Genomic DNA, 249134 nt, shown 5'->3' with positions numbered 1-249134 from the left:
ATGCTAGGCAAGCGCTCTACCACTGAGCTACAACTCCAGCCCTTGTCTTCTGCTTTATTTTATTCATTTATTTTTTCAGTACTGTGGATAAGATTGAGCACAGGAGGTTTCTATCCCTGAGATACATCCCCATTTTATTTTACTTTACTTTAGGTACTAGAGATTAAACTGAGGGGCACTTACCACTGAGTTACAACCCTGTCCTTTTTATTCTTTATTTTGAGACAGGATCTCAATGAGTTGCCCAGGCTGTCCTCGAACTTGGGATCTTCCTGCCTCAGCCTTCAGAGTTGCTGGGATTATAGGCATGAGCTATCACACAGGGCTCTTATTTATTTATTTATTTATTTTTAAATTTTTATTTATTTTTCAGTATTCGGCAGACACAACGTCTTTGTTTGTATGTGGTGCTGAGGATGGAACCTGGGCCGCATGCATGCCAGGCAAGCGTGCTACTGCTTGAGCCACATCCCTAGCCCCTCTTATTTATTTATTAGTGTCAGGGATTAAACTCAGGGGCAATCAACCACTGAGCCACATCCCAGCACTATTTTGTACTCAATTTAGAGACTGGATCTCACTGAGTTGCTTAGAATCTCCCTTTTGCTAAAGCTGGCTTTGAACTAGCACTCCTCCTGCTTCAGCTTCCTAAGCCACAGGAATGCTCAAGAAGTGCGTGCCACCATGCCTGACTCTTACTATCTATCTATCTATCTATCTATCTATCTATCTATCTATCTATTTATTTATTGTGGTACTGAGGCTTGAACCCAGGGATGCTCTACCACGAAGTAGATCCTATATTTTGTAGTTCTGGGAATTAAGCCCAGAAGTAAGATTTATTTTATTTTAAGTCAGGGTCTCACTAAATTGTTCAGTTGGGCCCTGGACTTTCTGTCCTCCTGCCTCAGCCTCCCAAGTAGCTAGGGTTTCTGGTATGTACAGAGACACCCTAACACTTCTATTCTTGTGGCCCGAACTCCATTAGCAATAGTTGGATTGCTCCACTTTGGGACCTGGCACTTTGCTAGGCCTATATGTCTTCCTAGAACAAAGTGGCTTAATAGAGAATGCATCCCTGAGCCATGGTTATAGGCATGCACTGCCATGCCTGTCTTATTCCTTCTGAGTTGAATCCCTCATGCTTGTCATTTCCTCCAGGCCACTCTTACAATGGTAGAAATACATAGGCAAATACTCATTGTTTTAAGTTCTTATAAACATTTTTTCCCCCAGGTGTGATGACACACAGCTGTAATCCAGGTGGCTCGGGAGGCTGAGACAGAAGGATAGCAAGTTTAAAGCCAGCCTCAGCAACAACAAGACACTAAGCAATTCAGTGAGACCCTGTCTCTAAATAAAATATAAAATAGGGCTAGGGATGTGGCTCAGTGGTTGAGTGCCCCTGAGTTCAATTCCTAATACCCAGAAAATAAAAAAATAAAATAAAATAAAGGACTGGGATGTAGTTCAGTGTTTAAGCACCCCTGGGTTTAATCCAAACAAACAAATGAACAAACTCCTAGGCTCAAGTGATCCTCCTGCCTCAGCCTCTCAAATTCCACGTAGCTGGGACTACAGATATACAACATTAATCAGTATTCAATTTTTTCCCTGTTTTTATGGAGCTGGTGACTAAACCCGGTGGCCTAGCACATGTCAGACAAGCACTTTACCACTTAGCTCCCTCTGTAGCCATATTTCTCAATTTTTAGAATTTGCTTTTCAAACAAATTAAGAAAGTATATCACACTCTATCACTGAGTCACATCCCCTGCCAAAAGAAAGTTTAAAGACTTTGGAGATGATAACCTTCTAATAATGAAGTTCATTTTATTTCTTTTTTTTTTTTTTTTTTGACTGGGGTAGTACTGGTGATTGATCCAGGGGATGCTTTATCACTGACTTACATCTCCAGTCCTTTTTTCTGAGACAGGCTCCTGCTAAATTGTCTCAGCCCCCTGGGTCTCAGCCCCATGGTTATAGGCATGCATTGTCATGCTGTCTTATTCCTTCCTTTTTTTTTTTTTTTTTTTTTTTGGTACTGGGAATTGAAACCAGGCATGCTTAACCACTGAACCACATCCCCAACCCTTTTTGTGTTTTATTTAGAGTCAGGGTCTCACGGAGTTGTTTATTGTCTTGTCATTGCTGAGGCTGGCTTTGAACTCGAAATCCTCCTGCCTCAGCTTCCTGTGCAGCTGGGATTGCAGGCAAATGCCACTGTACCCAGCTATTCCTTGCATTTTAATTTAAACTACAGAACTTTGTAATCTAAATAATTCTTTAGGAACAACCAATAATTTTGTGGTTTTCGTTCTTTTTGGCACTTTGGGATTGAACCCAGGGGTTCTCTACCACTGACTTTCATCCCAGTCCTTTTTATTTTGAGACAGTGTCTTGCTAAGTTGCTGAGGGCCTTGCTAAATTACTGAGGCTGGCACTGACCTTGTGATTCTCCTGACTCAGACTCCTGAGTTGTTGGAGTAATAGACATGTGACATTACATCCAGTGAGTGCTCTACCGTTGAGCCACAATCCCAGCCCCTCCAGCATGGTATTTTTTAAAAATATTTATTTATGTATCTTTAGTTTTAGGTGGATACATTAGTTTGTTTTTATGTGGTGCTGAGAATCGAATCCAGTGCCTCATACATGCTAGGCAAGCACTCTACCATTGAGCCACCACCCCAGCCCCCAACATGGTATTTTTGCAGTCATTTCATAGCTCTGAAAAGTTCCTGGCTTAAAAATATTTTCCAAAATTTTCAATTCAATGTCATAGTCAGGTTTTGTCTTCCTTTCTAGTAGTACTGAGGACTTATCCTACTTCCTCAAGACTTCCATAAATGGCATATAAGAAATTACTGAAAAAAGAAAAGGGAAGCAGACAATCTCTAATACAGCTTTTTTTTTAGAGAGAGAGAGAATTTTTTTAAATTTTTTTTTTAAAGAGAGAGTGAGAGAAAGAGAGGGAGAGAGAGAGAATTTTAATATTTATTTTTTAGTTATCGGCGGACACAACATCTTTGTATGTGGTGCTGAGGATCGAACCCGGGCCGCATGCATGCCAGGAGAGCGCGCTACCGCTTGAGCCACATCCCCAGCCCAGAGAGAATTTTTTAATATTTATTTTTTAGTTATCGGCGGATACAACATCTTTGTTTGTATGTGGTGCTGAGGATCGAACCTGGGCCGCACGCATGCCAGTTGAGCGCGCTACCACTTGAGCCACATCCCCAGCCCTCTAATACAGCTTTTGAACTAATGTTGGCAACCAAATTTCTTTTTCCATAAATAACAGGCCTAAAGGTAGTGTTTATCATTTGATAATATTTTTAATAGTTTCAAAGAATTTCACAGAAAAGGACTTGCCAGGGTTGGATTCCTAGATCCATCATCACTTAGTGAATTGGATTCACTCTTGCTTGTGCTGGGAAAGCACTCTATTATACCCAGAACCCTTACACCAGCTGGGTGTTAACTCTTATCTGCAGGGGAGTAATTGCTATGTGATTATTCAAAGTAGTTTTAATTCCACATTTACTTTACTCTGATATCTACTTAAATGCCAAAAGGTTTCTGTTATCAGTGTGAGACACATGTCCCATGCTGGGCCCAGTGGCACATGCCTAGAAACCCAGAACTTGGGAGGTTGAGTTCAGGAGGATAGCAAGTGTGAGGCCAGTCTCAGCAATTAGCGAGACCCTCAGCAATTTATAGAGATCTTGTCTCAAAATAAAAAATAAGGTCACAGCAGTGAAAAAGCAAAAACATTTACATTTCCTTAATGACTATATGTTGAACATCTTTTCATGTGATTACTATGTCTATATCTTTAAATAAAAGTCTGTTCAAATATTCACACAGTTAAATTTTTTTTTTTTAGTTGTAGATGGACACAATACTTTTATTTTGTTTATTTTTATGTGGTGCCAGGATCCAGCCCAGTGCCTCATGCATGCTTGGCAAGCGCTCTACCAGTGAGCCGCAACCCCAGCCCAAATATTCACACATTTTTTTAAAAATACAAAAATGAAAAGGGATGGGGATGTAGCTTAGTGGTAAAGTACCCCAGGGTTCAATCCCTGGTAGGAAAAAAAAAAGAGAAAAAAGAAAGAAAGAAAGAAAAAAATAATAAAATAATAATAAAGATATATATCCTAAAGAGGAGCAAATTGATTTCAATTAGCTAAAACTGAACAGAAAAATAGTAAATTTGCTCAAATGACCTACCAGACCTTCACTGGGCCAGTTCCCCTTCTACCATCTGTCCTTAAATCTGAACATGGCTCATGTTTATCCTCCTTCATAGCCATAGGAAGAGGTTCCTAACAGATCTCTCTGGGTTATAACACTTGAGTGTTAAGTGCCCTCGGGCATTTTGCCTCTGCTCCCAAAACTCCAAGCATTTAAGGCAAGTTTGAGGTTTCTCTGCCTCCTTTCTGGTTTCAGATCCCCTTCGGCTCTTTTAGTAGTCTGTACTCACTCAGGTCAACTGGCCTAATCCTTACCCTCTGAGCCTACATTGCCAGTTTCAGAAATTCCCTCTGCTCTCTCCAAACCCCCCTCCTGTAACATATACCCTTATGTCTATGCTTCAAACACTTTCTTTCAAGACCATGCCTCAATGCTAATCAAGTTAAAGGTTTTCTTTAACAGCTGGGGTTGTGCCTGGCATTCCTACAGCCTTTGGCTCATACCCTTAAATGGCACTTATCACACATTGTTTGGCACTGGATTATTTAAGAAAAATTTAGATTAGATTTTTTTTTTTAAAACCATACGATTAGATTAGATTTTAAGAGGGTGGAAACTTGGGAACTGGGTCTTTTTTTTTTTTCTTTCTTTCTGCTTTAAAATTTTGTTCTTTCTTTAAATTGGTACTAGGGATTGAACCTAGAGGTGCTTTACCACTGAGCTACAACCATAGGCAGGAACTGGGTCTTATTTGCCTTATTTTTCTTTGATGGCAGGAACTGTTAGACAAGTGAATGGAGACCCTCCTATGCCATTTATGCATAGCAAGTCCTCCTTACTTTTCCCTCTAGGTGGAGGGCTGTATGTTTATGTGGTCAGGGTTGAGTGGAAAACAGCATTTAGGACATTGTATCTTATCCAGGAACAAATTAGGATGTGATAAACTCACAAATGCAGGTAATATGCTACATGAGGGGCAAGTTTTTCACTAACCCTCCACTCTGGCCTAATGAATGGAGTTTGATAGTAATCCTTGCTAAAATTATAGAGCTAATGCACAACAACTTTGAGAAAGATGAGAACATTTGAAAGGTGGCTTGTTTTTTCTGCCTTTCTTCATATTTCTTGCTGAACTTGGGCTGCTCTTGCATTACTTGGCCTTTCTGTTTTCAGACTGAATTGATGAGTCTTACTATAAGATTCTAAATAAGGAACTCACTCTCTGGGTTTGATGTGGTGGATGCTGGCCCAAGAAATTATGTACATGCTTGGCAAAGTCTCCTGTGAACATCCATGTGAGGTCATGCCTGACCTCTACTTTTACAGAGATCCTAAAGTGATTGAAAAGAAACAGTCTGTTGCTGAAAAAGTTGTGACCACGGAGGAATTTCAGGGTGGATTGCTCCAGTTTTTGAATTCACTGCTACTCAACCTGAGGTCGCAGACTGGTCTGAAAGCATCCAAGTACCCTTTGTGCTTATCCAGTAGTTCTCTGCTGAATACTGAAGTGCCCAGTCAGCTACTGAAAACTGGTCTGCAATTACCACTACTAAGGAGTCTGAGTGGGTATGAAAAACCCGAATGATCTGGAGATGTTCTTCTGCAAACACTTAAGCAAAATGAAAATTAAGCACCAGTTTCTTAAAAAAGAAGTTGCCTGGGCACCTCAAGTAGAGAACACATCTGGATCATCCCTTTGTGGTTGCTTGTCTCCCTGACTAGGCAAGTATCTGTGGGTAGAATACCGAATTTTCCCCAGGGGTAGATGATTTTTAGTTGTGGATGGGGTCAGACTGAGAGTACTATTAATGATTAGACCACCTCGTCTAGTCTCAATGTAGCTAGGACTTTCGAAAATCCCTGCAGCGCTGCCGGAGCAGGAATTGCGATCTCATGTTTGGTCAGCTAAAGAGGCCTCCAGCTGAAAAAGGAATGGCTTGAAGTGAAAATCGGAACACTTAGTTCCAGAGCTTCCCCTGCGTTCAATTAGGACCAGGCCGGGATGGAGTGCTTGAAAGGTCGCAGGTCATGCTCTAAGACTCTTTCAGATCGCCAGGCTGGAAAGGGCCTGGAAGACCTTAGCGGGCGCCATTCTGAGTCGAGGAAAGGGTACTTGGCAGCTATACAACGGCCGCGCACAAGGTTCCGCCTGCAGGGCGGAGGAAGTTGGCTGCCACTTCTCACTTCCCGCCCCTTTTCCGTCTTCCTCTGGGCTCCACCACGCGAGGGTGGGGGACAGGCGGCGCGTGGAGGCGGGGGAAAAATGGCAGAAGTTTGTTGCGCTCGAGGCAGCGACCTGAGGTGGGGTGGGCACGCGCACAGGCGTGCGTGCGTGCGTGGGCTCGTCCCATAGCACGCCGTGCGTGGGGCGGATGTCCGGGCCGGCTGGGCCGGGGTGGCGGGCGAGATGGCGGAAGGCCGAGGCTGCCGTGAGCGACCGGATGTAGAGACCCAGAAGTCTGAGCTCGGGGCTTTGATGAGGACCACGCTCCAACGAGGGGCGCAATGGTGAGCACCCGGCCACCCTTCCGTCGCGCAGAGCCTGGGGCCGCAACTCTGGCCCTCACGTCAGGCCTCCTTTTCTCGACTTGGGTAGGGGACGGACGGGGGCGGTGTCTGGTGACCCTGAGTGGCCTGATACTGGGTCTTCAGGAGTGGAATCTTGGGGTCAGCTGAGGAACAGCATGGGAGGTGCTGGGTGTTGTCCTGACCCATTCATAGCTCCAAGAATGTGACCGGCTCTGGCAAATGATGTAGGGTGTGGAAAAAGGAGAGTGCTAGCGGGAACCGTGAGAGTGGGAGAGCCCTTTACCATGAAAGAGTCGCCGTGTGACCTTGGCGAAGGTGTCCATACTTCACACACCTCTGTGGTTTATTACCCTCAGTAGGTTTATTACCCTCAGTAGGTTGAGATCAGAGGTAGAAACTTTGTAACTTGTAGATTGCTGAACACATGTCAAGGTCAGAAACTGAACAAATGTCTGAAAGGCCCAGATTATTTGGAAGCAAAGGTAAAAAATAATTGTGATAGTAAATTCTAGAGGTGGAAGAGGAAGGTAGCATGGATCCTGGAGCATGATAGAAGGTTAAAAGTCAAAGATGTAGAAGAGCAAGGCAGGTTTTTTAAGAAATTTAAATTTTTTCCCCAGATATTTCCTATATTTATTAGCAAACCAACCAAAACCAGTACTCCGGCTTCTGTGACTCTCTCCAGATAGTGCAAACATTTTCAGGTGGACAGGAAAAAATGATCACAGCCTTGATAAATACATGTGCCATTTCATGTCATTCCTTATTAACTCAGTTTGGTTCTCCTCCAGTGTCTCCTCTTGGAATTGTACCTGATTTTATTACCAGTTTTCATTTGAAACCACTGGGGAATGGGACGATTTTGCTTCTTGGCCAAAAATTGCTCTTCCTGAAAATCTTGTGAGGAGAGATGGTGAGGAACCAAATTCGGTGCTTGTACCACATGGCTGAGAAAAGGCGAAGAGAGTTAACTTTATTTTTATTAAATTACTGGGGATTGAACCCAAGGCATGTGTTGTTGAGCTACATCCCCATTTTTTTTTTTTTTTTTTGGTAACTGGGATTGAACCCAGGGGCCTTTAACCAGTGAGCCACATCACCAGTCCATTTTTTTTTTAATATTTATTTTTTAGTTTTAGGTGGGCACAATATCTTTATTTTACATTTATGTGGTACTGAGGTTCGAACCCAGGGCCTCATGCATGCTAGGGGAGCACTCTAGCACTGAGCCATAATCCCAAGGCTCCCCCCCCCCCCCGCCTTTTTTTTTTTTTTTTTTGAGAGAGGGTCTTGCTAAATTACTGAGGCTGGGTTTGAATTTGTGATCCTCCTGCCACAGCCTTTTAGGCCAATGGGATACAGGTGTGTGCCAATATACTGGGCTTCCCCATCCCTTTTTAATTTTTTTTTTTTTTAATCTGGTCTCCCTAGGTTGCATAGGCTGTCCTAGAATTTGAGATCCTCTTGCCTCAACCTCTGGATTTGCTGGGGTTACAGGCCTGTGTCATCAGGCCTGGCTGCTATGAACTTCTTAATAAATGCTTAGTAGAAGATACAATACTTTCCAGTAGTGGAGAGGTCTAGGTGGTGTTACTATGTGGAAGTAGAAAACTGGGGCTAGACTTTGCATTAAATGTGATTGAAAAATATTCTTTTTTGACACTTGGGATTGAATACAAGGGCATTTTGTCACTGAGCTACATTCCCCAGCCATTTTTATTTTTTATTTTGAGACAAGGTCTTGCTAAGTTGCATAGGCTGGCTTTCAACTTGTGATTCTTCTGCCTCAGTTTCCCACGTAATCGGGATTACAGGCATGGGTCACTGGGCCTAACTCATTCTAAGAAAACATTGTGGTGGGGCTGGGGATGTGGCTCAAGCGGTAGCGCGCTCGCCTGGCATGCGTGCGACCCGGGTTCGATCCTCAGCACCACATACCAACAAAGATGTTGTGTCCGCCGAGAACTAAAAAATAAATATTAAAAAAAATAATATTAAAAAAAAAGAAAAAGAAAACATTGTGGTGTTGATATATCTAGGAAGAGTTGAAGCAGGGAAGAGAAACATTGTGGTGAGGAGTTCAGGTATAGCTTTGTTTATTCTGAACTTTCCAAATTGTGAAAGGCAAGGCATGCAGAGGGACCTTTAAAGTTGTTCTGCAAAGGGGCTGGGGATGTGGCTCAAGCGGTAGTGCGTTTACCTGGCATGTGTGCGGCCCGGGTTCGATCCTCAGCACCACATACCAACAAAGATGTTGTGTCCGCCGAGAACTAAAAAATAAATATTAAAAATTCTCTCTCTCTCTCTCCCCTCTCTCACTCTCTCTTTAAAAAAAAAAAGTTGTTCTGCAAAGAATGATACATAGAATATTCAGAAGAAGCAAAGGATTTTTTTTTTTCCTTGTTCTGGGGTTTACCCAAGCTAGGCAAGCACTCTACAAGTGAGTTATATCTCCAGCCCAAAAGAAGTTTAATAGATTAAAATCATTGGGTGTTGGGCTGGAGATATAGCTCAGTTGGTAGAGTGCTTGCTTTGCATGCACAAGGCTCTGGGTTCAATCCCCAGCACCACCCCACCCCCCAAAAGAAAAAAAAAGAAGAATAAGAACTAATTGTGCTTTGTTGCCCTGGAGATGTTTCCCCTCCTTCTGTCTTGATTATAAAACAGTATAGTGATACTTTTAAAATATAATCAGGGGCTGGGGATGTGGCTCAAGCGGTAGCGCGCTCGCCTGGCATGCGTGCGGCCCGGGTTCGATCCTCAGACCACATACCAACAAAGATGTTGTGTCCACCGAGAACTAAAAAATAAAAATATTTAAAAATTCTCTCTCTCTCTCTCTCTCTCTCCTCTCTCACTCTCTCTTTATTTATTTTTTTAAAGAGAGAGTGAGAGAGGGAGAGAGAGAAAGAGAGAGAGAGAATTTTAATATTTATTTTTTAGTTATCGGCGGACACAACATCTTTGTATGTGGTGCTGAGAATCGAACCCGGGCCGCACGCATGCCAGGCGAGCGTGCTACCGCTTGAGCCACATCCCCAGCCCCTCACTCTCTCTTTAAAAAAAAAAAAAAAAATATAATCAGATTTGCTTATATTTAAGTATAGAAAGCAATGTAAAGTACAACTTAATGCCTTTTTTTTTTTTTTTTTTGGGTACTGGGGATTGAATCCAGGGTCCCTTAAGCACATTTGCACCTATTTATTTTTATTTCTTTTAATTTTGAGACAGATCTCACTATAAGTTTCTTAGGGCCTCACTACATTGCTGAGGCTGGCTTTGAACTCAGAGCCTCCTGCCTCAGGTTCCTGAGCTGATGGGATTATAGTTGTGTGCCACTGTACTACTCTGCTGAGGGTGTGTTTTTAGTGGGAATTATATATTCCCCAACGTGGAAAGACCATATAAAAGATTAAGGGGGCTGGGCATAGTGATGTACGTCTATAATCACAGCGACTCAGGAACTTGAGGCTGGAATATTTCAAGTTTGAGGTCAACCTCAGCAACTCAGTAAGCTCCTAAGCAACTTAGTGAGACCCTGTCTTAAAATAAAACATAAAGGGTTGGATTTATGGCCTAGTGGTAAAGTGCCTCTGTGTTCAGTCCCTGGTTCAAAAACAAAAACAAAGAAAAGATTAAGGATGACTGGGGCTTAGTAGTATAGCGCTTGCCTGGCATATGAGGAGCCCATCCCTAGCACCGCACACCCAGATTAAGGGAACACTTGCAGAAACTTGCCACCTTAATTTTTTTGCTATAGTAAATTGTTCTCTTTCTCTAGGTATCTTATTGACAGCAGGTGGTTCAAGCAATGGAAGAAGTATGTGGGCTTTGATAGCTGGGATATGTACAATGTGGGTGAACATAACCTGTTTCCTGGACCGATAGACAACTCAGGACTCTTCTCAGGTACAGTATCCTTTTGCTTTCTAGCTAAATGTACACTTGGGCAGTCACTTGTGATCATGTATATCTGTAACATAGACGCTGTGAACCTGACTTTCCTAGTGTGAGGAGATAGAAACAAGCGTCCTCAATTTTTGTGTCTGTAGTAGAAGTTTTTGCAGACCCTTAGGCAGAAGTAAAGCTGTTCTTTTCTAAGTTAACTGTTTTATTAATTTTTAAAATTTTTTTGGTACTAGAGATTTAACCTAGGATGCTTTACCACTGAGCTACATCCTCACCCCTTTTTGTTTTTCATTTCATTGAGACAGGGTCTCAATAAGTTGCTTAGACTGATCTTGAACTCATGATCCTCTTGTCTCAACATCCCAACCTGCTGAGATTACAGGCCACTCTTCCTGGCTTAATTAACTGTTTCTAACAAGAGTATGCTTCTAATATTTTAATTTTTTTTCTGTATAAATCCTATTGAAATTCTCAGATTTTAGATTAGTATATGCAAAAGAAAGAAATAGGGTATTTTGAAATTGCATCTGAAATTTGAAATACAGGAACCAGAATTTTTTTTTTTTTTTTTTTTTTGATACCATGTATGGAACCTACTCCTTTGCACACACGCTAGCTTAGTGCTCCAACTCTGATTTACATTTCCAGCCTGGGGAACCACAATTTTTTGTGTTAACTTTGAAGTGGAACAAAGTATAGACCTATTAAAGATTGTTATGCATTCCTGTGATGGCCATGTTTGTCATAGAATTAGTGTGAGAAGAGGTGGAAAGTTAGTAGACATTTATAGCCACAATCAGCTCCTACTGGGCACCTTGGGAAAGGTTATATGTGACATATTAGTGCTTGGCTTACACCTGTAGATGTGTGGAGATAACAGAGTTAGTTTTTTCTCAGGTTTTCTGACTGTAAATTTCTTTGTGGGCAGGTGATATGTCACCTCTGTTCAAAATCACGGCCGAAAGAGAGTAGTCTCATATTTCAGAGTGTGAGACCTAATTTATATATACCTAACAGCCTAACAGTATCTGGATGTTTGTTAAAATGAGCAGTTCTTGAGCTCATATTTTCTTTTAAGGAAAGATCTAAATTATGTAAACAGTGTCATTTGCTTTGTTTCCTGATATAGGTCAGATGATGGCACTATTCCATGAAGTTGCTCTAAGGAATTATTGCATTCATTATGTTCACACTGTGTTCTCTTTCCCTGTGGTTTTTTTTTTTTTTTTTGGTATTGGGGATTGAACCCAGTGGTGCTCTACCATTGAACTACATCCCTAGAACCAACACTTACAACTCAGTTGGTAGAATGCTTGCCTTACATGCACAAAGCACTGGGTTCAATTCCTAGCACCACTAAAGGAAAAAAAAAAAAAGGTTACTGAACTACATACCTAGATTTTTTAATTATTTAATTTTGAGGCAGGATCTTCCTAAGTTTCCAAGACTGGCCTGTGATCTTTCTGGGATTACAGGCCTGTGCCACTGCTCCTGGCCCTCTTTTTATTTTGAAAAGGAGACTTCTTGTTTTTGTTTGATAATTTTTTTCTAGGTTCATTTATTTACTTGGTACTGGGGATTCAATCCAGGGGTGCTTTACCACTGAGTTAAGTCCCTAGCCGTTTTTATTTTTTTATTTTGAGACAATCTCACTAAGTTGCTTAGGGCCTAAGTTGCTGAGATTGGCCTTGAATTTGCAATCCTTTGCCTTAGCTGTCTGATTTATTGGGATTATAGGAGTGTTGCCATAACACCTGACTATTTTTTTTAAATGGTATTTATCTATCTATCTATTTATAGTTGTGGACACATTATTTTTACTTTATTTATTTGCTTTTAATATTTTTTAAGATGTACATGGATACAATACCTTTATTTTTATTTTTATGTGGTGCTAAGGATTGAACCCAGTGTCTTATGTGGACTAGGCAATCGCTCTACCACTGAGCTACAATCCCAGCCTATGACTATTTATTTTTAATTTATTTTTTTAAATTGGTGCATTGTAATTATTCAGAATAGGGGATATTCATTATGCCATATTCATATGTGCATATAAACATAATTTGCTCAGCCTCCTTCTCCAGTACCTTCCCTTTCCCTCTCCTCTTCCCACTCCTTTCAAAAGGATAATTCTTTGTTTTTTATTTATTTATTTTTTTGGTGGTAGTACCAGGAACAGAGCTCAGGGCCTTGAGCATGCTAGACTGGGAAACACTGTGTCACTGAGCTACATCATCAGCTCTAAAAATAATTCTTAAGGGCAAGCATTCCTTTTATGGCCCCGAATTTTATGTCACCAAGTCTTGGCTTGAAATGTTAATCTCTATGGCTGAGAAATGAAAAGCACATTCCGTTAGACTCTCGACATTGGTAATGCATAAATGACTGATTTCTGGTGAATGAAGTTCAAATCCTTACTTCCTAGGTGCTCAGTCATTAGCCTGGCTGCCTTCTACCTGTGGTCATAGAAGTGGCCTGGAAGACACTCTTGAAAGTGCCGGAAGCAGGAAGAACATATTCTTGTTGGTGTTGTCTGTAGAGAGCCCCTTCTTTCATTTCTACCTATGTCTCTACTTTTATATCAGATGGAATTCCTGTGTTATACCAAATGGTGCTCTTATTTTCCTCTATTTGCCTGTTAACAGAAATTTGTAGAGAGTAAATCCTCATTTTAAAATCTCTGTGTTGCCAGGTGCAATGGCACATGCCTGTGATCCCAGTGGCTTAAGAGGATTGCAAGTTCAAAGCCAGCCTCAGCAATTTAGCAAGGCCCTGAGCAGCTTAGCAGGACCCTGACTTAAACTAAAAAAAAAAAAAGGGGGGGCTGGGGATATAGCTCAGTGGATAAGTGTTCCTGGGTTCAATCCCTGGTGCACATCTGTAATCCCAGATACTTGAGGTTGAGGCAAGTTCCAAGCATTTTTTTCTTTTGGTATTGGGAACTAAAACCAGGGGTGCTTTACCACTGACCTATATCCCCAGACCTTTTAATTTTTTTTTTTTGAGACAGAGTCTTGCTAAGTTGCTGATGCTGTCTTGAATCAGCAATCCTCCTGCCTCAGCCTCCTGAGTTGCTGGAATTATAGGAATGAGCTACCACAACCAGTGAGACTGTCTCTAAATAAAACATTCAAAAAAAGGGCCAGGGATGTGAAGTGCCCATGGGTTCAATTTCCAGTGCCTCAAAAACAAAACAGAAGATCTCTGTGTGTTTTTTAGCATTATGTCCTCAGATTGATTCAGTTTTGAGTAAAAATAGTGATCTGCATTGAAAATTGCAATTGAATTTCTGTGCTCGCCAAATACTGTCATAAGAATGACGTGTTTGAGTTCAATGGTAGAGGGTGTGCTTGAGGTTCTGGGCTCCATCTCTACCACCACACACCCACTCACAAAATAATGACATATTTGGGAAAATTATCATTGAGCTAGAGGGGGAAGAGCTTTGTAGAACTGATGTACTTGGGGTTGAGGAGACTGAAAGCTGTTGGTTTCTTCCCTGTTTTTGAAAGTTTCTACCTGCTCTTTGGTACAGTATGTTTGACCAGATCTGCATCCCCAACCCCTTTTATTTTTTAATTATAAGTTTTTGGGGGTGGCTGGCTCCCAGGTATTGAACCCAGGGGAACTTAACTACTGAGCCACATCCCTAGTCTTTTTATTTTATTTAGAGACAGGGTCTCACTAAGTTGCTTAGGGCCTAGCTAATTTGCTGAGGCTGGTTTTGAACTCGTGATCCTCCTGCCTCAGTCTCTTGAGCCATTTGGATTACAGGTGTGCACCAACTTTTCTGGCCCTTTCATTTTTTTTCTTTTAGGACACAATCTTGTAAATTACCCAGGCTGGTCTTGAACTTGGAGTCCTTCTGCTCTAGCCGTTTTTTTTTGTTTGTTTGTTTGTTTTTTCTGGTACCAGGGATTGAATTTAGGGGTGTGGGGGTGCTGAACTTTGTGCTTGCTAGGCAAGCACTCTACTACCTGAGCTATATCCCCAGCCCATCCCAATCCTTTTTATGTTGTATTTTGAGACACAGTCTTGCTAAGTTACTTAGGGCCTTGTTAAGTTGCTGAGGCTGTCTTTGAACTTGGAATCCTCTTGCCTCAGCATACCAAGCCACATGGATTACAGGTGTGTGCTGCTGCAACCAAATTGCCTTAGCTTTTTCAGTAACTAAGATTGTAGGCATTACAGGCATGTACCCTTCAACTTTTCTGTTGTTCTTAGAGTGGATATTGATGGGCACAGACTTGGCAGAGAGCATCCTTGGTGGAAGGTGATCCATCTTCCCTATGTCCTTTCTTGAGAGAGTATGTTTCAGACCATGGATGTCCAGTTCTGAAGCCCAGGAATGCTGCCTTTCTGTTGTAGGTATAAAATGTATGTCTGATATATTAAATGCATTCTCTTTCCATTCTGCCCAGGACCATCTATCTGAGCTATGACTTGGAGTATTTAAAACCAAGAATGTTGCCAGTATGGTGGTACATGCCTGTAATCCCAGAGGCTTGGGAGGCTGAGGCAAGAGGATCTCAAGTTCAAAGCCAGCCTCGACAATTTAGTGATGTTGTCTCAAAATAAAAAGGGCAAGGCAATCCTGGTACCAAAAATAAACAAATAAATAAATAAATAAGGGGCTGGGGATATGCTCAGTTTTAAAGTGCCCCTGGTTTCAATCCCTAGTACCCAAAACAAAAAACAAACAAACAAAAAGCACACTGACAGTGCTAAGGGGCAGGAGGTATAATGTAGGTTAGTGGAAGGGTGCTTGCCTAATATGTACAAGATCCTGGATTTGATACCCTGCACCACAAAACAATAAAATAGGACTGGGGATATGGATCATTGGTAGAGTGCTTGCCTAGCATGTGTGAGATCCTGGGTTCAATCTGTAGCATTGTGGGGTTGGGAAAGCAAAAGTACTAATTGAGTCTTGGTGAAATAAATGTAACTTCAGTGCCTCTTTTTTGGGGAGTGGAGGGTGGGGACAGTACTGGGGATTGAACTCAGGGCTTCACACATGCTAAGCAAGAATCTACCACTGAGTCACATCCCCATCCTTTCAGGGAAAGATGATATTTGACTTTTATATGGTATTCCTAAGATGATAAATAAATACTTTTAAATTAAATATTTTAATTTTGGAATCCTAAAACATTTTGGAAATGTAAATTGGAAGTTTTATCTTTTCTCCTCCTCCTCCTCTTCCTCTTTTTTTTTTTTTGGCGTTGTGGTTCCCCCCCCCCCCCCCCCAGTACTGGGGATTGAACTCAGAGGCACTTGTCCACGAGCCACATCCCCAGCCTTATTTTGTATTTTTATTTAGAGACAGGGTCTCACCGAGTTGTGTAGCACCTCAATGTAGCTGAGGCTGGCTTTGAATTCTCAATTTTCCTGTCTCAGTGTCCCTAGCTGCTGTGATTACAGGCGGGCACCACTGTGCCCTCCTGCTGCTGCTGCTGCTCCTGCTGCTGCTGCTCCTGCTGCTGCTGCTCCTGCTGCTGCTGCTCCTCCTCCTCCTCCTTCTTTCTCTTCCTCCTCCTCCTCCTTTCTCTTCCTCCTCCTCTTCTTGCTCTTCTTATCCTTCTCCCCCTCCTTCTTCTTCCTCTTCCTCCTCCTCCTCTTCTTTCTCCTCCTCCTCTTCTTTTTCTAGATGGAGTCCTCCTGTGTTGCCTCAGGTACCACAGGTGCACACCACTACATCCAACTTTCTTCTACCTCTAATCGTAGAAAAATAGAGTTACTCATAAAATGTTCAGAAAATTTAATTAAAGACAAAGAGGAGGAAGGTCTCTGATAGAATTTTTGGAATTTTGTAGTTGGTAACTTTTCTTATTTCTTGAAAAATACAAGAGTCATATAAAACAAATACAGGTGGTGGCATATGCTTGTTGGGTGTGGTGGCATACGCCTGTAATCCCAGTGGCTCAGGAGCCTGAGGCAGGAGGATTAGAAGTTCAGAGTCATCCTGGGACATTTAGTAGTCTCAAAATTAATAAAAGTGCTGGGTGTGGTGGCACAAACCTGTAATTCCAACAACTCAGGAGGTGGAGGCAGGAGGATTGCAAGTTCTAGGCCAGCCTCAGCAACTTAGCATGACCCTGTCTCAAAACAAGAAATAAAGGGCTGTGGATATGGCTCAGTGGTGACTGCTTCTAGGTTCAATCTCTGGTACCCAATAAATAAATAAAGGCTAGGGATGTTGTTCATTAACGTGTGAGGCCCTGGGTTCAATCTCTAGTAGGGAAAAAAAAAAATCATGTAAGTCTAACTGGGGAAAAGAACAATGAGTTAGTTATATGCTGTTTGCCTTTTTCAGATCCTGAGAGTCAGACCTTGAAAGAACACTTAATTGATGAACTGGACTATGTCTTGGTCCCAACTGAGGCCTGGAATAAATTACTAAATTGGTATGGCTGTGTAGAGGGCCAGCAGCCTATTGTCAGAAAAGTGAGTATATGAATATGAATACTGATGGTCAGTATCTGCAGGTGCTCCTGGAGGGATACCAAATTGTGTTGGTTTCTTAGGAAAATGAACATACATAAGTGGTTGAAAGGAGGTTTCTGGTTCTTTTTAGGGAATTATGATTGTGAGTGATGTTCACCTAGTATGTTACAGTGAGTGGCCTTCAAACATCAGAGCTGCCCAATGGGATGTGTCCAATGGTGCTATGAGAGCATTTTCTGGAAGACTATGAAAGTTCACTTGGGCCATATGGACTTACAGTAATGTACAGCTTCTTGTTTATCTTAAATTTTTTCTGATGTAGCTCAGTGTTAGATCACTTGGTTCAGTCTCCAGTGAGTACCACAAACAAACAAACAAACAAAACAGAACAACCCAGAGTAAACAAAAGCCCACCTTTCTTTTTTTTTGGTACCAGGGATTGAACTCGGGGGACCAGCTCAACCACTGAGCCACATCCTCAGCCCTATTTTGTTTGTTTCTTCCTTTCCTATTTAGAAACAGTTGCTCTAAATAAAGTAGAGCTGCTTAATGCCTTGCTATTGCTGAGGTTAGCTTTGAACTTGTGATCCTCCTACCTCAGCCTCCCTAGCCACTGGAATTATAGGCGTGCACCACCACACCCAGCCTTTTTTGTTTGTTTTGTTTTGTGGTGCTGGGGATTGAATCCAGGGCCTTGTTGCATGCTAGGCACTGAACCACATCCCCAGCTTTCTTTCTTTTGTCTCTCTCCATACTGGGGGATTGAACCCAGGGGCTCTATACAACTGAGCTACATATCTAGCTTTTTTTAAATTTTATTTTCGTATTTATTTTTTGGTTCCAGCCTTGAGCCTGGGGTTCTCAACCACGGAGCTACATCCCCAGCCCTTTTTATTTTTTATTTTGAGACAGGGTCTCACTAAGTTGATCAGCTAAGTTGCTGAGGCTGGTTTCAGATTTGTAGTCCTCCTGCCTTAGCCTCCTGATTACAGACATATATCACCACAACTTACTAATCAGGTTCTTACTTATTTACTCAGACTGCCCTCTAACTTGTGATTCTCCTACCTTACTTAGCCTCCTCAGTCACTGGGATAATGTGTGAAAACACCACCTTTCTTTTTTTGGTACTGGGGATTGAAACCAGGGGCTATAACCACTGAGCCATATCCCCACCCCTTTTTTATATTTTATTTAGAGACAGGGCCTCACTGAGTTGCTTAGCACCTCGCCATTGCTGAGGCTGGCTTTGAACTTTCGATCCTCCTGCCTCAGCCTCCTGAGCCACTGGGATTGTAGGTGTGGGCCACCATGCCTGGCAAAACACCATCACTTTTACTTCTGTGCTTCGGTCTTTGGCCACATAGTTGAGTTAAAAATCAGGCATTTACACCCAGAGAATATTATCCCCTTGAGGGAATATAAACCCCAGGGCAGAATCCCAGATTGTTAGCACCTCTGGTAGATAAGACTCACAAGAAGACCATCACCCTGTCTCCCACAGTTGTTTTCTTGTCCTGTCTATCTGGAAATCACAAGAGCTCACATGTCTGCTGATGTTTAGGGACAAGGTAAAATTCTTACTCTGTTGGGTATGTATTCTTAGCTGAGTAGTAAAGAGTTGCAGTCCTGGTACAGTGCTTCTCTTTTTTTAGTGATACAATGTATCTAAAAGTCATTTGGGCCATAACTATTTTTTTCCTCTATCTTTTTTTTTTTTTTTTTTTTTTTTTAAAGAGAGAGTGAGAGAGAGGGGGACAGAGAGAGAGAGAATTTTTTAATATTTATTTATTTTTTCTTAGTTCTCGGCGGACACAACATCTTTGTTTGTATGTGGTGCTGAGGATCGAACCCGGGCCGCATGCACGCCAGGCGAGCGCGCTACCGCTTGAGCCACATCCCCAGCCCTTTTCCTCTATCTTGAACTCCTGAGAAGGTTAGGGATCAAAAGGTTAGGGGCATGCTAGCCTTCTAAAGATGTTCCTAAATGCCAGTAGTATTGCAGTGTGAGTATTCTGCCAAGAATGATATATATATTTCTATATATATTTATACATATTTATATATTCTTTAGTCACTAATTTGACAAACTCTCCAAGGGAGGAAGCAGCATCATGATCTCACCTAAAGGTGAACAGTGACTTCCCTTTTGTGCAGTATCTGGCTTTATGCACAAGTATGACTCTGAATTGATGAGTTAATTAGCTTTGTTTTCTTTTTTTCTTCTATTATGTTACTGGAGATTAGATCCAGGGCCTCATATGTAGTAGGAAAATGCACTATTACTGAACTGCATCCCTAGCCCTCTAGCCCTTTTTATTTTATTTACTATTTATTTACTTTAAATAATTATTTAATTTGTTCTAATTAGTAAGCCTTTTTTATTTTTGTTTTGTTTTTTTGGTACTGGAGATTTAACCAAGGGGTGCTTTACCACTGAGCTACATCCCCAGCTCTTTTTGTTTTTTATTTTGAGAAGGGTCTCAACTATTGCGTAGACCTTTGTTTGTGCTAGGCAGTTGGCTTGCCAGTGAGCTAAATCCCCAACCCCAGCCCTTTTTTACTTTTAAAAAATTGTTATTTCATTTTGTTTTGCAGAACTGGGGATTGAGCCTTTTATGTAGTAGATGAAATGTCACTGAACTAAGTTCCCAGCCCCCTGCCCTTTTTTTAAAAAAAATTTCTTTTGTAATTGTAGATGGACAGAATGCCTTTGTTTTTATTTTTATGTGGTGCTAAGGATGGAACCCAGTGCCTCACATATGCTAGGCAAGCACTCTGCCACTGAGCTACACAGCCTCAGCCTCTTCTAGCCCCTTTTGTTTATCTATTTTTTAAAATCTTGAGACAGGGTCTTAGTAAGTTGCTCAGACTAGCCTTGAATTTTAATCTTCCTGCCTCAGTCTCCCAAGTTGTGGGGATTACAGGTTATATCACCAAATGCAGTCCCCTCTACCTTTTTTTTTTTTTTAATTCTATGGTGCTGGGGATTGAACCCAGGGTCTCAAACATGTTAGGTATGTGTTCTACCACTGAGAATTCTTCTACATCAGGCATGTATTTTAAGGAGAATGAGTTTACAGTAACTTTTCTGTGCAAAGTTGATGTCCTGAGACTTTCCTGGAAGCCTTGATGTGGCATTAAATCCAGTTAGGATTTAATGGTTCTGTCCTAATGAGTGGAAAAAAATCTTAAATCCTAGGACAGATGCTGATGGTTTTAAAAATTTGTACATATAGATGAAAAAGTTTGTACTTTTGATCTCTAATTACTGAGGGAAACTGATGACTAAAGTTTTTCCTTTTGGTCTTATGGAGACACTTTCTTCCCAGTACTGTTCAGTTTTAGAACCACTGCTCCTTCATCCCTGCCTTTTGTTTACAGGTTGTGGAGCATGGCCTATTTGTCAAGCACTGCAAAGTGGAGGTATATTTGCTGGAACTGAAGCTCTGTGAGAACAGCGACCCCACCAATGTGCTGAGTTGCCATTTCAGCAAGGCAGACACCATTGGTGAGCAGCTGGGCTGGGGTTCTAGATATCTGGGGAGAGTGCAGGACACAGTGGCTGATAGAAAGGAAAGCTGGGGCACATCTTCAGACCTGTGTCCAGATCATCTCAGGCCAGTCCTGACCTGGGAACCTGTTGCCCAGGAGATTCTTTTTTCTTTTCTTCTTTTTCTTTGGCACTAGGGAGTTAACTCAGGGGTGTTTATATGCTGAGCAGCTTTTTATCCCCAGCCCTCTTTATTTTTTATTTTTATTATTATTATTATTTTAATATTTATTTTTCAGGTGTAGATGGACACAATACAATGTCTTTATTTTTTAATGTGGTGCTGAGGATTGAACCCGGGTCCTGCTCATGCTAGGCGAGTGCTCTACCATTAAGCCACAATCCCAGCTCCCCTTTTTATTTTTTTTTACACAGTGTCTTGATAAGTTGCTGAGGCTGACTTTGAACTGTGATCCTCCTCCATTGACCTCCTAAGTTGCTGGGATTATAGCCTCGTGCCACCAAACCCAGTTCAGGAGATTCTTCTTCTTTTTTTGGTACTGGGGATTGAACCCAGGGGCACTTAACTACTGAGCCACATACCCAGCCCATTTTTATATTTTATTTAGACACAGGCTTGCTCGTTCGTTTGTTTCTCTCTCTCTCTCTCTCTCTCTCTCTCTCTCTCTCTCTCTCTCTCTCTCTTTCTTTCTTCTTCTTCTTTTTTTTTTTTTTTTTTAAAGGAACTTCTTCCAAACCAGGGCTTGCTTGCTTGCTTGCTTTATTTATTTATTTATTGTGATGCTGGGGATTGAACCCAGGGCTTTGTGCATGAGAGTCAAGCATTCTCCCAACTGACTTATTTCCCCAGTCCCTTAGACACCGGTCTCACTGAGTTGCTTAGGGCCTCGATAAGTTGCTGAGACTGGCTTTGAACTCATAATCCTCCTGCCTCAGCATCCCAAACTGTTGGATTACAGGTGTGGGCTGCCACACCTGGCTCTCAGGAGATTTTTTTAGAGAGCCAAACGTGGGAATTATGTTCTATAGAATACTGAGCTCATTTGTCATATGGTAATAAAGATGAAGAAATGAAGAGTCAGGGAAGTTAAACATAACTTATTAAAAAAGTCTCAGCAAGGGACTTGAGGTATAGCTAGCTGAGTGGCAGTAGTGTATGCAAGGCCCTAGATTTAATCCTCAGCACCAAAAGATATGTGTTTATGTGCATTATGTGTGCACACACACAATCACACCTATTCATCATAGCAATTTCAGCAAAAAAGTGGCAGAGCTAGCTTTGAAACCATCTTTTTTTTAATATTTATTTTTAGTTTTCAATGGACCTTTATTTTATTTACTTATTTATTTTTATGTGGTGCTGAGGATCGAACCCAATGCCTCACATATGCCAGGTGAGTGCTTTACCACTGAGACACAACTCCAGTCCCCCCATATCTGTTTTAACTCCAAAGAGAATCCTTCTTAAGTTTTTTAATTTTTAAAAATTTATTATTATTATTTTACCAATGAATCACATCCCTGAACCTTTTTATTTTGAGATATTTTGAGATAGGGTCTTGCTCATTTGCTAAGACTGGTCTCTAACTTGCATTCCTCCTCTTTCTGCTTCCCATGTAGCTGGGATTGTAGGTGAGCTCACTGTGCCTAACTTCACTTTTTGTTTAGTGGTACTGGACATTGAACCCAGGGCCTTGTGCCTGTGAGGCAAGCACTTGACCAACCAAGCTATGTCCCCAGGCCTTTACTTTTTCTTTTTTCTTTATTCTGGGGATTGAACCTAGGATTTCATGCATGCTAGGAAAGTGCTCTATAACTCAGCCACACTACCATAGCACTGCTTTTTTTTTTTATTTTTGTGGCGATATTGGGGATTGAACCCAGGGGCACTTTACCACTGAGCTATATACCCAGTTCTGGCTCAGTTGCCTGGCTGGGCTTGATTTTGTGATCTTCCTGCCTCAGCCTCCTATATGCTGGCATTACAGGCAGGTGCTATCACACTGAACTCTGTTTCTCACTTTCTATGTGTGTCTGTGCTAGAAATATGACCTAAATTATCAGAGAAGCCTAAGAAAAGTTTTTGGGTGTACAAGTGCAAGAGGAGGCCTTCAGGAGTTACCAGAGGGCCGAGGTTCTGTCAGAACTTTTGTTCCAAAGTATATGTGAGCATCTGAAAAGGAAAGAGGATGAGCATTGGTTTGCCTTGGCTGTCTTTAGTCTTGTATTGGTAGAAAGCTCTGAGTAATGTTTCTGCACCCTAGCAACCATCGAGAAGGAGATGCGGAAGCTGTTCAACATCCCTGCGGAGCGTGAAACACGGCTCTGGAACAAATACATGAGCAACACCTACGAGCAGTTGAGCAAACTAGACAACACTATCCAAGATGCTGGGCTCTACCAGGGTCAGGTAGGAGGGCCCAGGCTATGTTCAAACAGGCAGCTCTGTCCAGGGTATTTGACCAAAAAGCTTCTGGCTATAAGCATGTCAGGAGTGGGGTGGATTGCACTCTCCTCATTTGGTTTCCCCTTTCACTCAGGTGCTAGTAATTGAGCCCCAAAATGAAGATGGCACATGGCCCAGGCAGACCCTGCAGTCAAAGTAAGTGAATGTTTTCTCCCATATGGCTGGGCTCACAGGTGTAATAGAGACATTCTTTTCTAAGGCAGTTATACTTAGAAAAATGGTTCTGAATCAGATGGAAAAATCATGCAGTTTAGTCTTGGATGAAGATACAAGCTCTTGGTAAACAGCATTCTGAGCATTCATCTAAGGGAAACCTGTCAGTGTGTCTCAGCAAGGCCACAAGCCTTTGCTTATTGAGAATGAGAGAAGGAGAAAGACAAGGGGCAGGATCTGACATTGACTGCTCTAGCAAGAGATGACTTTGATTTTTTTCAAGATCCTTTATTTTTCCACCTATGGTTAGGGACTGTGAGGGAAAAGAAGAGGGATTATGCATGAGGTCTTATATGACTTAAAGGTGATAGTTTGATCCCACCCCACTCTGCTTAGTGTCCTGTTACTCATGGTTACAGGGGTATTGTTCAGATACTAAACTGGAACTCTAGTCAGGTGCATTGGCACGTGCCCATAATCCCAGCAACTCAGGAGACAGGAGGATCACAAGTGTGAACGTAGACTCAAAATAATAAAGGATTGAGGATGTAGCTTGGTGGGAGGCTTCCCTTGAGTTCCAACCTCAGTACCACATAAATTAAACAAATTGGGACTCCAGGCATAGTTATTTTAGATATTCATGAAATATGTGGAATTGTGCATGTCCTTCAAAGAGAAAAAAGTGTTGAGCTTGCCTTATAGTGTAAGATTGGGGAATTATGTCTGTGCTCCAATAGTTACAGGGACAGTGTTGGGATCTGCTCTCTTCCTTTTGTTAGGACTTGGACTTTGTAATATAGTGATATGTTCATAGCTCATTTGAATGGCATGAAAACTAAAAGCCATCTTGAGAAACATGCATAGATATTCAGAATATTTGGGAATTTTACAGATTGCAAACATTTTCAAGGATTTTACAGATCTCTTGAAGTCCAGCCATGGACTCTGGTTCTTAGAAAGCTCAGTTACTGTTTCCTGATAAGTTGGCAAAAATAGCTGGGATAGGAAAAATAATGCCCCCCAAAATGTCCATATTCTAATCCTCAGAATTTACAAATATATTAGATTACAAAGGGATTTTGCATATATAATTAAGATAATGAGGGGCTGGGATTGTGGCTCATCGGTAGAGTGCTCGCCTAGCATGGGTGGGCCCAGGTTTGATCCTCAGCATCACATAAAAATAAAGGTATTGTGTCCATCTACACCTAAAAAAAAAAAAAAAAAAAAAAGATAATGAGCTAGGCCTAAGGATGCACACCTGTTTTCCCAGTGACTTGGGAGGCTGAAATGGGAGAATCTGCAAGTTCGAGGCCAACTTCTGCAATTTAGCAAGGCCCTAAGTAACTTAGCAAGACCCTGTCTCAAAATAAAAATTGCTGGAGATGTGGTTCAGTGTTAAAGTGCCTCTGGAGTCAATCCCCAGTACCATATAAAGAAAAAGATAATGATATTGACATGGAGAGATCATGTAGGTGGATCCAGTATAATTGCAAGTGTCCTAAGAGTTAAAGGAAGGCTGGAGAGTCAAAATTGTATGAGGACAGAAGCAGATTCAAGGTAGTGAAATGTGAGAAAAATTCAACTGGCCATGAGTCAAGGAATATGGGCAGCCTGTAGGAGTACCTAAAGCCTCCCCAAACACATGCACCCTGGCCAATGCCTTGATTTTAGTTCAGAGAGAACCATTTTGGACTTTTGACTTCCATAACTGCAGATAATAAATCTGTGTTATTTTAAGCTACTGAGTTTATGATAATTTGTGACATCTGCAGCAGGAAAGTAATATACAAACCAAGGCAGTCAATCCCATTTTGAAGCTGAAAATGCCAAATAATTGAAAGAAACCCCCCTGGGTAGAGAGAAGGTGTTTAGATTACAGCCTGTGAGACAGAACTGGTAGCTCAGGGCAAAAGAAAGCTGGGTATACTGGTCAGGGGAGACTTTTTTTTTTTTAATTGCAGATGAACCCATGCTTTCATTTTATTTATTTTTTTATGTGGTGCTGAGGATTAAGCCCAGTGCCTCACATGTGCTAGGCAAGAGCTCTGCCACTGAGCCATAATCCCAGCCCCCAGGGGAGACTTAACTGCACCTTTTTCTCTTCTCAGCCTAGTTTCTCCCTATCTTTCTTATACCCTGAAACCTAAGAGGCAGTTTTTGGAAAAGAGCAGTGCCTTGTTGAGACTTCCTGAAGGTTAGTCTCCTAGTAAGGTGTGGCCAATAGGCAGTAAGTGCAGAGTGGAATTCCTGAGGTACATTCTCTTCTCCACTCTCTCACATGGTACTAGATACTGTTGTTCATACTGAGGATATGGTAAATACCAAGTCTTAATCTCAAGGAGCAGAATAAAAGATAAATAAGAAAAACATGTGTTTCCAGTGACTTACGAACATTGTGGATAAAAATGTGGGAAGAGAATTAGTGAGTTGTAGCCTTTGGAATGGGACAGATTTAACCAGGATTCATTTGAAGATAGCCGTCTAGGAAGTAAGGGAGTCAGCATGGATTGAGGTACTCAATAGGAACAAATAGCATCATTAATCAGAAGAAACAGCAGCTGCAGATGTCCTGAGCTGAAGCAGGCCTGGTTGAAAACCAGCAGGACTTTGTGTGGCTAGATCCTGAGGGATAATAGGAAGTAGAGGTTGAAGACCAGGAGGTAAGGAGGTGGTAGAGAGAAAATGACAGGGACAAGAGGATGAAAGTGCATAAACAAGGCCCTGGTTTCAGTCTACATCATCAACATAATTAAGAATTTATTGCCAGGCGTGGTGGTGCATGCCTGTAATCCCAGCAACTAGGGAGGCTGAGGCCAGGAGGATTGTGAGTTCAAAGCCAGCCTCAGCATCTTGTCAAGCCCCTAAGCAATTCAGTGAGACCCTGTTTCTAAATAAAAATATAAAAAGGGCTGGGGATATGACTCAGTGGTTAAGTGCCCCTGGGTTCAATCCCTGGTACCAAAAAAAAAAAAAAAAAAAAATCTTCATCAGAGAGTAAAAAGGAAAGCCACAGCGTGAAAGAAGATATTAACAATACATCTATCTTACAAATTATATATATTTAGAATTTCAAGATAAGAAAAGAACAATGCCAGGGAAAAAAAAGAGAGAGAGAAACACAGCTAGGCAAAGTGGTAAATGCCTATAATCCCAGCTACTTTGGAGGCTGAGGCAAGAGGATGATAAGTTCAAAGCCAAGCTGGGCAACTTAGCAAGACTCAGTCTCAAAATAAAAGGGGTTGGGGTTGTAGTTCAGTGGTAGAGCACTTCTGGGTTCAATTCCCAATATATTTTTTTTAGAACTTTATACATATTCTACAATTTGACTTTCCTACTCCTAGGCATACAGCTAACAAAAACACATCCCATGTTCACTTAAGGACATGTTCAAGGTAGTTCACATCAGCATTGTTTGTCATAGTCATGAACTTTGGAGTTAATCCAGAGTCCTCCAACAATCAATGATAAGTTGCTGTGTACAAATACAGTGGAATTCAGTACATCAGTGTACAGCAACATGAGTGAGTTTCTACATAATGTTAAAAGAGAGAAGCTGGACATAAAGCAGGATGTATTATATGATTCTGTTGATATAAAACTTAAAAGGCAAAATAATCTCTGGGGAGGTCAGGTTGGTTGTTAGCTTTGGGAAGAACTTTGACTGTAAGAAGCCTGGGAAGGATGCTTGGGGGGTTGATGCTGCCCTGTTTTTGGTCTGGGTACTGGTTATATAGCCATATTCACTTGTTACAATTTCTTTGATTTTTATACATTCATGATTTAAATACCTTTTAATGAAATACTCTAATACAAAGTTTTATGACAGCTGGGTCCAGTGGTATATGCCTATAATCCCAGCTACTTGGGAGGCTGAAGCAAGAAGGTTGCTTGAGTCCAGGAGTTTGAGAAAAACCTTGGACAACATAGTGAGACCAGTATCTTAAGAAAGAAATAAAGAAAAAAAGAAATTTAAATTTATTTATTTATTTAAAATTTTGAGATGGGATCTCAGAAAGTTGCTGACGCTAGCCTTGAACTTGTCGATTCTTCTGCCTCAGACTCCCACGTTTCTGGGATCATAGGTGTGTGTACCCAGCTTATATATTTCTTTGCAGGAGAGTATCATAGTAAAATTGTTCCCATAGTAAAAATAACCAGTGTTGTAGAAGGAAAATCACAGTTGCACATATTTGAAACAAAGCCGAAAGATTCGCTTTCTGTTTTATGCAGTCTATAATATGGATAGACTAGGTAGCAGTTTCAGATTTGGGGCAGTTAACGATAGATTAATTAATCTGAAAGTAGAATCTGAAATAAGAGTCTGTGAAAAATATTGAAATGTGAATTTGAAACATAGAGATTACTCACATTTGGCAAATGTGAAAAACCAAAAGCAATTTCCCTTAAATGGCTTCCAGAGGCTGAGGCAAGGTTGCAAGTTTGAGGCCAGCTTGGGCAGTTTAGCAAAATCTGTCTCAAAAAGAAAAATAAGAAAGGGTTGGGGGTAGCTCAGTGGTAAAGTGTTCCTGGATTAGATTCCCAGCACCAAAAAATAATTGCCATTTGTCAGGCATTTATTTCCTCCCTCTCTCCCTTCCTTCTTCCTTCCTTCCCTCCCTCCCTCCCTCCCTTCTGCTGGGTATTGAACCCAGGACCTTATGCATGCTAGGGAAACACTGCAGCACTGAGCCAATCCTTTTTTGTTGTTGTTGTTGTTTTTAATATTTTTTTAGGTGTAGATGGACACAACATAGTTCCTTTATTTTTATGTGGTGCTGAGGATCGAACCTGGGCCCCACCCATGCTAGGTGAGCGCTCTACCGCTGAGCCACAATCCCAGCCCCCACCCCAATCCTTTTTATCTCTTATTTTCCCTATACTAGAGATTGAACCCAGGGGCACTCTACTACTGAGTCACATCCTTAGCTGTTTATTATATTTTTTATACCTTTATTTAATTTATTTATTTATATGCAGTGCTGAGGATCAAACCTCAGTGCCTCACACATGCTAGGCAAGCACTCTACCACTGAGCTACAGCCGCAGCCCCCCAGCACTTTTTTTAGTTGTAGGTGAACACAATACCTTTTATTTTATTTTTATGTGGTGCTGAGGCTCGAACCCAGTGCCTCACACATGGTAGGTGAGCACTCCACCACTGAGCCACAACTCCAACACAACTCTTTTATTTTGAGATAGGTTCTCACTAAGTTTCCCAGGCTGGCCTCAAACTTGAAATCCTCCTGCCTCAGCCTCCCAAGTTACTGTAATTATAGGTGTGTACTACCATGACTGGCTTTTAATAAAAATATATGAGATAATCTCACTGATTTGCTGACACTGACCTCAAAATTGTAGACCTCTAGTCCTAGCTTTCTGAATAACTGGGATCACAGGTCTGAAGCTCTACCCCTGGCTTGTGTCAAGTATTTTAAATAATTAATTTTATTTTTTAAATATCTTTCTATTTATTTTTTATATGGTGCTAAGGGTTGAACCCAGTGCCTCACTTTGTGCTAGGCAAGTGCTCTACCACTGAACTACAACCTTAGTTCGTGTGTCAAGTGTTTTTTTTTTTTTTTTCCCTTTTGGTACCAGGGATTGAACCCAGGGGTGCTTAACCACTGAGCCACATTCCTAGCCCTTTTTGTACTTTATTTAGAGACAGGATCTCACTGAGTTGCTCAGGGCCTCAATAAATTGCTGAGGCTGGCTTAGAACCCATGATCCTCCTGCCTCAGCCTACTGAGCTGCTGTGATTATAGGTGTGTACCACCATGCCTCTGTGTCAACTATTTTGAGAGAAGTCTTTTTTTTTTTTTTTAAGTTGGACACAATGCCTTTATTCCATTTATTTATTTTTATGTGGTGCTGAGGATCGAACCCAGGGCCCCGCGTGTGTTAGGCAGCACTCTACCACTGAGCCACAATCTCAGCCCTTGAGAAAAGTCTTATTGCCATTTTTCTGTGCCTTTCACTGGTAAGACTTAAAATTTCAGAAAAACTTGTAATTTATAAATGAAATCAGAATGCCCTGAAGTTCAACGTTGTGGTTTATTGCACTGGAAGATTCAGTACATGACCTACATGACCATGTAGGCTAATGAGACCTGAAGATTAATTAATTTCTGAACTTAATTTATCTTGAAGAATTATAAAAATAGGACTTTTGCAGCTTATTTTAACTGATTGAATATGGAGAACATTTATTTCTTGAAAAAAGTCCTAAGGCATTAAATAGGGCTTGCACTTTGCAAAAAATCAGTAGCATTATTTCTGCTTCTCTCTCCCAGATCAAGCACTGTGCCTAGCAGAAATTTTACTACCTCTCCAAAATCATCAGCAAGTCCCTATTCCTCAGTGTCTGCCTCTCCCATTGCAAATGGTGATAGCACTAACACCTCTGGGATGCACAGTTCCGGTGTCAGCAGGGGGTAAGAGCAGGCCATTTCACTTTGCTTCCCTTCCTCTGAGTCCATTTGCAGACTGTATCTGGAGTCTCATCTGTTGTTAGGCTAAGCATCATGGGATCAGAGCTCCCCCTAGGAATGGGTTGCAGGTGGTCTCTCACTACTTTTCATACCCACAGTCTAAGTGTGCCTCCTACTTCTGACTTACATTGCTTATTGTCCTATAGGCTGGTGTTTTCCCCATAGCCTAAGTCACTGGTGATTGTGGGGGCACAGTGCATTTATTTTGGAAGGATAGGCTGGCCATATGACATATTAGCAATAAGGGGATGATTTGCAGCTGTGGAAGAGCCCTATCTATTTACCCTGTGGGATCCTTTCTCTAAGTCTTTCAGGACCACCTTCAGATAGCATAGACAAGGTGGAAAGAACTAGTGAGGAAGGAGTATGCATGAACTCAGGCTTAGTCAAGGTTGGGTGTGGCCTGGTGGGCTATGGCAGATGCATGCTTTTGATTTTGGTAACCAGAATGTTCTTCCCTGAAGTAGTCTGACAGCCTTCTCAAAGGATATAAAAATTCAAATATATTTCTCTTCTTAAGGATATGTTTATAACCTGCTAGCATGTCAAGTCATGGGCAGGGTACAGGTCTGGAGGTGTGAAGAGGTGGGTAGAGAGAATTTATATCATGGGGCTAATACCAGACACAAGTTCTAGAGGCCCCAATGGAGCCCCCAAAGGCATCCTGAGGTCATGTGGGCAACACTTGCTTTTATTGCTGATATGGGTTGTGTTTTTCAGTGGATCTGGCTTCTCTGCTTCATATAATTATCAGGAGCCCCCATCATCTCATATACAGCCTGGGCTCTGCGGACTTGGAAACCTGGGGAACACCTGCTTCATGAACTCTGCTTTGCAGGTAGAGGGGAGAGCTACCATCTGAACATCAGGGTGTCATGAGGCTTGGGTGGGAATGGTCTGCTAGTGCTAAGCGGATCTTTTCTTAGGATCCTCAACTTGTTTACTTTTAGCGCTTTAGCATTCTGCCAGGACAGCTCCCAGTGGTTGGTTCAGAATGGCCTCCACAGTGTTTGTGGCCCCAGAATGTCTTATTCAATTCTGTGTTTGGTTTTACAATAGAAATATTTTGAATTTTTGTTAACCATTAGGTTATAAACTCCCTAAGAGTTTTGAAGTACCTATCTTGTTGGTCTCTGATAGGATAAGGAGACTTACAGCAGGTACCAATCTCAGTTATTCCTTACTGTAGGTTTACCTTTTTTTTTTTTTTTTTTAACCAAAGACTCCATGCTTACTTCATGCCTATCACTGGAGAAATCCTAAAATCCTCCCTTTGGACCCTCATTTGTTCTTCAAATATTTATTAGGCATATATAATGTGATAGTACTATGATAAACATGGGTTGCAATGAGTTAGGGCGCAGCTACAAAGTTAGAAGGGCATCAATTCTGAAGACTGCCCTCAATTCTGATGCCAACTGCAAATTTGGGGGTTCCTGAGACTACCCACAGTTTTGATAATTTGCTAGAAGTATTTACAGAATTCATATGAAGCTGTTAAATTCATGATAATGCTTTATTTTTTAAATTTTTTAAAGAGAAAGAATTTTTTTTAATATTTATTTTTTTAATTTTTCGGCAGACACAACATCTTTGTTTTTATATGTGGTGCTGAGGATCGAACCCCGGGCCTCATGCATGCCAGGCGAGCATGCTACCGCTTGAGCCACATCCCCAGCCTGATGATAATGCTTTATTATAGGGAAAAGTTACATAATAAAATCAGCCAAGGGGAGAAATAAATAGAGCAGAATCCAGGAGAGTTCCAAATGGTTGAGCTTCTGTTGTTCTCTCTCTATGGAATGAGGACACATGACTTACAGCAGGTAATATAATGATGATGCACAGAGTACTACCAACCATGGAATCTCACCTGAGCTTCAATAGCCATAATTTTGGGGGAGCTTCTTTATATAGATATGATAGATTAATTGCCCAGTGGAATGATTTTATGCAACCCACAGCACTCTCTTAAGTCATTTGCTGGTCTTTCCTCAGTGGTAGCTTTTATTCTAGGACTATAAAGGTGTAGTAAGCTCCCTGGACCCAGAAATCATGCTGTTAGTGTATCTGGTATGATCCAAGGCCACACAGACACACTCCTATTAGGCATAGTCTTCTGGGATAAATATATTTATTTCCCAGAAATCAAGTACAAAACTCAAGCCTTTTTGGGTAAGGGAAAATTCTCATTTTTATTTTTTTGAAGATTTTTTTTTTTTAAAGGTTAGGTAATTCTTGGATTTGGAAATAATTTTCGCCATTGTGGCGAAATAGTCTAGTACTAAAGAAAAGACCCCTGAGGTTTTACATTGTTCTTTCCCCCCCTGGTGGTACTGTGGATTGAACCCAGGGGTACCCTACCACTGAGCTACATGCCTATCTCTTTTCATTTTTTGAGACTGGCTAACTTGCCTGGGCTGTCCTCAAACTTGAGATCCTCTTGCCTCAGTTTCCAAAGTTGCTTGGATTACAGGCATGTGCCACCAAGCCTGGCTGAGATTTGACTTTTTATTGATATGTTTTCTCAGTTCTTTGTACTTTCCACTTTATTTAGCTGTTGAGTTAGGGTAATAATAATGAGAAACTTTATAACTGTAGATGTAAATACAAATTGAGCAGTCCAAAGTGCTCCACAGGGACTGGGGTTGTGGCTCAGCAGTAGAGTGCTTGCCTAGCATGGTTTAGGTCCTGGGTGTGATCCTTAGCACCACATAAAAATAAATAAATAAAATAAAGGTATTGTGTCCAACTACAACTTAAAAAAAAAAAAATTGCTCCAGAATTTTTTTGGGATTTATTTATGAGATTCTCACTATGTTACCCAGGTTGGCCTCAAACTCTATCTCAAGTGATCCTCCTTCGTCAGCATCCTGAACAGCTGGGATAATAAGCATATACCACACATCTGGCTCTGAAATTTCTTGAGTGCTCACAAAGTTTTAGATTTCAGAGCATTTTGGATTTAAAATTTTTGGATTAGGCATGTTCAGTATTCCAAAGTCTTTAAAAACAGATCTGAAACACTTTTAGTCCAACATTTTGTTTGTTTTTGTTTTTGTGTTTTTGGTACTAAAGGTTGAACCCAGGGACATTTTACCACCGAGCTATATCTCCAGCCCTTTTTATTTTTTATTTTTTTGAGACATGGTCTTGCTAAGTTACTTAGGGCCTCACTAAGTTGCTGAGCCTAGACTTGAACTTGCAATACTCATGTCTCAGCCTTCTCAGTCACTGGGATTATAGATATGTGCCACCACACCTGGCTGCAGTGCCCATTTTAAAATTTGAAGTTAAAATTAATATATACTTATATAATGGTATTATTTATGGCTTTTATACTGATTATCCTCATTTTTTTCCCCTTAGGATATTTAAGTTTTAGTAGGCATTTGTGTTTTTCTTAATTATATTTTGTCTTCTCATGAAGAACTGGAATTTTCCTAGTCACTTCCATTGAAAAATTATTATCCTAAATATTATTATCTTCCATTGGATAAAATATTGAGCTTTTATCCCCCAGTACTTTGTTTGAGAGATGAAGTCTTAGTTACTGCATGTGAGCTCCTCCAGGACCGTGTCCTTAGGAGGTTTGCTGTGAGGTGGTCCCTCAGCTTTATGGGTGTCAGCCCCCAAGAAGCTTCTTAGTGTTTCATTTTCTTGGGGCTGACCCTTAGTGGCCCTTTAGAACTTGGTTTATCTTTTTTTTTGTTTTGTTTAGTGTTTTTTGGTTGTAGTTGGACCCAATACATTTATTTCATTCATTTATTTTTATGTGGTGCCGAGGATTGAACCCAGGGCCACGAGCATGCTAGGCAAGCGCTCTACTGCTGAGCCACAATCCCAGCTCCTAGAACTTGGTTTATCTTGTTTCTGTAAGTTCACTTGAAGAGGTGTAAGCTCTAATCATATTCTGTTTCAGTGCCTAAGCAACACTGCACCACTGACTGACTACTTTCTCCAAGATGAATATGAAGCGGAAATCAACAGAGACAATCCTCTGGGCATGAAAGGGGAGATTGCAGAGGCCTATGCAGACCTCATTAAGCAGATGTGGTCTGGAAGGGATGCTCACGTGGCACCTCGAATGTTCAAAGTAAGCTGACTTATGAATTTCTGTTTTCCTTTTTTGAGAAGAGTGGTTTAGTGTTGTAATGAGGCATCCCTTTACTTTCATTTGAGATTAAGGTGAGATCTAATACTGAAAGCACCATAATATAGAACCCTTCTTTATTGTCATTTAGCAAACACTTAAGTGCCCTTAATGCCCACATCTAGCCTGGGATGCCCCAGGAGTCACTTGATTGCTCAGAATAGTATATTCTGTGGTGGCAGTGTTTACATTCAGTGTCCTAAACCAAGACCATAAAAATTCAGTTTAACTTCCAGGATTATGTGAAGGCTATTCCCAGGATCCCTGAGCCTGAACCCTACATCCCTGTGGTCTGAGTTATCCCCACCCCACCCCTCAGTTAGGAATTGGGTTGATTTTCTCAGAAGGTGGTGTGAGGAGCAGTTCTCACTCAGGTCCCTCAGCTAGTAAGATTTGGGGAGGAGATAATGAACTGCACTGGGCCTTGGAGCAGCTTGGGCTTTCCATAGCCCTAAATGTTTTTTTTTTTTTTCTTCTTCTTTTTTTCTTCTTCTCTGCTAAGGGAAAATGCCTTGTCCCCATAAGTTGAAATCTGAGGGACCCTACTTAACCTGCACTGGTGGGGTTCAAGGAGTTTTCAGGAAGCATATGGTAAAAAAAAGATTTGCACATTTTTGATTCAGAAAAAGGAAAAGAAAATAGCATCTTAGCTCAATGAGAAAATGAAAATTCAGGCTGGGGGTTTAGGTCACTGGTAGAGCACTTGTCTAATATGTGTTAGGCCCTGGGTCCCCAGTACCATAAAAGAAAAAGAAAAAGAAAGAAAAAAATCTCAAGTAGCTTGTTGAAATTGAAAATTAATTCTCTTTCATCCCCTTGGACACATTAATCCCTGGGAAATAGAAGTAAATTATTATTCATATAATAAGTCATAAAGAAACTAGAACTGTGTGAAACACACTGGGCTTAAGCTAATATAAATAAATAATTGGCAGGTGGTATTTAGGAGGTGTTTGAGCAGCTTAACTTCCTCATATTTTATTTTTTTTTTTTTAAATCTTTATTTTTTCGGTGGACACAACATCTTTGGTTTGCTTTTTTTTTTTAAGAGAGAGGAAAGGGGGAGAAAGAGAGAGAGGGAGAATTTATTTATTTATTTATTTATTTATTTATTTTAGTTCTCGGCGGACACAACATCTTTGTTGGTATGTGGTGCTGAGGATTGAACCCGGGCCGCACGCATGCCAGGTGAGCGTGCTACCGCTTGAGCCACATCCCCAGCCCTTCCTCATATTTTATATCTGCACTGTCTGGTAACAGGCACTAGTTCAAGTGCCACTGGGCATTTTGAGCTGTTAGCAGAACCAAGAAACAATTTTAAATTATATATATTTGGGGCTGGGGATGTGGCTCAAGCGGTAGCGCGTTCGCCTGGCATGCGTGCGGCCCAGGATCGATCCTCAGCACCACATACCAACAAAGATGTTGTGTCTGCCGAGAACTAAAAAATAAATATTAAAAATTCTCTCTCTCTCTCTCTCTCTCTCTCTCTCTCTCTCTCCTCTCTAAAAAAAAAAGAAAAAAAAAGAAATTATATATATTTATTTATTTTCTCTTGGTGTAGGCGATTGAACCCAGGGCCTTGCACCTGGTAGACACACGTTCTACCACTGAGCTATACTTTAGTCCCTGAATTTAATTTTAATTCTTTTAAATTTGAATAGCCAAATGCAGTTAGTGGCTATGGTATTAGACAACACAGGTGTAGAATAGTGATTTTAGTATACATCAGAATCTCTGGAAAGGGTTATTACAATACAGACTGCTGGGCCCATCTCTAGAGTTTCTGATTAAATGGGTCTGGGGTTGGGCCTGAGAATGTACATTTATACTGAGGCCCTAGGTAATGCTGTTGCTGCTAATTGGTGTCCACATTTCAAGGATTGCTTGTGGAGAGCAATACTGGGTAGTCAATTATCTAGACACATGAGGACTATTATGTGCAAGAGGCTTCATCTAGCTGATGCAGGAATCATTTCTAACATTGTTCTGGAGTTTAAGACTAAACTAAAGAAAAGGACATTAGAGAGGGATTTGTCTTAGTACTTAGGTGTGGCTACTCAGAGTGCTGATCCTCACCTCCATTATAGGGTAGTAGCCCAGGTTCTAAATCCCTGGCTGTCCTTGCTCTCTGTTCTGAGCCTTCTCTTTGATGGGCACCATTGACCTCTGTTAGGTTCTTTAGGAGTTAATTGGGCTACTCAAGTAGGTGGTGTTTTCTCTCTTGTCCTAGCTAACTCTTTAAAATTGTTGTTGATAATCACTGTCTCTCTACTTCACTGGTTCTTTATATATTATGCCTTCTAATATAGTTGCTTTTGTTGTAGACCCAAGTGGGACGTTTTGCCCCTCAGTTTTCTGGCTACCAACAACAAGACTCTCAGGAGCTGTTAGCCTTTATTCTAGATGGATTGCATGAAGACCTGAACCGAGTAAAGAAGAAACCTTACCTGGAGCCAAAGGATGCCAATGGGCGACCAGATGCGGTATGATATTGAAACAATCTACATAATAATATCCAAAAGTTGCCTCCTATTGACATTGTGAGGACAATCTTCTGGTCTTGGGGTGTTAGTGCCAGGGCTCACATTGCCTCTCATTGTTGATAGTGATAGGAGGGTGGACTCTGGTAGGGAAATGCATTCCAGGTCAAAGGGGGCTAACTATACTCCCTTTTTTGTTTTCTGAATTACTGGAGGTGGTCCTGATGTCACAAATGAGTCAGTTTATTTAGTATTTCATAGGCTAATTAGAGACTAGGGCACTCTGAAAACTGTACTTCAAAAAACAAAAAACAACTGTGGAGTGAACCCTTAAGATTGTAACTGCTCTCATTAAAATCAATCTCTGGTTTATACAGTGGCATACACATGTAATCCTAGATACTTGAGATGCTGAGGCAGAAAGATCGCAAGTTTGAGGTAGCCTGGACAACTTGGACTATTTTTTTTTTTTTTTGTTCTGGGGATTGAACCCAGGGGCACTTAACCACTGAGCACATCCCCAGCCCTTTTTTATATTTTGAGGCAAGGTCTTGCTGAGTTGCTTAGGTCCTCACTAAGTTGCTAAGGTTGGCTTTGAACTTGAAATCCTCCTGCCACTGGGTTCAGTCCTCAATACTGCAAAAATTCATGAAAGAAGGAAGGAGAGAGAAAAGACAAGACAGGACCCAGGAGGTAGTCCTTGCTCTGGTCAGCCCTTTGTGCCCATGGTACTCTGAGTGCCCCTTGTGTCCTATAGATTCTCTGTCAGCACCTTATTAAACATGTCACTAGACATAGAGCTGGTGTTTGTTGTGAATGTTACAGCTAAGAGCAGTCCTGGCCTTGCTTGCCTTGACATGCTCTTGGCTACATAGACAACTTCTCAGTGTATCTCACAGTATTTGCTATGACTCGTTCTAGATGTAGGGAAAAAGGACTGAGAGGTTGAGAATGTTCTTCTTATCTCTTCTCTTTTCATCCAGGTGGTGGCAAAGGAAGCCTGGGAGAATCACAGGTTGAGGAATGATTCTGTGATTGTGGACACTTTTCATGGCCTTTTCAAATCTACTTTGGTTTGCCCAGAATGTGCTAAGGTTTCTGTCACCTTTGATCCATTTTGCTACCTAACTCTTCCACTACCCATGAAGAAGGATCGAGTAATGGAGGTCTTCCTTGTTCCTGCTGACCCTTGCTGCAGACCAACTCAGGTAATAGAATCTGCATCGTCATGACACCCCTTTATGTGAGTGGTCTCCAGGCCCTGGTGGGATCGTTTTCATCTGTTGCTTTGGAAACTTGGGTTTGTCTCTGTTTATGCTGTTGACCTCTATCAGACCTTGGTGTAATCCCTTGTCATTCAAGACCTGTTGTGAAGGTCTTAGGGGATTCTTTATCACTTTTTTGCCCATGTTCTATTCATGTCACTGTGATAGCCTGATTAATCTGCTAAGTGGTCCTTAATCTGAATGTTGAGAAACCCGAAGCGGGTACTTTCCTTTGTCAGTTCTGTTCTTAGATTAGCTTGAAGAACTTGGCCAGAAAAAGAGGCCAGATGTGAGGTGTGACCAGTATCTTAGTGTTCAGTTTTCTTGATTGCTCACATCCTGATTTATTGCTTAGTCTTCTCTTTAGTTTCTTTTTTCCTCTCTCTTCTCTTTTGGAGTAGAGGATTGAACCCAGGGGTACTCTGCCACAGAGCTACATTCCCCCCCCTTTTTAATATTTATATTTTTTAGTTGTAGATGGACACAATCCCTTTATTTTATTTGTTTATTTTTAGGTGGTGCTGAGGATCGAACCCAGGGCCTCACATGTGCTAGGCAAGTCCTCTACCACTGAGCCACAATCCCAGCCCTCTCCTTTCCCCTTTTTAAAAAATGTTTTTAGGGCTGGGGTTGTGGCTCAGTGATAGAGTGCTTGCTTAGCATGTATGAAGCACTGTGTTTGATCCCCAACATCACATAAAAATAAATTTTAAAAAATAAATACAATTTTTTTTAAATTTTGAGGCAGGGTCTTCCTAAGTTGCTCAGACTACCCTTGAACTGGAGATCCTCCTGCCTATTCTTTTGAGTCATTGGGATTATAGGTGTGTGCTTTTAGTTTCTATCTCTAAAAAAAAGGTGATATATAGAACCAGATGGCAATTTGTATTATCTTAATAATTCTTTAAAGGGAGATGTAAACTACTCCAGAAAGTAAGAATAAAATAAAGCAGTGTGGGCTGAGGTTATAGCTCATTGGTAGAGTGCTTGCCTAGCATGGATGAGGCCCCTGGGTTCAGTCCCCAGCACCACAAAAATTAAGAGAGAGCAGGGGAAAGAAGGGAAGTGTTTAGCAGCCTTTAGAAGGGGAAGAGAAGGCTCAGCTCCCATGCTGTGTTGCTTGAGTGAGTGGTGTTCATCTTGATGGTGTTCATCTTGCCTATTTTTTCTGGTGCTTTGCTACTGACTCATCTGTACCCTGACCTCTCCATCTACTGACTCTGGAAGGGCCTCTGCCCCAATGATACTTCCTTCTCCCAAGTCATTTCCCTGCCCCATAGAGTACCCCTGTTACCTTGACCATCTCTCCCTTTGCAGTACCGTGTGACTGTGCCACTGATGGGGGCCGTCTCTGACCTGTGCGAGGCTCTGTCCAGGCTGTCTGGCATTGCTGCAGAAAATGTAAGGCGGGGTGATCAGTGGCACTTAGACTATTAGGGTTACTTCATTGTCCTTTGGAATTTGTTTAACCTTGTAGTTACTTTTTTGGGGGGTAGTTGTTATTGGTCAGCACAAATGTGATTATTGGTGTATATCTGGATGTCTTACACCTTCTGGTTCTTGCTCACAATGCACACAATAATTGAGACTGTGTCTTCCAGCTCTGGGAAACACAATCTTTCCTTCACTGGGGGTCATGGTACCCATGGTAGTCCAGGAGCAGGGCTCTGTGTGCTTCAAGTGGCATGGAGACTTCAGGCCATGTGGAATACACCAGAGCCTTCTGACAGCTAGTCTCTGGTCAGCACTTGTCACCATTCCTATTACTTTAGGGCACTTGTTACCTGCATGGATAGTGCTAGCAACTAAAAGGGAGCCATACTGCTCCCCTTTGAACCTTGGCCCCAAGTAGTGGGGCTTGTTGCATTGTAGTTTCTTTAGGGATAACACTCCAATAGGACATTTTTTTCCCCTGTTCTGTGTTTTAAGCAATGTAGGGTACCCTGAGTCATCCTATAATCTCTCTGTTACTATTGATTCTTAGATGGTGGTCACAGATGTGTATAATCACCGGTTCCACAAAATTTTCCAAATGGATGAAGGTTTAAGCCACATCATGCCTCGGGATGACATTTTTGTGTGAGTACTTAGCAGTTTCTGGTGCAGGATCGGAGGTAACATTCTAGAGGTTTTGCCTTATTTGTGTCTTCACAGCGAAGTTCTGGCAGTCTGTTTGTGTGCGTTTTTTTCAAGTCCCAGTGGAAAGATCTGGATATTCAGGGAATTGTGGGCAGCCATCAGTGCTAATAAGTACCTACTGGCATTACTGAGCTGCATTGCCAGCATGTACATAGCCTTTGGTCACTAGTTGCTGCTGCTTAAGAGTGCTGATTCATACTACACATGGTCCTTTTGTCAGAGATGCCTCACTCAAGAAGAGTCATAACTGTAACTGTGAGAAGGACCATGGGAAGATATGAGAAGGGCAATTTTATAGGTGGATCTTGGCCTTTCTGTGCTGTAGGCTGTGCCTCTCAGGCTGGTGCCAGAGTACCATTATCCCCATTTCAGAAATAAACAGCAGTTGGCAGCTCAGACATTCTGCAAGCTCTGAGATTCCATTTTCTCATCACTGTGGTGACAGTGTACTGGTCTCTTCACCCATCCAAAGTGCTGCTTCATGACTGCTCTAGATCATTGTGTGTATTTTCCAGTTGCAGTAGGTTGGGGCATGAAATTGCCCTGTGGCTCTCAGAGAAGATTGACTGGACCACAACCTATGCTGGTCTTCCCTCTTTACCTTTCATTCAGACACTTGCCTCTGCTGAAGAACTTTTTTTTTTTTTTTTTTTTTTTTTAAATCAGAGATTGAACCCAGGGGTGCTTAACCACTGAGACAGCCCTTTTTAAATATTTTATTTAGATATTGGGTCTCACTTAGTTGCTTGGGGCCTTGCTAAATTGCAAAGGCTGGCTTTGAACTTGCGATTCTCCTGCCTTGGCCTCCCAAGCCACTGAGATTATAGGCATGTACCACTGCACCTGGCTTGGCTGTTTTTGACACAGGAATGCAGAGAGCCCTTCCCATTACATATTTGGGCCTATGATATCTTGGTCACTCTTAAAAGAATAGTTCTTGGCTGAGTGTGGTGGCACATGACTGTAATCCCAGTGGCTCAGGAGGCTGAGGCAGAAGGATCGTGAATTCAAAGCCAACCTCAGCAACTTCATGAGACCCTATCTCAAAATAAAAAAAAAATAATAAAAAGAGCTGAGGATGTGACTCAGTGGTTGAGTGCCCGTGGGTTCCATACCTGTACTAAAAAGAATGTATTTTTTTTTACCACATATACATAAAAGATTTAGTTCCATTTACTGCCTTCCCACTTACAGATAATTTTCCTGATATTATAAATGGAGGGTGCCAAGGCTCATGCTGCGCCACAGGGCTAGGGAATGGGAAAGTTAGCATTCATATCTGTTGCTGACTCCAAATCCTTAACATAATTTCTCTCAGTTCTGGAAACTAGTGATTGCACATACCTGATCCCACAAGAAATGGTGCATCTCCCTGCAGGCAGCTTGGCAGAATCTCATCAATAAAGGAATTTCCATAGGGTTTTAGGGCCAACCATCAGGAAAAGAAATTCTTTTAAAGATGACTCCTCTTGCAGGCATGATGCCATATGCGTATAGTGGCAGTGACTTAGGAGGCCAAGGCAGGAGAATCCTAAGTTCCAGCCAGCCTCAGCAACTTAGACCCTCAGCAACTTAAGGAGAGACTGTTTCAAAATAAGAAATAAAAAGAGGGGCTGGGGTTGTGGCTCAGCGGTAGAGCACTCGCCTAGCATGTGTGAGGCCCTGGTTCCTCAGCACCACATAAAAATAAATAAATAAAATAAAGATATTGTGTCCAACTGAAGAATAAAAAAAAAAAAAAAAAAAGAAAGAACTGGAGATGTAGCTCAGTGATTCAGTCCCTCATACAGGGGAGGGTGAAGGGGAGGGGATGAATTGCCTAAGAAAACCAATAGTAACGTGATGTTTTTTTGAGCATGTCATGTATCATACTACTAAATTACTTAATTCTTTCTACAGCCTTGTAAAGCAGGTAATCCTTTTGTCCACTGAGTAAACAAACTTAGAAGTTAGATTGGTGTACTGGGTCACTGAAGCCAGAAAATGGCAATAGTGAAGCTGAAACCTAGGCCAGCCTAAATCAAGGCCCAGTTCATTGTGAACTACAGATCCCTACTGAGAATATATCATGAACACTTTTGTGAGTTTTTCTTAGAGTTCCTCTTGCATAAACTGTAGACAGGTCTACTTGCCAGGCATCTGGGAGGGAATTTGTATGAAGTTATAGTTTTCAAAAATTGAATCAGTAAGTTTGTATCTCCCTCTATAGTCAATTGTCAGCAATTTTGGTACATCTGTTCCAGGACAGAACATCTCTTAAATCTTCTCAATCCCATGTATTCACTAAGTAAGACACATTTTTTTTTTTTTTTAAGAGAGAGAGAGAGAGGGAATATTTTTATTTTCAATATTTATTTTTTAGTTTTTGGCGGGCACAACATCTTTGTTTGTATGTGGTGCTGAGGATCGAACCCGGGTGGCACGCATGCCAGACGAGCGCGCTACCGCTTGAGCCACATCCCCAGCCCCTAAGACACTTTTTTTTTTTTTTTTTTTTTTAAAGAGAGAGTGAGAGAGGAGAGAGGAGAGAGAGAGAGAATTTTTAATATTTATTTTTTAGTTCTCGGCGGACACAACATCTTTGTTTGTATGTGGTGCTGAGGATCGAACCCGGGCCGCACGCATGCCAGGCGAGCGCGCTACCGCTTGAGCCACATCCCCAGCCCAAGACACATTTTTTAAAAAAATATTTATTTATTTATTTTAGTTGTAGTTGGACACAATACCTTTATTTATTTATATGTGGTACTGAGGATTGAACTCGGGGCCTTGCACGTGCTAGGGAAGCGCTCCTCCGCTGAACCACAACCTCAGCCCAGACATATTTTTTAAAGTAGTTGATTTGATTTAGCAGTTTCTTTGGTTATCTCTCATTTTTTTTAACATTAATTATGATTGTTTATTTCAGCGTTTTTGAACAAAGATGGCAAATAATTGATCTTTTTAAAGTTCTCCATTTGAAAAGAAGAGTTTTTGTCTAATATTCTGTGTACATCCTTATACTATACCTGGTTTTATTAAAGGGCAGGGCACTTGACTTCCTTTATCCAATAGTCCAGATAATGGCCATCATTGCATATTGAGTCTCTATTGAAGATGCACAGAGTTTGAAGCCATCGTTGGAGAAGGAGCTTGAACTTAAGTCCAGTTGTATAGATGTTGATGATGATCCTTTGTGGGATTCCTGACCCAGCCTCTGGAGTTGCTCCTGAAATGGTTTATCTACCTTTCCTGTTAAAGGATGCTCTTTCCTAGAAACCATTGTCTCGACCAACACATAGCTGCAGCTCAGATGTTTGTTCTTACAGGGACTTGTTTGCTGAAAGTGCTCTCTTGTATGATTGATACAGGTATGAGGTCTGCAGCACCTGCATGGATGGCTCGGAATGTGTCACGCTTCCAGTCTATTTCAGGGAGAGGAAGTCTAGACCATCGAGTACTTCCTCGGGGGCAGTACTATATGGGAGGCCACTGTTGGTTTCTGTTCCCAAGCACAAGCTGACTTTTGAGTTTTTGTACCAGGCTGTTTGTGATCGGATCAGGTTGGTAGCAGGAATATGATTTGGTTGTTATTAGAAATCAAGATAAGTCTAGTAATAGTAGTGACAGTCCCTATAAAGTGTCTAGGTTGATTTTATGTACTCACTTCTGTAAGGATGATAGTTAAGTGTGGTGGTAGTACACACCTGTAATCTCAGCTAATCAGGAGGCTTTGTTAGGAGGATAACAAGTTTGAGGCCAGCCTGGGCAACTTAGCAAGACCTTGTCTCAAAATAAAGAAGAAGAAGAAAAGAAATTCAGCTGTGCCAGCTTCTGGAAGGGCCAGAGTAGATGTCATTTGGGATGTGGCATCTGGCACATTTAGGTACCACAAACCTGGGCACTTAAGGCTCTGGGCCTTGGAATCATGTCAGTTACCTGTGTTAGGAATGCTAATGCTCTGATGCCATTTTGTATTTGAATATTTTTTTCTGAAGTGCTCCACTATTATTCCAAACCTGATCATTAGCATTACTGGGAAATAGTTGAAAAAATCATGGTCCCACATGACATTCATAGAAGAAGCAGACTTTTTTTTGGTAGTGGGGGTACTGGGAATTGAACCCAGGGTGCTTAAACCCTGAGCCACATCTCCATCCCCTTTTTAATTTTTTGTTTTGAGACTGGGTCTTGATAAGTTTTTTGGGACCTCACTAAATTACTGAGGCGGGTTTTGAACTTGTGATCTCCTGCTTCAGCCTCCTGAGCCACTGGGATTACAGGTTTGTGCCATTTCGCCTAAGAAGCAGACATTCTTTATAGAATTGTTGATAGATTAAAAAGTATTGTGCCATTACATGTTTTTAAAGCATTTTTATTTTTGTAAATTATTTTACGAATAACAGAATATATCAGTTATGAACTACTGGCTCCATGTGGTGATACTGGCCTGTAGTCTTAGCTATGTGGGAGGCTGAGGCAAGAGGATCACAAATTTGAGGTCAGCCTGAGCAACTTAATAAAAAAGGGGTGTGGGTGTAGCTCAGTAATAGAGCATCTCTAGGTTAAATCCCCAGTACCAAAAAATAAATAACAATAATAATAAAAATGAAAATAAATTATGAACTACTACTTAGGTGCATAGTGAAGAAAAATAGTTAAATGTTAAAACTAACAATGTTTTCTTCTTTTTATTTTATAAAGCCGCTATATAAAACAGCCTTTGCCTGATGAGTTTAGCCTCTTGCCCTTGGAGCCTGGGGCTTGCAATGGCTCCAGGGGCAGCTGTGAAGGTAAGTGTTTCCCCCGCACTGGGGGACTGAGACTAACCAGATTTCTCTTATTCTTTTTGGTGTTGGGAATTGAATCCAGGGCCACTTTACTACTGAGCTACATTTCTAGCCCTTTTTATTTTTAATTTAATTTGAGTCAGGGTCTTTTTTTGAGAAAAGGGAAAAAAAGTTTTCTGCTTTGCTAGCAAAGGAGAAATGCAGGGGACTCCTGTCCCAGAGGCTATGATTCTGCCCATCAGGGCTGGGGATGTGGCTCAAGTGGTAGCGCGCTCGCCTGGCATGCGTGCGGCCCGGGTTCGATCCTCAGCACCACATACCAACAAAGATGTTGTGTCCGCCGAGAACTAAGAAATAAATATTAAAAATTCTCTCTCTCTCTCCTCTCTCACTCTCTCTTAAAAAAAAAAAAAACTGTCTTTCTGTCTCTTTAAAAAAAAAAAAAAAAGATTCTGCCCATCAGCAGGAACAGGGGGCTTTTAAAGAGGTGAATCAAAGGCTACATTCCAAGTGTCTTCTGTTGCAGTTGTAATTCACTTGTTAATTTGGTAGTTAGTCATTTTTGAGATCTTCTGGTATCATTACCAAAGTCTGGATTACTTCCTTCTTATAGTGAATGTGTACTCAAGAACAGATAAATCTGTCGAAAATGAGGAAGGGTCATTCTGTTTCCCCTGAGATTAGGGAGTTGCAGGGAGAGAAGAAGAGAAAGAAACATGTCCATTTTAAAAAATACGTTGCAGTGGCAGAGCAGCAAGAGCTATATTCAAAGCGTAACGTGAACCTTGTTACATTTCTCCTCTATTAATTTCTACATTCCATTTCTATGGAAAAATGGGTGACAACATCTCCAAGTCACTTCCTATTCTCTATTAGGTGGGGCATGGACAGTTAAGGGTATTTAGCATCAGAGAAGTTTAGAGGTTCACATTGGCTGATGGCAGGTGACTGGACAAGCATATGCAGGTCAGGGGTCATGCTAAGACAATAATAAACAGGACAACAAAGCATTACTTTTAGTATTTTAGTCAGTCTCTGAAAACCATGAAGATAGTAACTCATAATAGTATCAGTGAAAAAACAGATGGAGTTTATCAATGTAGGAGGCTAGGAAGATTTGTACATCTATGAGATCAGGCTCAAATTAGGACAAACTTGCAACTCTACAATCTTTGTTATTATTATTGGGCACTCCCACACAAGAACCCTTTCTTTAAAGTCTTCAGCTTTACTTACTTTTCTGGGGCTGACACAAGTGTACATCTTAAGTTACATTAAAAAACAAAAGAAAACATTGTTTTTCCTTTTAAATATCCATGTAGGACTGTGTTTAGGCTATACTCTCCTGCCAGGTGTTTAAGACCTAGTTGGTCAAAATTGACCTTGTTCCTCTGAGATTCCTCAGAGTTCACTCTTGAGAACTTGTGCGAAGTCTCTTGGCTCCTTTAGCTTTTGAGGTAAGGTCTTAACTAAATTGCCCAATGTGGCCATAAACTTGGGACTTTTATGCTTCAACCTCCAGAGTAGCTGACCAGCTTTCCCCTCTTTTTCAAAGGTGTCATACTCATGGTAAAGAGAGGTTCTTCTTCTTTTTTTTTTTTTTTAATATTTTTTAGTTGTAGATGGACACAATATCTTTATTTTTATGTGGTGCCGAGGATGGAACCCAGGGCCTCACGCATGTGAGGCAAGTGCTATACCACTGAGCTACCCCAGCCCAAAGAGAGTTCTTGAGGCTAATCTGGGGGCTCTTTAAGTTGAGTTTCACCTCAGGCACACCAAGCCTAAAGGATTGAGGGACTTGCTGAGGTCATGAAGCAGAGTCAGGATTTGAATTCTCTTCTGTTGGGAGTACAATGTGGGTATTTACTCATCACTGTAACTGCCTCTGTGTCCTGACTTCTATTGACACAGCTGTTGCATGTAGCTTGGATGGTGAGCCTTTGATCCCTAGGAAAGATATATGTCTTGGCCAATCAGAAGGCAGAGACAGGCTCTCCTGGGCATTTCTTTCTGTTTACCCAGGAAGCCACAGATGATGGCCGACTCTAGGAAGCTCCTGCTTTTGGAAGGAAAGAAATCAGTCAGAAAAGCAATATGATGGGCTTATTGAAGGAAACCCAGAGGCCAAGGGCTGAAAAGTAGTCCATGTCTAATTAAGGAGCTATGTCTGATCTGTATTGTAGTTGTCACTCTTTTTGTGGGAAATTAGGTGAACCAGTGACTTTATTTCTGTAAAACATAAATGATCTTCAAGTTGTAGTATAAATTCTCAATAGCAGATCCAAATGCCCAGATTTCTGTGAGGTACACACAGTCCTAGAAAGTGAGAATTGATGTTAAAAATGACCACAAGGCTCCATTTTAACATTCAGCATGTTTTTTATAGGGGAACTGAATACTTTTGCTTAATATTTGTGTTCTTTATAGTATTTGAACATTGACTCCTGAATTATAAGTGGTGCTGAGGACTGAACCCAGGGCCTCACATGCTAGGCAAGCACTCTACCACTGAGCCGCAACCCCAGCCCCTTGAATTGTATTTCTTGAGGGTTTTTTTGTTTGTTTGCTTTTTTGGTTTTTTGTTTGTTTGTTTTGTGGGGCTGGGGCTTGAACCCAGGTCCTTGTGCATGCGAAGCAAGCATTCTATCAGCTGAGCTATAGCCCCAGCCCTTAATTTGTATTTTTTAATGTACAGTCTTCTTAAGCATTGAGCGTGAATCTCATTTTAGTACTTTTCTCTCTGTGGACCTAATGATGAAGTTGAAAGAGTGAGAACACTCTAGTGTGAAATCCAGTAGATTACCAAGTGTTGTAGGGCTCTGTTTAGAATGACAGGACTGCTGGATCACTTTGTTGTTCTGGGAGACTCATTTAAGTTCTCTGGGTCTCTACTTCCTTATCATGGAAGAAGTGTCTACTCTGTTCATCTTGTCTCTTTCTCAGAGAGGGTCACACGTGAACTCAAGTGCCTGGTAAGTGCAAAGGGGTAGATGTAGTTTCACATACACAGAGCAAAATCTTTAAGGAAACATCATCATAGGTTTTAAATAAAAATTTTAACATTGAAATGGTGACATGAAATCCGTGTTATTTTCATTTGTATTACAGGAGACGATGAAGAAGAAATGGAGCATCAGGAAGAAGGCAAAGAACATCTTTCAGAAACAGAAGGTAGTGGGGAAGATGAGCTAGGAGGTGACCCCAGTGAGACTACTCAAAAGGTCAAGGGCCAACCCTGCCCCAAAAGACTTTTTACCTTCAGTCTTGTGAACTCCTATGGAACAGCTGACATAAATTCACTTGCAACTGATGGAAAACTACTCAAACTCAACTGTAAGTACTTTCTCTGACTTTTCAACCTGGGTTTTGGGGATGTGGGATCTATTTGAAAAATCCTTGCTCTTGACACCCACAGCATTGGGCTTTCACAGTCTTTGGCTCTGGGAGCAGACACCTGTGTGATCTTTGCCTCTAAGGACATTTTCAGCAACCACCCTCTTCCCCCTTCATGCTTTTATCCTCAGTCCTTAATGACCTCAGAAGGAAGCAGGTCTCTAGTTATTCCCACTATGCTTTAGAACCTTTGCTGTGGATCAGTGGTACTTCTGTTTCCACTCTTGGTAGCAGCATTTCCCCAAATTAAAACAATTCAGAGTGAATAATTAAATAAATACTCATGGGGGATGAAGCTACGGAGCTACAACCACAGTTCTTTTATTTTTGATTTTTTGTAGTAGTGGGGGTTGAAACCAGGTGTACTCTGACACATTCTTAGCCCTTTTAATTTTATTTTATTTTGAGACATTTTCTAGCTAAGTTACCTAGGCTAGGATTGAATTTGTGATCCTTCTACTTCAGCCTTCTGAATTGTTGGAATTACAGTCATGTGCTACCATGCCCGACTACGAACTTCTTTTTGATCCAGAAAATGATCACAAAATACGATCCTCTGTATAAGATAGTCATGACCCACATAGATTCTCCATTGTTTGGAGCCTGTAATGGGACTGCTATACAGATGGAGAGAGGTATCTGTAATGTTTGTGATGCCTCCATGGTTATGGAGGGGAGCTACCATGCCTTTTGGCTTCCTTCATTGGGAAAGAAATTGACTGGTTAACTAGATGTCCTTGAACTAGCTAACTAGTTTGCTTCCTTCCTTCCTTCCTTTGATTCTTTTTTATTAGTTATATCTCCTTTTAATTTTAATTTTTTGGGGGGTTCGTACCAGGGATTGAACTCAGGAGCACTCAGCTACTGAGCCACATCCCCAGCCTTATTTTGTATTTTATTTAGAGACAGTCTCACTGAGTTGGATAGCGCCTCACCATTGCTAAAACTGACTTGGAACTTTCAATCCTCCTGTCTCAACCTCCTGAGGCACTGGGATTACAGGCGTGCACTGCTTCACCTGGCTTTATTTTAACATTTTTTAACAAACTGGGGATTGAAGAACCCAGGGCCTCACACATGCTATGCAAGTGCTCTGCTACTGAATTAGATACCCACCCCCCCTTATTTATTTTTTTTGTAAATTAATGTATTAATTAGGTGTATATGACAGCAGAATGCATTTTGATTCATTGTACACAATTGCAACACAACTTTTCATTTCTCTGGCTGTACACGATTAGGGTCACACCATATGTGCAGTCATACATGTATCTCGGGTAATGATGTCCATTTCATTCTACCATCTTTCCTGCCCCTATACCCCATCCCCGCCTCCCTCCCCTTTGCCCAAACTTCCTCCATTTTTCCCATGTCACACCTACCCCATCCCACCCCCGGCCCCCAGCCCCAATGGATCAGCATCCACTTTTTCGGCCTTTGGGTTTTTGGGATTGACTTACTTCGCTTAGCATGATATTCTCTAACTTCATCCATTTACCTGCAAATGCCATAATTTTATTCTCTTTTAATGCTGAGTAATATTCCATTATATACCACAGTTTCTAAGTCCTTTGGGTATACACCAAGGAGTGAGATAGTTGGGTCAAATTGTGGTTCCATTTCAAGTTTTCTAAGGAATCTCCATACTGCTTTCCAGATTAGTTGCATAGTTTGCAGTCCCACTAGTATTGTATGAGTGTGCCTGTTCCTCTACATCCTCACCGACATTTATTGTTGTCTGTATTTTTTTTTTAATATTTATTTTTTAGGTGTAGTGGGACACAATACCTTTATTTTATTTATTTGTTTTTATGTGGTGCTGAGGATCGAACCCAGGGCCTCACATGTGCTAGGCAAGTACTCTACCGCTGAGCCACAACCCCACATTACACAACCCCTATTGTCTGTATTCTTTTTTTTTTTTTTTTTTAGTTGTAGGTAGACACAATACCTTTACTTTATTTATGTAGTTCTGAGAATTGAATTCAATGCCTCATACATGCTAGGCAAGCACCCTACCACCCTATCCTACAACCCCAACCCTTCTCTGTATTCTTTTTTTTTTTTTTTTTTTTTTTTTTTTTTAATATTTTATTTACATTTTAGTTTTCGGCAGACACAACATCTTTGTTTGTATGTGGTGCCGAGGATCGAACCCGGGCCGCACCCATGCCAGGCAAGTGTGCTACCGCTTGAGCCACATCCCCAGCCCCAAAATTTTAATATTTTATTTTTTAGTTCTCGGCGGACACAACATCTTTGTTTGTATGTGGTGCTGAGGATCGAACCCGGGCCGCACGCATGCCAGGCGAGCGCGCTACCGCGGAGCCACATCTCCAGCCCCTCTCTGTATTCTTAATAACTGCCATTCCGACTGGTATGAGATGAAATCTCAAATGATCTCAAATGAGTAGTTTTGATTTACATTTCTCTAATTACTAGAGATGTTGAACATTTTTTCATATATCTGCTGATTGAATGTATATCTTCTCCCCCCTTATATCTATTTAAAAAAAAAAGCATCATTGAGATATTTTTGGATCTGTCTCTAGCTATCTGTACTTCTGTCATCTCTGCAACTTCATCCTCTGTAGTACAGAACCTTTCAGATTCTAGCCATCTCCTCAAGCTTCAATCTTTGATTCCTCAATTCAGTTTCCCCCACTTTTTCCCTCTTTCCCCCAAACAGTAGCCTGGAATCTGTCTGTAGGCAGTAAGCTGGGGACAGTGTAGGTGACTTTGTTTTCTGTCTCAGGGTCCTCTCTCCTCTGCCTGTGTCTTTGGAACCTATCTGTAGCACTGATGTGCCAAAGGCTTTGAGGGGTTGGGGTTTGGAAAGGCTGGTCCAAGTTCAGCCCTTATTCTTTCTTTCTTTTTTTTTTTTTTAAGTTGTAAATGGACACAATACATTAATTTTTTAAAATTCATTTATAAGTGATGCTGAGGATCAAACCCAGTGCCTCATATGTGTGAGGCAAGTGCTCTGCCACTGAGCCACAATCCCAGCCCCTTGGCCCTTATTCTTGACAGTGGACATTGGTGAATGAGCAGTGTTGCTGCTGCCTCAGTGAGGCCCTTCTCCCTTTGGTCACTTGGAGAGCCTCTCCCGTTGCTGGCCATTTTGCAATGAATGACACATTGGTCCCCTTTGCAGCTCGATCCACACTGGCCATCGACTGGGACAGTGAAACCCGGAGCCTTTACTATGATGAACAAGAATCTGAGGTAGGTCTCTAGGGGTTCATGGTCAGAAATACATGCTAGTTTCTGCTCTGGAAGTGTATTAGCTATATTCTTACCAGTTGGACAACAGTTTAACAAGGTGTGTTTTGTTTGTTTGTTTGTTTTTCTTTTATGGTGTTACTGGGGATTGAATTTAGGAGTGCTGTACTACTGAGCCCTTTTGATTTTGTTTCATTTTTATTTTGATACAAGGGCTTGCTAAATTGCCCAGCTTGGCCTAGAACTTGTGATCCTCTTTTCTCAGCCTCCTGAGATCCTAGGATTGCAGGCATTTGCCACTGCACCCAGCCAGCAAATTTAAGACCAAGGACAAAGCCGGGCTGAGTAGCCCATGCCTATAATCCCAGTGATTTGGGAGCTGAGGTAGTAGGATCACAAGTTCGAGGCTAGCCTGGGCAATTTAACAAGACTCTGTCACAAAATAAAAATAAGGGCTGGGGATATAACTTAGTAGTAGAATGTCCCTGGATTTAATCCCATTACAGCGGGGAAGAAGTGGGCAGCACCTAAGATTTCATTATTTCATATTCAGAGGCTCCAGAAGTATATTCTAGGAAGAGCCTCTCATAGGCCTTTATGTTTTGACTCAGTAAGATCTTGTTTCCCCTGCAGAACTAGCACTTTTTTCTTACAGGCCTATGACAAGCACATGAGCATGCTGCAGCCTCAGAAGAAGAAGAAGACTGCAGTGGCCCTGAGAGACTGCATTGAACTCTTCACCACCATGGAGACCCTTGGGGAGCATGACCCCTGGTATGTACCTTCTCACTCTCAGGGCAGGGCCACCTCTGTGCTCCAGAATCTGAGACCTGCTGGTATCTGTACCCAACACCTTTTACTGGGGCTGGGGATGTGGCTCAAGTGGTAGCGCGCTGGCCTGGCATGCGCGAGGCACTGGGTTCGATCTTCAGCACCACATACAAATAAATAAAGATATTGTATCCACCTAAAATTAAAAAAAAAAAAAAATCTTTTACGTGCACATGCCACTTTTTCACATGGCCAGCCCTATAACATAGCCCTTCTGTTTGGGTTGTGTTTTCCAGACTAAGAAAGCCATTGGCCTGTTTTGGAAGGCAGGTCCTTGCCCAAAATCTGTCCTTAAGAATAGCAGCTATTGTGGTATTACAGCTGTGTCCCCAGCATGAGTACCCAGGTAGCAATGGCTCCCCTCATCCCCTGCTAAGCAGAGACTTCTCTTTTCTCTTCAGGTACTGTCCCAATTGTAAGAAGCACCAGCAGGCCACAAAGAAGTTTGACCTGTGGTCCTTGCCCAAGATCCTGGTAGTCCATCTCAAACGTTTCTCCTACAACAGATACTGGAGGGATAAGCTTGATACAGTTGTGGAATTCCCAGTCAGGTGAATCCCTATGACTGAAGTGTTAGGAAAAATTTAGAAACATGCAGGAAATATGGACATTGATTTACTGAGAGGTTTGTTACCAAAGACTTTTCTGAATTAGGATGTATGTTGTTGGGCTTTGGGAGGTAGACTTTGATTGTAGTAATTGCTCCCCTCCCTATCCTCCCATGGGAAAGAGACTCCAGTAGAAGCTCTTCCCTAGACTTGGGGGGCTGCTAATTCTCTGTTACTCTTGGTCCCCCTCTCAAATCCCTGAGGCCACTTAACTGGCCTTTCCCAGTCCATCATTGGTCCCAAGGAGCCTGGCCTCAGCAGTGGCAGTACAGCATAGTGGTACCTCTATTAACAGGGGCAAGGTGGTCAGAGGGCAATCTGCAGAGAGACCTGGATGATTGTTGGGGCTTCAGGTAGGGTGCAGACCTGCTACAGTCCTGTTTCTGAGGGACTAGCTATCTTCTCAGGTCCCCTCAGGACCCAGGGTATTAACTGTAACTAAGACAGGAAAGCAAGCCAACCAGATAGGTTAAAAATGCTTTCTGGAGGAAAAGGGTAGGGTAGGTCCTTAAAATATAGGAACAATGTCCATGTGAGAATCTAGTGGTGGGTAATGAGTATTTGTTGTAAAATTCTTATCTTTTCTTTACTTGAAAAATTTCAGAATGAAGTGTTTTAAGTCCATGCATGGTAAACACATGCCTGTAGTCCCAGCTTCTCAGGAGAATGAGGTGGGAGGATTATTTGAGCCTAGGAGTTAGACCAGCATGGGCAACATAGCAAGACCCTATCTGAAAAACAGAATAAGATGTTGTAGGAAAAAAAGCTTTCTGAGGACTGTTTTGGTATTTGGTTTAAATGACCATGGCACCAATTGTAATTCTGTTATTAATAACCACTTCTTCCTAGTTGCTGAAGTCCTCTTGTCTATCTCCAGACCCTCACCTTCCATTTGGTCTGGTGGCAGTTACCCAGGAGGCTTCTCCTAATTTCTGGCCTGAATATGTCAGTGGTCAGAGCACAAAGTCCAGGGCTCCTCTGCCATAGTCTTTTCATTTATTTCTTCTCTCTTTCTCTCTCTCTCTCTCTTTTTGGGGGGGGTTGGGTGGGCTGGGGGAGGGGTTCCGGGAATTGAACTAAGGGCACTCAACCACTGAGCTACATCCGCAGTACTGTTTTTGTATTATATTTAAAGACAGGGTCTCACTGAGTTTCTTAGTGCCTCACTGTTGCTGAGGCTGACTTTGAACTCATCAGCCTCCTGCTTCAGCCTCCTGAGCCCCCTGGGATTACAGGCATGCAGTATCACGCCTGGCTATTTCTTCTCAAATAGTTTTTTTGAGTGTCTCTCTTATGTTCTGGCCAGTTAGATGAAAGAGATTGCTGGGTTGCTCTGACCTCTTTTTCGGAGTTTAAAATATTTAAGAGCTATTCTTGTGTTTTGTTCTTAGATCTCTGAACATGTCTGAGTTTGTCTGTGACTTGTCAGCAAGGCCTTACATGTATGACCTCATTGCTGTGTCTAATCACTATGGAGCCATGGGGGTTGGCCACTGTAAGTATTGGTAGCTGCTTCCTTCTGAGATGTTGGCTTGTGTAGTTCTGCAAGCTTCAGGCTACATGCTTTTTCAACACCATTGCTTCACCATGCTTTTTGTTTTGTTTTTAAAAATTCTTAATTTTTTTTTTAAATATTTATTTTTTAGTTATCGGCGGACACAACATCTTTGTTTGTATGTGGTGCTGAGGATTGAACCCGGGCTGCTCACATGCCAGGCGAGCGCGCTACCGCTTGAGCCACATCCCCAGCCCAAATTCTTAATTCTTTAATTCAGTAACTCTTGTTTCTGGGAATTTATCCTAAGGAACTGATTTGACATTAGAGGAAGCTTTATGCCCAAAGATGTTCATCTCTTTATAACAGTGAAAAGTTAATAGCTGCCTTGGTGATCAACAGTTGGCACTATTGTCCATCTACTTGATAAAGGAACTCATAGCCATTTCAAAATAAAATTAATAACATGGGGGAAATGGACTGTGTAAATGAAAACTGCTACATAAAATTATATCATTACAAAAGGTGGAATTACAACTATGTGAAGTTAAAAAACAAAATGTTATTGGGGGTTGAGACTGGAAGGAGAGACACTGAATTGTTTATTCCACCCCCCCTTTTTTTTTTGCTTTACTTTATGTCTCAAAAATTTTTTTTTAAAATATTTTTTAAGGGCTGGGGATGTGGCTCAAGTGGTAGCGCGCTCGACTGGCATGCGTGCGGCCCGGGTTCGATCCTCAACACCACATACAAACAAAGATGTTGTATCCACTGAAAACTAAAAAAATAAAAATAAATAAATATTAAAAAAAAATTATTTTTTAAATATTTTATTTATTTGTATGTGGTGCTGAGAATCTATCCCAGTGACTCACGCATGCCAGGCAAGCATGCTACCACTGAGCCACACCCCAGCCCTATGTCTCAAAATTTCTAAAACATGTAGGTTTAGTTTTAAAATTAAACTTATGTTTTGTTACTTGTTTATGGGAAATGCTATTGAAATAGAAGTGAAGAGTTGGATTTCCTTACATTTCTGTCTACTACATGTGCATTGGGCTGCCAACACACCCAGTATTAGGTCCCCAAGACATAATTCCTTGGAAAGGGTCAGTTCCGTTTATACTTATACTAGATTATAGAACTACCCTTATCTTTTAAATTTTCTCCCTGTACTAATAAAATATAGAAATTGGCCTGAAAGTCTGCTCTCTCTAGTAGTAGTAGTTGTAGTAGTTGTAGTAGTAGTAGTAGTAGTAGCAGTAGTAATAGTAGTAATACTGGGGATTGTACCCAGAAATACTTTACCCACTGAGTTATATCCCCTATTCTTTTTGTTCTGTTTTGAAGGAGGGTCTTACTAACTTGCTGAGGCAGGCCTGAAACTTGAAATCCTTCTGCCTTAGTCTCCCAAATAGCTGGGATTATAGCATGTGCCACTGCTCCTAGCCTGGCCCTCCATTCTTACCATATCACCTTCTAGCTTCAAATGCCTGCTCAGTCTCCAGCCCTCATGTTTGCATTCTATTGCATCAGAAGGGGGGGTGGGGGAGGCAGACATCCCAGAATCCATATCAACTCTTTTTTTTTTTTTTAAGTGTTTTTTTAGAGAAAGAATTTCTTAATATTTATTTTTTAGTTTTCGGCAGACACAACATCTTTGTATGTGGTGCTGAGGATCGAACCCCGGGCCGCATGCATGCCAGGCGAGCGCGCTACCGCTTGAGCCACATCCCCAGCCCCCCCCATCAACTCTTCTACATACATTTCATTGAGTATAACTGAGTCATACTGCTCCGTATAGTGTAGGAGAGGCTGGGAAAATAAAATTTTGCATGTTTGAAAATCGGGCCCTGTCAGTAATTTTAAAACTTTATTTTATTAGTTTACTTTTTTATGTGGTGCTGAGGATTAAACCCTGTGCCTCACACATGCTAGGCAAGCATTCTACCACTTGAGCCACAACTCCAGCCCCATCCATTAGTAATTTTTGATCATGTTATATATCCTGCTGTTCTATAACTTGCTATTTTTCCTTACAATTAATTTTGACATCTGCTTAAGTTTCTCTGTTCAAATATATTCATTTTTAACTGCTATTTTAAAAAAACAAAAGACACAAACTGTAAACTTTTTAATTTCAGTGCTATTTATTTATTTAGTGCAAGCCTAGTAAACTATCCAGTTGACTCTTTAGTATTTTGTTTATTACTTGACAGACACTGCATATGCAAAAAACAAACTAAATGGAAAATGGTATTACTTTGATGATAGCAACGTGTCCCTGGCCTCTGAGGACCAAATTGTGGTGAGTATGCTGACTGGATTGATTCTGTCTCTGGACTTAATGGATTAAAGTTGAGAAGGGTAGCTCTCAGGCTTGTTGGTTACCTAATCATTCTCATGTGACAGGGGGAGCTGGGTGTGGTAGAGTTGACCTGCCCTTTGTTTAGGATCCTTTCTAAAGGAAAAGCTCAACTTTCCTCAAGGCTCTATGCCATAGGGTACCCACCATTCCCCACTGGCCTGGCAGGAGCCAGCTTCAGGTAATAGTCCCTTCTTAGTCATCTCTGTATGGATATCCAGAGCAAGATGGTTGATCTTTGAGAGTGTTGAATAGTGAGAAATAACCTGGGACAATGGGTAATTTTACCAACCAGTGGATGGATTCTCCCCTCTTGTGTTTCAGACAAAAGCCGCTTATGTGCTGTTCTACCAGCGACGGGATGATGAGTGTTATAAGACACCTTCACTCATCAATTTTCCTGGTTCCTCTGATGGAGGGACCAGGCCAAGCAGCTCACAGCAAGGTTTGGGGGATGATGAGGCTTGCAGCATGGATACCAACTGATGCTGACTCAGCAACCCTGCCTCCCCACAGAACCCAGCATCCCCCAGGAGAATGTCTTTGGCACTTGGAAAACTGCTTGCGTTCAATTTAAAAAGCCAGATGAGGAAATTCCCTTCTTTTTTGAGCAGAAGACAAAAAAAGACCCTGTTTGCTCAGAAGGATTGTCAAGAGCCTGAATTATTTTTCTTTTTAAACAGGTGGTGAGATAAAGCCTGTGGAACTGAAAGTGGGAGGTGGGTGGGGGCGCACAATGGAGTATGTCTGATGGATTCCAAAGAATGGAGACAAACACACTGTAATTGAATATGGTGCAGCCATGAAGACCCACTTGCAGGGCTGCTGTGAGCTCCTGGATATCTGGTTCTGGTACCCATACTGGTCACCCCAGTAGTCTGGCCACAGTAAACCGAGCCTCAAGTAAACTTGATGTTGTCCATTTGTCCTTTGCTGTTCCCTGAGATGGGTTTATAATTTTCTAAAATTAGCACTGAAGCCCATTTGTTTCTCTTGAGTCGTTTTGGAATTTCCAGCTTTCCTTCTGATATGAAAATACTTAGTATTGAGGTCTGTCAACCTCCTGTGGAACCTAGCAGTTATGTTTTGTCCCCCACTATCTTTGATGAATTGAGACAGATTCTGTGTGGAACTTTTATCAGACACCCCTTAAAGAAGTCTCTTCACAAAACTGCTGAGTACAGTATCCAGTTGTTTGTCCATGTTGACTTGAGAACAGAACCTTCATGGGAATTTGTTAAGCCTGGAAAAGGGCTCTCATTCAGTGGTTTTGAGTAATGCATTTTCATAATAGGCCTTTCCAGACCTGGTTTTCTCCCTGACCCTTCTGGAAACCCCACAATTGGCCGCTTGCCCCCATTCTGGTGTCCTACATTATCCTGCCTCCCTCTGTGTACCAGGCCTTTGCTGCCCCTGCTGGCCACAAGGGTTTAAAGAACATTGTAGTCCGGGCTTTTTTGTCTGACCTTTAACCTAATCTGTGGGGGTTGGGACCGCTGGCTTCGGGCACGCGCGGTCCAGCACGCGCGGTCCAGCACGCGCAGTGACCGTTGAGGGCTGTGGTGTTTCCGCGCTGCTCGGTGAGGATAGGGCTGGAGCTTCTGAGTCCCATGGCCTGTTGGAGCAGGGGCAGGGCAAACGGGTGGGCTATGGTGGCATAGACTTGGGGGAGAAGTGTGGGAGGCTGGGGAAAGTGACAGGGAATGGTTGTGGGGGTGCGTCCCTCCCAAGAGCCATGGCAGGAGGGAGGCGGAGCTGGTGGGGGTCTTCCCACTCGGTCCTGTAGCCTGGGATAACCCCAAGGAAGGTGTGGCAAGATCCCCTTTCAGGCTGATTGGCAGCCTCCTCTGTACCCTCATTCTCATGTTACTCTGTGCATTTCCAATGTATTACATAATAAAGACATGGTCCCTTTTAGGGGAAATGTCTGAAAAACTAAGAAGATGCAGAAAGGAGCTGACCGCAGCCATTGACCGGGCCTTTGAAGGAGTCAGTCATTCCCAGGAGTGCACAGGCCTGCAGAGGCTAGAGCCAGGTGCCACATCGCTTTCCTTCTCCCTACCTATGCACAGGCTTCTCTGTAGAGGACACCCTCTGGCAGCCTGCTCCTCTACTGCCCTGTTTGCTGCTGCCCCTTGTGCTTCTGAGAACGAGAACCCTGCCTTTGTGCCATACCATGTCCCTGTTAATGCAAAACCACATGCTTTATGCCCCAAAAGAAAACCTCTGGCCAGCAAGGAAAATGTGTTGATGCACTCCTCCATTTTGGCACCTGAAAGACCGTTTTGGAGAGCTGCAGGAGATGGGGAAAACTGGAGAAAAGAAAGTTTAAGGTGATTCTGATTTGATAGTTTAATAACTACAATTAAGAAGATTCTTGTTTCTGAAAAAATTGTTGAAGATCCTAGAGTCAATTCATGCCTACTCTTCGGATTTGCAGGACTATTTGGGAAGCTCACAAATATTCTCTAGAATTTAGCCCAGAAAACAAGTTATATGTGTATGTGTTTTGGTTGAGGGCCTGGTTGTCAATTCTGGATGTTAAACCAGTCATGGAAATGACTTTGCAGTACTCAAAGGAGTAATGAATGTTAAAATTTTTAAAATGACCTCGTTTTTTTTTTATGCTGAAGAAACAAAAATCTTAATCCTAAATTTTTTTAATTCCATGTTGTGTTTGAACTTGGGGTACTAGAACCTTTAATACCTTCTTTTGTCTACATTAGGGAGAAGTTGAATCAAAGGCTGGACCCTACTGGGCCCTACTTCCTAGTGTTGTCTTTGCTTCTGCTCCCCTACACTACCCTGAAGTCTTTGAACTGTCACCAGGTTAAGTCTCCCCTAGATTTCTCAAACTGCCTGGTCCCAAGCACCTTGACTTTGAGCAGGGCTAACCATATATGCTGGGTTCAGTGCCTTAAACCTGTAATCCCAGCAGGTTGGGAGGCTGAGGCAAGAAAATTGTACAAATTCAAGGCCAGCCTGGAAAATTTAGCAAGATTCTGTTTCAAAAAATTCAAAAGACTGGCAATGTTGCTCAGTGGTAGCACACCCCTGGGATCAGTACCCAGTACTGAAAGGGTGGAAAAAAAGTCCTGCCATCTTGGCTGCCCAGTGGAATAAAAGCTAAACTCCTCAAGTATTTGTATTGATGTTCATAAGCATTAATGCAGACTGTGATGCTTGTGAGTCATTATGATAATGCTATTAGTCAATTTCTTCACTGATTAACAGACTGATTATTCTGTAATCACAGCATAAATGACAATTTAAAGTCAACAGTAATCTAACATTTTCCCCTCCAATATTTTCTTGAAAGAGGATCTAATTCCCCACCTTTTTCCCCCCTCCTGGGGCTACAGGAAAGATATGGAGAGAGATTTGAAAGTTGACTCAAACATGCCGCTCAACAATTCTAGCCAAGAAGTCACAAAGGATCTGCTGGATATGATTGGTGAGTACAGAGGGTTGGGCCATCGTCTTCTTGGGAGAATAGGTCCTTTATGCAGGCAGAGGGCCCATATGTCTTAGAGGGAGTTGGGTGATAAGAACTTTTCATTTTCCATATTTGGTGGATTTGTTCTACTCACAATAGACTCTGCATAGAGCAGCAAATTAGTCAAACCCTCTCCCTTTCTTCACAGAACTGATAACCTAGTGAGGTCACACGTCAATCAGGTCATTTCATAAATGTCTAATTATTGAGTCCCTGAAGGCAAAGGATGCCAGCCTCCATGACTTGGTCCTTGAGCTTAGATCCGAAGTAAACAGGACATAGGCAAAGAGGAAGAGAGAGGGGCTGGGGATGTAGCTCAGTGGTAGAGCACTTGCCTGGCACATGTAAGATACTGGGTTTGTCCCCATCACCACATAAAAATAAATAAATGAAAATAAAGGTACTGTGTCCATTTACAACTAAAAATTTAAAGGAGGAGGAGGAGGAAGAGAGAGGAGTCCAGCTGAGTAAAAAAAGATTTGACGCCAAAAGCTCTCCTGTACTTCCCCCCACCCAGAGAGAGTCACTGTTAACATAATAGTATACAGTTTGTCAGACATGCTTTCTAACACTGGGTATTGAAACCAAGAGTACTTTACCACTGAGCTATGTCCCCGGTCCTTTTATTTTTTAATTTTGAGACAGGGTCTCTACATTGCCAAGGAAGGATCTCACTAAATTTCTGAGACTGATTTTGACCTTTGCCATACTTCTTCAACCTCTTGAGTTGCTGGGATTATAGACATGTGCCACTGTGCCTGGCTGTATGACTTTTTAAATGATTCATATTACACAGTGGACAAATAGTTCTAGTTAAGGGGTGTATAGTCTTGAGTGCTGCTTGAAGCTGATCTCCAGGTTATGAAGGATGGGAGGGAAGCCTGACAGAGGGGTGGTACTCACCTTAGGCTATAAAACCTCGGCCAGCCTGTGACTTAGTGGACTAAGTCTCCTACAGTAGCCCCAGGAGATAACTGAAATCATCACTGCCTCTGCCCACCATCTCCTTGGCCCTCACCAGCAGCAGGCAGCATTTTGATTCCCCTGAAGACCTTTTTTGTTTCACACCATGTCTTTTCATCTGTATTAGGGAGTTCCCTGAGAGCCAAGACAAGTGTGTGCATTTCTATGTCTTTCCACTTAAAACTTAGGAACTGGCAGTTAGTTGGGGATGGATAAACGTTTGTGTCTGAAAGGAATACACCAAGCCCACCTTACTTTGGCATTCAGTCTGGCAACCTGTCTGCCCTGGGGTAAGAATGCCCAGCTCTGCCCAATCTCTCACACTTGTGGTTTTTAACTGGTGCCTGAAATGTCTTTAGAAACCTCTCCTTGGAATTGTAAAGCTGAGTGTTTTTATCTTTAAGACCATACAAGCATCCGAACTATTGAAGAATTGGCTGGAAAACTAGAATTTGAAAATGAATTAAACCGTATGTGTGGTCACTGCCAAGATTCACCCTTCAAGGAGGAAGCCTGGGCCCTGCTTGTGGACGAGAGCCCTCAGAAGTCCTCAGATGTAGACACTGGCAGCCTTAAGCAGGCTTTTGATGATCAGAATATTGTCGAGACTGTTCTGGATTTGGAAGAGGACTACAACTTGATGACCTCTTTTAAATACCAAATTGAGTAAGGAGAGTTGCTTTTAGCTTTGATTCTTTACAGTAGAGGCTGCCATCAAGTACTCTATGCAGAAGCAGCCACAGTGATCATCAGGAGCTGCATTTTTAGAGGGCCAGCAGAAGCTGAATTACCACACCCTTTTTTAAACTTCAGTTGTGTCCCTTTTTGGGCTGAGAGCCCAGTTTTTGTATTCTGTTGCTTTGAGATATTTCATATTTTTTTTTTTTACTCAGTGTTTTGAAAGTGTTTTGTTTTTGATTAATATTCAGTATACCTAGTCCTAAAGGTAGGTATGGGTTGCATCTCTGCTGCATCTCTTGGTATTCTTTATTTCCTGGGCCCTTGAAAAAGTATGGGAGCTATATCCAGAATGGGCTTTGTACAACCCCTGGTACCAGCCCACCCCTAGGCCAGCTCAGCCTATGCAGAAGAATCCGCAATAAGCTAGACCTTGGTGTGGATGCTCTGATCCCCTTACATATTTGGCTCCCCTTGCACACATAGCTCCCTGTTTCTTACATATGCCCCATGGCCTCTTCATGTCCCAAACTACCTGCTCAGTTCAGAGAGTAGCCTCTTCGAGGTTTCTTTCTGGCGGCAGAGTTGCTGGCAGATTCCCTCCTAACAGGATGTTCCCATGAGGCCTCCCTACCATGTACCCCCACACAGACACCTGGGCCCCAGATGAGGGTAGGAGGAGAGGGATAGATACAGGATCTGTACCTACATCTCATCCATCCATCCCTCTGCAGGTCTGGCTACCATGGGTGGATTCCATGGCAGTGACCCTGCTGGGCCAAGACAGGGCAGTGAATGAAGGAAGGGCCAGGCTCCTGCACTCCGAGGTCAGCCTAACAGCAAAAGCATAGCAGGGCTGAACTCCGATGCCACCCACCCCTAGAAAAAAAAGACATCACCAGAAATTATTTACACAAAATTTTAAAACCATGTTGTCTTCTCAGGAAAACTAATAAACTGTTGGGCAAGTTTTTATATTTCCCAGAAACTGAGTCTCAGGGACATGCCTATCTTCCCAGCTAATAAGGGAAGATGGGACTGGGGAGGCTGGCACTGTGTTGAACAGATCAGAACTTGGGTAAAGGCTGGTGGCTGAGTAACTGCCCACTAAGTCAGCTTCTAGGCCAGTGACCCTGGAATAGGTCTAATTAGCAGGCTACAGTCACATACTTTCACCACAAATCTGGTGATTCTTTGGGCTTGAAGGCAGAGATCACAGACACACTACCCACTCCTTAGTAGAGCTCAGCCCAGCACCTGACTGTGCCCTCAAAACTATGGTGCAGCTGGACTCTGGCCACTTTGTACTTTTGGCCTCCCTAGTGGGTGTTCATTTGTTGCCACCTACTTATAGCCACTGGCACTGCCCTGCTTGGGGCAGGAGAAGAGGACAGGCTAGCTAACCAGAGGCTCTTCTTAGGCTACTTGCCACTCAGTGCCTACAGAAGGCAGCATGCTCGATAAGCACTCACAGCCTATGGAGTTGGAGGTCAGGTTCTTAGTGCTCACAGCATCCTTGGCTGCCCTTGCTTAGGTGAAGAATGAATGATCTGAATAGATGTCAGGCCATTTAATTTCATAAAAGCAGATCTCAAACCAGCACATATGAATACTCATAGAGGAGGAGGAGCTCAATTACCTTACCCTACCTCCTTACCCCCCTACCACCTCTTATGGTTGAGCTGGACTTAGTGACTTTTTCCCAATACCTAAAGGAAAGAAAAATTGTAAAGGTACAGTGAGAAGCCTGAAGGCACCACCTTAACCAAGTGATTTAACATCAATGGTGTCATGTGGATGTTACACATAACCCAACAGGAGTTGGAGTGCTTCACCTTATGGTATTCACCAAAACCTATATCCCCACCCAGTGCGTAACCATGAGACAAATGTCAGATAACTAAAATTGGAGGACATGCTACAGGATCCCCTTGGCCAGAACTCAAGTCAAGGTCATGGAAAACAAGGACTCAAAAACTCTCACAAATAAGTAGGTACTAAAGAGAGACAATGACTAAACAAAATGTGCAATTCTGGACTGCATCCTAGAACAGAAAGAGGACATTAATAGAAAAACTGATGAAATCCAAATAATGTCAAAACGTCAATTTCCTAGTTTTGACACACATACCACAGTTCTGTAAGATGTTAGCCCTGGTGAAAGGTATATATGAGCTCATATCTTTGTCAATTTTTCTGTAAGTCTAAAATTATTCCAAATTTTTAAATGTTTTTAACAAAAAATTGCAATAGATCCCAGGTCTTTGAGAATATGTATGATCAAAACCCTGTTATGAGGGGCAATAAGGAGTATAGTCTTTTTTGTATTTTCTAATTTATCTGTAACCTGTATCACCTCTGTAAAAAGAAATTAAAGCTTTTTGGTTTTGCTTTTTCATGGTCTAGGGATAAAACCTAGGGTTTTGTATGAACAAGCTAAGCTAGTGTTCTACCACTGAGCTCCATTCCCAGCCCTAAAGTTGTTTTTACAATCAACTAGCCATGGGTATCCTCATCAATACCTGCCAGACCCAATCAGCCCAGTATCTAAGTACTGGGTAGAAAGTCATGGGGTCACAACAGGAGGCCTTGGCAACACTGTTGTAACAAGGGGGCTCCCTTCCTTGAGGGTGCTGGATCTTTAGGTTGGGTGCACTAGGATTCAGAATAATTTTTTTTGGGGGGGGCGGGGGAAGTTACACCAGGGATTGAACTTGGGAGCACTCAACTGCTAAGCCACATCCCCAGCCTTATTTTGTATTTTATTTAAAGACAGGATCTCACTAACTCCTTGCCATTGCTGAGGCTAGCTAGCTTTGAACTCACCATCCTCCTGAGCCACTGGGATTACAGGTGTGTGCCACAGCACCCAGCTCACAAAGCAATTTCTTAGGAGCTCAATTAACTGATTCAGGTCTGATCCATCCCTAGGCAGGGCATTGCAGAGGAGGAAGTGGCTCCTGCTCATGGTGATCAAGATCTAACTATAGAAAACTTCAATGAGAAGATTTGAAAAATTTTTTTCTTTCTGCCTAGGGTGGAGATTGTGGCCCTTGGATATGAGGACCCAACCCAAGGAGGGGGAGGAAGGAGGGTTCAGGCTCTCCCCTGGCCAGAAGACAGGTATACTTCTATTTTAAGAAAGGCTTTATATGAAAATTGCAGATTACCAAATAGGTAATTCATCCTAGGATCCCAGAACAAGGGACTTTTTCTCACTGTAGGAATAGCTATTGGGCCATGCAGGTTGAAGCATGAGCCTCTGACATGCCAGTCTCCAGATTAGCACTTGGGCTCCTCATCTCCCTATTGACATCCACTCCTGCCATTGCATCCCTGGTTCTCTGATGTGCTCCAAGGAGACCTTCCTACATTTGTCATCCACATCAATATTATGGGCAGATGTGTGCTCAACTTCTCAGAACAGATATGGGGAGTTCTTCAGGAATTTAACTGGAGCAGAGATAGATGCCTAGAACATATAATTTAATAAAACTTCCTTAGGTTTTCAGGGAGCTAGGACCAAAGCATTCTCAAGGAGATATGATAGTTGACCTTGATCATGTCTGAGAAACTCTTAAATGTTTTACATTACTGGCTTCCCTCCCTGCAGTTCATCTTGGCAAGCCAAACAATCACTGAATTGTTTCCGTGGAAACACCAAACTGTAATTTGTATTACCAGAATCAAAATAGAAGCAAGGCAGATTGAAGAATAAATAGGAGCTTTGGAACCTGCAAACTGCAAGTTTAAATTACAGCACAAAGCATATGAGAATCTGGGCCCATCTAAGTCTATGAAGATCCCGTGGCCACATCCCACCAGTATGTCAAAGTCACTATAAACCAACTTTATTATAAGCAGATTGATAAAATTCATAAACAAGTAAATACTTAAGGTAGGAGTTCGTCTGTAGAGGCTCCTAGAAAGGAAAAGCTGAAGGGCTGGAGGGGAAGGCTGAGGAAGGAATGACACAACAAGGAAAGAGGACAAGGAACAAGGACAGGAATAAGACAAGAATGAAGTCCAGTAGGGGCAGAGAGAGACAGTTGAGAGCTAGAAACTATAACCTTGACCTCATCCTATCCAAATGGCACATGGATCTGTTCTAGACTCAGAACTCTTGCCAGGTAAGCACCAGGACACTTTTAGCATGCCTTTTTCTGTATGCTAGAGAGACAGCACCACTGGGCACTGGAACCTATATTCTCATCTCCAAGTCTCAGGATTCCTCTTGCTCTGCCTCCTACTCCCCTCAGTTGGAGAATGGCCAACCTGCCCTGGCTTGGTGGCATTCTCCTGGACCCTTTCAATCCCAGAGAAGATTCCAAAGGGGTCAGGAGAGCAGACAGTATGGGGGCCTATCCTTTATCTTTGTACCCTGTAATAAACCAATAGAACAGGAACACCATCCTGCTCCCAGTGGACTTGTGAGCCGATAACATTCCAGAAAGACTGATGAAGAGGATTTGCAAAAGGGGCCTAACTCAGGTCAATCTCACCTGAAATAGCTAGACACCTGTCTGTCGTCAGAATGATACTGCTCTGAGTTACAAGATGCTTAATATGGTAGCAAAAAACAATGAAAGAGTCATGCAAAGAAGGGGATGCTTGGGAAGCCAGTGCACCTGATCATAGATAATTATTGAAAAGGCTGTGTTGTGTCATCCTGAGACCATTTCAGGTTCTGGCAGTTTTCTTTCTCCTTGGAATTGGTGGAAGAACATTAATATTTAGGTTCTAGCTAAATATTTACAGAAGGAACAAAATTTTACTCAGGAAATCTGACAATGGATCCCAACCCTAGTGTGGAAGGACTCTATCCTAGGCTGTCTGGAAAATGCCTGATTTGATCAAGAATTTTGGCCTAAGGCCTGGTATAAAGAAATTTCAAAACTACCCAAACTTTGTAGGACTCAGTTCACTAATATTTTTGAGGACAGGGAAGCCATTGTGTTCTGGATATTTGGGTGAGAGAAGTTATTAGGAGACAGAAATGGACATCTTGCAGAAGACCCCTCATCAGGAGCCCTTTGGAAGCTTCCAGAGGCAAACAAGAAACGCTGGGCGTGGTGGTGCATGCCTGTAATCCCAGCAACTAGGGAGGCTGAGGCAGAGGATCATGAGTTCAAACAGCCTCAGAAACTTAGCAAGGCCCTAAGCAAATCAATAAGAGCTGGGGATGCGGCTCAATGGTCAAGTGCCCCCGAGTTCAATCCCTGGCACCAAAAACAGACAAAAACACAGAAAAGGGGAACTGCAAACAAATGCTATAGAAAGGCTGTACTTTTCAAGGAACTGTTTGCATAAGTACTTATTAAGTGTGTACTAGTGTCAGGCATTCTCCTGAATACTGGGGACACAGCAGGGACAGGGAAGATACTGCTCTTTTGGAGTTAATATTCTTGTGCAAGGCAAATGAAACACAAATACACAAATTAACACATAATTTCAGATGGCACACTGAGACAAAACAGTGTAATGGGAGGTGAGTAGGGAGGTCATGAACAGCTTTTCTATAGATGACATTTAAATTGATCCTGGAATGTCAATCAGGTGCTGCAGTTAGCTTCATTTTTATTCTTGGTTGTATATGCAGTTGTAACAGAGGGAGGAGCCTGTGGGAGGCTCTCAGGCTCTGGCCCATAGACCACCCACCTACCACCTCCACCTATGTAGCTAGAAGCATATGAAGAGCCAAAAATGATGCATGCTCCAGGGACATGCCTGGGCTGTGTCACGCTCACCAAGTCTGGCAGGAATCACAGAAGTTAATTAAGAAGAAAAAAAGGCCTTAGGAATAAAATTAAGAAACAGAATATCCTTTCCTGATGATCAGCAAAGACAAACAGTGTAATTTTAATTAACCTAGCTTTGTTAGGATATAAGTTTATTGCTCATCCTACAAAAACACCTAACTTGTGGAACACTGAATCACTCCGAACTTTGACTTCAGTACACCAAGTGAAATACTTCTGAAGAAATACAGAGTATCATAACTCATAGCAGAATCAAAGAACAGAGTATCCTTCTTTGGCATTCTCAAGTTAGACCCTTCAAGAAGGCCACTGTTGCTGAGCATGGTGACAGAGGCCTGTAATCCTAGCTACTGCAGAGACTAAGGCAGGATTGCAAATTTGAAGGCCAGTTTTGGCAATTTAGCAAGACAGTCTAAAAAAATACAAAAGGCTGGGGATGTAGCTCAGTAGTAGAGAACACCTGGGTCCAATTTTCAGTACTGGGTGGGGGCAGAAGGACCACAGTCAAAAATACTGATGGTGTTCTCTCATTAGGGTCTCAACTTTGAATTAAAATGACTATATATTAAACTGTTCAATTTAGAGTATAGGGCCATCTTAACACTTAATAGGCACCTGTAGTCACTCTGGGAATTGATGAAACTTGGTGTGGCTGGACTTCTTCCTCCCATACTTTCTTTGCACTAGCAATGAAAATCATCAGGGGAGGCAATGGAATCCACAGAGGGCGGGTGAGCAGACAGCCAATGTAGCCCACAAGAAGAAGAGGCCAGGGCAGCTTGAGGCAGAACCCATACCTGAACTTCTTGGCCTCAGAAAATTACTGTGATTGACCATGGGTCCCAGTACAGACCACAGGAGGCCCTTGGTCTGAAAATGAGAGTGAGAACAGCTTAGGCTGGTGTCTGACACCCATGTCAAGGGTGTCTGTCACAGGCAAATTCAACTCCTCCAAATTTTTATGGGACACACCTCCCTGAAAATAAAGAATAAAAAATCAAGAATGACTGCTTTCTGAAACAGTCTTTTGGCAACTCAGTCTGCAGCCTAGTGGCCCTGGTGTTACTGAGTTAGGGTTAGGTTTTAAAGTTAGTGTCATTTACACTGAGGCCACTGAGTTGTACTGGAAATGGACAAATCCTTGAAATTTTTCATCCCATGAGGATTTTCACTTTCTTAGAAAATAGGATAAAAAACCAGTTTGAATGGGGTGTTGTTTATTCAAATCATCTATGAGAGCCTTAGAAAATAAAAATATGGTATCTTGTCAATTTGTTTTCTTAAATTTTAGAAAAAATTGAACTGGGGGGTCAGTTCAATAAACTTAATGAAAAAAATACATACTTTTTAAAGGTTTTATATTTTTTTATTACAAAAGAAACACGGAAGAAAATCTTATGTATGTGGCTTAGAACTATAGTGCTCTGAACAGTAGTTTTTGTGCATATTACCTCTCTTTCATTGGCAGCCTTAATACTGTTCAGCAGAAGACTGACTTAGTGTGTCCTGTATAAAATGCCCACTGGTTAAACAATGAAAATCCTAATATAACTAGATCAAGATAGAAAAAAATCCCAAGGTCTGGAAAGGTATTGATCATGTGCAGGCAATATTTTGAAGATGATAAATATGATGTTTGGGAGTCATGTTGCCACAGTACCAGTTTCATGAGAGCCCCTCTGCTACACAATATTCAAGGAAGCTCTCCCCACTTTCACCAAGTACCCTCTCTCCCAATGCCCCCACCACCAGGCTGTTGTTTCATATTTATCACCACTGGAGACCACTGTCTCTACATTTCATTCCAATAATTAAGGATGCATTTGTCTGTTATGCCCTTGTCATAGGCAAAATCTGATACCCAGAGAGTTGATCCTACCCCTGCCTCCCACTGAGCCCTTCCTAGCAAGGCCTCTCACCCTATCAACCAGTCAAGAATTCTCCAATTTGTCTTTCTACCTGAGCTCAATAAACCAACTGAAGTCACTGTTGGATGGTCAGAAGTCATCATCACTGCTATCAAAACCCAGGTCATAGAGCAAATTCTTCCCTGTCTCCTTGCATGGAGGAGACTCTGAATTTCCAAGGTTGAGGTCACTGAACCAGCGCATTTGGTGGTCCCCCTGGGAGCTACTGGAATGCAGATCTTTGTTTTGGGAAGAACATTCAGGAAACTTTGAGAGGCTCTCTTGCACTGCTGGTGCTATTTTACTGGACTTGACAGTTCCTCCCAGAACATGGCAGACTGATTTTGTGGAGCTTCTGGGACCCCGCAGATGCAGAGGCTGAGCAAGGGGTTCCTGCTGCTCCGTAGGGGGAATTCGTTCATCAGAAACTGGAGAGTGGGGATTCTGATATTTATAATTGAAAATACAGGTCTTACTTGGGGTTTGTTCTCTCTTCCTTGCAAACCTGCCTCTCTGGGTTTCCCTGGTCAGCTGCCTTTTGCATTTCCTCCCTCTTTCTACAGTCCTGCCTTTCTGTTCAGTTTCCAACTGTTCACTAGGGGCACAAGAGAATATGCTTTTTGTTTGATATTCTGGGCAGAGATTCTTAATGCTCATTGCAAAGTTGTGTAAATCCAGGGATATGAGCTGTGAATTTCCTTGGTAAAGCAGGTCACTGTCACCAAGAACTTTATGGCCTGGGATTCTGGAGCCATGGTTCTTGGAATCTGCTTTAGTAATTGCCCAATTTTTGCAATTAGTCTGTACTGACTTGTCCTTTACATGCTCATTTCCTTTACAAGGCCAAAGGGCTGGCAGTGCAACCTCTTTCTGGAGAGCATCACCCTTTGCTCCCTCACCCATGATACCAAATTCCCTAGTCACTAGGGAGCCTGTACTTGGGTTTCCTGCAGCAGTGTGAGCCTGGGCCTGCCACATAACCATCTCCTCAGAGGCATATTTTTCCTGCCTGGTGAAATTGAGGCTCTGGGTCAGACTTGGTGAAGTCTGAGAAGTGTTGTCTTTCACATGCTCAGGTATCTGAGGCACCAAGATCAATCTCTTCAGTTCTGCTAGGACACTGGGCACATTCAGCTGGTCTAGCTGTTCACACAGTTGCTGGAAGTCCTTACTCTGCTGGGCAACTAAAACTTCCAGGTTCTCCAGGTTGGATTTCATTTCTATAAACTCTGCTTGACTCTGGGGAAAAGCAGTGAGAAAAAGAGAGTGATGGAATATAAGTCAGAGTACACAATAAAATGTGAGAACAAACCACTGGACAAAGTCATGTCCCTTTCAGGGTTCCTCACATGGTAAGGATAACTATACTCTGGAGCAGAATCCTGGGCCCTACATCCTACCAAGGAACCCTGGGGAAGGAAAATAGCCTATACCCAAGTTCTTTTCTAATAAGCTTGTGCAGACCTCTGGTCTTTGCTGAAATTTCACAACTTTTTTTTTTTTTTTTTAGTTTTTAGTTGTAGCTACATCCCCAGCCCTATTTTGTATTTTACATAAAAACAAATAAATAAAATACCTTTATTTTATTTATTTGTTTTTATGTGGTGCTGAGGATTGAACCTAGAGCCTTGTATGTGCTAGGCGAGTACTCTACTGCTGAGCCACAACCCCAGCCCAAAATTTCACAACTTTAAAGGTAATTTTCTGAGTCTTAGTGAAAAGGTTGGGGTTTACACTTACAGTTTCAAATTTCTTCTGTATCTCAAGAATAGCTTGCTCCACATTGCTTTTCTCTTGCACTGCCTCAAATATCAGGTCACTCTGGGACCGTGCAGTATCTTGCACTAAATACAAAAAAATTACAATTCACCACATGACGACTGTGGTATACACCCCCTGCCCACATTGACATGGACTATTGAACCTTCTCTTCTAGCATTCAGGAGACTCTGTTCTAGAACAGAGTGCTTTCTTCACAGCCTCTATTTCCCTCTTTCCCTGAGAAGATTCTAGCCTGGATTGGCATCTATAGAGGACCCTGAGAATCTGATGCCCTTGGGCCCTGTCATGAGAGTGGGTTTTTTTGTTTGTTTGTTTTGTGGTGCTGGGGATAGAACTCAGAGCACTTGCTCTATCACTGAACTACACCCCCAGCCCAAGAATGATGTTTATAGAATAAACATATTATCCTGCCCCCTCTGACACTGGTTCAATTGTATTCCACTGGCCACTGAACAAAATCCAAATTTTTCTTTATTTTTTTGTGGTACTAAGGATCAAACCCATGCCTCCCCCCCTCCCCCCCGCCTTTTTTAAAGAGAAGAACTTTTTTTTTTTAACTTGTAGATAGGGACAATACCTTTATTTTATTTTTTTATGTGGTGCTGAGGATCGAACCCAGTGCCTCACACAGGCCAGGCAAATGTTCTACCACTAAGCTACAATCCCAGACCCATAACTGCTCTTTTTATTTTGAGATAGGTTCTAAGTTGCTGAAGCTGGCCTGAAACTTGTAATCCTTCTGCCTCAGCCTCCCAAGTTACTGGGATTATAGGCACGTGCCACAGTGCTTGGCAGTTCAGATCTTTAAACTGGCTAACAAGGGCTTACTTCTCCTTCCCCACTTCTTATCGTTGGCCTTCCCTCAGCTTGGAGTATTCCTACTTGTATCTCTGTCACTTCTCTCTTCCCTACAACTACCACCTTAGTCCAACTAATTCCTTTTCTGGTAATAGGCAGACTAGTCAAATTTAGGGATGAAATAAGACTTCCCTAAGGTATTTCTATTTTACCTAAAGTATTAAATCATGGAGGAAAGAATGGCACCAACAGTAAAAAAGAGCATGTTCCAAAAGAATTACCAAGAATTCAGCATGACTAAAGCATGGTGAGCATGGGACCAAGTAGCCTGAGTGGAGGCAGGCCACAGCTGGACAGAAGGGTATTTGTGCCATGTCAAGATTTGTGGACTTGATTCTAAGACTGATACCCTGATACAGTTAAGCAAAGAATTGGCATGATTGAATTGTCTGTCTCTCTTTTCGGTACTGGGGATTGAGCTCAGGAGCATTTGACCTCTGAGCCACATCCCCAGCCCTATTTTGTATTTTACTTAGAGACATAAAATACACTTAGCACCTCGCTGTTGCTGAGATTGACTTTGAACTCTCCTGAGCCACTGGGATTACCGGCTTGTGCCACAGCACCAGCTTGCATTTGCTCTTTAAAAGGAGAACTGTTTCAGTGATTTGAATGATAAACTGCAGGGTGAAAGTGCAGAACAGAGATCAGAAATTACTTAAATAAAACCACAATCATGTTAAGAATATTAAAGTGAGGGGGATATAGCTCTGTTGGTAGAGTGCTTGCCTCACATGCAGAGTACTTGCCTAACATCGTCAGCACTACAAAAAAAAAAAAAAAAAAAAAAAGAGGGAGAGAGCGAAAGAAAGATAAATATTAAAGCATAGAGCTTTATATTTATATCATAGAAATATGATTGAGTTTAGAAACAATCAGAAGTTTTCCACCCCACCCTGCATCCTGGGACACTTAACTGAGCCACACTTGCAGCCCTTTTTTATTTTTTATTTTGAGACAGGATCTTGTTAAGTTGCTGAGGCTGACATTGAACCTACAACACTCCTGCTTAAGCCTCCTGAGCTGCTGAGATTATAGGTATGAGCCACTGCAACTGGCCAGATGTTCTTTTTAATCTTATTCAGGCACATTTCAAACTCTATCAGAGAGAATAAAAAATTGTAATGGCTATTTCAAAACCCTTCTTTTAGATTTTTCTACTTTGGTAAACACACTGCAAATATTTTCAGTTCACATACATCTAAATGCGTACTAAGTACAATTTATAAATAACCAGGAATAGTACATAATATATTCTTTTTTTGTCTGCTCATAACTATCTAAAATGTTTCAGGATTCTTAACAAAATTTTTTCATTTTAGATGACTAAAAAACAATTTGGCAACATTAGAGTTTCTTTAACTCTTCCCAATAAATGGAAGTACTCAGAAGTACATAAATCCTGTTTTCTTTCTTTCTTTGTTTCAGTGCTGGGGATAGAACCCTGGGCCTAGTGCATGTGTAGGGTAGTTTTCTACCACTAAGTTACACTCCCAGTGCTAGGCCCTGGGTTTTTTTTTTTTTTTTTTTTTTTTTTTTTTTAAAGAGAGAGAGAGGGGGCTGGGGATGTGGCTCAAGCGGTAGCGCCCTTGCCTGGCATGCGTGCGGCCCAGGTTCGATCCTCAGCACCACATACCAACAAAGATGTTGTGTCCGCCGAGAACTAAAAAATAAATATTAAAAATTCTCTCTCTCTCTCTCTCTCTCTCTCTCTCCTCTCTCATTCTCTCATTCTCTCTTAAAAAAAAAGAGAGAGATTTTTTTTAAAGAGAGAGAGAGATAATTTTTTAATGTTTATTTTTATTTTTTTAGTTTTCGGTGGACACAACATCTGTTTTTTTTGTATGTGGTGCTGAGGATCAAACCGGGCCGCACGCATGCCAGGCGAGTGCGCTACCGCTTGAGCCACATCCCCAGCCCCGAGAGAGAATTTTTTAATATTTATTTTTTAGTTTTCGGCGGACACAACATCTTTATTTGTATGTGGTGCTAAGGATCGAACCCAGCGCCGCGCGCATGCCAGGCAAGCACACTACCGCTTGAGCCACATCCCCAGCCCATAGGCCCTGGGTTTTAACTACAATTTGTGTGTGTGTGTGTGTGTGTGTGTGTGTTTTTTACTGGGGATTCCTCTATCACTAAGCTACATTCTCATCCCATTTTTTATTTTGAGACAGGTTCTCATTCAGTTGCTGAGGCTGGCCTCAACTCGTGATCCTCCTGTCTCAGCCTCATGAGCCACAGGGGTTACAGACATGTGTCACCATGCTCAGCTCTAACTACAGTATTCATCTGTCTCTTGTCTCTTTATATCACTTATCAGCAAAGGGCAGGGATTTACCAAACAGTACCTAAATAAAAGTTTGTTTGTTTGTATGATACTGGGATTGAATCCAGAGCCATTTACCACTACATTACTCTTATCGTTACTCACTACATTGCTAGGGCTGGCTTCAAACTGGCAATCCTCCTGCCTTCACCTCCTGAGTAGCTGCGATTATAGGTGTGAGATATTAAATAATGTACTATTTTTATCTTGCCATGCTGGAGATTGAATCCAGGTCCTTGTGTATGCTATACAACTATCTTACCACTGAGTTCTACCCCCAATAACTAAATAAAAAAATCTTTGAAGTTCTAATGACTTACTTCAGAGTTTCTCATTGAAATAAAACATAATTCCCATCATAAAAGTAGGTTTACATTTCAGTTGTTTCATATTAGCATAAATTCTAGTTAGATTAATAATCTTAGTATAATTAAGTAAACTACCAAAAGGCAACAAGGGAAGTTATGTATAACCCTGTAATAGGAAAGGCCTTTCTAACAAAGACATAAAACCCAAAGCCAAGAAAAAAAAATGAGTTTTGTGTCATTGTTAAGTTTATTCCTAGATACTATTTTCTGTGTTGGTTTTAAAATGGAATTTCCCCACATTATACTTTCTATTAATTTCTTCCACTTTACTAAATTATCTTATGGTATATGGCACTGTTTTGGTTAATTATCAGAATAACAAGGAAAGATTAAAAAAAGAATCAGACATTTCAACAATGAGTCTAGAATTTGATGACAATGAGCAATGTCTTCGAATTCTGAGGTTGAGGCAAGAGGATTGAAAGTTTGAGACCAGCCTAAGCAATTTAGAAACATCCTATCTCAAAATTTAAGAAGTGCTAGAGATGTAGCTCATTGCTAGAGTGTTTGCCTAGCATGTATGAGGTTCTTGATTCAATTCTCAGTGGCACAGTAAAATAAAAATAATAAAATATAAAATTAAAAAGTAAAATAAAATGGGCTAGCAAAGTGTGGTGACACATGCCTGTAATCCCAGTGACTCAGGAGGCTGAGGCAGGAGGATTATAAGCTCAAGGCCAGGCTCAGCAATTTAGAGAGGCCATAAGCAGCTTAGCAATACCCTGTCTCAAAATTAAAAAATAAAAGGGCTGGGGATGTGGCTCAGTGGTTAAGCACACCTGGTTCTTCAATCCCTAGTACCCGAAAAAAAAAAAAAGGGGGGACGGGGGTTGGCTAGGGATGAAACTCAGTGGTAGAGTGCTTTCCTAGAATCTAGTATATGTGAGGCCCTGCCTGGCTCAATCCCAGTACCACAAATAATAACAACAATATCCCAAATAAACACAAGGAATTCAAATAGTAATAGAAGACATTTCAAACATGCAAGGTATCACGTGTACCTTTTCTCGAAATGCTGCTGGGAGATGTACATCATCAAAGCACAATACCCAGAAAAAAAAATGAATTCAAGACTGGAAGTGAAAAAGAAAAATGCAGTACACAGTAGTGCACACCTATAATCTCATCTACTCGGGAAGCTGAGGCAGGAGGATCATAAATTCAAAGCCAGCATGGGCAACTTATCAAGACCCTGTCTCAAAATAAAATAAAAAAGGACTCACTCATTCTTAAGATTATAGCAATGAGAGGCTGGGGTTGTAGCTCAGTGGTAGAGCGCTCGTCTAGCACATGCAGGCCCTGGGTTTGATCCTCAGATCACATAAAAATAAATAAATAGAATGAAGGCATTGTGTCCAACTACATCTAAAAAATAAATATTAAAAAAAAAAAGATTACAGCAGTGAGCCAGGCATGGTGGTGCACACCTATAATCCCAGTGGCTCTGAAGGCAGTGAGACACTGTCTCTAAATAAAATACAAAATAGGGCTGGGAATGTGGCTCAGTGGTTGAGTGCCCCCTGAGTTTAATCCCTGGTAAAATCCCCCCAAAAAAAAAGATTACAGCAGTAGCTTGAAGGGGGGGGGGTTGTTGATGCCTGGGACCAATATTTTGGAAGTATATTATGAACACGTTTTTGTTTAAATTTCTTAAAAGTGCATGAAGAAGTAAACAAATGAAGAATAAAAAAATGATGCCTTAAACATAAATAAAAGGGTTAGAGATGTAGCTTTGTAGTAGAGTGCTTGCTTAGAATGTGAATGTGCTAGGTCTCTGAGTTCAATTCCTAGTATCAGAAAAACTAAAGAAAAACCCCAACAACAAAAACTTTTCATTGGAAGTGGTGGCATTCACCTGTAGTCCCAGCAACCTAGAGGCTGAGGTAGGAAGATAACATCTATCCCTGGATTGAGTCAAAATTAGACAATCAGGGACTACCATTATGAGATAAAGACTGGGACAATGAAAAACCATTGGGCACAATAAACCATTAACCTTTACAGCATAGCATGTTCCTTCTCTACTCTTTGTACTCTTTTCCTAAACCCATCATGAGACCCTGATAAAACACAGAAGCAGAATGTTGGTACAAGATAGAATTGTTACTAGGGGAAAACCTAAATTGCCAGGGACCAAAAGGGAATTCTCCTTTAAAGAATAGCCTGACAGTGCCAGGGACTAGAAGGGAGTTCTCCTTCAAAGAATAGCCTGACAGTTACAAGAAACAGCCCCCTGGAAGACATCTTGCCTGGGAGACACCCTGCAGCCATCCATCTCCCTGAGACATCCTGCGGCCATCTGTCTTCCTGAAACATCCTGAGTTATCTCACCTTGTGAAGACTTCCAGCAACTGCCGATAAGAGAGCTTCCCCATCCCCAGCCCATAAATACCCCTGTGTGAACAATAAAAGTTTGCAGCTTGATCAGAACTTTTGTCTTGCTGTCACCTTCCGTGTCTCTTGTCCCTTCATTCCTCCCCATCTAGGTTCGCTGCCCACGTTGATGTGTCCTGCCGGTCGGGACACTAAATAAATGTCCTAGATTCACTTGCTCTTAGTCAACTTAAAAAGTCACTAATTTTGTAGGTCAGACAGCTGGGCAATACTTTAAATTAGTTTGCCACTAGTTTTTTTTGTTGTTGTTGTTGGGGAGGGGCGGGTGGCTACCAGGAATTGAACTCAGGGGCACTTGACCACTGAGCCACATTCCCAGCCCCATTTTGTATTTTGAGACAGAGTCTCACTGAGTTGCTTAGCACCTCGCTTTTGCTGGGGCTGGCTTTGAACTCATAATTCTCCTGTCTGAGCCTCCCGAACTGCTGAGATTATAGGCATGCACCACCGTGCCTGGCATTCACATCAGTTTTGATGATATCTCTTGACATGTCGGTAATGATGATGATAATGGTTCCTAGGTTACTTTTCAGGGATTTGATGGCCACCTTTGCTGAAAAACACTGTTTTTTAAAAATATTTATTTTTTAGTTGTAGTTGAACACAATACATTTATTTTATTACTTTTACGTGGTTCTAAGGTTCAAACCCAGATCCTTGCATGTGCTAGGTGAGCACTCTGCTGCTGAGCCACAGCCTCAGCCCCAAGAACACCGTCTCTTAAGTTGAGCCTGCAGACATCTGATGGGAGAATAGTATGGGATTTCTGTATTCATGCTATGTATGTCCCCTTTTCGGCCTTAACATTTGAGTCAGCCTCTACTTGGCTCTGCACATGGGTATGTTTTCTGTTGGAGCTGATATGAAAAAGCAACCTTGTGCTTTTTCAGGAGCTATATCAGCCCAAGTACCCAAAGTCTTTCAGCCCTAACATAAAGCTCAGATCAAGTCACAACGCCAGGATGTTTGCATAGAATGATGGCACCACCTATAAAGAGTCCTAGGACAATTCCATGATTGCTTATGGTCTAAATTTTGCATAAGAAGAAACATCTTTTGGAAACATGCTCCTTTCGACAAATCAATAAAAGCTTGTATCTCCTATCACAGAGTAGTCAGCTTCCTCATTGGTGCTGCTCACTTCAGTTGAAGCCCCAGTTACCCTCTTATCTTGCCTATATATTCATGCTTGCTTTATTCAATTTCATTTCTATTGTCACTAAGCCAAAAGTTCCTATCTCCAGTATAAAAAATATTGAATGTTCTTCCTACTGGAAATAACTGGGAGTGGAGAAAAGTTTTTTTTAAATTATATAGTAATAATAATTACTATCATAATTTTGCTATATATATGCTTGTGGGTTTTTTTTTTTTTTGGAGGGGTTGTATTGGGGATTGAACTTGAACCTAGGGGCCACTTAACCACTGAGCCACAACACATCCCCAGCCCTTTTTTATATTTTATTTAGAGATGGGGTCTTGATGAGTTGCTTAGGGCCTCATTAAGTTGCTGAGCCTGGCTTTGAACTCATGATCCTCCTGGCTCAGTCCCCTGAGATGCTGGAATTACAGGCATGTGCCACCATGCCCGACTGGTGTTATTTTTATACAGGGAGGTAACAGCTTTGCAGCAAAAATAAGGAACAATTCAATAATAAAATTACATCCAAATTCTTCAATTTAAAAAGAATATTTGAGAAAGCAAATTTCTCCTACTTCTCAACACAAGTACAATTCCATGTGTTGATCAATTAGAAAGAGACTGTATACTTATTTAGGTATGGAATTCCTGTTCTTAAACAAATATTTTCTAGCCAGGTGTGGTGACACACTCCTGTAATCCCAGTGGCCTCAGCAATTTAGTGAGACACTCAGAAATTTAGCAAGACTCTGTCTCTAAATAAAATACACACACAAAAAAAAAGGGCTGTGAATGTGGCTCAGTGGTTAAGTACCCCTGGGTTCAACCCCTGGTACCAAAAAATAAAAACAAAAAACTCCAGAAAGGGCTGGGGATGTGGCTCAAGCGGTAGCGCGCTCGCCTGGCATGCGTACGGCCCGGGTTCGATCCTCAGCACCACATACCAACAAAGATGTTGTGTCCGCCGAGAACTAAAAAATAAAATATTAAAAAATTCTCTCTCTCTCTCTCCTCTCTCACTCTCTCTTAAAAAAAAAAAAACCAGAAAAACACAAAAATATTTTCCAGACATCCATGTAGGCATATGTAATTATCCTTCCCTAGAAGAGTTCCTAAATAGCAAGTTTTTGTTTTTTTTTCAACAGTGGATATTACTGATCTTCATAAAAGCAGAGGATAAGAAAACCAAGCAAAGTGTTCAATTCTTGATTAAGGGCTCGGAAAGCATCTGTCTGTCATATATATTTTGTCCTTGTTCCCAAGGAAACACATTTGGATTCTTCTTTACTGGAGCTTTTGTATCAAGCTCATTACCTCCAGATTCTTTTTTTTTTTTTTTTGGTTGATTGGACCTTTATTTTATTCATTTATTATATATGTGCTGAGAATTGAATCCAGTGCTTGCTAGGCAAGCTCTTTACTACTGAGCCACAACCCCAGCCCAAATTCTATCCATTTTTAAGAAAATATTTAATTATGAAAATAACCCAAGGTCTTAGGATATGGCTCAGTGGTACAGTACTTGTCTAGCATGTACAAAGACTTGAACTGGGTCTCTAGCACCACAAAACAAACAAAACAAAACCCCTCAAAACCACAGGGAGGGTGTGGTCACACATGCCTGCAATCGGAAGGCTGAGGTAGGAGGATTACAAGTTTGAGGCCAGCCTCAGCAATTTAGCATGGTCCTATTAACTTAGAAAGACCCTGTCTCAAAATAAAAAATATAAAAGGGCTGGGGAGGTGGCTCAATGTCTGAGCACCCCTGGGTTCAATCCCCAGCACAAAAAAAAATCATAAAAAACCCTCAAATCCTTAACAATATATGTAAGCATATGATGATTCAGTTTCTTCCATGCAGACCTTAACCCAACTTCCTAGATTTAATTGAAGCAGTTTTTGGAATTTTATGTATTTTTCCATGTATATATTATGAATCCTGAGTGTGTGTGTGTGTGTGTGTGTGTGTGTGTTCTTTAGAAAACTCATGTCATTTCTGCTTTGACTATAAACATCAGGTATTTTTAGTTTTTGTGTAAAAATCCCATTTAAAATCCATTTCTATATTCTGGACCATATCTCTTTTTACATGTTAAGCATTTTTAAAAAATCATTTCTATTTTAGCAGCTTAAGTGCTCAATTCAGAGATGCAACTAGGAAAAAATTGTATTTGCACTGATGACAGCAATTTTCCTTTCACTCTCTAGTTCTGTTCTCCTTGCTGTGCTGCTGAGAGAAAGAGGAAAGATCTGGGAACCACCCTATATAACAGGAGACCCGTTAGTCCTCTTCCCTTTTGCGGGCAACATCTTTCCCAATTTTCACTGGCTGGATGCATCCCCCTGCAAATGTGTCCTGGAGCAAACTATGCACATGAATAGTACCTATCCATAACAGTGAACAGATATTTCTGTTTCATCATGTTCATATAAGTGGATCTTACCTTTCTGAACAATTTTTTAAATATTTATTTTTTTAGTTGTAGTTGGACCCAATACTTTTATTTTATTTATTTTTATATGGTGCTGAGGATCGAAGCCAGGGACTCACATGTGCTAGGTGAGCACCCTACCACGGAGCTACAACCCCAGCCTCTCTTAACAATTTTTTTTATGGTTTGCTTGAAAAGGCTTTTTTCACAATGTAAAATTATAAAAATGCTGTCCACGTTTTCTTCTAGTTTCTTATGATTTAATCATCACACTTAACATATTGATTTATATATGAATTTTAATTTTTTTGATATCAGTTACTCCTTTTTACTTTCCTATTGATCATATAGATAATTAATTTTCAACAGAAGTAATACTATACTCCACTTAACTGATCCACCTAAACTCAAAAGTAAAGTGGGGTAAATAATTTTATTATGTTGGTCCTTTATATCCTCAGATGAAGAATTGAAGTTAGATTAGATGGCTTCAGTGATGCTTCTGTCTGGGCAGGCAGACTGTGACTGAGAAAAGATTTCATGATCTTACTCTATGAAGGCATGAGGCACATAACACAAGACAGCACTTCCACATAATAACTTTACTTCTCCTTTTCTTGATATGAGTACAGTGAGTGAGGGCCTGGCCACCATATGATAGAAGATTTATCTGATTGCTTTTCTATTGCTGAGTTGCTTAGGGCCTCACTAAGTTGCTGAAGCTGGCTTTTCTATGCCTGATCATTACTTACAAAAAAAAAAAAAAAAAAAAGAATAATTCTGAACAGGCTACCTGTGCCTATTTTCAAGAATGACCTGGATTTATATTTTTTCCCTTTTGATCTTTTTGTTTGTTCTTTGTGTTTGTATGTGTGTGTGTCGGGGGGTGTTGGAGATTGAATCCATGGCCTTGTGCATGCTAGGCAAGCATTCTACCACTGAGCTATACCCTCAGTCCCATGGCCTTCTAATTAATATGATGCCAATATATTTGTTGTTGTTTGCTCTTTCAGTGTTGGTCCTCCTGAGTCTTACCCTCGGAAAGTTAAGGAAGGAATCATTAAGGACCAAAGATCAGAATTCATTTCTAGTGTTTTCTGTTTCTTAATCTCATATTGGGATCTTTGGCACTTCCACTTCTTTTTCTGGGACTTAAATACCACAATTTGCTGCAACTCTCCTTTTCATACTTCATATAGTTGTTTGTTTTGAAGACAGAGTCTTGCTAAATTACTTAGGACCTTGCTAAGTTGCTGAGGCTGGTCTCAAACTGGTCTCAAACTCCTGAGTAGCTGGAATATATAATTTTAAATGCAGAACAAAACAAGAATGCATTATGGTTTGCAAGAGTATCCCAAAGGCCCATGCGTTAAAAGCTTGGTTTCCAGTCTATGGCAAAATTGGGAGGTGGTGGAACCTTTAGGAGGGGAGCCTAGAAGGAATAGGTCATCAGAAACATGCCCTTGAAGGAAGTATGAGGAATTGGCCCTTCCCTGTCTCTTTCTTTGCTTCCCAACTATCATGAAGTAAACAAGCCCCTTCAACCACACGATTCCATTGTGGAATGTGCCACCACAGGTCCAAAGCAACAGGGCCAAATGGGCTTAAGCCTCTGAAGTTGTGAGCCAAAATAAACCTTTCTTCCTATAAGTTGATTACTTCAGATATTTTATCCTAGCAACAGAAAACTGACTAACAGAGTGCTTTTCTTAGCAACTTACAAATGAGTTATTCTATCACATTATACAAGGAAGCATCCTTAATTTGCTTCTGTTATCTGCCTTGCTATTTCTTATGGGGGTAACAGTCCTAGGGTTCCAGAACCAGTTTCCAATGTACAGTTGCCCTGTGTGTGGGATACCCAGGTTGGAAGCCAGAAGACAGAGTAGTGTTTCTTTGCAGTCAGATTGGGATTAATTTCTAAGCCACACAAAGGCATTGCTTTTTGTAAATCATGAGCAATTCATCTTATGCATTTGAATAAGTTGATTTCAACTTGTTTCAAATAAAAAATAAACAGACAAATGCAAAAAAGATACAGAGGTATAGTCATGTATTTTCTATTTTTTTTTTTCTAAGAGAGAGTGAGAAAAAAAAGAGAGTGAGAGAGGGGAGAGAGAGAGAGAATTTTTTTAATATTTATTTTTTAGTTCTCGGCGGACACATCTTTGTTGGTATGTGGTGCCGAGGATCGAACCCGGGCCGCACGCATGCCAGGCGAGCGCGCTACCGCTTGAGCCACATCCCCAGCCCCTCTATTTGTTTTAGAAATTAGTGGTTCTAGAGAAGTTTCTACTTAGGGAGAAATATGTATTCGTCTCCTATGCTTATAAGGTCCAGAGCAATGATTTCAATCACATTTAAATCACTAATTAAGGGAGCAGAGGTTTTTATAAACTGCAGCTAAAATTGAGAGTGATGCTGTGATTTACTAAAAGCAACTCTCACTGAAACCTAGGCAACAAGAAGGACAGCAGGTGACTGGAATATTTCTAACTCCTAAGTGGGTAGTGTCTCTATTGGTAGCACAGCCACCAATTCATCTGAGACTCAGGGAGGCTGCTGATTTACTTCAGGCAGTGAGATGAGAACCGTCTGTAGAGATACCTGCCCTGAGACAGCAGGGTTACCTGGTAAAGGATTAGTGCTTCACCAAAGGCATTGTGGGACCAAAGAGGTAGATCCCACTGCCCATCTCTTTAGGGTTAACCTCATGCACCCACATCTCATGTGAAAATGTGGAATCACACTCCTGGAAACCTGGCTAGGGTTAGAAAGTTCATGTTCACCATTTGCCAATACCTTCTGCTGATAAATACAAACATGAGAGACTCACATGTCTTAGCCACATTCTCCAAAGAATCCAAAATAGATTGGCTTCTTGAACTGAGATGTTCCTCAGACTTTTCCACAGACATCTGCAACTAAGAAACCCAAAATTAAGAAAACATTCACAGACTGTTGCCTTATTTTACTAACTTGGAGAATTGTCATTTAATGATCAATAAGGGTACTTAAAAATTGTGATTCTACAAGAACTAAAGACAAGACAGTATAGTTACTAAACTTCTTAAGATGTAAGATGCTCTAACTCCTTAAAATGTAGCTATACTTACCCTATGAATGCTTTCTCTGACCTGGGAAACAAAGTTGTATAGAGTCTCACTAGAATAGGAGAAAAAGAAAAATAACAAAGCTTTGTGAAATATTGAAACAACATGCAACAGAATTGATTCCATGAATATGGCAGGTGTCCATCTAGTATAGCATCAAAATACTGATCAGAGTTGGTGATTCAACCTGAGAAACTTCAGTGCCAGTTGGGGGGAATGTTAATTCTCCTTTTAAAAAAGGAGAATGTTAATTGTGACCGTTTCCAAGGCAAATCACATTTTTATTTTTAAAATTAACAATATATATATCTTAAATAAGAGTGAATTTTAGCAACAAAGTAGTTACTAGAGAAGGAAAGACCACCTTTCATTTTTACATCAACACTGGCTTCAGCAGTAGTGTTTTTTTTCTAGTAGTCCAAAATTCCTAAACACATCTTTGTCTTACCATTATGTTGACCAAAATAATGAAATTAATATACAGACAATTCTAGGGAAAATATTAATTTTCAATGAAAAAGAAATTATAACATATTTCTCAAATAAACATTCCATTCCTTTTTTTTCCAGTACTAAGGATTGAATCCAGGGTCTTACACATGCTAGGCAAGTGGTCTACCACTGGGCTACATCCCCAACTCTTTTTATCTATCTATCTATCTATCTATTTTATTTTGACACAGGGTCTCATTAAGTTGCTCAGGCTGAGTTCAAGCTTGCAATTTCCCTGCCTCCACCTCTTGAGTAGCTGGGATTATAAGGCATATGCCACCATGCCCTGCTAAATATCATATTCTTAAAAAGATGAAGACATAGACTGTCATTAATGAAATTCTACAGATTTTGCTTCTTTAATCTATAAAACAAATAAAAAATCAAATTTTGATATCCAAATATGACAACTCTTCATATTAATTCTGTTAGCTATTCTGTAAGACCGACTTTTTTTTTAAGTTGTTAATCAACTTTTATCCCATGTTAGGCAAGTGTTCTACCATTGAGCTACAACCTCAGCCCCAAGACTGACTTTTTAACAGAAGAATTTTCATGACTGGGAATGTAATTCAGTGGTACAGTACTTGACTACCATGTGCAGGACCCTGAGTTCTATTCCCACCAAAAAACCCAAAAAATCTAGAACCATATTCTCCAGGTGAGAAAGATTGGGATATTGCTTGAAAGCATTAAAATGAAAAAAGTAAATTAAGAATTTAAGAAGTGAAAGTTGTTATATTATAAAAGCAGAGAACGAGAAATAGTACCTAGAAATTAGAAATTAAAAATAGCAGAGGGCTTGGGCTGTAGCTCGTTTTTTGAAAAAATAAATAAAATTGATAAACTCTTAGCCACCCTAATGAAAAGAAGAAGAGAGAAAACTCAAATTACTAAAATTCATGATGAAAAAGGGAATATCACAACAAACACTATTGAAACACAGAAGATAATTAGAAACTATTTTGAAAATTTATACTCTGTTAAAATAGAAAATCCTAAAGACACTGACAAATTTCTAGAAACATATGATATGCTCAAACTTAATCAAAAGGACATACATAATTTAAACAGATCAATTTCAAGCAAGGAAATAGAAGACTCCATCAAAAGCTTACCAACTAAGAAAAGCCAGGGACCAGATGGATTCTCAGCTGAGTTCTATAAGACCTTCAAAGAAGAATTAATACCAATACTCTTCAGGTTATTCCATGAAATAGAAAAGGAGGGAACCCTACCAAACTCATTCTGTAAGGCTAGTATCACTCTGATTCCAAAAGACACATCAAGGGGCTGGGGTTGTGGCTCAGTGGTACAGCACTCGCCTAGCATGAGGCTCTGGGTTTGATCCTCAGCACCACATAAAAATAAATAAATAAAATAAAGATATTGTGTCCAACTAAAGAAATAAATTTTAAAAAAGACACATCAAGGGCTGGGGATGTGGCTCAAGCGGTAGCACGATCGCCTGGCGTGCGTGCGGCCCGGGTTCGATCCTCAGCACCACATACAAAGATGTTGTGTCCCCGATAACTGAAAAATAAATATTAAAAATTCTCTCTCTCTCCTCTCTCTCTCCCTCTCTCACTCTCTCTTTAAAAAAAAAGACACATCAAGGAAAGAAAACTTCAGACCAATATCCCTGATGAACATAGTGCAAAAATTCCCAGTAAAATTCTGGAAAATAACATACAAAAACATATTAAAATGATAGTACACCACAATCAAGTAGGGTTCATCCCAGGGATGCCAGATTGATTCAACATACAGAAATCAATAAACATAATTCATCACATCAGTAGATTAAAGATAAGAATCATATGATTATCTCAATAGATGCTAGAAAGCATTTAACAAAATACAGCACCTCTTCATGTTCAAAACACTAGAAAAACTAGGGATAGTAGAAACAACATACCTCAACATTGTAAAAGCTATCTATGCTAAGCTCAAGGCCAACATCATTCTAAGTGAAGAAAAATTGAAAACATTCCCTCTAAAAACTGGTACAAGAGAGGGATATCCTCTTTCACCACTTCTATTCAACAGTCCTTGAAACTTTAGCTAGAGCAATCAGACAGATGAAAGAAATTAAAGGGATACAAACAGGAAAAGAACTTCAACTATCACTATTTGCTGATGACATGATTCAATATTTAGAAGATCCAAATAATTCCACAAGAAAACTTCTAGAACTAATAAATGAATTCAGCAAAGTAGCAGGATATAAAATCAATATCCACAAAATCAAATGCATTTCTATACATAAGTGATGAATCCTCTGCAAGAGAAATTAGAAAAACCACCCCATTCAGGATGGCCTCAAAAACAAAAACAAAAACAAACAAACAAAAAAAAAAAACTTGGGAATCAATCTAACAAAAGAAGTAAAAAACCTCTACAATGAAAACTATAGAACACTAAAGAAAGAAATTGAAGAGACCTCAGAAGATGTAAAGATCTCCCATGCTCTTGGATAGGCAGAATTAATATAATCAAAATGGCCATACTACCAAAACCATTATACAGATTAAATGCAATTCCTTTAAAAATCCCAATGACAGGGCTGGGGATATGGCTCAAGCGGTAGCGTGCTTGCCTGGCATGTGCAGGGTGCTGGGTTCGATCCTCAACACCACATAAAAATAAAATAAAGATGTTGTGTCCACCAAAAACTAAAAAATAAATATTAAAAAATTCTCTCTCTCTCTCAAAAAAATTTTTAAAAAATCCCAATGACATTCTTCATAGAACCACAAAAAGCAATCATGAAACTCATTTGGAAAAATAAAAAGACCCAGAATAGCTAAGGCAGTCCTTAGAAGGAAGAGTGAAGCAGGAGACATAACAATATCAGACCTTAAACTATATGACAGAGCAATTGTAACAAAAATAGCATAGTATTTACCAAAATAGACATGTAGACCAATGGTAAAAAAGAGAAGACACAGAGACAAACCCACATAAATATGGTTATTTCATACTAGACAAAGGTACTAAAAACATACATTGGAGAAAAGATAGCCTCTTCAACAAATGGTGCTGGGAAAACTGGAAATCCATATGTAGCAGAATGAAATTGAACTTCCGTCTCTTACCCTGCACAAAAATCAATTCAAAGTGGATTAATGACTTAGACACTAGAACAGAGACCCTGGGCCTAACAGAAGAAAAAGTAGGCCCAAATCTTCATCATGTTGGCTTAGGATCTGACTTCCTGAACAAGACTCCTAAAGCACAAGAAGTAAAATCAAGAATCAATAAATGGGATGGATTCAAACTCAAAAACTTCTTCTCAGCAAAAAAAAAAAAAATCAATAATATGATGAGAGTGCCTACAGAATGGGAAAAAAATCTTTGCCACACCCACCTCAGACAGAGCACTAATATCCAGGATATATAAAGGACTTAAAAACTGGGCCAGGGGCTGGGATTGTGGCTCTGCGGTAGATCGCTCGCCTAGCATGGGCGGGACCCTAGTTCGATCCTCAGCACCACATAAAAATAAAGGCATTGTGTTAAAAACAAAGTTTAAAAAAAGGAAGAAAAAGAAATCTTAAAAAAAAAAAAAACTGGGCCAGAGTTGTGACTCAGTGGTAGAGTGCTTGCCTAGCATGCATGAGGTACAGCGTTTAATCCCCGGCACCACATTAAAAAAATAAATAAAATAAAGATATTGTGTCCATCTACAACTAAAAACATATTTTTAAAATACCTCAAAAGCATAATAGCAAAAAACCCAAATAACCCAATGAATAAATGGGCTAAGGAAATGAACAGACAATTTACAGAAGAAATATAATCAATCAACAAACATATGAAAAAATGTTCATCATCTCTAAAAATTAGAGAAATGCAAATCAAAACTAAGATTTCAATTCACTTATCAAGAATACAAGCAATAATAAGTGTTGGCTAGGATGTGGGGGAAAAGGTACACTCATACATTGTTGGTGGAACTGCAAATTGGTACAACTACTATAGAAAGCAGTATGGAGAGAGATACCTCAGGAAATTTGGAATGAATTCACCATTTGACCCAGCTATCCCGCTCCTTGGGTTTATACCCAAAGGACTTAAAATCAGCATACTCCAGTGACTCTGCCACATCAATGTTTATAGCAGCTCAATTCACAATAGCTAAACTATGGAACCAACCTAGATGCCCTTCAACAGATGAATGGATAAAGAAAATCTGGTGCATATACTCAATGAAATATTATTCATCCTTAAAGAAGAATAAAATTATGGCATTTGCAAGTAAACGGATGGAACTAGAGAATATCATGCTAAGTGAAATAAGCCAAACCCAAAAAAACAAAAGCTGAATGGTTTCTCTGGTAAGCGGATGCTGATCCATAGTGGGGTGTGGAGGGGTGGGGGATAGGAAAGAATGAAGGAACTTTGGTTTGTGTAGAGGGGAGTAAGGGGAGGGGTGGGTTATGGGGATGGGGAGGACAGTAGAAAGAAATGAACATTATTATCCTATTTACATGTATAATTACACTACTGGAGTAACTTTGAACTAAGTACAGACTGAGGAATGAGAAGTTGTGCTCCATTTGTGTAGTATATGTCAAAATGCATTCTACTATAACATAAATAAATTTTTAAAAAAAGAACAAGGCAGAGATTATTTTGTTTGTTTGATTGATTGACTGATTGATTTTGGTACTGGAGATTGAACTCAGGGGCACTTAACCACTGAGTCACATCCCCAGCACCCACCCCCTTTTTGAGTTTTTATTTTGAGATAGGGTCTCTCTGAGTTGATAAGGGCCTTACTGAATTGCTGAGGCTGATTTTGAACTCACAATCCTTCTGCCTCAGCCTCCCAGGTTTCTGGGGTTACATGCGTGGGCCATCATGCCTAGAATAAGAGTAATTTTGTATGTCAAGCTAAATAGGCTGAGAGATGTCCAGATAGCTTATGAAACGTTATTTATAGGTGTGTATATGAAGGTTTTTGTCTAAGGATTACATGTGAATTTGTAGGATGAGTACAGAAGATAACCCTTATCAATGTACATGGACATCATCTAATATGTTGAAGGCCCAAATAGAACAGAAAGATAAAAGAAGGGCAAATTCACTCCTTCTTCTTGAGCTGGGATATCCATCTTGTTAGACATTAGAGCCCCCTGGTTGTCAGGCTTTCAAACTCCAGGACTTGTACCAGCAGCCACCACTCGCCTTCCTTCTCAGGCCTCCTGACTCAGACTGAGTTATACCTGTGGCTTTCCTGGTTCTCTAACTTGCAGATAGCAGATTATGGCACTTCTTGGTCTAGACAATCTCATGAGCCAATTCATATAATAAGTCAATCTCTGTAACTTTTTTTCTTTGTCTCTGTCTCTTCTTCTCTATATATACATATAAATCTTATTGATTCTGTTTCTCTGGAGAACATTAATACATGCTATCATATTGAAATTTAATTCTTTGATTACTGACACTCCTTTTTGTTTCCCTCAGAAAAACACAAGCTGCCTTATTCACTTGAAAATGTTGCATACCTGTCACATTGATCTTTTGTCCTTTTGTTTTTCTCCTCAAACTGTGTCAAAAGACCTTTTGACTTTCCAACTGGCAAAGGAAGAGAAAATAGGCCTATATCTTTTGTATCTCCTGCAAAGAGCTGGGGTTTTGTCTGGTACTTTGTGAAAATACTAGGTTCACTCTGTTAAATGAACAAAAAAATCAATATAGCATTTCAAACATAAAAATGCATAACATTCACTATTTTCTGTATAATTCAGAATCATATTTAAGTTCAAACCTTATTGCTAAAAACAATATAGCATGTAGCTTTTTTGAATTTCTGTGTCTAACAGGAAATTATATTTACAATAAAACAACTCTTTCTATTAATAGGGTTTCTACCTTACCAGCAAAGATATTTAAAATATCAGTTAAGATTGCTTTAAAATTAATTGCATAAATTTACAGGCAACAACAGAAAATTATTTATGCTATCCCTGAGATGATGTATTAAAGTTTTTAAATGAATAAGTTTAACTAGATTTGCTGATTTTATCTGCTAGTGAATTAAAATACATATTGATAAGTTTGACATGGATTGGACAATGGTCATGATATCATATGGTGAACCATTTCCTGTATTCAAGGATTCAAGAGACTGTTCCCTCTTCTGGCCCTTATTCATTAACTTGGCCCTCAAAAATCCTCATTTTCTTCCTTCATCAATAATATAATGTAGCTGGGTGCAGATTGCACACCTGTAATCCCAGTGGCTTGGGAGACTGAGGCAGAAGGATCACAAGTTCAAAGCCAGCCTCAGCAACTAGTGAAGCCATAAACAACTCCATGAGACCCTGTCTCTAAATAATATATTAAAAAGGGCTGGGGATTTGGCTCAGTGGTTAAGTGCCCCAGGGTTCAACCCCCATTACCCCCCCCAAAAAAAAAATAAATGTAGTATAGTTAATTGAAATCCACAAAGTATGTGAAGTTTCTTAGGAAAAAGTCTATTTAATATAAAATTTATGTTACTTTATTCCTATTGTATGTAAATTTTTTTCTTACAAATTTTCACAAAAAATTAGTGTGACTAGACTTAGGAAATGTATGCAGTATAAGCCTTTTCCTAGAAGCAGTCAGGGACTAACAGTATTTTATATCATTTGGGTAAGAGAAGAAATTGCAAGTATTATTATTTTTTGTTCACTTCAGACGACCAAGTCAAATCTATAGTAGCTTTAAAAATGTATGATTCTACTATATATTGGTATGAAATACATGAAGAGAAATTCTGGAAATCAGACTCACATCCAGAGAATTCTGTTGTGACTGTTTTGAATGTCTCAAGTGGGCACTGAAATCCAAGGGTGCTGACAGGGTCTCTGAATTTTCTGGACAAAACTGAGATCCAAAGAGGAACTGAGAATCACTGAGAGCAGTATAATCAGTCTGATTATTATTCCAGTTAGATGACTTAGTGGTCCTAAAATTAAGCAAGATAAATATATTAAGTGGACATATAACCTAAACAATGAAATCATAATTTACAAGTGTTTACTTCAGAATATCCTGGGCACAGGGCTAACTTACTCTGACTTTTAAGCCCTCTGTACATGGCCAGTAATATGTACAAAGAAGCACAAGAAAGGAGCTGGAGTTGGTCATGGTGGACCTGGCCTCTAATCCCAGTTAATCAGGAGGCTGGGGCAGGAAGATTGCAAGTTGGGAGTCCAGCCTCCACAATTTAGCAAGGCCTTAAGCAACTTAGCTAGACCTTGTCTCAAAAAAAAAAAAAAAAAAGAAAAAAGAAAGAAAGAAGGAACAAAAGAAAGAAAAAGAAAGGAGGAGGAGGGAAGGAGAGAGGGAAGAAGGGAGTGTGGATTTGGAGATAGAACTCAGTAGAAGAACACTTGTCTAGCATGCTCAAGGTCCTGGGTTTGATCCCTGGCACCACAACACACACCACACAAGGACATTTTGAATGCCACACATTTTTATTATAACCAGTGTTAGAAATACTCAGGCTCTGCAAGAAATCAAACATGTGTTTGAAAGAATGTGGGCAAAGCAAACTTTACTTCTGCCACAAGGCATGCTAGGGAACCTGGCTAGCAAGTACCCCTGGGTGGGCAATTTTATATCCCTAACACTGCATTGCCCTTTGCCCTGATTAGAGGAGTTGATTGGCTAATTTTACAATTAGGGCCAGCAAGATAAAGGCTATAGTTAAAATGGTTACAATTGCTTTCAATTAGGACTAAATATTCTTTTTTTAGTACCTGGGATGGAACCCAGGGGCCCTTAACCACTGAGCCACAGACCTAGCCCTTTTTATTTAATTAATTTATTTATTTACTAGTTGTAATTGGACACAATACCTTTATTTATTTATTTTTATGTGGTGCTGAAGATCAAACTCAGTGCCTTGTACTTGTTAGGCAAGTGCTCTACCGCTAAGCCACAACCCCAGCCCCATTATTTTTTATTTTGAGACAGGGGCTCACTAAGTTGTTTAGGGCCTCGCTAAGTTGCTGAGGCTTTGAACTTTCAATCTTTCTGCCTCAGCCTCCTGCCTTAGCCTCCTGAGTCATTGGGATTACAGGCAGGCACCATCACACCCAGCAGCTGGAGTGACTATTATTTCCATGGTACCTAAAAATTGCACACACAATCAAACATATATATGAACACTGACTTGATTTTATTCCTTACTACTTCAATAGAGTTGCCCCAACTAAGGTCAGTTTCCAAATGTTGGACTATGTCTGATTCTCATAGGTCCAATCCGTAGGCCCAATGCAGGGTAAAAAGTCATTGCTCAGTTAACATATGAATTAACATCACTTTTGTAATCAATAAATGGGAAAAAGACACAAGAAGGAGCAATGGTGACAGAGGATTAGAAGAGATAGTACAGAGCATTTCTACCACTACAACCCAATAGGAAGGGGACCTTCTTTCTAGAATCAATAAGACTCTCTCTTTTTTTAATTGTAGATGAACACAATACATTTATTTTATTATTTATTTTTATTTGGTGCTGAGGATGGAACCCAGTGCCTCATACATGCTAGGCAAGCGCTGTACTACTCAGCTATAACCACAACCCCTAAGTTATCTTAAATATCAGAGAATATAGCCAGAAAACTTACCCTGGGCCTGAAGGAATACTGAGCATCTCTTTGATGTTCCAGACATTAAAATTCATTTCTTATGATTATCTCTATTAAAAGAACAGAGGAATATTAATTAAGAAGGTTAACATGATATAATATTTTCCAAAGAAAAGTAATTTTACTAGTAATCTTACTACATGTAAATGAGGACATTTCAGCAGTTACATTCCCATCCAGTTAATGAAAATTGGTGTTACCTATGTGCCAAAAATAGGTTATCTTCTATCATTAAATTGCACACAACTGGGTGCAATGATGCATGCCTGTAATTCCAGAGACTTAGTCTGAAGCAGGAAGATTGCAGGTTCAACAGCAGCCTCAGCAACTTAGTGAGACTCTGTCTCAAAATTTAAAAAGTAAAATAAAAGGTCTTGGTATATAGCTCAGTGGTAGAGTGCTCCTGGGTTTAATTCCCAGTATTTAAAAAATGTAAGAAGAAATAAAAAAAAGAGAAAGAAAAAAATATACAAATTCCCACTTGACACCAGGGAATGCTCAAAATCACCTATGAAACTGGAAATTTGCCTTGCTTTGCTCTTTTCCCTTTTCTCTTGTTGTCCTATGAATAATCTGCTTTTAGGAAAGAACCAATATACCTTATCTTTCATTGCTTGATGCAATGAATGACTTAACCCATTACCTCTCCCAAGAAGACTAGTTTTCCTGAGACCATAAGATATTGGAATGTCAAGAGAGATGTAGAATTTGGGGAATTAAGGAGTCAGATGAAGAGGGAGTGCATTGGATAAAAGTGCCTTCCCACACCTCTTAAAAGCAATGCCTTCTCTACCTACTTTGCTTTTCTGCTCAGTGAGTACTGCATACCATAGGTCATTATGATAACCATACAGCCTGAATTTTTTGTTAAATATTTTTTAGTTGTAGTTGGACACAATTTATTTATTTATTTATTTATTTATTTATTTATTTATTTATTTATTTATATGTGGTGATGAGGATCCAATCCAGTGCCTCACACATGCTAGGCAAGCACTCTGCCACTGAGCCACAACCCCAAGCCTAGCCTGAATTTTATAAGTCTAATTTAGAAATTTTAGTACATTTTTAGTTGGACACAATACCTTCATTTTATGTATTTATTTATTTTTTATGTGGTACTGAGGATTGAATCCAGCGCCTCACATATGCTAGGTAAGCACTCTACCACTGAGCCACAACCCCAGCCCCTAATTTAGAAATTTATCTTTCCAAACTCACAAAGCATTCATATTTATCATATAATATTTTACCACTGTGATATCAGAAATATGATTTTTTATCCCTATACATATGGTAGAATAAACCATCAAACATTAAACACTGTTTCAACACAGACCTAACCTAGATAAAATGAAACAGAAGTTCTAAATAAATATTTTAATGTATGTAAAATTTTTCTAATTTTCTAGAAAAACAGATGCATTTTTTCGTGTTTATAAATACTTGTTTTACATGAATGTTAAGTACAGACCATAAGATCAAGGGGCTATAAGCACTGCCATTTAGTTTTGTATTGTGTGCAAGGTACAATGCTAGTGTACATTTATTTAATCCTCCCAATGATTTTTTTTTTAAAGAGAGAGTGAGAGAGTGGGGGAGAGAGAGAGAGAGAGAGAGAGAGAGAGGGAGAGAATTTTTAATATTTATTTTTTAGTTCTCGGCGGACACAACATCTTTGTTGGTATGTGGTGCTGAGGATCGAACCCGGGCCGCACGCATGCCAGTCGAGAGCGCTACCGCTTGAGCCACATCCCCAGCCCCCTCCCAATGATTTTTTGAGGCAGGTGTTATCACCATTTTTTTGTGAGCAAAGTTCATATAATCTAATTAACCAGCTCAATACTTCTCCAATAATTAGGGGTAAGAAGTTTCCAAGCTAGGTGAGTTCAGTACAATAAGTCATGATATTTCAAGTACACCAGTCTGTTTCTTAACATTGGTTGTTTGAGGGTACTTTTTAGAACTAAGCATCTCTAATGTTTCCCTGTATTAATAGCAAGGTAATAAATGGAAAGGTTATGTCTTTTGAGGCACCAGACCAAGATTCAAATCCTAACTCTTCTACCTACAAACTGAGTGAACTTGGGAAAATAAGTTAACTTCTTTTTTTTTTTTTTTTTTTTTTTTTTAAAGAGAGAGTGAGAGAGGAGAGAGAGAGACAGAGAGAGAGAGAGAGAATTTTTAATATTTATTTTTTAGTTCTCGGCGGACACAACATCTTTGTTGGTATGTGGTGCGAGGATCGAACCCGGGCCGCACGCATGCCAGGCGAGCGCGCTACTGCTTGAGCCACATCCCCAGCCCCCATAAGTTAACTTCTTTGAACCTCAGTTTCCTCATTAGCTAAATGAGCATAAGACAATAACTATCTTAAAAGAATGGGGAATGGAGGGTAGAAACTGGTGCCATGGCAAATGCCAGCAATCCCAGCAGCTCTGGGATGCTGAGGCAGGAGGATCCCAAGTTCAAGGCCAGCCTCAGCATTCTAGTAAGGTCTTAAGCAACTTAGTGAGACCCTGTGTCAAAATAAAAATGAAAAGGGATGGGAATGTAGCTCAATGAGTGGTTTAGTGTCCCTGGGTTCAATTCTTGGTACTAAAAAAACAAAAAAAAAGAATGCGGATAAAGATTCAAGAAGATGAATGTGAGGTAGCTCAGTGGCAGTGGTAAAATGCATGAAGCCCTAGGTTCAATCCACAGCAGCAGCAACAAAACAACAACAACAACAGTAATATCTAGTACCTGGTATGGAAACTGGTACTTATTAGCTGCTTCTTAATTACTGTCTCAGACTCTGGCTTTACCTTTCTCAAATGAATCCATGGTTTCCTTGGGCTGACCACATTCACCTGCTCTCAGTTCATAGGACTCCATATAACAGATCATAAACTCTCACATTCACTCCAGCAGCAAAAAATGTTCCTGCAGAGTTGAAACTGAGTATTACAGTTAATTTTTTGGTCTCAACCCTTCTGAACAGAGTTTAGATAATATCTTCTTTGTAAATCAATGCAATATTGCTTTCCCACAAAGCAAATAAGTATGTATTTTTTGTTGTTTGTTTTTTATGGTAATGGTGTTTGAGCCCAGGGGCACTCTACCTGTAAACCACATTCCAAGATCCTTTAAACATTTTTTTTTTTAACTTTGAGACAGTGTCTTGCTAAACTTCCCCTCAAACTTGTGAGTCTCCTGCCTTAGCCTCCCTAATCGCGGAGATTACTGGTATGCGCCATTGCTCCTAGCAAGCAAATAAATTAGTAAAATACCTCAGAATGAGATGAGAACTGAAAAAAAAAATTTAAAAACCCAGCTAAGCAAGAAGCAGTGTTGTGTAATCCCAGCAGCTCAGAGGCTGAGGCAGGAGGATTAAAAGTTCAAAGTCAGCCTCAGCAATTTAGAGAGGCCCTGAGCAACTTACTGAGACCCTGTCTCAAAATAAAAAGCAGGTTAGGGATATGGCTCAGTGGTTAAGTGCCCCTGGGTTTAATCCCTGGTACCAAACACAAACAAACAAAAAACCCAGTTACATTACTAAGATGGGTTCACTGGTGAATTCTTTGAAACATCTAAGGAAATAATTATACCAATTTTCTCCAATCTCTTCCAGAAGATAGAAGTTCTGGGGATCCTTTCTAACTTATTCTATGACACCAGTATTACCCCATTCTAGACAAAGACATTACAAGAAAACTAGACCACCATCACTCATGAGCATACATGCAAAGTCCTCAACAAAATATAATCAAGCAGAATCCAACAATTTAAAGAGAATTATAAAGCATAACCCAGTGGGATTCATTCCAGAAATTCAAGGCTGTTTCAACATTCAAAAACGAACTGATGTGGGCTAAGGTTGTGGCTCAGTGGTAGAGAATTTACCTCACATGTGTGGGGCACTGGGTTCGATCCTCAGCACCACATAAATAAATAAAATAAAGGTATTGTGTCCATTTACAACTAAAAATTTTTTTTAAAATGATCCACCACATTAACAGACTAAAGAGGGAAAATTACATGATCAGATCAATAGATGCAGAAAAAGAAAGCATTTAACAAAATCCAACACTGATTAAAAAAAAAAAAAACCTCTCAGCAGCTGAGTGTAATCCTAGCAACTGAGGAGACTGAGGCAGGAGGATCAAAAATTTGAAGTCTGCCTGGGCAATTAATTCAGTGATACTCTGTCTAAAAATAAAACAGTCTGGAGATGAAACTCAGTGGTAGAGTTCTGGCTTAGCATATGCAAGGCTCTGGATAGAATACCTAGTACCAAAGTGAGGGAGAGCCTCTCAACAAACCAGGAATAAAAGTTAAAGTCCTCAACTTGATGAATAGCTTCAACAAACCTAAGCTAACATCATATTTAATGGTGAGAAACTAAAATTTCCTGCCAACATCAGGAACAAGGCAAGGCTTTCCCTTCTTATCACTCCTTTTCAAACGTTGTACTAGAAGTCCTAGATAATAAAATAAGACCAAAAAGAAAAGAAATAGGAAACACCAGAATGGGAAGGAATAAATACAACTGTCTTTGTTCACATATTATATGATTGCCTATTTTTTAAACCTTTTTCATTTATCCATTTATGAAAACACACATAATGTTTAAATATATTACTTTATGGAATTTAAGAAGTCAAAGTACTTGTTTTTATATTTAGCAGTTGTTGTTTTAGCATTTTACTTTGCAAATTAATCAGATGTCTCCTTTAACAAACACATTGATTGCCTATTTTTTAATATTTATTTTTTAGTTTTAAGTGGACATATATTTTTATTTTATTATTATGTGGTGCTGAGGATCAAACCCAGTGCCTCATGCATGCTAGGCAAGCATTGTGTCACTGAGCCAGCTCATGATTGCCTATTTTGAAAATCTAAAAGAATTAACAAAAATATTTCTAGAACTGATAAGTGATTATACTGAGGATTCAAAGGATAAGTGATTATACTGAGGATACAAAGGATAATCACTTATCAGGACACAAAGTTAGCATACAAAATCAATCACTTTCCTATATACCAATAATTAACAAATAGAATTTGAAATTTAAAAAACAATAACATTTATATTAGTACTAAAACATCACATACAACTCTGACAAAACATATGCCAAATATATGAGAAAAACTATAAAACGCTGATGATATAGAAACTTATATTATGAATATTGACAAGCTGATTCTAAAGTTTATAGAGAGCCAAAATACCAAAATAAATAAATAAATAAATAAAAGAGGTGGGGGCTGGGGATGTGGCTCAAGAGGTAGCGCGCTTGCCTGGCATGCGTGCGGCCCAGGTTCGATCCTCAGCACCACATACCAACAGAGATGTTGTGTCCGCCGAGAACTAAAAAATAAATATTAAAAATTGTCTCTCTCTCTCTCCTCTCTCACTCTCTCTTTAAAAAAAAATAAAAGAGGTGTAAAAGCCAGAGAACTAACAATATCTAGTTTTAAGATTCACTATAAATTTATGAGTAATCAAGACAAAAAAAAATAGACAAAAAGATCAATGGAATAGAGAGCCTAGAAGTAGACCCACCGCTAAATATAGTCAGCTGACCTTTGAAAGAAAAGCAAAGATAATACAATCAAAAAATAGTCTTTCAACAAATGATGCTAGAACATCATGCAAAAGAAAATAAATTTAGACATAGCTCTTATACCTTTTGCAAAAATTAGCTCAAAACAGATTTTAGACTTAAATAAAATGCAAAACTATAAAATTCCTAGAAGATGACATAAAGGAAAAGCTAAATGACTCTGGGATTGGGACTGGTGGTAACATTTTAGATACAATGCCAAACATGCTATCCATGAAAGAAACAACTGATCAACTGGACTTCCATTAAAATTTAAAACTTCTAGCTGGGCACAGTGATCTCAGTGTCTGGGGAGACTGAGGCAAGAGGATAATTCGAGGTCAGCCTCAGCAACTTAGTGAGATCATCAACAACTTAGTGAGATGATGTCTCAAAATAAAAAATAAAAAAGTACCTGGAATGTAGCTCAATGGTAAAGTGCCCCTGGATTCAATCCACAGAACAACAACAACAAAAAAAAAAATAGAAAACTAAAAATTTCTCTGTGAAAGATATTCAAGAAAGTGAGGGCTGGGGTGTAGTTCAGTGTAGAGTGTCTGCATTGTGTGTATAAGGCATGGAGTTCCAGGTTTCACCTCAGCACAAGAAAAGCAAGAAGCAAGGAATGGGGTGCTGGGAGAGAAAGGAAGGAAATTTGAAATGAGAAGACAAGCTACAGACTAGAAGAAAATCTTTCCAAACTTTTGTTTTTACAGTACTGGAATTGGATCTAGGGGCACTCTACTACTAAACTACAGATATCCCTTGCTGAGGGGATTTATCCCTCCAACATTGACTGTGTGGAGCTTGAGGGCACAGAGAAACCCCTCTAGAGACAGTTTCAGAGAACAGCGTCTGCTTTATTGCACAGCAAGAATAGCTTTTATAGTGGGTATGTACTTTACATATAACAGTCATGATAGGCCAGAGGGGATATATACATATCATCTTAATGGAAGTCCAGACACCGAGAGTCCAAAAACTGCCACATAGCCCAACTCCACACCAACAGCGGAATAACTCCTTGTCAAAGGAGCAAGGAAATTGCTCTTACCAGTGTTCTGACAGCACTTTGTCCCAAAATATAATGTCCTATGAGCAAGATAAACATTCTTCCATGAGAGTCCAAGGTTAGGCCCTGCAGCAATTCCTACACCTTTTTATTTTATTTTACTTTTGGACAGGGTCTCACTAAATTATGGAGGCTGGCCTTAAACTTGAGATCCTCCTGCCTCAGCCTTCTAAGTTGCTGGAATTACAGCGTGCACTGCCACTGCCCAGAAAAAGTAATATCTAATGAAGGATTGGTATACAAAATATACAATGAATTCCCTTGTTGGTACCAGGAATCAAACCCAAGGTCTTACACAAACTAGGCAAGCACTCTACAACTGAGCTACATCCCTAGACCTGCAAAAATCTCTTAAACTCAATAATAAACTGGGTGTGGTGGTGCATGCCTATAATGCCAGCTACTCAGGAGACCGAGGTCAGAAGATTGCAAGTTTGAGTCCTGCCTAGACAACTTAGGGAGTCCTGGTCTCAAAATTAAAAATAAGGATGTGAGGGCAATATAGCAGAGATTTCTGTCACCCCATTGATCACTAGGATTGACTTGGCTGATCTGGCTGGCTAGGAAGCTGTCTGCTTCCTCCTCACTGCACCATGTGCATCCCTACAGAAACTGCACATTAGGTCAAAGAGGACAATCTTCCCTGTCAGAAGAGGACAATTCTTTGGTCAATGGTATTTGAACAGCTATGCTCACCTGACAGAAACTCCAAATAAGCTCTAAAATTAAAAATAAAAGCTCAGTGGTAGAACACCTTTGGGTTCAGTGGCCAGTAACTCAAAATAAATAAATAAATAAAAGAGGTGCAAGCCAGGCATTGTGATGAGTATCTGTACAGCCAGCTATTCAGGGGGCTAAGGCAGGAGGATCATTTCAGGCCAGCCTGGGCACTATAAATAAGACCCCAACTCAAAAATAAATAAATAAGCAAATAAAATTAAATAGAAGAGGTATATTTATGAAATACAAGACATAGTTTTTTTTTGTTCCCTACAGAAATTCCTCCTTCTAGAATTTAGACTTAGAATTTAAACAATATTACACACATTACTACATCAAGGTCATTATTTAATGTCATTATTCCATACCTAAATAAAACCACTATCATTTTTCATCTCTGTTTCAACTGAGATGAAATTTATATAGCCCATGTCTTAGGGTTTAGAATATACTAGTTTCCACCTTATCCTCGCAGGATATGTTCCAAGACCCCCAGTGGATACCTGAAACCACAGATAATACAGAATCCTATAATTTAATGTAATTTAATGCCTTTTCCTTTTCCTTTTTTTTTTTTTTTTTTTGTACTAGGGATTTAGGGACTAAACTCAGGGGGCTTTACCACTAAGCTACATTCACAGTCCTTTTTGAGACAGAATCTAAGTTGCAGAGACTGGCCTAGAACTTGCAATCCTCCTGCCTCAGTTTCCTGAGTTACTAGGATTAGGATTCCACCTTTTTTTAATATTTATTTTTTAGTTGTAGGTGAACATAATATCTTTATTTCATTTTTATGTGGTTCTGAGGTTTGGATCCAGTGCCTCACGTGTGCTAGGTGAGCACTCTAACATTGAACCCCAGCCCCCGATCTTTTTTTTTTAAGTTATTTTTTAGTTGTTAGACCGACCCTCCCTCCTTCCTTCCCTCCCTCCCTCCCTCCCTCCCTCCCTTCCTTCCTTCCTTCCTTCCTTCCTTCCTTCCTTCCTTCCTTCCTTCCTTCCCAGTGCTGAGAATCCAACCCAGTGCTTCACACATGCTCTACCACTGAGCCACAACCCCAGCTCCATTCCACCTTTTTTAAAAAATACGTTTTTAGTTGTAGATGGACAAAATACCTTTATTATATTTTTATGCGGTGCACAGGATCGAACCCAGTACCTTCCACATGCAAGGCAAGTACTTTACCATTGAGCTACAACCCCAGCCCATCAATTCCACCTTTTTCCATCATAACTACTTACCATCCATTGTAGCCATAACTTTCTCAGTTTGAAGTGTGACAGCAAAATTATCATGAATTTCTTTTTCTTTCTTCACAATTTCATGCATAGAGAATTCATTCTTACTGTGTATCTTAGCAATCTCAGAAATATGTGGGATTTTTTTTCCTTCCTTAAATTGGAAAGACTCACATTTCCACTTTAAGAGAGCACTTTACACCTTTTGTTTGCATTTCTGAATTGAAGCATTGCTACTCTTGCACTTCACAGCCACTGTCACATAAAATAAGGGATAACTGGGGCTGGAGATGTGGCTCAAGCGGTAGCGCGCTCGTCTGGCATGCGTGCGGCCCGGGTTCGATCCTCAGCACCACATACCAACAAAGATGTTGTGTCCGCCGAGAACTAAAAAATAAATATTAAAAATTCTCTCTCTCTCTCTCCCCTCTCTCACTCTCTCTTTAAAAAAAAAAAAAAAAAAGGATAACCAAGAAGGCCACTAAGTGACTAATAGGTGGGTAGCATATACAGTGTGGATGATTCACATTCTAAACAGAATGAAGTGGGACAGCAAGAGATTGCATCATGCTACTAAGAATGAACGAGTGCCAAGTGGGCTGGTGCATGCTTGTAATCCCAGCAGCTAGGGAGGCTGAGTCAGAAGGATCTTGAGTTCAAAGCCAGCCTCGGCAATTTAGCAGGGCACTGAGCAACTCAGGGAAACCTTGATAAAATATTTAAAAGGGGGCTGGGGATGTAGTTCGGTGGTTAAGCACCCTTGGGTTCAATCCCTGGTACCAAAAAAATAGAGAGAATGAAGGAGGGCCCAGTCATGAACCTCATTAACTTCATTTTTTCCCCTCTTTGAGTTTGCCTTTGTTTTTTTCCTTCTGAGCTACTTTCTTCTGAATTTACCTTTGATTCCATGAACAACAGACTTGATTCATAAGTATTTAGTTAGTTTTTAGTTTTAGGTGGATACAATATTTTTATTTTGTTTATATGTGGTACTGAGGATTGAACCCAGTGCCTCACAAAGGCCAGGTGAGCACTCTACCACTTGAGCCACAAACCCAGCCCCTTGATTGATAAGTATTTATAACAAAAAACTGAAACAAGCCTCAAACAATGGTGAACCAGAGTATAGACTGCTGGATCAGATTAACTTCCTAAGCAAGAACAATTACCCCCAGCTGAGGCTGTGGCTCAGCATTAGCTACTTGCCTGGCATATATGAGGCACTGGGTTCAATTCTCAGAACCACATATAATAAAATAAATAAAGGTCAAAAAATTAAAAAAATATTAAAACAACAACAACAATTACCCCATGAGGGAATGAAGGCCGCCCACTTAAACAGGATGGGAACCAAATTGCCCCCTCAAGTGATGATGACCTTCCAAAACTAGTCCTGAGAAAATGATTAACCTGACCATGGCCTGACCTGAATGATATACTCTGCCAATTATGCTAACCCCCAGCTATGGAAGCCCCAACCCTTGCCTTTGTTTCCCTTTTCTATAAAATTTCAAAGTCTGGGTCACTCCCTTGAAGACAGATTTTTGGTTACTATACACCTATATCTGTTCTTCCCAGTGTGGTCATAGTAATTAAAAGCTCCTATTCTACAGAAGGGAGACCAGTAGAACACAGGTAGAGAACCAGGGGAAGGGAGAAGGGGAAGGAGACAGAAAGTAGGAGGGAATGAAATTGACCAAATTATATTATGTTCATGTACAAATATGTAACAATAAATGCCAATATTATGTATAATTATAATACATCAATAAAAATTTTTAAGGGCTGGGGGTACAGCTCAGTGGTAAAGTACTTGCTTAGCATGTTGAAGACCCTCGGTTCAATCCCCAGAACCATGGGAAAAAAAATGTTTAAGTCAGAAAATAACTATTGTTAGCAAGGATGTAGATAAGTTGGGAAAAACTAAAAACAAAAAATTTCCTGCCTTTAACCATAGCTAATCTCTTTGATTGGCATATTGGACAGGTAGCCAAGCCTGATCTGTTGGGACTACTGGGGACAAGGCTTTTGCCCAAGGACTCCAGTAACAAAAATGACACATAATTTAAAACTTTTGAATTGCTTATTTCTGGAACTTTCCATTTAATATTTTTGGACTACATATGGCTACATGTTGTGCCCTGCTCTGTGTTAACTCCCTGTTGTATAGAATAGCAGCTTTCAGGCTGTGCCCAGCCCTGAATTACTCCATTTTATAAAGCAGTAGTTTATCATGAGCTACTCCATTTTGAGTGCTAAGGCTAAATGACTTGGCAACTTGTCTGGGAAAGCAGATAACCATCAGATGTTGGACATACAAATTTTTTTAAAAATATTTTTTTTAGTTGTCAATGGACATTTATTTTATTTATTCATATGTGGTGCTAAGAATCGAACCCAGGGCCTCACACATGCTAGGCAATCACTCTACCACTGAGCCATAACCCCAGGCCCTGGTCATATAAAATTAATTGAAAAGAATAACTCTCAGCTGCATAGGACAATTATAAGGCACAAACTGATAAAAAAATTAATCATGCTAGTAAAAAAAAATAACCACCTGTGAATTTATCAGATTAAATCAAAGCATATGGATGCCTGGGCACAGCAAACCCATATCAAAGGAATCAGGCCCCTGAGCTTATCAGATACACTGGACCACTGAATGATGCACCCCCTTCACCTGGAACACATACAAAGAGAGGCACCTAGATGGTGGTGCATCAACACATACCAATCTGTCATCAGACCAGGTGGTGAATGTGTTTGAACATCAATAAGCAAGAAAATCCTGATTGTCCCTAGTGCTCTAGTTCAGCTTAATCTCCCTGCTTGATACAGCCCACTTCAAAACTGCCTGGTGTCTAGACCCTTGCTTAGAACAATTTCAGTACCCTGAACAGTTCTGCATTCTGAACAAATTCTTTGACAGGTCCAGGCACAATGGCACATGGCTATAATCCCTGCAACTCCACAAGTTGAGGCAGGAAGATCACAAATTAAAAGCCAGCCTCAGTTAACTGCTATATTCCTATCTGCTCTCTGCCTTCACACTCAGTTCTGCATCTTTAAGCCCTTTGGTCACCATTAACCCTTTCTTAGCCTTTGTAACCCATATATCATTGTGAAAATTTTGATGTGTGACTTATTATAGATTAATAATTAAAATTGGCATGGAATAAAAGAATTTGTTATTTGCTTTGGCCATGACACCAAGTGAACCATGAGTATTTTGGTCAATTAAAGCTAATGAAAGTGAGTAGCTTGTGAATTTATTCAGCAAATTCTGACATTGTATAAAGACACAAATATGTTCAGTCTATGTTGATGCCATAGTTTGCTCATGACACTGCAGTTGACCATAAATAACTGAAACTGTGTTTTTTATGGTTATGAAATTGTGGATAGTGGGACTACTGTAACTATATCCAGGGTGTCAGAATCTAAACTATTCCTAAGGCAATCTTTAATGTGGTAGAGCACTTTGGGTTCAATACTCAGCATCACCAAAGTAATGATTGTGATAAATAAACTCCCAACTAAATCTAAGGACTACCTGTGTTTGTTTTGGGGGCATTTACCTGTTTCCATGCTACCTGTATAGGCTTTTAAATTCCCAGTGAATAGGAAGTCCCATATGCCAAAATATGTCCTTGAAGATATTAGTAGACACTATTAATTGATAGTCATTCTAAGGTAGAACACGGTCATTCTAAGGTAAATGAGAATTAAATGTATACATTTAAATTTTTCAAGGGCAGGGATCCCTCCTCACCTCTCACCCCAACCCTATTAAAAGCAGCACAAAAGGGGAGGAAAGATTAAGCATGTGCAAGAAATGCAACTGTTTCTACAAAAAGGTGTCTGGCAGGGTGGGTAAGCAAGAAAGGAAAAATACCCTGACCAGAGAGGATGTCCCTGAGGGGCATAAACTTCTCCATTTGACCCTCTTTTTCTTTTTAAGTCAGGGTCTCGCTAAGTAGCTGAAGCTGGCCTCAAACTTGTATCCTCCTGCCTCAGTCTCCAGAGTCATTGATTATAGGGGTGCGCCACCATGCCTGGCCTAACTCTGTGAATCTTAGTGTGAGAACTTCCAAATGCCCCTCCTGCTCCTCCAATGTAGAAAAAAAGAAAGTCTCAGCCAATAACAGCCATCCACTCACATCCTCAGTCTCTTTTCAAGCTGGAGACACACTCTTGAGCTCCTAGACTAAAACATTCTGACATGTTTTCCAGAGGCCTCCAAAGAATTTCCCGTAATAATAATCAAGCCAAATCCCAGTGCACTTTCCTGGGTCCCTCTTCACCCTGACTTCCCAGGCTGACTCTTCCTCTCCCAGGGGAAGCCGCAGCTCCTCGTGAATCTGACGAAAACTGCTCTTCAAAGATGAGTACACAAGTCATTTCCTTCAAGTGCCAGAGTGGACTCAGAGCCACAGGGAAATAAAAAGCAACGAGGGACTTTAAAGTTAGTCTCAAGTGTAGAAGCCAAAGTCTCAGGAAATCCCTCGAGGTTCCCCGGAATTCCCAACCTATTCCCAAGGAGCCGGTAGTAATCTAACCCCACCCCCACCTCCTCCCATTCCGTTTCCACCCCTCCCAGCCCTTCTGTCCCCACCTCTGGCGGCTGTCGCGCGCGGACCTAAGGCTGTAGGGTTCTGACTACAATGCTTAGTCCGGACTGAAGATGCCAAAGCATGCGCGGCCCCGCCCCCAGGACACGCTCTGACCAATGAGGATTCCGCTCCATCCACAGGGCTCCGCCCGCAGCGGTTCCACGCTAACGGTTTTAACGGTCCTAACGGTCTTAACCTGCACGATCCAGCACCTAGCCCGACGGCCTGCCTCCCACCACACATAACCGCACTGTACACATAACTATATGGGATTTATCTCACACCCCCACACTCTCATTCCCGCTCCCCGCTTGTCGCCTGACCTTCACCCCATTGCATATGCAAAAATCAAGGATGCCCTGAACCCCAAGAATGGTGAGGTGCCTCTTACAAAGGCAGCATGTAAGGTGGACCAGGTGGCCAAAAACTAGGACATGGCTGGGGCTTGGATGGTGGGAATGAGGGCAGAGATGGGGAGCGTCTGTGACAAGAGGCACTGCGGTCTGATGGGGACACAAAACTGGAACTGTGGAAGAGAAAGAAAGGAGGCAAGACACTGTCTGAGGTTTCCGGTCTACTGAATGCTGGAGTGGCATAAGGGCAGGGACAGAGGGTGTAGGGCAGGAAGGCTCTATCTCTGCCTCTGTTGGTTGCAGATGACTTTGGAAGCAATGAAACAGGATGAGTTCAGCAATGAAAGAGTACAGATGAAAGAGATTGAATTGAGCACTAGAAGATGCACAACTATAGAGACCTCAGAGATGACAGAAAAGCATGCAAAGGATGGGAGCAATGTCATCCCCTACAGGAAAAAGTGTCTGAGAGACAAGTGTTAGAGAAACAGAAAGGTGTTATTTAGTGACCAAAGAATGAAGAGGGAACTTTGCTTACAAATCATCTCAATTCGAGGAGTTTGATGGGTTACACATATAGGATAAGAATAATGAGAGAGAGAAATTAATAAAGGGGAAAATATTCATGAACTTTTTGGGACTAGGCAGAGATCTTCCAGAAATTCAAGTGTCAGCTCTTTTTTTTAAATATTTATTTTTTGGTTGTAGATGGACACAATATCTTTATTTTTAAGTGGTGCTGAGGATGGAACCCAGGGCCTCAGATGTGCTAGACAAGTACTCCACTCCTGAGCCACAATCCCAGCCCTGGTGCCAACTCTTTTGAATCCTTTTACAATCTAATGTTTTCTGGTAATAACAGCTGGTGTCATTGGCCTTGAAAAGTGGGGGAGAGGGATGGTTAGCAAGTCCAAGTCAATTTAACCTTGTTCTACAGTTCCAGACAAAACATTTCTCAAATGTTCGACATTTCTCAAATGTCTACATGCAGAGCTGCGTAGAAATCTGACCCAAAGGTAAGACAGCAAAATAGACACAATACAAAGGCAATACCATGTCAAGTATGACATATCTATGGGCCCAAGTGAAGAGTTCATATTTTCAACAAAAACAATCTTCAAATTCCTTGAAAGTAGCCTAGACAACTGTTATCATAATGCACACCAAAAGTGTCTTCTACAGCAAAACTAGTGGGAGACTAATAATGTATTGCACAGCTGTGTAACTTCCAATACTAGTGATTTTAGTCAACTAAGAACAGGCAAAGCTAGAGGGTTTATTTAGGTTTTTCTTCAGCAACAGAGACACCAAAGAGTGAGCCTCTCTGGAAGCCATCTGAAACATATTTCAAAAGAAGAGGAAATCAACTGTGGCAAGTTGCTGATGTTTCAAAGAAAATGAGTGAGAACTGCTGGTGACCTTGGCAGGAACATTTTCAGAGATATAGTGGAAACAAAACTCTGGTTGAGCCGGGCGTGGTGGCACACACCTGTAATCCCAGCAGTTTGGGAGGCTGAGACAGGAGGATCAGGAGTTCAAAGCCAGCCTCAGCAAAAGCTAAGCAACTCAGTGAGACCATGTCTCTAAATAAATTACAAAATAGGGTTGAGGATGTGGCTCAGTGGTTGAGTACCCCTGAGTTCAATCCCCAGTACCAAAAAAAAAAAAAAAAAAAAAAATCTGATTAGTTTGAGAATTCAAAAGACCAGGAAGAACGATTTGGTATATCCATCCAATGGACAACAACAGGAAAACAATGAGGACTGAACAACTCCATGCAGCAATATGGATTGTGCTGAGTGAAAATCAGATACAAAAGAATGCATACTGTGTGATTCTATTTATATAAAATTCTAGAAAATGCAAATAATCCATAGTGACCAAAAGAACAGTGGCGGGGGTGGGGGGGCTGGGGATGTGGCTCAAGCGGTAGTGCGCTCGCCTGGTATGCCTGCGGCCCAGGTTCAATCCTCAGCACCACATACAAAGATGTTGTGCCCCCCGAAAACTAAAAAATAAATATTAAAATTCTCTCTCAAAAAACAGTGGGACTGGAGGTATAGTTCAGTGGTTGAATGTATACTTAGCATGTGTGAAGCTCTGGGTTCCATTCCAGGCATCAAGTGAAGAAAAAAAAAATAGCACAGTGGTTGCGTGAGATAGATGAGTACTACCATAGGGAAGGATTACAAATGACAAATGGACAGAAGGAAACTTGGGGTGGTAATGTTTACTGTCTTCATTGAAGTGATGTTTCATGGATGAGTACATATATGAAAAAGTATCAAATTGTAACTTTCACTATATGCCATTTATTGTGTTAATTATATCTAAATAAAGCTTTGAAAAATACCTGGACCCAGTGACACACACCTATAATCCCAGAGAATCAGGAAGCTGAGGAAGAAGACCACAAATTTGAGGCCGCCTGGGTCACTTAGTGAGACTCTGTCTCAAAAAAAGGTTGGGCTGGAGTTGTGACTCAGTGGTAGAGAGCATGCCTATCATATTTGAGACACTGGGTTCAATTCTCAGCATGACATATAAATGAATAATATAAAGGTCCATCAACAACTAAAAATTTATATTAAAAAAATTAAATAAAAAGATAGCCCTTTTTATTAACTCAGTGGTAGAGCACCCCTGAGTTCAATTGCTAATACTGTAAAGTACTAGAGTGTAGTCCAGGGCTAGAGAACTTGCCTATCATGCACAGGGTCCTGGGTTCAATCCCAGCACTGCAAAAAATAAAATTACAGAGTTGAAGCTCCATTCTCTTCTCCCTGATACTATTCTTATGTTTATAGAAGAACTCAGGAGTGCTCTACCATTGAGTTAATAAAAAGGGCTATCTTTAAAAAAAATCATATATTTTTAGTTGTTGATGGACATTTATATTATTTACATGTGGTAATGATTTAATATCATTCTTTTTTATCTTTTTTAAGAGAGATTTTTTTAATATTTATTTTTTAGTTTTCGGTGGACACAACATCTTTTGTTTGTATGTGATGCTGAGAATCGAACCCGGGCCTCATGCATGCTAGGCGAGCACACTACCACTTGAGCCACATCCCCAGCCCTTTTTTTTTAATCTTTATTTTTATGTGGTGCCGAGGATCGAACCCAGTGCCTCACGCATGCTAGGCGAGCACTCTACCACTGAGCCACAAATCCAGCCCCTAATATCATTCTTATGCATGATTTATACTTTTTTAAAAATATTTTTTAAGTTGTACATGGATACAATATCTTTTTTTTTTAATTTTTATGTGGTGCTGAGGATTGAACCCAGTGCCTCACACATGCGAGGCAACTGCTCTATCGCTGAGCTACAACCTCAGCCCAAAATTCATGTTTCTATCCATAAATAATACATTGCATTGATTTTCATGTCTATCATCTTATAAATGATATATTTTGTGTATCTTTATACAACTTTTTGATTCAACATATTTAGAGTTGATTTCTGTGGATGCCCATATTTGCAGCCCCTTCATAGTAACTGCATTGAGTGACTATAACCCAATTTTTTCATTGTCCCATTGTCAGGCTGCTAAATTTTTCTCCTATGAAGATTGAGCATCCCTCATCCAAAAATACAAAATCCAAAACTTTTTTGAGTGCCAGCGGGATGACAAGTGGAAAATTCCACTCAACTCATGTGATAGGTCTCGGTTTAAATACTAAAAATACAGATCCAGGAGTAATGGTGTGTGCCTATATTTCCTCCTAAGAGCTATCAGCCTCTTAAACATTTCTTCTGAATTCATGACATACTTTCTAAAATTTATCTTCTTAGCAGTATGGTTGCATAGTTTTAGAATGCAAGATTTGCCTCTACTACATTATTAAATGCTTCATTGGCTGTGAGTCTACTGAACTCCAGTGTGGATTCCCATATGTTTAAATAAGGGTCTTGCAGACTGATAATGCCAAGGGACAGATTTCTCTTATAGAGAAGAAACAGCAGAAAGGACAAAAGAGTAGCAGGTCAGGTGCTGCCTCAACAAACAGCATTGTGGAGTCACAACCTCCTCTTGTTACTAAGCAACATCAAGTGGACCCCTCCAGATTCTCTTTCCTCAGATGTAACCTCAAAAAGACAAGAGAAAAGTTTGTCTTTTCTACTCCCTTCCCGGAAAGATGCAAAGTGCTTTAATAGGCTCCTGGGTAAGAGTGCACTTCATAGCTAATCCTGGCCCCTGACCCTGGGGTTATACATGGAATCTGAGTGAGTTATGAGGGTGAAGTTAGGTTTCATCCAGCAAGCTGGTAGAGAACCCTGAGCTGCCACCTTCCCCTCTTCAGTTCTGGGGTCATCCCTGGAGGCTACCTAGTCTTCCTGATACTTTGTCCCCTTCCATACAACCTTGTCTGCTAGACAGCTGAGCCCCCTAACCCTCTTGTCACCCCGTTTATTCCCCGTTCATTGTTTGATTCACATCCTCATCCTTACTCTGGAGTTTGACCGCTTTACAGTCTGGGAACATCTAAGGACAGTGATTGTGTTTTCATCTATTTGTATTTCCTGGGTCCAGCTCTATGACCTAAAGGTCCAGTAAATACTGTTGAACTTAACTAAATAGACAGCAAGAGATTCTAAACAGTACAGAGGTAGACAAGTAAGGTGACTTAATCTTCAGTGCAATGAAAAGATTTTGGGTTTTCCAGTCCTGTTGAGAAGTCTGCTATGGTAGACAGAAGCCATGTTCAGAACAGGTTCCTCTGCTCAGGATTATAACTGTAGAGTATCAGATAAACCCATTCTTAGAACTCAGGACAAGAAGGTGGACCATGATCATCCACAGGGTATCCATCTAATAACATCAGCACAGTACACCAGCTTCTTGGACCCATGATAGGTGCTCATTTCTTTCTTCTGCCAGTGCCTCTGAAATTCTCTCAAGAAGATATTCTCTATTGCTTAAATACTTCTTTTGGAAAGTTTATCCCTTGTTTGGGTGCTCCAAATTCTGAAGGTTGCCCTCTTGTCCCGGAATAGCAAAGTATGTGGCAAATGAGTGTTCTTAGCTTTGTCAAAAGATGCAGAAGGATCCATAGGTCCCTTGATTTTCAGGGATCCTTGATCTACTTTTAACACTGTGGGGAGGACATCAAAGGGGACTTCCTCTCAGGTACCTTAAGACCAAACCAATGAGTAGTGGACATGCCCATAGAACTCTGCTCTGAATAAATGGTATCGCTTTCCTCCAAACACATAGTTGTCCTAGGTGGGTCAGCACAGCTGAAGCCAACTCTCCCAATGATGAATGAGGACACATCTCCCTTTCCAGGAGTGTTACTCTTTATATTCTTTCTATTCTTCCAGGAGCTCCAGTGAGGGGCTTTTTACATGGCTTCTCTGGAGCCAGGTAAAAAGGAGGGACCCTGAGGTCTGGGACCTGGGGTAGGGAGCGTGTGAGTGGGCTTTATCTCATGCATGCCTTGTTATAGCACAACAGTGGCTTTTATGGGCACTACAGAGGCCAATTCAAGAGTGAAACTGCTGGAGAATATCGCCTTGCAGCCAAGCCCCAACCTCCAGCAACATTCCTGCAGCGATGTCAGGTACAAGGTGCGGGGTGGGAGGCGGGCAGGAAGAGATGGGCCATTTCTTGCCTCTCCCAGGCCTCAAGGTCCTCATACCAACCCTTTCAGAATCAGACTGATACCCAGGTTCATCCTAACCCTGGGACAGACAGGAGATTTGGTTCCTCTTCCCTGGAATGTCAGATCTTCCCTCTATTTAGAGAAGAGCAGGTGCCAAACTGCTCACTGTTCCTTCTAGATGGAGGAAGGGTCCAAGCCTCAGTGGGATGCATAATTAGGGGTGAGAGCCTTCAGAACCCAGGAAGGAAGGCTTCAGTTTTGCTGAACAGCCCTCCAGTTCAGATACTCAATGCCACAAAAGCCTACCGCCAGCCTCACAGTCCAGGTCTGAATAAATGGTATCCCTTTCCCCCACACACATAGCTGTCCTAGGTGGGTCAGCACAGCTGAAGCCAACTCTCCCAATGATGAATGAGGACACATCTCCCTTTCCAGGAGGGTTCCTCTTTATATTTTTCTATTCTGCCAGGAGCTCCAATGAGGGACTTTTTACCTGGCTTCTCTGGAGCCCTCAGGAGGGACCCTGAGGTCTGGGACCTGGGGTAGGGAACATGTGAGTGGGCTTTATCCTCCTAATGTTAATAACATCAGCAGAGTACACCCGCTTCTTGGACCCATGATAGGTGCTCATTTATTTCTTCTGCCAGTGCCTCTGAAATTCTTTCCAGAAGATATTCTCTGTTGCTTAAATACTTCTTTCGGAAAGTTTATCCCTAGCTTGGGTGCTCCAAATTCTGAAGGTTGCCCTCTTGTCCCGGAATAGCAAAGTATATGGCAAATGGACCTTGGGAATGAGTAGGACACCTAGTCAGGCAGGGAAATAGCACAGGAGGCTACTGGATACTAGTCTACATATCTGGAAGACTGGATAGGAGAGATGGCAGACATGTCCTAGAGTAGCTAAAACAGGTTTCTATACAGTAAAGGGGTACAGGGTCCTAGGCCTTCCGCCATTACAGGCCTGGAAACAAGGAGAGGGCACTGTATATTACCAGTCAAGGTCTCAGCAGGCTTAAAACAAGAGAAGTCAGGAGGGTATACTTTTAAAGAGAGTGGGTGTAGGGGCCTCAGGAAAAGGCAGTCTCACAGTCTGATAACAATCAAGTGGGCAGTATTACTATTGGGCCCAAAGGGATAACGAGATGCATGGCTCCTAGAACCCATAAGGACAGAGAAAGGTGTGGCAAGAGCTACCCTGAGAGGAACAGTGGTCCTAAGTGGAGAGATACAGCCAGGTGGGAGCTAGCTTGGGAGGGGTTAGAAAAAAAAATCTCCCTCTCTTTATCCATCTCTTCCCAGGACTCTGTAGTGGCCAGAGTGAAGGGACCCTGTGACACATCTACTCAGGTCCACCTCCTGAACAAGATTATGGGGGAGGAAAATCCATAGGAACCAGTATCAGTGCCCAGAATATGCCCACCCACTGCAGCTTATTTCCCCGCCCTTTGTGAGGTCCAACTGCAACTGTCATTTGGATTCTTCAAGAATTTCTTTCTTAGGCTGAAAGAAGGGTCCTGAAGGCTGCCATGTTGTGCAACCTGAATTTCCTTAACATGTTCAATTGGAAGGTCTGCCTGGCACTGTCTTCCAAACCATACCCAAGTGCAATCCTAGACTGCCCATCAGAGCCACCTCCCATTTATTTGTTTATTGATTGATTGATACTAAATATTGAACCCAGGGACACTTAAACACTGAGCCACATCCCCAGCCTATTTATTCATTTACTTATTTATTGAGACAGAATCTTTCTAATTGCTCAGGGCCTTGCTAAATTGCTAAAGCTGGCCTTGAACTTGTGATCCTCCTCCTGCCTCAGCCTCCTGAGCCCCTGGGATTACCAACATGTACCACCACACCTGGATGGCCACCTACCTTTTTGAGGGTGTGGAGTGAATTTTGTACAGGAATAGAAGGAACCTAGAGCCTTTCTACTGAATGTCTGTAGCCCTCAGTGACGTTTTTCATCCCAGAGACTAGAAGAGCCTCTCAATCCATTAAACCCAGCCCCAGGTATAGATATAGAGTTCATGATGAAACTGAAGACTTGGAGAATTTATAGTATTATCAACAACTCCAGCTAGCATGATCTGTGTATTTTGGACTCAGGTTGTATAAATGGCTCTTTCTAGATTTAAAGCTATCTTAATTAATAGGAAGGACTTCCCAGGGAAGGTGCACATCTTATTTTTGGCTTGGTTGAAGGTATCAGGTTTCAGTTGATTGTGGCTATTGTTTAAAGACCTTTTAAAATGTGACATCTACTTTCTTTTGGTTTGGGGGAGGATAAAAATTTTTTTTTCTTTTTCTTTTTTTTTTTTTTTTTTTTGTCCTGGGGATTGAACCCCTGAGTGCTCTACCACAGTGATACATCCCCAGTCCTTTTTATTTTGAGACAGGGTCTTGCTAAGTTGCTGAGGCTGGCCTCAAACTTGCAGTCCTCCTGCCTCATCCTCATAAGTTGCTAGGATTACGGGCATGTGCCACCACACCCAGTGGGCAGGTAAACATTTTGTCTGTGATATTCAGAAACAAAAACATTTTTTTTTCGTTTTTCTGGTAAACCAAATTGCCTTCACCTACCTGACTCTTAGGAAATGTAATCCTTGTTCTCTTTGTTCCTAAAGTCAGACAAGAGTCCCAGACTCATGGATGAGGTCAGGTCCTTCATCTGTGGTGCCATAACTGCTGTGTCTCTACTAAGCCCCACACCTCAGTTTGACATGGAGGCTCCTCTCAGAACCCTACTGAATACAGACTGTCCAGCCTCTACAAGGTCCTTAAGCCTCAACTTGTAAATGCTGCCTCCTCTCAGGAAACCTACCTCCAAGTCCCATTAAAAAAGAAATTGTAGGGCTGGGGATGTGGCTCAAGCGGTAGCACACTCGCCTGGCATGCGTGGGGCGCTGGGTTCGATCCTCAACACTACATAAAAATAAAAAATAAAGATACTGTGTCCTCTTAAAAAAAAACTAAAAAATAAATATAAAAAGAGAAATTGTAGCTCTAGCCCTTCCTATTTATGGGTTTTACCACCTCTGTAGAAAAGGAGCCCTGAACAGTTTAGAAACAAAGATACCAGAGCAAGAAAACCCAGAACTGCGTAGGGAGAGAGGGTGTGATTATTCTTCTCAACAGGCTCCCACAATTGTGAGAGAGCAAAACTCCAATCAGGCTCATATATTATCCTGCCACTGTAGAAATAGTGAGTTTCCAGAATCAGAGCTATCTCCAACAACTGAGCCATTTGTTGTAAGGCTTTGTACAATTCTGCAGCTGAGAATAGAGGCAGGGGAGAAAATTGGAGGTCAACAGGAACTTGTTGGATTCTTTTGTTTTGTTTTGTTTGGTACCAGGGACTGAACTTAGGGCACTTGACCACTAAGCCACATCCCAGCCCTATTTTGTATTTTATTTAGAGACAGGGTCTCACTGAGTTGCTTAGCACCTCACTTTTGCTGAAGCTGGCTTTGAACTCACAATCCTCCTGCCTCAGCTTCCCAAGCAGCTGGGATTACAGGCGGATGTCACTGTACCTGATTCTTAAGCAGTTGTAAGAAATAATAATCACCTCTACACTTCCCAGTTTCCTTAATGTTAGCATTTTGCAAAGCTACAGTCCACAACCAGGACATTGATACTGAAGCAATCTCATTTAGATTTCCCAGTTTTATTTGTACTTGTGTGTGTGTGTGTGTGTGTGTGTGTGAGAGAGAGAGAGAGAGAGAGAAAGAGAGAAAGAGAGGGAGGGAGGGAGGGAGAGAGAGAGAGGGAGATCTATAAAATTTTATCATCTTTTAAAAAATATATTTATTTAGTTGAAGATGAACACAATTTTTTTTTAATGTGGTGCTGAGGATTGAAAACAGTGCCCCACACGAGAGGCAAGCACTCTACCACTGAGCTACCCCAGCCCTCAAATTTTATCATCTTTAACATTACAAGGATCCCTGGTGCTGATCTTATATTACCAACTCAACTCCTTCCCACTCTTACATACTTTCTCTGATCTTAACTACCAATCTCTCCTCCATTTCTAAAATTTTTGTCACTTAAAGTGCCATATAGCAGACACTGTGGCACATGCCTGTAATTCTAACTATTCCAGAGGCTGAGGCAAGAAGATAACAAGTTTGAGACCTGCCTGGGCATCTTAGTGAGATCCTGTCTCAAAATAAAAATACAGCCAGATGCAATGGCACAAACCTATAATGCTGGCAACCTAGGAAGCTGAGGCAGAAAGATTGTAAGTTCAAGGCCAGTCTCAGCAACTTGTGAGAAATCCTCAGCAACTTAGTGAGAATCCTGTCACCATAAAAAAAGACAATAAACAAACAATAACAAACAAACAACAACAACAACAAAAACAGCTGTACATGGTAATCCCAGCAGCTTGGGGGGTTGATGCAGGAATACTATAAATTCAAAGTCAGCCTCAGCAATTTAGTGATGCCCTAAGCAACAAAAAAAATCTATGCAGCTTTATTTATATAAGCTTTATTTGAGACCCTGTCTCAAAAACAAAAAAATAAAAAAGGGCTGGGGATATGGCTCAACGGTTAAGTGCCTCTGGATTCAATCCCTGGTACCAAAAAGGAAAGAAAAAAAAAAAAGGACAGGGGATGTAGTTTAGTAGTATGCAGCTCAATCCCCAATACCAAAAATCAATCAATCAATCAAATAAATAAATAAACAAACAAACCGGGCGCTGTAATTCCAGCAGCTAGGGAGGCTGAGACAGGAGGATCGAGAGTTCAAAGCCAACCTCAGCAACGGTGAGGTGCTAAGCAACTCAGTGAAACCCTGTCTCTAAATAAAATACAAAATAGGGCTGGGTATGTGACTCAGTGGTTGAGTGCCCATGAGTTCAATCCCTAGCACTCCTTTCTCCCCCCAAATAAAAAAGAAATAAAAAGGTCTAGAAATGTAAATCAGTGGTAAAGTGTCCCCTGGATTCAACCCCCAATATTGGGGAAAATTGCTATATAAATGGAATAATACAGGGGCTGGGGTTGTGGCTCAGTGGTAGAGCATTTGCCTAGCACATGCGAGGCCCTGGGTTTGATCCTCAGCACTATATATAAATAAATAAAATAAAGGCATTGTGTCCAAGAACAACCAAAAAATAAATATTTTTAAAAATGGAATAATACAATATTCAACCTTTGGAGAGGTTTTCTTGCTCAGTATAATTTCCTAGTTATCCAAGATCCATTGAGTGTATCAATAATTCAATTCATTACTGAACAGTATTCCATGGCACATATGTATTGATTTGTTTAAACATTCACTTATTGGACATCTAAGCTGATTCCAGCTTTGAGCTTTTTATAAATAAAGCTGCTATGAACATTTGTGCACAGATTTTTTTGGTGAACATGGGTTTCCATTTCTCTGGGATAAATGCCCAGAAGTACAATTGCTGGGTCAGATGGTAGTTGCATGTATTTTTTTAAAGAAACTGTCAAGCTCTTCTCCAGAATGGCTGTACCATTTTTACATTCCCACCAGCAATGCATGAATGATCTAGTTTCTCTGCATTCTCACTCACATTTCTATTTTTAATTTTAGCCATTCCAATAGATGTGTAGTGATATTTCACTGTAGTTTTGATTTCTATTTCCCTATTGTTTAGTGATGTTGAAAATCCTTTAATGTGTTATTTTCCATCTGCACATTGTGTTTGATGAAAAAAATCTTCATATTGTTTGCCCATTTTCTTATTAGATTGTATTTTTACTGTTGAGATGTTAGAGTTCTTTATAAATTCTATATACAAATCCTTTATTGGGTATGTGGTTTGTAAATATTTTCCTTCTAGTCTTCATCCTTTTCATGTAGATTTTTTTTCTTTTCTTTTTTTTTTTTTTTGTGTGTGTATGGAGGGGTACTGGGTATTTAATCCAGGAGTGCTTTATCACTGAACTGCATCTCCATTCTCCTTTTTCAATTTGAATTATTTATATATTTTTTAATATTTATTTTTTAGTTTTAGGTGGACACAATATCTTTTTAAAAATATTTATTTTTTAGTTTTCGGTGGACATAACATCTTTATTTTATTTTTATGTGGTGCTGAGGATTGAACCCAGCACCCTGCGCATGCCAGGTGAGCACGCTACCACTTGAGCCACATCTCCAGCCCCTTATTTATAATTTTTTTGTTGTTGTTTGAGTTCTTTTGTTTGTGCCCAGGATTGCACAGAGGGGCACTTACCACTAAGCCACATCCCCAGCCCTTTTTATTTTTAAAATATTTTTATTAGTTGTTGATGGACCTTTATTTTACTTACTTATTTTTTTAAAAAAAGAGAGAGTGAGAGAGGAGAGAGAGAGAGAATTTTTAATATTTATTTTTTAGTTCTGGGCGGACACAACATCTTTGTTGGTATGTGGTGCTGAGGATCGAATCCGGGCCGCACGCATGCCAGGCGAGCGCGCTACCGCTTGAGTCACATCCCCAGCCCCTTACTTACTTATTTATATGTGGTGCTGAGAATGAACCCAGTGCCTCATGCATGCTAGGCAAGCACTCTACCACTGAGCCACAACCCCAGTCTGCCCTTTTTATTTTTTGAGACAGGATCTCACTAAATTGCTTAGGGCCTTGCTAAATTGCTGTGGCTGGCTTTGAATTTGAGATCCTCCTGCCTCAGCCTTCAGAGTCTCTGGGATTATAGGCATATGCCACCATACCTCACTAAATTCTGAAGCAGGATCTCACCAAGTTGCTGAGGGTCTGAGTTGCTTACAGTCATGCAACACCATGCTTGGCTAGACTTGTTTCTTTTCTTTTTCTTTCTGCTTCTCTTCTTCCTCTTGATTCCCTTCCTCCTCTCTTATTTTTTTACTTGAGGTACTGGGAATTGAATGCAGGGCCTCCCACACACCAGGCAAGTACTCTACAACTAAGCTACATTCCTGACCTTGTGTGTGTTTGTGTGGTGTGTGTGTGTGTGTGTGTGTGTTGGGGCGGAGATCATGTTTCTGTGACTTACTTTTTTTTTTTTAATTTTTAAGATCCCACACTTACAAACTCAAAGAAAAAAAACCTATACCTGATCCCTTCAGCATAATCTCTCGCTGAAGATGGATTTTTATTCTTTAGCTAATCTTTTTATTTTTGTATCAGGGATCGAACTCAGGGGCACTTAAAAACTGAGCCACAAAGCGGTAGCGCGCTCGCCTGGCATGCGTGCGGGCCGGTTTCGATCCTCAGCACCACATACAAACAAAGATGCTGTGTCCGCCGAAAACTAAAAAATAAATATTAAAAAAAAACCCTGGGGCTGGGGATGTGGCTCAAGCGGTAGCACGCTTGCCTGGCATGTGTGCGGCCCGGGTTCAATCCTCAGCACCACGTACAAACAAAGATGTTGTGTCCGCTGATAATTAAAAAATAAATATTAAAAAAAAAAAAAACCTGAGCCACATCCCCAGCCCTTTTTTGTATTTTTATTTAGAGACAGGATTTCACTTAGTTGCTTAGGGCCTTGCTAATTTGCTGAGGCTGGCTTTGAACTCATGATCCTCCTGCCTCAGCCTCCTTAGCCACTGGGATTACAGGTATGTGTCATGGTGCTGGGCCGATATTATTGTAATGATTGAAAAACTACTTTCTCAATTCCCCTCCTTTCTTGTTCATCATTCTTTAGATGTGGTAAATCTAGCAGTTTTCCTCAGGTTTGTAGACTTTTTGGTGATTTCTCATTTGCACTTCATCAATTGCTGCCTAGGTTTGAGATAAATAATTAAACAATTACAAAGCATGATTAGAGGAAGAGGTACAAGGAGATGTGAGCTAGTATAATGTAGTGTGTTTGAGTCCCAGATCTGATATTCAACTCAAGGCAAATTACTTTACCTTTCTAGATTTTACGGTCCACCTACTTTTTAAAATTTATTTATTGGGGCTGGGGATGTGGCTCAAGCTGTAGCGTGCTCGCCTGGCATGCGTGCAGCCCGGGTTCGATCCTCAGCACCACATACAAAGATGTTGTGTCCACTGAAAACTAAAAATAAATAAATAAATATTAAAAAATAATTCTCTCTCTCTAAATAAAATAAAATAAAATTTATTTATTTATTTAGGTACTGGTTATTTAACCCAAGGGCACTTCACCACTGAGCCATATCTCCAGACCTTTTTATTTTTTTAATTTTAAGACAAGGTCTCACTAAGTTACTGAGGGCCTCACTAAGTCGTTGATCACAAGTTTGGCCTCAAACTTGTGATATTCCTGTCTTGGCCTCATAAACTGCTGGGATTACAGGTTTGTACTACTATGCCTGGCTGGAGTAAGCAAGGCAGAGAGCAAAGAGCTTATGTTCCAATGAAAGGCATCAGAGGACAGGCAATATCATTATATAGAGAGTGTTAGGAAGCAGAAAACATGGAGTTGAGGAGATGGGACTACTGGTACAAAACTAAAGGAATGTCTCTCAAGAGGTAAGTAAAAGGGAACTCCATGGCCAGCAGAAGAAACTAGTGGAGCAAAGGCCTGAGGAGGAAGTATCTGGCATGTTTGGGGAGCAGGGAGAATGCCACTGTGACTGGAGGTAGGATCAATAGGGAAAAATCAGTATCATGTGGGTCTCATGAACCACTACTGTAACTCTGGCTGTTACAAACAAAAAGAACTGGGGCTGGGGCTGTAGCTCAGTGGCAGAGCACTTGAATCCAGTGTGAGGCACTGAATTCAATCCTTAGAACCACATTAAAAAAATAAAGGCATGCTGTCCATCTACAACTAAGAACAAAACAACAACAACAAAAAAAATGTAAAACTTCTGTGGCAAACAAGATGTGATCTGATTCATGTACTAAAAGAATTTCTTTCTACTAAGAAGACCACAGATTAGGGTGGTAAGGTGAGCTTGAAAGCAGGGACACCAGGCAGGAAGCTCTTGCAATAATTCAGGCAAGAAAATAAGGTGGTTTGGACCAGAGAAAAGTCTGGACATGCTGAGAAGTAATTTGATCCTGGATACACTTTGAAGGAAATATCAATTGGATTTCTTGGTACATTGGATGTGGAATGTGAGAGAAAAGAACCAAGGGGACTCTGAGGTGTTTGACAGGACCTAACTGCCATTGCTTAAGCTGGGCGAGGCTGTAGGTAGAATGGGTCTGGAGGATGATCCAAAGTTGTTTGGATATACTATCAAGAGTTGACATGGAAATGTGGAAGACAGTTGGCTCTTGAGACTGGGGTTCAGGAGACAGCTTGAGCTAGAGACAAAAATTATAGTTCCAGATAGAATGTAGGGTTCAGAGCATGGTTATGCTGTAAAGGGAGTAAGTGTGGACAGAGAAAAGACTTTGCAATCTAGTGTTAAAGGGCCCCACTTATGGCAGGATGTCCTGGTAGATGTCTCAGCCCACTCCTCAACCGGTGGCCTCAGAAGCTACTACTTCAGGGAAAGTCCCAGAACGAAATATCCAGGGAGTAAGGTACTGCTTTAATTTGTCTCTGACCTTTCAGAGTGTTGACAGTTTAGCAGTTTAGAGGTGGTGGCTCCTGAAGCTTCCCTCCATTATGGACACTGAGGCAATATCTGGGGGAGAAGGTAAGCATCATTTCCCCCCTTCACCTTCTTTCTCATTATTTTTCAAGGAACCAGCACAGCAACACTTTTTCTCCAAGCATGACAACCGCACTTCCTTTGACAAAGTGAGTGCTACAGACAGGCAAGAGAAGAGACAATCCCCCAGCCCAAGTGGAAGTTGAGCATACAGCAGTTGGTAGGGTGGAGTGAATTAAGATCCTGAAGAAAGGGAGGGTTCTTTAAACAGGCAGAGGAGTGCCTATTTCCCCCACAATATTTCTCCTCTGGGAAATCTCTTATTCTTTTAAGAGTGGTACCTCTGTTTTGGTTTCCTCTGCCAACTTGCCCCAATACTATATGCAAGTCTGCTGGGGGCCACTGGATTTTCAGGACCCCATTTCCACAGCAGAATGGTTCCCATCACTGAGGAGGCAAGCCAATGAGGACAGGGGACAGGCCAGGGAGGCCAGGTATGGGCTAGGCATCACCAAACAGATTTGGGATTAGATGGGGCCCAAGGAAATGCTTGGTGCCAAGACTGTGGGCCAAGGGCCCATACCGTTGAGGAGGGCCCCTACTGCCTGCTGCAGGGAATTGGAAGACGGAAAGACCTGGAGCGCCTCTGGCAGCGGCACACCTTCCTTCGCTGGGCACCTTGTGAGCTGGAGTTGAGCCAGCAGCGGCCCCTGGAATCTTCCTACCAGTCCAATTTCCGGCCAGGCCCAGGACTCAGTAGCTTCCCACAGCGCCTCGTCCACTTTGTGCAGGTTCAGCCTCCCCACGTGAGCACCACCTACCAGCAAAATTTCTGCCAGCCATCCCGGGGTGGCCACTGTGGGAGTGACAAGGTAGGACCCCAAACACCGGTCACCAACATTCTGCCTGACCTCCCAGGGATCCCAAGACCCAAGATGCTACAGCACTATCTTCACAGTGGGGTCTCTGAGTGTCTAAACTGGTCTGGAGCATTAAACAAGGACAGCTGACAGAGCAACCTGTCTGTACACAGAAGTCTCATGGGTTGGAGAGCAGTGGTGCTCTGCCATTGGCACTGCTGTCCATGACTTCTGGGCTAGGGAGGTGCTGCCCTGGGGAGCCCTGCCACCAAGTGAGAATGGATAAGGCCTGAAGGAGGCTCAAGAGTCCAGGACAGTTACCATGACCATGGTAAGTTGGTTCCAGGGACCCAAATGTTTCTTTGAAATTGCAGTAAATCCAGCTGTGAGCCCCTTGTACTCAGTATAGCTTTAAGGAAAGCAAAGCCAGAGACTCCTACTTGTGGGCATTAAAGGCTGGAGAAAGAGGAAAGGACTGGCAGCTTCCTCCAGGATACTGCTGCCCTTGAGAGGTTTGGTGAGTGGCCACAGTCCTGCCCAAGAGATGGCTGTCCCACATCTAGCACTCAGGGAGACCCATCAGACCACCCCTCCCTATGAGATGAGCTGAAGCCTTAAAGAGACAATGTGACTTGGAATGGAGTATATCCTAACCCTGTAAAGTTTCATTTTCTGAGCTCTTCTCTGGTCATCCTACCTGTGTCCAGAACATCCAAGATAGTAGAAGAGGGCTGTCATCCAATGTCACCTAAGGCAAAGCTGAGGCTTATGTGGGGCAGAGACACCAGATCACTTTGGGGATAGAGACCAGATCCAAGAGGCTTCCTGTGGACCTCCCTTATCCCTGGGAGAGTTGAAGCCCTGAAAGGAGGACAGAGACCATGAGGGTAACAAGGGAGTCCACACCAGGATCCCCACATCAGATTTCAGGAATACTTTTACTTTCATATCCAAAATTCCTGGATCCTCACAACAGCCCTGTGAGGTAGGTAGGGTAGGAAGGTTTCAGAGATCCTCATTCACAGACGAGGATGTTGAGGCACAGAGAGGTGAAATGACTTGCCCAAGGTCATACAACCAGCAACGTAGAGGGCCCAAAGCCACAATTCCTCTTGCCCTCTGGCAGTTTTTACGTCCTTTCCTCCATTCCCTCTGTGTCCCTCACCCTCTCTGAATATACCTAGGTCTGCAGGAACCTTCAAGATAGGCTGGGATTTTTCAGGAATGACCACTTAGATGGTTCTGGCTAACTCGAGATAGTCAATGCCTATCCTGCAGGGTGTAAGGCCAGCTCTCTCCTGAGCCCACTTTCCTGTTGGACACAGGGCCTAGGGGGCTCCTGGGTAAGGGTGGAGCTAGATATGGTTCATGAATGAATTGTGGTAAAGTTAGATGTGAGCATATGGCCTATGCTAAAGACAAAGGCTCCCTAACCCAAGCCCCCAAGGGAATGCCTCAAGTGCCTGTCCATATGCCTCCCTCATCCCAGAGCCATATAGAGCTCCTTCAGCAGCAAATGGAGCCACAAACACCTGCTCCTGTACTGAGCTGCTCCAGTGAACAGACCCAACCAGGCCTTCAGACTCCATCACACAGACATAGTGCCTCTACAGCTTGACTGGGGCCCTGGGCCACACCCCCAATAACAAACAGCCGGGGCCCTGCCTGTAGGCTAGAACAGGAGCAGCGAGCTGTGGGCATGGCAGGCAGTGCCTCCCAGCGCCGACGTGTAAGACTGAAGCTCTCCACGGAGCCAAGAGGGCATGGCTGGTTTCCTGTAGGAGAGACAGAAAGTTGTAAGGGGGTTCCAGACCCTTTTGCTCACTGAGCCCAAAAAATAGCCCTTGACATCACTCCAGGATAGGCTACAAGTGCCTTGCTCCTCATTGTCCCTGTTCAGCATTTGTTCATTCATTCATTCATTCATGTTTTGATTTGTCCACTTGGTCACGCATTCAGTGATCGCTTGTCTTGTTTCTGTCTCCTAGAGCCCTGATGGCACATAGACCCCCCAGTCAGGCACTGGGCCAGGCAGATCACAACCTGCTTTTGTCACAGACAAGGAAAGGGAGATCACAAAGTCCTGACCTCTGGAGTGTCTAGAGAAGGGGGTGTTCCTGCTGGGGGCTACTCTTTTCTATCTTGGGCTCCCTTCTTCTCCCTAGCCCCACAAAGACTTACCAAGACCCCCGATGGCCAAGATGTGGCCCCCAAGGGAGCCAACCACAAAGTCTGCCCTCTTATCCCTCATACGCAGGCTGCGAGGCAGTTTGGTCCAGGACCCTGCAGGAGAGGGGAGGTCACATCTAACCACACATGCACACTATGTCCCTCCATCCCACAGAGAGTAGGAGTACAGCCCAGGACAGCCACTGCTTACCATGTTCTAGATCAAACATTTCCACAGTGTTGACAAAATGTGGACGGGAGTAGAAGTTGTGGGGCCCAGGCTGCTGCAGGCCACCCAGGCTAAAAACATTGCCTTCAGCCATGGCACAGCCAGCAAAGGCCCGGCGGCTAGGCAGGCTCGGGTGCCGGGTCCAGGTTCGGGCCTCCAAATCAAAAGCTTCAAAAGCAGTCACTGGGAGCTTGCCCTGGCGGCCCCCTGCCAATGGAATTGGGACACTTGGGGAGAGAGTCCAGGGAACTTGATGGGCTCCTCATTCACCAAGTTGCAGATCTGTCTGCCCCAGCCTCCCAGGCACAGCTGTGTGCACATCCGTATATGGATCATCTACCACACAGTTGCTCAGGCACTGGGGTTTGGTTTTCCAACCTCAGCAGGGCCACCAGCAGTCAGAGCCTCAGAGTAGTCCTGGATCATTCCAACAAAGCTTCTCAAGTCCTGCCATCTCAGACTGAGCTAGATCCCTCCCACACCAATATATGGTGATGGACTCTAAACCCCTTTCTCACATCTCCCAGATCCTTACCCAAGACATAGATCTTGTTCCCATGCAGGAAGGTAGAAGCCCCATAGCAGGGTGTGGGCATGGAGGGTAGTGAAAGCCAGCAGTCACGGCGGGGCTCATATACCCGTACCTGGGCCTGGGGGGCCGTGTCAGGGCCCATTCCTCCCAGGGCATACACCATACCATCTGCATAAAAAAAGAATAAATCAGACTGCATTCCAGCCTAGCTAGGGTAGCCCACCCTGACAGCTGCCCTAGTCATGCCTGGAGTGGCTGGAAACGCATGGTGTTTGTTTAAAACCCTGCTGCACATCTGGGGTGAAAGCTGGGAGAGGTAGGATTCTCGCTCTGGCCAGGGCCCCTCTGAGTGAAGAGCAGGAGGCGGCTGATCTAATTATAATCCAGCTCTGTCTCCCTGGAGACGCTATGGCAACCAAGTCTGGCATCCAAGCAGGGCTGGTCTAGGCCAGTGGTCAGACCTGGAGGCCACAAGGTAGGGGCTCCCTTGTTGGGGGTCATTTAAACCAGGTGTTGGTGGCATATGGATAACTGCTTAGCATAAAACTCAGTCTAGGGAGAAGATTGGAGATCATTGGCATGGGGGCAGGGCTGGGAGAAGGCTTAAGCCTATAGGATAGAGGTGAGGGCCACAGGCCTTCAGCATCAGTCTCCCTGCCAGCACCTCTACACCATACCCTTACACTACTAGCTTAGGTTCCTGCCTTCTGTTAAGCCCTCAGAATGAGCTAAGTGCATGTCTAGTAGCCTTGGGGTGATGTGCCTGTCAACTGGGTTTCCATGGCAACCATCTCCAGGTCAGCTTGGCCTTTGTCCATATGAGGATCCCTGGTGTGTATGTGTATATAGTGGGGGAGTCTAAGCACTTAAGCATTTGCTGGGCTCTGAGCCAAGGCCCTGCTTCCCTCCCCCCCCAAGACTATTTATAACCATGAGAGTCATTAGGCCACCCCCCCCCTACTCTCTCTAAGAAATAAGGAATGGGGCAGGGTGGTGGCTGAGACCTCCTATCATTCTGGGGACCTGTCTGTGGTTCTGTCCCCACCTCATAGCCAGAAAGTCAGTTAACAGCCCAGTTCAGAGGGAGACATGAGAGGATACAGGAAGCAAAGCAATGTCTGGGCAGCTCTTCTCTAGTCTCTGAGAGCAAGGGACCAAGTCAGGACAGAATAGAAGGTTTGGGGCACCTTGAGACCTTCCTTGGGAAGCCACTCACCTCTCTCTACAGTTGCAACCCCCATGGCTGCTTGAGGAAGGGTGGCCCGACGCTCCCAGCGGCCTTCATCAGCTAGGAAGGCCTCAACAGCAGCTACTGGACTCTGGATTTCATCCACACCCCCCACCACTAGCACCTGCTTGCCCAGAACCACAGCAGCTGCACCAGCTCGGGCAGTGGGCAGAGGCGCCAGTGCCAGCCATGTGTGCGAGGCCATGTCCAGTGTTTCGGCAGTATCCAAGGGTAACCCAGACCGGCCACAGCCCCCCAACACCAGCACCTGCCCATCCTGGTGCGCCACTGTTCCATACACCCGGCAAGTGGGCATGGGGGGAAACACCTGCCAAGCAAAGGTGCGGCCACCACCTGCAGCCATGTCATTCACTGCTGTGGCAGGCCATGCTATCTGCTCAGGCTGTAGGCCTTACTGGGGAGACATGATAGAGTCTCATCTTGATTCTGCCAAGGATGCGAGGAGTGTCTGAGCAGTCCAGGGAATTGCCTCCACCTGGAGGAAAAAAGGAAAAACAGGGTCGGGGCTTCCTAACCATCCTTTAGGGAAACAGACGCAGCTTGTTGCTGAAGGCAGGGCAGGCTAAAATCACTGGTGGGAAAAGTAGGGGAAAGATCTACCCCTCTGACTAGCACACCTTCTGGAGTGGGAAGGAGGACATAGAGAGTGGTCTCCTCTGCCCCTGTGCTAACAACTAGGAGCAACTCAGTCAATCTGCGTCTAGGTAGAGGGAAGGTGACTAGAACAGAACTCTCCAGCCTAGTGCCCTTCCTTTCCTCTCAACAAGCCTCATCCTGGTTCTGCATGAGGTAAGTACTGCTAAATCTGGCTTCCAGTGTGCCCTGGGCAGCCTGGGATCCATCCATTCTGGTCCCCCACCTGCTGTCCCTAGTCTTATTCTAGGGTATCCTTACACCACCATTTCACAGTGTTCAACCATTCTCGCCAGCAAAAGACCAGGGTCCGGGGTATCTGAGGCTCAGGAGGCCGGGTGCCAGGGATCCACACTCCCCTAGAGGTTCACCCTCAAGGATTTCCCCATGCTAGCAGATTCCCTGGCGTCTAGAAGAAGGGGGTACTGGTTTGGGGAATCTCACGAACACAGGACTCTAGGGTACCAGAACCCAGGGCGTTTCTTGCAGGAATGCGCAGCTGGACTTCTCAGTCCCTTAAGAGCGGGATTCAAGTTCTTCAGCTTTCCCTTTACCTGGGGGTTTCCACTCAGACCATGGTTCTCCTCCTGGCCCCAAACTTCCAGTTCGCTGAGGTGGGGGCAGGTCTGGGCAAGTGCGCTTGGGGGCTCTACGCTCCACGCCCCAAACTTCCCCTGAGCGCGGCTCCCGTGGGACTCACCCGCCGGGGTTCCGTGCCGCCGGGGCACGGGGTCCGCCGTTCCGCCTCCGCTGACGCCCGCTCTGGCTAGGGCTGTAGCCGAGCTCCGGCGGGGCTCCCGCACCGCTCGGGCGTGGGGCGGGGCTGGACCGGGTCCGCCCCTCGCTCCCCCTTCCCCAGACTCTGGGAAACCTCCTCCCGCCTTAACTCTGCACGTGCCGCGGCCGAAGAAGGGCGCACCGACCCACGAACACACACAAATGAACAAATAAATGGACATGCGGAACGTGGGCCTGCCAGGGTTTAAGGTCCGACCCCAGGCGGGAGTAGAAATGAGGCAGCGCGGCACAACGCCGGTAAGGTGAGGGGTCGGTCTGAGCCGGACCCAGCTTGAGTAAGCAAGGCCTGGAATCTGCGGGCTTGAGGGGCGGGCGCCAGTCCAGAGCAGTTGAGTTTGGAGGAGCCCAACTACCGGCTTTTCGGCTGCGCCATCTGGAGGCCACTTAGGGCGTGGCCTGGGTCTCTATTCCGGGGCTGCGGGCTCATTGTCCTAACCCAAGCACAAAACAGGGCGCAGAATAGATCCTATAGTGCATATTAAGATCAGCAGGGGATGGAGGAGCAGACAGTGGCCTCAGGGTCTCATAGGCCTGGGTGGAAGGAATTCTTAGTAGCTCTGAGCAGAGGATGAACTAGAAGAGTCAGAGGTCAGAAGCCCTCCCAGGGGGGTCACTGGTCTCATCCTGTGAGGTCTGAGACTGAGGCTACTCTGGGGCCCAAGGTACTTTTGAGACTGTGCATCTTTAGGTTCCAAGGCCTGCATCTAGCCAACTCTAGAGTTAGGTGAGAGCAAATTGGTGTGGCAAGGACGCAACCAGCTCAGACTCAGACCTTGGAGCATTTGGAGCATTGGAGCATTCAGAATATTACCTGAGTCTTTGAGCTGGGGGCTCACTTGTACAAGTCAGAGGTTATCTAAGGGAAGAGGTCCTTGCAGTAGTGTGTCAGTTCACTGCTTTGCTCTTTTTCTTCTTTTATTCAAGGTACTGGTGATTAAACATAGGGACACTTTACCACTGAGCTACATACCCAGCTCTGTTTTTTATTTTGAGTCAGGGTCTCACTAAAGACCTGATGAGGCTGGCCTCAAACTTGTGATCCTCCTGCCTCAGCTTCCCCAGTTGCTGGGATTACATATATGTACCACCGCACTGGGCTCCTTGTCCCTCTTTCACAGATTGTGTGAGTATGTGTGTTTTCCCCACAGCAGACTGGAGGCAAAGATATAAGTGCATATCATTAGTATGGGTGATGAAGTCAGAGAGCATCAACAGATGAGTAGAAAGTAGACAGGGGATGGGCTGGGGTTGTGGCTCAGTGGTACGGCGCTTGCCTAGCATGCCTGAGGCACTGGGCTCGATCCCCAGAACCAAGTAAAAATAAAAAGTAAAGGTATTGTGTCCATCTACAACTAAAAAATTAAAAAAAAAAAGACAGGGAAAGCAGTCACTAAAGAAGGTATCATCAAGCAGGTTACTACTGTGGGCAACTGGGACCACATGATCCTTCTGGGAATTTCAGAAGCTAGTGTAGAACATGGGCCTACAGAGCAGTGGGAGCTGAGGTTCTCATTCTCAAATCCCCATTAGTTATGGGTGGAGAACTATTTGGGGGCCTACCTGACTTCTGGCCTTTCCAGATTGTGGGTAAACTCTTCCCTATGGCCACAGAGAGAGCCTTCAGCCTTTTCAGGGGATGGCAGTTGAAGTCAGAGACCAGCACAGAAATGGTGGTGCCTTGGCTAGTTACAGACTGCATAGACCTTGACTAGAATTCCTACCCCACTTCACCCTGACTTGCTCCACACTTGAGGCACTTCCCCCCATGGAATGCGCTAACTGCCCTGAGGACCCTTCGGGGGTTTCCCCTCTCCAAGCCCCTATCTCCTCCTTTTCGGAAGTTAGGTATTTACAAGCTGCCTGTCTTAAGTTACCTCCTAGGACCAAATTCCTCTAGTCTATCCTTTCCCTCCAGTCAAGTTCTTCAAGCCATCTACCCTCATAGGCTCTCCTGCCTTTTTTTTTGCCATCTCAATCTGTTGCCACTTCTTCCCCAAAAGTGTTCTTGAAAAATCATTATAAAGCTAAAACTAGAGAGTCAATATTAGTTTGTCTTGGCTGAAGTTTTGCTGACATATTTTCATCTCTTGTGACCTCAGCTTCCTCTTGCTGCTTTGCTTGTCTTGTGTCTCAGAATCTTTTGCTGGCTCTTCTTCCTTTCCCTACCCAGAGCTCAAGCTCTGACCCCAGCTTTCCTCACATTCTGGCTCTTGGGGAAATCTCTACCAGGCTGCTGCCTTCGCTCACATCTAAATCTCTACCAGATCTCTCTACTCAGGTGGATATGGGTCCAGAGTCTACTTAGATGATACAAGGTACCAAATGGAAAACAGGATAGATTCTGGGATCATCTTCCCAGGATGAGGTAGACTCTTCACACTTCATCCTGTTTGATTCCATTTATACCTTTGGCATCCGCCAAAGTCTCGGTCAAGTCAGATTGCGCTCTGATGAGTGCTCCCACAGAGTTTCATGTGGGACTTTCTGGGCATCACCCCCTCAGGGAGCTAGGTACCCTATGATACTTACCCCTAACCCCCACCATCTCTCTAGTTCCCATAATTAACAGATACAGAGAAGGATAGACCTACCCCTCTTGCCCTGAGCTATGGACTGGACATCACCAAAGAGAGATCTCCTTTCCAGGATATACCTGGACTGGTGCCATCCCTGGAAGTCAGGCTCTTCCTATTCATGGAAATGGTTTCTGTTTGCATAACCATGGCCCAGCCAAATACAGGGGAACAAAACTGCTGGTTTGGGAAGACAACTAAAGTAGACGGTAAGATTGTATTGGCCCGAGAATAAAAAAACAATCCTCTCAACCATAGATAGGCCATAGATAAGGCTAGTTAGAGATTGGAAATGCCAAGTTGGTAGCCCATGAGACCCTGGACGGTGGGACCCCACACTTCCTTTCTAGGGCCTAAAAACACTAATCCCAGAGGAGCAGGAGATTTTGCAATTCTTGCTGGACATCTGGACTATGTATCAGTGTGGAGACCCTGAGAAGCTAAGGGCACCAGGTGAGGCCTAGGGCATTGCTGAGTGGAGTGGGTGCTTATATTTAGGAGTGTCTGAATCCTTCTAAAGACAAGGAAATAGAAAGCAGCTAGAGGATTCTGTGGTCATATGGGAAGGGAAAAGGACAAGTACCCAGACCCTAAAAGAAACTTCTAGCCATCCTCTTGTGATTGCTAATAGACTTCTACCTTCCCCCAACTACCAAATATGGCAACATTACAAAGATTAGGGTAAAAGAATTGTGGCCATATTTCTGCCTTCTGTGTCAGGCTCTGACCAAATTCATATGCCCCTACTATCACACCCATGAAACCAGGACTCCCATGATGGCTCCCAATCTGGATTCAGGAGATCCTGACAAATGGAGCTTTTGGTCAAACTTTGTGCAGACCATTCTGACCCCTCATCTGATGGCACAGACCCCTAGGGATAATTTTGACCTGAGTTCTCTAATTTGGTGCTACAAGGGTAGTAGACCCTATCTAATTTGGTGCTGCAAGAGTAGTGGATCACCATCATTCTGATGGCTATAGCAGATGGAAAGTCTGATGTCCCACTCTCCTAGGAAAAAGGATAAGGGATCTGGGCAGTGTTAAGATTGGAGGTGGAACTTTTGTGCCATTGATGAGCTGAGGCTGGACCAGGGCCTCTCCATAACATTAGTGCACATATGCCTAGGTAAGTATACTCAGGCCTACATTGGTATACTGTGGTTTAAAGACTAGACATGGATATCTTTGGACATCCGTATAGCACTTATGATCACATGGGTATACCACTCTTTCATTGATGTATAGTGGGCTCCATTTTCAGGAAACAGGAGGGCCTTTTCTCCTCAGAGGAGATACCTTTACTGCATAACATAGGGGCTACCCTGAGACACTTCCTATTAGGGAATACTCCTTTCATCCTCTGGTCAGATGCCTGGGACAGAAGTGGGCTTTGTCAATTTCTACAGGAGGACCAGAGTATGGAAAATGGCCTGGACCTTGCCAGGAACCACTCCCAGATGTCACTGCATTACCAAGGCCTCTTAGGATGTCAGATGGCCCCCTAATCCAGCCCTACCTGGACTCAGTAGTCTTGCCTGGGGCTGCGCTCGAGGGTGCCTTTGATACTCAGACTCCTGAATTGTACCACATGGGTTTGTGGCGGTCTTCGCGGCCACCACCTCCAGGCAGTCCTCCCGGGTACCCAATCTGCCTCGCCCCCAAACTTTGGGGGGAAATGGGGTCTCGGGGGTCAAGGGTCATTAGGGCGGGCCCGGTCCCGGAAGCGGAAGCGCGGCACACTTCCGGCGCGCAGCGGGCGGCCATGTTGGAGCATCGGAGGCGGCGCAGAGGTGCGTCCTGGGTCCCCTCGGCGGCGCCGGTAGGTTGGAGCCGCGGGCCTAGCCGCGCCGCGGAGTGGCGGCCCGCGAGGCGGCAGGGCGGAGGGCCCGGGCGGCTGACGCTTCCCGGACCCGCGTTCTCCGCTGGTTTGGCCCAGGCCCCCACCCCTCCCCCATTCAGCAACCCCACCCTGGGGCTGCGCGGTCCGGGTCGAGCTAGGACGGCCCACCCTACATATTTCATTGCCGCTGTGACCCGTGCCCCGCCTTCTCCTTTTGGGCTCCTGGGACGCGGATTCCTAGCCAAAGGGTCCCGATATGACCCTTGACACCATTCCACTTGTCTGGCGCCTCACCCGACCCCATCTTTGGTGAGCCTCCCCTGCTGGCCCAGAGGCACTTGTGAAGGCAAGTTCGGGGCCCGGCTGCGTCCTGTTTCCGAAGCCTCTTGAAAGCCGAGAAGACCCTTACCATGGGTTCCCACTGACCTAGGCGAAGAGCCCCGGGATCATCCTAGTATCAGCGCCGGGGGTTGCAGGTGGGAATAGGCCTCTCTCTATTCTACAGTTCACTGCCCTGGGAACTACATCCCCTCAAATAAATAAATAAAAGAACTAAAAGTCATGTGCAAGGATTGTGCTTGTAGAGCGGCCTCTGGGGAGGGGAAGTGCCTCAGACACCTGAGGATCCAAGAATGTTTCCAAACAAAGAGCCCTAGGGCACTTCCTCTAGGGGATTCTGAAGACTTCATCTGCTCCATTAGAGCGGTGGGAACAATCTGAACAGCCAGTCCTCAAGGCCCCAGGGACCTGCCTGATCCCAGCTGATCTTTTAATGCTCCAGTGCAGCCGGGGAGCTGCCACTTGCCTATGGGAACCCTGAAACTCTGGGTTGGGTACTAGATAATAGTCATGACTGAGGTACACAGCTTCAGAGAAGCCTGGGACAACTTGGGTGTTCCCAGACAACTCTGGGATGTTCTGCTGTCTGTTGCCCTCTAAGCTCTGAGGTTGGAGGTCTCAGGCCTTTGCTGTTCTTGTGACTCGCCATCCTATACAGAGCCTTTTTCTTCCACTGTCTTCAAACCTTGGGCTTTTGGTCTGGCTGCCTGATCCCCAGGCTGCCTGGTTGCCTAGAGATTTCATCTGTACCTGTTACTCATCAGCTTTTTAGTGAGTCTCTGTCTTTGCCTGGGGTTGGTCTCCATGACTCTAAAGCAAGGATTTGGACTATCAAGTAGCCTCTGAAAGCAGAACTTCTGGGCAGGGACAACTCCCACCCCCACCCAACCAGCACTGAACACCAGCAGCTGGAGGCACACAGATGAGTGTGGACATTGGGTGTAAGTGCGGGCCCTTTGGCAAAACTTCAGAGCTGGGAAAACAGTCCTACCCTTGACCTGTTTTCCCAGCTAAACTCAGCCTGGCCCCAGATTCCCCATCAGATGTGCCTTACTCTTTCACAGTTCAGAGCCAGTGTATAATCTTCATTTCTACCTGGTACTTTTCTATTCATTACTCATCCTAGGTAGATGTTGCCTCTTGTAGGAGTTCTTTCCTGACTTATTGGCAAGCTAAGCTTGGTTACACCATATGCTCCTAAGAGCATTAATGGTGCCTGTGACTTACCTTCTGGACCAGGCTCATTGAAGACAGAGATGTTGGCTTGTGCTCCCAGGGCTATCTAATTAGGTTTTTGGCATCAGAAAAATATAGATTTAATAAGGACTGGGGATGTAGTGGTAGAACACTGTCTCGGTAGTAGAGCACTTGCCTAGCATGAGCAGAGACCCAAGTTTGATCCCCAGAACCACAAAAAAAAAAGAATAGAAAAATTTTAAGTCTTAGATGGCTGCACACCTATAGTTCCAGCAACTAGGGAGGCTTAGGTGAGAGGATCATTTAAGCCTGTAAGTTTAGGACTAGCTGGGACAACATAGCAAGATTCTGTCTCAAAAGAAGGAAAAGAAAATGTAGAAATTAATTAAAATGAACTGGATTTAAAGTTTTCCAGGAGCCCAGCAGCAGGTTGGGTTCTTCTGAGCTACTGAAAAATGGCTAATCAATACCCATTCCAAAATGGTTGAGGGTCATCAGACTAGGGTTTTACCCCAGGAAATGACTCACTCTGGCTAGTTCCCTCAGTGACATAGAGAATGGGGTCACTGATAGACCTGTGTACTTGCTTTGGCTCCATATCTTGGTGCCATTCTTATTGACTCTTTTCTTCTTGCCTTGGAGGTGCCAAGTGTTGATTTACGGATACCTAGGCAGATCTGCAGTGCCTAATGCCATGAGTGTGGTGGTGCAGCATGTGGAGGAAAAAGCTGTGCACTCCTGGTCGCGCATCTCCACAGCAGGAAAGAAGGCCTTGGAAGAGGCGCTGCTTGTCTTTAATCCCATGAGCCAGGATCTCAGTGCCACAGAGGCCCAGCTTGTGGCCTTTCTACAGGGTCTGCGAGATGATGGCTTCCAACCTACCATTCTGCGCAGTGGTGATGTCTATGGGTATAGTTCATGTACAGCCAACCCTCCAAGCCAGACGAAACTACAAGCTCGTGCCCCCATCCCAGCTGCCACATCACCTCCAGCCAGTGCTCCCCGAACTGCCATTCAGCTGCCCTCAGGCAGGGCCACATTGCTCCCCATGCCACTGTCTGGCAGGCTGGCCAAAGGGTCCACACCAGCCCTCACCAAACATGCTACCACCAATCTGCTGCTGAGCTCCTTGAAGCAGTCAAGTGCCAGCCGTGCCAAGGGTGCAACAGTGGGCTTCCCTGCTCACCTCTATCCAAGTGTCTACCCTGCTATGCGGCTTTCAGTTGTCCTTGAGGCTCTGGTTCCACTCAAGACTCCCATGCCTTGCTTAGGTGCTAAGCACAAGGCACAGTCACTAAGACTTTCACTTGCAGACTCTCCCCTGAAATTGCGGAAAGGTTCAGGGAAGGGTCCAGGGAACCCCCAGCCCAAAGCTCCCAGAAAAACAAACAAGGGCCCCAAGTGTCTGATTCGCAAAGGCCCTGGGGCTGGACCCCAACGAGGCACTGGGCTCCAGAGCAAGACTTACAGAACCACTGGTTCTCTCAGTGATCTGCAAATGAAAGGGGGCTCTGCCCTGAGCACTAAATCAGACCAGGCCAAGGCAGCTCAAACAGTGTCCAAAGCTGCCTATGCCCATGCCAACGTGATTCGAACACAGGCCAAGGCAGCCAAAGCTGATGCAGCACAAGTCAAGGCTAAGGCCAAGGCCAAGGCAGTCAAGGACAAGGCCAAGGCAGTCAAGGACAAGGCAGTCCAGGCCAAGGCCAAGGCAGTTAAGGCCAAAGCAGCTCAGACCCAGCCCAAGGGCAGGGGCAGGCCAAAGGGATCTGCTCAGGCCAGAACTGCAAGGAAGGGCCAGAAAACCTACTCTGAGACTGTGGGGCAGAAGAGAAAAAGGGCTGAGGAAGCAAAGGACCTTCATCCTAAGAAGAGAACACGGCTGGGGCCCCGATCTCCTAAGTCATGGCTGGGGCCAGCAACAGCAAAGCTCCTAAAGTTCCGGGCCATAAAGGTAGACAGGCAGTCCTCAGATGATGAGGTTCGACAGCGGGCCCAACAAATACTCCGTGTGAACCTGTCTCCTATAATATGGCTCCAGCCATTGCTGCCATACTCAACAGCCTGATTCCTACATACAGCAATGTTTGAGAAAACAGCCCAACTGTGTGTGTGGCCAGTGGCACAGTGTGCCATGCCTGTGGACTCTGCAACTTTGAGGATTATGGGTACCTCTCCAGGGCCTCTGCGGCTGCCAGTCTCCTTTCAGAAACTGGAGGATTTGTGGTGGGGTGGGTAGTGGGAGGGGTGTTCTTATGGCGCAATGCACTGTGACTTGTTCTTCAAGTTGTATGTCCACTGTTCCATCTATCATGTTTTATACCTTTCCATCTTCCAGTCTCCCTGCCCACCCTCCATGGTCTTTTATTGTGTGTGTGGCTGCTGGCAAGCCAGCTTAAGCATATAGGGAAAGTTGTCCCAGTCAGTTTGAGTGATGGGGTAGGAAGGCAGAAAGGGGAAGCATAGGTCCCTCTGGAAAGACTAGTGGGAATTTGGATACTGGCTTCTGTGGGTATGTGAGAGACATCTCATGAGGGTAGGGGCAAAGCCTCTGTGAGGTAGGATACTTCACCTTGAGGCTGCCCTATTTTTTATCCAGTCAGACCCCGTATAGTAGGACTGGGCAGCTCAGTGGGGAACCTTGCAGCTAGCAGTATTTTAGGCCAGGGAAGGGAGACTTTGTGGTATTGCTACTGGGGGACAAAAGATACCCTGGCTTTGTCTGGAATGGGGCCAAGCTTAAAGGGGTTGAAGTGCCTCTGCTGAGAATGTACTAGCTTGTTTCTCCAGTTGGTGGTAAAGGACTGGGCATTCAATTAGGACTATAGAGCCTGCCTTCACTGACCAAAGAATTTTCTTAGTTGTGTAGGGTATCTGAGTTTCCATCTCTGCTTCATCAGCAGTGCTTTTCAAGTGCTTTGTTTACTCCCAGGTACAGTTTCACCATGCCCCCCTATCACAGACCTGCATATTTCAAGTGTTATTGGCACATCCTGCTTTGGAGGGAGGGCTGGGCCTTGAATGCAACCAGCTGCCCTATCCATCTGTGGTTCATCACTGGTTGCCCAGTCTATATAGCAGTGGCTGAGCACATAGGGAGGGAGACACATTGCCCAAAGGCTCCTGGGGACAGCATTTCAGGGATGGAGGGGAGAGCTTTGTTTCGGATCCTCTCTGTCTCTGGGTTTGTCTGAGCCCTACTATTGCTAGTTGCCCTGAGTGGTGGGCCTGTGGAGAAGCTCTAGATGTTCCCCGCCCCCTTTCTTCTGCCCCTGGGTACTGCTAAGTAATTAACGATTAACGTCCTTCCCCTGAGTGTATTGTCCTCCCTTGGTTCCCCAAACTCTGAGGACATCTTTGCAACCATCTGTGCTGTAACCCTTCAATCCTGCATGCTACTTACCCTTTGGGTTCTGCTTTCATTGTGAGAATGGGAAAGACCTAAGGGCCACACTACCTCTTCAAGGGCTGCCTTTTGGGACCCACTCTGTATTTTCCCTCAGGCCTGATTCCAGGTCCCAGCATTTGTGACTCCTGGTAGAGTTGGGTCTCCTTCCATTTCTATTGCTGCCACCAGTGGGTGAGGGTTGGTTGTTTGCAAGAGGGCCAAGCAGAGGGGGAGGAGGAATCTGGCCTCCTGGTGGGATGGGGTGAAGTAGGGGTATCTCAGATTTCTACTTAAGACTCTACCCCACAGCTGAGTGGGGTGGCACATACCTGTAATCCCAGCAGCTCAGGAGGCTGAGACAGGAGGATCGCAGGTTCAAAGCCATCCTTAGCAATAGTGAGGCACTAAGCAACTCACTGAGACCCTGTCTCTAAATAAAATACAAAATAGGGCTGGGGATGTGGCTCAGTGGTTGACTGTTCCCTGAGTTCAATCCCCAGTACCATTAAAAAAAAAAAAAAAAAAAAGACTACACCTCCCAGTCCCAGCTCCTAGATCAGTTGGCCAGAGGGTGCCAGGTGTACTCACTTGGCTGCTCAAGCAACAGTTGTTACCTGTCCCCTGGCAACTTGGTTGTTGGTAAACCAAAACCTCAAACTTCATCCACCTGTGAACTTCATGGCCCCAAACAGTATTGTATTGTCTGTTACCCTGCAGGTAGGTAAGAGAGTGAGAGCCCTGAAGACTGCTGTCTTTGAGTTGTGGGGGCAGTTTCTTTGGGGTGTCCTGGATAGGTTAGAGTCCTATGGGGGTCTGGGTCATTGCTGGGGGCTGGAGGGAGCACCCTGTGCTATGATATTTTGGAATAAGAAGCTGACCTGCACCTCCTGCCTAGTCAAGTCTCCCTGGGCCCTCCCTGACAACTCAAGAATTGCTGCTTTTATGACTTTCGGGACCAGGGAGGTCATGACATGGAGAATGTGATCTCCCAGAGTGGCTGTGGAAGCAACAAGACCTGGTGGCAGGCAGAGTGGTAAGGGTACTGGCGTGGCCCTAGGTGGGAGTCTAGGGTCAAGGCCTGAGTATGGATTAGACCTAAGGTTGAAATTGCCGCCATTCATCTGGACCTAAAGGATATCTCTACCCCTTTTATTATCATGAAAAGTGCCCCAGCCTGAAGGCTTGCCCAGCAAGTGCTGATCCTTTGCCTCCTTACTTGATGGTCACCAAGGATGCTTATCCCTGGTGACCCAAGGCCCCCTTCCTGTCTGTAGACATTCTACCCAACAGCTCTGCTCTTTGAGTGGACCATGCCCACTCCTAGCACATGTACCAAGGCTTTGCCAATAATTGTTTATGCTTTTTTCCTGGGATTCTCTTCTGCCCCTGTCCAAAAGGTCAGTGACCTTGTCTATGACCAGCATTCCTTGAACATTGAGCTTTCCACTAAGGGCAAGTTCAACCCTAGAGAGGAAGGGAAGGGGTCTGGCGAAGCCTGTTTCCTCCTCTTAGATCATTTTTAAAGTTCTAGACCCTGCCATTCTAGTGGAGGACCCAAATAATCCTGTACGTTGGAATGTCAGGACAAAGCCAGACAATGTAGGGAAATAAGGTCCTGCCTGGGGGTTTGCACTGACAGAGCAGGGCAGGTAGTCTAGCCAGCTCAGTTTCCTTAGCTGTGCCCCATCAGGGTCCTTTATTGTGGTCCCTGTGTTGGCTTCCCATTATTGTTTCCCTAGAGCATAGTGACTGCAAAGGGGAGCCATCTCCATTTATCTCCTATCTTTGAACCATCACTGAACCCCTTATGGAGCTCTATTGTAGTCCATTGTTACTGTCCCCGTTGTTGTCCTCATCTCTGTTCTATGACTGCTCCTCATAACTCCCCTGTTGTGGTGGTCCTGTCATTGCCCTCCTAGATTGATGATCCTTGCCTGTCAGTCCCTCTTGTCCCTGCAGTTGCCTCTAGGTGGCATCAGGGAATCTCTGGATATGAACTCTTTCTTGTAAATAAGTCTTTTGTTAAAGGACTAGAGAGCTATATAATCATAACCAGCAGAGTCAGTCCAGGAGGATACCAGAGAAGGACAGATTCTAAACAAGACTTCTTTACATGTACTAGGTATTCCCTCCCCACTTTAATTTCAGCTATTACTTACTGCTTATCCTGGGCCCTCACATTGGATCTGCAAGCTGCAGAGGAAAGAGGAGAGGCCTGTAGAGAAAAGACACGTGAGAAAGCCTCAGCTTTGTGTTTAAGGTGCAGAGCAGAAAGAGAAATCAGAGACCCATCCCTTCATCCATGTGTACATTTAATAAGGGTTCTTTAAGCTCCACTCTCTGTCAGACATTTTGTTTCTTTTTTTTTAATTGATTTTATTTTTTAATAAAATACATGACAGTGGTGTCAGGCATTTTCTAGGCAGTTTGATGGGTGGCAAATGGACAAGGTTTTTGTTGGAGCTAACATGAAAGCAAGAAAGACAGTTGATAGACAATGAATGAAACATACTAATAATTTATGTGGTTAAATGGGATGATATACAGATTTCTAGTTTGGGTGAAGGACTGAGAAGTGAAATCCTTTTTTTGGTATTGGGGGATTGAACCCAAAGGTGCTTAACACTGAGCTACATCCCCAGCCCTTTAATTTATTATTTAATATCTTTATTTTTTTTATATGTTTTCATGCAGTGCTGAGGATCAAACCCAGTGCCTCATACGTGCTAGGTGAGCCATAACTCCAACCCAAATTTAATTAATTATTAAAAAAAATTTTTTTGTACCAGGGATTGAACCCAGGGGTGTTTAACACTAAGGTGCATCCCCAGCCCTTTTGATTTATTTTTTATTTTTTGAGACAGTGTCTTGCTTAGTTGCAGAAGCTATCTTTGAACTTGTGATCCTTCTGCCTCAGCCTCCTGAGCTGCTGGGATTACAGGCATGTACCACTGGCTTAAAGTGGAATCCTTTACTGCATTTGGGGAAGTAGTTTTCAGATACCTGGAGATGTCAGAATGAGGTAGTAGGAAGTAGTGAGATGTACAGAAGCAACATCAGAACTGGAAAAAGGGAACTCTAAGTGCATTGGTGGAATTAAACATGATTATCCCAGGATGGTACACTCAGGGGATCATGGATAGGGAATCCCACAACATGGGTGCTTGAGGAGGTAACTACAAGAATATAGAGATAAGAGACTGCCTGCCATTCTTTCCACTCCATCCCGGCCATAGATATGTGAGACACCTGAAGTCTGACCTTCTGTGTCTCCAGCATATGACTATCCTCCATGTGAACTTCCCCCAAACTGCATACACTGGGGGACCTCAATGGACACCCCTTCTATTACTATGTCCTCTATGAGTTCAAGATCAGAAGCAGTTGTCATGCCGTGATCATACCTCTAAGTGCAGATCTGCACATGGGGCCCCAGCCAATGTGGAAGGAATGGTAAGGACCATGGAAGGGATATCTTGTAGTGGAATGGGTACAGTTTTGCATCTATCATCACCATATAGCTGGTGTTCACTGAGTGCCACCAGTACCTGCAACAGGACCACTCATGTCATGCAACAAGTCTAGGCACCTCCATGTCTGCCTGGGTAGGTGCCGTGTCCTACCCTGCTGGCCAAACCTGCCATGGGTCAGCCCACCCTATATCTACCTCTCAGGTTCTGCCCCAGAAATTGAGTGGCATGGACATGCCTAAAGTTGTCACTTTGACATGGCTGCGTTTCTGTCATCTGGCAATGTGAATGGAGGAGTGTGCAATTTATGTCAGCACAGGCTAGGCCTTCTTCCACTTGTAAGCCTACGGAGGATTCTTGTTCCCCTTGATCCTATAGACATGGGTCCTCCAACCTCCAGTTCCAACTCTAATCCTGATTCTTCTGCTACATGGTGACTTCTGACCTAATTGCTTCCTTAACCTCTGACCACTGATCCAGCCTGTAACTGTGACCCTGTGCGTGGCCTGGAAGGGGGTTTGTGAAACCATGTCTGGGGGCAGTGCTGTGACTTCTGACAGCCTGGTCCTTATGGTATGAGTTCCACTGAGCCTAAGGGCTGCTAGCATGAGCAATCCTTAGGGTAGTCCCCCAACCCCATGTCCTCTTAGATCTGCCCTCAAACATTTACCTGATAACACATGCCCCATTTACCCCATGACAGTCCTATCAGAAATCTAAGTGCCCTCTGCCTTAACCTGCAGGTGCAAATTTCAGGGCCAGGCCCCTGGCACTCATTCCTATGATCCTTGTAACTGTAAGGTCACTGCAAACACTGTCTCTGGATGGCACTGGAGCAGTTGTCTGGCAAACTTTGACCCACCTTTAATTTGAACTTGACTTGGGTGCCAAGTTTCTAGGAGTTTAACAAGTATAAGGCTATAGAAATACTGACTGTAGCTGAGTGTGGTGGTGTATGCCTATAATCTCACCACTCAGGAAGCTGTGGCAGGAGGATTGCAAGTTTGAGGCCAGCATTGTCAGCTTAATGAGACCCTGTCTCAAAATAAAAAATAATATGGACTGAGAATGTATTCAGTAGTAAAGCACCCCTTTAATCCCCAGTACAAAAAAAGGTTTAATCCCCAGTACAAAAAAGGGAGGTGGAGAGGGGAAAAAAGAAAGAAAAGAAAAAAGAAATAGTGACTATAAGTTGTAAACTGAGCCTTGCACATAGTGGGTGCCATTTACTGACTTGGTCAGTCCCACCATAGCTACCTGAACTAGAATATGCCCTCAGGTGTGAGCTTTAGGAATAAAAGAAAGTGACTAAAATATGTTATAACATGTTACAACAGTATTCTACACTGGATTTAAAGGTGTTTCACAGAGGAAGACAGCCCAAAAGAATAACTCCATCCCCTTCTCCCCCAACTCCATGATAGTAGGGATTGAACCCAAGGATATAAGTAGCTGGGATTACAGGCATGCACCACCACACCCAGCACTTCTTGCATTGAATTTTATAAACCATTTGTATAGATTTAACTCTGGCTGTATCCTATATTCATTACCCCACCCCAATCCCTCTCACTTTTTCTCTATCTCCTTCTTATCTACTTCTGAGAAGCCTAACAGGAATTCACCAGGGCCTCCCCTCTCCCTCTCAGCCACAGAGAAAGGAGCATTCAAGCTTTGTATCACTTCTTGTCCCTCCACAAGCAGTCCCAGTATATGACTCCAGAGGTCCCTAACCCTCCTATTCATATGTGGATTTCCTGCCCTTGCTCCACCTGACTGCTCTCTCCTAGAGTCCGAGTTCTGGTGTCTGAGCAGTGGCTCAGGTTGCCAGACCTGTGACTGTGACTTTGGGGACTTCTACAACCATAGGTGTAAGACAGCACCTGAGAGTTGGGGTGAAGGAGCGAAAGTCCAGAGTTCTTGCCCACTTTCTGCTGCTGTGCTTACTTTGGTGTTCTTCAGGGAAGGGTCTCTGTCTATGCCACACCTATGTCCTTGGCCACCACTACCATAAGCTCCATTTGGGATACTTCTGTGTTACCAGGCACACAGCTGAGTTGGAGCTTGACCAGGCAGGGCCTTTAGCCAGCTGACCCCTGGCTGCCTATGAGTGTCTCAGAGAATCAGAGGCAAGAAGAAATCAAGGCTCAGATATTGGAGCTGAGGAGAGAGTTAGTGTCCAGAGAGAACTATCTGGAGGAAGAGGTTGAAGGTTAGGAAATTTAGGAAGATTAGGAAATCTAGGTGGGGGTTGTCAGTATGATTGAAGGTTCAGTGTTTTGGACAGAGTCTATATAATTCCCAAGACAGTGTGGGAGAGGACTAGGCCAGAATGTTGAGGATACTGACACTCTGTTTGTCTCAGTGTGCCTTCTGGCCTACCCTAACCCACCTACACAAGACCAAGGGACTGCCCCTGGCCATACAGGGACTGGACTTACTTTCCCCTACCTGTTGCCTTCCACCTTCCTGCTAGGTTGTGCACCTGCCATGTGTAAAGAGTTGTCTGGATTGAGGTCTATGGATCCTGGGGCTATCTGAAGTTCCACGAGGCAGGCTGCATGGCAGGGGTTGGAGAAGCACCATGAGGTTCATCTGATCTTGCCCTTCTTGCCAGTATATGAGTACCACCTGAAGGGTTCTCTGAACACCAAGCATGCCTTGCTGGGTGGGCAATGTCCCTGCTGTCTCCACATCATTGGTTATATCTTTGACCACTGCATACCTGGAATAAGTGAGCTTTGGGCCTACTGGGAGCAGTGATGAGCTTTTGGACCAATGTGGGGTCAAGAGGTGCCAGGGTCCAGCCCCAGCAGGGATCCAGGGGTCCTGAAGGATGAGTGGCATCGGCAAAAGAAGAAGAGATGGGATGACAGGTTGCAAGTTACAAGCAGACTCCAGAAGGATCTGCTGCCCCTAAAGGGGCCTTTATTTTTATACCTTTTTTGCAGGTGTTTTTTCAGGTAGTTAATGGATAGCCTCAAATCCCGAAACTTCTTTGATTTACATAATTTTCAAGAGTTACAATCTTTTCTGACGTATATTGATTACCTAAGATATTGAGTACATTGTTTAAAATATTTTCCTGTAACCTTTGCCAATCATGATTAAGCTTTTACATTTTTACCTCAATCACTAGGTGCTACACTACAAAACTAAACTACATGTCTCCTGACCTATTATTAACTTTTAACTTTAAAGCATACCTATAATTATATCATTAATCTTTAACTTTAAAGCATACATATGATTGTTGGTAAGCTTTCTTACTTCTAAACTAAAATTCCAATAAAGCACACTTAAAATAGCGAAAGTATATTACTTAAAAGACTATTACTCTGAAGTGCCTCTAAAATATATTTATGTTAATTTTACATTATTTTAGGGGCTGGGGATGTGGCTCAAGCGGTAGCGCGCTCGCCTGGCATGCGTGCGGCCCGGGTTCGATCCTCATACCAACACATACCAACAAAGATGTTGTGTCCGCCGAGAACTAAAAAAAAATAAATAAATAAATATTTTTTAAAAATTCTCTCTCTCTCTCTCTCCTCTCTCACTCTCTCTTAAAAAAATTTACATTATTTTATTTTTAATTTCCAAGGTAATTTCCTTTTTTCATATGACCTATTAACTGCTTTCTTAAAGAGTTTCTTTGATCCTTAGTCAAAGTACACCAATTATTTTTTTAATATTTATTTTTTAGTTATAGTTGGACACAATATCTTTATTTCACTTATTTATTTTTATGTGGTACTGAGGATTGAACCCAGGACCTCGTGCGTGTGAGGCGAGCGCTCTACTGCTGAGCCACAACCCCAGCCCCAAAGTACACCAATTCTTATGTCTTTGTATTCTTTAACTAAAGGGTAAGCTCTGCACCTCAACCCATTTGCCATTAATATTAACTATGTGTTTCCTATTTTCATCATAAATTCCTGTGTAAGACAAAGGAGGGTCTGTTGGTGGGGAGAATGTATGTTGCACAGGTTGTGGCTTTAGAACGGGCGCAGGTGGTGGTTTAATGAAAATTATTAACCATGAGATAAACATTTCTTCTTGCTTAGGCTTGAGGAATAACACTATTGTTTGTATCCTGAGAGATATTGAAGCACATTTTGGGGCATGTCTTAATTGTATCCTTAGTCTCATTCTGGGAATTTTCCTGCAATCTCAGGTAATACATATTTTTATTATTGATTGATGTATGCCCTGTTATCCATATCATGAGTATCATAAACAAAACACTTGACATTCCCTATGATTCTGGTTTCTAGACAGTGCGGCCCTGCTGCAGCATCCCCCATGCTGTGACCCTGTCCACCAAAGAGCCCTCACCAAAGAGCCAAACGTTACTTCTGCTGAATGAGTTTATTGCCCTCTCACTCCCCACAGAATACCACTACCATGCTGAGAGTGCTATCAGTGCCATCCATAACTCTGTGAGTGGGCAATGCATATCATATGCCACTAGGACTTGCTTGTTATTGTTGTGACCACTGTTTCCCCCATTGATGGGGCTTCCCATACTGCCATCTTTATGCCTACAATGAGCATGTTGAGTTGTGCCACCCACTTACAGGTGTCAGCCAGGTCTGGCATGGGGCTATCAACCAATGATCAGCCCTGTGAAAGATGAACACTCCCATTGGATATGTTGGTAAGAAATTGTGTGTGTGTGTGTGTGTGTGTGTGTGTGTGTGTGTGTGTGTTGTGCTACTGTCCCCAGGTGTTTGGATGACTACTATGGAAACCCTACCCTGGGCTTGCCTCTTGTCTTGGGTACCCTGGCTATGACCTCTATTAAGGAGTTCCTGCCATGTGTATAGCACAAGTGGGCATGTCCTTTGCCTCTGGGCACCTGGCTATGCAGATGAGGCATGGTTGGCAGTGGCAAACCCACAATGCTAGTCACTTGTTCACAGTCTGATCAGGTCCACATGACAAATCTTTGTCTGTTCTACCTATGTTAACTTTTCATCACTTTGATCAAAATATTGGACAAGAACAACTTAAAGGGTGAGAACTTTAGTTTGATTTCAGAGGTTTTGTCCATGGTCAGCTGACTCCATTATTCTGATCCTGAGGTGTGGTAGAACATTATGGCAGAAGGTGATGACATAATAAAACTGTCAGCTTATGGCAGCCAGCAAGCAAAAAGAGCACCATGATCCAGGGACAAGATATAGAATGCTCAAATGCACACCTCCAGTAACCTACTTCCTCTAGTCATGCCCTACCTCCCACAATTATCACCTAATAATCTATTCAAATTATTAATCCATCAGATGGATTAATCCACTGATTTGGTTACAGCTCTCATGATCTGTCCATTTCACCTCCAAACATTCGTGCCTTGTCTAATATGAATTTTTTTGTGGGGACACCTCATATTCAAATCTACACATATGCTGAACATATGTAGGTCTGGACACCTATATTTACAGAGTTCCTTTTCTGCAAAAAGAGGACAAATAGGGGCACTTATATGCAACGTAAGCCAGTATTGTAGTTTGGATCTGGAATGTCCCCCAAAGGCTCATGTGTTGAAGGCTTGGTCCCCAATGTAACAATGTTCAGAGGTGGTGCTTTGGAAAAGTTATTGGATCATGAAGGTTTTAAGTTTATAAGCTGATTAATTTATTGATGTATTCATAGCTGAATGAACTATTGGGAAGTGTTAGAAACTGTAGAAGGTAGAACTTAGTCCCATAATGTTCTGCCTCACCTCAGGCCCAAAGCAATGAAGTCAGCCAACCTTGGACTAAAAACCTCTGAAACCATGAACTAAAATAAATGTTTCCTCCATAAGTTGTTTTTCCTCAGGTATTTTTTCACAGCAACAAAGAAAACCCAACCAGGAAGATGGGCTATAATGTAACTATTGTAGGTAATTGTGACCCACAGGCCCAAAAGAAATCCACATACACTCCAATCCTGGCCTCCACTGTAACTGCTGCTCCTCCAACTACTTTGGTTGCCCTTGGCCATGAGAAGATCCCTCATTCTGGCCCTGCCAGTGCAACAATAATATTAATTCCCATGATCCTGCTGCCTATGATTTTCTCAGTGGGCACTGCCAGTGCTGTTTGTACCATAGCTATGGCCTGTATGTACTAACTGCAGAACTGGCTTCCACAGCAGTGCTCTGTGTCCAGGCAACTGCTGGCTTTAATACATGTGTGGAGTGGATGAAGATATTTCCAAAGGACTGGGTGTGGTTTTCCCTCTGCCACTCCTGCCAAGCCTTTCCTCTCCCCAGGGTGTACCTTTGGTCCACCAGGGCACTGTTCCCATGTGGCTCCCTTCTCACCTGAAGCCTGCTTCTGCAATCAGATTAGTGGACAGTACACCTGCAACTACAGCACTTGGGCAGACTGCAGTCAATACACCCCTCTGTTCTGGACCTTGGGGACTTCTGGGACTGTAAGCCTTGTAGCTGTCATGCCCAACACAGCCAATGTGTCACAGTTAGTAAGTCTTTGTTCTACTGTGGCATTAGACAGGTGTGAGCAAACATGTGCCTTCCTATGACTGCATGTGACTTGTATCTGGTGAGTGTCTATGTGACCACCAATACTGGTGTATGTGGCTGAAAATAGCTGCATAACACTAACTAGTTGTAGAGCTCTTGGGGAAGTGTGGACATGGAGCTGCATTAACCTGACCCCACGTGCAGCCATGTATCAATGTGTGAGCAAACTATTGTAAGTGGGTCATGACAAGCAGTGAGTAAAATAGGTCAGGGGTTGTGAGATCTAGGAAGGAGGCAGGGAGGCACAGGAAGAAGATTAAGATTGGTATAGGTATAGGCAGTGCAGGATGGCCTTGGGAAATAAGTGTTTCCAAGAAAAGAGTGGTGAGTGAATGGGATGAGTCCTTGTATTTGTCAGCTTTTCATTGCTATTACCAAAATACCTGACCAAAACAACTTAGAGGAGGAAAAGTTTATTTTGGCTCATAGTTTCTGAGGTTCGATCCATGATGGGTCAACTTCATTGTTCTGGGTCCACAGAATATCATCGTGGAAGGGTGTGCTATAAGTGTGTTGCTCCATTCATGGCATCTAGGAAGCAGAGAGAACGTGAGAAGGGGCTACAGGGAAGATGAACCCTTCCTGAATCATGTTCTTGCATCCATGGTGAAGTGGAAGTTAGACTCAGGAGGTGTGGGAGATATGGGAGTGAGGGCATAGAGACTCAGTGGGTATGCAGATCAGGACATGGAGGATTAAAGCACAATAGATTAGAAGATGAAGACTCAGTGGGCCCATGCAAGACAAGAACTGGTGATGTAGGAAAGTGGAAACTGGTCAACGGGGCACACCAGAGAAGGCAGGATGGGAGAAACCCTCAGCCAAATGCAACAGTGAGTGATGCCTGGGGCAAGAGCAGGGCTAAGAGAAGACTTGGGTGTGCATGTGTGTATGCTATAGCTGAGCATTTGTGTTTTTTCTCTTCTGAAGAAGGCTCTTTACTTCTTCTGTTTGGTCTACACTCTCTTTTCTCAGGTCGTAAGCCAATACTTGTGAAGAGCAGGATATGTGGGTAACATGTACTACCAGTGTCAGGATGGATATTGGGTTGACCAAGAGCAGGAGTGCCGAAGCAAGAAGAGTATTCATACAGTCCATCAAGAAGGATGAGGCTGGGGCTGGGGTTGTGGCTCAGAGCTAGAGTGCTTGCCTACCATGTGCGAGGCCCTGGGTTTGATCCTCAGCACCACATATAAATAAATAAATAAATAAATAAAATAAAAGTACTAAAAAAAAAGAAGGATGAGGCTGCCCTCCAGGGCTACCTAATGGTGAGTAGCAAGGGAGAAGGTGGGATTTCCTTGAGGAAGAACATAACACATTTATTGCTCTTCCCTATTAAAAACTTAGAGACACTAGCAAAAACATTTCTTTCTTTTTTTTTTTTTGAAGAGAGAGTGAGAGAGGAGAGAGAGAGAGAATTTTTAATATTTATTTTTTAGTTCTCGGCGGACACAACATCTTTGTTTGTATGTGGTGCTGAGGATTGAACCCGGGCCGCACGCATGCCAGGCGAGCGCGCTACCGCTTGAGCCACATCCCCAGCCCGCAAAAACATTTCTTAAAAAAAAAAAGTGGCAAGACTATGCAGAGGATCCCACATAGAGGACCCCCTTAGGTAGCTCTTTCCTGACCCTGATTGGTCCCTGACTGGGTTGTAGAGCTCTTGGAGTCTTGTGCTGTTTTCTGGCTCAAAGGCTGCTGTGCATGCTTTTGGTATAGCTCAGTGACAGAGCACTTTCCTAGCATGTGCAAGACCCTGGGTTCCATCACCAGCATAGCAAAACAAATTACAAAGTCTGCTATGCAATATGGCCTCTCTGGTCAGATAGAAGCCAGTGCCCATGGCAGTTCTCAGCAGGTGAGGACTGATGTGCATTCTTACACTTGCAAGTCATTCTTAAAGGTGAGGCTAGAGTTAGTGCGATCAGGGTTCTTGAAAGTAAAGCCTTCTGCTCTTGTCCGTGAGCCTCTCTCTCTCCCCTGCAGTCTGTGCCTATGACCCACAGGGTTCCATCTCACACGGTTGTGAACCACACATGGGTGCCTGACTAAGCAGAGAGGGTATCTCAGGGTTGAGGTGCCAGTTTTGTGCCTGTGGTTCCAGATGTTCCTTCTCACACTGTAGGTTCTGTCCTATCTGCTTTACTTCCTGGGACTAAACACTTGGCTCTATTCCAGCTGTAGGTGGCAGCTGTGTCCTAAGAGGTGGCTGTTCTATGCCAGGGGATTCTTGGCTGTGGTGATGGAGGCCAGGATGGACAGGCTATGGACAGGGTACTGCAGCAGGTACAGGCACTCCTAGAGTCTCCTTCACTCCCTATGGGGACCCTGCAGCAACTTAAAGAGTAGATAGCTGGACACAGTTAAGGGGTCTGGGATTAGGAGTGAGGGAAGTCTCCAGCCAGCTTCTCAGAGTCAGGGATACAGAGGGTCACAGGTTGGTCTATTTAGTCATTGTTATGGGAGTCAGATGTTTTTTCTTGAGTAAGGAAATCATGGATCAGAGATCATGAATCATGGATCAGAGAGCACCACTGGTCAAACTAATTCCCCTTTCCTCACAGAAGGAAAATGACTATATTGACCTAGACACTGTGGGCCACAGAATAGTTTGTAGCCAAAAGAAAGTCACGGGTCAGGAGACAGCAGGAATGCATGGAAGTATTTATCCTGGGAACTAGATCATGTCAAGGGCTTGACCTTGCCACAAGGGGCCACAAGAACCCAAGGTAGGCTAGGTGGGTGGCTGGTGAGGGGGGCTATGCTGTGATGGGAGAAAGGGACCAGGTATTCTGTGTATTTGGAGTACAGAAGGTGGATTGCTCCTATCTCATGGAACGGAGCTTTGAGTATTCTTCTATCCACCCTTCCCATCCTTTTTACATGCTGAAGCCCAGACCTCTTCCCAGGAGATAATGCTCAGAGTCCAGGTCATAGCTGCACTTAGAAGATCAGATAGCATCCTGAGGCAGGTCTGTATGCCTAGCAGTAGACGGAGAAGATTCTCTGGGGAACAGGGTAGCTCACAAGGACAGTTAGTTATATAGGGGTTGAAAATGAAGGAGTTGGCTGATAGGGGCCAGATGCCACACTCACAGATCAGTCAGACCTGGAATGGTGGGTGGAGATATGGATTACTGTAAAAGATGTTGCCTAGTGAGAACTTTCTCGAGGATATGCTGGGTATAAGGCAACAGGAAATCTGGGAAATGCATTCCCATTTTATTTGCAGGAATAGAAGCATCAGGAACTTTAGCTGGTCTGTTTTCTTGTACCCTGTGATATGAAAACCCCTTGCCTTGGGACTTTGCTCACTGCCCTGTGGGCTCTGATTGCTTTCTACAACTTTTCATATAGCCTGAACTTAACAGTCACAACCTTGGAGCAGCATTAGCAGTGGGTACAGAGCCATGGGGACTATGGATGGGAGCTGTGGGGGGAGCCACAGGAGACCATCGCTCACACATGAGATTGTAGGAGACACAATTTACATATTACCCTGTCTCCTACCAGCTACAACAAATCCAGGCCACAGCAAGGAATCCAGGCACAGGAAACCTGACATTGTTCAAGGGGACTGTGAGGCATGGCTGCCATGGCTCCTATGCAAACAACTATTGAGATCATCCAGTGCTTACTCATGTGTATATGTCTATTTGTTACATGTTTGTTCACAGCTGGTAGGGGCAGATAGCCATCCAGGATATTGACATGAAACTCCTACCAGAATGAGGAGTATTGTAGGACTGACCAGGGATCAGTGGGGGGCACCAGTGTGCTGCGAAATGTTTGACAACTGGCTGGGAATCAGGGGGACTGATTTGTGGACTTTATTAATTTCCATGGTGTAAGTAATCCTACTATGATTGATTTCAGTCTATATACCATTTAACAACTAATTTGCAAAATTCTGAAAATTTCACAATTTTTTTTTGTAAGCTTCTTATACCATTGGGTAGTTGTTGTGAGGTAGAGGCAATGAGAGGTTAGGGTGAGAACTCATTGGGTGAGGTATCAGAATTCAGGTTCAAAATCTCTACTCCTTTCCCAATGGATGAAGGTGCAGCTGTTACAAGTGTAGCACTGGTGTCATGGTGTGGGCTAGCTGTGTCCCTCCTGCAGGGTGAGGCAGTAGGCATTGCCTCCCTCCTGGATCAGATCCAGAGTGCTTTCCTTGCACCAGATGCTGTGGGTCTGGATCTTCCCAGAGCTGAAGACATCCTTCATAATGCACAGCAGACCAGGTGAAGGGTCAGGAGACTGGAGGTAGAGCTCAGAGGGTGGGCAGAAAAGGGAGTCAAGGGTTCTGGCTGAGGTGGGAATTCATGCAGAGCAAGGGCTGTGGGTGGCAAGGTTGGCACTTCAAAGCCTGGAGGCCAGTGTAACGAAGGTGATAACCCATTTGTCCCCTTTATCTCCCTTGCATCCATGTTCAATGACTGCTGTGATCCTCATTCTCTGCTGACAATGTGAATATTCAATCTAGTTGCTACCTTAATGTGACCTTTCTATGACTCCCAATATTTGTCCCTCTCTCCCCCTTATAGGAGGGTTCCTGGCCCAGATGGCACTGACAGTTGACATCATTCCAGTTCTGGAGTATCTGTCCAGTGGAGCTTAGGCCCTCAGGACATGTTTTTCCCTGAGTCAGTGATAGGTCCCAGAGGCAGAAGAAAAGGCATCATGGACCATGGGCATGATTGGGGTCCTGGCAAGGTGAGATTCACAACAGTGGGAATTAGGGGCTTGGGGACCCCTCTGGAACAGTGGGAAGTGGAGTTTAGGCTAGAGATTGGCTACACTGTGCTGAAGTAAGATCTCAGTTCTTTTTTTTTTTTTTTAAGAGAGAGTGAGAGAGGAGAGAGAGAGAGAGAGAGAGAGAATTTTTTTTTAATATTTATTTTTTTTTTAGTTCTCGGCGGACACAACATCTTTGTTGGTATGTGGTGCTGAGGATCGAACCCGGGCCGCACGCATGCCAGTTGAGCGCGCTACCGCTTGAGCCACATCCCCAGCCCCAAGATCTCAGTTCTTAAGTCCCTGCCCCTCAAGAACTTAGGCAGTGGGGCTGGGGATGTGGCTCAAGCGGTAGCGTGCCCGTCTGGCGTGCGTGCGGCCCGGGTTCGATCCTCAGCACCACATACAAACAATGATGTTGTGTCTGCCAATAACTAAAAAATAAATATTAAAAAATTTTCTCTCTCTCTCTCTTCCTCTATCACTCTCTCTTTAAAAAAAAAAAAAAAAGAACTTAGGCAGTGACAAATGGGTCTTTAGGACCTGGGTAGAGTGGGGGTTCAGGTTCAGATCTGCTCTAGGAATTGTAGATGGTCCAGGTGGCTGTGACAGAGCTGCAGAAGAGCATAGAGATCAAAGTCTGGCTCAGATGACCTGATCCTCAGGGTTAGAGTGCCTCCTGGCACAGAATGAGCAGGCACTGGGCAAGAGAGCAGCTGCCTTGCAGGCCCTGGAGCAGCAGGCAGCACTGCTGCTTGAGCACATGTGGCTGGGTGCCATGCATATGTCACCTGCCGACTGCTGCCATCTGTGGATGCCAGCAAAGGCTCTGGGACCACCTGGGTGACTCAATGAGACTCCATAATGACCCAGGAATCCCTTGAGCTTGAGAAAACAGAGATCCCACTGAGTATGCACTGACCCTGAGTGACCTCTGTATGACCCCTTGCTTCCCAGTTTTGGTCATCTGACCTTGAAAGAACAGAGAGATCCTGTAACTCCTTGAGGCCATCTAGTGCCCCTAAGCCTAAAGACCTTTATCTCCAAGTGATCTAAACTTCTTCTTTTTTCAGTTGTGCTGGGGATTGAAACCAGGAACACACTACTACTAGGCTATATCATCAGCCCTTTTTATTTTTTAATTTTTAAATTATTTTTATTTTTTGATATGGGGATTGAACTCAGGGATATTCAACCACTGAGCCACATCCCCAGCCCTATTTTGTATTTATTTAGGGTCTCACTGAGTTGCTTAAGCAACTTGCCACTGCTGAGGCTGGATTTGAACTCCTGATCCTCCTGCCTAAGACAGGCTGCGCCACCACGCCCAGCCCTTTTTATTTTTTATTTTGAGACAGATCTCACTAAATTGCTGAAGCTGGCCTAGAATTTGCAACAATTTGCAATCCTCCTGCTTCAGCTCCCTGTGATCTAAACTTGTAGTATCTGAGACCCTTTAGGTTAATCACATGACGTAGGTTAATCACAGTCAGTTTAAGGTGACTGGAGATTCTATTCTGCTGATACCAGAAGTCCAGTAGATTGCCTGCCCCACCCCCACGCTCCTTTGTGAAGTTGAGTGGGTCCCAGAGGAACTTCCAGGTTTACCTCTGCCAGGGGCTGGCAGTTTCGGGCAGTCCTTGCCTTCCTTGTCCCAGACAATGCGTTAGATCTGTGGCGGCTCAAAGTAAGCCTGACTCACCCCTCAGACCCTCAGACTACATGGCCAGCACCCCTGCAACCCTCATCCCAGACCCGCCCCCGCCGTGGTCCCAGGGGCCTGGGTGGGGCGCGCGCCTGCCGGTCGCGCGCATTCCAACTCCAAGGTCCAGAGGGCTGGAAAGCCCGGAGCGGATTAACAGCCAAAAAGAAAATCCGGATTTATTATTGGCTTTTCACTCTAGAGTCCGTCACCCTGTGCCCATTTTCATACTGGGAAACCAAAGCAGCACTCTGCCTACATGCCACAATGACTAGAGGCAGCAGAGCTACCCGCAGCTGTGTTTAAGGCAGGGTGTGGCCTTCCCCATTTCTCCTCCAGCCCCTGTCCTGTTCAGATCGGGCTGTCCTAAAGCTCCCCACAGCCCTGAATTTGGTGCCTTTTTTGCACCCTTCTGTCTCACCACTGATGCTGGAGCCCTGGGATCAAACATCTGAGTGATTTCCATGCTGATGCCAATAACAAGGACTACAGGCTGCTTGGCCCTTTATTTCAGATCAGAAACCTCTCATTTGCTTCTACCATTCCTCAACACCGTGCACACTCTTTCTGTGGTGGCCTAAAGCACCAAACCCCCCACCTTCCCTTGGCCCTTGCATAGATTTGGCCTTAGGGGCACAATAAAGATCTGTGGAATGTGATCATCTGATTCCTGGGGGAGTGAGTGGGGGCGGAGTGGCTGGGGATGAGAGGTTGGGGTGGGGGGTTTTTCTGTTACTTGTTTTGAGCTTGCCTGGAATCCGCACCATGGTTTCCTTCCTGCCGTGCTTCCCAACTTTGCTCAAAGTCGCCACCGGACTCTGAAGCTGAAGGACCGCTGGACAGACCCTGGGACCGACAGAGGGCCGAAGGGAAATGCGCCAAAGACCCACACGGGCAGGGTCAGCATGGGACCCCGAAGGGATGAAGTGGGGCTATGGCGAAAGACCCTTCATCTTCCCTTTCCCTTGTTTTCCACCCCCTCAGGATGGAGTGGGCCTCAGGGGACGAAGGGAGGGGCCGGCAAGGACTGGGTGTGCCCTGGGAACTTCGACTGGGCCTGCTTCTAAGTGGTGAGGGGGCTGGGTGAGGACCAAGGGTTGTGGGATGTGATGGTGGGTCTTGGGGTGGCTGTCTCTTGGGAACATGGAATGGGGGTACAGAATAGAAGAACAACAGAACTGGCTGACCTACTGTCTTCAGTGCTGGTGGCCACACTGGCCCAGGCCCTAGCTCTAGATGTGCCTGGCTGTTCAAGAGGAAGCTGCTACCCAGCCACAGGTGACCTGTTGGTGGGCCGTGCTGACAGACTGACTGCCTCATCCACCTGTGGCCTGCATGGTCCTGAACCCTACTGCATTGTCAGTCACCTACAGGTGCTGCTGGGGTCTAGGTGAGAGGCTGGGTCAGGGTGGGGTTCATACTGCCTGAGGAACTGATCCTAACCCTCACTCAACCCAGGATGAGAAGAAGTGTTTCCTGTGTGATTCTCGGCGCCCCTACTCTGCTAGAGACAACCCATATAGCCATCGCATCCAGAATGTGGTCACCAGCTTTGCACCACAGCGCCGGGCAGCCTGGTGGCAATCAGAGAATGGTGAGGCTATGGGTGGGGCATGGATTGAGCAAGGCTGCCAACTAGTAGCCTCAAGTCCTTGACCTCCGACTCCTGCCCCAGGTATTCCCAGGGTCACCATCCAGCTGGACCTGGAGGCTGAGTTTCATTTCACGCACCTCATTATGACCTTCAAGGTGCCCAAATCACCCTGCTTGATTCTCCATTGCCCCTGGACAGAGCCCCTGATCCTCAGTTTAGTCCTGAGCCCATGTGTTATGCACTGATTGCATGGATGGCACCTTTATTTCCCCATGCTATACATGTCTGTGCACTTCTCGGCCTTTGCACATGCTATTTCTGCTGCTCTCATTGAAGGCTGGGTCAGATGCTGTCTTCCTGGGCCCCATGATCCCTGGGGCCTCCCCATTAGAGGTGGTTACCCTCCTTAGTCATTGCCTGTCTTTCATGGTCATCCCTACCTGCCTTTGAACTGCTGGAGGGCAATCTCAGGCTGAGGAGAGCTCTCCATAGCCTGGGCTGGACTTGGGTCTGGTGCCTGCTGATCAGCTATGCCCCCTACCCAGACATTTCGCCCTGCTGCCATGCTGGTGGAGCGCTCAGCTGATTTTGGCCACACCTGGCATGTGTACCGATATTTCTCCTATGACTGTGGGGCTGACTTTCCAGGAGTTCCACTAGCCCCTCCACGGCACTGGGATGATGTAGTCTGTGAGTCCCGCTACTCAGAAATTGAGCCATCCACTGAAGGCGAGGTAAGGGTTAAGATTTTAATTAGGGGTGGGAAGGGAGTGCAATGGGTCTCAGCAAGGTCCTGTATCTCTATGGTCTCTCTGCCTCTCTAGGTTATCTATCGTGTGTTAGACCCTGCCATCCCTATCCTGGATCCCTACAGTTCACGGATTCAGAGTGAGTGCCCCACCCTTTCAGCCTGGCACAGTCCCAGCATCTGGATGAAGATTATCTGGGGCCTCAGTAACTATTTTGGGTGCTTTCTAGGGCAGGTGCCAAGCCTAGTTTAGCTCAGGAAGCAGTCAACCAGAGGTCTCCCAAGGTGACCTTGGCAGCTGCAGCCCCTGGATGAATACAGGGTTTCAAAGGCCAGTCTGGCTAGTTGGCCCCAAAACTCTCCCCCTCAGACCTATTGAAGATCACCAATCTGCGGGTGAACCTGACTCGTCTTCACACACTGGGAGACAATCTGCTTGACCCAAGGCGGGAGATCCGAGAGAAGTACTATTATGCCCTGTATGAGCTGGTTGTGCGTGGCAACTGCTTCTGCTATGGACATGCCTCACAGTGTGCACCAGCCCCAGGGGCACCAGCCCATGTTGAGGGCATGGTAAGGAGCTTCAGATAGCTGGGATATAGTTAGGGGAAGGGGCAGGCATGGCCAGACAGGTTTTTTTTTTTAATATTTATTTTTTAGGGCTGGGGATGTGGCTCAAACAGTAGCGCGCTCGCCTGGCATGCGCATGGTGCTGGGTTCAATCCTCAGCACCACATACAAATAAAGATGTTGTGTCTGCCAAAAACTAAAAAATAAATATTTAAAAAATTTATTTTTTAGTGTAGTTGGATTCAATGCCTTTATTTTACTTATTTTTATGTGGTGCTAGGGATCCAAACCCAGGGCCTCGTGCATGCTAGGCAAGCGCTCTACCGCTGACCCACAACTCCAGCCTGCCAGACAGTGTTTTAAAAATATTTTTTTAGTTGTCAATGAGGCCCTTTATTTATTTATTTATTCATATGTGGTGCTCAGAATCGAACCCAGTGCCTCACACATGCTAGACAAGTACTCTACCACTGAGCTACAATCCCAGCCCCATGGCCAGACAGTTTTGACAATCTATCTGCCCACTTCCATAGGTGCATGGAGCCTGTGTCTGCAAGCACAACACCCGTGGCCTCAACTGTGAGCAGTGTCAGGATTTCTATTATGACCTGCCCTGGCATCCGGCTGAAGATGGCCACAGTCATGCCTGTAAGAGTAAGTGAGACCCTGGCCCCACAGCTCCTGAACTCTGTAGCCTGGCTGTGCCCTGGGTAGAACCAAGAGCTGATTGGTCAAGCCCTTAATACTCAGGGTATGTCTAAAGGGTATCCAGGCTTAATATCCCTGGTGACCTCTTCAACTCTCCTCCATAATCTGCTTGGGCTAGGGGTCTAGGTTGATGTTGAAGACTTGCAGTCTGTATGCCACGACCTTCAAAATCTGGCCTCTGGGAGGGATCTAAGGTGGCACTAGGGTCCCTTCCTCTGTCCCTTACTCTCAGGAGCTGGTCCCTCAAGTGGCCTTTCCCCTTTCCCACAGAGTGTGAGTGTCATGGGCACACCCACAGCTGCCACTTTGACATGGCTGTTTACCTAGCATCTGGCAATGTGAGTGGAGGCGTGTGTGATAAATGTCAGCACAATACAGCTGGGCATCACTGTGAGCTCTGCCGGCCCTTCTTCTATCGTGACCCAACCAAGGATCTGCGGGACCCAGCTGTGTGCCGCTGTGAGGCTGGGATTGGACATGAGGGAGGGGAAGCTGAGCCCGGGGCAGAAACTGGGAAGCCAATTTGCTATCCAGGTTATGGGGAATTGGGGTGGGGGACTTAGTGTGGAACCAGACCAGGGACCTAGGGTGGGGGGGGGTTTAGAAGAGGACTTATACTGGACTAATTGGGTTAAGGTGACCTTGTACCTCTTTTTGCTCTCAGCTTGTGATTGTGATCCTATGGGTTCCCAAGATGGTGGTCGCTGTGATTCTCATGATGATCCTGCACTGGGGCTGGTCTCAGGCCAGTGTCGCTGCAAAAAACATGTGGTGGGCACTCGCTGTCAGCAATGCCGTGATGGCTTCTTTGGGCTCAGTGCCAGTGACCCTCTAGGCTGCCAGCGTAAGTGCCTCCCGACTCAGCTGAACCTGGGTACTGCTTCAGCTCCCCAAACTCTGATGTGCTTCCTTGCCTGCAGGTTGCCAGTGTAATACACGGGGTACAGTGCCTGGGGGCACCCCTTGTGACTCCAGTAGTGGAACCTGTTTTTGCAAGCGTCTGGTGACTGGACGCGGGTGCCATCGCTGCCTGGTATGACCGGAGGGAGCTGTAGTTCCTGGAGTCCTGAACACAGGACTGGGGTTCTGGGGTCCCCTCAGCCACCAATGTCCATATCCTGGTGGATGAGTACTGAAAACTAAGAGTCCAGTCCTGGATAAGAAGCCTCAAGTCTGGGAGGGCAGGGGTGTGTCCCAGTTGTCTGAAGGCCATGCATTCTCCAAGGGGTGGTAAACACTGAGGAGTATGGTTGGACTCCCCACTGGGTGGCGAGGGGTCTATTTCTGGCTCCCAGCAACCATTTCCTCACAGCCTGGCCACTGGGGCCTGAGCCACGACATACTTGGTTGCCGCCCCTGTGACTGTGATGCAGGTGGTGCCTTGGATCCTCAGTGAGTGCTATAAATGGAGCCTGGGAGGGGGCAGGGAAAAAAGAGGGTATTCTTGAATAACCATAACACCCTTTAGGTGTGATGAGGCCACAGGCCAGTGCCGCTGCCGCCAACACATGGTTGGACGTCGCTGTGAGCAAGTGCAACCTGGTTACTTCCGGCCCTTCCTGGACCATCTAACTTGGGAGGCTGAGGAAGCCCAAGGGCAGGTGGGTAGGCGTGGCTAGAGAGGCTGCATTGAGGATAGTGTCTTGGGAGGGGATAGGGGTGCTATGCAGCCTTGGGTGAGTCCTTGGCTGAAGAAATAGGGTTTGGGGCTAAATATGGCAGAAAAGGCAGTGCCTCACCTGAGCCTCCATCCCTGGCTGCATTACCTCTCAGGTGCTGGATATTGTGGAGCGTTTGGCAATCACCGGGGAGACTCCATCCTGGACTGGCCCAGGCTTTGTGCAGCTGCGGGAGGGTCAGGTGCTGGAGTTCCTGGTGACTTCTTTGCCAAGGGCCATGGAATATGACCTGCTGCTGCGTTTGGAACCCCAGGTCAGACCCTGTGACAACTGACCTGGAGCTGAACCTCTGGGTATGGGGGCATCTCTTCCATCATTACCTTTCCCCAGGTTCCTGAGCAATGGGCAGAGATAGAACTGACTGTGCAACGTCCAGGGCCTGTGTCTGCCCACAGCCCGTGTGGGCATGTGCTGCCCAAGGACGACCGTATCCAAGGGACTTTACAACCAGACATTAGGTGAGGATACTGATGGTAGCACTCAAAATGGTGGGGGTTTGTGGGGCCAGCCCTTAGATCTTTGAAGGACACCTGGAACACCTGGAAGACCCCACTGCTCATTCATCTGCCTCTTCCTGAGTGCTGTTTGTCAGGCTCTGTTGGACATGGCTCTGGTCATAGGAAGAAAGTAGACAAAACAGCTGGGCAAAATGGCCCAGTGGCTCAGGAGGCTGAGACAGGAGGATTGCAAGTTTAAGGTCAGCCTCAACAACTTAATGAGGCCCTGAGTTATTTAGTGAGACCCTGTCTCAAAATAAAAACAAAAAGGGTTGGTGTTGTAGCTCAGGGGTTAATCACCCATGGGTTTAATCCCCAGTACAAAAAAAAAAAAAAAGTAGATCAAATAAAGTCTGCTCTCTGAGGTCTAACAGAGGACAAGGCAATAATTAATTAGAAATCATCCAGTGTCACTATAGGAAGGGCCATTGGTGGTCATGTTGGTTGTGGGGCTGTGGCATCAGAGCACTTTGAACACTAGTCTGGTTAATGTTTTATTATATTTTGGGTAGTATGTATTTCATGTATCTTTTTCACTTTACTTTTTTTTTTTTTTTTTTTTTTTGGTGCTTGGGATTGAACCTAGGGTCTCATGCATGTCTAGCCCCAAAAGTTAGCAATTTTTTTTCCTTTGCAGTGCTGGGTATTGAACCTAGAGTCTCATGAATGCTAGGCAAGCACTGATCACTGAGCCACATCCCAAACCCTCTTTTTGTACATTTTTTTTAACATTGGGGATTGAATTCAGAGGTGCTTTACCACTAAGCTACATCCCCAGCCCTTTCTGGTTTTTTTTTTTTTTTTTTTTTTTTTTTTGTACTTGTGTATGGACAACATGCCTTTATTTAATTTATTTTTTTGCAGTGCTAAGGATCAAACCCAGTGCCTCACACATGCTAAGCAGAGCACATGCTAAGCAAGTGCTCTGCCATTGAACTACAGCCCCAGCCGTGTTTTTGTTTTTTGAGATGGGGACTCGTTAGGTTGCCCATATTGGTCTTGAACTCACAATCCTCCTGCTTCAGCCACTTGAGTAGCTGAGATTATAGGCATATGCCACCAAACGTGGCTGTTTTTACACTTTTTTAAAAAATTATTTTTTAGTTGTAGTTGGATACAATACACTTATTTAATTTTTTTTTTAAAGAGAGAGTGAGAGAGGAGAGAGAGAGAGAGAGAGAGAATTTTTAATATTTATTTTTTAGTTCTCGGTGGACACATCTTTGTTGGTATGTGGTGCTGAGGATCGAACCCAGGCCGCACGCATGCCAGGCGAGCGCGCTACCGCTTGAGCCACATCCCCAGCCCTTATTTAATTTTTATATGGTGCTGAGGATCAAACCTAGGGCCTCACACATGCTAAGTGAGCACTCTACCACTGACCACAATCCCAGACATCTTTTTACACTTTTGATCATGTAAATATTGGTACATACACAGAAGTAGAAAGAATAGCATAATTAACCTAGTTGTATCCATTATAAACATTTTGCCAACTGTTGCTGGTGTTTAACCAAAGATTCCCCCTATTTGGGTGCAGTGGCGTACATGTGTAATCCCAGTGACTTGGGAGACTGAGGCAGGAGGACTGAGAATTCCAGGCCAGCCTGGGCAACTTAGTGAGGCCATATCTCAAATAAAATCAAAATGACTGGGATGTGACTCAGTTGTAAAGGACTCTGGATTCAGTCCCAAATAGCTCAGAAAAACAAAACAAAAACCCAAAGATCCTTCTAGTTGTTGAGTGGAAAACAGACTTAAAGGGGTCAAGGTAAGAAGCTAGGAGATATGCTAAAGACTGCTGAGTTGGACAAGTGAAAGTCTATGGTACAAAGGTATAACAGAGATAGTGAGGAAAGGGAAGGCTCCAGAGGGTGTAGTAGTAGAGCTGATGTCTTAAATATATAGGGAGGTGAGAGAAGGTGGAAAGGTGACTTCGGGTTTTGGCCTGGGCATTTGGATGGGGGTGGGTCAAGGTAAGAAGCTAGGAGATATGCTAAAGACTGCTGAGTTGGACAAGTGAAAGTCTATGGTACAAAGGTATAACAGAGATAGTGAGGAAAGGGAAGGCTCCAGAGGGTGTAGTAGTAGAGCTGATGTCTTAAATATATAGGGAGGTGAGAGAAGGTGGAAAGGTGACTTCGGGTTTTGGCCTGGGCATTTGGATGGGGGTGGGACTCTTTACTGAGATGGAGACATAGGGAGGAGCAGTTCTGAAATGCTTGGACATGGAGGTGTGTGACTAGATTTCTATGTCTGGAATTACTAGGAGGAGCCAAATTAGAGATAAAAATTTGGGACTTATTACTCATAAAGGAGGTCATTCTAGAAATGACCAGAGAAAGAGAAGACTAGAACCATGCTTTGGGGTACTCTAATGTTAGAGGCTAGTAAAGAAGGAGGAACTAGGGGTCTGGGGGCGGGGACCAGGAGTGTAGGTGGGGACTAAGAAGCTAAGAGAAGGAGCTGGGGATATAGCTCAGTTGGTAGAGTGCTTGCCTCCCATGCACAAGGCCCTGGATTCATTCCCCAGCACTACCACAAAAAAAAAAAAAAAAAAGAAGCTAAGAGAAAAGTGTGTCTAAAGAGGAAGGCACAGTGAGTTCACAACATGCTGATGAGTGCTGGAGTCAGATAAGAACAGAAGTAGCTCCTGGGTTTAGTTACATGGAGGTCATTCATGACCTTGGCACAGGATGGAACAGAAGTCTGCTGGAGGAGAGGGCTAGAGAGAGAAGACATTTATTTACTATAGTGGTCTCTACTTAGGAATTTATTTTTCAAGAAAGCAAAAGTGAGCCTGGCGCAGGACGTATGCCTGTAATCCCAGCATCTTGGGAGGCTGAGGCAGGAGGATCATAAGTTCAAAGCCAGCCTTGGCAACAGCAAAGCACTAAGCAACTCAGTGAGACCCTGTCTCTAAATAAAGTACAAAATAGGGTTGGGGATGTGGCTCAGTGGTCAAGTGTCTCTGAATTCAATCCCCAGTACCACCCCCCCCAAAAAAAAAAAGAAAGCAAAAGTGAGATGGAAAGCCAAGCACAGTGGCACATGCCTGCAATCCCAGAGGCTTGGGAGGCTGAGGCAGAGGATTTTGAGTTCAAAGGCAGTCTCAGAAACTTAATGAGACCCTAAGCAACTCAGCAAGACCTGGTCTCTATATAAGATATCAAGAAGAGCTGGGCATGTGGCTCAGTAGGTTCAATCCCTCGTACCAAAAACAAAAATAAGAAAAAAATTGAGGTGGAAACTAGGAGAAGACTTAAGGTATTGAAAAAGAATTTCAGGGTGGATGCAGCCGAGAAAGCATCATTAAAGTCTCTCTTCCTGCTGCCGTCATGTCTAAATCGGAATCCCCTAAAGAGCCCGAACAGCTGCGGAAGCTATTCATAGGAGGGCTGAGCTTTGAAACAACTGATGAGAGTCTGAGAAGCCATTTTGAGCAATGGGGAACACTCATGGACTGTGTGGTTATGAGAGATCCAAACATCAAGTGCTCCAGAGGCTTTGGGTTTGTCACTTATGCCACTGTGGAGGAAGTGGATGCGGCCATGAATGCAAGACCACACAAAGTGGATGGAAGAATAGTGGAACCAACGAGATCTGTCTCGAGAAGATTCTCAAAGACAGGGGCCCACTTAACAAAAAGATCTTTGTTGGTGGCATTAAAGAAGACACTGAAGGGGCTGGGGATGTGGCTCAAGCGGTAGCGTGCTCGACTGGCATGCGTGCGGCCCGGGTTCGATCCTCAGCACCACATACCAACAAAGATGTTGTGTCCGCCGAGAACTAAAAAATAAATATTAAAAAAAAATTCTCTCTCTCTCTCTCTCTCTCTCTCTCTCTCTCTCTCTCTCTTAAAAAAATAAATAAAATAAAGAAGAAACTGAAGAACATCACCTACGAGATTATTTTGAACAGTATGGGAAAATTGAAGTTATTGAAATCATGACTGACCAAGGCAGTGGAAAGAAAAGGGGCTTTGCTTTTGTAACTTTTGATGACCATGACTCTGTGGACAACATTGTCATTCAGAAATACCATACTGTGAATGGCCACAACTGTGAAGTGAGGAAAGCTCTGTCAGAGCAAGAGATGGCTAGTGCCTCATCTAGCCAAAGAGGTTGAAGTGGTTCTGGAAACTTTGGTGGTGGTCGTGGAGGTGGTTTTGGTGGACATGACAATTTCGGTCGTGGAGGGAACTTCAGTGGTCGTGGTGGCTTTGGTGGCAGTCATGGTGGTAGTGGATATGGTGGCAGCGCGGGGATGGCTACAATGGATTTGGTAATGATGGAAGCAATTTTGGAGGTGGTGGAAGCTACAATGATTTTGGCAGTTACAACAATCAGTCATCAAATTTTGGACCCATGAAGGGTGGAAACTTTGGAGGCAGAAGCTCTGGACCTTACAGTGGTGGAGGCCAATATTTTGCCAAACCATGAAACCGAGATGGCTATGGCGGTTCCAGCAGCAGCAGTAGCTCTGGCAGTGGCAGAAGGTTTTAATACTGCCAGGAAACAAAGTTTAGCAGGAGAGGAGATCCAGAGAAGTGACAGGGAAGCTACAGGTTACAACAGATTTGTGAACTCAGCCAAGCACATTGGTGGCAGGGCCTAGCTGCTACAAAGAAGACATGGTTTAGACAATGCTCATGTGTATGGGCAAAAAAAAACTTGAGGACTGTATTTGTGACTAATTGTATAACAGGTTATTTTAGTTTGTTCTGTGGAAAGTGTAAGCATTCCAACAAAGGGTTTTAATGTAGACTTTATTTTTTTTTGCACTCATGCTGTTGATTGCTAAATGTAATAGTCTGATCATGACGCTGAATAAATGTGTCTTTAAAAAAAAAAAGAATTTCAGTGAGATAAAAGAACCAAAGTATGGGTTCACAGGATGATGGGAATGACCTAGAACACAGAGAGAAAGTGATGTAGTCTTACTGAAAATTAGCAGAGGTTTTAGGTTGTAGGTCAGGGTAAGCAGAAGATCAAAGTAGTTGTTGAAGAAAAATTGGCAAGTTTTTATGCTGGGGAAATGCTGTGGAGTGCGGAAAGGCTGCATGAGTGTTTCCAAAGAGCTTGTCTGCCCAGGTGTATGATTCTAGAGCGCCATGTTTATGGGAATCCTCTGTACAGATCTCTGAGGTATCCAGCAGCTGTCTGTTGGCCTGGTGTAACCTGGCCCAGTCCAGCCCAGCCCAGCCTGTCTCACCCATAGTCTCTGTCTTGGCCAAGGTTTGGTTGCTGCAAGTGGGGTGTGAGAGGTCCAGAATGATGGATATGAGGATCAAGGATAACCTCCTATCTTATTCCTGCTTTCCTCCAGGTACATGATGCTTCCTAGACCTATTTGCCTTGAGCCTGGCACCTCTTACAAATTGCATCTGAAGCTGTTACGAACAGGAGGAAGCGCCCAGCCTGAGACCTCCTACTCTGGACCTGACCTACTCATTGACTCGGTGAACTCTTGCCCATACCAACCAAGATGGCAGGGTCTGTGGGATGGGTCTTGGTGGTGGTGGTGGTGGAAATGAGAGGTTTGTGACAGAAGAAGCAGGCTCATGGTGGTATCAGGGCTAACAAGCCCATGGCACTACTCTGGAAGTTCCAGTGTGGTCCTTGATGTGAGTTACTCTTGTTCATCTCTTCAGCTGGTGCTGCTGCCCCGTGTCCTGGTGCTAGAAATGTTCAGTGGGGGTGATGCTGCTGCCCTGGAGCGCCGTGCCACCTTTGAACGCTACCGATGTCATGAAGAAGGTCTGGTGCCTGGCAAGGTCCCTCCTTCCGAGGCCTGTGCCCCCCTCCTCATTAGCCTGTCTACTCTGATATACAACGGTGCCCTGCGTGAGTACCCGTGACATGGGTCGGTGGGGCAGAAGTGGAGGCCCAGCTTGATTTGCACCCCTGTCCCACAGCTTGTCAGTGTGACCCTCAAGGTTCACTGAGTTCTGAGTGCAACCCTCATGGTGGCCAGTGCCAATGCAAACCTGGAGTGGCTGGACGCCGCTGTGACCTCTGTGCCACTGGCTACTATGGCTTTGGCCCCATCGGCTGTCAAGGTACTTGCCTCCCCCTTGTTCCCTTCTATTCTTTTCTCTCCTTCCCACTATTGTTCTCCCTCCTCCATCTGGCTCTGCTTCCTTCCTCTAACTCTGCCTTGGACCCCATACTAAATCTTAGCCCTGAGTCACTTACAGTTCTCTTCCATTCCCTGACCTTCCCACCCTGATCCAACACAGACTCTTCTTAGGCCCTTTCCCTCAGTTCAGACTTTGCACTGCCCACAGCCTGCCAGTGCAGTCCTGAAGGGGCGCTCAGCAGCCTATGTGAAGGAACTAGTGGGCAATGTCCCTGCCGCACTGGTGCCTTTGGGCTTCGTTGTGACCACTGCCAGCGTGGCCAGTGGGGATTTCCTAGCTGCCGGCCATGTGTCTGCAATGGGCATGCTGATGAATGTGACACCCACACAGGCATTTGCCTGGGCTGCCGTGATCACACAGTGGGTGAGCACTGTGAAAGGTGAGCCTGGAGAGTCTATGAGTAGGTTGGTGGGTAGGAAGGCTGCCTGGGGATGACCCATTTCTTTCTTTACTTCCCTACAGGTGCATCGCTGGCTTCCATGGGGATCCACGGCTGCCATATGGGGGCCAGTGCCGGCCCTGTCCCTGCCCTGAAGGCCCTGGAAGCCAAAGGCACTTTGCTACTTCTTGCCACCGGGATGGCTACTCCCAGCACATTGTGTGCCACTGCCAGTTAGGCTACACAGGTAAGTGGGTAGGGGGCAGGCATGGGATCAGTGTGAAGTGGCTGGACTGAGCACTCATGGTTTCCCCTTGACTGTGGGCAGGGCCACGGTGTGAAGCTTGTGCCCCTGGGCACTTTGGGGATCCATCAAGGCCAGGTGGCAGATGCCAACCATGTGAATGCAGTGGGAACATTGACCCTATGGACCCTGATGCTTGTGACCCCCACACGGGGCAATGTGTGCGCTGTTTACACAACACAGAAGGGCCACAGTGTGCCCACTGCAAGCCTGGCTTCCATGGTCAGGCTGCCCGACAGAGTTGTCACCGTGAGTATATACATGGGAAGGAATAGTGGGGGTGGGGTTCCACTGTTTGAGCTCTCCTTGACTATTGTGCTCATCTTGCTGGCACAGGCTGCACCTGTAATCCACTGGGCACAGATCCCCAGCATTGCCCATCCACTGACCAGTGCCATTGTGATCCAAGCAGTGGGCAGTGTCCATGTCTCCCCAATGTCCAAGGCCTTAGCTGTGACCACTGTGCCCCCAACTTTTGGAACCTTACTAGTAGCCACGGCTGCCAGCCTTGTGCCTGCCACCTAAGCCGAGCCAGAGGCCCCACCTGCAATCAGGTATGGAACCCTTCTGTAGATCTCTGGGTAGATGGTCCCTGATGTCTGCCTCATCTCAGGGGCTCAGCCTCTGATGGAGACTCTGACTCCTGCTCTGTTTCCACCCTAGTTCACAGGGCAGTGCCACTGTCGTGCTGGCTTTGGTGGGCAGACTTGTTCAGAGTGCCAAGAACTCCACTGGGGAGACCCTGGGTTGCAGTGCCGTGGTGAGGTGGTTGGGGAGCCAGGGTGGATGGAGGACTTTCTAGGATGCTCCACAGGGGCCCTAACTCTGTATTCTGCCTTTTCCTGCAGCCTGTGATTGTGACCCTCGTGGAATAGAGACACCTCAGTGTCACCGCTCCACAGGCCATTGTAGCTGCCGCCCAGGCGTGTCTGGTGTGCGCTGTGATCAGTGTGCCCGGGGCTTTTCTGGTGTCTTTCCTTCATGCCACCCTTGCCATGCATGCTTTGGGGATTGGGACCGTGTGGTACAGGACTTGGCTGCCCGTACACGGCGCCTGGAGCAGTGGGCACAGGAACTCCAGCAGACCGGTGTGCTGGGTGCCTTTGAGAGCAGCTTTTGGCACATGCAGGAGAAGCTGGGCATGGTGCAGGCCATTGTGGGTGCCCACAACACCTCAGCTGCCTCTACTATGCAGCTTGTGGAGGCCACAGAGGAGCTGCGGTGCGGATGAGTTAGAGGATACATGGTGGGATGGGGCAAAGGTATAGTGCACCAGGCTGAAGCCTCTCTAAACAGACATCCATTGATGCAGGCATGAAATTGGGGAGGCCACTGAGCACCTGACTCAGCTGGAGGCCAAGTTGACAGATGTGCAGGATGAGAACTTCAATGCCAACAATGAACTCAGTGGTCTAGAGCGAGATGGACTTGCACTTAATCTCACACTACGTCAGCTTCACCAGCATCTGGACCTGCTCAAGCATTCAAACTTCTTAGGTAAGTAGCTGGTCAAATAGGCAGGAGGGCCAGGGTTGATATTCAGCTGACTGCCTGCCTCTGCCCAATTTAGGTGCCTATGATAGCATCCACCATGCCTATATCCAGTCTGAAGAGGCAGAACGTCGTGCCAATACCTCAGCCCTGCTAGTGCCTAGCTCTGTGAGCAACTCAGCAGATACCCGGCATCAGACAGAAGTGCTAATGGATGGCCAGAGGGAAGACTTCAACCAAAAACATCTAGCCAACCAGCGAGCACTGGGCAAACTCTCTGACCATGCTCGCACCCTGAGCTTGACTGTCATAAATGAACTGGTGAGATGCAAGTCAGGTGGGATGATAGGTAAGTATGGATATTCTCACAGAGCCCTAACTTCTTCTATGTCTGGCAGGTGTGTGGGGCCCCAGGGGATGCACCTTGTGTTACCAGCCCTTGTGGGGGTGCCGGCTGCCGGGATGAGGATGGGCAGCTCCGCTGTGGGGGTCTTGGCTGCAGCGGGGCTGCAGCCACAGCAGACCTAGCATTGGGCCGGGCCCGGCACACACAGGCAGAGCTACAGCGTGCACTAGTAGAAGGTGATGGCATCCTCAGCCGAGTGGCTGAGACTCGACGGCAGGCAGGTGAGGCACAGCAGCGGGCCCAGGAGGCCCTGGACAAGGCTAATGCTTCCAGGGGACAAGTGGAACAGGCCAACCAGGAACTTCGAGAACTTATCCAGAGTGTAAAAGACTTTCTTAGCCGTAAGTCTCCCCTGTGTCTATGTTCTTTTTAGGTTTAATGTGGGTCTCAGGGCTTGTAGTTGTCTTATATCTGACCCCATGTCCAGCCTCTAAATCATTGCCCATATGTGATCCTTCAGTCCATGTCCCTGGGTCTGTGCCCTTTGTATAGTCCCCATCCCTGTGCTTACATCCTTATACCTATTAACAAACTCCTATTTCATGTATGATCCAGAGTCCACACCAAGATTATGTCCCCATATTCATGCTAAAGAATCTGTCTTTAAGCTTTTGTCTGTGTCCCTGTAGAGGAGGGTGCTGATCCTGATAGCATTGAGATGGTGGCTACACGAGTACTGGAGCTCTCTATCCCAGCTTCACCAGATCAGATCCAGCACCTGGCAGGCGCGATTGCAGAACGGGTTAGAAGCCTGGCGGATGTAGACACAATCCTGGCACGTACTGTGGGGGATGTGCGTCGGACTGAGCAGCTACTGCAGGATGCACAGCGGGCAAGGTCTGACCCCAATCCTGATCCCTATTCCTGACATGGGATTCTGATATCTTCAAGCCCTGATTCCCCCTTTTCCCAAGGAGCCGGGCTGAAGGTGAGAAACAGAAGGCAGAAACAGTACAGGCAGCACTGGAAGAGGCTCAGCGGGCACAGGGTGCTGCCCAGGGTGCCATCCAGAGAGCAGTGGCTGACACACACCATACAGAGCAGACTCTGCACCAGGTGTAGTCTCCCTAGGACATCAGAGGGGCAAGATTATGGGCATGTACCATAGATCTGTTTAACCCTGGGCCTATTCATGGCAGGTACAGGAAAGAATGGCAGGTGCAGAGCAGGCACTGAGCTCTGCAGGTGAGCGGGCTCAGCAACTGGATGCTCTCCTGGAGGCTCTGAAACTGAAACGGGCAGGAAATAGTCTGGCAGCTTCTACAGCCGAAGAAACAGCAGGCAGTGCCCAGAGCCGTGCTTGGGAGGCTGAGCAGGTGGGCTGAGACAACCTGCTGAAGAAGGTAGGGATGATGGTTGAGCCTCTACTGGGCTAGCATACCAATGCTGCCTTCTACATCTACAGCTGCTGCAGGGCCCAGTGGGTGATCAGTACCAAACTGTGAGGGCCCTGGCTGAGCGCAAGGCCCAGGGTGTGCTGGCTGCACAGGCCAGGGCAGAACAACTGCGAGAAGAGGCTCGGGGTCTGTTGCAGGCTGCTCAGGACAAGTTGCAGCGACTACAGGGTGAGAAGTGTGGCAGGGAGGAACCAAAGAGGTGGGACTGTGGGAAAAGGACCCCTAAGTTGATACATGCCCCTCCTAGAACTGGAGGGCACCTATGAAGAGAACGAACGTGCACTGGAGGGCAAGGCTGCCCAGCTGGACGGGCTGGAGGCCAGGATGCGCAGCGTGCTTCAAGCCATCAATCTGCAGGTCCAGATCTACAACACTTGCCAGTGACCCCCTGTCTAGAGCTTATCCCAGTCCCCAGCCCCGCTCTGCACGCCTTCACATTAAAGAGCTCTCAGCCTGTCAGGGCTCCCAATAAACCAGTGTGAACCCTCACAGTGTTGTCTGGACTCTGTTTTGGGATGGGCGGGATCTGCGCAAAACCTCCACAGGGCCACTGACTGCCTAAGCATCGGAGCCCCTCCTCCTCCGCTAGGACCCGCCCCGGAGCTTCCAGTTGTCGCGAGCCCTCTCCCGCCGGAAGTGCGTCACCAGTTCGGCGCTCCGCCTCTTGCGGCCGTAACTAGAAGTCGAAACAAAACCAGCTGCTAAGGCGGCGGCCGCGGGGCCGGGACGGGGGAGGGGCGCGCCGGAACCGGAACCGACCTGACGCCGGAACCGGAATCGAGAGCGGGTTGCCAGGGCCCGAAGAGGGCTGGCGGCGGTGGTGTAGCTCGGTGAGTGGGGCGGGCCGCAACTCGCCAGTTTGGTCGCAGCGGAGAGGCCGCTGTGCTGGCCCCCGGCGGCCTGTTCAAGGTCATGGGCTGTGCCAGCCCTGACTTCTGAGCCCCGCGGAGTGCCGGGACTACTGATGCCGGCGGAGCCGTTACACTTCGTCCGTGGCCGGCCTCCCTCCACAAAGAAGATTAGCGGCGAGCTAGGGTGGCTTCCTGGAGGAGGTGGTGGCAGTGGGGTTTCGAAGATCGCAGCTGGGTCTCGGCCCTGTTGGGGCGCTGGTCTGTGGTCAGTAGCTCTGCGCAGCCCTGTAAGGCCAACTCTAGACAGCTCTATTCCTGCCTCGACGGCACTGGAGCATAGTGGGAGGTTAGCGACCCTCTACTTGGGCCTTGGATATAAGGAGGCGGAAGGAGGTGTACACTACAAATCTGGACCTGCCTCATACCATTGCCACATTTTGCCTATTGAAGAGTATCTTACCACCTCCAGTTCCCAGCCCCACCCCCACAGTAACAGACTAGTCACTGTCTTGCTACTTGCTTAGGCCGGTCATGACCCTTCCAGGGATCCAAGATTCATGGTTCTTCCCCGACCTTGTTTTAGTATCTGGATTTGATAACTTCATTTTGGATGGATGTGTGGCCCAGAATCCACTGAAAGGTCTGCTAGAAACTGGGTAGTAGGTCTCTGTGGTTTAGAGCTGATAAGTGAAGGGACTTGGGTAGGAACATGATGATGTTCTAATTTCAAGCTGGATGCCCATCATGCCTTACCACTGGAGTTAGCTCATCTCTGCAGTTGAGAAGAGGAATCCCTTTGGGGATGGGGAAAGACCAAGTAATAAAACAACCACTTTCACAACAAAGGTGGAGCTGACAGGAGGCAGGTGGGGCACCTTAGCACCAGGACCTTTTCTGAGTAGTGGCAGCACTGGGCTGGACCTACTTTCAGTTACAGAGCCTGGACTTCCTGCTGCTTGATGGTCTCTGCCTTTTCTGCCTTCCTCCTACACCTTCTACTTCTCCAGTGGTGACTAAGCAGCAAGTGAGAGTGAAGAAAAAGGGAGCACCCTACTTAGAGCGCCAGCCAGGCCCGTAGGCTGGTGCCATGGCTCCTGTCCAGAGGAGGATCCTGGCCCCGGGCCATGACTGCTTTGACCTGGCACCTCCTTGTGAGGCTTCCAACTTTGTGGGTCTTTATGGCAGGTATATAGGAGCCTTGGCCAGAAGTGATTGCTGCTACTTGCATTATGTATTCTCTTTTCAGAATAGTCTGAGAGTATCCAGAGTTACTTTAGGTGGTAAGGAGATATTACAGTTAGGGAGTGTCCTGGGTTGCTGAGCCCTGGCTATAGTCAAGAAGCATGTTGTTGGGCCTTGACAGAGATGATTGATCTTTTTTCATTAGGCTGTTGGTTCCTTGTTGGAGAATTTGGCCACAAAGAGTTGCCAAAATAGCTGGGCCAGGAAGAAAGCGCCGCAGCCCTGACCCAGACGCTGTTGCCGACCCCGGGACACTCTGGCTGTCAACCAAGCGGCTCAGAATGTCTGGCGGGGCCAGTGCCACAGGCCCAAGGAGAGGGCCCCCAGGACTGGAGGAGGCCACTAGTAAGAAGAAGCAGAAGGATAGAGCAAACCAGGAGAGCAAGGATGGAGATCCTAGGAGAGGTGGGAATGGCATTCCCAGAGTGTTCATGGCCTCCTTCCTTCCCTCTTACTGGGCACACAGATTGGGGGTTGGGAGATGACTGTTTTGCTGCTTTGTCTTGGTCTGATACTCAGAGAAGGCCCCATACCAGCCTGAGTAAAGCTCTTGCTTTGAGCCTGGGGTCCTTGATTGAGATCCAGAAAATGGTGTCTTGATGTGGTAGGGTCTTTGGGACTGGCTCCTCATCATTTCCTCACTGTTCTTTATTTTGTTGTCAGGGTCAGTGCCCACTCCACAAGAGGAGCATACCAAAGAGGGTAAGTAATGAATGGGACTTTTGAATACTAAGGGAGGAGATGGAGTACTGGGGATTTAGCTCCCATCTGGAGAAGTCCCATTTTGGTTGGATCTATTATCACAGCTTGTGAATTCCTTGTGATCTTTTATCATTCCTCTTACAGAGTTGTTGCTTGATTGGGGACAGAATGAAAATGAGGTAATTGTCAAGCTGCGTGTGGGAGTAGGTCCCTTGCGGCTGGAGGAGGTGGATACTGTTTTCACAGACACCAACTGTGTGGTGCGTCTTCCAGGTGTGTCCATCTGCCTTGACCACAATAGTGTATTTGAATTCTTTGATATCCTCCACCCCACATCACTGCTGCTACTTTGTCTCTAGGTGGTCGGCAGTGGGGTGGTGTCTTTTATGCTGAAATAGAAAGTTCTTGCGCCAAAGTTCAGGCCCGTAAAGGTGGAGTCCTACAGCTGGCGTTACCCAAGAAGGTGCCTCTGCTCACGTGGCCCTCTCTCCTGGTAAGTTCCAGTAAAGGGAAGGGTAGGGATACACAGTGCAGTCTTCAGGGCCTCACTATGATATTTTTGGCAGAAGAAACCTCTAGGGACCCAGGAGCTGGTGCCTATGCTGCGGTGCCAGGAGAATGGGCAGGAACTGTCTCCCATTGCCCTGGACCCAGGCCCTGAGCCCCGCCGGGCTAAGCAGGAGGCCCGGAACCAGAAGCGGGCCCAGGGCCGTGGTGAGGTAGGCTCAGGGGCTGGCCCCGGGGCCCAGGCAGGGCCCAGCGCCAAGAGGGCTGTACATCTCTGCAGAGGGCCAGAGGGGGAAGGGTCCAGGGATGGCCCTGGACCCCAGGGTGATGCCCCACCCTTCCTGGCTGATCCAGCCCCCCAGGTGAGAACTAGGTGCCTGTTTGGGTCTTAGGAGATGGGGGGAAGGAGTATGGATTGGAGTGGGGGCCACCTGTTGGACCTAGGGCTGATCCTGCCCACAATCTTGCTACAAATAGGTTGAGGCTGAAGAACAGCTCTGTGTACCACCACTGAATCCGCAAACCTGCCTCCTAGGCTCAGAGAAGAATTTAGCCCTTTTGGCAGGAGAGAAGTCAGTGTCCCCCAGGAATGACCCAGTCTCCCCAGCAGTGGCCCAGATCAGAGACCCTGGGAAAGATGACCATGTCAAAGAAGAGATGACAGTAGCAACAGATGCCGCAACGTTGGTGGATGGTAAAGGTGGGGCTGGGGATGGGCAGGCAGAACCCCAATTGGGTTGCAGGATTAATGGGCTGGTAGGGAGTAGAGTAGCCGTAGACTGGAACCTATCCTGGGTGGTACTGAGCCATGGTCTCAACATAGAGCCTGAGTCCATGGTGAACCTGGCATTTGTCAAGAATGACTCATATGAGAAGGGCCCGGATTCAGTGGTGGTGCACGTGTACGTGAAGGAGATCCACAGAGATACCTCTCGAGTACTTTTCCGTGAACAGGACTTCACACTCATCTTCCAGACCAGGTTGGTGGTGGGCAGGAGCCGGGGCAGATGGTATGCCTCAAATGGGACCATATGCCTCATGCTTTTTCGTTTTTATTGTTCCTTTTGCCCTGCATTTGCAGGGATGGAAACTTCTTGAGGCTGCATCCGGGCTGTGGGCCCCACACCATCTTCCGTTGGCAGGTGAAGCTCAGGTGGGTGGTGCCCGGCTCCACTACTGTGCCTGTCCCACCTGGGGCTCCTTCCTCCTGGTCTGTCTAACCTGATACCTTCTCTACCTAAGTTCCTGAGCTCAGCCTTTTCCTGCAGGAACCTGATTGAGCCAGAACATTGCACCTTCTGTTTCACGGCCTCTCGCATTGACATCTGCCTCCATAAGCGTCAGAGTCAGCGCTGGGGGGGACTGGAGGCCCCAGCTGCACGAGGTCTGCACACGAGCTCCCTTCATTGCCTAACCCTGCGTGACTGTGACCCCCATCCCTGCCACATGCTGCTAACCACCAGCCCCCTCATTCCCCCTTTTTAAGGTGCAGTGGGTGGTGCAAAGGTTGCCGTGCCGACAGGTCCAACACCTCTGGATTCAACCCCTCCGGGAGGTACCCCTCACCCCCTAACAGGCCAGGAGGAAGCCCGGGCTATGGAGAAAGATAAATCCAAGGCTCGATCCGAGGACACAGGGCTGGATGGTGTGGTGACCCGCACAACCTTGGAGCATGTTGTCCCAAAGCCAGAGTCACACCTGGCCTCGGTGAGAATCTTGGGTTGGGAAGGGCCAAGAATGGAGGTTGAAGAGCCTCAGGGATGATCTCTCATGGCCCATTTGCTCCCACAGCCCAAGCCCACATGTATGGTACCTCCAATGCCCCACAGCCCTGTGAGTGGAGATAGCGTGGAGGAGGAGGAGGAGGAAGAGAAGAAGGTGTGTCTGCCAGGTTTCACTGGTCTTGTCAACTTAGGCAACACTTGCTTCATGAACAGTGTCATTCAGTCTCTTTCCAACACTCGGGAACTTCGAGACTTCTTCCATGGTGAGAACAGGGCCAGGAGCCTGAGGTATGGGCAGAAGGGGTACCTTTATTCCTCACTCCTTTTTTTGCTTTCCTAGACCGTTCCTTTGAGGCAGAGATCAACTACAACAACCCACTGGGGACAGGTGGACGTCTGGCCATTGGCTTTGCTGTGTTGCTCCGGGCCCTGTGGAAGGGCACTCACCATGCCTTTCAGCCTTCCAAGTTGAAGGTGATCTGTGGCCATTCTCACCCTTGGTTGGAGAGGGTGGGGAGGATCAACCAACTGTGAGTGCAGTGGGTGCTAAAGTTTTACACTCATACCTTGGTCCCTGCATCCAGGCCATTGTGGCAAGCAAGGCCAGCCAGTTCACAGGCTATGCCCAGCACGATGCCCAGGAGTTCATGGCTTTCCTGCTGGATGGGCTACATGAGGACCTGAATCGAATCCAGAACAAGCCATACACGGAAACTGTGGACTCGGATGGACGGCCTGATGAGGTGGGGGTGGAGGAGGTCAGAGGGTAGATATGCCTCATATGCATCCTAGCTCCTAGGTTTCCTCAGTTCTTACCACTCTCCTCCTCAGGTGGTGGCTGAGGAAGCATGGCAGCGGCACAAGATGAGGAACGATTCTTTCATTGTGGACCTATTTCAGGGCCAGTACAAGTCGAAGCTGGTGTGCCCTGTATGTGCCAAGGTGTGATGGGCTTCCTTGGGAAGAGGCCCTCTAGTTAGGCTCAGCTTGACTAGTTAAATTTGATTCAGAGACATCTGCATTTTCAGGTGCTACAGGGTAAAATTGGGGCAAGGAAGCTACAGGGAGGCCTTAGATTCCTCTGTGGGCTAAAGAAGTCAGGCAAGGTAGGCTTCCTGACTGAGGAAAGAGAGATGTTTGAAGTCAGGTTTGGTGTGACAGAGGTAAGGTATGACAAGAGTTGTGCGTAACATTAGAAAGGCATGTGATGCTGGGTATGGTGGTGCACGTGTTTTATTCCTGCAACTTTGGAGACAGGAAGATTTCAAGTTCAAGAGTAGCCTTGGCAATTTAGCAAGACTGTCTCAAAAAGTAAAAATAAAAATGGCTGGAGATATTGCTAAATGGTAAAGCACTATGTTCATTCCCCAATACCACAACACACACACACACACACACACACACACACACACACACAGAAAGGTGTGTGGGATTCAGGTAAAGGGAAAATCAGGAAAATGGCTAAGCTACCAGAAAAGGGGAATTTTGTCAGAAACAGGGAAGTGGGATTTTTCTTTCCTGGTGGACCTTCCTGCTTCATCTAGTGTTAAGTCTGAGAGTTTGCTGATTGGCAGTGAGGACCCTGAGAGCCATCAGAGGGCCTTTGTTAGGATCTGGGCACCAACATCTTGTCTCTTTGCAGCCACCCAAATGCCACTTCTGTATCCACAGGTCTCCATCACATTTGACCCGTTCCTTTATCTGCCGGTGCCCTTGCCACAAAAACAAAAGGTTCTCCCTGTCTTTTATTTTGCCCGAGAGCCACATAGCAAGCCTATCAAGGTGAGGAGTAAGCCCCTATTCTATGCTATTCTAGAGAACTGGCCCACCTTTCCCATTGACACACCTTCCCCATTGTTGCCACAGTTCCTGGTGAGTGTTAGCAAGGAAAATTCCAGTGTGAGTGAAGTTTTGGATTCCCTCTCTCAGAGTGTCCATGTGAAACCTGAGAACCTGCGTCTGGCTGAGGTAAATCTGTTTTTCCCCAGGCTCATACATATATAGACGTGCATTGTGTACTTACAGCATAGAAAGTTATCTAGTCACTTGCATCTGTACAATACATGTGAGTGTACATGTTCAGGTATTGAGTAGAGGTGCCCTCAGTTCCTAGTCATCCAGGTTTACTAACCTTTTCTGTGGTGGACTCTAGTGCCTTTCCTGCTTTAGATAAGAAGCTTAAGCTGCAGGATTGTCCTACCATTTGCTGTGGTTCTCCATCCAGTTGCTGTTTCATTTTATCCCAGATCCTCCCCAAAATTCCTTCCCTTTAGCCTAGCAGTGCCATTTGTCTCAGGGACCTAAGGGTGGGGAGGAGGAGCCTCAAATTTGGCCTCTCCATGATAATGTATTGTAGTCTTAGCAGGACCTCACTAGTTATAGCAGGATAGAGGCCTTCAGTGTGGAGAGCCAGTGTAGGGGATCCCTGCCCATGACTTTTTCTTTCAGCACCTATACTATGGGCCCTGAGACTGGTGCCAACACAGGTGGATACCTCTTTTGGCTCATAAACCAAGTTGTAGACTCAAGTCATGGGCAGTCTTTCTGCTCTAGGTCACAGCTAGGGAAAGGGCTTATCCTCACATGGGATCTGTGTCCTTTGTCCCCAGGTAATTAAGAATCGCTTCCATCGCATATTCCTGCCCTCTCACTCATTGGACACTGTGTCCCCATCTGACATGCTTCTCTGCTTTGAGCTGCTGTCCCCAGAGTTAGCTAAGGAACGGGTAGTGGTGCTAGAAGTACAACAGGTGAGTTGAGGGTCAACCTGATGGCACAGGGCCCTGGTGGTAGGGGCACTACTTTCTGACTTTGCTGAGCCAGACAACCCACGTTAGCGCCCCCAGGTGCCCAGCATCCCTATCTCCAAGTGTGCCGCCTGCCAGCGGAAGCAGCAGTCAGAGGATGAGAAACTGAAGCGATGTACCCGGTGCTACCGTGTGGGCTACTGCAACCAGTGAGGAACCCAGTGGTTTTCCCTGACTCTTCCTCTCCATCTTCCACACAAAGACACCACATATAGTTTAAGCCCTCCACCTGCTACCCTACTTCACCAGACCCTGGGGGAGGCAGACTGGCATACCTAATTTCCAGGGCTTCAGACTAGCCCCAATATATAGTTGTAGGAGATGGAATAAAGCCTTATTCTTATCTTCCCTTCCCTTCTAGGCTCTGTCAGAAAACCCACTGGCCTGACCACAAGGGTCTCTGCCGCCCTGAGAACATTGGCTACCCCTTCCTGGTCAGTGTACCTGCCTCACGCCTCACTTATGCCCGTCTTGCTCAGCTGCTAGAGGGTTATGCCCGGTGAGTGCCCAGAGGTTAAACTAGGATGGGTTGGATGAAGAGAAATGATATTCAGAGGCACCAGATGAGTTGGTGAGGACTTTTCCTTGCCTTACTCTCTATTGCCAGGTACTCTGTGAGTGTATTCCAGCCACCCTTCCAGCCTGGTCGCATGGCCTTGGAGTCTCAGAGCCCTGGCTGTACCACACTGCTCTCCAATAGCTCCCTGGAGGCTGGGGACAGCGAGAAGGACTCCACTCAGCCTCCTGAGCTCCAGCTGGTGACCTCTGTGGCTGAAGGGGATATGGGGGTCCCCCAGGTGTGGGCATCTCCTGATCGGTGCCCTGTGCCTAGCACCAGTGGAATTTCTTCTGAGATGCTGACTAGTGGGCCTATTGAGGGTACTTCTTTGCCTCCTGTCGAGAGGGTGTCCCGGCCTGAAGGTAAGATCCAGTTAAGGGCTCCAAGCACTGTGATGGGAGATTGGGGGAAGATTGTTTAGAGCCTGGTGGGCATGGGAGCTCTGACTATCATGTTCTCTCATAGCTGCTGTGCCAGGATACCAACATCCAAGTGAAGCCATAAATGCCCACACACCCCAGTTCTTCATCTATAAAATTGATGCATCTAACCGAGAGCAGCGGCTAGAGGATAAAGGTGTTTGAAGCTGTGGGAGGAAGCCATGAGGATAAGGGTTGAAGTGGCTGTTCTCCATAGCTTCATGACTCCTATTCCTGTTTATCTACAGGGGAGACCCCACTGGAGTTGGGTGATGACTGTAGCCTGGCTCTGGTTTGGCGAAACAATGAGCGCCTGCAGGAGTTTGTGTTGGTAGACTCCAAGGACCTGGAATGTGCTGAGGACCCAGGCTCTGCTGGTGAGGCTGCTCGCGCTGGCCACTTCACCCTGGACCAGTGCCTCAACCTCTTCACACGGCCTGAGGTGCTGGCACCTGAGGAGGCCTGGTGAGAATAGGGCAGCAGACAGGTAGTGGGGCAGCAAGGGAGGGAAATTGGCTGGTCCTGACCTTCTTCTGTCCCCTATCAGGTACTGCCCACAGTGCAAACAGCACCGTGAGGCCTCCAAGCAACTGTTGCTATGGCGCTTGCCAAATGTGCTCATTGTGCAGCTCAAGCGCTTCTCCTTTCGTAGTTTTATCTGGCGTGATAAGATCAATGACTTGGTGGAGTTCCCGGTTCGGTGAGTGATGGATCTTGTCATGCCTGTGGGCAGAGAAGAAGGGCCAGAGGGCATCCTGGGCACCTGCTAACCATTTGTTTCACCCTTTCTTTATTGGGTCTGCAGGAACCTAGATCTGAGCAAGTTCTGTATTGGTCAGAAAGAGGAGCAGTTGCCCAGCTACGACCTGTATGCTGTCATCAACCACTATGGAGGCATGATTGGTGGCCACTACACGGCCTGCGCACGCCTGCCCAATGATCGCAGCAGCCAGCGCAGTGACGTGGGTGAGGGCACACACAGCCAGCAGGATAGGTGGTAGGGGTGGTGGTACATGCTGTGTTCACACTCTTCCCACCCTGCTATAGGCTGGCGCTTATTTGATGACAGCACAGTGACGACAGTAGACGAGAGCCAGGTTGTGACACGTTATGCCTATGTACTCTTCTACCGCCGACGGAACTCTCCTGTGGAGAGGCCCCCCAGGGCAGGTCACTCTGAGCACCACCCAGACCTAGGCCCTGCAGCTGAGGCTGCTGCTAGCCAGGTGAGGCTTGGGGAGGCTTTACAGGCTAGTGGGGGCCAACTCAGATTGTGGAGAAGGGATGGGGGGGCACAGCTTTCTCTTTTCCAGCCATAGCCCCTTTGAGCCTTGGAACTCATAGAAGTTGCAGACATAGTTCCCTAATATTAAAGCTTCACCCAGAGGCATCCTGGTGCCCTAGGGATATTCACTAAGGTGCACACATGTACACCAGCACACTGCCACAGTGTGCACAAAAGCACAGGTCAAGCAACTCCTCTGAACCTCACCAGGCATGTGATTTGAACAGACTAGATAGTGATCTCTCCCAGCTTTTTTCCTCTTACCCTCAACATGCTCACAGCTGAGGTGACAGCTATCTCCATTGAACCTTCAGGATCTTCTGTCTCTTTTACTCACAGCATGTGCTATAGGCCCCTTTGGTGGGCATAGTCACATCATTTTTCTGGACTGGCTGGCCCTTCTCCTCCCTTGACCCCTCTGTCAGGCTCAGAGAAATCCTTCAGAAGACAGTGGTCTGGATATGGGCAGTCCCCAGGAGATTTCCCTGGGGTTGGCAGGCCTATCTTTCATGAGCCAGTTCATTCTGTGGGAGGCTTGACCTAAAAATATTAACCAGGTAACCCACTACCCATCCCCATGAGATGCTGCTACATGTGGGTTGGGAAGCTGTGGAGGAGATCAAAAGGCTAACAGGATTTGTAATAGCCTTGAAATTAGCCACCTGCTTACTCCCTGCTGCTTGATCTGGGGCTTTAACCCTATTCACCCCAGGCAGGACTGTCATGCCCAGGGGTCTCAGGGACACTCGGTCCTTCCCACCCCTGGGTGCTGATGGCCGTTTCCACATACCGTAGGCTTCCCGGATTTGGCAGGAGCTCGAGGCCGAGGAGGAGCTGGTGCCTGAAGGGCCGGGGCCCCTGGGCCCGTGGGGGCCCCAAGACTGGGTGGGCCCCCCGCCACGTGGCTCTACCACACCAGACGAGGGCTGCCTTCGGTACTTTGTCCTGGGCACCATGGCAGCTTTGGTGGCCCTTGTGCTCAACGTGTTCTATCCTCTGGTATCCCAGAGTCACTGGAGATGAGCTCATCTGCAGGCAGCTGCTAATGAGCTGTCCTTCCTCTCTGCCTTTCAGGCCATGCCTGCTTTTGGTGGGGAACAGCTCTGGGCTTTGGGCCTCAGTGTGCATCTGATGGGAGAGGGTGGTGATGTTGCCCCTGCACTGGCAGAGCATCCTAGGGTGGGTAGCCGTCCAGCTGTCTGTCCAATTCCTCCTTCTGCTCTGACCCTTGGCCTGGGGCTTGGCCCTGCCGAAGCAACTTCCTGTATTTAAAAGTGTTAATAAAGCGAGACTATTCAGGCCCAATCTCGTCTCTGTCTCAATATCGCTGCTGTCTGCGCCTGCCTTGGGGCCCTCCCTTGGGTGCCACGGCTCTGAGCCAGCACCCCCGGGATGCCAGGCAGCATGCTGGGCAGCCCCCAACCCCTGTCCTCATATTCTGTTGCAGGGACTAGGCCCTGGCCAGGCCCCCGAGGTGGCCCCCACGCGGACAGCCCCTGAACGCTTCGTCCCCCCTGTGGACCGCCCAGCCCCCACCTACAGCAACATGGAGGAGGTCGATTAGCAGGTCCCTGCCTGATGGGGGAACTGGGTTTGGGAGAATCCCCTACAGTGGCCATCTCTTTGCCATTTCTCCTTCTCTAACCCAGAGGACACTGGCTCCATCAGTGAGGAGTTGGGGTGTATGATTTTGGGGTGGGGGCCTCACAGGTTGTGACCTCTTTGTCAGCTTGGTCCCCTGTGGGCCTTGTGGCTTTTCCAGCTGCCTCCAGTGCTGCGTGATTTGATTCTCAGTTTTACCTTCAATTCTTCCTGACCTGCATTATAAACGTTATAATTTTATTCTAAAAATTGTAATTTTTTTTTTTGCATTTTCGAAGTGATTGCTGCTGTTTAAATATATTTTAAAAATAAATAATAAATAAGCAGACTTAGTGACTTTGATCCACCACATCCTGTGGGATGGTATTCCCTCCCTCTCCATCTGGTATGTTGATGTGTGTCTGTATATTAAAGACCCTAAAAGTACTCTAGTCAGGGGAGATGGTGGAGCCACAGCTCATTCCCTGTGGTCATGAAGCCCTAGTGTCATCAGCTCTCTGGAGCTGCCGGCTGCCTTGTCATCACACTGGTTCAGAGTGCCATATGGAGATGACTGATTGGCATCACTATCAAGATCTCAATACATCTGAGGAGTAGAGAAGTGCTCTGTGAACCTCTGGTGCTAATAGTATGGTATGAAAGCTGGAGACACTGGAGGACTTGGTGTGGGGTTGGGAGGTCCTGTGGGTATCTTTTCTGTTTTCAAGTCTTTGTTGTTGTTTGAAAACCACCTGTATTCCTCTTGGGGAGAACAGAGCAGGAAGAAAACTACTGTGAGGAAGATCCTGTTCTAAAAAAAGGACAGAGCTGGGCATCATGTCACATGCCTATAGTTCCAACAACTGGAGTCTGAGGCAAAAGGATTGCAAGTTCCAGGCCAGCTTGACCCTGTCTCAAAATAAGATGGGCACAGTGGTGCACGCCTGTAATCCCAGCAGCTGGGGAGGCTGAGCAGGAGGATTGTGAGTTCAAAGCCAGTCTTAGCAAAAGTGAGGTGCTAATTAACTCAGGGATATGGCTGGGGAAATGACTCAGTGGTCCAGTGTCCCCGAGTTCAATCCCTAATACCAAAAGTAAGTAAGTAAATAAAAAGGGTTGGGGATGTGGCTCAGTGGTAAGCACCTCTTCTAGATCCAATCCCTGCTACCAAAAAATAAAAAAGGACAAGACCAGAACTAATCTTGTCTGGCTTTATATTAGAGGGAGAAAACTGGATCTTTCTAAGCTGTTTCTTCCCTTAAGAGCCCCTGAGACCTTGGCTCCTGGCAACTGTCCCAAGCTATTCATCCACAGTGATTGGCAGGTCTGTTCAGCATCACAGCCTATGCAGCTTTATACGTGCACCTTGTGAGATGCTTTCTTATAGCCAGGCATGGTGGCACACACCCTGTAATACCATCAGGCAGAGGCTAGAGGAGTGCAAGTTTGAAGGCAGCCTGAGTAACTTTTCTTGGCACTAGGGATTGAACCCAGGGGTGTTTTACCGCTAAGCCACATCCCCAGCCCCTTTTGAGACATGGTCTCGCTAATTTGCTGAGGTTGGTCTCAAACTTGTGATTCTTCTGCTTCAGCCTCCTGAGTTGCTAGGATTATAGGCATGTACCACTGTGCCCTGCCAGCCTGAACATTTTAATGAGGCTCTGTCTCAAAGTTAAAAGGGGCTGGGGATGTAACTGGTAGAGAGTGCTTGCCTTGCATGCATGAGGCTCTGGATTCAATCCCCAGTGCCACAAAACAACTACTTTTCTCCTGATAATGCTGCCTCTTTTGTTTTCCAATTGTTTGAGGAGCATTTAGAGAAGTGGAGCAGCAATAAGAGGTTAGGCAGTGTCTTGGCAGCCCTGTAGGTTGATCCCCATTCCCAATTTCATGTGGCTCAGCATTCAAGCTTTGCTAGTAGTTCTTGGCCTCAAATGGAGTTGGGTGGCAGGGAGTAGATGGAGCTCCTGGGGAAGTCTAATCCCATGACCAATTTTTTTTTTTTTTCAGTGGGGACAACCTAAGGGTCATGTGGGGCTGCTGGCTGTGGAGATGACCTTGAGCTGCGGTCTTGCAGAGATGGTGGAACTGCTAACTTGTTTGCTGGTATTATCAGCTGTGATGCTGCTAGAGGGCCTGCTATGTAGGCATGGGCTGCAACAGGATTGTGCTTTAATGTTAGTAACCCTGTTGCTGCTGAACCCATGATGCCTAACCCCTGTGGAATCTGCATGAGGCTGCTATGACCACAAGGACTGTGGCCTCTACTGCTTCTATGCCATCCGCTTATGCCAGAGGGACCTGTTCATTGGCTTGGCTGCTGAGCCCTACCCCATGCCCCAGTGTTCCTTGCCGGCTGCTGCCTGGCTTTTCTCTTTCTTTTGCTTTCCTGGAAACAGGGCCAGAAGCTCCTGCAGGCAGGCTAACCTCTAGACTGGGGCCATAGAACTTTTGCATTTCTACTTTGTGTAAATTATGATTCCAGAGGACTGGCTAGACATCCTCTATTCCATGCCACTTCCACTTATGACATGCTTGGTGGCACCAGTGGAGCTACTATGTGATCCTGTTGCATGGAGCTTTAAGGTCCACAGGGTACAATGAGGAAACCAAGGTAGTATAGACCCTGACCTTACTGAGGGGGCCATCAGTAGACTTGCAGGCCTTGGTGATGGTAGTAGCTGTGCTACTTGAAAATTTTTTGATGGCATTAGGTGCCAAGAGAACAGTGGCAGTGGTAGGCACTGTGCATGGTTCTGTTCATAATGGGCACCTTTGTGCTGGACTGGACTCCTGCAGCTGCAGACTTGCTGGTCTGCATAGCCACACAGTGCTGGTATGGCTATGGCTCTGCTTCTAACTGCTATTTATTTATTATTAATATTTTTTGGTACTGGGAATTGAATCCAGGGGAACCACTGACCTATATCCCCATTCCTTTTTTTATTTTTTAGTTTTTTGAGATAGGGTTTTAGGGTTTAAGTTTCTTCTGATGCCACCAAAGGATTCAATGCAGCACAATTACCACCATCACCAAGTCCTGCAAGTATGGTGATGGCCCCCTTAATGGGGTCAGGGCCTTGCAAAATTGTTGAGTCTGACCTTGAACTTGAGATCCTCTTGCCTCAGCCTCCAGTCACTGAGATTTCAGGCATGTGCCACCATGCCCTACCCAGGTGTGCCCCTGCACAGCTCAGCAGCTCAGGCAATGTGTGCCCAGTACCATGTGTGGCCAGCTCCCTGCCAGGCATGCTGCCATCCCCAAAGGATGTGAGAGTTTGCTGTGGAGTCTCTTGCTCCAACACATCTGCTAACCCCATATCATCATATGGCACACTCTTGATCCAGGAAAGAGAGAGAGACTGTCAGGTCCAAGAAGGGGGCGCCATCTGAGCCTGGACAGTACTTCTGCAGTGGAACCACGTCTCCTACTTAACTCCTGTACCTGGCCTTCATTGTGCAGTGCACTAGGCATCACATGGGGGCCATGGGGACCATAGGGAGGTAAGAAGCCTCAGGACATGGGATTGGACCTGGATATTGATGCAGCAGAACCTGGCACCTGGTTATTATGTGGGACCCAGATGCATGTTCAAACAGGGAACTAACTGGTCGTTGGTGGTATATGAGCACAAAGCAGGTCACAGGATTTGGTTTCAGCTTCGTCTGGACACTGTCCAATTCTTGAAGATACAATATGAGTGACACCAAGGCCTCCAAAGGCCTGAGCTCTCCTCCCAAATCTGGGGGTTTCCTTATATCATCAGTAGCTGGATCACCCACCCTCTACAGGAAGAACACAGTTTATATGTTGTTTTAGACAGAAGGTCCTGGAAGACCAGTGATAATGTGGGGAGACAGCCAAGCACAAAAGCCATAACCATGAATATGCCATCTCCTCTGTCCCACCTGTCCCAACCTCAAAGGCCTGCAGAATGAGCTGGGGTTGTAGCTCAGTTGGTAGAGCACTTGCCTAGCACGTGTGAGGCACTGGGTTTGATCCTCAGTACCTCATAAAAATAAATAAAGATATTGTGTCCGTATACAACTTAAAAAAAGCCCTGCAAAAGCATTTTGAAGTCATAACTTGCTTGTGATTGATTTTCCTGACATTTGCATGCTCTGGCAACAGTGTGGCACAAAATTTTAAACTAAATGATCATAGAAATTTTCTGAGGTCCCTCCAGGCCCAAACCTTTCCTTTTCCTCTCCTGGCCAAGTGAGTCCCAGTGGGCACCTAAATTTTGGATTTGTGTGGTTCCTCTATAGGCTATATTGCACATTCTTTTCCATGCAGTCTAGATCGGAATTTCCTGTGATTAATTTTGCTCAACTGTTTCCATGACAACCTCAAAGCTGTGACATCAAAAACGCGACGGGAACTCACATTTGCTTCCCGAGAACAATATTGGGATCACTTCCCAGGGCTGAAAGATAAAAGTCAAAGAGCAAAAGGTCAGGCCCGCTTTTTCCTTCTTCCTCAATATTTAACACTTTCCCTGCAGGCCCGAGGCAAATCTAAAAGTTCTACTGACCCCACCCTGTCATCAGGCCTGTTGCAAGGATATGGAAGCCAAGCGGCCGAAAAGGCTGGTGTGGCTGCTCTCTATCCCTTAAATGGCGTCGACAACCTGGAAAGTTCCGCCCCCCTCCACCGAGAAAGGACACCATTGGCTCTCCTCATAGGTTTCATTCTTTTATTGGTCAATGGGAGGATGCCGACGTGCAGATTCGGCCCAAAGTTTCTTTTGGTTTCCGGTGTTCTTACGATGGCGGCTCTAGACTCTCTGGCGCTTTTCACCGGCTTGGGCCTGAGCGAGCATAAGGCCCGTGAGACGCTCAAGAACGCTGCTCTGAGCACGCAGCTGCGCGACGCGGCGACTCAGGTGCGCGCTCTTCTGCCCCTGGCGGGGGTGGTGCCCCAAAGCAGCTTGGGGCAAGGTACAAATCCCAATCTGTTCCCCCTGTCCTGCTGTTGCCTTTCTCACTGGTCGTGGGGCTTTACCCCTGATCCCTCTAACCGCAGGCACAGCAGACTCTGGGCTCCACCATCGACAAGGCTACCGGGACCCTTCTATATGGCTTAGCTTCCCGACTCAGGGATACCAGGCGTCTCTCTTTCCTCGTGAGCTATATAGCCAGTAAGAAGATCCACACTGAGCCTCAGCTGAGCGGTGAGACCCCTGCCTGTAATACCAGGTCCACCCCTAGTCCCTCCTTTTATCCAAGATCCTATCTGCCCTTTTTGCCAGGTTACTCAGTTTCTTTCTCGTTTTGTTGCTTTTTTTTTTTTTTTTTTTGGTACTGGGGATTAAACCCGGGCTGGGGGGCGGGGGCTTTACCACTGAGCTACATCCCTAACCCTTTTTATTTTGAGATGTATGGCAAAATTGCCCAGGCTGGCCTCAAACTTGTGATCCTCCTGCCTTAGTCTTCTGAGTTTGTTTCTGCACAGACATTGGGCATGGAGGGGATGGCCTCTAGTGAGATTAATAGGGGAACTGTCATGATGAGGAGCCTTCCTCAGAACACATGTTTCTTCCCTTATACCTGAGGACTTTTGGGGTTGTGCCAGGGCTTAACCTCTCAGGAGACCAAATTGTTCTAGGTTTCTTGGGGTTAGAGCCCTGTGTACTCAATTCTTGGAGCTGAGTTGATACAAACTCATTGCCTTTCCTTTTTCAGCTGCCCTTGAATATGTGCGGAGTCACCCCCTGGACCCTATTGACACCATGGACTTTGAGCAGGAATGTGGTGTGGGTGTCATGGTGACCCCAGAGCAGATTGAGGAGGCTGTAAGTCTTTACCAGGGCATCACCTGCCTCCCCAGTCCTGGCTCTGGAAAGGAGTGATGTAGTTTCTCTAACCAGGAAGACCCAAGGTGAGGGTGTTGGTTCTTAGAATGTCTCAGAAGGGGCTTTCCTGAACCATATGGTTTGGATTTCTTTAGGTGGAGGCCACCATAAATAAACACCGGGCTCAGATTCTAGTGGAGCGTTACCGGTTCAACATGGGGCTGCTGATGGGTAAGCAGAGCCTGGGGAGAAGAGTTACGGTGTTCTCTCTGGTCATGCCTTTTCTGGGCACGAGTGGGGGTTGGGAAAATAGGAGCACCTTACCCGTGTTCTGGCTGGGCCCAGGCTTTGGTTCTTATTGTCAGCTAGGACCTTTCCTTGGGGAGGAGGGGGAGGAATATCCTTTTTTACCTTCCTGTAGCTTCTTGTGCCCATGCTCCTAGGAGAGGCTCGGGCTGCGCTTAAGTGGGCAGATGGCAAAATGATCAAGCACGAAGTGGACATGCAGGTGGGCGCCTCCCTGAACTGAAGCTGGCAAAGACTCTGGCATGGACATGGCCTGAAATCCACTGAGGGATAAAATTGGGGAGGAGATGCCTGTCAGTATTCTTAAGTGGATCCCACTGTGGAGGGTGTAGCACCTGAGTCTCTGGGCTATGTCTAATTTGGGTTGAATCACTTTAGTCTGCCCTTAAATTTCCCATAAATGGGTAATGTGGCTTTCATGTCAGGATGCAGGCATAGATTCATAAGAGGATGATGGCTAAGGTAGATTGCTTGTCTTGATGCTGGGCCCACAGTTCTTCTCTATAAATGGAAGCCTTTTTTATCTGGGTCCTCTATGGACCCTCAGGAAGAGGAAAGCGTTGGAGGCCCTCAGAACTACATGAGGAGATGAGATGGTTGTGCTAGGTAGCCACATTCTTCCAGGCAGTGCTGGTACAAAGACTAGGAAGCCCTTGGGTGGGTGGATAGAGGCATTCAGGGGATCCCCGAAAGAGGATATTCTTGTTCCTGCCTGACTCTGGTCTTTGCTCAGGTCCTCCACCTTCTGGGTCCCAAGATGGAAGCTGACCTAGAAAAGAAACCCAAGGTGAGTCTGGGCATGGCCCAGGTTCCTGGAGGTAAAGTAGGATAGAGTGAGACTCGAATTGGAGAAGGGAGTGTCTGATCACTATCCTCTGCCCAGGAGAGATTCTGACCCAACTTTGGTCCTTCTCTCAGGTGGCTAAGGCTCGTGTGGAAGAAACAGACCAGAGGACAGCAAAAGATGTGGTGGAGAATGGTGAGAGACTTTAGAATCCTGTTACATTTAGCTCTCTTTCTTCTGGGCATTCTCTTTGAAGAGTCCTTACAGCCCAGGCTCCTCACAACTTTGGCTTATTCAACACCATGCCTTCTGCCTCAAAACTGGGATTCCTGGTGTTTCCATTGTTCCCTTTCTCCAGAGACTGTCTTAGGAGGCTTCAGAAGTCTGACTCTCTATATCATGTCTCTGGAATTGAATAAGAAGGGCATGCTCAGAGCTGTTCTGATTGCAGGATAAGGATGGTAGTGATATCAACCTCTCTGAGCTGAAAATGGAGGCTATATTCAAAGGACGAATTTTTTTGGTTTCTTCCTTCTCACCAGCAGTTGAGGCTGCTGGACAGACCTTGTCTCTGATGGAGCAGCTCCGGGGTGAAGCCCTGAAGTTCCATAAACCTGGTGAGTGGGCATGTTGAAACCCTGGAGTTGGGGGAGGGGGACTAGTTCTTGGCAATGACTCCTGCAGCCAGGCCCCTAGGGTCAGGATCGTTGGGCTACAGCTTGGTCCTCAGGTTTGTTCTGGTCTTGGCAGGTGAAAACTACAAAACCCCAGGCTATGTGATCACTCCACACACCATGGATCTACTGAGGCAGCACCTGGAGATCACTGGGGGGCAGGTATAGGCATATGGCCAAGCAAGCTAGTGCCATCAAGTATCTCCTTGGATGTACCTCCATACTACCTCATCTCATCCATTTCCATGGGAAGGGGCATATGTTTCTTTTCTTTTTTTTCCCCCCGTATACCAGGGATTGAACCCAAGGGCACTTAACCACTGAGCCATATCCCGGCCCTTTTTTATACTTTACTTTGAGACAGGATCTGATTCAGTTGCTTAGAACCTTGCTAAGTTGCTGAGGTTGGTTCTGAACTTGCAATTCTTCTGCTATAGCCTCCAGAGCCACTGGGATTAAAAGTGTGCATGTCACACCTAGCTGGACCATATGTTTTTTTTTTAGGTCTGAGCTTTGGCCTCATTCCTCTGCTCCCATCCCCCTTATCTCAGGTACGTACCCGGTTCCCGCCAGAACCCAACGGAATCCTGCATATTGGACATGCCAAAGCCATCAATTTCAACTTTGGCTATGCCAAGGTAAGTATGTGATAAGGGCCCTGGCAAGCAAGATAACCTCTGTCTCTTCCTATGACTGAATACCAGAAAGGTGATCCTGTCTTACTTTTTGTTCTCAATGTGCCTGGGTGGGCAGAGGCCATGGGGGAACAACATGTATGTCAAATACATAGGAACCTATTGAACATATTGGAGAAAAAATTCTGAAAAGATTATGTTGTTACCCCAACTTTGTATAAGAGATGCCTTCTCTGGGGCATTTATTATTTTAAAAATTTATTTATTTATCTATTGATATATCTGTGTATCTATCTATCTATCTATTTATTTATTTATGTTTTGATCCAAGGGATTGAACTCAGGGGCACTCGACCACTGAGCCACATCGCCAGCCCTATTTTGTATTTTATTTAGAGACAAGGTCTCACTGAATTGCTAAGCACCTTGCTGTTGCTAAGGCTGGCTTTGAATTCGAGACATTCCTGCCTCAGCCTCCCAAGTTGCTAGGATTAGAGGCGTGTGCCACTATGCCCGGCTCTATCCCTAGCTCTTTTTATTTTTTATTTTGAACCAGGGTCTTGCTAAGTTGCTTTGGGCCTTGCTAAGTTGCTGAGGCTGGCTTTGAACTCACATTTCTCCTGCCTTAGCCTCCCAGGCCATTTGGAATTACAGGCATGTGCCTCTGCGCCTGGCCCTATGGAGCGGTTAGATGCAGGAAGATGAGAGAAGTTATTGAAGGCATTTTTTATTTTTTATTTTTTAAAGAGAGAGCGAGGAGAGAGAGAGAGAATTTTTAATATTTATTTTTTAGTTCTCGGCGGACACAACATCTTTGTTTGTATGTGGTGCTGAGGATCGAACCCGGGCCGCACGCATGCCAGTTGAGCGCGCTACCGCTTGAGCCACATCCCCAGCCCCTATTGAAGGCATTTTTAATTCTGATATGCAAGAGCTCTGAGAATCTCCTAGTTTTATGAGCCAAATCCTCAGGACCTTTATGACCCTTATGAGTTTTATGTGGGCTTGATAGTTATGTGGGTGGTCACAGATATTCTGACTCTCCTAGGCCAACAATGGTATCTGTTTTCTGCGCTTTGATGACACCAATCCTGAGAAAGAGGAAGAAAAATTCTTCACTGCTATCTGTGACATGGTGGCCTGGTTAGGTACAGACTGGGTGAGGCGTGGGCAGGGCTGGTTGTCAGTGGACCTCTTTTCGGGCCATGGCCTGCCATTGGGTATTTCTTGCTGGTTGCTCATACTGTGTTTCATATTGCCCCAGGTTATACACCTTACAAGGTGACATATGCGTCTGACTATTTTGACCAGCTCTATGCTTGGGCTGTGGAGCTCATCCACAGGTGAGGCCACGACCATAATGTAGAGCCAGGTAGAGTGACCAGATCATGGCCCTGCTGGGTACTACTCATACCCCTCCCCCACAGGGGTCAGGCTTACGTGTGCCATCAGCGAGGGGAGGAGCTCAAAGGCCACAACCCTCTGCCCTCACCCTGGAGAGACCGTCCCTTAGAGGAGTCACTGCTGCTCTTTGAGGTGGGCTTCTGGAAGGGCAGCTTGGTTTGGGTGGGCCAAGAAGCTGAGGATGAGATGCCCCTGGGTTTAGAGGCAGCCTGAGTCCTTGTTTCCTTCAGGCAATGCGCAAGGGTAAATTTTCAGAGGGAGAGGCTACACTGCGTATGAAGTTGGTGATGGAAGACGGCAAGATGGACCCTGTGGCCTATCGAGTCAAGTATACACCACACCACCGTACAGGGGACAAATGGTGGGTGTGGACATGGGATGGTGCAATGGAGCTGTGGAGCAGGCCAGTGGGCAATGGGGTAGAGCAGAGGGACTAGATGGTATAACCCACTGCCTATGCCCCGTAGGTGCATCTATCCCACGTATGACTACACACACTGCCTCTGTGACTCCATTGAGCATATCACCCACTCACTCTGCACTAAGGAATTCCAGGCCCGGTGAGGGAACTGGGGCCGTAGGGTGGGTGGGATCAGTGGGATTCTAGCAGCCCTTCTTGAGGTTTCTCCATTGTCCCAAAGGTGGCCAGCTCTAACCCTACTCTTCTATCCTAGACGTTCTTCTTATTTTTGGCTGTGCAATGCACTGGACGTATATTGCCCTGTGCAGTGGGAGTATGGCCGTCTCAATCTGCACTATGCTGTTGTCTCTAAGAGGAAGATCCTTCAGCTCGTAGCAGCTGGTGCTGTGCGGTAAGTGTGGCTTTTTGGATGGGTACTAATGGTGTGTGCTTTCAAAGGCCTTCTCACCACCTCCTCATCCACAGGGACTGGGATGACCCACGACTCTTCACACTGACTGCTCTGCAACGGCGGGGCTTTCCGCCTGAGGCCATCAACAACTTCTGTGCTCGGGTATAGCCCAGTGGGCTAGGTGGGCAGATAGAGGCTGAGTGTGGTAATTTGAGGTTGTGGCTATAACTGATGAACTCTCCTGCCAGGTGGGAGTGACAGTAGCACAGACCACAATGGAGCCACATCTTCTTGAAGCCTGTGTACGTGATGTGCTGAATGATACGGCTCCACGGGCTATGGCTGTGCTGGAGTCACTACGGGTTGTCATTACCAACTTTCCTGCTGCCAAGGTGGGCCTGCCTCCATGTTGTATGTGTGTATATATAGGTGGCTGGGTATGTGCCTGGGTATGGGGGTCCTACTGCTTGGTGTGATTCAGATACCTATCTTCTGCTATAGCCCTTGGACATCCAGGTGCCCAACTTTCCAGCTGATGAAACCAAGGGCTTCCACCAGGTTCCTTTTGCACCCATAGTCTTCATTGAGAGGACTGACTTCAAGGAGGTGAATAGGGGATAGAGGGACCTAAATGTGGGGAAGAGGGTCCTGTTGCTTCTGTCTTGCCTTGGGGCTCTTTCATCTCCTAATCCATTTCCTACTTCAGATAAACCAATCTCTGCTGGACATGCAGGTGGAAGAGAGCCTTATTCTTGTCTGATTCTTACAATCTCTTGTGTTTACCTCACTTCCTATCTCTAGGAGCCAGAGCCAGGCTATAAGCGTCTAGCTTGGGGCCAGCCTGTGGGCCTGAGACATACAGGCTATGTCATTGAGCTGCAGAATGTTATCAAGGTGAGAGGCTGGGTTCAGGATTTGTGTTTAGCCAAGAGTCCTGGTGGTGATTCCCTGGTCTGGTTGCAAACTTCCCCACTTCCAGGATCCTAGTGGCTGTGTGGAGAGCCTAGAGGTGACCTGTAGACGGGCTGACGCTGGAGAGAAGCCCAAGGCTTTTATTCACTGGGTTTCACAGCCTTTGATATGCGAAATTCGCCTTTATGATAGACTGTGAGTGAATAGAGCTGGGATGGGTGCAGTTACAAGATGGGCATTGTGTGCTGTGGCTGCCCAGATATGCGTCTGACCTTCACTCTTGACTACAGATTCCAGCACAAGAACCCTGAAGATCCTGCTGAGGTGCCAGGTGGATTCTTAAGTGATCTGAACCCGGTAGGATCATGGATTGGGGTGCAAGGGTGGTGGGCCTCTGTGACTGGATAGCTTTTTGACTTCCCTAACTGCAGGCATCACTACAAGTGGTGGAGGCAGCATTAGTGGATTGTTCTGTGGCCCTGGCAAAACCCTTTGACAAGTTCCAGTTTGAGCGCCTCGGGTACTTCTCTGTGGATCCGGATAGCCGCCAAGGACAGGTACTTTGCTTTACCCAACTGCCCCTTTCTGTAACAGTAATGTTCCCTGCCATTTGTTGCATTAAGCATTCTGCCCACATTGCCTTAGTTAATTGTCACTTACTGAGAAATCTCAGAGGTTAAGTCCATGCACAAACTTATAGGAACCCTACCTTTTTTACTCTGAAGTAGTGGCAGGCATAGGGGTTGTTATCCTTAAGAAATTAAGGTCCAGGGCCATCAACTCCTTACCCCAAGTCATAAAGTTATTGAGAACCCGGGTCTCCTGACCCCCTGGGTCCCTTAGCTCCTCTGGGATGAGGAGGGAGTTTTGGGAGGTTTTGTCTGGTGAAACCTACCTAGGTCTCCTGGCCTGGTTCTGGCTTGGTGGTTATTCTTCTCCCTGTGTCCTCTAGCTTGTCTTCAACCGAACAGTCACACTAAAGGAGGACCCAGGAAAGGTGTGAACTGGAAGTACTGCGGACCTACCTCATCCTCCTGGAAGCAGGGGTGTCTTCACCACCCCACACTCCATGTCAATAAAGAATAGCTAAATTCCACTGGAGTCTGTGTTGTCAACCCTTTTAGCGTCTGAGGGCCCTGGAGACATGCTGTGGATGGTGGGGTTGGGCTTGTGACAGCTTTGAAATCATTGGTGCACTTCTTGGTGCTGGAGGGCAGGGCTTTGGGTGGAATTAACATCCTCTGCACCTTGTTTTGAGGGACTGGAGGGTTCTGGAAGTGCTGCTTCATAGTTAGGAGCCCTGTGCCAAAGGGGATGTAGGTTTATGTCTGTGCCAGGCAGATGGAGAGAGGCCTATTTCCATCATTCAGCAAATAATTATTGGGCATCCAGTATGTGCCAGGCACAGAGTAATGAGGCATAAACGCTGCAAAAGCTTTAAAATTCATTTAGAAAAAGGGAAATGTGGGTGACCAAACAGGGTGGGTGAGCCATCTCCTTAAGCCGGTGCAAAGGTGCGAAGATGTTTCTGATCCAGACTGGAAATGACTTTATGAGGAACTCAGAGGGGCCATGGTAAGTTTGCCAGGACAAGAGAACAAGTGCAAAGCTCTGGAGGCAATAAGGGATTACAATAGGCTGGATGCCCTCTGGGGTAATGGGGGCTGCTGGCAATACCTGTATCTGCAGCTTTAACTGCCTTCCACATTTTCCCTGTATACAAACACCGGGATACCCGAGGCCCGCTTTAAGGTGGACCTGAGTGCGGAAGGCGGAGCTGAGATCGCAGCGGATCGCAAGGGTCCTGGATGCTGGGCCCTCTAGGATGTAAATGACCCATAAGTTTCTTGAGCCAGTACGGCTGGGGACGCTCGGCCCAGGTCAGAGGTTTGTGGAGGCCACCTTAAGTGAGAGGCCAAGATGGGTTGGGCTCCGCCCCACGTGGGGCTGCTAGACCAAAGGAGGTTCCAGCGGGCGGCAGAAGGTGGGTTCAATGAGCAAGCTTCAAGTCCCAGCCCATCTAGCGTCTCCGGCTAGGCTGAACCCTGACTATGACTCCGCCCGTCATGGAGAAGCGTCCGTGGGCGGGACGCCCCGCCCCCCACCTCTGGGTCTGCTCTCAACTCCAGGAGCCCAGCGGCCTCCTAGTCTGAAGCGTTCACTTTAAGTCTGGCCGGGAGGCAGTGTTAGTTCTCGCGGGATCCGATCCTCTGATTCTCGCGAGAGGGGCATTCGGCACTCATTGGCTGTAAAGGTTGAATGTAAGATGGCGCCCAGGGAGCTGTGAGGAGAAAATCCTGTCGGTCTTGGAGCAGCGACGGCAGAACCGGGGCCCCGGGCGGTGCGGCGGGGCCGGCGGGTAGAGCGGAGGCAGCGGCGGCGGTGACGTCGCCGGGTGAGGGCTCTGATGGGGGCGGGGATGCGGCGAGGCTGCGGGCCTGGATCAGGGGGCCCACCCCACACAACGGCGGGCGGGGGCGGCTGGGCCTTTACCGCAGGGCCCAGGAGACTTCGGGGCGGCTCCGGAGCTGAGAACGTCCCTGGGCTCGCTTGCCCCCGCCCCGAGGGTGGGGGAGGGGCGGGCCGGGGATTCGGGTGGGCGCGGTGCGCGGGCGCGCACCCCAGCCTATTTTTACGTGCGGGGGCGCGCGCGCTGTGCGGCCCTCCTAGTGCGCGTGGCCGCCGACGTGCGCGTTCCCGTCCTGGATATTTCTGCTCCCAGAGCTGTGGCCCATGGGCAAGAGTTGCTTCCGGGGCGCGCGCCCGCGACCCTCAGTTTTGGGGCGCGCGCCCTGCTGTTGGGTGGCGGTGCCGATTCGAGAGCGCGCAGGACGCCTCTTCTGAGCTGGGGGGTTGCGGGCAGACGGCTGGTTGTTTGGGGAAGGTTAAGGGTTTAGCCTTTCTTGCTCTGGTGACGTCCCTGGACAACGTGACCTATGTCTGCGGAGAAATCTAGCGGCTTTGCTGTGTGTCTTGCGGCTCCGCTTCTCCGCGAGGCTGGCGAGATAGCTGGTTGCCCTCAAAGAACGCGGTTACCCTAGGCCCATGTGCAGGGTGGGTGCCTGTGGAGGGTGTTGCTTTGCTTCAAAAAACGAATCTTGTTGCCCCGAGAGGGCAAGGAGCCCCCTCGCGTTTCCTCAGCCTGTACTGGGGCTTTGTGCTGGGGAGGGAAGGTTAACATTTCAAGGCCCTTCTGTACTACCTGTTTCGTTTTATTAGAAACCAGTTTTTCCATAAGCGCAATTCATACACGTCACCTCTGTGCGCTCGGGAAGGGAATGCTCCTATGTGGACGATATGAAAACTCTGAGCTCTAAAATGTCACTTTAAATCTTTAAATGCTTTCTTCTTCTCCTTCTTCTCCTTCCTCCTCTTCCTCCTCGTCCTCGTCCTCCTCCTCCGCGTGGGTGGGAGGGGCTTACTTTAGTCTAAGGGCCGGCCTTACTTCAGCCAAGAAGTTACCTAGAACAAATTTCAACTACCTAAAAAACAATGTTCCGCGCCACCCTCCCCCGCCCCCCATTTCCCCAGCAGAAATCTGTCCAAGTATCACTGTAGAAGTCGAATGACTTAAATCCTTTAATTTTTTTCCCTTCACTCCAGCACTGTTTTCTGGTGCAAGGGAGTTCTAGGTTTGTCCAAAAGAAATAAAGACAGCATAAGCTGCCAGTTAATTTTACATTCTCAAATCATTAAAATTGAAGAAAAGGAAGCTAAGAGGAATAAATTAGCAATCAAATTTGATAATGGTAGTTTTTTCTAATACACTGTATTTTTTTAAGAACAAAGTTAAAACTTAAAAAGAGGCTGAGGATGGAAGGAACTTCTTTGTTCTATCTTCTTCAGAATGTTAGAAGTCTTTAAGAACTCAGGACAAGCAGCAGAAATACATGCAACATGGTGACTGGTGAGTTAAAATTGTTCATATGCTAGAAGTATGTGTGCATAGTTTTTTCCTGCTATTATTGAAACATTACAATCCTGTCAGTCATTCTGGGTACTGTCTGCCAGAATCTGCTAAGTGCTGGAAAACTGAAGATGTGGGAGACTGCTACATCTTTAAAACCAGCCACAGTTTGTTGCTTGAACATTGTTCTCTTAAAATATAAGTGTTATTGCAACCTTAGCATAGCAAAGCATTAATTAACGTCCTAAATGCAAAACAAAACAAAAAAACACAGTTTATCTAGGACATACTTATAATTTTATTATACTTGTTTTTTTGTTATACTGTTTTATTGTTTTTTAAATTTGTTTTATTGTTTTTTTTTTATACTTCATTATTGTCACCTTCTTGTCATTATTGTCACCTCCTTTTGGATCATATTTGTTTTGATCTCGGTAGAGATCTTTTAAATTGCTGTTTGTAAATAATGTTTCCATTATCTCATCAACTGAGATTTTCTTATTAGATATCATCTTGTCCTCTGTGATGAATTGTTTGTGTATCTCTCCATGAAATTCTACAGTTCCACATCTCCTTTTCAGTTCATGTTGCCATTTCAACAAAAGATGAAATAGAGTTGAATTTTTTAAAGTTTGAATTGTTCCAATAAAATGACCATAGTGAGAGGCTTTGGGTATGGGTGACCTCCTTTATGGAAGCTTCAAAATTTAGGGATGTCTTCCTTTAAGCTTGCATGTTTTCTTTTAATTTGATCAGCTGTAGTTTGTTTTTGATGTTCTCATGCTTCTTGCTTGTCTGCTTTTTAAATGACCACCTTTTATTTGTGAGGGTCTTTTATTTCTGAATTGCCCTCAGAATGAGATGTTATGTGAACACCTGTTCTTTTCTGTTACTTTGTTGCTCCGCATTTTGTTCCAGATGTTCTAAGTCCTCTTCAGGCTTGACTTAAATGCTTCCTTTGTGTTTTTTTTTTTTTTTTTTTTCACCTGTCCTATTGGATTGTGATTTTTGTTGTTGTTGTTGTTGATTGTTTTTTTCTGGATAGGCCAGGGCCTAGCGCATGTCTAACACATACTCAACCATCAAGCTCCCCCCTCCCCATTTTGATTTCTGTTATTAAACTGAAGTGACTGCATGAAAAATTGACACATTAATTTTTTTGCTTTGCTGAAAGGGGAAAAGGAATGGTCTTTGGGTCAGTGTTTACGTCAGGGCAAAATGTAGGTAGGGCTGATGAATTGTGGCAGAAAGCTGACGCTTTCCTTTTTAAGACAATTATGAAATATTTATTTGTATACATTATATGTACAGATATGATCTGTGCACAATTAATGAGAGAGAAATTATGGAGTGAACTCCGATATAATTACTTCTCTAAGAAATAGAACAATGCCAAAACCTCTGAAACCTTTATGGTGTCCCTTCCTGGTCACAGTTTCTCAGTACTTAGAGACAATTACTATTCTGACTTGTGTGATAATCCCATTGTTTCTTTTTCGTTTTACATTTCCCACGTTTGTATTCCTAAACATAATATTTGGTTTTTAAAATATAAGTGGAATCATGCTTCATTATTGTCACCTCCTTGTACCATTATGCTTTTCAAATTTGTCCATGTTTGCAGCTGTAGTTGATTCCCTTTTCAATATTATATTCTGTTATATGAATATACCATAATTTTATTCGTTCCACTGGTGATAAACATCTGAATTGCCTCCAGTTTTTGGCTAACAAAATTTCTATGAACATTTCCTGTATAAGTATCTTTTACACAAATGAATGTGTCATATATACCTAGTGGCAGGATTGCTTGGTGTTATGAAATGGATATTTTAACTTCACTAGCTAATGCAGGTGTTTGTGCCACTTGACAGCCTATCAGTATTTGGTAGGAATGTGAATTTTAAGTTTCTGGTTGAAAGTATGTGTTGTCCCAGAATAGAAACATGGTGAAAATGCCCCCAAATTAGAGATTCCTATAACGGCATGGGTCAGATGAGTGGCCCAGTGGGATAATTTCTGTAATTTCTATCACAAACCTTGTAGTAGGTTAGTATCTTTAAGAAAAGATATGTAGGGAGAGACTGGGAATGTGACTAAGTGGTAAAGCATTTGTCTGGCATGTGTTAATTCCTAATGTTAATTATGATAAGTATGACTGTAACTCCTCAAAATGGAAATTAATTTTTTCTTATGAATGCAGTCTTCAAATCAGACTTAAGTAAACTATGAGGAGCCATTGCTAGAGTAGATGGAATCCTTAAGAGGGGATTGAGGCCCAAGGAAGAGGCAGGACTCTCTGAGGCAGCTCGGATTATCTTAGCCCGTCACAAATTCAAGACCTATTCAGCAGAGCTGTATAGAGAGTCTGGAAGTGACCCAAGAGGGGGTGATTCTGCTGAGTACCTAGATCTTCCCTAAATAGAAAAAAAAAAAGAAATTAGCAAAAAAAGAAAAACAAAAAACCCCAATCCTATGGAAATGATTATTGTTTTAGAGTAATGTTTTTCCATGGTGCCATCGTTTTTTCTAGTTATAAAATAATAGCTTATGTGTTGAGGGACTGTTCTGCACACTGTACTGAGCTCCACAGGAGCAAATACCGGGTCTGTACCAATGATCTGTTTGTACTTAGTAGTGAAAATGTGGATCTGTTGATGAGGGACTAATTTATCTTTTTTGTTCTGAAAGCAGCTCTACTTCAAGTATTTAGAAGCAAATACTTGTTTATAGACTCTATACCCTCCATTAGTCCTAGTGTATTTTCTTTTTTTTTTTTTTTTTTTTTCATTTGGCTCACAAATTCGGAGTGCTCAAAGATCCTCACAGATTTTAATTAATTTCTTTCTGCTCACCAAGTCTTTGACTTGGAGCTAATTAAGAATCTTTTGTCTCTTTGGGGTTATGGAGGGTAGTATTCTCAAGCTTCTCTTTATTTCTAAGACTCAGCCTTTGTGTATTGTGAGTATCATCTTGAAGAAGTTAACAATCTTATGTAAGTTTTTGGTGCTAGATGGTTTTGTTTGTTTTCAGATATTGAGGGAAAATTATATTGCCATCTACAAGAATTGTCTTCATATCTGTTACTGTTATTGCAGTCTGATCACTGTGTAGAAAAGGATGACTTTAGTTACTTTTTTGACTTAATACAACTTGTGAAGAGAACAGAGTATTAAACAGGAAGTAACTTAAATCCTGTTATTCTATCAGCTGGGCATAACTACTGTTAGTATTCTGATATATTTTGACAGGTTTTTTTCCTAATGTATAATTAAACAATACTGGGATATAGTAATAAAACTGTGTTGACTGCTTTTTTACACATGTGTCTCAGTGTCATTAAGTATTTGAAAATCCCAAAACGTTCTGGGCGAGAAATTCCATGACCCCATGTTAATATGCTTTTTTTTTTAATATTTATTTTTTAGTTGGACACAATACCTTTATTTTATTTATTTATTTTTATGTGGTGCTGAGGATTGAACCCAGGGCCTCGGACATGCTAGGCGGGGGTACTGCTGCTGAGCCACAACCCCAGTCCAATAAGCTCTTTTTTTTTTTTTTTTAAGCTAATCAGATGGTAGAAAGGTCAGTGGAATCACACACAAAAAGAAGCAGTTCTTATTCATATGAATTAGTTATATAATAACATTGATGTTTGTCAGGCAAAGAGATTTCAATAATTCAGTAAGTGGCACAGAGAGGGAAAGTAGAAATACTGGGGAATATTATTGATCAAATTATATTGTTATATTGTTTATTGTTTGCATGTACGAATATGGAATAACAAATCCCACTATTATGTATAACTATAATGCACCAATTTAAGAAATGTGAAAAAATAAGTGGTACAGAGACAAATTATTAGGTCACATCATGCAAAATTAACTTCTAAATGGACCAGAATATTTTAATAAAACATGTTCTGAGGGACTAGAGATGCAGCTCAGACGTAGAACACAGGCTTAGCATGTATAAGGCCCTGGTTTGATTCCCAGTACTACCAAAGAAAAAAAGTGCTTGCTTTGGCAGCACATATATTAAAATTGGAATAGTACAGAGAAGATTAGCATGGCCCCAAGCAAGGATGACACACAAATTCATGAAGTATTCCATATTACAAAAAGTATGCTGAAAACAAATATTATAGATAAAATGATAATCTGATCTTATGGGTAGAGAGGGCTTTTTTTCTTTTTTTGGAGAAGACTTTTTTATTTTTTGGGGGGTGGTATTGGGGATTGAACTCAGGGGGACTCAACCAATGGGCCACATCCCCAGCCTTATTTTGTATTTTATTTTAGAGACAGGTCTTAACAGTTGGCTTAGCACCTCAGCTGTTGTTGATGCTGGCTTTGAACTCACAATCCTCCTGTCTCAGCCTCCCGAGCTTCTGGAATTACAGGTGTGCGCCACCACACCTGGCTGGCGAGGACTTTTGAATATGTTTCTGAAGCTTTGATTATTCTAAGCAGTATGTACTTGTCAGCATGTGTCAGGTCAAATGTTAACTTGATGAGGTTTTATTTTTATTATTGGGATGTGTAAGTCTGGTGGATACTTCAAGAGGGCAAATTGAAAGGACAAGAAAGGAAACCAGAAACGATTTAGTCTGTAAAAATGAACAGATTTATTATGTTCCTTCAAATTTGTCTTTTCCATTAAAAAATCTTAAATTCTTCATTGAATCCATTATTTGTTAAAATCTCTTACTGTCTTCTGATTCAGTGATTCTCAAATAATTCTGTGGAATTTTACAGAAAATAGCATTTGAGAAGCAGAGACTTCTGCTTCAAGCCCCACCTACCATTGGAGCACAGCAGAGAGTTTTATACTCTATGGTCTAAAACACTTTAAATACATGACCAGTGATTAACAAAACATGAAGCATTATAGAATTTTTTAAAAAATAGTTTTAGTTGTTGAATGGACCTTTATATATTCATTTATATGTGGTGCTGAAAATTGAACCCAATGCCTCCCACATGCTAGGCACTCTACCACTAAGCTACAACCTCAGCCCTATTATAGAATACATCAAACATTTCTAAGAATAGAGAAGAATATGGTAAATACCTATGTATTTGCATTTTCTAACAGTTCTATAATTTTTTTTTCTACTTAACCCTTATTGGGGGCTGGGGTTGTAGCTCAGTGCAGGAATGCTTGCCTGGCATGTGTGACGCAGTGGGTTTGATCCTGAGCACTATGTAAAAGTAAACAAATAAATAAAGGTATTGTGTCCATCTATATCTAAAAAATATTTTGAAACAAAAACCTTGTTGGTCTATTTATTTTTTATTTTTAAAATTTTTATTCTTATTTTTTGGGTGCTAGGGATTGAACTCAGGGGCACTCGAGTACTGAGCCACATCCCCAACCCTATTTTGTATTGTATTTAGAGACAAGGTCTCACTGAGTTGCTTAGCACCTCCCTTTTGCTGAAGCTGGCTTTGAACTTGTGATCCTCCTGCCTCATCCTTCCGAGCCAAGATTACAGGCATGGACCACCATGCCCAGTGGTCTTTTTATTTTTTGATAAAAAAAAAACTTCGTGTGTGTGTGTGTGTGTTGATGGACACAGTACTTTTATTTTTATTTAGTTTTATGTGGTATTGAGGATGGAACCTAGTGCTTCACACATGCTTCACAAGCGCTCTACCGTTGCACTTTAATCCCAGCCACCACCACCATCCCCCCTTTTTGATACTGGGGATTGAACTCAGGGGCAGTCAACTACTGAATCACATCCCCAGCCCTATTTTGTATTTTATTTAGAGACGGGTCTCACTGAGTTGCTTAGTGCCTTGCCATTGCTGAGGCTGGCTTTGAATTCAAAATCCTCCTGCCTCAGCCTTCTGAGCCACTGGGATTACAATAGACACGCACCACCGCACCCAGCTGCAACCCCAGCCCTTTTGATGAAAATTTTAAGGAATTACTTTCATTTTATTTTTGTGCTGGGGATCCAGCCCAGGGCTTCATATATGCTACGCAAGTGCTTTACTATTGAGCTATACACACAGCCCTAAAGAATACATTTTGCTTCTTTATAAGCATCTATTTTTTGAAGCTTTTGCTCAGTTCTTTCTGAGAACTTAATATCCAACTTGTTTGCTCTTTTGCTCAGGGAATAAATTTATATTTGGATTAGACTTTCTTGTAGTAATTCTTTTGACTGTACTATTCTAGAAATCCTGATAGGAAGCATTTGTTTGGAGATGGCATGGGCCAAATGGTTTTTACTGTCTTGGAACGTTGGTTTAAAAAAATGCTCTAGTTTATTGTGGCATGAAATGCTCTTATTTAAAAGGTTTATTAAATAGAAACTATACTAAGCTAATTGCTTGTGAGAGAGCAAAGGGGTCTAGGGTATGGCTCAGTGGTAAAGCATGTGCTTTGTCATGTACAAGGTGTCACATTTTAAAAATTAATAAATAGGGGTTGTAAAAATTAATAAATGGGGTTGTGGGCTGGGGATGTGGCTCAAGCGGTAGCGCGCTCGCCTGGCATGCGTGCGGCCTGGGTTCGATCCTCAGCACCACATACAAACAAAGATGTTGAGTCCGCTGAAAACTAAAAAATAAATAAATAAATGTTAAAAAAATAATAATAAATAAATGGGGTTGTATGTAGCTCAGTGATCCAATGCTTGCCTAGCATGTGAGGCACTGAGTTCAAATCATATAAATAAAATAAAATAAAAAAATTTTAAAAATTAATAAAGGAGAGGTGGTGGCTCATGCCTGTAATCCCAACAACTACAGAGGTCGAGGAAGGAGGATTGAAAGTTCCAGCCCAACATGCAAGACTGTCTCAAAAAAAAGACTGGGGAATCTAGCTTAATATTAGGTGAAGTGTCTCTGGGTTTCAATATCCTTATTATTATAAAAAGAAAAAAAGAAAGTAAGGGCTAGGATTGTTGCTCAGTAGTAGAATACTTGCCTAGCATGAATGAGGCACTGGGTTTGATCCCCCGCACCACATAAAAATAAACAAGTAAAGGTATTGTGTCCATCTGCAACTAAATTATTTAAAAAAAAAAGTAATGTGATTGGCAGAGGTTTATCATGAGAGTAGGGTGATTTAAATGCCTTAAACTCTCCTGGACAATTGATAAATATTTAAGACTGGTAGATCAAAAACCAGAGGTCAAAGCATATTTTTAGCTGTTTTTACTTTACGTTTTATGGCTTCACATCACTGCTCCCTCCAAAAAAATCTCAAAAATTAAGAAACAAAATAACAAAAAACTAGGTGGAATTCTAAATTGAATATTGAAAGAAGTTTGTATCTAGGAAGAAATGGTGGTAAAATTCTTCATACTTAATATCAGACCTGAGATGAAGCTTAATCTGTCCTACCTGAACTTCTGAAATTTGAGTGAGGGGAAATAAAACCTTTTAACCTAGGGACTGGCTTTACTGGGCAATTTTTTTTAATTATTATTTTTCTCTTTTTTTTGTATTTTTTTAGCTATACATGGGCTACAATATTTTTATTTTGTTTATTTTTATGTGGTGCTGAGGATCGAACCCATGGTCTCACACGTGTGAGGTGAGCGCTCTACTGCTGAGCCACAACCCCAGCCCCTACTGGGCAATTCTTAATATGAAAGTTTTCCAGCTCTGTAACTTTAAGTATTTCTTTGAATGGGTGTTTACTTGTATTATCTCCCAGATTGCTGACAAAAAAAGAATTTCTTGCATGACTGTCTTTGCTTTTTTGAAAATTGATTTGACGGCCAAGCCTAATGGAACACACCTGTAATTCCAGCTACTCTAAAATACTAGCAGCATAGGAGACTGATGCAGGAAGATCACAAGTTTGAGACCAGCCTTTGCAACTTAGGGATACCTATTTCAAAATAAAATAAATGACTGGGGATGTAGCTTAGTGGCAGTGTGCTTGCCTCACATGGACAAGGCCTTAGGTTCAAAAGCAAACAGGACCAAAACAACAACAACAACAACAAAAAACAACCCAACTTGAGATTGCTTGAATTTTCAAAATTGTCTGTACTAGAATCATAGCTACTGTGACAATGCAATTTTTATTTTTTGGCAGTACTGGGGATTGAACCCAGAGCCTTACTCTTGCCAGGCAAGTGCTGTACCACATTCCTAGTTCAACTACATGTTGAAGAAAATAAATTTAGGAAATTTAAGTTCCAGTTGACCTTTGCTGGTTTGTTTTGTTTGTTTTGGTACTAAGGATTGAACCCTGAACCCAGAGGCACTTTACCACAGAGCCACATCTCCAGCCCTTTTTTATTTATTATTTTGAGACAAAATCTCACTAAGTTTTTGAGACTGGCCTCAAACTTGTGATCATCTCGTCTTAGCCTCCTGAATCGCTGACATTACAGTCAGGCGTTTCTATGCCTGCAGCTGTTCTGCTCTTTTTTTTTTTTTTTTTTTTTACTTTTATTTGAAGTTCTGGGATCCAAGTGCTCCACCACTGAGCAATATCACTAGCCCTGCTAATTTTCTTTTTCCCCCCAGTACTGAGGAATACCGAGCTACATCCCCAGCCCTTTTTATTTTGAAATAGGGTCTCACTGAATTGCCCAGGCTGTCCTGGAACTCCTAAGTGCTTTTCCTGAGTATCTGGGAAGTGTGTACCCGACCTAGCTATTGTTTTATAATGAAGGTGAAAAACTGAAATGCACTGGCATTGTAGAAGACCCAGTAAAAGCTTCTCACATAACCTCTCCCTTGACCACTTTTGAGCAGTGGGGTATATATGATTATATACAGATCCCCTTGTGAATTGGGTCTTTATTGTAAGAGATACCTTAAGGAAATCCAGCCTTGAGGCTATTAAACAAAGGAAAACTTTAACACATTCTTTACTGATTTGTAGAGTGAGTACTTGTGGGTCACCCACAATGAGTAGCCTTCTCTGAATCTATTGGAAGGACAGTGTGCTTGGCCTTGATACTCTCTTTGTATGTGCTGTGGACATCATTGATAATGTTGTTTTGAAGTCTCATAGTAGATTTAATTTTCTATTTTGAAACAAGATAACTGAAAGCCCCTGCAGCAGGGAGAAAGGAAAGCTGGACTTAGGGAAGTGGTCAAAAAAGTAGTGGAAAAGTGGCAAATGAGTGTTGTTTCAGAAGAGAAGAGGCTATCAGCAAGGGTTTCACCTTACACCTCCGTGACATGTAGTAGTTGTTCTCTGCAGTCAATTGTGCTTGGGGTTTACTGAGAAGTAGGGACCCTCCTAAGGGTAATGGTCTGGAAATTTTGATTTCAGATAGGTTAAGAAAAAAATGTTCTTTATTTTTGGAGAAATATATTCATAATACATTGTATGCATAGTTAAGATTCATTGCTGATCTGTTCTGTTTGAAAGTACCCAAATATAAATTTATGTATTAATATATAGTCTCACACAGAAATAATGCCAGCATCGGTAATTTAATAGCAGTAAATACATATTTCTTTGCATTCCCTCTTGAATCTGGATGTATAGTTTTTTCATATAAATATAGTAAAAAATATATATATAATAGTATATTAACTATTTACTAGGGAAAAGTAGTATATGCCTTTTTCCTAGTGTTTATATATAACTAGATTGTATGATTTGTGGTTGTAAGTTATAGATGTTACAGGAAGAAGGAATTATAATTTTCCTGTTCCATATTGAATTCCAAATGCAACAGGTTTAGAAGAAGCACCTTCCATGTGTGAGCTATTTAGAGATGACTAGAGCAGTCTTGTCTGTCAGTTAAAAACCAGTTTAAGAAAAGAGATGGTTTTCTACATACCTGAAATCTGTAACATAATGCAGAGCACCTGCATAGCAAAAAAGACTAATATTTGTAGCATGATTGTTTAAAGAAATAAATCACGTTTCCAGACATTTGAGATTGAATGTTCTTTTTGTCAAGAAGCTTCACTTGGTTTTTATTACTCTTTCAACCATTTCTGCTTTTGTTCTGGAGGTAGTATTGGTCAAAGGAGGGTGGTGCAAAGGTGGAAGCTGCAGGTCACTCAGTATTCTTAGTTTGCCTGATTGTTCCAAGGTAATTGAGTTACTGTCAATCTCTGCATATCAGTTCTTAAATAAATAAATACCTAATGAAAAATCTGCAGAATTGACTTTTGAATTTTAGTAGTGACCTAATTATTTCAAGTACTATTCAATTCTCTCCCCACAATTATTTTAATAAAATTAGTTAATACTTTCATAGTGTTGCTTGTTTGTCTCAGGTACTTTTCTAAGTGCTTCTTATATTTAATCCTCATGAACTCAGAGGTAAGTACTGTTTTATTCCTATTTTATAAACAAACTAAAGTTCATTGACTTGTCTAGAGTTATACAGTTGAGATCAAGTTGAGATTTGAACTCAAGTATACTGATTTCAGAGTTCATCCTCTTAAGTCTTTCTACAAAAGAATGTAAGCAGTCTATGACAAAATGAGATTTTTTGTGTGTGTTTCTGATGAGAGATGAAGAACATGTCCCCTGTCTCTTGGTTCTCTCCACAGCTAGGTGGCATACCTGTCTCTCCAGTGAAGGACATACTTGGGAACAGAAATAATATGTCATACGGAATCTCTGCTCCTATCTCTTTTCTTTTTGTCTGTTTGTACTCTCTGTGATGGTCAGAGAACAGTTTTTGCATGTGACATTTACTGTCCAGTGCTTGGCTCTGCAGAGAAGATGGGACTGGCCTAATGCTGGATGGGGAATGTGTTTTCAGCCTGTTTCATTCAGTACTGTGAAGCATGCTTTTATTTTCTGTTTTCAGTGTGATACAGCTCGTTTAAGAAATGTTAAAAAGTGTTTTCAAACACAGTCCACTGTAAAAGTAAGGTGGTATAATAAAACTTTACTTTGGATTCCAGAATTTTCTACTCTGATACCAGGCTGATTGCTTCTATACACTTTAAGATATAAAAGTAATAGCATAATTTGACTTCTGCTCATTTATTTTTAGGAACCCTAAGGACTCTGCAATATGAATAATTCTCTGGAGAACACCATCTCCTTTGAAGAGTATATTCGAGTGAAGGCACGGTCTGTCCCACAACACAGGATGAAGGAATTTCTGGACTCACTGGCCTCGAAGGGTCCAGAAGCCCTTCAGGAGTTCCAGCAGACAGCCACTACTACCATGGTGTACCAACAGGGTGGGAACTGCATTTACACAGACAGCACTGAAGTGGCTGGGTCTTTGCTTGAACTTGCTTGTCCAGTCACCACCAGTGTTCAGCCACAAACACAGCCAGAGCAGCAGATCCAGGTTCAGCAGCCACAGCAGGTTCAGGTAAAAGAGAAATGTACAGCATGTTAAATATACTATTTGCTGTTAAAACTTTTTTTTTTTTTTTTTGTACCGGGGGCACTCAACCACGGAGTTACATCTCCAGCCCTTTTTGTATTTTATTTAGATAGAGACAGGGTCTCATTGAATTGCTTAGCGCCTCACTTTTGCTGAGGCTGGCTTTGAACTTGTAACCCTCCTGCCTCAGCCTCTCGAGCTGCTGGGATTGCAGGCTCACACCAGCTATTGTTAAGGTTTTAATTAGTAGGAATATGTCTGTACAGAGGTCAAGAGATTATTTGGGGGGAATCTCTGAAACTTTTTATTTTTTGTTTTTTTGTACTGAGAATTTAACCCAGAGGCACATTACCTCTGAGCTACATCCTGGATGTTTTTTATTTTGAGACAGTATCTTTCTCAGTTTCTGAGGCTGGCCTTGAACTTATGATCCTCCTGCCTTAACCTTCCAAGTTACTGGGGTTATATGTATGTACCACTGTGCCCAACTTGACCAAAGGTTTTTTTTTTAAGTCATAGATGGACACAATACCTTTATTTATTTATTTTTATTTGGTGCTGAGGATCAAACCCAGAGCCTCATACATGCTAGGTAAGTGCTTTACCACTGAACCACAATCCCAGCCCTTGACCAAAGATTTTAAAGAATACATGTACACATTCGTACAGTCATTCATCAGTGTCCATGGGAGATTGATTCTAGGATTCCTTGCAGATACCAAATTCTGGATTTTTAAGTCCCGTATATAAAATGGTTAAGATTATCTAGGATCAGTGGTGTTTGCATGTAATCCCAGCTATTTGGGAAGCCAAGGTAAGAGGATTTCAAGTTCAAGGCCATTTGGGAAATTTAATGATTTCCTGTCTCAAATGTAAAAAAGCTGGGCATGATAGCCCATGCCTATAATCCAAGTGGCTCTGGAGGCTGAGGCGGGAGTATCGAGAGTTCAAAGTGAGCCTTAGCAACTTAGCAAGGCTCTAAGCAACTTAGTGAGACCCTGACTCTAAATAAAATAGAAAAAAAGGGCTGGGGATATCACTCAGTGGTTAAGCATTCCTGGGTTCAATCCTGGATACCAAAACAAACAAGCAAAAACATAGTCTGGGGAAGTAGGTCAGTGGTAAAGTGCTAAATGATGTTTTGGCTGGGAGTGTGAGGCAAGGGGATCAGAAGTTGGAGGCTAGCCTCGGCAGTTTAGTGAGACTCTCAGCAATTTAGCAAGATCCCCTCAAAATAAAAAAATAAGAGGGTCTTGGGGTAAAGGTCAGGGGTAAAACACCCTGGGTTCCATCCCCAGTCCTAAAAAATAAGACTTTTTAGCCAAGCTTTCTTGAACAAATGGGTAGTTAAGTCTAGCTGACCATTTTTAATTTAGTCTTTCATTTTCATAACATTTAAAATGCAAGCCAGGGGGTAAAATTGGGAGTTCATAACCCACTTCAATCTAATGTATGAAATATGATATGTCAAGAGCTTTGTAATGTTGTGAACAACCAATAAAAAAAAAAAGAATTAAAAAAATAAAATGCAAGCCAGATACGATGGTGCACATCTATAATCCCAGCAACTCGGGAAGCTGAGGCAGGAGGGTCACAAATTCAAGATCATTATCAGCAATTTAGCAAGGCCCCAAGCAACTTAGTGAGACTCTTTCTCAAAATAAAAAATACAAAGGGCTGGTGATGTGTCTCAGTGGTTAGGTACCCCTGCTTGAATCCCTAGTACCTACCCCCCCCCCAAAAAAAAAAAAAGGCAAATAAAATGGGATTTAATTTGTCTAACCTGTGGACTTTGCACATTTAATTTAAATGAATATTGTAAATTGAGTTTTCTAATATTACTTATTTGAAAAGTTATTGGAAATGGTAATAAATCCAAAGCTACCAAAATAATAAATCAGACAATATGAAGATGAATATGGCTAAACACAGCAGTTTAAAAAAAAATGTAGGTGGGTACAGTGGTGCTTGTCTGTAATCCTAGCAACTCAGGAGGCTGAGGCAGGAAGATTGCAAGTTTGAGACCAGCCTCAGCAACTTAGTGAGATCTTGTCTTTTTTTTTTTTTAAAGAGTGAGAGAGGATTTTTAATATTTATTTTTTAGTTATCGGAGGACACAACATCTTTGTTGGTATGTGGTGCTGAGGATCGAACCCGGGTCGCACGCATGCCAGGCGAGCGCGCTACCGCTTGAGCCACATCCCCAGCCCAAGATCTTGTCTTAAAATAAAAAAGAAAGAGCTGGGAAGATAGCTCAGTAGTTAAAAAAAAAAAAAAAAAAAAAAAAAAAAAGTATATGGTTAAAGATACAGATGTATTTAAGACTTTTTATTAAATGTATTCTAGCTTAGTGGCACATGCCTGTAATCCCAGCAATTTGGGAGACTAAGGCAGGAGGATTGCAAGTTCACCTTCAGCAACTCAGCAACACCCTGCCTCAAAATAAAATTAAAAAGGGCTAGGATGTTATTCAGTGATAAAATGCCTACCACCATTAAAAAAAAAAAATCCTTCTGAGTGATTTCAGACTCAGATATAGGCATAGTGGTTACATATTATACACATGTGTTGGTTTCTTGATCTTTTCTGTATTTTTCTGAAGAGGGATATAGAAGTATGTATGTAAAATATACATGTACATATTTATGTAGGTGCTGGGGATTGAACCTAAGGCATGTGCTGAACTATGTCCCCTTCCTCTTATCTTAAAATAAGTGTAATTTTTAGGGGAAGATGTATGGTTAGCAAGTACAGGAGTGCAATTGGATGGGAGGAATCAATACTTCTAATGTGTAGCACTATACGGTTGACAACAATGAGTTGTCAAAATAGCTGCTAGAATTTCAAATGTTTCCAACAAAAAAAATTGCTAAATGTTTGAGGTGACATATACTTTACCCTAATCTGATCATTACACATGGCATACATGTATTGAAATGTCATATTGTATCCTGTAAATATGTGCAGTTATTATATGTCAGTTAAAAGCAGAAACTAGGGATTGCCAATATAGGTTAGTAGTAGAGTGCTTGCCTCTCATGGGCAAGGCCATAGGTTGTATCCTCGGCATTGCAAAAAATAAATTAAAAAATTACAGATAAGCCAAATAAAACAAGGGGAACTTTTAAAAAAGTGTACCCAAGTTGTTTTGACTTGAACCTATATTCTATTTCAGGGCAGGGTGGGTTGGGAGAGCAGTGCTAGGGATCAAACCCAGGGCCTTCCACATGCTAGGCAAGCACTCCCATCACTGAACTTTGCCTCCAGTCCCCAAACCTGTGCTCTTAACTAGTATTTCTGGAATACAGAAAACCTTTACAAACAAAAAGATAATCTAGTAGAGAAATGGACAAATGTTACAAGTAGACAGTTCATGAAAGAATATAGATGGTGATAATAAACATACCAGAAAATCCTTCATATTACTAGTGATTATGGAAATGTAAAAATTTTAAATGAGATCATCTCATTTATTATATGGGAAACAAAGATTTCATTCAGGGGCTGGGGCTGTAGCTCAGTGGCAGAGCTACAGAGCCTAGCATGTGTAAGGCACTGGGTTCAATCCTCAGCACCACATAAAGATGAATGAATAAAATAAAGGCATTCTGTCCATACATAACTACAAAAAAAGAAAAGATATCATTCAGGGTGACACAAGGGTATGAGAGAATAAGTTAGAATAAAATTGCATAATTTTGTTGGAAATGAGTTTGACAGTACTGGCCTTGAATTTATGTTTATAGATATATGTGTATATTCACTGTTGTATTGCTTATAGTAGCAATATTGGAAACATATTCATCTTTCTGAAAGTCTCTTTCAGAAAGAAAAATGGCAGATAATGGTACAATTGTATTGTATTGTCCTTTATGGCCAGAAGAATGAGATAGATAATACATCTTGATTGGGGAGGATGTTTAGCAGATAGTTGAGTTTCAAAACCAGTTTGGGGGCTGGGGATGTGGCTCAGGGGTAGAGCACTTGCCTAGCATGCATCTGGCTGCAATCCCCAGTTCCTCAAAAAAAAAAAAAAAAATCAGTTGATATCACCCTATTTTTTAATTTTGTTTTTTCCATTGGTATTGGGGATTGATCCTAGGGGTGCTGTATCACTGAGCTACATTCCCAACCCTTTTTTAATATTGAGATATAGTCTTTAAATTGCCCAGGCTGGCTTTGAACTTGGGATCCTCTGGGTTCAGCCTCCTTAGTTGCTAGGATTACAGATGTGAATCACCATGCCTGCCTTCACCCTGGTTTTTAGCATGTAGTGGTCCTTGAACAGTAATAGTAAAACCCCAAATAGTAATTGAGTTGGAGAGTGGAGTACTAAGGAATATTTTGAAAAAAAAAAAAATTTTTTTTTTTTTCCAGGGCTGGGGATATAGCTCAGTTGGTAGAGTGAGTGCTTTGCATGTACCAGGCCCTGGGTTCAATCCCCAGCACCACATACACTCACACACAAAAATTCCTACATTACTGGGGACTTAACCTAGGACCTCATGTGTCATAGGTAGTGCTTTACCACTGAGCTGTACTCCCAGCTAAGAACTCCCATTTAAGTGTGGATAATATTGGGGGAGTGCTAACTTCTTTGTTACTGTTAGGTCTTTCTGCGTTAAGTGAAGGAGTTTCACTTGAAACTTGTTTTTCAGAGTTTCTTGAAGCATCCAAAAGAAGTAAGTGTGCCAGAGGAAATACCTGATGATGAATGCCAAGGTTTGGTTTCCTTGGCACCCATAGAATTGCTTGTTTCTCCTCTGCCCTTCCACAGGGAAAGAACTGAGCATTCACATAAGGCTGGTTGGTCAGTCTAGCCTTGCTAGAGTTTGCTAAATGAAGAATGCTTTGGAAAAAAGGCACTTCTCAGCACTTGGTCTTTTTGTTGCTGGAAGTGAAATTTGAAGGCTTTAGTGTGTTTTTCATTCCTTGTCATTGTCATCCCAGCATTATCCCTCTTCTTTTTTATTTTTAGACATGCAGTGTCACAGATCAGTTGGAATCTGTAGTATCCTCTGTGAATATCCCCTACCCCTGGGTAAATACATGAAGTTCAAACAGTGTGAGCATCTTTTTTTTTTTATATATATTTATTTTTTGGTTGTAGTTGGACACAATATCTTTTATTTATTTATAAATAATCCCTTTATTTTATTTACTTATTTTTATGTGGAGCTGAGGATCAAACCCAGGGCCTCACATGTGCTAGGCAAGCACTCTACCACTGAGCCACAACCCCAGCCTCTCCATTCAGGTTTTTAGTTATAAGATGATCTGAAGGACCACTACAACTCCTCCAAGTTTACTAAAAAAACCATTCACTAAAGAATAGAAGGTAATTCAAAGGATTTATGAGAAAGCCAGAGAATAGACATTGAAGGCTATCCAACCAGTAACTAGATCTGGGTCACATTGCTAGCCTGCTTTGGTAGAGATTTTCAGCCCCATTTTTGGGCACAGGTCTTCACACTACAGTCTTTACTGGGACTTAGGTCATCCTGCTGCATTTTGCCACATCCTCCTACTTTCACCAGAAAATTCAGTCTTTGGTTCCTGCTGCCCATGTCCAGATTTCATGCTGTGTGTCTAATTTGGGAATCCTTGGTCACATGCCTACACTTCAGCTGTGGGAGAGGTTGGGAAAGTGATTCTCGCACTTGCCTTGAGGCGGCAGTGTTCATAATATATGGTGTATTATGCAAACATAAGGTTTGCAGCCAAAAGTAGCACTTAAATCAGCTACTTACTTACTGGCACTTTTGGATCCTGATCATCACTTAGGATTAGTGGGCCATTTATTGCTCTTTTCTGGACCTTTATATTCTGTCTTTTACCACATTTAAATCTCTTCCCAACCATGGTTTTAAGTTCATTTGATAAATAATCAAAAGTTTGATAAATGTCTAATATTTTGGTAAAGACGACCTGCAGAAGAACATTATGTGAGCAGTAAAATCCTACCAAGATTTCTAGGGGCTGGGGATGTGGCTCAAGCGGTAGCGCGCTCGCCTGGCGTGCGTGCGGCCCGGGTTCGATCCTCAGCACCACATACAAACAAAGATGTTGTGTCCGCTGAGAACTAAAAAATAAATATTAAAAATTCTCTCTCTCTCTCTCTCTCTCTCTCTCTCTCTCCTCTCTCTCCTCTTTCACTCTCTCTTTAAAAAAAAAAAAAGATTTCTAAGGTTTTGCTGAATAATTGTTAAAAGTTATAGATGGGTTTGGAGTACAGGTGCTGTGATTCAGAATTTTGTGGCACATTGAGCACGATTCTCAGTGTTCCTTCCTCAGTGGGGCTCAAAACATGATATGAGCCGAGTGCTTTATTCCATGTTTTAGTAGTCCCCTTTTTTTTAGTTGTAGACGGACACAATATCTTTATTTATTCATTTATTTTTATCTGGTGTTGAGGATCAAACTCAGTGCCTTACAGCCTTACATGTGTGAGGTAAGCCATCTACCACTGAGGCACAGCCCCCTGCTTTTTGTTTTGAAACATTGTGGATTGAACCCAGGGCCTCAATCAGGATAATAAAGCACTTATTCTAGTAATGAGCTGTATTTCAACCAAGTGGCCTTTTGTAGGAGAAGAGGGGAGTGACATTAATTCTAAAACAACATTAACATTTATTATAATCATTTTAATATGTAATTAATACAGTACTATTAATGAGTTCTTTTATTGTACACATCTTTTTTTTTTTTTTAAAGAGTGAGAGAGAGAATTTTTTAATATTTATTTTTTTTTTTTTAGTTCTCGGCAGACACAACATCTTTGTTGGTATGTGGTGCTGAGGATCGAACCCGGGCCGCACGCATCCCAGGCGAGCGCGCTACCGCTTGAGCCACATCCCCAGCCCCTATTGTACACATCTTTCAAATCTGTTATGTGTTTTTCAGTTGGAGCATATTGTAATTTGACTAGTCACATTTTGAGTGATTGTTGGATACATGTAATTAATGGATACTAGACCAGTGTAGCTTTAGGGAAATATGGAAATAGAAATGTAATTTATTATCTTTCTTTTCTGTTGGTTCTTTTTCTTCTTCTTTTTAGAAGGGGGTCTTGCTATGTTGCTTAAGCATCTGGGATTACAGTTGTGCACCACTGTGCATGGCCAGTAATTTTTTCAATTACTGTTTAGGAGATGGAATTTGGAAATCCAAAATACTGACCCATCTTATTTTCCTTTAAATAAAATATCAGTTTAATACTTAAAATAGCCAGAACAAAACAAAATGTTATTGGGGCTGGGAGTTATAGCTCAGTTATACAGTGTGTACTTACCATGCTTAAGAACCTGGGTTCACTGCACAAAAATCAACTGAAAATGGCTCAAAGACCTAGAAATTAGACCAAAAACTATGCAACTCCTAGAATAAAACTCAGGGTCAACACACCAGCTTACAGTCATAAACACTGGCTTTCTCACTAGGACTTCTAGAGCTCAGGAGCTTCTGCACAGCCAAGGTAACAAGAATGTGAGGACTGAGGACGTAACTCAGTGGTAGAGCACTTGTCTACCAAGTGCAAGGCCCTGTGTTCAATCCCTAGTACCACAAAAAGAAAAAAAGAAAAGAAAAAAGGGGAAGAGAGAACATACAGAATGGGAGAAAAAATTTTCAAGCCACTCTTTTGAATTAAACAGACACTTCTCAAAAGAAGACAGTGTATTTTTTTTTTTTAAAGAGAGAGAGAGAGAGAATTCTAATATTTATTTATTTTTAGTTATCGGCGGGCACAACATCTTTGTTTGTATGTGGTGCTGAGGATCGAACCCGGGCCGCACGCATGCCAGGCGAGCACGCTACCTCTTGAGCCACATCCCCAGCCCAAGACAGTGTATTTTTGATAAATGCCTCAGTGATGCTGATGATGTTGGTCTGGGAGCCACATACATATATATATATATTTAACCTGATTTGTTATGCATGATGGCAGAATGCAACTCATTTCATATTATACATACAGAGCACACTTTTTCAAGACACTGATTATACACAAAGTATTTTCACACCATTTGTGTCTCATACATGTACTTAGGGTAATGATGTCTAACTCATTCCATCATCATTTCTACCCCTTTGCCCCCTCCTTTATCCTCCCCCCCTTTGCCCTATCTAAAGTTCCTCCATTTCTCCCATGTTTCGTCCCCTGCCCCCAGTCTCTATGTGTGTCAGCATCCTCATATCAAAGAAAAATTCGGCCTTTAGTTTTTTTGGAATTGACTTGCTTCACTTAGCATTATATTCTCTAACTTCATCCATATACCTGCAAATGCCATGATTTTATTCTCTTTTAATGCTGAGTAATGTTCCATTGTATATATATACCAAAGTTTCCCTATCCATTCATCTACTGAAGGGCAGTATTTTGATGTTGTAAAGAGATGTGACTTTACTCCATGGAAAAAAATAAGGAATAAAATATTTTTATAGCATCTTACTACTTTATTATTAAATATTATTCTCACATTCCTCTATAGGGAAGTGGACATTCCTTCCCTGTGTATATATTTGAGGAAACTGAAACTTAAAGGTTAGGCATATTACTCATGGACTTCAAAGCCAAGTCTGTGATCTCAGTATTGAATTCTTTACACAACTTGATGGCTTATCTTTTTTTTTTTTTTAATTGAGAAACATCATTATTGTGATATAATTTACACATTGTAATTCATACAGTTTAGGGGCTAGTAGTTATATAGCTCAGTGGAATAGTGCATGCTAGCATGTGTAGGGCTCTGGGTTTGATCTCTGGCACCAAATAAATGAATAAGTAAAGTATACAGGACTTAGGGATGTAGCTCAATGGTAGAGCACTTGCCTACTATGTGCTAAGCCCTGGGTTCAATTCCTACTACTGCAAAGAAATAAAAAACAGTATATAGTTCAGTGCGGTTTTGTATATTCAGTGAGTTTTTACAACTGTCAGTTTTATAATATTTTAACCACCCTATTAAAAAAATCTATTCCCATTAGTAATACTGCATGTTTTCCCTAACCCCTACCCTTCCTCGTCCCTGTATCTACAAGGTACTAATTTACTTTCTGTTTCTATAGAAAATAGATCTTTTTTGGTCATTTCATACAAACAGAATCGTATGATGTGGTCTCCTGTAATGGACTTCATTAGCTTAATATTTTGGATTTCTTTCTACCTTTTGATTTATGAATAATGCTGCAGTGAACATTTATGTACAAGTTTTTATGGATGTTTTTATTTCTCTTGGGAAGATACCTGGTAGTGTATTTGCTAAATCATATGATTTATTTATCATGTTTGTTATGTAGTGTGTTTAACCTTTTGAGGAAGTGTCAGACACTTTACAAAGTGTGACAAAGTGGCTGTGTCAACTTTATATATCTTATATAAGCATTCTGATTTCTCCACATCATCAGCAACACTTGTAGATTTTTTTTTGGGGGGGGGGATGCAGGGGGACTATGTCTGGATATTTTGCCGAGGCTGGCCTGGAACTTAGAATTCTTCTGCCTCAGCCTCTTTAAGTAGCCAGGACTACAGGCGTGTGTGCCACTATTCCCAGCTTGTCTTTTTTTATTTTAGCTATCCTAGTGGGTATCATTGTGGTTTTGATTTTGATTTGCATTTCCTTAATAACCAGTTATGTTGGCCATTTGTATATGGAATTTTGTGTTTTTAATAATTATTTATTTATTTTTATGTGGTGCTGAGGATTGAACCCAGGGCCTTGCATGTGCTAGGCGAGCGCTCTACCACTGAGCCACAACCCCAGCCCCTTGTTTTTGTTTTTGATAGTGGAGATTTAACCTAGAGGCATTTTACCACCAAGTTACCTTTTTGTTTTTTATTATGAGACAGGGTCTCTCTAAGTTGCTTAGGACCTCACTAAGTTGCTGAGGCTGCATTGAACTTGCAATCCTCTTGTCTCAGCTTCCTGAGCTGCCTAGGATTACAGTTGTGCACCACCACACCTGGCTGTATATTTTTTTGGAAGAAACCTCTATTCACATTCTTTTCCATTTTTTTGTTCATGATATGAGGAAGAGGTTTAACTTCATTCTTTGCATGTGGATATCCAGTTATCCCAGCATCAGCCTTGTTATCTTGTGTCATGTGTATCTTTCTGTTATTAGATTGATTTACACCCTCATCTGCTTTCTTAATATCTGCCTTTTGTTTTGTTTTGTTTTCTTTTCCCTTGTTTTCTATCTTCCTAATTTCTACCTGTAGTTGGGGAAAGGTTTTTTTGTTTTTTTTTTTAATTGCATAGTATGTATAACTAGCATCTTTTCCTGCTATTTTGTATGCTGAAATAACAGTAAAAAGACACAAGCTACATTGTTACCCAAATGTGTTTCTAGCATATAGTAATCTTGTTTAGAATAAATTATCTGGATTCTTTGGAGTATTACTATTATTTTTATTTTTTTTTTATTTATTTATTTTTTTTAAACTTTACTGAGATTCTTTTTTTTTTTTTTTTTTTTTTTTTAAAGAGAGAGTGAGAGAGGAGAGAGTGAGAGAGAGAGAGAGAGAATCTTTAATATTTATTTTTTAGTTCTCGGCGGACACAACATCTCTGTTGGTATGTGGTGCTGAGGATCGAACCCGGGCCGCACGCATGCCAGGCGAGCGCGCTACCGCTTGAGCCACATCCCCAGCCCCTACTATTATTTTTAAATGACTTCTCCATTAATAAAAGTATCTTGAGTAGTCTAAAGACACATGCAACAGTGCTTGAACTTAAAACAGCAAATTTGGAAATTACTCCAGAGGAGATTGCAAGAACTTTGTCCCTGTTATATTTTCTACTTGTTCATAATAGGAAATAGGTTTGATCCTGAGTTAAGCAGTTGGGAATGGGTTGTGTTTGTTTTTTCTGGCCTCGTAGAATAGGTGACCCCACTCTTTTTGTCACTTGCTCCAGAGATAAAATATTTCTAAATCATATATTCATAAATTATATACTTGTACCACTGTATTGATATACAAAAAGCAAAGGGGTTGCATTTTCAAATAAACTTAAAAATTAGCAAAATTTCTGATTAATTTTTTTCTTATACCCAATTGACTGACTTGCTTGCTCTCTAAGGTAGGTATCTCTCACTCTGAATGCAATGTGATGCTGAAGAACATTTTGGGGGATTGTGGCATCCTTAGAAGCTTTGTCTGGGCTGCACCCCCACCCCCTTTCATATCACACAGGGCCCCTATCTGAGTTTTTTGTTTTCCCTGGGGGCTGGATTCTCAATATTGTCTGGCTCACTCACTGGTGAATCTTGTTGCTGCAGGTACAGGTGCAGGTACAGCAGTCTCCGCAGCAGGTCTCGGCTCAGCAGCTCTCCCCGCAGCTCACCGTTCACCAGCCTGCTGAGCAGCCCATCCAGGTCCAGGTGCAGATCCAGGGCCAGGCACCGCAGTCAGCAGCCCCTTCTATCCAGACCCCGTCTCTACAAAGTCCCAGCCCCTCGCAGCTGCAAGCAGCCCAGATCCAGGTGCAGCACGTGCAGGCGGCCCAGCAGATCCAGACTACAGAAATCCCGGAGGAGCACATCCCACATCAGCAAATCCAGGCTCAGCTCGTGGCTGGCCAGTCTCTTGCTGGGGGTCAGCAGATTCAAATCCAGACCGTGGGTGCCCTTTCCCCACCACCATCCCAGCAGGGCTCACCTCGGGAAGGGGAGCGGCGGGTTGGCACGGCCAGTGTCCTCCAGCCTGTGAAGAAACGCAAAGTGGACATGCCCATCACTGTGTCCTACGCCATCTCAGGGCAGCCGGTGGCCACCGTGCTGGCCATACCACAGGGCCAGCAGCAGAGTTATGTGTCTTTGAGGCCAGACTTACTGACAGTAGACAGTGCCCACCTGTACAGTGCCACTGGGACCATTACTAGCCCTACAGGAGAAACTTGGACCATCCCTGTTTATTCTGCCCAGCCCCGGGGGGACCCTCAGCAGCAGAGCATTACCCACATTGCCATTCCCCAGGAAGCCTACAACGCAGTTCATGTCAGTGGCTCACCCACAGCCCTGGCAGCTGTAAAGCTGGAGGATGACAAGGAGAAGATGGTGGGCACCACGTCTGTAGTAAAAAACTCCCATGAAGAGGTAGTGCAGACCCTTGCAAACTCTCTCTTTCCAGCACAGTTCATGAATGGCAACATCCACATTCCAGTGGCTGTGCAGGCCGTGGCAGGCACGTACCAGAATACAGCTCAGACTGTTCATATATGGGACCCCCAGCAGCAGCCGCAGCAACAAACTCCCCAAGAACAGACGCCACCACCACCACAGCAACAGCAGCAACAGCTCCAGGTTACTTGTTCAGTAAGTGAGACTTACCTTTAGGGCACCCTGCTTCCTCAGGGACCTGTGAAACACAGAACTTGCCTGCAGCGTCAAGCTTGTTTTCTGCCAAATTATTAGTTTTATAGTGGTAAGAGTATTTAACATTTTGAGGAAGGAAGAAAAGCAGCTGATTAGACTATAAAACAGATTGTAGCTTCTAACCACCTGATGGTTCAAAATGATCAGTAACTACTTTGTAATTTTAAAGATTTAAGTGTTGAATGCCTGGAACACTTCTTTTGTATTCTCTTAGGAAGAATAAGCTTAGATGTAGGGATAAATAGGATACCCCAAAGATTGTTTGCCTTCCATGTGCTGTTACTTTGCATCACAAGTGAACAACTCTAGTGAAACCCTTATAGTTTAGCACATAGCTTGTAAACTCATCATGGTGGAAAGGCTATGAACCTTCTCTGATTATTGTCTGTAATCAGTGTAGGTAAGTTAGAAGATAAAAAAAAAAATACCTCCTAGGGGCTGGGGATGTGGCTCAAGCGGTAGCGCGCCCGCCTGGAATGCGTGCGGCCTGGGTTCGATCCTCCAGCACCACATACAAACAAAGATGTTGTGTCCGCCAATAACTAATAATAAATAAATATTTCTAAAAAAATACCTACTAATAAGCCTGTTAAAAGTTAACACCTTTGGGAGCCTTGAGTAAGTTACCTCACAAGCATATTTTTATCTTGCCTGAAAATAGTCAAGATAAGCCTTGGTTAATTGGATTTTCTGACATGGCAGCTATGTTGAAAACTTTTTTTTCACTCCCTCCTCCAATTCTGGTATTTGAACCTGGAGTGCTTTACCACTGAGCTACATCCCCAGACTTTTTATTTCTATATTTCATTTATTTATTTAATTAATTTATTTATTTTTGTAGTACTGAGGCTTAAACCCTTGAACCCAGGGGCTCTCTACCACTGAGCTACATCCTCAGTCCTTTTTATTTTTATTTTTTTAAAGACAGGATCTTGCTAAGTTGCCTGGGATGGCCTCAAACTTGGAATCCTCTTGCCTCAGCTTCCTGAGTTGCTGGGATTATAGGTGTACATGCCCATGTCCAATTACTTCAAAATTTTTGGATTGCAGAAAAGTTCTCAAAAACTGTTGAAATTTCAACTTTAAAATTGTGTAGCTCTTATTGTTTCTAATTATTAATCTCAGGAATAGCTCAGAGGTGTGAATAGATTAATCTGTTTAGGCTATTAGTAAGCTTTCTAGACCCTTTTCTAGTAGACTTTTAGAATAGCATACAGAACCTCTGGTCTTATGGGACTGCTGAAAGTAGCGTGTCTCAATGGGCATAGGCTTCTGGGAATGCATGTGAAGGAGCTGGCAAAATCAAGTTAGATGAAGGACTACACTCAGAAACTCAGACCATAAATTACTAATCAAACTAAGCAACTAATTAAGTAAAGGCTGACCAGTTTAGTTTGTTTCATGGAGAAAACATTGTATCATCTTGGATGACTTAATAAATACCTGGCTGTCAGGCCTAGAAGTAGAAAGAGATGGTCTTTTTAAAAAAAAAAAGTTTTTAAGTGTAGATGGACATAAAACCTTTATTTTTACTTATTTATTTATTTTTGAGTAGTGCTGGGGATTGAACCCAGTACCTCACATGTGCTAGGTGAGTGCTCTACCACTGAGCCACAACCCCAACTTGAGATGGTCCTTGTTTAACTGAGTCTAGTTGTGAGAGTAAGAAGTTGCAATTTGCAAGCCTGGAGCACTGCTGCATACTTTTAATCCCAGCTACTCAGAGACTGAGGAAGAAGGATCACAAGATCAGGGTCAGACAGGCAATTTACTGAGTTCTTGTCTCAATATTTTTGGGAAAAAGGGCTGGTGATGTAGTTTAGTGGGAAAGTGCTTGAGTGTGCTTGCCTAGTAGAATAAGGCCCTGGGTTTGATCCCCAGTACCACACACACACACACAAAAAAAGGAATTCATGATTTCTTTTCTTTTGAATTATTTATAAGGCAGTGTAATTAAGAATGACAGCATGATACATAAACAAATTGGGAATTCAGAAATTCTAGGTTAAAAGTTAACAGAGCTACTCAGGAGGGGCTGAAACAGAAGGATCACAAGTTCAGACTGAGGAATTTAGGGAGACCATGTCTGAAGATAAAAAGGCTAAAGGTGTAGCTTTCAATCACCCATTCAATCCCTAATACTGCCAAAAAAAAAAAAAAAAAAGTAAACAGTGGTGTCTTTGGAAAATAATTTACAGCATCTAAGCTGTAAGAAGAATGGAACATCATAAATACAGAGATGAACCAAAAGGACATTGCCAAAGGCAACATAAAAGGGGAACCATGAGAGAGGAGTTAGGATAGAGGTGATGTCTTTTCAAAGTGAAGAGTTGGATTAGATCTGATCTATGGTACGAAATCTGAAATTTCTGGATAATGTGCCAAGAGCAATCAAGCAGAGGTATATAGAATCAGAAGATTTGTAATGCAGCTCTGCTCAACTTTTGTTCATAAAGCTTTCTTTAACCTAATGGTTCAATTGCAGGTGAGGCTTTCTTTGGAGCTTATTGTTCTCTGTAATTTATCTGTATAGGCCTTCTAGTATGAGAAGCTCTTTTCTGGAGTTTAGTGTTCTTCAGAGTCTCTCTTTTAGCAATCTTACAGGAATTTATGTCAGGTTTTATTATCAGAAAAACTGAGAATACCCATCACAAGGGAAAGGTGAGTGTGTTTGTATAGATCACAAATAAGCCTCTCCTTTTCTTATCAGGCTTTGGGCTGTGTGTTGGGGAATAAAGTTAACAACACAGGCTCCTTTACCTTAGGATCATTTAGAACACAAGGAGAAAATAGATATGTTATATGAGTTGAATCCTAAGGAGAGCTGGTAACAGTGTTGTGCTCTCTGCTGCCTTGGATTGAGGAGGGCAATAACCTTTTATGAAAGCTTTCATATTTTCTGTTCTTAAAACCAGATTTATGGTAAAACTTTCTTTTGATCTGATATCCACCTCCATCTGTTGCTCCATTTCTCTGCTTTATTCTTTTTTTCTCAGGAGTTCTTAAAAGTATTATCTGCACAAGAGGGCTCTACTTGTTTCCCATCATTTTTTTTTCCCCCGAAATGGAGAATCACTGATGCCTAGACTGGCATAGAACTCCTGGATATAAGTGATCTTTCTGCCTCAGCTTCTCCATTAATTAAGCCGCTGTGCTCAGCTTCAGTTTTCTTATTGACTCCTGTCTGAATCTGTTCTTGTCTGGGTGAGCAGTGACATCTTGTGGCTAGAAAATGGGCCCATTTGTCGTCATGCCCCTTCCCACCCCATCCCATCTTTGATACTGGGTATTGAACCCAGGGGCACTTTACCAGCCTCAGCCCTTTTTATTTGTTTTTACTTTTGAGACAGGGCCTTCCTAAGGTTCTAAGTCTGGTCTTAAACTTGTAATCCTCCTGCCTCATCCTCCTAAACTGCTGGGATTACAGGTACTCACATGTCTTGGAGCAAAGCTTTTCTTTAGTGACTTCTAGAATAGCCACTGGAGTCAAGAAAAACGCATACTAGGGTTTTTGTTCAAATCACTACAGAGTCAGTCAATTCTTTGCCCCAGGCTGTGGTTTAATGCATTTCTGTACTCTTGAGCCTAAGACAAAACTTTGCATACATGTTTGTTGAATTGATCAAATATATAAAACTGGGGTATTTTGGGGCTGGGGTTGTGGCTCAGTGGTAGAGCGCTCTACCATTGATCTACAGCCCCAACCCCAAAATCTGTTTTATTAAGCATCAGATGTATACCTTGATTAGAAACCCATGTAGACATTAATAGTATGGACCTAACGTTATGTAAAGGTTATTATTTCTACCTTTTTTTTTTTTTTTTTTTTTAATTGAGGTCAAGTCTTGTTATACTATCCAAGCTAAACTCCTGGCTCAAATGGTCCTCCTGCCTCAGCCTCCTGAATAACTGGATTTACAGGCATATACCACTACACTTACCTGCCTATTTATATTTAGATTTTAGACACTTTTCTGTCTGTGTATTTAGACACTTGCCTTTCCGGTCTGTTTATGTAAAACCATCACAGTTCTTGGTGGGGGGGAGGATAATGAATTTTTTTTTTCCATTTTAGAAATGCTAGAAAATAGAAAGTATTTTGTCATTTTTCATATATTCCTCATTCTTTTTTTTTTTTTTTTAAGAGAGGGGGAGAGAGAGAGAATTTTAATATTTATTTATTTTCTTTTTTTAGTTTTCGGCGGACACAACATCTTTGTTTGTTTGTATGTGGTGCTGAGGATCGAACCCGGGCTGCACGCATGCCAGGCGAGCGCGCTACCGCTTGAGCCACATCCCCAGCCCTATTCCTCATTCTTTTATGGTTCGAGTATAAAGGATAATCAGGCTTATTTACATGGTTGTTTGTATACTCATTCTATACTTCTGGGTCTTGTTTCTTTTTTCTTAATTATGTAAGTAAAATAAATTTATTTATAGCCTTTTTTCTATAATTTTATTCATAAATTTTTTATGAATTTATTCCTTGAAGACCAGCAGACATTTTTTAAAAATATATATGATTTTATTTTATTTATTTTTATGTGGTGCTGAAGATTGAACCCAGGGCCTTGCACGTGTGAGGCAAGTATTCTACTGCTGAGCCATAACCCCAGCCCCATGTAGTCTTAGTTAACATGTTTAATGTCTGCTTTGTAGTCCATTTATATGGATATAGTATAATTTGCCTAATTGGTCCCTTTTGTTGGACCCTCTCGTTAATTTTTTTTAAATTTTTTTTAGTTGTTGATGGACCTTTAATTTTATTTATTTGTATATGGTGCTAAGATTCGAACCCAGTGCCTCACATATGCTAGGCACTTGATCTAACACTGAGCCATAACGCCAGCCCGCTCACATGAATTTATAATTTAGATTTTTCTTTAATGCAAACAGCTTTTTAGTATCAGATGTACACCTTGATTAGAAGGCAATTCATCATTTTTTCTTTTCTTTTTCTGGATACTGGGGATTGAACCCAGGGCACTTTACCACTGAGCCACATCCCCATCCGTTTTTATGTTTTAGTTATTTATTTTTGAAGGTCTGATCTTATTTGCTACTCTTAAAAACTCTTATTTTTGACTAGTCTCAGAAGTAGAAGCTTGCAGAGAGGACAGTCCACATCTCTTGGCAGTCTGTTCCTGGCGCTTTTCTTCGGCCTCTTTCGTTCTCTTGGCCAAAATTTTGGCATATTCTACAGCCTGTTCCTTATTTTTCTTAGTACACTGTTTCTTCAGAGCAATACATGGGCGCTTGTGTTGCAGGACACATGGAATAAGGAGACACTGAATCTTCTTTGGTGCTTCGGTCCTGGGTTTTTTTACCTTCTTTGTTTAAAGGTTTTCTGACAACACATTGGCAGTCATCATTTTCCTTAGAGAGATTGAAAAGTTTGCAGATTCTACTAGCTCTTTTGTGTCCCAGCCTATGAGGTACAGTAGTATCTGTAAGTCTAGGAATATCCTTCTCTCATTTTTTTTTTACAATAACCAAGTTGAGAATGCTCAGATTGGCATTCACAGTGCAACCTCAAACAGATTTGTGCTTCCTCTCTCCAGTTCACCTTGGTCTATAACAGGAATGCCTCTTATTCAGTAGCAGGCAAACACAGCCATGGGTCACAACACTGTGTTTCATGAGGAAACCTTGTTTGTGGTACCTGCCAATGATTAGGACCACATAACCCTTCTATTCTTCACCCAGAGCATCAGCAGCAACTTCTGTGGCAGTACACTTCTCATGATAAGTACAAAGTTTGCATTCATCATCCACTTCAGTGAGTTTCTGGCAGCCAGTAGCCGGAAGGAGATATTCAGCTTCATCTTGGGCAGCTTTATTTTTTATTTTGAGATAAGGTCTCACTAAGTTGTTGAAGCTGGCTTTGAACTTGTGATCCTCCTGCCTCAAGCCTCCCAAGTCTCTAGGATTACAGGTGTGTGCCACCATGCCCAGCCATCTTATGCCTCTTTTTTTTTTGTTGTTAAATTGTTGATACATCTTTATTTTATGTATTTGTTTATATGTGGTGCTGAGGATCGAACCCAGTGCCTCACACATGCCAGGCAAGTGCACTACCGCTGAGCCACAGCCCCAACCCCCTTATGCATCTTGATACATAAAATACTGGTGATTTCCTTAGGATAGAGTTCCAGGTCAAAACATGGACGTTTTCTTGAGGCTTGATACATAACACCAAAAACTGTATTGCTCTATTTCCCCATTTAAAAGTATCTTATCAAAGCTAATAGAATTTTATTTGTTGGTAAGCAAATTTGTGTCATGTAGAAACTATTTTTGCCTTCAGTTGGAATGATTTTTTCATATTCCTCAGCCCTTTGAGTAAGGGAGGTGTTGATTGTGGCATAAAATTTCTGAACTCAAGGGGATTTGATCAAAAAACAGAGGTATAGTATATATGAGACCCAAGAACTTACACTTGTGCCCGACGCAGTGGTGTACACCTGTAATCCCAGTTGCTCAGGAGGCTGGGGCAGGAGGATCAAGAGTTCAAAGCCAGTTTCAGCAATGGTGAGGCACTAAGCAACTCAGTGAGACCCTGTCTCTAAATAAAATACAAAATAGGGCTGGGGATGTGGCTCAGTGGTTGAGTCCCCTGAGTTCAATCCCTAGTACCCTCCCTCCAAAAAACCAAAAACAGAAACCTGCACTTGGCATCTTTGTGTTCATCTAACCTTTTGGGGATTGTGACTGAGAATGATACTCCGTCTCTTTTCCATGTGGCTTGGCTGTCAGACCATTGATGATGGGGCCATTCTTCCTTTGAAAGGAAGAAGGTGTAATGTTGTCTCCTGTTTTTATAAAATGGATTATGTCCTTATGAGTGTGAGAATCTTAATTTCAGAAGAAGCATGGAAAAATTAGAACCTTATAGCTAGAAAAACCGTAACAGTTGTCCTGTCTTATATCTTACAATGGCAGAGGAGACAACACCACTAATTTATTGTGTTTCTTGATAGTGGTCCTTGCTTAGTGGTGTACACCTATTATCACAGCAACTAAGGAGGCTGAGGCAGGAGTGTTGAAAGTTTGAGGCCAGCCTTAGCAACTAGGCAAGATCCTGTTTGTTCCAAAAGAGGAACAAACAATGCCAGAGGTCCAGTGTGGTAGTGCATGCCTTTAATCCCATCTGAGGTAGGAGGGTCATAAGTTTGAGGTTGGCCTGAGCAATTTAGTAAGACTGTGTCTCAAAATGAAAAAATAAAAGGAGGATATTGGGGATATAGTTCAGTAGTAGAGCCCTTGCATAGCAAGTGCAAGGTTTTGGGTTCAAGCCCCAGCATCACCAAAAAAAAGGAAAAAAAAATGTTAACATCATGCCTTCACCTTAGAACAACTATAAAGTTCAATCTGTTGGAATAAGACACAGTTGTAGATACTCTCAAAATGTAGTCCTGAGGATTTTAAGGTGCAACTAAGTTTAAGCCTCAGTACTTGGCACATTTGCTACTGCAAGTAAGATCTGCAGAGTAACAACCTTGATTCTAATTGGAAATTTGTTAGAAAGGCACAATCTTGAGTCATATCCCAGATTTTTTCAATCAGAATGTGCTCCCTCCATTCCCTTGTCCATCCTGGTACTGAATCCAGGGGCATTCTGTATCCCAACCCTTCAAAAAAAAATTTTTTTTTTTTTTTTTAATTTTGAGACAGGTCTTATTAAATTTCCCGGACTGGCCTTGAACTAGGAATTCTCCTGCCTCAGTCTCTGGATAGGGAATTAACTTTTTATTTGTAGTTTTAGAAGTATTGATACCTAGGTTCCAGAGACATATTCTAGGGTTAGCCAGGGTATTGTTGTTTTTAAATAAAGTACTCAAAGTGCAGCCAAGGCTGAGAAGCCTATTTCAGTTGCCTTTGCTGTCCCAAGAATAAGTACCCAAAGCTACTTCAAGGTAGAACAATAAGAATAGAGGGGTTTTTGTTGTTGTTGTTGTTGTTTATTTGTTTGGTTCTTTTGGTATGAGGAATTGAACCCAGGAATGCTTTATCATTGAGTTACATCCTCAGTCCTTTAATTTTATATCTTGAGACAGGGTCTTGCTAAATTACTGAGGCTGGCCTCAAACTTTCAATCTTCCTATCTTAGTTTCTTGTCTCTGGGATTATAGGCATGTGCCACTGTGCCTGGCAAAGAGATTTTCTTTTTTTTTTTAGTTAAATGAATTTAATATTTTCTTGGAAATTTGCTAAAGGACCTAATGTACAATAGTATTAACACATTCTGATGGTTTTCCTCTCATAGGCTCAAACTGTCCAGGTTGCTGAAGTTGAACCACAGTCACAGCCACAGCCTTCCCCAGAACTTCTGCTTCCAAATTCTTTGAAACCAGAAGAAGGGCTTGAAGTATGGAAAAACTGGGCCCAGACCAAGAATGCTGAACTAGAAAAGGATGCTCAGAATAGATTGGCACCCATTGGGAGTGAGTGTTTGGGGAAGATGGGAGATGTCTATAATCTAAATAACAGGACTATAGTAACTGGTGTCCTCTGGCTCTGTAGAGAGCATCCTCTTAAATAGTATGCTGCATCGTGACTATCAGCAAGCAAGCCTGACCCTGTACAGATGATCATGATTTGTGGGGTTTGCCTAAAACCAAGCATTTTTATATACATGGCTTTCTAGAGTCAATGTAGCAGACCAGAGCAAAGTGACTTTTAGGAAAAAACATGAGCCCAGTGAGTGTTTTCAATGCCCTTCTTTGCCATTAGATTTATATACTTTCCCATGTTACAGAGTGGATTCTGTTTTTTTTTTTCCCTGCTTTTACTTCTTGATCCTAGTAATAATTTGGGGGATATATGTGAGATGAGGCAGGTTATAAGAAAGAAACCCTTGGTGTAATATTATATATGATTACTGCCTTAGTAGGCCGGTTTTGATCATAAATAGAAATGAACATTCCTGTACCAGCAACCTGATTCTCTGAGCCCTCCTTTCAGGAAAATGAGTACCCAATAAAGAGACACCTATACCCAGACTCCCACTCACCTTTGAGACTTGTGTTATAGGGCGCCAATTGCTGCGATTCCAGGAAGATCTCATCTCCTCTGCTGTGGCTGAGTTGAATTATGGCCTCTGTCTAATGACACGGGAAGCTCGAAATGGAGATGGTGAACCCTATGATCCGGATGTGCTCTACTATATTTTCTTGTGTATTCAAAAGGTAGGAAGCACCTCTACATAGAAGTATTTTTAAGCTCTGTTCCCATTTCGTGTTTGCTGATTAGTCAAGTTTAGTAAAATGACTAGAAGTGAAAATAAATTCTTTTTTAGCTATATAATGAGTTTTAAAATAAAACTGTTTTAATTGCAAAGACCTAAATATTAGTGATCTAGAGCATTTGGCTAGCATGCACCAGGCCCTGATTTTCCTCCCCAGCATAGCATCACAAAAGAAACTAAAGAAGAAAAAGGAAAAAAAGACCTAAATGTTCACTTTAGACCATAAAATAAGCAAACATCTAAAATCCTACCATCTAGCAAAACTTCTATTAAATTATTTGGTTATTACCTTAGTAGCTTTTTTTTTTAATCACAAAGCATTTCACACTTTTCTGTTAAAATGAACATTGTTTTTATTAAAAAGTAACTTATTTAGAACAAAGTCTGGTGCTAACATAGCTTTTCACATTAATACTATGTTAACACAAAACAATTATTTGAAGAAGTCTGATTAGAATTGTATGTGAATATATTTAGATTTTTAGGACATATAATGGGAAGCATAAAATAGGAGCTCAGATTGGCAGTTTGGGAAGCATTTTTTAGTATTTGAAGTCTTTTGGAGAATTCATAATGTGATTGAGTAGGACTTACTTGTTTGGGAATTTGGTGCCTGGTCCTGAGAAAAGCCTGCCTCCCACTTTGTTCCTGTTTCTTTCTGGCCCTAACCCAGATACCATGTGAATAACATTACATGATCTCTTCACTTATGCTATACCCAGCCCTAAAAGAAAGGTATAGTCGGGTTGGGGATGTGGCTCGAGTGGTAGCGTGCTCACCTAGCATGTGTGAGGTCCTGGGTTCGATTCTCAGCACCACGTAAAAATAAAACAAAGATATTGTGTCCACCTACAACTAAAAAAAATAATTACATTAAAAAGAAAAAGAAAGGTATAGTCATCTCCATTTATAGACAAGAAAACTGAGCCCCAAGTTAAAAGCTATATATCTATTATTTAAATAATATACTAGTAAGGGGCTGTCCTCAGAGCTTATTCATCATTTTGTTACTACAGACGATGCCTTGCTTAGGTAAAATAACATTCAGAAAATCATCATTGATCTAACTCTATAATGTTGTGGGAATCAGTTCACATGATTTGGATTACACTGTTAGATAGACTGGACAGTTTTGATGTGGTAGAGAGAGGTAGTGGTGCTAGTGGAAAAATGTTTATTTCTCCCAAAAGTTTATTCAAGAAACAACCAATAACTTTCATTGATTGTTTTACTTTTTAGTATCTTTTTGAAAATGGAAGGGTAGATGACATTTTCTCCGATCTTTATTATGTTCGATTCACCGAGTGGCTCCACGAAGTTCTGAAGGATGTTCAGCCTCGGGTCACTCCACTTGGTAAGTCTTCGGAGCCTTTTCCCATTTGAATTTTAAAACATAGGCTGTTTTGCACCAAATGTGGTGGCACACTCATATAATCCCATCAACTCTGGAGGCTGAGGCAGAAAGATTTTAAGTTTTGAGACTAGCCTCAGTAATTTAGTGAGGCCCTAGCAACTTAGTGAGACCCTGTCTCAAATAAGAAATAAAAAGGGCTGAGGATGTGGCTTAGTGGTTAAGTGTTCAATCACCAGTACCTGGAAGGAAAAAAAAAAAAAAGGCAGTTTCTGTGGCTGGCTATGATTATAGTAAGGGGCCATGGGACTTATAAATCCCAGGCAACAGTATTGGCCTTGGTGCTGCTTTGCCTGATATCAGAAGGGGCATTGCTCTTCAGAGAATTCTGTTAGTCCCAGTGTGGCAAGGACCCAGAGACATGCGAAACTAGTGGAGTGGTTTCTATGTTTTTAATTTTTATTTTTCTATTAAAATTTATTGATCAGGTGTGATGGTACATGCCTAAAATTCCAGCTACTCAGGAAGCTAGTGCAGGAAGATGGCAAGTTTGAGTTCAGTATGGCAACTTAGTGAAACCTGTCTCAAAATAAAAATGTCTGAGGATCTAGTTCAGTGGTAAAATGCTCCTGAGCTTATTCTCCAGAATGGGGGTGGGAGGTGTTATTATTAAAGTCAGAATCATAGCTGGGTGCAGTAGCTCATGCCTATAGTCTCAGCTACTGGAGAGGATTACTTGAGCCCAGGAGTTCAGGTCAGCCTGGACAACATAGTGATATCCTATCTCAAGACATAGCTGGGTATGGTGGCATATTCCTGTAATCCTAGAAACTCAGGAGTCTGACAGGAGGACTGCATGTTTGAGGCCAACCTGAGCAACTTAGACCCTGTCTCAGAATAAAAAGGGCTGGGTTGGGGATGTAGCTCAGAGGTAAAGTGCCCCTGGGTTCAATCCCTAGTACCACACACACACACACACACACACACACACACACACACAAAAGGACACAAGCGAGAAAGAGAATTGAAAGGGGCTGGGAATAGTGCTGGGAATAGCGCTCAATGGCAGAACACTTACCTATCATGCGAAGGCCCTGGTTTTGATCCCAGCACAACTGCACCCCCTACTCAAAAATTTTAAGAACCATTTCAGCTGTAGAACATAATCTTATAAATAAATATTTATTTATTTGTTTTTGAGAAAAAGTTCTATTACTTTGCCAGCAAAGATTGAACAGGGGATGCCTGTCTCAGAGGCTGTAATTCTGGCAATTAAGGGTAACAGGGTTTTTAAAAAATATTTATTTTTTAGCTGGGCACAATATCTTTATTTTATTTATTTTTATGGGGTGCTGAAGATTGAACCCAGGGCCTCACACATGCTAGGCGAGCACTCTACTACTGAGCCACAACCCCAGCCCAGTAACAGTTTTTAAAGAGGTGAATTAAAGACTACATTTCATATGTTCTACATAGGGAGTTGTGATTTGCTTGTTAATTTGGGAGATAGTCATTTCTTAGATCTTCTGGTGCCATCCCTGAAATCTGAATTACTTCTCTCCTATGGTGGGTCTATGCTCAAGGACAGATTACTATTTGGGATGGGGAAGAATGGTAATCCTTTCCCTTGCCTCAGATTAGAGAGGGGGAGGGAGAGAGGGAGAGGAAGAAAAAGAAACATGACTGGTTTAAAAAATAAGTTGCAGTGACAGAGCAGCAAGAACTGTATTCAAAGCACAAAGTAGACCATTTTTACATTTCCCCACTGTCAATTTCTACATTCCATTTCTATGGAAAAATGGGTGTGACATCTCCAAGCTGCTTCCTACTGAGAGAGGGTAAAGTTGTGTGGAATTGACCTGAAGTTCTTGTTCTCTGTCAGGTGGGGCATGGATAATTGAGGGTATTTAGCATCAGAGCAACCTAGAGGTCCATGCTGGCATTTGGTGGGTCTGGGCAGGAATCATGTTAGGACAACAGTAAACAAGACAGCAATGCTTTACTTGTTTTGTAAACAGTTAACACGAAAGCAATCAGTATTTCAGCCAGTTTCTGAAAACCATGAAGACAGTAACTCATTAAAACCTTAAGCAAAAGCTTAAGGTGGGATCCAACATGCCATTGATTTGTGAGGAGGCCATTTAAAGCATTTGAGTAGAGTTGTTAGAAATATATTCAATATTTAGTTTTTATAATGGTGTCCATTTGAGATGTAGTTAAAAGATATTTAATGTCATCTTATTTCTGTAAAATAGCTTTCTCATTAGTATTACCTCTATGTTCAGTAGAGGCATCCCTTTAACTGTGTCATTTAGGACTCTACTGGCAAAGTTAGTTAGGCCTTTTGTGTGCCACATTACATCTTTTAAACTAATCTGAGGAATAAATATCAGGGCTAGATAATACTATCAGTGAAAAACAGATCTAAGTTATCTTTGTAGGAAATTAGGAAGACTTGTAGGTCTATCAGATCAGGCTCAAATTGACTCAGAACAAACTTATAACTCTAGAGTCCTTTGTAGTAGTTATTCTTAGGCACTCCCACTCTTCCTTTATAGCCTCCAGCTTTACTTTTGGTAGGGCTGACACAAGTGTACATCTGAAGTTAGATTAAAAAAAATAATAAGTTGTCTTGCCTTTTAAATGACCACCTATGCTGCGTACCGCATGTGCCTGTAATAGCTACTTAAGGAGGCGGGGCAATGAGGATCATGAGTTCACAATACCTTTATTTATTTATTTTTATGTAGTGCTGAGGATTTCTGGACTAAAACCAGCCTCAGCAATTTAGAGAGACCATAAGCAACTCAGCAAGACCGTCTCTAAATAAAATATAAAAAGGACTGGGGGATGTGCTTAGTGGTTAAGCGCCTCTGGGTTCAATTGCCAGTACCTCCCCCCAAAAAAGTCCACATAAATTGCTCTCCTGCCAGGTGTTTAAGACCAACTTGGGGGCTAGGGTTGTGCCTCAGTGGTAGAGTACTTGTGTTGCACATGTGAAGCACTGGGTAAAAATTTTAAAAAAAGACCAACTTGGTCAAAATTGATATCTACTCTTAAGAGGCAGCTGTGATTCCTCAAGGATAGCTCTTGGGAACTTTTGAAAAGCCTATTGGTTCTTCAGCCTTCCTCTACCAGTGTGCCATCTGCCAGGATGGATTGAGTTCTTGCTGACCACATGTAGCTTTCTTTAGAACCATAAGAAACATGCCCTTTGCCAGTGACCATCCTCTTTGCAGAACGTATACTGGTTGGCTTCTTGTTCTTTAGGGTCCTCTCAATCTGGAGTTGCAGGGCCCTTAGAGGTGTCCTGTTGTTCCCTGGATCCATAATTTTTTAGAGCAGTTTTAGGTGTCCAGAAGAATTTTAGAAAACAGTATAGAAACTTTCTCTGTGCTGGCTCACCCTCATATAATTTCCCCTATATTAATAGTGTTACATTAGCGTGGTACATTTGTTAAAATTTGAACTAATATCGATACATTATTATTATCTAAAGTTTATACTTTATATTAGGGCTTACTCATTGTGTTGTAGTGCTGTGGGTTTTCATAAATGTCTGAAAGCATGAATCTACTACTATAGTATCAATACAGAATGTTTCCCTGTCTTAAATCCCTTCTCTTGCTGGTTGTGGTCGCACAGGCCTGTAATTCCAGCAGCTCGGGTGCCTAAGCCTAAGGATCGAAGGTTAAATAAAGCCAGCCTCAGCAACTTAGTGAGGCCCTAAGCAGCTCAGTGAGACCCTATCTCTAAATAAAATCTAAAAAAGGGCTGAGAATATGGGTCAGAGGTTAAACACCTCTGGGTTCAAACCTGGTAACCCCCCCCCACACACACACACCCAAAAAAATAAAATCCCTGTTATCTGCCTGTGCATTCTATCCTGCCTTCCTTCCCTTCCTTGCCCTGAGTCCCTGACAACCAATGATCTTTTTCCTATTGCCAGTTTTGTCTTTTCTAGAATGTCATATATTTGGAATAATTCAATATATATCTTTTCAGATTTATTTCTTTCAGTTATCAATATGCATTTAAAGTTAGTCTTTTCATGGCTTGATAGTTCACTTTCTTTTTAGCATAGAATATTCCATTGTGTAGACAAACCATAGTATATCCATTCTTCTGAGAGACATGTTCTCTTTATTTCTTCCAGGTTTTGGCAGTTTTGAATAAAGATGCTATAAACATTTGTGTGCAGGTTTTTGGTAAATAATAGTCAAATAAGCCAGGTGGGGGTGGTTTGTGTCTGTAATCCCAGGTACTCAGGAGGCAGAGGTAGGAGGATCACAAGTTTGAGGCCAGCCTGAGTAATTTAGTGACCCTGTCTCACAATAAAAAATAAAGACGATTGGGCATGTAGCTCAGTGGCAGAGCACCACTGAGTTCAGTTCCTAGCACTGCCCCCTATGTACAAAAATTAATGAAACAGAATGAGAGAATGAGAAACTTAAGAAATAGAATCACACAAGTATGGTAAATTTAACTGACAAAAAGGAGAAAGGCAGTTTAATGGAGAAAGGGTAGTGTTTTCAACAAATGGTGCTGGAAACACCCTTTCTTCATTAAACTGCCACTATGCCTGTCCCATTTATTAACTCTTTTTTTTTTCCAATTTTTTAATTGATTTTATTTTTTTAAATGCATGACAGCAGAATGCATTACAATTCTTATTCCATTTATTAACTCTTGACATTATTTCCTGAGCTTTTCTTCCTATGCTAGTTTGAAGGAAATTCCAGACATTCTATCCATAAATATTGATTTTCAGTTTTTTTTGGGGGGAGGTCAGGGTTGGTTCTTGGCAATTGAATCCAGGACCTCATGCATGCTGGGAAAGAGCTCTACCACTGAACTATACTCAAAACCCTATCTATAAATTTTTTTTTAATGTGTTGAAAAGTGTTTTTGACATACCACAGGGACACTATCATAATTTTTAAAAACAACTAGAAAGCCAAACATGGGCTGGGGATGTGGCTCAAGCGGTAGTGCGCTCGCCTGGCATGCGTGCGGCCCGGGTTCGATCCTCAGCACCACATACCAACAAAGATGTTGTGTCCGCCGAGAACTAAAAAATAAATATTAAAAATTCTCTCTCTCTCTCTCTCTCTCTCTTTAAAAAAATAAATAAATAAAAAAATTAAAAAAAAAAGAAAGCCAAACATGGTGGCTTACACTAGGAGGCAAGGGCAGGAGGATTACAAGTTGCCTGGGCAATTTAGCAAGATGCTGTCTCAAAATTTTTAAAATAAGCTGGGCATGATGACATACACCTATAATCCGAGTGGCTCTGAAGGCTGAGGCAGGAGGATTTCAAGGTCCAGACCAGTGAGCAAGGCCCTAAATAAATTAGTGAGACCTTGTCTCAAAATAAAAAATATAAAGGGCTGGGGATGTGGCTCAGTGGTTAAGTGCCCCTGGGTTCAATCCCCAATGCCAAAATAATAAGTAAATGCTAAATAATAAAAAAAAAAAAATTTTAAGGCCAGGCATATAAGCTCAGTGGTAGTGTTCTTGGGTTCAGCCCTCAGTACTACACAGACACGCACGCACACACACAGACTTTGTCACTCCAATTTCTGGATTGCTAGCAGTCCACATTGTGTGGGCGAAGCAGAATAAAGGCTTTAGACATTTTCTTTATTTGCTTATCAGTTTTCACAGTATTGAGTTAGTTCACCAGCTTTCCCACTTCCCTCCCAGTAATGTAAAATTAAGGTTTTTTTATTTGTTTTTTAAGAATCATTGTGAACTCATGCATTTAAATATTTGATAATTTGATATGATTCAATCCACTGCAGTTATATTTACTGATGTGCAGATTGTTCTATCTTTGGCCAATTGGATTATCTTTAGGTTAGTACCTATATTAATTCTAGTAGTTGTTGATTACTCCCTTCATTTCTTTTCTCTCTCTCTCTCTCTCTCTCTCTCCCTCTCTCTCTCTCTCTATGTGTGTGTGTGGGGGGGTGCTGAACCACTGAGGTACATCCCCAGCCTTTTCTTTTTTATTATTTTGAGATAGGGTCTCACCAGTTTGCCCTGTCTAGCCTTGAACTTGTGATCCTTCTGCCTTGACCTCATGAATAGCTATGATTACAGGTGTACACTGCCATAGCCAGCAACTTCCTTACTTTCTGATTTGACAGAACATTTCATTTTTCAAACATTTGTTGTTCCATTGCGAAATCCATCAGTTCTCTATGAAACGGGTTGCTTTTAGTGGGATAAGGTATTTCAATACACATTTTGGATGTTAGGGATGCTCATTGCTCCTGCACTGGTCATTGTGTCTGTGCCCTTCAGTAGGCAGAAGTTTTAAAGTTTTAAAAGATAAAATAAAAAGTTTTAAAGATAAAATACATCATTTTTTATGCTTGCTGTTGAGAATCAAATCTATAAGGCTTATATAATTTTTTTTCCATGTGTCCTTGTTCTTAGCCAGGAATCCTGGTTCTTAGCCATTAAAGTATATTTTATTTATCTATTTGTTTATTTATTTATTGGTACTGGGGATTGAACCCAGGGGCTCTTTATCCTGAGCTACATCCTTATCCCTTTCTAATTCTTTATTTTTGTAAAGGGTCCCTCAGTTGCTGAGGTTGCTGGACTTGAACTTCAAATTGTCCTGTTTCAGCATCCTGAATATAAAATTAATTTTAAAGTTTGTTGTTGGGAATAAAATAATGTTATAGAAATGCCACTAGAGGAGGTATGTGGCTGAGTGAAGGAAGAGAAAAATATACCAAGCTGTGGCAGGAGTTACTCCTAGGGAAATAGCTTTTCCTGAGAGAAGCTGTGTTGTGTTGCTCATCCTGCATCTTGGATGCTTCAAATATGTCCAAGAGCAAGAAAGTGCTTCCCATTGTTGCTATACCACTAAGTAGCCAAACAGTGGACAAAAACAGCACCGGAGAGAAGTACACACTACATGGTCAAAGTTTTGCCTGTGGGAAGAATAGACAGTGGACTGTATTGTGCAGAGTCTTCCTTTTCTGCTTCCAGGAAGCGTAACTTTCACTGTCTGGAGAATCCTGAAACCCTGTAGGAAAATGCTGTGTCTGCTGCACACTACTATACCCTCAGTGCACAAACACTTGTAGTTGTTGAATTGAGCAAATGAAGGTAGCTTGATGGTAAAACCCATAGTTATCTTTCTTTAGTGCAGTCCTGGCTGCCCAGGGTTCTTGTTCATACTGTTGGTGTTTTAGTCAGATTTTTGTAGCTGTGACCAAAAGACCTGACAGAAATAATTAGAGGAGGTAAAGTTTAGTTAGGGGCTCACAATTTCAGAGTTCTCAGTCCAGAGATGGCTGACTCTATTCCTCTGGGCCTGAGATAAGTCAGAACTTCATGGCAGAAGTGTGTGGTGGAAAAAAGCACTTGGACTCTGCTGGCTTCTTCCTTGTTGAAGTGGGTGGAAAGAGTTCTCACCACAGAGCAGAAAGAGTTCTCACCACAACAAAATATAAAGCCCAAAGCCACAGCTACAATGACCCACCTCCTCCAGCCATACCCTGCCTGCCTATATTTACCACCCAGTTAATCTCTTTTTTTTTTTTTTAAAGATAGAGTGAGAGGAGGGAGGGAGAGAGAGAGAGAGAGAGAATTTTTAATATTTATTTTTTAGTTCTCGGCGGACACAACATCTTTGTTGGTATGTGGTGCTGAGGATCGAACCCGGGCCGCACGCATGCCAGGCGAGCGCGCTACCGCTTGAGCCACATCCCTGTAATTTTTATTTGTTCTTTTTAGTTACACATGACAGTAGAATGTATTTTGACATATATATATTGGTTATACCCAATTTATTCTACTGTCTTTCCATTTTCCAAATTCCTTTCCCTTTACTTCATTCTAAATTTTCTTACATTATCTCACACATGAGATTTTGGGGGACACCACATATCTAAATTGGCCTTAGCCCTGCCTAGCTCTAGATTTGTCAGTGAACCTGGGTCTTAAGAGTTACACCTATCCTTTTAATGAAAACTTGAAATTGCTCAAATATCAGTGTTCTTTTTATCCAGAGAAGTGATGATATGGGCTTTCTTCCTAGAAATGATAGATAATAAGAGGGGTATACATTACCAGGTCTTTGGGCCTTAGACACCTTGAAAATACAATGTAAGTTGTCTTCGAGAAGAGAGAGCATGTATGCATGTTTGGTTTATAGTTTTATGTATTCATGAACCTGAAGGCAATCCTTTTGTCTTATATTAGCCTTGGATTACAGAGGAATTTGTCAAGTGACAGTAATCATGTGAGGTAGTGGTTCTCAATGTGTGATTCCCAGAGCAGCGGCAGTATCGCCTTGGAACTTGTTAGAAATAAATGTTCATTTTGGGTTCCACCTCAGAAACATAGGTTGTGACCCTCTATGTTTTAACAACCTTTCCAAATTATTTTGCAACACCCCAGGGAGACTTCTGTTGTTAAGACTTATGTCCCTGTGGTCCGTACACCTTACACCTCCCATCCTGTGCCTTTGTGGTACCTCCTTCCATCTATTTGTTTTAGCATTATTCTGTTCCTCCTAGGCTATGTTCTGCCCAGCCATGTGACTGAGGAGATGCTATGGGAATGCAAGCAGCTTGGGGCGCACTCCCCTTCCACCCTATTGACCACCCTCATGTTCTTTAACACCAAGTAAGTTTTCTAGAATGTCCGTACTTGGCCTCTGCTGGCTTCTTCCTGGTGAAGTGGGTGGAAACTTTAGGAGGACTTCTGAATTCCTGTGACATTTATGAGAACCTTGAGCTACTGAAAGCCTCCAGCCCCACTTGACTACATTTTTTTGTGGTGACCAGTGAATCTAACAGCCTTTTCAGAACTCTACTATCTATTTTGATGTGGCTTCTCCACTGTCCACAGTGTTTGGGTATGGGCCTACCCAGATCTGGGAGTGTGGGCTCCTCTGAAATACAGATGGGTGTAGGGTAAATCATGGTGTCTGGCACCCTCTGCCTTGCTTTCACTTGTGGTTCAGGTACTTCCTGTTGAAGACAGTTGACCAGCACATGAAGCTGGCCTTCTCCAAAGTCTTACGACAGACAAAGAAGAACCCCTCTAATCCCAAGGATAAAAGCACGAGTATCCGGTACCTGAAGGCCCTTGGGATACATCAGACTGGCCAGAAAGGTAGGGAAAGGTGGCACCTTACCCTGTATCTACTGGGCTAGTAATAAATGTGGAGGGGGGTTTTACTGGGTAGGAATTTTCCATTCCTTTTTCCCCAGCCAAAAACTTTTCTCTTAGAAGCAGGGAAGCTCTGGACAAGATAGCCTATTCCCTTCCTAGTTATTTCATGCCTCATTCCTTTCCTCTTCCTACTTAATATTTCCTAGATAGGATGGCTGAATACCTGTGGTTCCTAATCTAGGCCTGAGCTAAGACAGTCCTTATGCCAGGTCTGTGATGGTGGTGGTGGCGGCGGGGGGGGGGGGGTGTTTTATAGTTACAGATGACATGTATGCAGAACAGACAGAAAATCCAGAGAATCCACTGAGGTGTCCCATCAAGCTCTACGATTTCTACCTCTTCAAATGGTGAGGAGGCTTTATAAATTGGCTAATGTATGTGTGTGTGTGTTTGCATGCTTACTTATATGCATATGTTATCAAAGGAAAGAGGCATTCTCTAGCCCCAGAGGAAAATCATTTCCAAAAATCTAAATAAAGAAACAACTATGTGGCTTTCCCAAAGTGGTATGCTTGACATTGATATAAAAAGGGTTCCTGAACCCTAACAGTCTTCTTTTTTTTTTTTTTTTTTTTTTTTTTTGGTACTGAGGATTGAACCTGGGGGTGCTTAACCACTGAGCCACATCCCCAGCCCTTTTTAATATTTTATTTGGAGACAGGGTCTTGCTGAGTTGTTGAGGCTGTTCCTCCTGCCTCAGCCATCTTTTATGGAGAAGATATGTTACAGAGAGGCCACCTTCATCACAAACTAAATAAGGTCCTGCATCATCCTGGCCCTGGCCTTTTATCATTGCCACTGTCAACTTTGGGGAGACTCCTTCCTTTAACTTTTATCTTTTCTTCCTCCTCCAATTTGGCATGTCATTTTCATAGCAATGCGAGACGATTTTTGTTTGTTTGTTTGTTTTGGATCTTAGTATCTCACTTAGATTAAAACCTTCAGTGTTTTGTCATTACAGAGTAATCCTTAATAGTGGACAAGGACTCCCCCTTGTTAGCCTTATGTTGATACAACTCTGAGCTCTCAATCTACACTAATGCCTTTCCTCTTGGGTATTATGCTATATTTTCTGGGTTTTTTTTGTTTTTTTTTTTTTTTTTTAGTTGTGGATGTACACAATACCTTTATTTGTTTATGTGGTGCTGAGGATTGAACCCAGTGCCTCACATGTACTATGTAAGCACTCTACCACTGAGCTACAACCCTGGACCTCTTTTCTGTTGTTTTTTTAAATATTTTTTTAGTTGTACACGGACACAGTACCTTTATTTTATGTATTTATATTTTTTTCTTTTAGTTTTCAGTGGATATTTATTTATTTATATATGGTGTGAGAATCGAACCCAGTGCCTCACACATGGTAGGCAAGCCCTCTACTACTGAGCTACAACCCCAGCCCTATTTATTTATTTATTAAATATTTATTTTTTTGATTGTAGTTGGACATAATACTTTTATTTTATTTATTTATTTTTATGTGGTGCTGAGGAGGAACCCAGGGCCTCGCATGTGCTAGGCGAGCCACAATCCCAGCCCCTGTATTTATTTTTTTGTAATGCTGAGGATGGAACCCAGTCCCTCACATGTACTAGGCACTGAGCCACAACCCAGTCCCTCTTTTCCATTCTTAAACATAGCTTTTTCAAGGAACAATTTCCAAATTCCCTACCTGTTCCATCTGTTTTCTCTGTAGCACTTAACTATTGGTACCATTTTTTGTGTATTTGTGTAATTTTTTGTATGTATTTTTTAATTGTTGTTGCCCTTCTTATCTATAACCTCCATGAGGTAGGAATTACTATCTTTACTCATTTCTTTTTTTCTTTCTTTCTTCTTTCTTTTTCTTAAGAGAGAAAATTTTTTAATATTTATTTTTTAGTTTTCATCGGACACAAGATCTTTATTTTATTTTTATGTAGTGCTGAGGATCGAACCCAGCGCCCCACACATGCCAGGCGAGCGCGCTACCGCTTGAGCCACATCCACAGCCCCTCTACTTATTTCTTTAACATTGCATCTTTTGCATACCTGGCATACAGTAGCCTTTTAGTAAACCTTGAATGGATGAATAAATGTTAGAGGATGGTGTGTGCTGAGTGTGTATGAATGTAGCACCACAGAGTGGGTGAGCAAGGTAAGAGCCCCAGCATGGTGACTACTGTTACTTTGTAGATAACAATGTGAGCCATGTATGATGGCACATATCTATAATCCCAGCAACTTTGAAAAAAGTCCTGTTTCAAAATAAAATTTTTATGGCTGGGGATGTGGTTCAGTTGTAAAGCACCTCTGGGTTCAATCCCCAGTAAAACCACTCCCTCCTGCCTCTTTCCCCTGGATAAAATATGGATACATAACAGTGTGAGCCAACACTTGGAGATAGATTATCTGAGCAGTGAGGTTGGCTCCAAGTGGAAAATAGATGGACTCAGTACATCTGTGATTGATCATGGCTGGCTTTTGTAAAGGTGGGTCAGAAAGGAGACAACCTGTCACTGGCATTCATAGCAGCCCTCACTAGAAGTCCTGGAGGTGGCGTTTGATAGATATATTCAGTAACTGTGCTACCTATTAAACATCCAGAGCTGCTGCCTTACCAACATTTTCAGATTGCCTCTGTCTGGGAAGTTCAGGCTGGGAGGGTTAAAGTTGTAATGGTGTTTACCTAGCTTTTACTGACATGTTCTTTAGCCCCCAGAGTGTAAAAGGCCGGAACGACACCTTTTACCTAACACCTGAGCCAGTGGTGGCCCCCAACAGCCCAATCTGGTATTCAGTCCAGCCTATCAGCAGAGAGCAGATGGGACAAATGCTGACCCGGATCCTGGTGATACGAGAAATTCAGGAGGCCATTGCAGTGGCCAACGCAAGCACCATCCACTGAGATGCCTCAGTCATACTACAAGAAAACCCAGCCAGGAAAAACTGGACAGACTTGCACACTAAAGAAGAGGCCTCCATTTTTTCTTTTTTCTTTTATCTTGGGTAGTTATGAAGCCTTCCAGGCTACTTCTGTTTAAAATGTAAAAGAAAACTTTGCCCTCTTTCCATCTTCATAGACCTGCGGCAAACTCCTTGGTCCATGGGGGCTCTAGGTTTACTGAGAGCCAGGTGTCTAGAAAGTTACTGGCTTTTTTTTTTTTTTTTTTTTTTTTTTTTGGTCTGGGCCCTGGGGGAAGGGCTTGGACTGTTGGGAGAAATGTGGCACACACACCCCCCCCCCCACGACCCTTCTTCAAGAAAGATGGAATTAATGATGGATCGACCTTCCAGGGAATCTCCCCAGCTGGCTTTCACTGTGTACTGGCAGACTTCACTAGAGGAGCCACCTTCTCTTCATGTTGACATAAACTTAGCATCTTAATGGAAGAAAAATGAGGGGAACTTCAATTATGATTTATTAAAGACAATTTCTATTTACAACCTCCTTTATGACAAGTGACATTTTAGATGTTAAAGTAAAAACTTTACCATGCCTTTTTTTTTTTTTTTTTTTTTTTGGCCTAACATTGAGGCCTTAAACCTGAGGCTCCTGTGCCTGATGGAATTCTTGTAACATACACTTGTGTATCATATAAAGATACCACTCTGTTTCTCTTATGTATTCTTACTCTAGTTGTTTATTAAGAATGACAAGCACGTCTTTTCAATATGCTAGTGAACAATGTGTCTTTATTTGGGGAGGTACCTGGCAGGACAGCAGCAGCTAAGCCTTCCCGGTTCTTGAAACTACCCAAGGTCCTGTGGGAGGGGGTGGGACAGGAAATAGCCCAACTCCGTCGGGGGTATGGTTGGTGTATGCTTTTCGCATGCGCCGGTTCCTCCCAATCAGCCCCGCCCCTGCCGCAGGAACGCTGCAGTTCCGCCCGCGCGCTCTGCGCCGTGACGTCAGCAATGCGCGGGGCGCAATGACGGAATCGGCTGGTTTATATTGGCGCCGCCCTGACGGCGGAGTCCTCTGCGGCGCGGTTCTCGGCAACACGCGGTAGTGTTCCGCGCCGGCCATGGCGGACTACCTGATTAGCGGGGGCACGTCCTATGTGCCAGACGACGGACTCACAGCACAGCAGCTCTTCAACTGCGGGGACGGCCTCACCTACAAGTGCGGGCCTTGGGGTTTCACCTGGGCCAGTAGAGGGGAGGCAATCTGGTCTAAGAGGCCGGATGAGGGCTTCAAGGGAGCCCTCTTCGGTGCGGGCTTGGGGGACAGGATCCGGAAATTACCCACCTGTCACCGGGATTCATTTTGACAGATTCAAAGCGGGGTTGGGTTAGGGGGAGCCATCTCGACAGTACTTAGGATTTCAGGCTTGAGAAGACTCCATTCTCTGAACACGTGGAATTGTGAGGATTCCAGGAGCACTGGTGACAGCTCAGTGGCAGAAAAGGTCCCCAGTTTACCGTCCCCATGCTGTGCTCTGTTTTGCCTGTGACACCTCAGTTCAGTTAGTGCCTCTCTTTGCTCTTATTCCTTGTGGGTTGATGTGTGGAGTTGATGTCTCATGGTACCATAACTCAGAGCCCTGCTCCCAATTCACTCCCCTCCTCTGCAGCGATTTTCTCATTCTCCCTGGGTACATCGACTTCACTGCAGACCAGGTGGTGAGTATGACCAGGAATTGGGTTCTGAACATAAAGGTGCTGCTGTTGCCTGGTCTCTGGGCTACCTTACTAGATTGGGTTTTGGGGGTGGATTCTATGGAATTGTCAGCATGCAAGTCAGATCCCATTTTGCAGGGTGTCTGATACCGCCCTGTAGTGTAAGAGGTACTTGGCCACACTAGTGGTCCTTTGTCTCCTCAGGACCTGACCTCTGCCCTGACCAAGAAGATCACTCTGAAGACCCCACTGGTTTCCTCACCCATGGACACAGTTACAGAGGCTGGGATGGCCATTGCAATGGCGGTGAGCCTCATGGGGTTATGGGAGAAGGCAGGGACACCATCTCCCTAAGAAACATGCAATGGTGTCTCTCTGTTTATCCTGAAGCTTACTGGCGGCATTGGTTTCATCCACCACAACTGTACACCTGAATTCCAGGCTAATGAAGTTCGGAAAGTGAAGGTCAGAAGGGCAGGGACTGTGGTGAAGAACTCTGGGAATTGCACTGAGGTGCAATGGGGTGGGAGTAGGAGGTTTGTTCTGCTAAATTAGGATCCTTTCTTCCCATTGTGGGGTTCAATTACTGAGGAGAAGGGCCTGATATCCAGTTTCTTAAGCCATCAGAAGAGCACCAGGTGCACAGTGTCTCCAGCCCACCCATGTTTCTTGTTAGAGGAATTGATTTGACTTGATCCTATAGCACTACCAAAAGGGTAGTTTAGGCATAGACCCTGTGCCTAAACCAACAGTTTGATAAAAAGTGATCAGATACAATGCCTTTTCTTACCATTCCCTCCAGAAATATGAGCAGGGATTCATCACAGACCCTGTGGTCCTCAGCCCCACGGATCGCGTCCGGGATGTTTTTGAGGCCAAGGCTCGGCATGGCTTTTGCGGTATACCCATTACGGATACAGGCCGGATGGGGAGTCGCTTAGTGGGCATCATCTCCTCAAGGGACATTGATTTTCTCAAGGAGGAGGAGCATGACCTGTTTTTGGAAGAAGTAAGTGTCACCAGCAGAGCACAGCTAAACTCTGGCAGCCTACACTGAAGAAAGCAGGCCTGTTGCCCATATAACATTTCTCTTCTGTTTAGGAAACTGAATACCTAGCCACATTTCTGACTGCTTCATGAGGTTCTTGAATTTCATCTTCCCCTCTACCAGGGTCTCAAACTTCCAAATTTCCTGTCAGCATTCATGCTTTGCTCTTTGACACCCCCAGGTTGAGTTCAGTGCTCAAGGACCATCAATCAGCCTTTTTCTTTTGGTCCTCTTCATTACTCCTGTGCAATTTTCTACAGTGTAAGAGGCTGCTCTCTATACAGTGTAGTCCTTCCTACTCAGTATTAGTATACTATGCTGGTGTAGGAACTACCAAGTTTCCTTAAGGAAGTATAATTTGGGATTAGGTATGTGAATGGTGGTCTTTGGAGCCTCCTCTTATAGTTAGGGCAGGGTCTGAGAGGTCTGGCCTCTCCTCATCACTTCTTCCCTTCAGATCATGACTAAGCGAGAAGACTTGGTGGTAGCTCCTGCAGGTATCACATTGAAAGAAGCAAATGAAATTCTACAGCGCAGCAAGAAGGGTGAGTCCCAGAGGTGGGAAGGGGCATAGACATAATTGATGCTCAGGTACCTGATTTATGTCTTACCCTGACTTCAGGAAAGTTACCCATTGTGAATGAAGATGATGAGCTGGTAGCCATCATTGCCCGGACAGACTTGAAGAAGAACCGGGATTACCCACTAGCGTCCAAAGATGCCAAGAAGCAGCTACTGTGTGGGGCAGCCATTGGCACTCATGAGGATGACAAGTATAGACTGGACTTGCTAGCCCAAGCTGGTGTGGACGTAGTGGTTTTGGTAAGCTAATATATAAAAGGATAGGACAGGACTAACGCCACATCACAGTCTTTATGTGGGACTTCCTTCTTGTCTCAGGACTCTTCCCAGGGAAATTCCATCTTCCAGATCAATATGATCAAGTATATCAAAGAGAAATATACCAATCTCCAAGTCATTGGAGGCAATGGTAAGCCAAGACCGGGCACTGACAAATGTGGAGTGGGATAGAGAGCTGGGCTGTCATCTGGACCCTCATATGAGACTTTCCCCCTCTCCTTTACTGTAGTTGTCACTGCAGCTCAGGCCAAGAACCTCATTGATGCAGGTGTGGATGCCCTGCGGGTGGGCATGGGAAGTGGCTCTATCTGCATCACCCAGGAAGGTAAGGATATTCTTTGGCACGGCCCAGAGACCTTGGCAATGGGTTTCACATGCCCTGGGATCAGGCACTCTTAATGGGAACTACAATGAGTCCTCTAATAGAGGCAACTCTGAGGCCAAATAGGCCTCTTGGATGGGTGACATGGCTGGAAGCAAGACGAATTCTTGTCATCCCTTCCCTGCCACTTCCCTGCCTAGCCTGGCCTCCTTGCTCCTGCTCTGCACCCTCTCTAAACTCTGGTCTGTTTGTTTTATTTAGCGGCTCCCAAGATCCCTCCAGACATAAAGTCCCACAGCCCCAAATGCCCTTCTACTGTCACGGGCTGCTATAGTAAGTCTGGCCTGGCCCACTGGCCGGCCCAGCTGCCCACTGCCCGGCTGCTTGGTTGATTGTAGCTGTAGCTCCCGGAGTTTGTGGTGCTAATGGGTGGGCAGGGTAAACAGATGTACAGACCATGGTTTGGGGGCTGCTTGAGATCACAGCTCCTTTTTCTTCCTGGGTGCTTACACAGCAGGACCTGCTTCCCTAGGCAGGCTATGCTTTGTCCACATCTTCTGTAGTAGTAGTTCAAGGATCAGCCCTGTAGCCTGCTCTCACGTTACCTGATCTTGCCCCAGGTGTCCAGTATTCAAGAGAGGAAAGTCTGGGGTTGACATGGTGCCTCTGGGTACTAACTGCACGGTGACTCCTGTCCCATCTGCTACCAGCTGGGCGGGGCTTTCCCGGCTGCTAAAGACTGCATGTGCCTGAGGCTGCCCTGAGCCCTGCACCCACGCACACACACATGCAGGGATGAGGCCAGCACAACTAATTGAACTGTTAAAAGGCAGATGGGACAGCAGCCATCCCAGACATCTCGTCAGTCCAGTTGCCATCCTGGTACAGATGTAGCTAAGCTCCTGGGTGCTAAGTGTGGCCTCTTGCTTGTTCCCACTAACCCCCACCCACCCATCTGTTCCTCAACAGTGTTGGCCTGTGGGCGGCCCCAAGCAACAGCCGTGTACAAGGTTTCTGAATATGCACGCCGCTTTGGTGTTCCCGTCATTGCTGATGGAGGAATCCAGAATGTGGGCCATATTGCCAAAGCCTTGGCCCTTGGGGCCTCCACAGGTGAGGCTCAGTGCCCCTAGAGCTTGGTGGGACCCCTTCTCACCAGATTCTGCCCTGAGCACTCCACATATGTCCACAGTCATGATGGGTTCCCTCCTGGCTGCTACCACTGAGGCCCCTGGTGAGTACTTCTTCTCCGATGGGATCCGGCTAAAGAAATATCGTGGTATGGGCTCTCTTGATGCCATGGACAAGCATCTCAGCAGCCAGAACCGATATTTCAGGTGAGACAGTCAGACCAATCACCCTATCACAACTCTGACAAATCTCATCCCTGCTGTGACCTCACCCATTTCTCTACCTCTTCCTATAGTGAAGCCGACAAAATCAAAGTGGCCCAAGGGGTATCAGGGGCTGTGCAGGACAAAGGCTCCATCCATAAATTTGTCCCCTACTTGATTGCCGGCATCCAGCACTCCTGCCAGGATATTGGTGCCAAGAGTTTGACTCAAGTCCGGTGAGCTTGGGTACCTGAGACATGGGCAGAAGGACTGTTTAGTGAGTCAGCTACTACCTACATCTGATCCCTGTCCCTCTTTAGAGCCATGATGTACTCTGGGGAACTTAAGTTTGAGAAGAGAACATCCTCAGCTCAGGTGGAAGGTGGCGTCCACAGTCTCCATTCGTAAGTAACCCCTATCCTTAGCTGAGAGCATCTTCCATGCCTCATACCTCTTTCCTCTTGTCCTAAACTCACAAGTGGTCTCTGCCTACAGGTACGAAAAGCGGCTTTTCTGAAAAGGGATCCAACGTGCCTCCTCAGTTTTTCAATAAAAGTTTGAAAAAGAGTGATGCCTGATCTTTGGGGTCACCAGGCACATGGGGGATCTGCAGGTACAAATAGCAACCTCATTTTGTTCCATGGATAAAAGTGCTCCATGATCCTTCAAAGAGGGTAGTTCCAGTTTAAAACTTCTTCCTGGGGGCTAAGGTTGTAACTCAGTGGTAGAGCACTTGCCTTGCACATGTGAGGCACTGGGTTCCTAAAAACAAATGTATTGTGTATATCTGACTTAAAAAAATACATAAATTTCATAGGGGGATGTTCTCAAATCAGTTCTGGCTTCTTAGGGTTTATTTCACACTGAGAATCTTAACTCT

At 43.6% G+C, this 249134-nt stretch overlaps 11 protein-coding genes and 2 pseudogenes across 45 annotated transcripts; 10 read left to right on the top strand and 3 right to left on the bottom strand.

Moving 5' to 3' along the window:
* The first annotated feature begins 6462 nt into the window (after positions 1 to 6462).
* USP4 (ubiquitin specific peptidase 4) lies at positions 6463 to 57350 on the top strand. Of its 5 annotated transcripts, none has more exons than XM_081302499.1 (22): positions 6464 to 6708; positions 10511 to 10638; positions 16958 to 17088; positions 20473 to 20599; positions 22867 to 23012; positions 23143 to 23204; positions 29519 to 29659; positions 30437 to 30554; positions 33639 to 33812; positions 36197 to 36355; positions 37336 to 37560; positions 38935 to 39018; positions 39602 to 39696; positions 43107 to 43298; positions 44440 to 44528; positions 47637 to 47861; positions 51076 to 51146; positions 51799 to 51917; positions 52376 to 52525; positions 53974 to 54077; positions 56297 to 56385; positions 56767 to 57350. In XM_081302499.1, exons 1-22 carry the CDS (start codon positions 6608 to 6610, stop codon positions 56926 to 56928), a joined length of 2892 nt encoding a protein of 963 aa, XP_081158625.1. In that variant the 5' UTR covers positions 6464 to 6607; the 3' UTR covers positions 56929 to 57350. The 5 variants fall into 5 exon arrangements, with proteins under 5 accessions (XP_081158628.1, XP_081158625.1, XP_081158626.1 ...); XM_081302501.1 differs by having other exon boundaries at positions 6663 to 6792; XM_081302503.1 differs by lacking the exon at positions 6464 to 6708 and adding an exon at positions 14866 to 15005.
* A 122-nt stretch (positions 57351 to 57472) lies between these two features.
* LOC308653826 (uncharacterized protein C3orf62) lies at positions 57473 to 67852 on the top strand. Of its 2 annotated transcripts, XR_014023120.1 has the most exons (4): positions 57473 to 58775; positions 59805 to 59896; positions 61306 to 61847; positions 62314 to 67852. XR_014023120.1 is itself a non-coding variant. In XM_081302560.1 (3 exons), exons 1-3 carry the CDS (start codon positions 58306 to 58308, stop codon positions 61569 to 61571), a joined length of 828 nt encoding a protein of 275 aa, XP_081158686.1. In that variant the 5' UTR covers positions 57473 to 58305; the 3' UTR covers positions 61572 to 67852. The 2 variants fall into 2 exon arrangements, 1 of the variants encoding a protein (XP_081158686.1); XM_081302560.1 differs by having other exon boundaries at positions 61306 to 67852.
* Positions 67853 to 68944: 1092 nt separating this feature from the next.
* On the bottom strand, positions 68945 to 106090 carry IHO1 (interactor of HORMAD1 1). Of its 2 annotated transcripts, XM_081302531.1 has the most exons (9): positions 106072 to 106090; positions 95554 to 95747; positions 92788 to 92858; positions 90944 to 91118; positions 89671 to 89834; positions 83666 to 83714; positions 83386 to 83473; positions 70986 to 71089; positions 68945 to 70484 (listed from the first exon to the last, which is right to left on the bottom strand). In XM_081302531.1, the coding sequence occupies exons 3-9, from the start codon at positions 92841 to 92843 to the stop codon at positions 69336 to 69338; spliced, it is 1785 nt and encodes a 594-aa protein (XP_081158657.1). In that variant the 5' UTR covers positions 92844 to 92858; positions 95554 to 95747; positions 106072 to 106090; the 3' UTR covers positions 68945 to 69335. The 2 variants fall into 2 exon arrangements, with proteins under 2 accessions (XP_081158657.1, XP_081158658.1); XM_081302532.1 differs by lacking the exons at positions 89671 to 89834; positions 90944 to 91118; positions 95554 to 95747 and having other exon boundaries at positions 106048 to 106073.
* A 4454-nt stretch (positions 106091 to 110544) lies between these two features.
* On the top strand, positions 110545 to 122546 carry CIMIP7 (ciliary microtubule inner protein 7; the record flags this gene model as incomplete). The annotated part of the gene is made up of 4 exons (XM_081302568.1): positions 110545 to 110571; positions 111856 to 111969; positions 121629 to 121685; positions 122130 to 122546. The coding sequence occupies 4 exons, from the start codon at positions 110545 to 110547 to the stop codon at positions 122544 to 122546; spliced, it is 615 nt and encodes a 204-aa protein (XP_081158694.1).
* Positions 122547 to 123306: 760 nt separating this feature from the next.
* KLHDC8B (kelch domain containing 8B) lies at positions 123307 to 132244 on the bottom strand. Of its 3 annotated transcripts, none has more exons than XM_081302556.1 (6): positions 132099 to 132244; positions 126543 to 127050; positions 125330 to 125494; positions 124777 to 125001; positions 124578 to 124679; positions 123307 to 124171 (listed from the first exon to the last, which is right to left on the bottom strand). In XM_081302556.1, the coding sequence occupies exons 2-6, from the start codon at positions 126916 to 126918 to the stop codon at positions 123975 to 123977; spliced, it is 1065 nt and encodes a 354-aa protein (XP_081158682.1). In that variant the 5' UTR covers positions 126919 to 127050; positions 132099 to 132244; the 3' UTR covers positions 123307 to 123974. The 3 variants fall into 3 exon arrangements, with proteins under 3 accessions (XP_081158682.1, XP_081158680.1, XP_081158681.1); XM_081302554.1 differs by lacking the exon at positions 132099 to 132244 and adding an exon at positions 127909 to 128329; XM_081302555.1 differs by lacking the exon at positions 132099 to 132244 and adding an exon at positions 127763 to 127902.
* Positions 132245 to 132274: 30 nt separating this feature from the next.
* Positions 132275 to 139776, top strand: CCDC71 (coiled-coil domain containing 71). 3 transcript variants are annotated; one of them, XM_081302544.1, is made up of 2 exons: positions 132275 to 132401; positions 134601 to 139774. In XM_081302544.1, exon 2 carries the CDS (start codon positions 134653 to 134655, stop codon positions 136024 to 136026), a length of 1374 nt encoding a protein of 457 aa, XP_081158670.1. In that variant the 5' UTR covers positions 132275 to 132401; positions 134601 to 134652; the 3' UTR covers positions 136027 to 139774. The 3 variants fall into 3 exon arrangements, with proteins under 3 accessions (XP_081158670.1, XP_081158668.1, XP_081158669.1); XM_081302542.1 differs by having other exon boundaries at positions 132319 to 132898; positions 134601 to 139776; XM_081302543.1 differs by having other exon boundaries at positions 132341 to 132372; positions 134601 to 139776.
* A 14772-nt stretch (positions 139777 to 154548) lies between these two features.
* LAMB2 (laminin subunit beta 2) lies at positions 154549 to 170194 on the top strand. The gene is made up of 33 exons (XM_081302479.1): positions 154549 to 154689; positions 154775 to 154860; positions 154991 to 155163; positions 155249 to 155384; positions 155466 to 155539; positions 155930 to 156118; positions 156209 to 156272; positions 156503 to 156705; positions 157236 to 157356; positions 157681 to 157869; positions 158075 to 158254; positions 158331 to 158443; positions 158723 to 158802; positions 158879 to 159011; positions 159184 to 159342; positions 159420 to 159547; positions 164915 to 165047; positions 165240 to 165432; positions 165504 to 165647; positions 165876 to 166107; positions 166191 to 166354; positions 166436 to 166660; positions 166748 to 166965; positions 167075 to 167171; positions 167260 to 167632; positions 167724 to 167908; positions 167982 to 168223; positions 168301 to 168649; positions 168938 to 169145; positions 169223 to 169364; positions 169448 to 169624; positions 169714 to 169873; positions 169953 to 170194. Exons 1-33 carry the CDS (start codon positions 154664 to 154666, stop codon positions 170087 to 170089), a joined length of 5433 nt encoding a protein of 1810 aa, XP_081158605.1. The 5' UTR covers positions 154549 to 154663; the 3' UTR covers positions 170090 to 170194.
* On the top strand, positions 162040 to 164884 carry LOC308653592 (heterogeneous nuclear ribonucleoprotein A1-like; annotated as a pseudogene). The gene is made up of 2 exons: positions 162040 to 163280; positions 163463 to 164884. The product of its transcript is annotated as a heterogeneous nuclear ribonucleoprotein A1-like (transcript).
* A 347-nt stretch (positions 170195 to 170541) lies between the features above and the next one.
* Positions 170542 to 181731, top strand: USP19 (ubiquitin specific peptidase 19). Of its 18 annotated transcripts, XM_081302496.1 has the most exons (28): positions 170542 to 170821; positions 171944 to 172203; positions 172462 to 172500; positions 172645 to 172773; positions 172860 to 172993; positions 173067 to 173369; positions 173485 to 173707; positions 173831 to 173987; positions 174089 to 174160; positions 174276 to 174391; positions 174494 to 174714; positions 174799 to 174994; positions 175072 to 175205; positions 175316 to 175474; positions 175563 to 175673; positions 176403 to 176513; positions 176598 to 176699; positions 177341 to 177481; positions 177569 to 177687; positions 177900 to 178037; positions 178146 to 178459; positions 178563 to 178673; positions 178765 to 178981; positions 179064 to 179216; positions 179322 to 179482; positions 179564 to 179742; positions 180597 to 180736; positions 181249 to 181363. In XM_081302496.1, the coding sequence occupies exons 1-28, from the start codon at positions 170670 to 170672 to the stop codon at positions 181253 to 181255; spliced, it is 4299 nt and encodes a 1432-aa protein (XP_081158622.1). In that variant the 5' UTR covers positions 170542 to 170669; the 3' UTR covers positions 181256 to 181363. The 18 variants fall into 18 exon arrangements, with proteins under 18 accessions (XP_081158622.1, XP_081158612.1, XP_081158610.1 ...); XM_081302486.1 differs by lacking the exon at positions 180597 to 180736 and having other exon boundaries at positions 173070 to 173369; positions 173485 to 173701; positions 174500 to 174714; positions 181249 to 181731; XM_081302484.1 differs by lacking the exon at positions 180597 to 180736 and having other exon boundaries at positions 173070 to 173369; positions 173485 to 173701; positions 181249 to 181731.
* A 4213-nt stretch (positions 181732 to 185944) lies between these two features.
* Positions 185945 to 193800, top strand: QARS1 (glutaminyl-tRNA synthetase 1). 2 transcript variants are annotated; one of them, XM_081302505.1, is made up of 24 exons: positions 185945 to 186268; positions 186409 to 186556; positions 187068 to 187177; positions 187333 to 187408; positions 187621 to 187685; positions 188217 to 188270; positions 188402 to 188462; positions 188813 to 188884; positions 189018 to 189103; positions 189493 to 189579; positions 190625 to 190724; positions 190841 to 190919; positions 191004 to 191112; positions 191211 to 191341; positions 191448 to 191540; positions 191655 to 191792; positions 191867 to 191954; positions 192041 to 192184; positions 192294 to 192398; positions 192594 to 192686; positions 192772 to 192899; positions 192995 to 193061; positions 193136 to 193261; positions 193657 to 193800. In XM_081302505.1, the coding sequence occupies exons 1-24, from the start codon at positions 186098 to 186100 to the stop codon at positions 193705 to 193707; spliced, it is 2382 nt and encodes a 793-aa protein (XP_081158631.1). In that variant the 5' UTR covers positions 185945 to 186097; the 3' UTR covers positions 193708 to 193800. The 2 variants fall into 2 exon arrangements, with proteins under 2 accessions (XP_081158631.1, XP_081158630.1); XM_081302504.1 differs by having other exon boundaries at positions 185947 to 186268; positions 188810 to 188884.
* A 293-nt stretch (positions 193801 to 194093) lies between these two features.
* On the top strand, positions 194094 to 243728 carry QRICH1 (glutamine rich 1). 4 transcript variants are annotated; one of them, XM_081302523.1, is made up of 11 exons: positions 194094 to 195099; positions 207566 to 207895; positions 219191 to 219506; positions 220041 to 220225; positions 228552 to 228729; positions 229319 to 229473; positions 230772 to 230886; positions 239427 to 239535; positions 239876 to 240027; positions 240344 to 240434; positions 242782 to 243728. In XM_081302523.1, the coding sequence occupies exons 2-11, from the start codon at positions 207587 to 207589 to the stop codon at positions 242972 to 242974; spliced, it is 1803 nt and encodes a 600-aa protein (XP_081158649.1). In that variant the 5' UTR covers positions 194094 to 195099; positions 207566 to 207586; the 3' UTR covers positions 242975 to 243728. The 4 variants fall into 4 exon arrangements, with proteins under 4 accessions (XP_081158649.1, XP_081158646.1, XP_081158647.1 ...); XM_081302521.1 differs by lacking the exon at positions 194094 to 195099 and adding exons at positions 195139 to 195768; positions 196562 to 196611 and having other exon boundaries at positions 219191 to 220225; positions 242782 to 243725; XM_081302520.1 differs by having other exon boundaries at positions 194311 to 195099; positions 219191 to 220225; positions 242782 to 243725.
* Positions 224383 to 228525, bottom strand: LOC308653827 (small ribosomal subunit protein eS6-like; annotated as a pseudogene). Its single transcript has one exon. The product of its transcript is annotated as a small ribosomal subunit protein eS6-like (transcript).
* A 275-nt stretch (positions 243729 to 244003) lies between the features above and the next one.
* IMPDH2 (inosine monophosphate dehydrogenase 2) lies at positions 244004 to 248821 on the top strand. 2 transcript variants are annotated; one of them, XM_081302533.1, is made up of 15 exons: positions 244004 to 244192; positions 244644 to 244692; positions 244894 to 244995; positions 245080 to 245154; positions 245492 to 245698; positions 246195 to 246282; positions 246360 to 246559; positions 246638 to 246728; positions 246828 to 246923; positions 247182 to 247253; positions 247890 to 248033; positions 248113 to 248257; positions 248347 to 248490; positions 248575 to 248658; positions 248750 to 248821. In XM_081302533.1, exons 1-15 carry the CDS (start codon positions 244095 to 244097, stop codon positions 248769 to 248771), a joined length of 1617 nt encoding a protein of 538 aa, XP_081158659.1. In that variant the 5' UTR covers positions 244004 to 244094; the 3' UTR covers positions 248772 to 248821. The 2 variants fall into 2 exon arrangements, with proteins under 2 accessions (XP_081158659.1, XP_081158660.1); XM_081302534.1 differs by lacking the exon at positions 247182 to 247253.
* The last annotated feature ends 313 nt before the right edge of the window (positions 248822 to 249134 follow it).

The sequence above is a fragment of the Spermophilus citellus genome (genome assembly GCF_964194105.1).
Source record: "Spermophilus citellus genome assembly, chromosome: 7".
Classification (NCBI taxonomy): Eukaryota; Metazoa; Chordata; class Mammalia; order Rodentia; family Sciuridae; genus Spermophilus; species Spermophilus citellus.
Note: the sequence above shows the minus strand (reverse complement) of the source record. Positions and strands in the feature narration are given on the sequence as shown.

Coding starts and splice junctions, on each gene's coding strand:
- USP4 (XM_081302499.1), top strand. CDS start 6,608: ATGGCGGAAGGCCGAGGCTGCCGTGAGCGACCGGATGTAGAGACCCAG. Junction 17,089..20,472: donor AGCAGCCTATTGTCAGAAAA/GTGAGTATATGA, acceptor TTTTGTTTACAG/GTTGTGGAGCATGGCCTATT. Junction 37,561..38,934: donor CTTGCTGCAGACCAACTCAG/GTAATAGAATCT, acceptor CTCCCTTTGCAG/TACCGTGTGACTGTGCCACT.
- LOC308653826 (XM_081302560.1), top strand. CDS start 58,306: ATGTTACTCTGTGCATTTCCAATGTATTACATAATAAAGACATGGTCC. Junction 58,776..59,804: donor TGGAGAAAAGAAAGTTTAAG/GTGATTCTGATT, acceptor CTGGGGCTACAG/GAAAGATATGGAGAGAGATT. Junction 59,897..61,305: donor GGATCTGCTGGATATGATTG/GTGAGTACAGAG, acceptor TTTATCTTTAAG/ACCATACAAGCATCCGAACT.
- IHO1 (XM_081302531.1), bottom strand. CDS start 92,843: ATGAATTTTAATGTCTGGAACATCAAAGAGATGCTCAGTATTCCTTCA. Junction 83,474..83,665: donor TCAGAGAAAGCATTCATAGG/GTAAGTATAGCT, acceptor TGGGTTTCTTAG/TTGCAGATGTCTGTGGAAAA. Junction 70,485..70,985: donor TACAGAAGAAATTTGAAACT/GTAAGTGTAAAC, acceptor GCTTTTCCCCAG/AGTCAAGCAGAGTTTATAGA.
- KLHDC8B (XM_081302556.1), bottom strand. CDS start 126,918: ATGGCTGCAGGTGGTGGCCGCACCTTTGCTTGGCAGGTGTTTCCCCCC. Junction 125,495..126,542: donor GGTTGCAACTGTAGAGAGAG/GTGAGTGGCTTC, acceptor TTTTTTATGCAG/ATGGTATGGTGTATGCCCTG. Junction 125,002..125,329: donor GAACAAGATCTATGTCTTGG/GTAAGGATCTGG, acceptor TTCCATTGGCAG/GGGGCCGCCAGGGCAAGCTC.
- CCDC71 (XM_081302542.1), top strand. CDS start 134,653: ATGAGTGTGGTGGTGCAGCATGTGGAGGAAAAAGCTGTGCACTCCTGG.
- LAMB2 (XM_081302479.1), top strand. CDS start 154,664: ATGCGCCAAAGACCCACACGGGCAGG. Junction 166,108..166,190: donor GTGGGTGAGCACTGTGAAAG/GTGAGCCTGGAG, acceptor ACTTCCCTACAG/GTGCATCGCTGGCTTCCATG. Junction 169,365..169,447: donor CAGAGCAGACTCTGCACCAG/GTGTAGTCTCCC, acceptor TATTCATGGCAG/GTACAGGAAAGAATGGCAGG.
- USP19 (XM_081302480.1), top strand. CDS start 170,670: ATGCCGGCGGAGCCGTTACACTTCGTCCGTGGCCGGCCTCCCTCCACA. Junction 172,994..173,066: donor TCACGTGGCCCTCTCTCCTG/GTAAGTTCCAGT, acceptor TATTTTTGGCAG/AAGAAACCTCTAGGGACCCA. Junction 174,392..174,493: donor GGAGGCCCCAGCTGCACGAG/GTCTGCACACGA, acceptor CCCCTTTTTAAG/GTGCAGTGGGTGGTGCAAAG.
- QARS1 (XM_081302504.1), top strand. CDS start 186,098: ATGCCGACGTGCAGATTCGGCCCAAAGTTTCTTTTGGTTTCCGGTGTT. Junction 192,185..192,293: donor CCAACTTTCCTGCTGCCAAG/GTGGGCCTGCCT, acceptor CTTCTGCTATAG/CCCTTGGACATCCAGGTGCC. Junction 192,687..192,771: donor AGCTGCAGAATGTTATCAAG/GTGAGAGGCTGG, acceptor CCCCACTTCCAG/GATCCTAGTGGCTGTGTGGA.
- QRICH1 (XM_081302520.1), top strand. CDS start 207,587: ATGAATAATTCTCTGGAGAACACCATCTCCTTTGAAGAGTATATTCGA. Junction 230,887..239,426: donor GCCTCGGGTCACTCCACTTG/GTAAGTCTTCGG, acceptor TGTTCCTCCTAG/GCTATGTTCTGCCCAGCCAT. Junction 239,536..239,875: donor CTCATGTTCTTTAACACCAA/GTAAGTTTTCTA, acceptor CTTGTGGTTCAG/GTACTTCCTGTTGAAGACAG.
- IMPDH2 (XM_081302533.1), top strand. CDS start 244,095: ATGGCGGACTACCTGATTAGCGGGGGCACGTCCTATGTGCCAGACGAC. Junction 248,034..248,112: donor GGCCCTTGGGGCCTCCACAG/GTGAGGCTCAGT, acceptor ATATGTCCACAG/TCATGATGGGTTCCCTCCTG. Junction 248,659..248,749: donor GGCGTCCACAGTCTCCATTC/GTAAGTAACCCC, acceptor CTCTGCCTACAG/GTACGAAAAGCGGCTTTTCT.